This window comes from Phodopus roborovskii, unplaced genomic scaffold, assembly GCF_943737965.1.
Source record: "Phodopus roborovskii unplaced genomic scaffold, PHOROB, whole genome shotgun sequence".
Classification (NCBI taxonomy): Eukaryota; Metazoa; Chordata; class Mammalia; order Rodentia; family Cricetidae; genus Phodopus; species Phodopus roborovskii.
The window spans coordinates 2,158,622-2,435,000 of record NW_026126516.1 but is presented as its reverse complement, the minus strand read 5'-3'; the positions used below and the strand labels follow the sequence as shown (position 1 = coordinate 2,435,000).

The 276,379-nt window shown below is 46.2% G+C and overlaps 6 protein-coding genes and 2 pseudogenes across 9 annotated transcripts in view; 5 read left to right on the top strand and 3 right to left on the bottom strand.

Moving 5' to 3' along the window:
• LOC127231073 (cation channel sperm-associated auxiliary subunit beta) overlaps positions 1–36,354 on the top strand; it is a 102,568-nt gene extending 66,214 nt beyond the window's left edge. Inside the window, exons 15-28 of the mRNA XM_051196478.1 lie at positions 3,113–3,267; positions 5,812–5,966; positions 9,511–9,516; positions 10,680–10,876; positions 16,239–16,247; positions 18,835–19,161; positions 25,316–25,455; positions 26,784–26,981; positions 27,934–28,044; positions 30,392–30,502; positions 33,657–33,792; positions 34,988–35,088; positions 35,665–35,739; positions 36,018–36,354. Coding sequence (XP_051052435.1) covers positions 3,113–3,267; positions 5,812–5,966; positions 9,511–9,516; positions 10,680–10,876; positions 16,239–16,247; positions 18,835–19,161; positions 25,316–25,455; positions 26,784–26,981; positions 27,934–28,044; positions 30,392–30,502; positions 33,657–33,792; positions 34,988–35,088; positions 35,665–35,739; positions 36,018–36,209 — 1,913 coding nt within the window. The 3' untranslated portion in view covers positions 36,210–36,354. The remainder of the gene's footprint in view (positions 1–3,112; positions 3,268–5,811; positions 5,967–9,510; positions 9,517–10,679; positions 10,877–16,238; positions 16,248–18,834; positions 19,162–25,315; positions 25,456–26,783; positions 26,982–27,933; positions 28,045–30,391; positions 30,503–33,656; positions 33,793–34,987; positions 35,089–35,664; positions 35,740–36,017) is intronic.
• Positions 36,355–39,180: 2,826 nt separating this feature from the next.
• On the bottom strand, positions 39,181–40,117 carry LOC127231014 (protein disulfide-isomerase TMX3-like; annotated as a pseudogene).
• Positions 40,118–42,192: 2,075 nt separating this feature from the next.
• On the top strand, positions 42,193–42,681 carry LOC127231040 (cytochrome c, somatic-like). Its single transcript, XM_051196411.1, has one exon. The coding sequence runs from the start codon at positions 42,214–42,216 to the stop codon at positions 42,511–42,513; it is 300 nt and encodes a 99-aa protein (XP_051052368.1). The 5' UTR covers positions 42,193–42,213; the 3' UTR covers positions 42,514–42,681.
• Positions 42,682–51,972: 9,291 nt separating this feature from the next.
• LOC127231013 (chromosome-associated kinesin KIF4A-like) lies at positions 51,973–55,694 on the bottom strand. The gene has a single exon (XM_051196391.1). It carries the CDS (start codon positions 55,663–55,665, stop codon positions 51,973–51,975), a length of 3,693 nt encoding a protein of 1,230 aa, XP_051052348.1. The 5' UTR covers positions 55,666–55,694.
• Positions 55,695–58,695: 3,001 nt separating this feature from the next.
• Positions 58,696–64,371, bottom strand: LOC127231012 (nucleosome assembly protein 1-like 1; annotated as a pseudogene).
• A 13,462-nt stretch (positions 64,372–77,833) lies between these two features.
• Ppp4r3a (protein phosphatase 4 regulatory subunit 3A) lies at positions 77,834–116,342 on the top strand. 2 transcript variants are annotated; one of them, XM_051196474.1, is made up of 15 exons: positions 77,834–78,794; positions 90,808–90,863; positions 93,812–93,910; positions 96,963–97,580; positions 100,159–100,236; positions 100,335–100,451; positions 101,498–101,653; positions 103,453–103,584; positions 103,688–103,790; positions 105,746–105,904; positions 111,514–111,683; positions 112,482–112,624; positions 113,145–113,335; positions 113,733–113,959; positions 115,616–116,342. In XM_051196474.1, the coding sequence occupies exons 1-15, from the start codon at positions 78,653–78,655 to the stop codon at positions 115,724–115,726; spliced, it is 2,502 nt and encodes an 833-aa protein (XP_051052431.1). In that variant the 5' UTR covers positions 77,834–78,652; the 3' UTR covers positions 115,727–116,342. The 2 variants fall into 2 exon arrangements, with proteins under 2 accessions (XP_051052431.1, XP_051052432.1); XM_051196475.1 differs by having other exon boundaries at positions 77,835–78,794; positions 101,498–101,614.
• Positions 116,343–127,306: 10,964 nt separating this feature from the next.
• Ccdc88c (coiled-coil domain containing 88C) lies at positions 127,307–242,819 on the top strand. 2 transcript variants are annotated; one of them, XM_051196472.1, is made up of 30 exons: positions 127,307–127,536; positions 128,013–128,113; positions 134,010–134,118; positions 175,105–175,174; positions 187,172–187,230; positions 187,896–187,979; positions 189,860–190,000; positions 190,455–190,639; positions 191,610–191,691; positions 191,988–192,146; positions 200,664–200,810; positions 201,365–201,509; positions 205,303–205,487; positions 205,976–206,113; positions 207,202–208,263; positions 210,971–211,098; positions 211,850–211,991; positions 212,865–213,053; positions 214,249–214,410; positions 215,519–215,796; positions 218,933–219,076; positions 220,846–221,032; positions 222,313–222,458; positions 225,031–225,120; positions 226,788–227,026; positions 232,194–232,382; positions 234,091–234,159; positions 237,119–237,187; positions 237,790–238,079; positions 240,613–242,819. In XM_051196472.1, exons 1-30 carry the CDS (start codon positions 127,477–127,479, stop codon positions 241,597–241,599), a joined length of 6,036 nt encoding a protein of 2,011 aa, XP_051052429.1. In that variant the 5' UTR covers positions 127,307–127,476; the 3' UTR covers positions 241,600–242,819. The 2 variants fall into 2 exon arrangements, with proteins under 2 accessions (XP_051052429.1, XP_051052430.1); XM_051196473.1 differs by lacking the exons at positions 127,307–127,536; positions 128,013–128,113; positions 134,010–134,118; positions 175,105–175,174 and adding an exon at positions 181,337–181,450.
• An 8,904-nt stretch (positions 242,820–251,723) lies between these two features.
• Positions 251,724–271,783, top strand: Gpr68 (G protein-coupled receptor 68). Of its 2 annotated transcripts, none has more exons than XM_051196471.1 (2): positions 251,724–252,237; positions 269,241–271,783. In XM_051196471.1, the coding sequence occupies exon 2, from the start codon at positions 269,339–269,341 to the stop codon at positions 270,464–270,466; it is 1,128 nt and encodes a 375-aa protein (XP_051052428.1). In that variant the 5' UTR covers positions 251,724–252,237; positions 269,241–269,338; the 3' UTR covers positions 270,467–271,783. The 2 variants fall into 2 exon arrangements, with proteins under 2 accessions (XP_051052428.1, XP_051052427.1); XM_051196470.1 differs by lacking the exon at positions 251,724–252,237 and adding an exon at positions 262,276–262,432.
• Positions 271,784–276,379: the final 4,596 nt, after the last annotated feature.

The window sequence follows — 276,379 nt, the reverse complement described above, 5'->3', positions numbered from 1 at the left end:
TCTGTGGCTTTCCCCATCATGGTCTTGGCCCCTTTGTTCATATTATCACTCCTTCATCTCTTTGGGTAGACTATAGGAGCTCAGTTCAGTGGTTAGCTGTGAATTTCTGTATCTGCTTTCATCAGTTACTGGATGAAAGTGTCAGGAGATCATGTCTATTTCCCCTTCCTAGGTAGATCCATGAATGTCATTCTTAGGGTCCTCCTTATTACCTAGTTTATCTGGAGTTGTAAACTGTAGGCTGGTTATCCTTTTCTTTCTGTCTAATATCCATTTATGAGTGAGTATATACCATATTTGACTTTCTGGGTCTGGGTTACCTCACTCAGGATAGTTTTTTCCAGTCCTGGCCATTTGCCTGCAAATTTCAAGATATCATTTTTGTTTTGTTTTGTTTTGTTGTTTTGTTTCCAGAGTAGTACTCCATTGTGTAAATGTACCACATTTTCTTTATCCATTCTTTAGAGGAGGGACATCTAGGTTGTTTCCAGGTTTCTGACTATTATGAATAATGTTGCTATGAACACAATTGAGCAAACGTTGCGTCATATGAGTATGGTTCCTTTGGATACATGCCTAAAAGCGGCATTGTTTGGTCAGGAGATAGATTGACTCCCAATTTTCTGAGGAACCACCAAGGTTCCTCTGACTTCCAAGGTGGCTGTACAAGTCTACATTCCCCACAGCAATGGAAGAGTGTTCCCATTCTCTACATCCTGTCCAGCATAAGCTGTCATTGGTGGTTTTGATCCTAGCCATTCCAACAGGTGTAAGATGGTATCACAGAAATGTTTTGATTTGTGTTTCCCTGATAGCTAAGGTGGTTGAGCAATTCCTTAAATGTCTGTCAGCAATTTTAGTTTCTATGTTGAGAATTCCCTGTTTAGAGCATGTTTTTTGCTTTATAAAACCTTCTTAATTTTAAAAGGTCCTATTAACCAATTGTTGCTCCCAGTGTCTGTGCTACTGATGTTATATTTGGGAAGTGGTCTCCTGTGCCAATGAATTCAAGGGTGCTTGCCACTTTCTCTTCTGTGAGGTTCAGTGTGGATGGATTTAAGTTGAGGTCTTTTATGCATTTAAACTTGTGTGCATGGCCATAGATATGGCAACCTCTAGTTATTCCAGTACCATTTGCTGAAGATGCTTTATTTTACCATTGTATAATTTTAGCTTCTTTGTCAAAAATCAGGTGGGTTACTAGCAGGGTCTTTGATTTGATTCCATTGGTCCACCTGCCTTTTTTCATGCCAGTACCAAGCTGTTTTCATTACTGTAGCTCTATAATAGAGCTTGAAGTCAGGAATGGTGATACATTCAGACATTCCTTTATTTTACAGGATTGTTTTGGATATCCTGAATTTTTATTTTTCCATATGAAGTTGAGTATTGTTCCTTCAAAGTCTGTGAAGAATTGTGTTGGGATTTTGATGGGAATTTCATCAAATCTGTAGATGGTTTTTGGTAAGATTGTCATTTTTCTATGTTAATCCTACTGATCCAAGACCATGAGAGATCTTGGAGATCTTTCCATTTTCTAACATCATCTTCCATTTCTTTCTTTAAAGACTCAAATTTCTGGTCATACAAGTCTTTCACTTATTTGATTAGAGTTACCCCAAGATATTTTATGTTGTTTGTGGCTATTGTAAAAGGTGATGTTTCTCTAATTTCTTTCTCAGACCATTTAGGATCTGTATATAGGAGGGCTACTGATTTTTTTTTTTAAGTTAACCTTGTATCCAGCCATATTACTGAAGGTGTTTATCAGAGGTAGGATTTCCCTGGTTGAATCTTTGGGTCATGGGTGTATACTGTCATATGATCAAAACATATCAAAAGTTTGACTTTGTCCCTTCCAATTTGTATTCCATTGAGCTCCTTTTGTTGTATTGTTCTAGCTAAGACTTCAAGTACTATATTGAATAGATGAGAGAGAGTGGACAGCTGTGTCTTGTTTCTGATTTTAGTGGGATCATATTGAGTTTCTCTCCATTTATTTTAATGTTTGCTGTTGAATTGCTGTACATTGTTTAGGAATGTTCCCTGTATCCCCAATCTCTTCAAATCCTTTATCGTGAAAGGGTGTTTATTGAAGGATTTCTAAGCATTTAATAAGATGATCATGTGATGATTTTTTCCTTTATTTTGTTATGTGGTGGATTACATTGACAGATTTTCTGCATCTCTGGGATGAAGCCCACTTGATTATAGTGGATGGTTTTTCTGCCATGTTCATGGATTCAGTTTGCCAGTATTTTGTTGAGTATTACTGCATCAATGTTCATGAAGGAGATTGGTCTGTAATTATCTTTGTTACATCTTTGTGTGACTTGGGCATCAGGGTAACTGTAGACTTATAAAAAGAATTTGACAATGTTCCTTCTTTTCTTTGTGTGGAACAATTTAAGTAGTATTAGTATTAGCTCTTCTTTGAAATTCTGATAGAATTCTGTGCTAAATCCATCTTGCCCTGAACTTTTTGGAGGGAGGAATTGGAGATTGTACTAGATGCTTCTATTTTCTTAGGGGTTATATGTCTACTTAAATTGTTTATCTGGTCTCTATTTAATGGTACCTATTAAGAAATTTCTTTTAGAAATTTCCAATTTTGTAGAATACATGTTTTTGAAGTATAACCTAATGAGTCTCTGGATTTCCTCAGTATCTGTTGTTATGTCCCCCTTTTTGTTTCTGATTATGTGAATTTGGATATCCTCTCTCTGCCTTTTGGTAAGTCTGGATAAGCGTTTGTCTATGTTGTTAATTTTTTTCAAAGAACCAACTTTTAGCTTCATTGATTTTTTTTGTATTGTTCTCTTTGTTTTATTGTATTGATTTCAATCCTCAGTTTGATTATTCCCAGCCATTTAGTCTGCCCGGATGAGATTGCTTCATTAAGTTCTAGAGCTTTCAGATGCTCTGCAGTGAAGAGGAGCTCTAAAGGACTTTCCAAGGTGTAAAACAAAGTAGCATTTATTTTAATTAATCTAGAAGTCTCGGAGGCCTACTCCCATCCTATATTTAGACAAGCAAATTTTTACAGGTATAATATAAAATTTCTTCTAGTTGTAGTATATCAGTATCAAGAGATACATTTGTTTCCTAACAGGATTGACAAGATACACTCAGAGTGGAAAATGGAGTGATAAAGTTTTCACAATATACTATGATCACTTGGGATTCATACACAAACTGACTCCGGAACACTTTGACACTGGCTCATCACCTTCAGGCGCTCGAGCTTCTCATCATATTTTTGGATCGGTCAGTAACATGATACACTGAAAGTGTTTGTCTTGTTTTGAGAACAAATGCCACATTCTATGTGCAGAACAATGATTGAGATGGTGTTTTCCTTAATACAAACTCTTGTAAGGTTTTAAATTTGTGGGGGGGGGCAGGTGTTTAGGGAGGCTGTAGGTGCTAGGTCTGTCCTAAAGTTGGAGTTACAGGCAGTTGTGAGCCATTTGGCAGGGTCCCTGCAAACCAAATGCAAGTTCATTGCCAGAGCAAGTATGTGTTCTTAACAGCTAAGCCATATCTCCAGACCCTTCTGGACAACACTCTTTGCTATAGGAAAGCTTTGTATACAACATTGAACACCTCCAAAATCTTCTCTGAACCCCTGGGTATCTTCATACAAGATTTCACAGCAGAAAAGCAAGTCTGTAACAGATCTTTTAGAAGAAACTCAGCACCTGATAGAGTTTATTTTCTACCTTTAGATGTTGTCCTTGAAGACAGATGACTTTTGACTTGCCTTTCACCTTCCATGTTAACTAGTCCTGCTCCCTAGTTTATTCCTTATTATTGCTGGCATAGAGCACAGTTTTGCTGGCCTTCACAGATGATAATAGATGCATAATTTTAATATTTACAATGTATAATGTGCTATTTCTGAAGACCACACCTTGGTATTCAGAGCCCACATGGTGACTCAACCATCTATAAGAATAGCTCCAGATTATCCAATACACATTTATTACCTCTAAAAGCAGTAAATTCACATATGTGGCACATATATGCCAGCTGTGGTGTTTGGGTTTTGTCAACTTGACACAAACAGATACATCTGAGAATAATGTCTTTTGAGGACTTGGACACATCAGACTGGCTTAGAGCCAAGTCATGGAGGCATTTTCTTGATTACTGGCTAATATGGGCAGCCACAGCAAGAAAAATTCTTATATGGCCTCTGTTTCATTTCCTGCCTCTAGGTTTCTGAAATTAAGTCCTTTCCCTAATTTTGGACAATAAGCTGTAATCTGAAATAAGTCATTTCCTTCCCAAGTGTATGACCAGCACAAGAAAGTAAGCTAGCACAGAAGGGAAGCACTTATACACTTATGATTGAATAAATATATTAAAGTACACATTAGTTAAAAGATCAATCTGCATACTAGGACAAGAATACGGGTGGAGAGGAGGGTGTTTTTGTGTTCTCTGTCTGAGACATACACACAAGGTAAAGAGAGGAATTCCCGGAGGGGAGATGCCAGCATGTTCTCTGAACTGGAGTCTGGATTCTGCGCATGTACACAGTAGATGATGCTAGCAGTCTGCTAGACATAACCACAAAAAGCAGCTGTCAGAATTTCACTCATGTCACAGTTCTGCAGAAAGTAGCTTAGCTCCCTTCAATGAACGCTAAAATAGATAAGATGGAGAAACTATAGGGCTTCTCATACTCAGGACAAATTTGAAGAACCTAATTCTGCTGCTTTATTTCTTTCTACAAATGATTCATGCATCCTCTCTGGGAAAAAAAGCCGTCACTAGTTCTTACTATGTGTCGGGCACAGCTGTGAACTCTTCATCTTTTAACAACCATTTGTCCTCATTTCCTTAGGAGGGAGGCAAGGCACACAGAGAGTAAATAACACCCATATTCTGTTGGGGCATTAGAATCAGGCTTTTCACTGAGGCAATTGACTCAGGGTTGTCCTTTTAGCCACCCTATTTCCCTATCTCTTTCATTCCTGGTGAGTGCCCATGATTCAAATACTGGGAGGAAAACATGACAGGAAATGTTTGTTGGAAGCAGTACTTGATAGATAAAACCCAAAACAGGCTGTAATAGCTACAACCCTTTACACACACATGCACACATGCAGGCATACACACACACACACACACACACACACACACACACTAAGACACATGATCAACACCCACAACCATTTTAAAGCTGTATTTTCTGGCACTAAAAGGTCCCAGAACTGGTCAGTTCAGGAGGAGAGAATTAGATCTCAGAAACCTAGGCAAACATTACATAAAGGACTGTCTGTAAGTTCTGTAAGGTGGATAAAAAGGATATTCCAGCAGAGAACCACAAGGCTCAAGACACAGACCATGAGACTCAGAGCATCAGTGCTTGAAGGACAGGCCCTTAGTGGACTCTTGCTCAGTAGCACCCCTAGTAAGAACACAGTTATGACAGTATCTGCTGTGTTCAGGGTGGGGTCACCATAGATAACCCAGCTTTATAATCTGTACCAACAAACTCATCATACAGCACCTACACCATCTCAGCCTCCTACAAAGAGCACAGGAACCTCAAACTGGGTCTTAATTATCAGATTTCCTTTTCCTTCACTGCAGAAAACTAAGTTTTCTCTTACACACACACACACACACACACACACACACACACACAGATATCCAAAGAGCATATAGGTATGTTACTCCGATCAATAAGTAAAGCAGGATCATTTTGATAGGAAGGGGAAACACGTTTGCTATTTGAATTGCATTATAATTGCAGCGTCAGACATTGAACATACAATATTTCCTCTTCTCCAATTTCAGCCTCCTGATTTGGGATTTAATACTGCACTAGCTCCACAGTATCTCTCTCCCAATGAGATGCTTTTCTTTGCGTATGTACCTCTGACTGAGCCTGAGCACAATATACACAACAGGATATTTAAAAATATTCACCTTGGGAAAGTGATAAACCACAGGTAATTGAAAATCTGCTCACACTTATTTAAGATACCTGGTGGCTTTCAGATTCAAAATTTTAACCAACTTTTTTGAAGATTTGTTTTGGTTTAGTAAGTTTTTTAATGTCTTTCATGACTAAATACATTTTTCGAGACGGATTATCACTATATAGTATTTGCTGGCCTAGAACTTTCTATGCTGAGCAGGCTACTCTGAACTCCCTGAGATCTCCCTACCTCTGCCTCTCATGGGATTTCTCTGACTTTTGATTATCTATGTGACTATTAGATTGAGTTTTTCAGGTCTCCTTAAGTGAGAAAAAAAAAAAGTCTCTTAACAGGTGTTAGACCTTGAAGAAGCAAGCAAATTCTACTTTGTGTCTGCAACCAGTTTGTGGGTGGAATTTGTCTTTCTCAAGTGGCTTAGCAATAACTTTTGTTTCAAAATATTTATTCTCACTGTGTGTGTGTGTGTGTGTGTGCGCGCATGTATGCATGCTTGCCACATGTGAGATCAGAGGACAACCCACAAGGATTCAACTACTGTGCCATCTTGCTGGGGGCTAATTCTACTTAATTAATTACCTTAGAATTTTAGGAACAAGACGCGTCCCTGATGCTCTTTAGTGGGTCAAGAGTTGTGTTATACTCCCCTCTTTTTGAAAGTGTGTTCACTTGAACACTACAGAGAGCTGTCTTTGTGTTCTTGCACAATTGCTTACAGCTTTCTCTTCTTAGGAAGGAAGGGGGAGGGGATGAGGATGGCGGAGTTTGAGGAGAATCCTCAGATAGCACTGACTGACTGTTTGAAGCCTGTGTGTAAGTTTCTGGTGCCCACTCTTCTGTGGATGGGGGGTTTTGCCTTCCATGAAATGAAGTTCAGAAACTTGAGTGATGCAAGCCTGCTCCTTCTTATTCTCTGATTCTTCCCAGGTTGCCTTGCTCTCAGTGATCCTCACCGCTGCCGGGCCCCGGTCTTTGTCATGAACTTTGAAGGGAAGCCATGGGGCTTTCACTGAGTATCAAGTCCCTTTGCCCAAGTGCTCCAGCCTTAGACTCACATGTTGGCACAGACTTGGCCTTTGGCACGTGTAACAGTTTGGGCTGATGCTTTCTTTCTTATGTCGTAAGCACTGTTTCCTTTCCCCATGCTCTCCTTCCATGGTGAAAATGATAACTGGTGTTTGGTGTTTCCTTCAAGCTACTAATCCTGCTGCATTTTTGGTTAGTTCTGGCTTAGTTCATTTACTATTGCTATGGAAGAACACTTGAAACTGGGTGATTTACAGAGATAAGGGATTTGTCTGGGCTTTTGATTCCAGCCACTAGACTATCCAAGCTAAGACTTCCAACTGTGGTCAGGGCAGCGACCTTACTTAGTGGTGGAAGGTAGATAGATGGACAACTGGATGTTCGAGAAACAGAAAACTAATGTCTCCTCATAACTATTTCATTCCCAAGGCAGGGCTGCACTCCCATGATGCAAACATTTCATTATTAGTCAGTGTTCTCTAGATGGACGAACAGACTGTGGTGCAGCTAGTCCAACAATCTACCAGTGGAAGGTTCAATAATCCAGTGGTTGTTTCAGCCCACAAGGCTGGGTATCTCAGCTGGTCTTTAGTATGTTCCAGAATCCTAAAGACGTAGGCTCTAATGCCAGGAAGGACTTGCCAGTGAGAGCAAGAGCAAGCAGGCAAAAAGCTAAAGGTTTTTCCTTTCGTGTTCTTTCTAAAGGCTGCAACCAGAAGGTGTGGCCCTGATTGAAGGTGTATCTGCCCGCCTCCAAAGATCCAGATGTTAAAGTGAATCTTCTCACTTCCAACTATTTAATTAAGAAAAAAAATCCCTCACTTGCCCCCAGCCACTTGGGTTTTAGTTGATTGCAAACATAGTCAGGTGACAACCAAGAACAGCCATCACCTCTCCACTGTCCCCCTCTGCACAGCACTGCTGCGTGGAGGAAGAGACCCTCAGCATGAGTCTTGGTGGGCACAAATCATAGTCAGAGTATGTCCATTAGGGAAGAGATGAGTTGATATATTCTTTTCTTGTAACTGAAACGAAGTCAAAAGTTTCATTTCCCTTTGTGTAGTAATCCTGTATTTGCTAAATACTTGTAATAATTTTGGTGCTTTTCTACATGCTCCTTTTGATGTTCCCAGCAGGCAAAGATATACTTCTAAGTAAATAATCGTATCTCCTGCAAACAATTTCTGTTTATTTCTTAACATCTCTAAGCATATTAAGCTATTTACTATTACAGTGTGCAGGCCTAATAACAAATATTTTAAGTAGAAGATATCTGGATTCCTTGTTGCTCCTGATTTTTAAAATAATCGTTTAAACATTGCACCATAACTTGATCTTGTAACTTGAAAAATAAAAACCCAGAAACAGATATTGGGGTTTAAGCTGAAAGGTCAGAGAACCAAAGCAGCCATGTGAGTAGCTCTTACCTCCACCAAGGCTGAAGCAATCCTGCCCTCATCATGGCTGGAGACATGTTGCCCTAACATGGCTCTAGACCAAAATGCCCCAGGCTAAACATATGCTCCTATCTTATATGTCACATGTGCTGGGATTAAGGGTGTGTGATCCCCAGTACTGAGATAACCTTTGTGTGAGCTGATTCTCTTTTGGACTGAATCAGTTTCATGTAGCTCAGTGTGGCCTTGAACTAACAGAGATCTGTCTACTGCAACTGATAACCTACTCAGACATATCTTTGCCCAGTGTTCATAATTTGTGGCAATGCTTACCACTTTTTGATAGAAGAAATTGCTGTGTATTCCAAAGCTGGCCTCAAACCTTCAATCCTCCTGCCTCAGCCTCCTGAGTACTAAAGTAACAGGTGTGCACCATCGTGCCAACCCCAGGATTCACTCTTGATGCCCATTCTGGGTGTTGGAACAAATGTCCAGTGGCAGTATAGTGTAGTACACTATACACGGTCTTGGTGTACTAAAATTCCACTGTGTCTCGTCTAGTAACCCTAGTCTTCCCAGCTCCTGGCAACTTGTTGTTGTTGTTGCTGCTGTCCCCTTAGTTTTACCTTTTCTAGAATGCCACACAATTGGAGTTACACAATCTTTTGAGATTTGCTTTTTTTTCCTCTCTAAATATGCTTATAAGATTCCTATTACCCTGCTTAAACAAGACCGGAACAATTATTACATCACTAAACATGCTATCATAGAAGGGGCAATTTGATAAGGCTCCATCAATAAATAAATAACTAGAGGAAACTAAGGTGTGCTGAGAACTGGAAAAATAGTCTTCCTAGGGCATGAGCCCCTTAATTGGTTATCAACACCAAGTTGTCAGCCCCAAAATCATGTACATACTAAGTGGACTAAGCAGATTTGTGTACATATATAATATACATATTATATATACATATACACACATGTATATACATTATATACATATATACATACACACACATATATGTATATGTATATGCATGTATACAAAACAAGAGAAAAACAGGTAATCAATTTGAAAGGGTACAAGATGAGGGGAGAGATGACATGGAAAAGTTGGCGGGAGGAAAATAAAGTGGGAAGTGATTTAATTATATTTTAATTTCAAAAAATTGAAAAGATACCTATTATCTTCCAATGGCTTAATAATTATTTAGTGATGAATAGTATTCTCCTGTCTGTTTGAAACACAGTTTATATAAATATTCACCCATTCTTTTAAATTATTTGTATGTGTGGGCCTTTTGCCTACTGTGCACTATGTGTATCCCAGTGCCACGAAGGCCAGAATATGGCATTGGATCCCCAGGAACTGGAGTTGCAATGCTTGTGAGCTGCTTTGTGGATGCTGGGAATCAGACCAGGTCCTCTGCAAGAGCAGCCAGTGCTCTAAGAGCTGAGCATCTCCCCATCCCCAATCTACTCCACAACTGAAATACTTCCCAGCTCCTCCCCAAGAACAAACTCTGGTAGTGTCCATATGCAGGCTGTGGTGTAGACAGACCCTTTCACTTCACTTGGGTTAATATCTACAAATATTGCATATGGTAAGAATATGTTTGAGATGAAAAGAAGCTACCTAACTCCCCATACCTTTCCACATTCCCACCAGGAATAAGTTAGAGTCTCTTTTTACATCCTTATCAACATTTGGCATTGTTAGTGTTTAGAGTTTTGTTATTTTAATTTCCAGTTCCCTGATGATTCTCTCTCTCTCCTAGGAGCAGTCATAGCCTCATTTTTTTAATTTTTTTCATTGAAATGTGAAGTGTAACATTGGTTCTAGAAAATTTGTCTTAATTTACAATCATAGCAGGAGTGAATGGGCATCTATTTCTATTCAAGTATCATCTCTACTGAACTCTGACATTTAAAAGTATTTATAGGCTGGGGGTGTGGATCACAGGAATAGCATTTCCTATTCATGAAGGTCTAGGTTTGACCCCAGCACTAAAAAGATGATAGCTAACTGGCTAGATGATAGACAATGGATAGATAGATAGATAGATAGATAGATAGATAGATAGATGATAATCTTTGCTCATTTTAAGTGAAAATTTATGTTGTATAAACCATTTTATTGACAACTAAAAACTTTCAACAACTATTGGCCAAATAGTCACTTGTTAGCTGGTATATAACTATCATCAATCTGGTTTATTTTATTTGTAAATTTTATGTTAATATGCCTACTTATTTAAACCTCTAGGATATCTATTTTATGTTTACTGGTTTGTTTTTGTAGAGGTGGAATTGCTTACATCAGAAAATTATTAGTGCATACCAATGGTCCTTTGGGATTTCATACCTCAGTCCTCACAGATGTAATAAAACCTTTTGGAATAGATGAATATGGAAGTATAGGAAGCTATTTGGTACATGGTTCTCTTGCTATTTCATATTCTGGAAACAATTTATACCACATTAGTATTACAACAAAAGGTAAGTATGAAAATATAATCTATTTCTGATGGTTACAAAAACTAAAAAGTTACTTTTTGAGAAGACTTCATATTTCTTTAGTGTGTGTGTGTGTGTGTGTGTGTGTGTGTGTGTGTGTGTGTTGCTGAAGATTGGATATAAAGCCTTGTATATGCTAAACAAGGACTCTACTACAGTACTATCTTTACTCTCAAATTCTAGTCCAACAGACAACCAAAGTTCACAGATACTTAGGTTACAGGAGCAGTTGTTCATAATATAATAAAACAAAGCTACGACTTCACAACTATATTCTCAGTAGTAGTGCTTATTATTTATTATACTGAGACTTATTTTGTCTTAAACATTGATCAGATGAAGTAAGAGAAAATGGTATTTTTGTGTCAATTAAAAATACATTTGGAATTTATTTTTTAAAAACTTTTTAAAGGGTGGCCATGAATGATGATGCAACACCTTTCTATCCTAGCACTCAGGAGGCAGAATCTGTGAGTTTCAGGCCAATCTGATGTAGATATCAAGTTCCAAGCTAGCCAGGGAGGTATGACTTTGTGTCAATTTTTTCTCAAGAATATGACGATTTTGCCCTACATAAAATTAATGAATTTGTACCAGGAAGTGGTGGTGCATGACTTTGAACTTATTGCTCATGAGGCAGGAGCAGGCAGATCTCTGTGAGTTCAAGACCAGCCTGGTCTACAGAGTGAGTTCCAGGACAACAAGGACTGTTACACAGAGAAACCCTGTCTCAAAAAAGCAAAACAACAAAAAAGGGGGAAATTGAAACTCTGTTATAAAGGATGTTTCTATTTCTAATTATTATCTGATAGGTACACAATAGAAGTTGATAGGGTTTGGGTCTAGATAGGTAGCTCAGTGATTAAAAGTATATACAGCTTGAGTGGAAGATTACAAGTTCAGTTCCCATCACCAACTTCAGGCACTCAGAACAGTCCAGAACTCCAATTTCAGGGGATTCAATGCCTCTGCTCTCTGAGGACACCTATACTCACATACACAAACACATAAGACAACATATAATTAGAACTCTGAGTAACTGCGATGCCATTAGAGATATTCTCTAGTAGAGAATGACTGGTTTGTTTCGAGTTTAACAAGATACTTTGTCTTTGTGACTAGACAGGTGAAATAGACAGGCCACAGAGGAAAGCAGAGAAGCCAGCCAAAGGCAAGTTATAGGGTGGGAGATCATGTCAAACTTTAGGTCCCTATTATGTCACCAACTGTCAAACCTGCACCTTTTCAAGCCAAGCATGCACAAGACTCTGAATTCAATCTACACCCCACAAAGACAGAGGTTAAAAACAGGGGAAGGACGACAATAGTAAATCTGAACGCCAGAAGGTGGTTCACTCCTGAACCCTAGCACTTGGGATTCTGAGGCAGAAGTCATGAATGAATTCAAGGTGAGCTTCAACTATATAGCAAGAACCTCTATTGTTTTTCTTTTTATTGAAAAATATCATAAAATGTATTTTCATCAAGTTTCACCACCCCACAATTCTTCCCAGATCTTCCCCAGCACTCTATACTAGTAACTTTGTGTTCCTCCCTAAAAACAAACAGCAAACACACAATGCTCGCCCACAAAAACAGAAACCAAAATATACAAACAAAAAACCAGTAAGACAAATAATGCTAAAACAAAGCAAAGTAAAACAAAAAGTCTACAAAAAAATACCACTGATTTGTTTTGTATTACTCAACTATTCCTGGGCATGAGAAGTAACCTGCCTAGGCAGTGTGTGTGTATGTGTGTGTGTGTGTGTGTGTGTGTGTGTGTGTGTGTGTGTGTGTGTATGTGTCTGTTCCCATATCTACTAAAACAAGTGTATCTGTGTATCTGATGAGGGCTGAGTGAGGCACTGATACATAGGTGTAGAAGAATGTCATTAAAAGTCTTTTTATTGCCATGATCATTTAACAGAATAGCATGTATAGTCTCAAGTTCTTCTCCACTTTAGCAATAGCAAATATGAGTTCCTTCTCATAGAGTGAGCCTCGAATCCAGTAAGAAAGTGGTCGGTTACCTACATAGTTTTGTGTCAGTATTGTACCAGTATGTCTTGCAGACAGATAACTGGTGTGGATCACAGGATTTGTAGCTGTGGTGATAATTAACTTTCCCCTCTGACAGCATGCATGCAGAGTACCTTCTAGTACCACAATCAGGAATCAGTAGGCATGAAGCTTCTAGTTAGGTACCAACCTGACTTCTCTGTGTTCAATGAGATATATAATTGTTGTCTTCATTAAGGGCCTTGCCATCAGCTTGTGGAAAGTAAACACTACCCTTGGCAATAGCTGGTGGTATTTGTGGCTTTCCATAGGTCCCTTTAACCAACAACTCAACAAAATGTAATCCATTCCTGGCACTGGATGTTTTGCATGGTGGCATAAGAGGTCTAGTTGGGTCATTGTCTTCCTCATTAATTGTTGACTGCATTTAGGTTCCTTTTATATATGAATATATTTTAGGCACAGTAGTAGGTTACCATATGGCTTTTAAATGACCTTTGATGTTAAAAGTATTTTCCTTTCTTTTACCCTTCTCACGCACCCTTATCCTATTGAATCCTCCTATTTTAGTTTCGCTTTGTCACTCCATAACAATATATTTTATATTTCTGGGTCTTCTTTCTCCATCTTTTAGTTAGATTGGTTAATAATTTTATTGAGTATTTTTGCATCAATGTTTATGAGGAATATTGGTCAGTAGTTATGTTCCTTAGCTGTGTCTTTGTGTGGCTTAGGTACCAAGGTAAATTTAGCCTTGTAAAAAGAGTTTGGCAATGATTTTTCTAATTCTATTGTGTGGAACATTTTGAGTAGTATTTGTATTAGCTCCTCTTTGAATTTCTGGTAGAATTCTGCACCGAAACCATCTGGACCAGGGTTTTGTTTTTTGTTTTTTTTTTTTCTTTCTTTCTTTCTTTTTGTTTGTTTGTTTGTTTGTTTTTTGTAGACTTTTAATGACTGCTTCTATTTCATTTGTGGTTAAAAGTCCATTTAAACTGCTTATCTGTTCCTGACTTAATTTTGGTAAGTGATATCTATCCAGAAAATTGTCCATGTCTTTTAAATTTTTGAATTTTGTGAACTACAGGTTTTCACACAATTTTTTATTTAAATTAGAAATAATCTTATTTAATATATCAATCCCAGTTCCCTATCCCTCCCATTCTCCCATGCCACCCATGTCCCCCATCCCATCTCTCTTCTGCTCCATAGAATGGGTGAGGTCTTCTATGAGGGATCATCAAAGTCTGTCACATCATTTGGGGCAGGTCCTAGGCCCTGCCCCTTGTGTCTAGGCTGAGGGAGTATCCCTCTATGAGGAGTGGGCTCCCATTGGCCATTCGTACACTAGGCATAAATGCTGTTCCATTACCAGATGTCCCATAGACTGCCCAGGCCTCCAAATTGTCACCAATGTATAGCGGGCCTGGTTCTGTCCTATGATGGTTTCTAAGCTGTCATTCTGGGGTCTATGAGCTCCCCCTTGTTCAGTTCAGCTGTTTCTGTGTGTTTCCCCAGCATAGCCTTAACCCCTTTGCTCATCACTCCTCCCTCTCTACATCTGGATTTCAGCTTATCAATTTCCAGCATTCCCTCAGACTGTGTTTTTTGTTTTTATTGTCTCTATTTCAGCTTTCAAGTCTTAAACTGTTTCAGTTGTTTCCTTCACTTGTTTGGTTGTTTTTTCTTGGCTTTCCTTGTGTTGGGATGGTCATGTCTTGCTGGTGTAGAGTCCCTAGACTCTGGCGGTGTCATGTTGGTCTTTCTGTTGTTGACTGTGTTCTTATACTGTCATCGTCTTCCCATCCCTTCTTCCAGTGGGTGCCAATGGGGTCACTCCCTCTCCTGGTGGGTACTGGTCCAAGGTTCTCTCCCGGTGAGTGCAGCAGGTCTAATACTCCAATGGCTCTCCTCTTCCTGTGGATGGAGGTAGAACTAGCACCACGAAGTAGGCAGACTCTGGATGGCTCTGTCCACCTGGACTGCTTCACCCGTGTGCAGTTCCCAGGCCAGCAGAGCCTGAGAAGGGCAAGCAGAAGACAAGCTGGAAACGGGCCTAGATACCCAAACCAATTTATATATTTTGAAAATGCTTTGACTTCAAATTTTAAGTCTAAGGACACGTTACTTTGGGAAAGAGGTTCTGTTTTTCTTTCCACACACACACACACAAAAAAAAAAAGCAGTGGATTTCTTCCAGACTAATATGGTTTGATCAAGCAAGACCCCCCTGAAGCAGTGGCCCAGGTGATTCAACATCCAAAGCAGCTGAGAGGATGAAACCTTGCAGGCTACTATAGCCAGAATTTGGCCAGGTTTCTGTGTTTTCTAAGGATCCCCATGGTATTGACAGCACCCCCAAACAGCAGGAACTATACCAAAATTCCCAAATATTGTTTTAAATTGTTTGTTTACATTTAAATTTGGGTTAGCTATAAATGGGTAATGATCACAGCCAATCTCTTTCTAATGGAAAATAAAGGAGAATATGATATAGAAATGGATACTACTTTGCATTGGTATGGATTCTGATTTATTGATAATAATTTAGTGTCAAATTGTTATAGGTATATTTCCCCTCTTGTTTATATATCGTGTTTATACAGCTCTGTTAAAATGTATAATTAAATACAGATTATATATAGTCACCTATAACAGTCAAAACTTATAGTTAGGGACTGGCCAGTCTAAGGGACCTCTGACAGTAGAACCAGGATGTATCCCTGGTGCACAAAAGGACTTTGGGAGCACATTCCCCATGGAGGGATATTCCCTTAGCCTAGAGGCAGGAGGGAGAACCTAGTTCCTACTCCAAATGACTTGATAGATTTTCATTGATCCCTCCTGGAAGGCATCACTCTCCCTGTGGAGTGGGGGAGAATGAGATGGGAGGGGGAAATGGGAGGGAGGGGAGACAAGAGGGAGGGAGGGGAGAGGGAGAGGGAACTGGGAACAATATGTAAAATAAGAAAAAACAAAAAAAAATTTAAAAAAATTAGGTTAGTTAGGTTTTCTAGACCTACAGAGATATATTTGACATGGATAGTCTTCAAACCTTGCAAAGACCTTCAGAATATGGCATTTAAAATGGTTTACTAGCATTTTTCCTGAATGTGAGACACAACTGCTCCTGGCAACACCAATTACATCAAAAAATGAACATCAAAGAAAGTCAATATGGGGTTGCTTTCAATATGGCAAGACTAGCCATTTGGGCAGGAAACTGCTCTTGCCTGGACCGTTTAACTGTGTGCTTATAAACTGGACATGCAGGACCCACAGGAAAATGACTGCTGAACTTGACAAAAAAAATATGGTATAGTTCTGCAGGGTTCCTGCTTCTTCATGGAAGAGTCTGCCAGACAGTCTGCAGGACACAGACAAAAATGACTGACAAACTGCCCATACAGGTGGACAGTTTCAAATTTCCTGTTTCACTGAGACATCAGGCCTGTAGGCTGAAGACAGATGCCCCAACATTATAGAAGAACTTCAGGTGTGTTCCTGTCACTTCTAGAGTTTATATTTGATCCTTCTGAGGTCTTTGATGGAGTTGAAGACAGATAGTTTTGGTTATGGTTTTCCTTAGTTATGATAAAACATAAGATATATTTAAGACTTTAGGCTCACAAAGATAGGATAGATGATAGAATATTTTCTTTAAATTTTGGCAAATGTTAATAGACTAAATGTTGTAACTATAGTTTTTTCTTCAAAAAATTTTTGCTATATATAAATTACTATGTTAAAGTTAAAACCCTTCTTTTTATTTAGACAGAAAAGAGGAAATGATGAGGATGTTTGCTGTGTATATGTTTCTCTTATTGGTTGATAAATAAAATACTGTGCCCAGAGGTCTACAGAGGGTGAACTTCTTTATGAGTCTTAAGAATACCTTGTATATATGATTGCCTGGAGTGATAGCTCAGCAACAAAGAGCACTTAGCCTTCAGTCATGAGGACCAAAGTTCATATCCCAGAATCCTCGTCAGTTGTCTCCCAACTGTCTGTAACTCAAGGTCCGAGGGCTCTATTGCCCTCTACTATCTTCTGTGGACACCTATAAACACATGTATGTACATACACAGGCAAAGGCACACAGATGCACAAGCAAAAAAGAATAAAATTCAAACTTTTAAAAGAATTCTTTGTATGTTTGAGATACGAGCTTATTATCAGATATGCATTTTGCAAAATTTGTTCCAGGCTATGACTTGTCTGTTCATTCAAATAACAAAGCCATTAAGGATAAATTTAATTCCAATGAAATTAAGTATTTACTCATAGACCTGTTGTTAGCTGTCTATCTGTAACCTTACTGCCAAACTAAAGATGTCTGTAGTTACCTTTGAGAAGATATAAATGTGGCATCTCACATCTAGATTTATGATCCATTTTTACTAAGTTTTATGATTTTTGTAAGTGTTTTTACCTAAGTCATTTCTTTACTTGTGCATTTCCCAGTGCTCCACCCATGTGTTGAAAAGACTATACTTGAGGCCAGGCAGTGATGGCTTGTGCCTTTAATCCCAGTACATGAGAGGCAGAGGCAAGCAGATCTCTATGAGTTTGAGGCCATTCTGGTCAACAGAGCAAGTTCCATAGCAGCTAAAGCTGTTACACAGAGAAACCCTGTCTCAGAAGACAAAAAAAAAAAGTGAACTTTCTCTCTTCAACTTCCTTTGCTTCTTTCTGAGAGATTATTGTCAGCATTATTTGGGTTTATTTCTAGATTTTCTGTTCAATTTCCTTAGTGTTTGGTCTTTCAAAGAAAAGCCACAGTCTGAATGGCTACAGCTATAAGTTAAGTCCTGAAAATGAAGTGTCAATTCTATGAATTTGTTTTCAATATTATATTAACCATTTCATTGTCATCTTTTGCCTATCCATGTAACATTTATAAGTTTATTTTAGTCTGAAGTGTACTGAATACCAGTCCCTCAAACTTGCCCCCTTATCCCATATTTTTTTCTTACTATAAAGCCAAGTTCAGCCTCAGAATCATATTCAATCCTATTCCTCTGCCTGCTCCTTTTTCTTTTCTTTTCTTTTCTTTTTTTTTTAATGTTACATGATTGATGCTGTAGTTTTAATTTGAAATCTATGGCTGGAAAGTTAGCTCAACAGTTAAAAGCATTCATTACTCTTACAAAGGACCCAGGTTTGGTTCCCAGGACCTACATAGTGGCTCACGACCATCTGTAACTCCAGTCCCAGGGAATGTGACACCATATTCTGCCTCTGCCAACACCAGTTGTGTACATGGTATACATACATATATGCAACCAAGACAATAATACACACAATAAATCTAATATTCTTCACCTAAATTTGAAGTCGAAATACACATAGTTGAAATACAGGAAATTATTGACAAAGAACAAAAAAACAAAAAGGAAATAAAAGGCAGGTAAAGAAGGGTTAAGAGAGAGTAGGAAGATTCTTCCGTTTTTCTCCTTGCTGAAAAATTCTTTAAGATTTATGTCTTTTAGCTACTTTTTATGCATATGTATGTGTACTGTGCATGCAATATCAGAGGAAGCAGTTGAGTTTCCTGGAACTGCACCTACAAATTGTTGTGAACCACCATGTGGGTTTTGGGAACCAAACCTGGGTAGTCTGTAATAGCAGCAAAAGCTCTTGACCACAGACCCATGTCTCCAGCCTTCCTCCTGAGAATTTTATAGAATAATGGTAAATATTAAAGTGTACCTTTGTATATGACATATTTGTAATGAACTTTCTATAAAATACTGTGTTGCATTTGTAAACTGAAGTTTGGAAAATGTGTTCTCGGTGCTATGATCAAAGTTTTAAAACTCAGATGAAACAGTGGTTAATTATGATCACAATTGCTTAGTGATTATTAACTGTTTTCTTTTATATGAAATCTTATGTTTCACCTTCAGGTCATGCAGCAGTGTTTAGCAATTCAGATGTAGAAAAGACTGTGGTGATACCTGGATACAGCAGCTTCATGATCACACAAATTCTAGATGTGAAGAATGCTTTATCGCTGGCTACCATGCCTCACAAAATAACATCAACTTTACACTTCCCTGCAAGGACCTGGTACTTATACAACTTTAGCACATCTAATGGACGAGACTGGAGTATAAATTTAAGACCATGTAATTATTTGGTTCAACAAGATGAGCGTAATTTTATTTCCCCCAACGTGGTGAAGTATATTGATGTAGGACATGAAGAGAATTATGAACTTAAGGTGATGGCTAATACAAAAGGTAAGTTTGCTTTCATTGAAAAAGTAAAAAGGAGTTATTTCTTTTCTTAACTCTTAGAGATTTATTTTACCTTCCATCATTGCTAGGTCACTACTACCAACAGAGGTATGTTACAGTGAATGACTACATTGTAGGCTCTGTATTAAATGATTTATAGAAATTTTAATATTTATAGTCACCATAGAAGTCTAAATAATAATCGTTTTATAAGTGAGAAAATTAAGGTAAGTTAACAGTTGAAGCTTATATCAACTTTTGCATATACTTTCATTCTCCTTCTAAATGAAAACCTTTCCATTTCTCTGGTATGGCAATAGTTGTCTTGCTTTAAAAAAAATAGGTTTATTTTATTCTGTGTTTATGAGTGTTTTCCCTGCATGTGTCTGCACCATGTGTGTGTCCATGGAGGCTAGAGGAGGATATCAGTCCTCTGGAACTCTGTGACACTTATAAGATACCATGTGAGTGCTGGGAATCAAACCAAGTTCCTCTACAAGAACCACTGAGCCATCTCTCTAACTCCTATTTGAGGTATTTAATCCAAGCAAAAAAAAAATGGATTTTACATAAAATACTGTACTTTTTCTTGTATTTATTATAAAAGCTTGTGAAATGACACCCATAGCTAAACACTGAGATAAACTCTTGGAATCCAGTTGCAGACAAAGAGGAGTGATGAGCAAAGGGGTCAAGACCATGCTGGAGAAACCCATAGAAACTGCTGATCTGAACAAGGGGAAGCTCATGGACTCCAGTCTGATAGCTGGGAAACCAGCATAGGACCAACCCAGATACCCTGAATGTGGTGTTAGTTATGAGGACTGGGGCCTCTGGTAATGGATTAGTATTTATCCCTTGTATATGAATGGGCTTTGGCAGCCCATTCTACATAAAGGGGACTGTAACGAGTTTTTCTGCCTGCCGCCGAGACATGTGTGGGAGGACCTGGGCCCGGCCCCAAATGTTATGACAGACTTTAAAGACTTCCCATGGTAGGCCTCATTCTCCCTGGGGAGCAGAAAGAGGATGGGGTGGGTATTGGCGGGGGAGACAGGGGAGGGTGAGAGGGTGCAGGAACTGGGGGTGACATGTGAAACAAGCTTGTTTCAAATTTAAATAAAAAAATAATTAATTAAACACAAAGACAAAAAACGTGTGAAGCTAGGCTGACAAGCTGCCGTAGCATACTAGTGTGTTTTTCCCTGCGACTGTTACCTGAGAACCACAATCAAAACAGCAAAGGGAGAGAACTAGGAACCAAGTCCTCTGACCATCCCAAGAGCACATATAACCACATCAATATGCCACACACACACACACACACACACACACACACACACACACACGCACGCACGCGCACGCACGCACGCACGCACGCACACACACACATTATGCAATCACACAAATTAAATAAGTGAGCAAATAAGTAAATAAATAAAAGTACAATGATAATGATGACTGTGAGAGCTAATGAGATGGCTCAGCGGACATAAGCCCTTGCCGTGCAACTCAGACAACCCGAGTTTGACCACTAGATCCCACAACAGAGAGAGAGAATTGACTCTGAAAAGTGGTCCTCTGACCTGCACATGCCCGCCATGGCATCCATGTACCCACACTTGAACACACACACACACACACACATATCGCATACACACAATAATAATGAATTGGTAAATAATCACAATTTAAGAACTTATAAGAATGTGAAATATGTGAAACCAGGGCTATTGTTTCTCTTAAGTGATAGGATTTATTCAATCATTACAGATGCTAGCCAGCAAAGGACCAAGTATGGGGCAAATACTGGGCTAGATAACAATTGGAAAAAGAAAAGTATAAATTCTGTATAAATGCTGTACATTGAAACCACATAGATTATAGATATGAACAGTGAGAGAACTCACAGCAGGGGCAGTGTTGAGGTTAGATCTATCATCAACAAGAACTACTTGTTGCTTGAGTTTGCCAGACTTCCTTGCTGGTTGGAGTTAACGGTGTGGAAATTACTCGCATAAGCAGGACAGAGTTGCGCCTGCTGGCAACGATGAAGATGTAACTAAGGTCTAAATGTACATGCATGGCTCATCATTGCGAAAGAACTGCCAGTGTCAGGAGACACGAGTTGGTAGGAAAGAAGCAGGTTTATTGTGTGTGCTGAAGGAGGAGGGGCCAGTTCCTTAAAGCTCTGTCCTCCCAGGCTCAGAGCTCAGGAGGGTTCCTGTTGTCAGCTTGACAAATGAGAACTACCTGGGGGGGAAAAGGCCCCGGGTATGCTTGTGAGGGATGATCTTGATCACATTCACTGAGGTGCGAAGACCCATCTCAGGTGTAGTGGACCCTTTCACCTGCACTGTGTGAGGTGGAGCCAGCAGGCTGAGCACTGCGCGCAGTAGTGTGCCTTGGCTGTGGATGAAAGGCCCAGCTGCTTTAACTTGACTTCTGCACCAAGACAGACTGTACCGTGAACCCTGAGCTGAAACAAACTCTTCTTTCTGCACGCTGCTATGATCGGGGTTTCTATCGTAGCAACGGGGAAAGAGCTAAGACGGGGGCAAAGGATGATTGTCTGGGCAGAGGAGGAGCAGCGAGGCTCACAGGGCTTAGTAAGGAAGAGTCTTTGTCTTCTCCAGAATGTCTTAATGGAGTTTGACCCCCATACTGGTGTGCTAAGAAAGAACTAGACGTCTAACTGCGCCTAAAGAGATGAGTACTGTAGAAAAGCAGAAGACAGATGTGCAGTCATGGGGCACATTGAGAAGACAAATGGATGCAGAGGCCTCAGTCTGTCTTCAGAGTACTGGCATGTCTTAGGTTTCTATAGAGGAAGACTTGGAGCCATAGAAATAATCCAGCAATCTCAGTCAAGGTGTGGTCTGGTTGCTCATTCTCAGTCCTGGGCCTCCATGTTAACTCAGAGTTCTTACTGGTGCCAACCGGAAGAGACAACCCACTTCCTGTAAGATGATTGCTCCTGTTTGTGTGCACAGCTCCTGTTATTCCCAGGAAGGTCAGGTTTAGGACAATGATTGGGGATGGAGTTCTGAACAGCAGGTGGAAAGGCTGACAGAAAAATGCTTCAGTTACTCTTTCTTCAGCTTTGAAAGGGCCTGAGACAGGTTAGGTCCCCATAATAACATTCCCTGGAGATTCGTTAAAACTCTTGCAAGGTCAGGCGCCAACCCCTAGTGGCAGATGCCCCACTGAGTGTGAAACATACATTCTATCCCTGGGTGCAAGTGCCTTCTCCTCTTCCCGCTGGTTGGATATCACAGGAGGTGTAGGCTTTCCCCTCTGATATCAAAACTCCATCATCCCTCCTGCCCCCCTCTTCTCTCGCCATTCCTAGAATTCATTCTCTAATCCTGTTTTTCAGATGTTCAATCTTACAGGTCAGCTATTGTGAGAGTTGTCCTATGATGCAACTGTGCCAGCATCTGCTTTACTCATGCCCCACCCCTGGCCTCCTTTAGTGCATGCACTTAGTCGCGTGGTAGGCTGTCTGGAATTTTTATTTTATTTCATTTGTGTTTGTGAGGGTATATCGTTGCACACATGAACTACACTACATGTGTGGGGATCAGAGAACCATTTTCAGGAGTAAGGTCTCTCCATCTACACTGGGTACCCAGAATGGAGTTCAGGTAATCTATATTGTAAAGAGAAAGTGCTTTACCCCAACCCTGTATTGTTCCACTAGAGATAAACCTTAAAATAAGGGTCACTAAAAGGCAGACAAGCAGATGATGTGAGATCCGACATCTGCTGTTTCTCTGAAGCCCTACGACACATGTGTATTGAAAATGGACCATCATATTTTATTTCTTATAGTATTGCTAATTTGTATACACTCTAAATAATTAATGTGTACATACAAAATTAAGCAGGAGTTTGGTGATGTCAGACTTTTTTTTTTTTTTTTGAACTACCAACTTCCAAATAATGACTTGAAAACTATTTATTAATTGTGGATACTTGACCTTAACTTAGGCTTGTTCCCAACTACCTCTTATAACTTAAATTAACACATTATATTAATCTACCTTCTGCCTTGTGACTCCTTACCTCTCCTCTGTACCTATATCCGATTTCCTTAGTGTCAGGCTAGTGAATTCCATGCACCTCAGTATCTGCCCCAGAGTTCCTTTCTTGCCCTGGAAGTCCTGTGTATCTTTTCCTGCACAGTGATTGGCCATTCAGCTCTTCATTAAATGAATCAGGTGCATTAGGCAGGCAAGATAAACAGTGACACATCTTTACACAATGTGATTAAATATCCCCCAACAGTCTAGAGAAAAGTAAAGGGCAGATCTAAAATGAAGGTGTGAATGCTGGGCTTTTGTCTTTCTAGCTTCCTGGTAGCAAAATTAGTTTCATTATGTATGTATGTATAGTATATACTTATATAAAACTTTTTTCTTATTTTACATATCAATCCCATCTCCCTCACTCCCATGCCCACCATCCCCTCCCATCCCATCCCCCCCCCACAGGGAGGGTGATGCCTTCCAGGAGGGATCATCAAAATCTGTCAAGTCATTTGGAGTCGAGACTAGGCCCTCCCTCCTGCCTCTAGCCTAAGGGAGTATCCATCCATGGGGAACGTGCTCCCAAAGTCTGCAAAAGGAGTTTCTAGGTGCCTTATGGGACCTTGATGGGGAATGTTCTTCTGTGTATGCGTTTGTCTTATGGGTTGATGAATAAAACACTGATTGGCCAGGAAGGATGATGGGTAGGACTAGGAGACAAGGAGGATTCTGGAAAGTATAGGTAGAGAAGAGTCATCATGTGATAATAGGAAGTGGCATGGCTGGACAAAAACTGCAGCTAGCTAACCATAGAGGTCTGGAGGTATGTACAGACAGACAAGAAGTGACGTAGTGGGAGAATCAGGGTATAAGACAGGAAGTCCCTCTCTTCTTTTCTCTTTGGAGACCTTGAGCAGTCACCATGTAGGCTGTCGGAGGAGTAACGCCATGCTGGGCATAACTAGGTAAGCCCAGTTATGATAGAAATGGGTTAATTAAAGGCTAGATTTATGACCAATAGAGTCTTTTGGGACTGAGGTGGTCCTGGGACCAGGCTGGCAGGAAAGAATGCTCGTTACAGGACATCAAGTCAGAGATGTCAAACTTTTATCCCGTTTGAGTCAGTCTTCAGGTGTCTGCAAGTTCAAGTGAAGACTCGGTGCTTTTAGCAAAGCTTTTAAGGCCCCACAAAGTGGTGGGCAAACTGCTACAGCTCACAGAGCAGATCTCTCATCTACATAAAAACAAACATGAAGACCTAATGTATGACATCCAAAATTCATACTACCTTAATTTCTATAGCGACACTTATCTATTAAGAGGTAAGGGGCCCAGAGATCTTCGTCTTCTGTTCCCTGGTGGTCACTAATGGCTTCTATGTGGGTACAAATCCAATAAACAGTGCCAGGAGATAACAGAGTGAAGGAAGGGCTTTCTTCTTCCAGCAAGTAAGAATACACTGGGAATAATTTCCAAAGCAATTTCTCCCCAAGGGAAAAAATGCTTTAATTTATTTTCCTTTACTAAGAAAATGTATATGTACATCACATGTAAATGTTGGTAGATGAACTGAGTATACTCAGTTCAAGTTCATGCATTCCTCAAAAGAGGGAGTGGCAACTAGAAATTCAGCAAGGCCGTGAGCAAAGTTTACCCTAGGTTACCTAAAAAGAGTGAGTCAGAGAGACTGGGATGTTTTGTCTGATTCCTAAATTTCTCTGGAGGAGATGTTCCCAAACCAGTAACTCTCACCAACAGGTCCCTGATGGAGCCCCGGAAGGATGGCTCCTGTGGCTCTTTAGAGAACAAGTTCTAACCCAGCACACACAAACTTTGCAGGGGCATTAGTCATTTCAAGGGCATCCTCTTCCTCAGCTCCAGAGATGTAGGTAATTGTACCTACAAATACCTGCCTAGTACCAAACGTAACCAATAGTAAGTACCCAGTGACCTTGCCATTCATTTGAGAACCTGGAAGAGAAATGAGGAATAGAAGGGAAAATACATTTTCTGAGGGAAATATCTGTGAAGGTGAATTTTACTAAGAACTATTAAGTTGCCAATCATTTTCAGTGGTTTTTACAATTTTCATTATGTAATGTTAGCTGTTGACACTGTCTCCACAGGTATGAGAGTACTTCATGTCCCACCAGTCAGTGTGGTTGTTGGAAACCCAGCGTTACTGGAAGTTAAGACAGAAGGCTATTTTGACATCACTGATAGCTACCATATGAAGGTTCACATAGCTAGCAAATTTTTCCGAAAAGTAAGAAGGTATTTTTAATTACAAAACTATCCATTAGATATAGAAAATATAGAAGAGTAGCTATGACAGACCCACAACCCTTGCATCAAGGGTACGTAACTGCACTTTGCATGTGTGGTACATTACAACACGGGGGGGGTGGCAAAGGTTAGAAACATGAGGTCTAGGCAGGAGCTGCACACTTTAATCTGAGCATGCTGGAGGCAGGAACAGGCAGAGACACCCGAGAGTTTGACGCCAGCCTGGGCTATAGAGTCCCGGGCCAGCCTGGGCTACACAGTAAGAGGCTCACAAAAGAGTAAGAAACAAAAGCGTTTATGTTTTTGCATTTTAGCCCTCTCTTCTCATTCTGTCTTTGGCGTCCCCTTCAGTGTTAGTCAGAGTTCCTCTCTTGCCCTTTCCTGCCCCTCCACATCAGGTTTTCCTTCCTTTCCCTTCTTTTCCTTCCTTTCCCATCCCATACTCTTCCTGTGGCAGGTTTTACCTTAAATGTTTGAACCTCAAACCTCACTCCACACTTTTGTCCACTTTATTTTATATGGTTATTGATAGTATGGACTTGGCTGTAATATATTTTATCTCTATACCTGATTTAGTTGGGTAATGCTATTCCTGTTTCAGTTGATTTCCCCGTCCCTGGGGGATGCTAGTGTTCTGATGGTCAGCTTTAACTACCAACCTCACATAATCTACAGTCACCTGGGAAAGGGGAAGGTGTCTCAAAGAGCTTGTCTAGGTTAGGTGGGCCTATGAGCATGCCTAAGAAAACTTTTGTTAATTAGGTTAACAGAGGTGGCAATCCCCACCCTGGATATTAGAAAAGAGAGAAACAATATTAACAAACTTCAAGACAAAAACACTAGGGGTTGGGAGTGTGGCTCCATTGGTAAAGTGCTTGTCTGGCATGCATGAAGCCCAGGGTTACATGCCTGCACCACATACACCAGGTATGTTAATGCATACTCATAGTCCCAGAACTTGAAAGGTAGAGACAGGAGAAAAGAATCAACTTGTGCAAGTTGTCCTCTGATCTGTACCACACATGCACACACACACACACACACACACACACACACACACACACACACACAAATAAATGTAAGAAAAAACTAACAAACAAAACATGAGACTACCTCAGTCAGTCTGTTCAGGGGTTTCAAACGCCTGATTTAACGTGTTTTGTTTCTCTACTCTTTTCCTTTGGCTGACTTGCTATAACGCTTAATAAACACATATGGTACCCCTACCATAGATCACTCTCTGGATCATTAAAAGCAATGTATTTGAGGTGTTTGGGGTTTCTAAGCATCATATTCTGATGTTTCCAGGGATCCACTTCACTAGCAGTGGTTGTGTGGGAATCAGCAACTCAGTGCTCTGTTACTACACTGGTGCCAACCATGAAGAGCAGTTGCAGCTACCTCAGGACCATGCACCACATTCCTGGCCGACACATACCTCCTGAAGACTGGATTAGTGGAGTTCACAAGGACAGCCAGGGTTTCAATATGATCAAAACTCTGCCAGTAAGAAATGTCGCTATGCCACCTTTAAGAGAACAAGTGATACATTTCTCCCGTGTGCTACCATGGCCATTGTGTGGCAGCATTTGTGCATCGTTTTCAAATTGTGGGTCGGTCTGAGAGCATGATGGTGACGACCCATTTCTAAACTGTGAAAACCTTGTGACATAATTGTGTTTCTAACCAACCTCTCTCATCACCATTAGTCTAATTAATCTAATTAATGATGATGGTATAATCTTGGGCTTTTGTGATACATGCAATGTGTCTTAAAATGTGACTTAAAATGACTTGTCTCAAACAATGCATCTGATTGCACTTCTCTTTGGGTGGGTTTAGGTTTGGTTATTTTTGTTTGTTTGTTTCTGTTTCCCCCCCCCCCCAGGTAAAGTCTCAAAATGTTGAACTTGAACTTTTGATTTCTCCTATGCACAATCACATTTCAATTGATTTTTCACTTGGATATTGAGATCCAAATTCAGGTCCTCACACTTGAGTAGCAGACACTACCAGCTGAGCCATGTGATCAGCCATTTTTGTTGTGTTTCATTTATTTGGGGATTCTGTGGCTATTTTAAAACAACAACAAAAAAAGATAATGTATTACTTTTAGTTTTGTGACAGAAAAAAAACCAATAAAACTTGAAGGTGTGTTCTGAAGGCATCACTGAGCCTCTATCAAAAATGCTTGGACACACCTGCATTGATTTTATGACAGCTGTTTTAAGTAGGAAAAGGCATTTTCTCCCCCTTACACATTCCAGATTACACCATCACAGGGTAAGGTCTTTGAACCTACAGAATCTTAGGAATGGGACTACTGAAAAGGGGAAGCTAACTGTAATACCTAGAACTCATGCAAAATATTTGCACCGAACAGTTGTCTGGAAACAAAATACTTATGCCTTGGCGAATCATAACACATGGCCCTCTTTCTTTGTTTAATCACTTGCAGATAAACTACAGACCTCCGTCTAATATGGGGATTTCTATTCCACTCACAGATAATTATTATCATGCAGACCCTAGCAAACCGGTACCAAGAAATCTATTTCACAAGTCAAAGGTAAGTAATTTATCTATAAGTGACGTAATGCAGTGTTTGTTTTATATTTAAGAAGGCACGGTGCCGATGAGATGCATGAGCTAAGAAAGGCACTTGCCATCAAGTCTAATCCCCAGAAAGTAGAAGGAAAGAATTGACTCCTGATGGTTTGCTCTGAAATCCACCCACTCCGTGACATATGTCACACACACACACACACACACACACACACACACACACACACACACACACACACGAGTGAGAGAATTTCCTTTTGTAAGTGAAATGTTAATGTGGTTTGTGAGGTTCATCGTTCAAATTTCAGGGTGAGATGGAATGCTACGATAGTTCAACTCAGAGGTCATGTGAGTTCTGGCCCTGAGCACACATAGCCCACTTGCTTCAATAATCTGGTGTGACAGATTACTCAGAAAAGGGATTAGTGTCTCTGGACAAAATTCATATAAAGAGGTTTCATTTTTTCAGATGTGTTGAAGTCCGTGGTGCTAAGCAAAAGAGAAACGCGGATTAGGTTATGGGGTGGGACCTCCTGCTCCCTGTCCCCTGGGTTTTCTCTGTCTTTGCACCAAGCTTCAGCATGGCTGCCCCAGCTCCCTCTTCCGAGCCATGTTGGCCCCTTTTCTGTTTCCCTGGTATGTTTCACCTCAGGACTTTGCAGCTACAGAAAAGATGCCACACCTCACTGTCACCTTTGCCAGGAGCTTGCTGTAATGCTCTGCTCCTAGAGGGGACTTCCCTGACCTCTACCTTCCCAGGTTCCCTATCACCTCAGATTTCCTCCATGTCATCTATTACTACTTTATACACTTTTCTCATTCCTTTTATTTCTGTGTCCTTCTGACCCCACAAGGAAGAAAGTTCGTAAAACAAGACTGACTTCAGTTTGGTTTCCTTTTCTCCTGATACTGACAGTCAAGGCAAAGCTTTGCACATGCTACTCAGGGTTTTGCTTGGTTTCATGACCTGTTCCTACAATATCCACAGTTGCCCAATGAGCACCAGACAAAAGAGTGTTCAGAAATTGTTGAACAAGTGTGTCATGATGGTGCACACAGATATAATTTCAGCAGTTCAGGAGCCCTAGTCAGGAGCATTGGGAGCTTGAGGTCAGCCTAGGTAATATAGTCAGTCTGAGGCCCCCTTTAGTTACATTGATAGACACTGTTTCAAACAAAAAACAAGAGTTGAACAAATAAAAATTCACATTGTATATGCACAAAATATTCAGAGGTTAACACTGTGGTGATATATTATTTATGATTTATTAAAGCTTGACTGAGGATTCAGAAAACATAAAAGCTATGGAAAGCAAAGAAGCTATAGAACAAGCAAGGTATAGAAGCCAGACCGTGGTGGTCCACGATTCTCCAGCCATGCTAAGAGGCAGTAGTCTGAGGTTTGCTGAACCAAGTTAGCATTTTAGTCTGAGGTGGAGCTTTAATGAATCACAAATAATGTATCACCATGTAACCCACTTCTTGCTGAATCTTGGATTTAAAGGCAAGGAATTCTGTTTCAATCAGTGAACCCCTAATATACTAGTTCTCCAACTCCATTTTTCCAAAGATAAAACCTGTTTTATCTTTAACCATTACCTCTAGAGACATAAGATTTTTTTTTTTTTTTGCATGTACATCTTTACTTTCCTGGGGTTCCCCACACCATGATTTCCCTGTGTATAAAATAAGAAATATATTCAATTCACATCAAGTAACTAAGAGTTAGAGTTGGCCCTTTGTTTATTTTGTTTTGTATTGTTGAGCAAGGTCTTGCTGTATAGTTCAGGCTAGCTCATACTTGCTATGTAGTCCAGGCTACGTAGTCCAGATCATCAAAGAGATGATCCAAAGAACTGAGTTTGCTGACATGTGAAGAAAGTTTTTCATAAAGGATTTGGGGGATGTGACAGTTGTACATGTCAGCACTTTGGTGTTATCAGACACTTGTCCGCATTCTCTAAGTTACAGCCTTGCACATGCATACTACATGGGATCTTCATGGACTTTCCTGCTACTCAGAGAAAATCACTATGAAATGAAAAGTCACAGAAAGGAAGTTGTGTCTTTGTGTGCAGTGTTTCTGAACAGAATATCCATGTATAAGTGGAAAGGATTGCTGTTCCATTACATCACAGATATTGTTGCATTACAATATATCCATAACCTCACCTCCTGGGCAAGCACTATATGCAGATCTATAGCCTCGGTGCCTCTTATTTTATCACTAATGAATTTTCTTCTCTTGACTTCTTGGGATTTTATTCAGATAATAAATATTTCCCAAACATTTAATTTAGAAAAACTCCAAATTATGAAAACAAGTCAACCTGTGTTATTTCTGTCTACAGGAAACTGGCAAATACAAGCAATGTGCTCACGCTAGGAATCGGGAAATGTGCAACTGCACAGAACATCAAAAGTTCTCCCATGCTGTCGCTTTCTCAGATTGCAAAGAAAAGGTAAGACAGTTTGTTAGTACCTGATGATGGGGTAATTTCCTATTCCCATGACTGGAAAGGTGCTTTTTAGATAAACTCAAAAACTCAGACAAGGGGCCTAGAGGCATGGTTGAGGATAAGAGCACTTGTTGCTTTTGCTGAGGACACAGGTTCAATTCCCAGCACCCACAGGCAGCTCACAGCCTTCTATAACTCCAGTCCTAGAGGGTCGAAAGTCCTCTTCAGGCTTCCGCTGGCACTGTATGGACACAGCTTAGAGACAAACTGCAGGCAAAAATCCCATATACATAAGAACAAGTCTTTAAAAGATAATAATAATTAAATCTCACATGGGGAAATAATGTCTATTATGACACAGAACTAAATATGACACAGCTAAAAGACCTAACTTTCGTAGCTAGAAGATGTAAGTAGATTTAACCCTGAGTAAAACAGAAATACTTGCTCTGACCTCTTCATTCTATGCAATGCATATAAAGACATACGTGTAGACACACATGTATGAGACAACAATTTGTAATTGCTGAAGCACAATACCATATAGTGGTCATCTGATTCATAACAAAGATCTGCAGATAGTTATGTCCATGTTCTTGGGAATAAAAGTTAAAGTCTGTAATCCAGAGTTCAGTCTAGCAGTAATCACAAATAAAGCCAATTTAAGAGGTGGGGGGGGGCTAACTCAGAGGACAAGGTGTTTCCTATACATGCATGGAGACAACACCTCAGATGCCCAGCACCCGCAGAAAGCTGGATGAGTTTGCCGGCCCACCTTACCCTCTCTCCCACCCTTACAAAACCACTGACCTCCCTCCTATCCCATCCCTACCCCCCCCCCCCGCACATATAGGGCGATGCCTTTCAGAAGGGGTCATTTAAATCTGTCAAGTCATTTGGAGTAGAGACTAGGCCTTCTCTCCTCTAGGTTAAGGGAGTACACCATTTTTTAATAGGGTTATTTGGTGTTTTGTTGACTAGTTTCTTGAGTTCTTCGTATATTTTGGAGAACAGCCTTCTATCAGATGTATGATTGCTGAAGATCTTTTCCCAGTCTGTGGGCTGCTGTTTGGTCTTGTCTATTGTGCCCGCCCTTTGCCTTACAGAAGCTTCTAAGTTTGAGGAGGTCCCATTTATTAATTGTCGATCTCAGTGTCTGTGCTACTGGAGTTATGTTCAGGAAGCAGTCTCCTATACCAATTTGTTCAAGGGCACCTCTCACTTTCTCTTCTAAGAGGTTCAGTGTGGCTGGATTGATATTGAGGTCTTTGACCCATTTGGACTTGAGTTTTGTGCATGGCGACAGACATGGGTCTATCCGCAGTCTTCTACACACCATCATCCAGTTGTGCCAGAACCATTTGTTGAAGATGCTTTCCTCCTCCCATTACAATCACATTTTTTACAGATGTAGGAAAACAATACAAAAATCCATAGATAAGCTCAAATACTCTCAAATAGCCAAGGCATCTTAAGCAAAAAGACCAGAGATGGGGGAGCCATTGTAGGTTTGAAGAGAAAACTGACTCTAGAGAAATATCCAGAGACCTAAAAGGATGACCCCAACTAACAATCTGAGCAACAGTGGAGAGGCTGCCTTAAATGCCCTTCCCTGATAATGAGATTCATAACTAAGTTATATGCCATAGTAGAGCCCTCATACAGAAGCTGATGGAAACAGAAGCAGACACCCACAGCTAAACACTGAGCCAAACTCCTGGAATCCAGATGCAGAGAGGGAGGAGTGATAACGAAAGGGGTCAAGACCATGCTACAGAACCCACAGAGACAGCTGACTTGAACAAAGGGAGCTCATTGACCCCCAGACTGATGGCTGGGAAACCAGCATTGTACCAACTCAGACCCCCTGAACATGGGTCTCAGTTAGAAGGCCTGGGCAGTCTAAGGGACCTCTGACAGTGGAACCAGGATGTATCCCTGGTGCACAAAAGGACTTTGGGAGCATATTCCCCTTGGACGGGTATTCCCTTAGCCTAGAGGCAGGATGGAGGTCCTAGTCCCTACTCCAAATGACTTGACAGATTGTGATGATGCCTCCTGGAAGGCACGACCCTACATGTGGAGTGTGGAGGAGAATGGGATGGGAGGGGATTCAGAGGGCATGGGAGGGAGAGAGGGATAGGAAACTGGGATCAATAAGTAAAATAAGAAAAAAACATATATATATATATATATGTGTGTGTGTGTGTGTGTGTGTGTGTGTGTGTGTGTATTACATATCAGAGATGGAAAGATCACAATCCCTGACCTCAACTTATACTAAAATCAGTATTGATGAGATGGCTCAGGGGATGTGATCATCTATTAACATTTCTCACCAAGTCCGGCAATCTGAGTCCGTCTCTGGGATCTACATGAGAGAAAAAAAGATTTTACTTCTCCAAGTTGTCCTCTGACCTCCACATGCACTCAGTGACACAGGAGCACTTGGGCACTTACACACACATGCAGACACACACAATATAATAATAATAATAATAATAATAATAATAATAAATTAATTTAACTTTATGTAACTTGTAAGAATACCATGTGACCCAGCTGTGCCACTGCTGGATATACCCAAAGAAAAAAATTTAGTCACTATACCACCAGAGATGCATGCCCACATGTTTATTGCTGCAGTACTCACAATAACTAGGAAATGAAACCATTCTGAATGCCGATCCAAATGTAGATAAACAATATGTTGTACAAATATATTGTCCAGCCATAAAGAAACAATAAATCATGACATTTTCAGGAAGATGGATATGACCCTGAAGTATAATGATAGTTATAGAAGAAAATTCCATGATAATTATGCATATATATACATATATGTGTATATATGTGTGCATAGATAGATAGATAGATAGATAGATAGATAGATAGATAGATAGAAAAATCCACAATGACACCTATCACTTTGTAGTCTAACTTTAAACATGATCTCTAAAAGTTATGAATCTCATTACCATGTTTGCTGTCTTGGAATTTGCATAGATTTTGTTGTGGTAGATGTTTCATGCCTGAAAGGCAGAGACCCTAAGAAGTATTCCACTCAAGATTCTGTGAAAATGTCATTCATTTCTTGACCAGGAATGATGGTATTGAATTTTACAGATTACATATATTCATAGAATTTGTATTTTAGGTTCATCGTTTCAAGTTTCCAGTCATACAATACCCAGTTGTTTTGGAAATTATTGATGAAAAAGAAAAAATATCCGTAAAACCTCCATATTTGGTTACCATGACTGAAGTGAATAGGAGGCAAAACTGGCAACTAAGTATGACTTTCTGTCTTCTATGCTTATCTTACAAGCCATTATATTATTACTGTTTTGTTTTTGGCTTTAATGAGGGAGTGCAAAGTTCCCATGTTCCCTGATATCTGTGGTATTCTGGTGGCTCTTACCACATTTGGAGAATTGATAAGCTGATTCTTAGACTGTAAGTTGGCCATGGCGAGTGCATTCCCAATGGAAATTAGCTAAGGAGACAGTCGGGCTTGAATTATTTTCTTTAGCTCCTCTCACCATCACACCACTAGAGTTTATAACACCTACATAGGCTCACTTGTATAGAAAGAATGACAACGTAGGTGGGAAGACTTGCTTACTTCCCCTGGAGAAGCCTTAAGTAATCCTGTTTTGCAACTCTACTGCATCTTAGGAAAATCATTTACCTACCACTATGAAAAATGCAAAGCATGACCTTTCTGGATAGGTTTCTCATGAGTCAGAGGCTAGAAAGAACTGAAACTTCAGCAAGGTGGTCAGATGCTTTCTTCATCTTGAGGAGGGCATCGGAGCAATGTGAGACTGTTAGTCTAATTCCCCCTGAAGAGCAGCGAGGATGTAGTTTGGTGGTAGAGTGTCGTCTACTGTGAACGAGAAACTGGAGTTCAATCCCTAGCACCAGAAATTTTTAATTTACTTTTTTATGAATATGGATGTTTTGCTTACATGTCTGTGCATCACTTGCATGCCTGGCACCCTCAGTGGATAGAGGAAGCCATCAGGTCCCTAGAATTGGAGTTACAGATGATTGGGAATTGCTATGTCGGTGTTGAGACTCAAATGCAGGTCCTCTACAACAGCAGTCAATGCTTTTAACCATTGAACCATCTCTCCAGCCCCTAACTCCAGAAACTTCATAAAAATAGTCAATTCTCCCATGAGCCCATACCGCACTTGGATGTGTCTTTATTTTCTGTAACTCTTTGAGATGTTCATACCCATGCTTTAGGGTTTATAATTTGTTTTCTTCTGAGTGTATCTTTTTCTCTCTTAGCCTTTCTGCTTAAACCTATATTACAGTATCTTTAGTAAAACTGAACTCTAAAGGTACTTAAAAGCCAAACATTAGTAACCTTAGTAATATTACACAATAGATTCTTCCACTGTACCTTACTGTATATAACAACTTTTAGGCAAAATATGAAAATTTAAGTGTGCTGTAAATGTACTTTGTATATTTCAGAACACAATATGCCAGAAAATGTTAAGAAAATGAAGGATTACTTAGAGCCAAGGCTTAAGACTCCAGTGTATAATCCTTTTGGTCTCAACCTAAGTATAAGGGTGAGTAGACAGCATTTTCCTTTTTACCATGTACAGTTTAGAGGAAATTATGTATATGCTAGGATTTAAAGTTCAAATTTTGATGAATGGTGGGAACCTTGAAGCTTTAAAGAATATAGAAAAGGTTTAATTTTTTTTCTCTATTCCCTGGTTGTCCTGTTTCTAAAGGAATCTGAATGTTGAACAGAACATTAATTTAATATTTTTTAAGAGACAGGCCAGATCAATTTGTTAAAGGGAACTAGAACAGTCCTTTCCAGAAGTTAGGGATCTCATGGATGTGTAAAGCACAGGTAAGTGTGAAAAACAATGAAAATGCAGATACATGTTAAAGCCACAGATATGACGTCTAAATAAAAGTGTTCATGACAACCAAACTGTGTTATGTTTTAGTTTCATTCTGAAATAAAACTTCATCATGGAGTTCCTGCTTTAATACCTCTTCATTTTGTATGTGATGTTCATGTCAAAGGCCTTGGCATCTTTATAAATGGCATCTATGAAAGTGGCTCCCATTGATATTTTTGTTTAAAGGAATACACACATTGGTAATGTCCATCTGTGTTTGTTCCACAGGGCTCTGAGCTATTTCACTTCAAGGTGTCTGTGATTTCTGGGGTCACCTTTTGTGACTTACATGAAGAATTTCAGGTATAGTAAGGACATAAAATATGAAATGAGATGGTGACTGAGAAAATGATGCAACTGTCAATCCAAGTTATGGCTAAAGATAAAAACATGGGCAGAATCTATGTGCAGGATAAGGCTTGGACAGGGTGTGGTCGAGAATGAGAGTGTGGAGGTAGAGGATGCTGAATGTCCACAAAATTCTGGATGGAATTTTTCTGTGTGGTTAATTGTGGGGATCATGCAATGTGGTTTGCATTACCACATCCAGATAAGGTAACCACTTTGCTTTTTCTTTTCAGATTTATGTCGATGAAGTACCATTGCCTTTTCCAGGACATATACTAATTGCTGTTGCAGCATCTGTAGTGCTAGGGGGATTAATTTTTGTAGCATTTATATTCCAAATGCGCAACATCCACCCATTGAGAGCATTCCGGAAATATGTTAGAAAAAGCACTGCACACCCATCAAATACAACTATCAGCTCATAAGTGAAAGTCTGCATAGTGAACAAATTATAATCATCAATTATCTATATTTTCTAGTTCCATTAAACATGTCCACACGATACATTTATGTTTTTAAAATACATATTAGGTACAATGTTATAGGATTATTATACTATTATAATTCTAGTTGTTGTAGGTTGAAAATTCCACATTCCATTTTCTTATTTTTAATTCATAGAAAATTATTTTGGCACTTACATAGGTTTTGTGTTTTCTGGTTTTTAGATTCTTTTGTAAAATATAAAATGAAAATCAATTCTCTGTGTAACGGGTTTTCTGCATTATTCAGCTCTTATGATCTACAATCCATTTGGTAGGGCCAGGGTTCTAAACAGAATAGTGGTACAAAGAGGGCGCCAATACACCATGGGTCAGGCAAGGAGAGGCTAGTCAGGGAATATGTTTTCAGAACCTTGTAGGAAACTTAAAAAAGAAGAAGTCATTCAGGTTTCTTAAAAAAAAAGGCCAGACTGGTTTGTGGCCCCAATAAGAGGGGAAGGTGACTTCATCATGGAGTCCTTGAAGAATATAGTGATTGAGCCAGGTGTTGGTTTCAAACATGCAGCGCACAGAACTCCAAAGGGTGCACCTCTATGTGCTATGGGTGAACTTGTCCCCAGCATCCGGAAAGTGGTGGCTACACCCAGGTATCAGACCTGGCATAGCTGGAGGAGGTTTGTGAGGGAGGACAGTGCTATGGGTTCATTTGGTCATGGAGGGGGGACAGAGTGGACTACTCAGAAGTGGTCAGCCTTTCAGGGACTGTGAAGTTTACGATCAGAGGCATTCCCTTGTTTTATAATCACCTCTTACTAAGCAAAGTAAGATTATCATGAATGAGAGGAGATCTCAGAGCCCCAAGTGTCACAGGCACTCACTAAGCAGAAAAGCTTAAGGCAATCTTGGGGCTGGAGTGATGTCCCAGTGGCTTAGAGCACTTGTTCTTGCAGACAGTGTGGGATGAATTTCAGCACCCATAGTAGCTCACAACCATCTGTTGCCTCTCTATCCTATGCATCCCTCACGGCTTGTCTCAGCTGTTTTCTCATCACTGTGAAGAAGAAACTTTTCCCTGGGCTCAGAGTTCCCTAGAATATTCTGGCATGTTAGGGAAAACATGGTGGTGAAATTTAATACTGTCCGTGTTGACTGGAGAAAAAAAGCAGCTGGTAATATCAACAGACATGTAATAGAAAGTTAACCAGAAGTGTATTCTAGCTATAAGCTGATACCTTGTCCACCAGCAGAGCCCTAAGTCCAAACATTTCCACTGCTTCCGAAACAATTAGATAATTGAAGACCAATTATCAAATACTGACCTTTGAGTGACCTTCACAACATAATCCAAATCATCATTAAGTAGATGAGTGGCCCCACTTGGCCTCAAATATTTTGTGTTCTTTCATTGCACTCAGTAACATGCATTTTGCATTGGAAAATCACTTAGAACCATCCTGATTTTGGGGATCAAGCTTTAGGCTGAAGATCAGAGAAGCAAAGCAGCCAGCCACTAGCTCTTTCCTCTACCTCGGGCTGAAATAGCAATCCTGTCTCCACCAAGCCTCAGACTGCAATCCCAGACTGCTGCCTCTCCTCAACATGGCTGGAGACAGATTGTCCTACAAGACCCTTAAGTTCTTCCTTTTATACCCCCTTAGTGCTGGGATTAAAGGCATGCGATCCCAAGTGCTGAGACCACCTTTGGGTGAGCTGTTTCTAGTTAGTGGATCAATTTAGTGTAACTTAGTGTGGCCTTGAACTAAAAGAGATTCATCTGCTTGTCTCTTGAGTCCTGGGACTAAAGGTGTGTAACACTACTACCTACCTTCTATAGCTAACTAGTATGGCTGCTTGGGGTTGTTGGTGGTGGTTCTTTTTGTGTGTGGGAGTGAGCTTGGCTTGCTATTGGACTCAGACAGATTTTTTTAATACATATATGTAAAAATAAAGTGACAAGACTGTATCCCAGAGGAAGTCTCCTAGCCCACCAGAGTCCAGGCCAGCATCCTGAACCCCAAGTTCTAGAAGCCCTGGCAAAGTGAGGAGCTGGAAAACTGTAAGAGGGAGAAGGAGAAGGCAAACAAAGGCATCAGTCTCCTACCCCACTACTAAACAGACTGCTCCAGCAGATGCCACACACCCAACAGCACACATAAATTGAACTCTGGGTTTTTAGCCGGGAGGACTCAGTTTTCTTTAAGGGGCTGACCACTGGGAATTTGGCCATGCTCCAGCTCCTCCTCCTGATTTCCTCCTTTTTTTTTTTTTTTCCTTAGGGGCAGTCACAAAGGTTGGGGCGCATATCTGGGAGGACAGGGAAGTTAGTGTGCTCGAGAGCATTATGTGACCTTCCCAAAGAATCAATAAAAATATTGTGTTGGAAAAAAATGACAAATTTAACCCTAGAGAGAGTGGCACTATTAGGGGGTGTGGCCTTATTAAAGTAGGTGTGATCTTATTGGAGGAGTTGTGTCACTGTGAAGGCGGGCTTTGAGGTCTCGTTTATGCTGGAGCCATGTCTGGTGAGACAGTCCACTTCCTGTAGCAGCTCCTTCTGCAGCACTATGTCTGCCTGTACACCGCCATGCTCCCACCATGATGATAATGTAAGCTGTCACCTCAATTAAATATTTTCTTTGTAAGAGTTACCATAGTCATGGTGTCTCTTCACAGCCTAACTAAGAGTGAATATACCCATATTCTACATCATAAATTATTATTAAAGTTTACATAACATAAAGAAACATGATAGATAGAGAGATAGATAGATATTACTTTTGAAAATATCTCTTTTCATTGATGGAAATTTTAGAAATAATGTCAATATTTTTTAAAAAGTGAAACGAAACAAAATACTGGGCTGTTTTGGCTAATATAAGGTAGACTAAAGGGGCCTCTCCTTCCTGCACCGGACAATGTGCCCACTGAGTACTACAGAGGCACAAGCTAAAGCTCATATCACTTCATATCACTCTCCTATGAATCCTTCCTCCCTGCATTAGCTGTTCAGATTCCCTAGCACATGATGCTGATGACACCCAGTGGCAAACCAGAGAAAGCAGCCCATAAATAAACAGCGTTTAATCCAGACACAATTAACATTTGACATCAAATATTATTTTCAATCTCTGCAAAGTGCTATCCTTTCCTTGGGCTGGTACTGTACCATCAAAAATGCTATTAATGAACTGGACCCTGTCACTGGCTTCCTTACCATGCCTTTGTAGCAAAAAAGTATTGTTGGTTTGAAATATGTAACTGTAGTTGAGATTTTTCAATTCACCCATGTGCAAGGTATTTATATACTGATTTCCACCTATATGACCATACTAAAAACTCCTATGGAAGTATTCTCTGTTATCTATAACAACTCCCTGAATAATTTATTTAGTCTGCTTATATCAAGAGATGTCTTTTTCTTATTAATTACTGCAATGACCACAAGCTTTCACAAGTCTCCAAGTTCGTACAAGAGGAAGCCATCCATAGTTAGGTAGTTCAGAAACCAAGTAAAATCCCTGGTGATACATGAATTCGTCTTCATATTCATTGTAAACAGGGTAAGCATGCACAGCAGGCATCTATTCCAGTGCCACATACTCAGGAACTTCTGAGACAGAAAGAAGTGTGCAGATACAATCAATTCCAAAGCAATGGCATTGAATTTCTCTTCCAAATGTGATTTTCCCACCAATACACACCAAAAACACATGATGTGTTCTTGACACAAGAACAAACATTTGCTGACATTGAACTGACTGAATCAGAGTCCAATTCTATGAGCAAACTCAATAATATATCTTTACTCCATGGTCCTTTGTAATTATATGTCATGTCTTGCATTAATAGATTATTGTTAGATAACCCCCAAATCCAAATTCAGAAGCAATGCATCAACAAATTGCATGCCATCTTTTTTAATTATCTTTAAATGATTCCTGTATTACTGTACTGTCTGGTTTTGTGTGTCAACTCGACACAAACTATAGTCATCAGAGAGGAAGGAGCCACAGTTGAGGAAATGCCTCCATGAGATCCAGCTGAAAGGCATTATTTTTTTAGTAGTAATCAATGGAGGAGGGCCCAGCCATTGTGGGTGGTTCCACTCCAGGGATGGTGGTCCTGAGTTCTCTAAGAAGGTGGGTGAGCAAGCAAGAGGAAACAATTGGAAGAAAAGAAGAGTAAACGCCAGAGTAAGAATACATTCAACAACTGAAAGAACAATATGGTAGCACCAGAACCCAGTGATCTTACAACAGCAAAACCTGAACATTCTGATGCAGCTGAAAGACAAGAAAATGAATTTAAAATTGCCTTATGAAGATGATAGGGGTTCTTAAAAAGGAAATGAAAAATTCCCTTAAAGAAGTCCAGGAAAAGACAAAAAAAAATGGGAAGAAATCAATAAATCCCTTAAAGAAAGCCAAGAATAAAATAGTCAAATAGGGGAAGGAAATGGTTCAAGACTTGAAAACTGAAATAAAAACAATAAATAAAACACAAACAAAGGGAATTTTGTAAATAAAAAAATCTGGGAAAGTGAACAGAAACTACAGATGCAAGCATCACCGACAGAATACAAGACTTGGAATCGAGAACCTCAAGCATTGAAGACACAATAGAGGAAAGATTTAGCAGTCAATTTAAATCCAATAAATTCCTAACACAAAACACCCAGGATATCTGAGACACCGTGAAAAGACCAAATCTAAAAATAATAGGGATAGAAGAAGGAGAAGAATCCCAGCTCAAATGCACAGAAAACATATTTAACAAAATCATAGAAGAAAATTTTCCCAACCTAAAGAAGGGCATGCTTATAAAAGTCCAAGCAGTTTACAGAACACCAAATAGGCTTGACCAAAAATAAAAGTAGCTTCACCACATAATAATCAAAACACTAAACATACAGAATAAAGAAAGAATACTAAGAGCTGCAAAGTAAAAAGGCCAAGTAGCGTAGAAAGACAGACCTATGAGAATTATAATTGACATCTCAATGGAGACTCTAAAAGCCAGAAGGTCCTGGACAGATGTTTTACAGACATTCAGGGACCCTGGGTGTCAGCCCAGACTACTCTACCCAACAAAACTTTCAATCAACAAGGATGGAGAAAACAAGATATTTCATGGCAAGGTCAGATTTAAACAATACTTATCCACAAATCCAGCACTACAGAAAGTATTAGAAGGAAAACTCCAACCCAAGGAATTTAGTTACATCCACAAAAACACAGGCATTAGATAAACTCACAACAGCAAATCCCAAATAAGGGAAACACACATACTACCATTGCCACCACACACACACAAAAAAAAAAAAAAATCAGGAATTAACAATCACTGGTCAATAACATCTCTTAATATCAATGGACTCAATTCACCAATAAAAAAGACACAGGTATAGCATGAAAAATACAAGACCTAGAGATAGGCATTGGGGCTCAAGCTTCAAGCTGAAGATCAGAGAAATAAAGCAGCCAAGTCAGTAGAACTTACCCTTACCCAGCTGAAATGGCAATCCTGTCTCCAGGAATCCTCAGAGGCAAAGGGCTCCCAGCTCCTGATTCCTCCCCTTTTTATTCCTTTCTCCAAGCAACCCTATCACTGCTGTCTCCACCTCCCTAGTGCTGGGATTAAAAGTGTGTGATCCCAGGTGCTGAAATCACCTTTGTGTAGGATGTTTCTTTTAAGACTATTTCAATTTTGTGTAGTCACTGTGGCCTTGAGCTAACAGAAATCCATCTACCTCTTAATCCTGAGTCCTGAGATTAAAGGGAGTACCACCACTGCCTGATCTCTATAGCTCATAGCAGACTTTGCCTTATGAATCCTCAGGCAAACTTTAATAAATCATAAATAATGTATCACCAAAGTTCCCTTTTTTGTCTAATACAAAAAGAAGGCTACAACTAACATAAGAAAACTATGTACAGAGAGCTGGTGGCAGTGATTGTGGTGTTGATCGGCTGAGAGCAAATTAAAAATGGGTGATGCTGAGAAAGGCAAGAAGATTTTTGTTCAGAAGTGTGCCCAGTGCCACACCGTGGAAAAGGGACCAAATCTCCTTGGTCTGTTTGAGAGGAAGACAGGTCAAGCTGCTGGACTCTCATACACAGATGCCAACAAGAACAAAGTTATCACCTGGGGAGAGGATACCCTGATGAAGTATTTGGAGAATCCCAAAAAGTACATCCCTGGAACAAAATTGATCTTCACTGGAATTAAGAAGAAGGGAGAGAGGGTGGACCTAATAGCTTATCTTAAAAAGGCTACTAATGAGTAACCCCACTGCCTTATTTATTACAAACAAATGTCTCATGACTTTTAATGTGTACTATAACTTAATTCATACCCCAAATCATGAATGGCTAATGATGTTTTTGTTGGGCAGTCCTGATTTAAGTAAAACTGACCTGTAGTAAAATGGGTATGATCTTTTTTAAAATAACAATTCCAGTTGCATAAATATTATCATTGCTCTCCCTCTCAAGATAGGGTTGGACTTAATTATTAAAGTTATACTTTCCACAAAGATGGAGGTGTCATTTCAAACCTATTATTGAATGGCTTTATACTTAAATTTATATATCCGGGCAGCTGAGCATGTTTAAACATTGGGGAAATTCTGTTACTGTCTCAGAAATGAGAAGACTCGCCTGTGTTTCAGTTTGTATTCACTGGTCTGTTACAGGTGATAGCTAAACATCAGGAAGTAACTGTCTATTCCTTACTTGATGTCATTTTAATTAAAATTCCCTAAGTCAAAGGATGCTGCTGCTTTCTACCACTGAAAGGCACTTACTGTGGTCTATATATAATATCAAATAAAGAGTATTTAGCATTAAAAAAAGAAAGAAAACTATATACAGTAAGTATATGCAATATATACAGGCAATAAGTTCAACAACAATGTCTAGTCCATTTGCATTTGACAAATTCAAAGAAAATACTTCATTATCTAATTTATCTTGGTGAGTCCAAAGTCTTGTATCTAATTTATTTTCTATTCTAATTTTAGTTATCAAATTATCTTTTAATGTCTCTCAACCTTTTACACTTTATATATCTTTAGTGAATGTCTTTTATGGTAAACAATGAAAAATGTAACTGTATTATCTAGTGTTCAACTCCCTCAGAGACCCAAGAAGGAATATATAGTAACTGAGTAAACAATGACAAGTATCCATAACCCAGTGAGTGACCAGCTTTTGGGAGTGTGGGTGTTGTATTACTTCTGGCTGCCTGGGGGCAATCTTTAGGGGATCCTGAAAAGAAAAATTTGGGTTAACTGTCAAACTGTATCATTTTTGTCCAGTCTAAGCATAATGGGAAAGTGCAGGGCTTGTCTCATGTCATGGCTAGAGTAGTCTGTGAGGCTGGATCATCTCAACTTGTCACCTCAAAATTGTTCTGAGCAGTTTGTAGTCCAAAGATGGTCTTTAGTTGGTGTTTTTCAGCTTAATCGTGTTGTCATAGTCCTGGTAAAATTGTCATTATGGAGCCCCATCCTCCTTTTGGAGACTTCAAATGTCGTTGTTAGGCATGGTCATGGTCCACTACAGAAAACTGGTAGGGACTCATATCTGAAATCACAGACAGGAAGGTAGAGACAACCTTTTTCTAGAATTAGTTAGTACCCTATATCATGACAAAAACATTAAAATGCATATGTATTAATCTTATAAATTTTTATATAAACATATTTATGCTTAAAGAAAAGCTATTAAAAGTCAATATGAAACCAAAGGATTAAGAGATTAGTGGCAGTATAATAGTCCTTCAATATTTATTTTTCTTCTATTCTGCATCAGGTGGTTCTTCTGACATGAGACAGAGATTTTTTTTTTTTTTTTTTAATGAGCATGCTTGGGTTTAGAGAAGGAGAAAGCCACACTCCAACTCCAAAGCCAGCTTTAATCTTTAATTGGACTGGGACTACAAAAGAACCATTTGGGGCTGGTGAGGAGTCTCAGAGGTTAAAAGGACTGACTGCTCTTCCAGAGGTCCTGAGTTCAATTCCCAACAACCACATGGTGACTCATAACCATCTATAATGAGATCTGGTGCCCTCTTCTGGCCTACAGGGGCACATGCAGACAGAACACTGGATACATAATTTTAAAAAAACAAACCATTTGCATTATATGTCTGTAGAGAAAAGCAGAAATAAACATTTGTGAAGATTTATGGACATTTATCCTGTGGAAATATGATATACCGATAGGTCAATTTACTCCTTTCCTTGAGACAGTTTTTCTAGATTATTTGTCCCTTTTCTTCAATTGGCCATTGGTCTACAGATTCCTTAGCTGGATATTCTCTTGAAAAGACAAAAATAAAACCCTTCCCCAACACTAAATTTTGGGAAGGTTCTCCTTTGGCAACTTATATCTGATCAAATGAAAAACATGTGTTAGTTTTATAGACTAGTTTTTTATTAAATGGCCATGCTGCTTGATGAACTATCATCTCTTCTAATTTAGAGGTGTCTTATTCATATCAAATCTTTATCATTTTAATGGTATCCATAGCTTTTCTTCACCTGTGGAAATAAAAAGCAAAACCACTTCCCAAATGTAACACATGCCTGGTTTCCATTCAGAGGTCAACGCATCTTTGAAGTATATCGGCTGATTTAATTCCATAGTTTTTTCTACTATCCAATGTCTCTCTGCAGCTGTTGCTGCTTTCTCATTCAAAAAATTCAAAGTTAATAAAGCACTATGCATTCTATTTTAGGGTTTCTTTATTATCCCTTTCTGTTTATTTAGCATATCCTTTAAAGTTCAATTTTATCTTTCTATAACCACCTGCCCTGTAAGATTGTGTGATACACCTATAATATGCTTTATATTATAAACTAATTTTCTTAGAGATATATGCTGGAGCATTGTCTGTCTTTATTTGTGCAGGTGTAATTACCAAATCAACCTTTTCTGATCGCAAACCAGTTGCCCATTAAAAACCTGAATAGGTATCAATGGTGTGGTATACATATTTTAATTTTCCAAATTCTACAGAATGAAACATAGATTTAACTCCTTTGAGTACCCTTTGGATTACTTCCTGCAGGTAGTGGAGTTTGATAATATAAAGAACAAATAGGTCATTCCTTATAATTTCCTTGGCTTGTTGCCATGTGATAAAAAAATATTTTTCAAACCTTTGCTATTGGCATGCTATTTTTTATAAAATTCCAAGACCTTTAGCACATTTCCTATAAATTGTTGATCAATTTCATCATTACCTTGTGCTAGAGGGCCTGGCAAAACCATATTAGATCAGAAGTGAAATATATATATATATATTCATTCCTATTCCTGATTGTGTCGTGTCTTATAACTGAATAAATAATAAATTTAATTCTGTATCATCTTGAATAAATTCAGCAATTTCAATATGTAAAACAATACTTCCTGCATATTGTGAATCAGTAACTATGTGTAGAGTTTCTTTATGAGCCATTAACATGAGAACAGCACATAATTCTGACTTTTGGACAGAATTATAAGGACTTAGATCCAGTTTACTTAAATTTCTTGATTTATTTGCATCAGTATAAAATGTAGGGGCTCTAGTTATTGGTATTTCCCTTATAATGCAAGGAAGGATCCAGTAAGTTCTCTTTGTCAGTTGAACTCTCTTCCTTTTGGGTTAATTGTTGTTAACCTCTCCCAAAAAATTATTGCAATGTCCTTGCCAGGGTTCACTTGTCTACCCATAATTTGTCAATTTCATCATTAGTAGAAAGTACTACAATTTCTGCTGGACCTATTCCTGCTAATTTACAAAGTCTCAATTCCTTTTAGAGTCAACTCAGATTAAAAACAAAGGTTTTTAATATTTTTACCTGGTTTATGTGATAAAAAGATCCATTCTATGATAACATCTTCCCTTTGCATTAAAATTCCTGTAGGGATGCTTAGAGGGCAACATGACTAGAATGCAGTTAAGCTTTGGATCCACAAAATGCACATGTGCAATCTGTAATTCCTCTTCCACCAAAGCCAATTCTCTCTCAGCTCAGGTGTTGATTCCCTGGGAGTATTCAAGTCTTTATTATCATGTAAGATTTTATTTAAATGAATCAGTTGATCAGGTTTTATACCAATAATATTCTGTAGATGGGTAATGTCTGCTAGAAATCTTTGGAAATCATTAGAATCTGCAATCAATCTCACCTAATTTGTACCATTTGGCATCTAATTTTTTGAAAACCTATTTTATAACCCAGTAATTAACAGAATTTCCTCATTGTATTTTTTCTGGAGCAATTTGTAATCCCCAACAAGGAAAATTTTTCTTTATTTCTTCAAACATTCTTTCTAAATTATCTATATTGATTCAGATAATAAAAGGTCATCCATGTTGTGGTAAATTAGAGATAAGGAAACTGCTTACATATTATTTCCAACAGCTGCCTTACAAAATATTGGCATACGGTGGGGCTGTCTAACATTCCCTGTGGGAGAACCTTCCATTGATATCTCTTAACAGGCTGAGAATTATAAACAGGCCCTGTGAAGGCAAATTTTCTGTCTTTTTCTTGAAAAGATATAGTGAAGAAACAACCTTTTAATCAATAACTATGAGAGGCCATCCTTTAGGCAATAGAGAAGGCAAATGAACTGTCCAGACTGTAGGGAACCAATTGGCAGAACCAACTTATTAACAGCTCTTAAATCATTATCCATTTTCCATATTTTCTTTTAATAACAAATACAGGAGAATTACAAGGGCTGGTTGATTCCTCAATATGCTGAGCATTTTGCTCCTGTACCAGCTTCCCTAAAGCCTTCAGTTTCTCTGTTGTTAAAGGCCATCATGCAACCGATACAGGTTTGTCTGTCAGTCATTTTAAAGGTAGGGCTGTTGGTATCTTTCGAAGATTAGCCGTTGTTGTGTCCTGTTCTTGCACTACCTGAATGGTCAGTAATTGTTCTTTATAACTTCTTATAAATTTTCCAGAATCATATGATAATTTATGTTTTGTTTCTAAGATTGGGAGAACGTTTATCTTGAGTATTTCATTGTTGTAATTAAACATGTCTCCACAAATTCATTGCAATATTAGCAACATATGCCTTTAATATCCCATCTCATGCTCTGTTGTAACTGATATAAAATTCCAATCCCTAAAAGTTGAATTTACCTCCTGATGAGGCCAATTTGGATGCCAAGATTTTTGTCATATAATTTTATTTCTGCACCTGTGTCTACCATACCTTCAATGATAGCATCATTTATTCACACTTTTAATTTCAGTCTCTGCTCATTTAGAGTTTTTTAATAATTTAATTTAAATTAAAAACAATATTATTTTACATACCTATCCCAGTTCCCTCTCCCTTCTGTCCTCCCATGCCCCCCACCAACCCCCATCCCACCCCCCATCTACTTCCCAGGGGAATCATCAAAGTCTGTCACATCATCTTGGGCAGGACCTAGGCCCTCCCTTGTGTATCTAGGCTGAGAGAGCATCCTTCCATAGGGATTAAGATCCCAAAGTTTGACAGTATACTCACTTTATTTTTCATGACTTTTTTGTTCTCTCTTTTATAGCTCTTTTATCATCCAGAGCAGTATGATTTCTTAAAGTAAGCATTAGGATCTTCAATTGTTCTGGGAAGGTGTTTCCTCCAGGGTGGCAGGAAAAGACTGAACTGAATGTGGCATAGGGCCTTTTGAGAGGCCCTTCAAGGCATTTCTGGAATGCAAATATTACCCTGATAATCTCTTCTTGACCTACATCCCTTTGTCCAGTGCCTGTCTTTGCCACACTTTCTGCATAGTCCAGAAGGGAGGGGTGTTCTGTTTGGATTATATTTATAAAAACAATTGTCATCCCTTTTCAGGTGACCTTGTCTTCCACAATTAAAATATTTGACATTTGATTTTTCTTTAAAACTCTTAAAATCACATCTTCTATCCATGTGTCATCATCATGGTTATGAGTTTTAATGTTAATTATATCTCAGATCCAATCTTCCAGATGTTCTGACCTTACATTTAAAGGCCCAATTATCCTTTTACATTGGGGATTAGCATTTTCAAAATACATAGTTTCAATTATAATTTTTCTAGCTTCTGGATCTGATATTCTACTTACTGCTGATGATAGTCTTTGTAAGAAATCTGTGAATCCTTTCTTTGGGCCCTGGGTAGCTTTTGTAAATGATTTAATTTTCTTTCCTGCTTCTCCAGTTCTTTCCCAAGCATTCAAAGCTGCTGCACAGCATAAACCCAAGAGGTGACCATCATATAAACATTACCTTTCTAAAGTAGCATAATCTCCTTCTCCAAGAATTTGATCTTGGGAACTATCCATACCTCTTACTTTAGCCTTTTGTTCAATATTCTTAGCCTTTTCTCTGAACCCAGAAACCCATTGTAATTGTGCTCCAGGATCTAGGACAGCTTTAATCAAATCTATTCGATCTATAGGGATAACTCTATTTCAAACTGATTATGTGTTTATCTTCTGCTTCACAAATGGTGAATGCATGTCATACAGCTTCCTTGAATTTTCCTAAATCTAACATTGTCAGAGGCTTTTAAGAACCTCTTATAATAACTTTCATTTGGCACTTCCTATAAGATTACTGGATACATTAAAGTAGGTTTTCTTAAGACCTTAGAGTGTTCCTTTTTAACCTGAAAATGCAATAGTGAACTTGTCTCCCCATGTAATTCCTCAGTCTGGGTTTGACTATCTCCATAATCTGCTTTAATACATTTTTCTAAGGCCTGCAACTTAGCACTCATACCAACCAACTTTTCTAGACTCAAAGCAAGAATTATCAAACTCACAACAAAGATTATCAAAATGATAGTTGACAATATGTCAGTCCTGCTTGATTATTTGTTCCATTTTTAATTCATCCATTATTTAATCACACAGAGACCTAATTCTATCCATTCTAATAGTGTTTTCCAATTTTTAGTGTGATTTAGATTTAAAAAAAAACTCTTTTAACTAATTCCTTCCTTTAATAATTCCCAATAGACTTACCAAATCTGCCTAAAATGTCAGTGAACTGTGAGGCTTAGCACATCTGAATCAGGAAACTAGCTTGTGGCCAGAGTATTAGCCAGAGGAGATGGGCTCTAGGAAAAGCCTGAAAGCCTCCCAAGTGTGGGTGACAGCTGAAGACTATTTAGAAAAGCTACAACCAAAACATCCCACACGTGCTCAAAGATTTGAGAAGAAAACCTAGCTGGTTGGACAGAGACTCAGGCAGGAGGGACTCAAGCAGGAGAGCCAGCAGCAGCTCAGGCTGGGGCCTGGGCTGGTAGCCTCAAAGAGGCTTTTTAATGAATTCATAGGTCTGCATTGGGCACCAGTATGTAACATGATTAATAAAAGTCCTGAAGACTGATATTGGGGTTAACCTTGAAGCAAAAGATCAGAAAAGTAAATCATCCAAACTGGTAGACCTTACCTTTACCCAGCTGAAATGGCAATCCTGTCTTCACGAATCCTCAGAGGCCAAAGGCTCTCAGATCCTTTCTCCCCCTCCTCATATTCCTTTCTCCCCATAGCCATAACAATCCTGTATCTATGTCCTAAATTCTGGGATTAAAGTTGTGAGATTCTAGGTGCTGAAATTACCTTTGTGTGAGTTGTTTCTTTTAGGACTGGATCAATTTGTGAAGTCAGTGTGGCCTTGAACTAACACAGATCTGTCTACCTCTTAATCCTGAGCCCTAGGATTACAGGTGTGTGCCACCACTACTCAGTTTCTGTAGCTAATTTATATGGCTGCTGGGATTAAAGGTGTGCATCACCACTGCCTGACCTCTATAGCTTGTGGCTGGCTTTTCTTTCTGTACCCTCAGGCAAGCTTTAATAAATCACAAACAATATATCATCACACATAATGCTACATGCCAATAATTCTAGCATTTGGGAGGTAGAGACATGAGGATTGCTATAAATTCAAGGAGACAACCTAGAATACAGAGCAGACCCTTTCTCTGTAGCCCCTATGAAATAAGTTAGAAGAAATGCATTTGAAGCAATTAATTATTCCTTTCACTTCTTTTGACTACAATTTCTTCTAGCACTTGTCAGTGGCAGTGAACTGGAGTTAATCCCAACGTCTGTAAAATTACACATTAATTTTAAACAAATTTATCAAGATAAATTCACATTCCATTCAACTCACCCTCTGAAAGTATATATTTCATTGGTTTTTAGTGAAGGCGGAGTCATGCACGATCACTAGCAAACAATTCCAGAACATTTCATTATCTTGAAGGACACCATGAAGTCATTAACAGTCACTCCCCAGTCTCCTTCCAGATTCTCCCACCCCAAGCAACCACTGTTGTACCTGTGCTCTCCCTCCCTCTCCAAAGACTCTAATTCTTCAAGGCCATATAAACAAGATACAATGCATAGTGTCTGTAGCTGCCTCCTTCAGCTTTCATAATGTGCTCAAGCTCCAGCATAGCAAGGGAAATGTCAATGCTTTGTTTTTTTTATGAGCAGGTAAAACTCTGTTGTAGACATTGCACATTTTGTTTATCCACCAGAAGATGAATGGTGGACTTGTTTCTATCTGTTGCTCTAATAAGTGATGCTGCTGCATATATGGTTCTTCTTGTGGAAATGGGTTTTTGTTTATTTGGGTTACGTGGCCAGGAATGGAATAGTTGGGTGATAGAGTGAGGAACTGCTTTTTTTTTTTTTAAGTGGTAGGACTCTTTTCCTACTTCTGAGTCACATTCATCTACACCCTCAGCAATGGTTGTGATAATCTCCTAGTATATATAAAATGCTACCGCATCATGGTTTTGCTTTGCATGCCTTTAATGCTTCCTACCTCCCCCTTGTGCTTATTTGTCATTTGAATATCTTCTTAGGGGAAATGACTCTTCTGAGTCCTTGTCCGCTGTACATGGGCTCTTTTATAATTTATACATGCTGTTTATATTTTCCAGGTACAGGTTTCCTATGACATACATAAGTTGCTAATATTTCATCTACTCTATGATTTATATTTTCACATCATCCAACACATATAAGGTTTTATCTTTGGGGGATATTTCAGTTTTGTTACTTGTGCATTTTGTGACATATGTACAAAAAATGTTGCCTGACCCAAGATCTTACAGGTTTGCCCTTATCTTTCTTCAGGTATCTATACTTTTCACTGTATTTCTATACTATGAACAACTTTGTCATCCACTTTTGTACACTACAGTACATAAGAGTCTATAGTCATTTTTGGAATAGCTAGGATTGATTATTTAGCATTTAAACATGAAAACAATTGGGGGGCTGGTAAAATGTTTAAAACACAGACACAGTTGGGACAGGAATGATCCCAGCCCAATTCCTGAGGTGGGGTGAAGGAGTTGAGCCCAGCGTCTAGTCCAGGCTTCTCCTTCAAGCTGAGACAGTCTCAAGAGAGGAAGGCCTCAGCCTCACTTCTGTGAGCAGACAGCATTGGCTGATCACAAAGAAAGAGCTGCATTGACCTGGGGATTGGTTCCTGAAGGGTCCCTGGGTCTTCTGTAGATGGCTTCCATTCTGCATAAAACAATACTGGTCCTGGGTGTCAGTCTGAAGCCAAAGGGCCAACACTCAACAATGGCCATCTTTCTTATGGTAACACTGTTTCTCTTTTATTCAATAGCCAGAAAGCAAAAATCCAGAGAAGTCATTAGAAAACGATCCTCCCTCCTGCTGTACCTTGGAAATGTCTGCCAGGGCAGAAGAGAAGACCTGAGCTTACTACATTCTTAGTGTCTCTCCTGTAGTTGGAGAACAGCCAGAGAAGAAGCTGCTGTTGCTGGCCAGAGCTCGTTTCTTCTTCTTCCCTGTGGCCTTGATTTCCTGGGATTCTGTTGCTCTGTGTTTAATGTCTGGGAGCTCTGAGGAAACTTCAAGAGCAGTCTTCCTTAACAGAACCTGATCCATATCACACATCTCTTTCAGGATCTTGGTATTGGGAGTGGCACAGACAGGCTTGAAGAAGTTCTGTCCTGGGGTCACCTCTGTAGGATCCTCCAGTTTGAAGGAGCCTTCAGAATCCTGGTTCCACTCAACAGTACCCAAGCTACCTTGTTCTTGCTGGCGATTCCGGCACTTTGTGCGGTCACAGCCACAGGCCACAGTGCAGTCCACCCCTTGTTTCCTGCACCCACAGTGTTTGTCCTTACACCAGCCCCTGCAGGAACACCCTTGGATGGTCTTCCTGGGCACTTTAGCCAGTTTCCTTGGTTTCCACTCCTCATCATCTGCATCACTATCTTCAGACTCATTTGCAGAATTCTCTGAGTGATACTCCACATCCTCAATGTCCATGCTCTGATCCAGAAACTTGTCTCTAACACGGGGTGGTTTGGGCAGAGGTGGGATGTATTCAAAGGAAGAATCTGGAGATTGAAGGCCATCCCTGTGAAGATGAAGTTTCTGGCCATTGGCTCCTTGAAGGAGGGTCAGTTTCTGTGTGATGGTTTCATTCTCTTGGAGAAGCTGCTGGTTTTGCTCACACACTTCTTGCATCCTCCTAAACTGTTCATCCTGATACTGCAATGTGCCCAGCAGCTGCTGTTCCTTTCCACAGATCGACACCTCTGGTGGCTCCTCTGCTGTTTGCCTTTGCTGCAGCTGACTGAGAAGGTAGAGCACCTTCTCTTGGTGCTTTTGCTCCACCTTGAGCAACTCAGCTTTCAACTCTGTCTCTACCACAACAAGATGACTCTGCTCCTCAAACAGCATCATCTGCATTTTGGAACAGCTGGCCTGACTCTGTTTCAGGTTGCTTTCAAGCTCACTGACACATAGTTTAGTTGAGACCAGCTCTCCAACCAAATATTTTAGGGCACATTTGGCCTCCAGAACGGTAGTGATATTCTCCCAGTGTTGCTTTGACCTGTCTTCGCTTTCTGCATCCAGGAGCTTTTGCTGTAGGTCTGCAATCTGAGCGCTCCTGAGTTCCATTTCAGACTCTAAGCTTTCTATCTGCTTTGTAATAGAATTCTCTGGCTCTGGAACATGACCACACACTTCATCACTAGCAGATTCTCTCCTCTGGAGCTTAGGGGGTGGCTTCTTGCCATGTTCCTTGTTTTCTTTAAGTTGAGCCACATCCATGGCCAGGATCTTTCGCTCTTCCAGGAGGTCATTCAGATGGCGTTTGACTTCCTCAGTGCTGATCATAACTTCAACTTTATTTCTAAGCCAGCTCTTCACTCGTGCTTCTGTGCCTTCTATTCCACGGCTCTGAGTTTCTTTCCGCTTTTCTGTGGCTTCCCGTTGCTTTTGGAGGGCATCCCTGAGACGCTTGTTGGCAGCTGCTACCTCTTCAGTTTTACGCCTGAGCACACTGGACTGTTTCTGGAAGTCTCTTTCCAGTTTAAGCAGCTCGTATCGCCTTTTCCGGTCTCGTTCTTTTAACTGGATCACTTCTTTGTCCTTTTGCTGCTTCCACTGTCTAGACTTCTCAGCATCTTCCTTCATCCGACGCATTAACTGTACTCGCTGGGTTTTCATCGTCTGTATCTCCAGAGTCAGTTTGGAGACAGTACTCTCTGTGGACTCTTTCAGCTTCAGAAGCTTGGACTGTTCATTTAGTTTCTTCTTCAGATCAGCTATTTGAGCCTCCAACTCTTGGAGACATTTGCGACGGTGCTCGCTCAACTTGGCTTGGTTGGCATCCTTCTTGGCCTTCTGAAGTTCCAGAAGCAATTGTTCCTTGTCCTTCTGCAGACTGTTAACTTCTGACTTTAGACTTCTGATGTTAGCCTCATATTGGCATTGAATGGGCTGTAGCTGGCCACCACTGAAAGTTATCTTCCTAGCTAGGGCCTCTTTCAGTGCAAGGGCTTCATTCAACTCAGTGAGTTCCTTAGCCATCTTTGCTTGACGCAGAGCATGCTGTGCGGTGAAAGCATCACAAGACCTACTAGTCTCCGGACTGAGGACCACTTGAGTGTCTACTTCCATTGCTGATTCAGTGGCTGCAGCTAAGAAAGCAAAGGTTTCATCTGATAGATGAATAATCACTTGTTGCAGACTACGAATTATCTCTACATCTTCTATTAGTTCCTGATCTTCCAAAGTCTCCATTAGCCTTTGAAGATCCAGTTTGCAGCCTTCATGATGCCTGAGCTCTTGCAGCTTGGTGTTAATTTTTTCATTTGCTTGTTCTGTTGTAAGGATCCTTTCCAACATCTGGGCTGTCTGACCAGCTGCCTCGCTCAGAGCATGGGTTAATTTTTCATTCTCTTCTACCAGGGACTGATTCTTCTCCATCAGAGATTGGAGAGTCTCAGATGGTTCTAGACTTGTGGATCCCGGCAGGCTACCTCCACGGGTCTGTAGCAACAAGACCTGAAGATGTTTAACCTGGTGCTTCAGATGATTAAGTTCAGCTGTCTGGGGATCAGTATTAATAACAGGTTTGTTCTTGATTTTTCTGGCTCTGTCAGCATAGCGTAAGGTATTTAATGTTTCCTCTAAACTGGAGTCAGCAGGACTCACACAGGCGATCATAAGTGTGTGGCTGTTGCCTCCCAGAGAATCTTGAAGCAGGCGAGTTAACCTGGAATCTCTGTAGGGCACAAAGCCACCCTTTTTGCCATCCCCAAGAGCACTGATTACATTTCCCAAGCATAGGAGTCCTTGGTTAATATGAATACCTTCTTTCAGGCGGTCGCCTTCGGCCTTGGTTTTCTTCTGTCTTTCTGATCCAGCAAGATCTACAAGACACAGCTTGGCGTGAAAGCTGCTGTCCTTGTCAGTTTTCTTCCTTTGCCTTATGGAAATCGTGAAGATGGCATGGGACCGGGAAGACTGTGAATTCATAGCTGTGGCAGCTACAGTCCTAGAGTTGTTTCCCTGCTCCAGACAGGAAACCATGTCAGAGGCAGCTGAAACCGTCCTCTCAATGAGTCCCACAATCTTTATTCCTTCCTTGGGATCCTCCCTTATATGTATTTGAGAAGCTTTCTCATAAGGTGAGCATAGAAGATCCAGAATTTCTTCATTGTAAATCTCCAAGTAAGACACGCTCAGTGTAAACTCAGAGTCTCTCTCTTCTTCAATTTCTTTGAAAAGAAGTTGTATCACCCTAGGAATGACCCCGATGGTCTGTTCATTGCCTTGATCTGCACTATACGCACCTCCCATAGAGTAGGTTTTTCCAGAGCCAGTCTGTCCATAAGCCAGGACAGTGGCATTGTAACCTTTAAATACACCTTTAATGAGTGGTGCTACTGCTGTGTTGAAGACCTCCTCCTGTTCAGTGGAGGGGTCAAACACATAATCGTAGGTAAAGGATTTATCGGTACCAATCACCACCTGAGGCTTCCCAGGCACGAAGGACAGGCACATCTGACAGCCCTCGCCAATCTCCTTAGGGACCAGAGGGCGGCAACGCAAAGCCACTCTCACAGGGATTCCCTTCACCTCTTCCTTCATGATCCTAGTCCACCGTCTGCTCAAGCCAATCGCCCTTCCCTTTGTCTCCTGGCCCCTCCCAACTGGAGTTTTAACTGCTGTTTCCTGACCGCCTCAGAAGCGCCAGCCAATCAGAGAGCAGGCAGCCAGTGGGCGGAGGCCGAGACTGCCACAGATGCTGTTTTGCGTGCACTCCAGCACCTTGCATTGATTGTTTTTTTTCTTTCTTCCTTTTTTCTTTCTTTCTTTCTTTCTTTCTTTCTTTCTTTCTTTCTTTCTCTCTTACTTTCTTTCTTTCTTTCCTCCTTCCTTCCTTCCTTCCTCCCTCCCTCCCTTCCTTCCTTCCTTTCTTTTTCTGTTTCTTTCCTGCTGGAATTATTTTAGTACTGTGTTGAAATCTATAGCAGTGCTTGGATCTGTGTTCCTAACCTTTATGTTAATACCATGTTGTCTTGATAGCGTGGCATTGTGATAAATTTTGAAGAAGTCTCAATTTACTTTTCTTCAGTTGACTGCTTTTATCCTAGTCTGAGACACTTCGGTTTCCTTAGTTTTAGGATAACCTTACCAGTGACTACATAATAGCCTGCTGAGATTGTGTTCAATATGTAAATAAATTTTGTTAACATTGTCATTTTACTAATGTAGAGTTTCCAAGTGATGACTGTGAGATCTCTCCATTTATTTAGGTCTTCTTTGACTTCTGCCAACAATGTCATGAGGTCATCAAGAGTTACCTTTCATGTTTGTTCTTTGAAACCCACTCCCAACATTTCATTTTTTGTATACTTTTATTTTACAATTTTACTAAAAAAATATTGTTCTACAGGATACCTATTAGTCACCTAAATTTAGAAAGATAGTTTTGCCAGATATACCATTTCTTGATGGCCTAATTTTCTTTCAGAATTTGGAACATTCTAAAATCACTTGGATTCGTTACTCCAAGTCTTATTACTAAGTATGTGGTGTCTTCAGAAACAGGGACTTACCTTCAAATTCTGAGAGACAACCAAAGGCAACTGTAATAGCCTATATTGTTTTGAGAGTTGGTTGGACTCCCCTGACCGAAAAACTCAAGAGGAAGTTTCTCATGACTGGCTCTGAACTTATTGTTAGTCTATGGCTTGTGTGGGAAACTTGAGCACCCAAAATAGAGTAACTTCATTTATCCTATGTGTATGTGCATGTTGTGTACACATATACTTCTGTATATGATATGTAATTCAGGCAGATGTAAAATAATATGATTCCCTATGGCTATCCCAAACACCCTCCGTGTTATACCTCCTCCTTCCTTCTCCTCTGCATTGCCTTCTCTCTACGCTCTCCAGTAAGGCGCCATTTCATTGTATTTTCCTTTTTAAATGTATTTCATTCATTTATTTGCTTATTTTTTACAGACATTATCTCACTATGTAGCCCTGGCTGACCTGGAGTTTACAGAGATCTGCCTCCATCTGCCCTCTGAGGGCTAGAATTGACAGCAAAATCCACCACACCCAGCTAAATAATTTTAGTTTATAGAAATCAATGACAAAAATGCAGCCAGGTTACAGAAAAAAAACATATAAATAAAAATGAGAAGCAATCAAAAACCCAGGGAATACTTTCATCCAGTCTTGTTTAAGATTTTATGCTTTCTAGAATTTATTTCCTTTCTCTGAAGACTGGCTTTCTAAAGCTAATTTAGTAGTTTTGAATTTTTATATATATTTTCCTGGAGGCCAGCCAATTCTAGATTCTCAGGAGACCATCATCAGTTTGCTCATTGTTGGTCAGACATTCACTTGCGTGCCAATAAAATATGCAGGCAAAGGAACACTGGGAGAACGGTATATGACATGCACATACCGGCCTTTCTAGTTATGGGGTAATAGCATGCCCTACTGAATGAAGATGGGTGGGGAGAGGAAGAGTGACAGATAAGGAAAGGTCAACATAAAGACAGAAGCTGTAGCTGTGAGAGATGACATGAACCATACCATCTCTACCGTTTGTTCGTCTTCTAAAACTTGACTGTGCGTAACGTGCATAGAGGAGCTGAGGTCACATCCCCAGGAGCCATGTAAGCTCCTCTTTGTTGTGTGCACATGTAATCCAGTGTTCCTATGGAGAGATGGAGGCAGAGCCATGAGAATCCCGAGATGTCTCTGCCCTACAAAATATCAAAACAGATACCCTGCTTCAAACAAGATAGAAATCAAAGATTGAAATCCAAGGTTGACCACATACAGCCATATTATGTGCAAGCCTCCAAGCCTGAACTAATGGAGATGTTTTGGGTTTTTTTTTTTTGGGGGGGTGGAAGGCTAAAACTGTATGACATTTTTATTTTAGGCTATAAAACAAAAGCAAACAAACAAGAGAAAAACTCAAAATAGGTTCAAATGATGTAATATCATCCTTTCCAGGAAAGCAGAAGGTAGGCCCTGCCACAAAGAAAAGATATTTAATTAATGGAGGTTAATTTTCAAAGTACATTTAAATACTATCAGATTAACTTCTTCTGGAAAAAAAAAACCCTAGGGTTTGTTCATCTTACTACTATAACTAATAACCATGAGTTGACTTCTGTTATAATTATATCATCTGAAATAGAAGACTCCCTTAATCTCAGTTACTAGGTTTGATCTTACTGGAAATTCTTAACCACAGTTTTCCTTTCTCCGACGTGTCAGCCCTGCGTCCCCTAGCATAATGGAAGCATTAGCAGCTGACTTCAACCAGCTGAAAACAATTTTGGTTCTTGAGGAAAGAAACAGCTACAGCAAACAATCGGTTCAAAAGCAGATTTCCATACTTATGTTCCAATAGGTACATGAAGAAACATTCCGGAAGAACCAAATTGCAGCGTCAGTGACATGCACTAAAGAGAGCTCTGCATCCAACAGGCCTGACAGAGCTAGAGTTAGGATGCTAGGCAGAACAGATTGGCCTTTCCAATAGTAATTTCCTCTCCTTTAAAGACTTACTGAGTCTACCAAGGAAACACAAAACATAAAGCTGTGAGTAAATGTCGCATTTAGGCTATTACAGGGTAGGCTGTCCTCAAGGCCACAGACACCCTGCTTCTTCACCTTCTTCATAATCACCATCCTCACCCTCAATAGCCTCTCCAATAAAGTAAAACGCTGATCTTGGGATTATCTGCTCCCGGAAAAAGTGACCAGTTTCAAAGTCTGTAGCCAGTACGGCTTCGGCATCATCTCCAGATCTCCAATCTCAGGAACTTCAGGAGGGGCAAAAACATTAAAGAAAGGATCACTGGAAACTGATTTAGTCACAGTACAAGGAACTGTCCCACATCCCATGTGTTTCTGCCTCATTTTGATGGTTTTCCAAGTAACATTCATTCTTTTTTTCCAATCTATCTGGCAACCTGCACAACCCATAATTTCTGCTCCGTCAAAAGAAAAGGGAACAGAATCATCTGACCTCATCCTGTACGTCTTTGTTAACACTCCCTTAGTGAAATATCCATTGGTGAAATTCTAAGATAAAACACATAGGCTGGCCAGCATCTCAGAACTTCCCTTTAATATCTTTCAAGTGCTTCAGAATAGGTTCATCGTGTTCCTGAACCCTATCACTGAGCAAATCAACATTCTTAAAAACTGTCAACCAAAACACATGGATCCCTTAGGGTCTTCTTTTTCTTCATCCGTTTTCTCGTCTTCAGCCTTGGACTTTTCTTTCAGTTCCTCCGAAATTTCTTCCTCCTCATCTTGTTTCCATTCACATTATTCTTCTGTAGGTTCGTAAATTGCATTAATGATCTCAAACCGCTTATCAAATAAAGGCTGGTAGAGAACAGCATACTTCCTTTCAAGACCATGAACTTCCTTGTAGAACTTGGCTTCTACCTATGCACATTTAACTTGAAGGTTTTTGAGGGCGTTCACCTGTCTTTTGATTACTTCAGGCAGGCTTTCAATGTATCCTGTTGGTGTGGCTACCAGAGCATCCAGTCTTTCCTGAAGGGCTTAGAAGGATCCCAGGGGTTTGCATCATCTCAACAGTCAGCTGACGCGCTTTGACTTTTGTTTCTTCACCCACTTCTTCTTCTTCTTCTTCTTCTTCTTCTTCTTCTTCTTCTTCTTCTTCTTCTTCTTCTTCTTCTTCTTCTTCTTCAACGTCATCCAAATCTTGATTAAGTTCAGACTGTTCTTTGTTGTCAATGTCTGCCACCTTGTTAAGAACTCCAAATACTGTTCCAAGAGGCTGGGACATGGCAGTGACTCAGGCGCAGGGGGGAAGGGGCAGGAGGCGGCACCGCGAGCAGCTGGAGCTAAAAGAGGCTAATAAAGATTTTTTTAATGTTTTGTTTTTTTTTTTCAAAACGCTCATCTTAAAATTTAGACTCTTTAAATTGTACTTCCATTAGTGTAAAGTGAAATATTATTACCATAGGCACAATTTTGACAATTAATTCTTCGGTTGTGTATCTATAGCTTCGGCCATTCTCACAGGGGTTAAGATGAAATCTGAAAGTAGATTTAATTTGTATTTCGCTGATACATAAGTATTTTGAACATTTTTAAGTTTTTTTCAGCTATTCGTGTTTCATTGAGAACTCAGTTTTTCAATTGATATGATAGACCAGTTATACTTAACACATTATTTGGTTATATTAAATCTACCATCTTGCAAATGGAATTAAGTTTTACTTAGCTGTTAGTTACCTTTGGGTTTACTATTTCCTCTTTTTCTGTCTTCGTTTTATGTTAATTACTTTTGTGATTCCATTTTACTTCTACTATAGGAACATTATTTATGTCTTAATTTTTTTTAGTGTTTAACTGTACAGTTTAACTAATTGCCATCAACTCTTTTTTTGTTTGTTTGTTTTTCAAGACAGGGTTTCTCTGCAGCTTTGGAGCCTGTCCTGGAACTCTGTAGATCAGGGCCTACTTCTGTCTCCCAAGGGCTGGAATTAAAGGCGTGTGCCACCGCTTGGCTCTCACAAATCCTAAGAAGTTTCCATGTCATTATTTGGAAGCTGTTGGTAGGAAAAAAGCCCAACTAGAGGTAACACAGGCTTGTAGAATATATTTAGAGGCAATCCTTCTGCCTCATTTATGGAGACTAGTTTGATAAGAAATGCTACTAATTCTCCCTTATATTTGGTCAAATTCAGCATTGCCACCCTTTTTTAAACAGGTATTTTAAAATAATATTATACTGTTTCACAGAGAGTTATGGTTTTCTTTTTCCTCACTGTAGTTGTAGGGAAGAAATCACGATCTAAATTTACTAACATCAAGATACATTGCTGTTGTAGTAAAATCATTTCATGATTATTTTCCATTATTTTATCAGAAAAAAAAAATGTTTGCAGGAAAATGTGTGAAATTTGACACATAGATGTAGTCAAAATTATTGTAAAAGGAAAAGGTGTCATTTTTGGTAGTGTTCACATAACTTCCAATTTTACCAATACAACATATAAAAAGTTGTTTATCTTTTATTTTTAGACACTGAAGCTATAGAAGAATGGATAATAAAGGTCACAATGCATGAAGGATTAAATACTTATAATCCTGAAAGGACCATATTGAATCTTGTCTGAGGTAAATATCAGTGTATAAACTAGAATGGAATTCACATAGTGTTTGAACAAATATTGATGACTACCAAACAATGCCAAATCCCAGATGGCCAGGACAACAGTCTGATGGAGCAGTCTGGTGTACATATATATTCATATTATATAATATATGGGTAATTTTCTTTGTATTTCAAAACAGAATTTCTCTTTGTAACAACTCTGGCTATCTTGAAACTCTCTTTGTAAACCAGGCTGTCCTCAAACTCATAGAGATCTTCCTGACTCAGCCTCCCAAGGGCATGGATTAAAGGCATGTGCCACCATGCCCAGCTTAATAGATGTCTTCCCAGAGGATTAAAAATATAAGAATTGTATTTACCTACGTCATCTGTGGGGTCTTCTGAACAGCGGCTGTATAAAGTTACTTTTTACCTCTTGATCTGAAGCTTAACTACAGTCTTTTCTTAAAATGACATGTCTGTTCTCAAGTACAATTCTAGTAGGTGGTTTCTTCATTTGGTTTGTTTGTTTTGGGGAGGTTGGTTTTTTTCTTTTGTTTTGTTTCAGTGATAAGGGTTGAACCTAGACCTATGAAAAGTGTCTCTTCACAGCAATAGAAACCCTAAAGCAACCCTTTTAATGCAGTATTGTTGGTAGTAAGAAAAAAAACTGGTTATAACTTAACTATCTCTAAATAAGGAGAGAAACAAAAGCATACAGATACATTCGTTAAAATGAAAAAATGGATACATATCATAGAGACCTGAACTCACAGAAATTGAGTATTTAAAAAAAAAAAAAAAAAACAAGTTGCAAAATGTAGTAGGACAGGGTCTAGGAGGCTCTACTTCTTCTGGAGCAAGCACGTAAAGCAGTATCAGTTCCTGGAAGTCTGAGATAGGAGGAGTGTGGTGATATATTATTTATGATTTATTAAAGCTTGCCTGAGAGTACAGAAAGCAAAGCTAGCCACAAGCCAGGCAATGGTGATACACACCTTTAATCCCAGCAGCCAAACTAGCTAACCATAGAGGCAGGTGGCAGTAGCACATACCTTTAATCCCAGGACTCAAGAGATGAGCAGATGGATCTCTGTTAGTTCAAAGTCACACTGGGATACATGAAATTGATCCAGTCCTAAAGAGACACATCTCACACAAAGGTGATCTCAGCACTTGGGATCACATGCCTTTAATCCAGCACTAAGGAGGTATAAAGGGAAAAAAGGAGGTATAAAAGCAAAGTATCTTATCCTGATTCTTATTAAACCTCAATACTTACTCTGTTTTTTGGGTTTGTTTTTTTTGTTTGTTTGTTTTTTTTTTTTTTTTTTGTTAACTGGTTGCTTGCTCTCCCTCTTGACCATTGGTTGACTTTATTTAATCCTATTTATACTATTCAAACAGAATGCTCTTGGATTTAATGTGTGTGCTAGGGCTGAGCCACACCACAACTAGAAACAGTTTTTTTCCAGTAAATAATGCAGTCTCTGGGTTCACAGTGTGACCAAATACCCTGCAAAAATCTTTCTTGGTAAAATGTCCCTTTGTGTCTCTCAATGGTTGGATGGTCTGATTTTCATTATTGAATGCTTGGCATTCTTCACATATTCCAGAAAATCTTTTATCAAATATATGATTTTACAAACATAATGCCCCAGTATGTAGCATATCCTCTTATACTGGTAACAGGATATTTCAAGGAGGAAATCTTTAATTCATATAATGTACAGCTCATTAATTCTTTTGTTTATTTGTACTGTTAGTGTCAAGTTCAAAAGTGCTAGAAATAAGTGCATTTGATGTTATTCCTCTCCTAGTTTACCTTGAAAGCCTAAATACTTATCACTAGATCAAATATTTTACTTATGTTATTGTTCTCACTGTGGATTTTTAGAGGAACTAATGCTAGGCTGGAGAGATAGCTCAGAGGTTAAGAGCACTATCTATTTTCACAGAGGCCCCAAGTTCAATTTCTAGTGCCCACGTGGCAGCTCACAGCTGTTTGTTACTACAGTTGCAGGAGATCTGAAGCATTCTTCTGGCCTCTAAAGGCACTGCATGCAGGTGGGCTACAGACATAGATGTAAGCAAAACACCCATACACATAAAATAAACACATTTTTAAAAAAGGAACTAGTGCTGGCGTGGGCATTTCCTAGCATTCACATTTTCCTGAGTTTAATCTGTACTGCCTCAAGGGATAGGTGAGAGGCTATATCATTCTCTTTTGCTTCTGGAATCAATCTTTCTATCTGTCTGTCTGTCTGTTATTTTCCTTTCATCTATCTATCCATCTATCCATCTATCTGTGATCTCTGTCTGTCTGGGTTTTTTTTTTTTTTTTTTTTTTTTTTTTTTTTTTTTTTTTTTTTTTTTTTTAGATAGTATCTTACTATGCAGACCCAGCTGACCAGCTGACCTGGAACTTGCTATGTCAACTAGTAAGGCCTTGAACTGACATAGATCTTCATGCCTCAGTTTCCCAAGCATGGGATCAGAGCCATGCAGCATACCTGGGATTTCTGAGGGCCAAGAGGAAGACTGTACTTTTTTTCTTTTTAAAAAATGATTATTTTTATTTTGCATGTGTGTGTGGCTATATACAAGTACCACCAAACAATAGATATCCAGCTCCCACTTACTCAGTCCTGCAAAAATATATTTCTACCCTCTTTGAAAGTAGACTCCCTTGGTGTGGTGGCACACACCTTTAATCCTCTCACTCCAGAGACAGCGGCAGGTGGATCTCTAGAGTTTGAGGCCAGCCTAGCCTACAGAGTTAAGTTCAATGTACAGCCAGGGCTACTTAGAGAAACCCTGTCTCAAAAAACCAAAAACAATAGACTCAATTATCCAGATCACACTCTGCTTCCTATTGTCTTGTATGTTACCTCCGACATCAGTGCTCTGGAACAGGCATTTTAATTTACTTTGGACTCTATGGGTCAGGAATGGGAAAGGCTTAGCTGGGAAGTCCCTGGCTGAGGCCTCTCCTGCAATTACAATGATATGCCAGCTGCACGGCTCTTTAATGAAAGGCACATGTCGACAACTGTTGATAGCTGTCATCTGGAGCTCAGCAGGGCTCTCTACACCTGTGCAGCCACAGGTGGCCTTTCTGGCAGGGCACTTGTTAAACCCTTTCATGGTGGCTGGTTTCCCCGCAGAAAGCATTCTAACTGCAGCTGGCTGAAGCTTCTTGCCTGCTCTGTCCTAGTCTCTGATGTCAACAGCATCAATCCTGATTCACTCTGTTGACCACAAACAAGTTGTGGGGGATCTGCCCAGGTTTGAGGAGGGAGGTGGTGGCGGTGCTGCCCTTGTTTGTTTTTATGTGTTTGGTGGTCTGGGGCGGGGCGGGGGGGGGGGGTGCTAGGTTTTGGAAAGTTCAAGGCCTGCCTGGGCTACAGGGGCAGAGTCTCATTATTTAGCTCCTGCAGGCCTCAAACTCACTATATTGTCCTTGATGTCCACAAATTCATGATTCCACTGCCTCTGCCTCCAAGGTGGTCCAACTTTGTTGTTGATACAGGCTCTTATATGGCATAGGAAGGGTGGTGCTTGTTGTGAAGCCAAGGATGCTATTAAATTTCTAATCTATTTTCCTTCAACTCCCAAGTGCTGGGATTATAGGTATACTCCACTATGCCTGGTCTACAAAGTATCTGGGATTGAATCCAGGGTTTTGCTCATGTTAAGCAAACATTCTTGTGGTGATGTCTTCCTTGTACAAATAAAGCCTGTCTGGAGATCAGAATATGGAGTTTGCCATTAGCTAACCATAGAGGTCTAGAGGTCTGTACAGACAGGAAATGAGATGGCTGGGCAGAAACAGGAAGTGAGATGGCTGGGCAGAGGGAAGATAATAAATAGGAAGAAACAGGAACTTGCTCTCTTGTCCTTGAGACGCTAAGGAGGTAAAGGAGGCTTTGCCAAGCTCCTTATTCTCTCTGATCGCTCAGCATTTTCCCCTAAATCTGACTCTGGGTTTTTATTATTTAGACAAATTAAGAACTTCATTTATACATTCTATCAATTGAGCTACATCCTCAGTCCCAAGGCTTCATTTTTGTTTGTTTGTTTTATGTTTCTGTTTTTTGGAAATAGGGTTTCTCTGTGTAGCCCTGGCTGTCTTGGAACTCTCTATGTAGACCAGACTGTCCTTGAACTCAAAAATTCTCCTGCCTCTGCCTCTGCCTCTGCCTCCTAAATGCTGGGATCAAAGACATGGGCCAATACTCCCAGCTCCAAGACTCCATTAAACAACAGATTTATTTATTTATTTATTTAGTGTGTGTGTGTGTGTGTGTGTGTGTGTGTGTGTGTGTGTATGTGTGTGTGTGTGTGCATGTGCCTGAGTGTGAATGAATATATATGCACCATCTTTGGGCAGATACCCATAGAGGCCAGAAGAGGGTGCTGGATCACCAGTAACTGAAGATACAAAATTGTGCAAGCTGCCCAAAGAGGATGCTGACTACTGAATTTGGGTGCTCTGCAAGAGCAGCAAGTGCTCTGCTCTGCTGCACTCTCTCTCCAACCCCAACCAAGACTCCATTAACTCACAGAAATCCATCTGCCTCTGCCTCCCTGAGGGTTTGGAACAAAGGCTTGCACTATCACAACCAGCAAAGACCCCACTTTTAGAGTCTTTGAAAAATGTCTTAAAGTCTTAGAAAAATGTCAAAGAACTTGAAAGTAACCTTTTAGAAAACTTTTGTTTTTGTGGGAGGCAGAGGGGTGTGTGGTTGTCAGAGGACAATTTGAGAGGATCGGTTCTCTCCGTCATGTGGGTTTCAAGGACCAAACTCAGGTCACAGGGCTTAGCAACAAGTGCCTTTACCCACTAAGACACCTCAAGGCCCTTTAAGAGTAACTTCAAAATCATCTTAGGTCTTTGGAACTACAAAGACAGCTCAGCAATTAAAAGCATGTGTTTCCCTTGGAAAGGACCCAGGTTTGTTTCTCATCACCCACATGGTGGCTCACAATGGCCCGGAATTCCAGTTACAGGTGATCTAACACAGTCTTCTGGCCTCCAAGAGCACCAGGCACACACATGACGCACAAATAAACTTGTAGACAAACACTCATACATAAAAATAAATCTCCTTTTCAAAAAAATTATCCTAGGTGTTTACTTGTGCAATTGCTATCGGAGAGGTCACATCTACATGCAGCAGAGCAAGATAAATTTCAGGGTGTGGACAGGGAGGAGGAACCCGAAGGGTGGAGCTGCTCTGCTATAGGGTATAACTTGAGCCCCTACTGAATGTTCTGCTTTCTTCTCAAGGGTGCAGACGTCCATTTAAATCAAGGATGGACCTACGGTGTGCACTTGATATACATATCCCTACCCTCTTCCCCTCAGTAACAGTCGGAGAAATGCAGCAGGCTCTATATCTGACTGGCCTGACTCCTGTCCAGTACAACCCTAGCCAGTGTGACCAGATATTAAGGTACTGAATTCTTCAGTTGCTTAAGGAACGTCATATTAGCTTCAAATAAAAAATTAGCAAGAGTATTTGGAATTACAAAAACCAAGTCACAATCTGTAGGTCAATAAAAAAAAAATGGTCTCTAGTATAGTGATGGTACATTCCTGCATTTAGCAGGCAGAGGCAGGAGAATGGAGATTCCAAGATGCCCTAGTCTACGTAGCAAGACCATGTTTGTTTGTTTTTTAATCAATAATTTTATATCCACTATTCTTGTCACTTTGGATGCCAGGTGTGGTGGCACAGGCCTGCAATACTTGTACTCTGGAAGTAGAGGGAAGAGAACCAGGAATTCAGAGTCATTCTTGTACATAGTGAGTAGTCATCCAGGGCTACATGAGATCCTGTCTCAAATCAGTGACGAGAAATAAGTACATGGACACATGTATACTCAAAAAGAAATGGTTATTTTCTCTTTGCCAATAATAATTTTTTAAAAAAAAACCTACCACAAAGTAATACTTCAAAATAATACTTCAAAAATAATACTTCAAAATAAGTTCTCTGTCATCTGGACACCAAAGACATTTAAACTGAACACAACATGATTGGAGGCTTACTAAGTACTAGTCATAAAAGAAAGTAGAGATTTGACATGACCTGTAAAAGGTCCAGTGATGGGAGATGTCATTCTGTATATGTTTCTCATACTGGTTAATAATAAAGCACTGTTGGCCAATAGGAAAGGAAGATAGGAGGGACTAGGAGACAAGGAGGAAATAGGAAGTAGTAAAGGAGTCAAGACGGAGAGTCTGAAGAGAGCAGTATGCCGCCGGCTCCCCGGTAAGAGAAATACATAGATCAGCAGAAATGGGTTAATAATTAAGATAGAGCTAGCCGATAAGAAACTAGTAACTGGCCAACAGGATAATATCAAATACAGAGTCTCTGTGTATTATTTGGGGCTGGCGCAGCTGCCGGACAAGAGTGGCGGCGGGTGGAAAAAAACGATACTCGTTACAGATGGTGCCCACGTGGCTAGTAAGAACTTCCACTTAAAATTTAACAAAAGCTTAAAAAAGGGTTTTAGAAACAAAAGAACAGAGACAAGCAAGGTTTCTTGGTAGCAGCATTTTTCTCAGTTGAACTCTGCTTTGCTAGAGACAAGCAGATATTCGCGCGGCTCCTTTAAGGGAAGATTCCTGACTCAGCTTAAGCGGCAAAAAACCGCACAGCTTTCAAATAACTCTGCTAACAATTTATTGGTGTGTATGAGAGATGGCAATGGCAGTGACCACATCTCCAAGCTGGCAGCATGCTTTCTGGGTGGCAGCGCAGACCAAGGTGGTGAGCACAGCTTTCCGTGCTGGCGGTAAAAGTACCCGCCACCATCTTTGGTAAACCGCGGCTGACACAGCTATGACTTTCATTTTAACAATGTTGTTTACCAGATAAAAGACTTGTGGCCAGACAAAGATAAAGGTTTACAGTAAAGACAGATTCATATTAAGAAAAACCTCTAAAGGTTTACAGTGTGTTTTAAAATATATGTAGACAAAAAAAAATGGTTTTAAAGAGACAAAGAGGAACTGGGTGTTGTAGCACACGCCTTTAATCCCAGCACTCAAGAGACAGAGGCAAGCAGATATCTGTGATTTGCAAAGTAAACCTGGTATGCAGAGTGAATTCCAGGACAGATAAGAGTTACACAGAGAAACCCTGTCTCAAAAAATAAAAAGTAAAAGAAACAGAGTAATAATAAAGCCACATAAAGATGAAAAGCTCAGAGAGAATCTGGTTACTGTATGCTATTGTGTTGTCTCTGCATTCTTTGACTACTGAGAAAATAACAACAATTGATAAAGGAAATGCTGCTGGATTAATTCAATTTATATATTCTAAAAATGCTTTGACTCCAACATTTAAGTTCAAGGACAAGTTACTGGGGAAAAGGATTTCTATTTTTGTTTCCACAGAAAATGAAAAGCTGTGGATTCCTTGCAGGCTAATGTGGTTTGAGCAAGCCAGGCCCCCTGAAACAGTCGCTGGTGATCCTACATTCAAAACAGCTGGACAAAGCAGCCTCGCAGACTACAGCCAGGATTTCTGCATCTTCTTAGGTTCCCCATGACAGCGCCCCCTATCAGCAGGAAGTAGTTTGGAAAGAACGACGCCCAAATTCCCAAATATCGTTTATAAATGTTTGTTTTCATTTAAATAGATTTGCTTATAAATGGTTAATGATCACAGCCAATTCTTTTTAAAGGTAAAAAGGGAATTATGGTATAGATATGAATACTTTGTTTTGGAATGGATTTTCATTTATTGATACAATTTAAGGTCAATAAGGTGATATGTATATTTCTCCTCTTGTTTAGGTATTGTGTTTATTGAGCTCAGTTAGAAATGTAATGTATAATGTAGTACAGATTATAGATAGTTACCTATGATAGTTAGAACTTATAGTTAAGTTAGTTAGTATTTCTAGATATACAGACATATATTTGAGATGGATAGGCATTCTTCAAATCTTTCAAAGACCTACAGAATATGGCATTTAAAATGATTTAGGGTTTTACTTGACAATGAGACATAATTGCTCCTGGTAATACCACCCGCACCAGAAAGGAAGATGGACATCGAAGAAACACATTATGGAGTTTACTTCCATTATGGCAAGACTAGCCATTTGGACAAGATACTCCTCTTGTCTGGACTGTTTGACTTTGTGCTGTATAAACTGGACATGCAGGACCCACAGAAAATTGACTGCTGTCTCAAGATGGACATTGCTACAGAGTTGCTGCTTCATGGAAGAATCTGCCAGACAGTCTGCAGGATATAGAGAAAAATGACTGATAAACTGCCAATACAAGAAGACAGTTTAAAGTTTCCTGCATTGCTGAAGAGTCTGCCAGACACACTATGGCCTATGGGCTGAAGATGGAAGATTACACAAGAACTTCGGGTGACTGAAAAGGCAAGATATCTCTGTCATTTCTAGAGCTTATATACTATCCTTCTGTGGTCTTTGAAGGAGTTGAAGACAGTTATAGTTATAGTTTTCCTTAGTATTAAAGATAAGTTACTTTAGACTCACAAAGATGAAATAGATGATGGAATAGTTTCTTAAATGTTGCTAAATGTTAATGGACTAAATACTGTTAACTGTGATTCTTATTTGATAACTGTTGTGTTATATATTTTGCTATGCTAAGGTTAAAACCCTTCTTTTTATTTAGACAGAAAAGAGGAGATGATGGGAGATGTCATTCTGTATATGTTTCTCATACTGGTTAATAATAAAGCACTGTTGGCCAATAGGAAAGGAAGATAGGAGGGACTAGGAGACAAGGAGGAAATAGGAAGTAGTAAAGGAGTCAGGATGGAGAGCCTGGAGAGAACAGAACCGCCATTCCTCCGCTCTCGGTAAGACCACGTGGAAATACATAGAAATGGGTTAATAATTAAGACAGAGCTAGCCAATTAGAAACTAGCACCTGGCCAATAGCATTGTATCAAATACAGAGTCTCTGTGCATTATTTGGGGCTGGCGGCGTGGCAGCAGGACAAGACCGGGCGGCGGCAGGCAGAAAAACCATACACGTTACAGTCCAGTTCTTCCAAATGGGAGCAAGGAAGATAAAGGCATTTTTGCTGATTAAGGCCTTCTTAAACCTTGAGCAGATGCAAACTTTATTTACTTTTTTTTCTGGGATCCAACTTACTATGAAAGCAGAGATGACTTTGTACTTTTGATCTTCCTGCCTTCGCCTCTGAAGTGCTGGAATTAGACATTAAGTTCTTCAAATCTAAAGAACGAACATATTGTTTAGAAATTCATCTATCATCTGAATGAGTTGAAAGTTAAGTCCCTAGCCTGGGGTATATAAGACCTGTCAGAGAAGGGGAAGGGAGCAGAAAGAAAGGAGAAAGGAAGAAAGAAGAGATTTTAAAAGGCGGGGGAAGCTGAGGATATAGCTCAGTAGCAGAGTGCTTGTCTAGCATGCGAAAGGCCTTGCCTTGGAACCCCAACATCATAATTAAAAAAAAAATTCTCAGGAGGCAGAGGCAAGTAGATCTCTGAGTTCAAGACAAGCCTACTCTAAAGATCAAGTTCCAGGACAGCCAAGGCTAGATAGAGAAACCTTATCTTAGAAGAGGGAGAGAGAGGGAGAGGGAGAGGGGGAGAGAGAGAGAGAGAAGAAGAGGGGGAGGGAGAGAGAATACATAATACTCAGAAAATACAGATAGTGGCTATCCTAAGTATTAATTCACAGTTGCTTATTTTATTATTCAATAAACTGAAACGTATATTCCCATATTTTCATGTATATCTAGTACATTAGCAGATAGGCTTTAGACTGCCCTGATGAACTTATCTCTTGATAACAAGAAACTTGGAAATAGAAAGATCAAAATGTGGCAAGCCAGCTACCACAGTCTGCATCTGGAACTTTGCTTTTTACCCCACAGGTGACCTTTTGGTACTGCAAATAATCTAGAAGAGAAAAAGTTGGCTTTATGCACCAGGCAAAAGATTGCTTCACATTTCTCTAATTAAACATCTCCTGTGTCCTGTGTTCTACTCAGCTGTAATTGCCAACATAATACAGCCTAGAGTCATCTTCAAGAAAACACTCCATTGAGGAATTGCCTAGATCAGACTGCCCTGTGGGCATGTCTGTGGGGATTATCTTGATTGATAATTGATGTAGGCATGCCCAGCCCTCAACAGGTGGCACCATTCCCTGAGTAAGTTGGCCTGGATTTTACAAGAAAGCTAAGCATGAGGATACAAGCCGAGAAGCAGCATTCCTCCAAGGTTTCTGCTTCAGGTTCCTGCTTTGAGTTCCTGCCCTGATTTCCCTCAACAATAGACCCTGACTTAGAAGTATAAACCAAACCTTCTCTGAGTTGCTTTTCATCAGAGTTGGGGTTTTGTTTGGTTGGGTATTGTTGTTTTTGATAGTTTTCACAACAACAGAAAGGAAAAACAGCTCATAGCTTTGTTTTTTTGGGTTTTTTTTTTTTTTTTTTTTTTTGGATTTTGTTTGTTGGTGGTGGTGGTTTTTTGGTTGGTTGGTTGGTTGGTTGGTTGGTTGGTTGGTTGGTTGGTTGGTTGGTTTTTGAGACAGGGTTTCATCATGTAACTCTGGCTGACCCGGAACTCATTATGTAGACCAGGCTTGCTTTGAACTCACAGAGATTCGCCTGCCTCTGCCTCCTGAGTGCTGGGATTAAAGGTGTGCACCACCACACCAAGTTTAGAATGTATTTTTTTTAGCTCTGTAAATTATTCATGTTATGTTAAATTATCTCCTGTGATCTATTTCCCATCCCCAAACTGTCATATGACTTGGAAACTCTAGTTACCCATGACTTTTCCCTTCTCAGTGTTTAATTGGTGTAAATTCCTCTTGACTGTGTACCTAAAATCCTAAAATAGCTCTTTTTGTCAGTCCCTCTCTTCTCAAAACTCAGCTTTAGTTATTACTGACGGCCTTGAGGGCAGATTAAGAAATTCCACTTCTTTTTAAAAATTACTTATTTTTATGTGCATTGTGTCTTACCTGCATGTTTGTCTCTGTGAGAGTGCCAGATCCCCTGGAACTGGAGTTACAGCCATCCATAAGCCGCCATGTGAGTGCTGGGAATTGAACCCAGGCCCTCCGGAAGAGAAGCCCATGCCCTTAATCACTGAACCATCTCTCCACCTGGAACTCCACTTCTAAAGTGTGCATCTTTATTTATTATGGCAATATGTATGTGTGTGAGTGTATAATGAACGTTATCATTTTAATAATCTGGAGGTGCAGGCTCTTAGGTTTATATTAGAAGGTTTTTATTTTTAATTTTTAAACTATACCTTTTATTTATGTGTGCATATGTGTGCGCATACCCACATATAGAGTCAGATCTCTCTTTCAGATAGCAGTTTGTAAAAGTAAAAGGGGAAATGCATGTTAGGATGAGTTAACTGGTTTGTTTTGATTGAATATGTTAACCAGGTGAGCCAAAGGAGGCTTTGATTGCTAGACTTCAATACTTTGATAGCTGGACCTTGGTAGTCAGCCTCAGGAGGAGGAAGTGGCCAAATAAGGGAACAGATATTGGTGGCTAGCTTTAGGACTATCTATAATCCAGCAGTTTTTAGCAAGGTAGGGAATGGAGAAGGGCAGGGCCTGCCAGAGCTGTGTTTGCTATGCTCAAGCCAGCTAGGGTCCCTTCATGTCTCAAGGATCAAAGTGATCATCAGACTTGGTGGCAAGTATCTTTACCTGCAGTAGGCACATAGGAGTTTGCTGCCCCCTTGGAAGAGCCAAATTTTGTTCCCAGCACCCACACCTAGTGACTAAAAACTGTCCCAATTCCAGCTCCAAGGGTTCTAGTGCATTCTTCTGGCTTCCATGGGCACTTGCACATACTCACTTAGAAATACATACACAAACACACACACATACACATACACACAAATAATAATAAATAATAAAATAATAATAATAATAAGCTTTTAAAATATTTTGTATATACTGAAGATATCCAGTAGGATGTCATGAGATACACATATGTACATAGCAAAATGGTTAAAATGGTGAAAAAAATGAACACACCCATCAGTGCACATAGTTACTCATTATCCCTCTGTGGCAAGCACAGCTATAACTCTTCACCATCCCCTCTCCTAGTCCCTGGTTGGTAACTACTATTCTACTCTGTCTCTATAAATGTGATGATTCTTGGCATCTAGAATATTCCCTTTGTGTCTGCCTGCTTTATTTTACTTAACATTGTGTTTCAAATTTCATCCATAATGTAGCGTATATCATCCCTTTTTACCCGAAGTGCTGAGATTAAACATGGGGCTTTGTGCCTGGCAGACTCTATAATTGAGTCATACTCCCAACCCTTTGTCTTTGTCAGGGTTCCTATTGCTGTGAAGAGACACCATGACCATGGCAACTCTTATAAGTAAAAACATTTAACTGGGGTGGCTTACGGTTTCAGAGGTTTAGTCCATTGTCATTGTGGTGGGACACAGTGGCACGCAAGCAGAAATGACGATACAGCTGAGAGTCCTACATCTCGGTCAGCAAGCAACACGAAGTAAACTGAGGTACTAGGCATGGCTTAAGCATATTTGAGATCTCAAAGCCCACCTTCTTCCAACAAGGTCACACCCACTCCAACAAAGCCACACCTCCCAATATTGGCACTCCCTTTGGAGGCCATTTCCTTTCAAACCACCAAACCCTTGTTCTTTTCTAGGTCCAAAGAACATTATATTTTTTTCATTGATTTTAATGTTTCATTTATCTATCTACAGACCTTTGTGGGGGTTTTTTGTTTTTGTTTTTTGGCTATTGTGAATGATGCTTCTATGAGCATAGGGGTACAAATACCTTGGTTTTAGTTCCTTTGGTTCTATATCTACCAGTAAAATTGCTAAGTCATTCTACAGACTTGCGTTTTGGGCAGAACATGGTGGTGCATCCCTTTAATCCCACCATTCAGGAGGCAGAGGCAGGCAGATCTTTGTAAGCTACTAGTCAGGTCTGCATAGCTTCTTCCAGTCTTGTCAAGGCTGAATAGTGAGCCTGTCTCAAAAACAAAACAAAACAAAAAACAAAACCAACTAATTGTGTGTACGTGTGTCCTCTGTCTGTCTGTCTTTCTGTCTCTCTCTCTCTGTGTGTGTGTGTGTGTGTGTGTATTTTAAATAAAACATCTTGTTTCCACTTGTAGTATTCGGGATTCCCAACATTTCCAGGTCCTTGGAAACACTATTTTCTCCTTTTTTTTTTTAATTGGGGCGGATTACAGTTCAAAGATTTAGCCCATTATCATCATGGTGGGAAGCATGGCGGCGTGCAGGTAAACATGGTGCTGGAGAGGGAGCTGGGAGTTCTACATCTGGATTGGCAGACACCAGGAAGAGGGTGACGCTGGCACTGGCTCAAGTGTCTGAAACCTCAAAGCCCACCCTCAGTGACTCACTTCCTCAACAAGGCCACACCCCCCAATAGTGCCACTCCTTATGAACTTATGGGAGCCATTGTCATTTAAACCCCCAGAATTAACTCATCACACACCACACAGTAAATATGTCTATATGCATATATGTTGTTTACAGAACGAATGCCAGTTTAGAAATCTGCAGCAGAAGCCAGGTGTTGGTGGCACACGCCTTGAGTCCTAGCACTCGGGGGGGCGGTGTAGAGGCAGGCGGATCTCTGTGAGTTTGAGGCCAGCCTGGTCTACAGAGCTAGTTCCAGGACAGGTTCCAAAATAATACAGAGAAACCCTGTCTCAACAAACAAAAACAAAACAAAGAAGCAGAAAAAGAAACCTGCAGCAGAGCAGTTTTTGAGAAAGGGACTGGGTCTGTAGTAATAAAATAACAAACAAGACCAGTCCCAGAAGGTAGCTAGCTACTACTGCAACTATAGTTTGGGGACGAATATCTAGATTTCAGCTAGATGAAAGCCAAATCTGGATCTGAGTGAAAAACAGTGGGGTCAGGTCTCTAGATGGGCCAACAGGGAGAAGAACAGGCAGCCAAGAAGACCGGGTCAACAGCAGGGGACCAAGCAAAGCCTAATTTCTGGGGACAAGGAGTTCTCCGGTTATTGGTCCTTGCCAGGCAAACCAAGTATCAGATGATAGCTTTGTGGGGCCCATGCCTTCACAGTATTTGGTATCCATTTCTTTGTGGGGTCTGGGCATTACTCCTTTTCCTTAGTCTGGCATGTTCTGTATGTCCTTGGGCTTTGTTTCCCTGATTGTTTTTTAAGATTTATTGTCATGTGCATGGGCATTCTACCTACACTTACATACCATGAGATGCTTGCAGAGGCCAGATGAGGACACTGGATCCCTAGAACGTGAGTTACGGATGTTTGGTAACCATGGTTTGGTTGTTGGGACTCAAACCTGGTTCCTGTGGAAGAGCAGCCAGCACTCTTAGTGCCGAGCCATCTCTCCAGCCCCCTCTGTGGTGACGTGAATGAACATGGCGCCATAGGTTAATATATTTGAATGCTTGGTTCCCCATGGGTGGAACTGTTTGGGAAGGATTGGGAGGTGTGGCCTTGACGGAGGAGGTGTGTCACTGAGGGCAGGCTTTGAGGTTTCCAAAGCCCATGCCATCCCCAATCTATGAGCTCTCAGCTCTTGCTTCGGCACTGTACCTGAATCCTGGTGTTTTGTCACAGCAGTTGAAAAGCAACACAAACACCCTTAATATTTTAATAGACCCACGTCCTACAGTCTCAATTCATAGGGTAGCTCCCTTTCTACACCCAGGAATGTAATGTATTGGTCTGTGCTTGATGGATGGTACCTGACAGATGGTAAAATGTATGGGTTCACCCAGGGGCTGCAGTAATTCTCCCAAAATGGAATCAAGAGCTGCTTGTAGAATGGGGTCTCCTAGGGTGAGACACAGCCTAAACTGTTCCATACACTGTGGAGTGGGACATGGTCTGATGTCAACAGAGGCCCTCTCCAGAGTGACTGAAGCAAGAATTTCACTGAAACAATATTTGCTGGGAACCCTGCCCCTACAATAGTTTGTGTGTGTGTTTGTCTATGTGTGTTTACTTCTTTCAAAACAGCAACGCTTAAGGCCTGAGTGTCCACAACCTTAGGTAGGGTCTCACTGCTTTCCCCAGACATTCTCTGTGGATGTTATTAGACTGACAGCCTTATCTACAGTAAATATACCCTGTAATCCCACGTCCTTGTGATCTAGAGTTCCACCTTATGAATCATAAGTTTGTTAGTTGCCCCTCAGAAGCTCATTTAGATTCCTGTGACTGTCAGGTCCCTCTGAAGTCCCCACTTCCTCTTAACCCCCTGCTTACTAAATCTACATTAAAATACTCTGCTGGATGCTTGATATTCTGAATATCCAAGAAGCACACATCCTGATGGGGCCTAATTCAAAGTCCCTAAAATGCACTTTGGGGGTAGGAGGAGAGGGAGACCCAAAGTATAGCAATTTAGAATAAAAATATTTTAGAGGAAAGTGGCTCCAGAAGACACAAATTGGATTGTAAATAATGTCCTTTATCATAGTAATCTGGGAGACAAATATTGTGATACTGTCTAGGTGTGCTTTATTCCAATTTACTTTCCCCAGCAAAAGTTTCAGAGAGAACTGAAAGCAACAGTCTCCTCTTTGATAGGTAAAGAATTAAGGCAGATAAGGAACTCTTTATTTGGTGTGCAGCCTCTCCTAGCTTATCTCCAAGTTCTCAACCTGCAGTCCTGCATATCAGATATCTACATTATTATTCATAACAGTAGCAAAATTGCAGTTAGTAAGCGGCAGCAAAATAATTTTATGGTCAGGAGTCACCAGAGCATGAGAAACCGTACTAAAGGGTTGTAAGCCTAAGGAAGGTTGAGAACTGCTGCTTTAAAATAATCAGCACACAAGTGGGCCACACTGATTGATAATCTGGTCACCCTGAGAGTCCATGGGCTTCCTCTGGATGCCTGAAACGATTGCATTCCTGTCCTTAGAAACAACAACCGCTTTTTTTTTTTTTTTTTTTTTTTTTTTTTTTTTTACATACTTCCCAATTTTGTTTGCAAACGTTTTCAGACATGTCTTTCACTTGTCTCTGAAGCTGTGGGTGAGGAAGGTCCCAGCTTCTCACATACGTTGCTTAGTCAGAGCAACAGAGGAGAATCCTGTTTCAAAAACAGAAAGAAATTCATCTTGATCATACAGTACTGAGTTTATAACTTCAAGGTGTGTTTTGTTTTGTTTAACACACACGCGAGCAAAGAGCTAAAGAGCACCAACTCTGATAACCGGTCCCCGTTGCAGGCGAGTGCTCAGAATGACCCTGTACCGCCGCGCCGAGTGTGCAGACTCGCCTGGCTAGTGCGTGGCCCACCGCATCCCGCCGGCCCCGCAGCCCAAACGGTTTCTCCCCCCCCCCCCTAGAAGCTTCTCGATTCCAGGCCAGGGGAGGAGGCCAGGAACCGGTGCAGGGGCCCTCCCCGAAAGCGGCGGGAGACAGCACACAGGGGCACGGGTGAGCTACGGGATCAGAGTCCAGAAGGCAGGCTGCCTGGCTCGCACCCCGCCAAGCGACTCCACACCCCTTCCCAGCCCAGAACGGGGCTGATGACGAACTCAGAATGCGACGGACGCACACGCAGCCCGCGCTCGCACGACAGTACGTGCAGGGCAGCGCGAGGGAGTCCCGGTCCGACACCGGCGCGACTCGCGTCCCGCCTCCTCCGCTCCGCCACCCCCGCAGCTCCGGGTCCGCGTCGGTGCGAGGCCTCCGCCGCGGCGAGGCTGCTGGCCCCGGGCCTGTCTCTTTAAGTGGTGGGGCCTGCGGGCCGCCCCTGCCGCTCCTGCCTGGGTGGCCCCGCGCGCCGCTTTTGAGGGGCGAGTCAAGATGGCGGCGGCTTTGGCTCTGTGAGGAAGACGGAAGAGGCGGAGGGGCAGGGAAGGCCCCTTCTACGAAGAGCCAGGAGCCCTCGGGCCGCCAGGGGCCTTCGGAGTCTCCCGGGCGGCGCTAGCTCGTCGGCTTCCGATGCTTTAAGCGGGAGGAGCGGGACGGGAGCTCCGGCTGCGGCGGCAGGGCCAGGTACAAGGGAGGAAAACATGGCGGCGGCGGCGGCCTGAGGCGGCGGCGGCGGCGCGGGAAGCGGCTCTGCGGAGGTCATGGCGGAGGCGGGAGCGGGCCTGTGAGGCGAGCCGCCCCTCGTTAGAACGGCGGGCCGGTAGGCTGCGCAGCGCTGCGCGTCCCTGTCGGGGCTGCTGGGCGGCCGCGCTCCCCCGGCCTGGACAATAGCGCCGAGGCGCGGGCGGCGAGAGGCGGCGGCGGCGGCGGCCCTGGGCTCGGACCCGGGAGCGGGCCATGCGAGCGGCGGCGCGGCTCCGCGGCGGCCTGCGGCGGCACTGAGGTCCCGGAGTTCGCCGTTTGCGGCCGCCCGCCTTCCCTGGACACAGTCCCCGGGCCACTCGGGCGGGGCCCCCGGCCGGCACGATGACCGACACCCGGCGGCGGGTGAAGGTCTACACGCTCAACGAGGACCGGCAGTGGGACGACCGAGGCACTGGCCATGTGTCCTCCGGCTACGTGGAGCGCCTGAAGGGCATGTCCCTGCTCGTCAGGGCCGAGAGCGACGGTGAGTGCACCCCGCGCCTTCCCGGGGAGCGGCGGCACTCGGCCCGGGGCTGGGGGGGGGTCGGGACGGGAACCCCGCGGCGACCCGAGCCCGCTGGGGTTCGGGGGAGAGCATTCGGGGTGTTGTGTGCTCAGCCCCAGAACGCTTGCGCTGGGGAGAGTTCGGGCAGAGCGGACGGAGCACGTTGCGCCGCCGTGCCGCCTTCTCGGGGCCGAAAGGTCGGAGACCGGGGATCCCGAGCCCGGCGTGGTCCTTGCACTAGCGTGACCTTGACCAAAAAAAAAAAAAAGGCACTTAACAAATGCGATCTGCTGCCCTTAGCTCATCCATCTGTGAAACAGACATAAGACCTTGCTTGCAGTCCATAGAAGTTCGTAGCTGTTGCACGCTTTTGAAAAAGTTCTGTCCTGGTGTTTGGGTTTTTTTGTTTGTTTGTTTGTTTTTTGAACATTTCCACTGCATTTTTTTTTCTGATCTTAATGGTTCTGGTATTAATCGAGCAATTCCACCAGGCAGAGAAAATGCTGCTTTGCCTTGCGAGGATACATTGGATTTGTCAGGTGTTGGCTGTCTTTTTCATAAGGAAGGAAGATTGTTGTTTTGTGTTTTTGAGACAGGGTTTTGTTTTTCTCCTGTGTGGTTCTGCCTGTCCTGGAACTCCTTCTGTAGACCAGGTTGGCCTTGAACTCAGGGATCCATCCCCCTGCCTCTGCCTCCCGAGTGCTGGGATTAAAGTGCGCCACCCTGCTTGGCCAAGGAAGGCAGACTTTGTTTGTAACTCTGCTGTGGGAACCTCTGAACCTTTGGAACATTTTATTGCAAGATTTTCTGATTGCTTAAGTGTATGGCCCTCATTTGGTTCAACTAACTGGTGGGGAGATGTATTTTTAAAACTTGACTCTGCCCTTCTGCCTTCCCTTCAGGTCTGTTGAAAGTCTTCAGGCCCAAAGACCTAGTTGTTCAAAATAATGCGGTCACGGTTTTTTGTCGTTTTGTTTTTGACAGGGCTTCTCTGTGTAACCCTTGGCTGTCCTGGAATTCTCTGTAGACCAGGCTGGCCTCAAATTCAGAGATCCGCCTGCCTCTGCCTCCCAAGTTCTGGGATTAAAGGTGTGGGTGTGTGTGTGTGCCACTACCACCCGGCTGGATTTCTCACTTTAAATTATTAGTTTCTTCAGAATTTGCCTCTTTCCTTGGTTACATTCTGTGAATTTCACTTAATGAAAGAAAATATACATGTTGGGCAAAACTTTTCAAATTGTTTCTTTTGGGGGGGCGATCGAGATAGGGTTTCTCTGTGGCTTTGGAGGCAAGTTGTTTCTTTAGTATAAATATAGTTACCTTGTTGCAATAATCTGAGGGTCAGTTTAGTTTGTAGTTGTTTCATATCTGAATTATTACAAACTTACCTCAGATTTTTATTCTTTGGACTATACCCAGAACTCATTCTATGAAAAACAATATTCTCCTGGTTGTAGCTGAAGATTGTAGAAGCATTGATTTGAAAGATACCCCAGATAAGTTAACATTGGTAAAAAGTTACTTCTGCAGATATTTTTAAAAGTTTCAAACGTGAAAGGCAGACCTGGTGAAATTGGAGGCTAGCCTGGGTCTACATAAGGTTCTAACTAGGGTTACATAGTGAGACTTGGTCTGAAAAAAAAGTTTGATTACTTGGTAGGTATATTTTTCAGAGTTGAGTTCTTATTTGGAGTTAAAATACAAGTTAAATTTGTAGATGACCTCCACCTCTACATTTTTATATATGTGGAAAACAAAAAATTGTAAATAAAGATGGTTTGGTATTTTGAGGCAGGTTTTCCTGTGTAGCTTTGGAGCCTGTCCTGGAACTAACTCTTGTAGATCAAGCTGCTCTGAACTCACAGAGATCTGCCTGCCTCTGCCTCCTGAGTGCTGGGATTAAAGGCGTATGCCAACACTGCCCTGCCAGAAATAAGGGTTTTAAGGTAAATTTAGCTGCTTATTTTGAGGGTGGGATTACTGGGAATAGCTCCCAGGTTCTCAAACATGCTAGACAAGTTTTCTACCCCTGATCTACCTCCAGCAAACACCCAGTTAGATTTTTCAATTTAATTATGTGTAGGCTTTAAGCTGATTCTTTGAATTTCTTCACACCAGTGTGCCTTTATTATTATTATTATTATTATTATTATTATTATTATTATTATTATTATTATACAAAGACCTTTTTTGTTATTTTTTTGGGAAACAGTCTCCTGTAATACCAGTCTGGAATCAAACTGGTATGTAGCCAAGTCTGGAAGTCCAGGTTCTCCTGTCTCTACCTCTCCAAATCCTGGGATTATAGGCATACTACCTCAATCCAACTTCTTTGCCTTGTTGTAGAGCCATTCTCTGTAGTTCTCTGTATCTCCTGCCTCGGTCCTCATGTTGGGATTGCTGGCGGTGAGCTCCCACAGCCACCAAGTTTACAAAGACCTTTTGAAAGGATGAACATGAAGACTTCATGCCGTGCTCTCTTGGAGAGTCTCTTGTCTTGACAAGGTTTTGTAAAAACCTGATGTTTTTATGCTCTTTTATATTTTTTTTATCATGTAGGAAATAGCCTCTAACTCCCTTTCTTGCATTTGGAGTTTTGATACTAAAACAGGTAAAATGGTTTTTATTTTGACCCAAGTGGGAAAAGAGCTAGCAAAATTACTAATCTGAGCCTTGTATATTTGTGTTATAAGGAAAGCTAATTTCAAAGAATGTATTTAATCTGGTTGTGGTGCCTTATTCTTAATTCCACCACTCAGGAAGCAAAGCAAAATGAACTTAGAAAAATTGTGGGATACTTGTTAAGAAATTTATAGTTTTAATACTAAAGTTTTTCACCCCTTACTGGTAAATTCCTAATAAGATTAGTAATATAAGCTTATTCAGTACTTCTTATATGCCAGGGCCCTTTCAAGCAATTCACTTGTATTTATAGACATAATTCTTAAAAACCTTTCTCAAATTAGCCATGTTTTATAGATAATTTAGAGTCTAAGATAATAATTATAGGTTGGTGCAAGTTCAGTCTAGGATAGTGGTCTGTATTTTAGTGAGAAATCTAGCCTACAGCTTAAAGCACTTATAGCTAATTATGGTGAATGTAATCTTTTATGCTGTGGTCTGTTTGTGTGTTATTTTATTCTTGGCCTCAAGGATTATTTCAAAGAAAACAAAATTTGAGTTTAGCTCTCTAGATACTTTAATTTTATTGTTGGCAAAATTTCTTGTATCCTGGTCTATGTAGTGAGGACAGTCATTAATTTTTGATCCTGCCTCCATTTCCTAATATTGAGTTATGCTGCATCTTCGTGCTTCATGTAATGCTTTTATGAATTCTACACAAACACCAATTTAGCCTTGCACTCAACCCTAAGATAGTTTCATTTCATTGACTGATTGATTGAGGTAGGGTCCTACCTACTATGTAGTCCTGCCTAGTTGATTAAAGTTATGGTGTCTGCTACCAGTTTGGATCACCCATTATTATGTGCTTCTCCATTCTGTTACATGTAATTGGGAATTCTTTTTCCCCCCTATTGTGATGACCAAAGGTTTTTCTTTTAAAAGGGTTTTTTGGTGGGTTTGTTGTTGCTGCTGCTTTGTTTTGTTTGTATTTGTATATATTCATGTATGATGTGCATACCCTTGGACCTGGAGTTAGATTCTGATGAGCTACCAAGTGGATTTTGAAATCGTCATTGAGCCAGCTCTGCAGCCCAGCATCTTTTATTTGTTTTGGTTTCAGACAAGGTCTCTTGTAGCAGAGACTGGCCTTGAATGCCTGTCCTGCCTTCATTTCCCAAGGGCAGGAACTGCATACGGAAATGTCTGCCACCATGCCTGGCAAATGGGAAGTGTTTCTGCTCTTCCTTAAAGTAGCTCATTGTCCAGTAAAAAAAATTAAAATTAGAGATTGGGTATGGTGCATACATTTATAACCCTAACACTTATTGTAATCTGGGTGTTTAAGAGGCTGAAGCAGAAGTTTCCCTACTTCTAGACTAGCTTAAGTTTCATGAGAGATATTTTCTCAAAAAAGAAGAAAAGGAAACTTTAAAAGTTACTGTGGCTGAGCAGTGGTGGTACACGGGAAGCAGAGGCAGGCAGGTCTCTGTGAGTTTGAAGTCAGCCAGTCTACAGAGCTGGTTCCAGGATAGCTAGTGCTAAACAGAGAAACCTTATCTTGAAAACCAGGGGGGAAATAGTTATTGTGGATGGACTGAACCTCTAGTAATTGTGTTGTCCTGTCTGTCCCCCTCAATACCCTAAAAGAATTCTTTCAAAAACATATGGTAACATTCTTTTTTCCCTTTTTCTCCATGCATCTGAGTTTTTCAGATTATTTCTTTAGAATTTAGCAGTGTGGAGGCACACGTGTGTAATCCAAACACTATTAGAACTTCATTCTGACTTTTGGGCCATCCTGGTCTAAATAGTGAATAGCAATGCTCTATCTCAAAAACAAAAATAATTATAAAACTAAAAAGTAAAATGCTTGTAATGTTTTGAAATGCAATGGTTTGAACCCAGAACTGTACATGCTAGGCAAGTGCACTATCACTGAGCTGTATCCTGACCCCTGAAATATTTGACTGCCTGTACAGTGGTGTGTGGATGTGAAGATCAGAGGATGATTTTGGGAAGCACGTTCTCCTCTTTCACTCTTTTTTCACTCAGGTTTTCAGACTTCTAGACCTTTACTTGCTGAGCCGCCTTATTGCTCACCCTGAAGTATCTCCTTGACAGTCACAGAGACTGTCATAGTTATTTTTAAATTGCTGTGATAAAACTCTATGATCAAGAGAACCTAGAAAGGGTCTAGGTTAGTCTATGAGGGCAAAGTGAAGGCCACACCTCTTAATACTTTTTAAACAGTTCCACTTACTGGTGACTCAAACACTCAAACGTTATGAGCCAGATGGGGGTGCAGGGATGAGTTCTCATTCAATCTACCATACACGCTTTTCTAAAATTAAGGCAGTTTCTGAATGCCAGTATTTGTGGCCTCTGTGTTTCAAGCAGATCTGTCTGAGTAAGTACATTAACCACCAAAGCACCCCCCCCCCCCCAGCTATATATAAGTTGGCAAAACCTGTAGCCAGCTTTTCCTAGCTTTAGAGGGAAGGAACTATTATTCCCATTTTCTGGATTGCATTCTTAGGCATCTGTGCTAAAATATGTCATACCCCATCTTTTTAAAATTAGATTTATGTACTGTTTTGTCTGCATGCATGCATGTATCCACCATGTGCCTGTGCTTGCCGATGCCAGAAAAGGTCTGAAGATAGCATGAGATCCCCTGGAACTGGAGTTACAAATGGTCGTGAACCACCTTGTGGGTGCTAGGAATTGAACTCGGGTCCTCTGTGGAAAGCAGTAAATGCTCTTATTTGCCAAGCCATCTCTCCAGCCCCAAGCATACCCCTTTCTTTAGTGAAGTTAAGTCACTTTTTCCCCCTCTCAATTTTATGGTAGGTCTATGTAATGTTCTGTGTACTAGCAAAGAGTTAGTGTCATGCTTCATTTCCCTATATGCTGAAGGGTAATGTCAACTTATCTAGCTTTAGAATAGATAAAGTTGAATGTTGTCATTACTCCATACAAAGGATGGCTTCTTTACACATGTCAGGCAAGTGTTCTACAGTGAGCTATGCCTTAGCTTAAAAAGATGGCCTTTTCTCATAAAATTACCCATGTTCTTTACTCTAGGTTGCTTAGACAGCATCAAGAATAGTGTTTTTGAGTGGGCATGGTGGTGCACCCCTGTAATCCCAGTTCCTAGGAAGCTGAGGCAGGAGAATGGCTCTGAGTTTGAGGCTTCCCTGAAAACTGTCTCAACCTCACCCACCAAAAAACTGTTTTCCCCTTCCTCCCCGGACTCAAGTGATTGATTCTCCTCCCTCAGCCTCTTTAAGTATCTGGATTACCTGGCTTCAAAAATAGGGCTCTTCTGTTTTGTTTCTACTTGAGGTTGTTAGGAATACATTTGTATATGAAGAGAGGATAATGTGTTTATTTGGGCATGTGGAGGTCCCTACTGAACCCAGGTCATTAGCTGTGGCAGCAAGCATAGCCATCTCACCAGTCCTACTTTTTTATGAAGTATTTTTACATTTCAAAATTATTTTACCTATCATTTGAGTTACTTGTGTAAACATTGGATTCTGTTAATTGAGGCATGAAGGAAAGGAGACACAGGGACATATTTAAGGTAGCACTTCACTACTGAGACTTAAATTCTGTTCTCAGCTTAGTGAGATTTTGTAGAACTCTGTCTTGGTTATATAGTCTGTCTCTACCTGCACTATAATTAGAAAAGGAGACATTTGGGTGGGAAGGGTTTTTCTTTCTGTCTTTTGTTGTTATCATTTTTAGCTGCGTTGGTGAGGGAAACAGAGGCATCCTTGTGTTTTTTTTTTCATGGCTATTTTCCTAAGTCAGTATTAGTTTAGAATCTTGTCTACAGTGTTTGGGGTGTATGGTTAGTTATCCAGAACCCAGTGTCAGTAGAGAAGTACATATTTAAATTTGGGTATAACAGCTGTGTAGGAGACTAACAGTGGTGGATTAATCAAAATCTTTATATCTGAATGTGATAACTTGTGCAAGTTTGAGGACCATCACAATGGTGGGAGTAGCTGTATGAATTCATAGCTGTAATTTTGCTACTGTTAGGAATTGTAATATAAATATCTGATAACCAGCATATCTGCATGTGGTTCCTAAAGATGTCATAACCCACAGGTTGAGAACTGCTGATCTGGTTGGAAGAATAGCAAACAATGGGCTGGAGAGATGGCTTAGTGATTCAGAGCACTGGCTGTTCTTTCAGAGGACCTGGGTAAGATTTTCTAGTGGATAGCAACCATTTGTAACTCTAGTTTCAGGGGATCCAGTGTACTTTCCTGGCCTCTGGGCACCAGGTGTAGGCAAAACACCCCTACATATAAACTAAGAAAAAAAATTTACAGCAGGCCTTTTAACCTGAGCCTTTTCTCTAGCCTCCATGATACATGTTTTAACGTTAATAGTTTACATTTTTATGTGTATGGATGTTTTGCCTGCATGCTTTTCTGTGTTGCCACATGCAAACAGTGTCCTTAGAGGCCAGAAGAGGGCATTGGATCCCCTTGCACCATGTCTGTGCTGGTAATCAACCTAGGTCTTCTGGAAGAGCAACCAATGCTCTTTAACCCTTCTAAGTGTTTTAAAAACGAGTCTTTGCTGTATAGCCTAGTCTGACCTCAAGTCTAGGCCCTTTCTCCCCCCCCCTTTCTATATGCTAGGTTTTAAGCATGAGCCATGCCACCTGAACATTAATTAATTCATTCTTGATGGTGTTTTCTTTCTACTAGTAAATACTGAAGCTGTGATACTAATGAAGTCAGTGTTCTGGAAAAACTGAAGTGAAGGGATGGAACTATCTGTTAAAATCACCACAAAATCTTTTAGCATTTGTTTTGGAACGAATACCAGAGCCAAACCCAGCATCCACCTGAATCTAATTGATTGGCTGATGCTGAAGATACAGAGCTGTACAAGAACACAAAAGTCCTCAGCTTACCCCAACCTCCACCACTGGGCTCAAACCCGTTGCTGCCCTGTGTATCTCAGGAGGGTTCTCTTTCTACTAAGCTACACATCCCTAGCTCAAGAACTCTTACGCTAGCTCAGCCCCTCTTTCTTATGAGACTATATGAGATCCATATAAAGTTGTCCATCTAAGAGTATGCACTAGAAGTTTAGAAGTTTGCGTGGATCATTGACTAAGCAGTATCATGAACCTTGTGCTTGTAATGTAGAGCTAAATATCCACTGTCAAAGCTGTATGCTGGGAATCTGCTCTGGTCCTCTGTAAAGTGGGGTGGGGGCAGTGCATGTTCTTAACTGCAGAGCCATCTCTTGGCCATTCTTTTACTTTCTCTTTTGAAATGAGTTTCTCTCACTTGCTCATGTAGGCTTGAATTTGCCCTCTTTCTGCCTTAGCTTCCAAGTAGCCTGTTATTGCCAGACTGGGCTAAAGATTGTCTTGAATTCTATTATCAAATCTCTACTGTATAAAAACTGATCAAACGTGAGGGAAATAGCACTGAAGAGACACTATAAAACACAATAGTTAAAACCATGAATTCTAGAGCTAGACAATCTTAGCTCTTACTTACCCTTATCGTTATGTAGGTTTTGCCTGTTTTCCTAGATTTTTTTTAATGGTTTTTTACGTGTGTGTGTGTCTGTGTGTGTCTGTGTGTGTGTGTGTGTTCACTCACACAGGCTCAGGAAGAGATTAGGCAACCCACAGGAGTCAGTTCTTAAATTATGTAGGTCCCAGGGATCTATCTAACTCAGATTGTCAGGCTTGGAGCTTGCTAGACCTAAAAGGGGGAGGGGCCTTTGTTTGTGCCCATTAGAGTTTTCTGAGACTTTTTTGTGATACCTTCCTTAGTAATACTAGCAGCCCTCACCCTTATCCCCCACCCATTGAAGAAATCACAAGAAATCCTTTTCTAAGATGTGTACCACGTGTGGTGGTGGCACAGGCCTTTAATCCCAGCACTTGGGAAGCAGAGGCAGGTATATCTCTGTGAGTTCCAGGCCAGCCTGATCTACAGAGCGAGTTTCAGGGCAGACTCCAAAGCAATACAGAGAAACCCTGTCTCAAAAAACCAAAATAATGATGATGATAATAATAATGTTAGGTATTATCCATTAACAAAATAATGATTAGATTGTTTTCTTTCTTTTCTTTTTTGAGATAGGGTCTCTGTATTATGTAACTGCCTGTTCTGGAACTCATTATATAGACCAGAGATTGGCTTACCTGTGTCTCCTAAGTAATGTGATTAAAGACCTGTGCTACCATCAAGTTACTTTCAACCAAAAGCATGTATGGTTCTCTACCTCTTCATTAATGTTAGTAAGTCTCCTGATAAGGATCATACTATTTTTTTTAACTTATGTATGTGGATGTTTTGCCAATGTGGTTTTCTGTGTACCACATGCATGTTTGGTGCCTATGGAATCTGGAAGAGGGTGTCAGATCCCCTGGAACTGGAGTTAAGATCTTGTTAGCTACCATATAGGTGCTGAGAACTCAAACCTAAGTCCTGTAAGAATGGCAACTATCTCAAACACTGAACCACCTCTCTGTCTCCGGATCATACTTATTTTTCTCCTTTTGGAGTGGTAATGCCACTCACCCATACATTATGATAGAATTACTATTTGGGGTCTGTAGCTGACATTAAGACTGCATAATTGGAGCTTGCTCTTCCTTTCCCTTCCCCTCCCCTCCCCTCTCCTCCCCATCTCTTCCCTGTCCTGAAACAATCTCTATACCACTTGCCTCTGCCTCCTGAGTGCTGGGATTCATTCAGCTGGACAGGTGTTCAAAACTTAACCCTATAAGAACCTTTAGATGATCAAGACAGCCAGTTAGACTAGCATAAACAAATACATGACTGAAATAATTTTGTTTGTGTGTTTGGTTTGGTTTTTGATTCTTTGAGGGGGGTTGTTTGGTTTTAGTATCTTAGTTAACCCCTACACTGAAGAACTGTTTACCAAAATTACAGCCTATGTACTAGCTGAGGAATAAGGCATTGGAGGCCAGAGCTGAACTTTTTTTTTAACTTTTTATTTATTCTGTGTGTCTTTCATATGCGTTTTGATACCATTCTTTTCCTGTCCCTTCACAACTCTGCAAACCCCCACCCCAAATGAAACAAAATTTAAGAAGAAAGAAAAGATTAAAAATCTCACCATGGATGCTCATTGTGACACAGTCACAGTCATGCAGTAAACCCTTTTATCCGTATATCTTTACTTGCAAGTCTTAATTGCAAAGAGTCATGGTCTAATTCGAGGCCTCTGGCTTCTACTATACTAAGGATGTGAGGCTCTAACTGGGGTTCTTCTTGTATATCCTATTGTTACCCTGTGTTGTGGTGATCCTACAGCTTTGGGTCTGTGGGTCAGGCCCCTTCATGTGCTCCAGCAGATCATAGGTAGGGTGGATGTTGGGGAGGGCCAAGCCATAAACCAGGTTCTGGGCCTGGGCAGCTGCAGGATTACCCAGCCCTCAGGTTCTCTGTTCTCCCCTTACAGCAGTGAGCGAGGGGTGGGGCCGTTTCTCCTACACCTATACCATCAGGGATAGCCCTCATGCTCCCATGACCCCAGGACCAGCTCCTCCACCTGTGGGAGGAGGGGCATCTCCACTGCCCATGCCGCCAACATGTCAGATGAGTAATGGGGACACTCCCCCAACATTGGGGCTGGGTCACCCACACCTTCGACAACAGGGACCCAGAGCTGAACTTGTAAAGTGGTGTCTTAGATAAGGCTAAGGTATGTGGGAGAAATAGGTTTTGGGAAACATGCTTCCCCAAACATCTCAAATACACATTCTAAATCAGTGGTTCTCAGCCGTAGTGCTGAGATACTTTAATACAGTTCCTCATGTTGTGGTGACCCGTTACCTCCCCCCCCAACACACACCCCATAACATTACTTTCATTGCTACTTTATAACTGTAAATTTGCTACTATTATGAACCGTATAAATCAAAATGTAAATACTTTTGGAGATAGCTTATCCAGAAAATCCTTAGGTCTTCCTTGAGTGAAAACACAGGTCTTGGCACAACTTAAGTTTACCTTTTAAAGTTTGCTTTGCACTCACACTATTTATTTAGAACCCCATTCTCCAGTGGAAAGGCACTCATCTTTTACAGGAAGAACAAATTTCAATAGCTTTGTTTTTCCATTAACATTCATCTCTGATCTCTGAGAACTCTCAGTGATAATTGTGGCATGCAGATGTCTTTCTACTCTGTAGGAAAATCTACTTCATGTCCTAACAACATTTCTCTAAAATTTGGCAGTTCTTCTCTTGATACATTACCAAAAACCTTCTACTTACAGGATGGGTGTGATTTTTTTTTTCTTTTTAATATTTTATAAATATATGTCTACACACCATATGCTTGTAGTGCTTGGAGGCTAGAGGAGGTTCAGATTGTGGTTGTGAGCTACCATGTAGGTGCTGGGAATTGAACCTGGGTCTTTAACTGCTCGCTTGCTTCCATTTTAGCTGTTTTTGTTTTGTTTTTTGAGGCAGGATTTCTCTTTGTAACAGGCCTGCCTGTCCTGGAACTCCCAGGCTGGCCTCAAACCCATAGATCTGCCTTTTTCTGCCTCCTGAGTGCTGGGATTAAAAACATGCATCACTATGCCAAGGTAACTATTTAAAGCAACTTCAACAGGTTATTGAGTTTAAGAACTTAAACTCAATAACCTGAAGTATATAATGAAACCATAGTTTATTTTTTTTTGTATACCCCAAGGTTGTAGCCATTACCACAAGAATTTCATTCTTAAAATATACAGAGGAGGTAGAAATAATGGATGACCATAATGATACATGCTTATAATCTGAGCTATTCAAGAAACTAAGGTAGGAGAATCATAATTTTGATGCCTGCTTGCTTGTCTTACATAGTGAGAACACTATATTTTAAACAACAGAAAAACAGGAAGGACAGGAAAATAGAAGAAAATTGAGGCTTCTGAAGGTGACCTGTAAACTGAACTCTGTTTCATGTATCTTTTAATTTTACTTATGTAGTTACTTATGCTTGATGTGAACTCTTTCCACTTTGTCTTAACACTGGTCATGTTGTATTGAGAGCCTTATTTGCTTATTTAAAAGTATTCTGTAAGACACACAGCATATCAAACATATTAATCTCAGGTTACCTTAGGATTTCAGAGACTCCAAACAAAATAATGAAATAGAAACATCAGTTAACCCGATTGGGATCAGTACATGTTATTTATTTTTATTGAAATACCATGTACTATGTAAATATGTAATTTGTTACTTATCAAAAATAATTTTAGTTAGAGATGGTATACTGAGAAAGTAAGTATATGTATATAAAGGAAATCTAATTTTTCTGTTTTGCAATAACAGTTTTTTTCTTGTTTTATAGGTTCTCTTCTTCTAGAGTCCAAAATAAATCCTAATACTGCATACCAGAAACAACAGGTAAAAAAAAATAAGCTGTTGTATATTATGTATTATCTTTTTAGTTTGGTGATTAAGTTAATTTATCATTGGATTCCTTACAATAAGAAAATCAGACTGTAACATTTTTTCCAGTTTGATTGCTAAAATGTATTTTATTACATGGGGTGGGGGTCAGAACAATTTGAGGGAGTAATTCCAGGATGTGGATTCTGGGCCTCAGACTTGGGTTGTTAGTCTTCAAGGCAGCCATCTTTGCATCCTGAGCCATTTTGCATGCCCAGTCTAATTTTAAAATACAATTTTCTACCAGTCTCTATATGGTTAAAAGGTATTTGTTTGCTTTGGATTTGTTTTAATTTATGTGTTTGAGGATTTTGCCCATTTGTACATCTATGTATCATGACTGGTGCCCTCAGGAGTTGGGTATCAATTAGAAGAGGGTATCAGTTCCCCTGAACTTGGAGTTAGGAGTAGTTGTGAGCTGCCATGTATATGCTGGGAACTGAACCTGGATCTGCAAGAGCAGCAAGTGTCCTTAACCACTGCACTATCTCTCTAGCCTTGGTTTATTTTGTTTGTTTGTTTTTGAAGCTAATGAAAATTCCATGCCTCGTGCGGGCTGACAAGCATGTGCTCATCAGCCACTATTTTATTTGTGTGCGTGCATGCAAATGTATACAGGTTTCTGCAGGGCCAGAAGAGAGTATTGGATCCCTTGGAGTTACAGGTGTTTGTAAGATAACTGATAATGCCTTCTGGGATCTGAACTGGGTTCCTTGGGAGTCAGTTCTGTCTCTCTACCTTGGGTTCTGGGGACATTGTCAGGCTTGCAAGTGAAATGCTTTTACCCAGTCTTCTACCACAATTTTAAGTCAAAAATTTAAAAAGCTATTTTAAGCTTATTTCATAGTTCAGATAATCTAGCAACACATTAAAGTAGCAGTTTCTTCGTTTTTATCTGAAGAAAAAAGTGACAGTTGCTATATAATAGTCAACTACTAACAAAGCCAAGTGGTTGAAGTTCCTTTTTTCTTTCTATCAGAGATACTTCTACAAATAGAGTATTAGAATGTCCTCTAGAACAGCATTTTCTAGATGGGGGCTTGATTTCTTAAATAGCCTCAGTGTAGGGCCTCAAAATGGTGTTAAAGAGTTGAAAATAACTTCAATTTGAATCTGTAATTTCTTATTTCCTTCTAACATATAAAAAAAGTACCTAAAGCTGAATTGTGCATATAGAATATACAGGTATTGTCATGAAGTAGTTTACATACTTTGTGTTCCACAAAGCCATTGAAATAAAGAAATCTCTTTATTGTCCTGAAGGTACAAGTATTAAAAAAAATGTATATTATCATTGACTATTAACGTAAGATTAAAAGGAAGTTAGTATTGCTGAAGACTGGGTGTGGTAACGCATGCTGTGATCTTAGCACTTGCACCGAACAAATTAACTATTATGGGGGCATAGAACAAATATACTGGTGGTGCATAGCTGTAACAGAATACTCAGGAGGCTGAGGCAGGTAAGGTCCTGTTTCAAACATAAACATGAATTTATGCAATACAAGGTATCAGGGAGGGCAGGTAGGGTGCATTGGAAAGTTTAAGGGTAGCAACTACTGAAGGAAATACACCGATTAGCCCCAGTCCCACTTTTGAACTAGAAACTTGTAGAAATGTTCCTGAGCAACATGAGGAAGAAATAGGGACATCAATAAGGACTCTGGGCTTAGTGAGACTTGCAAATGCTTCTTCCAGCAGGTTGGGGCAACTACATGCAGGAAGCAGAAATTGCCCAGCTTAAGTACTCACTGGAATCCCATTCTTCCAGATCTAAGCCTCGAGGGCTTCTGGGATTTGGGAGCTCCATGGATCCCTGGGGAGAACTCAGCCTCTGGGTAGAGGCCAGCCCCGAGTATAGATAGAGTTTGAGTACAGGCTGTGGCTAATAGGGGCCAGTCACTCTCCTTCGTGCTTGCTGTATCTGGGGCACAGGAGAGGCTGGGCTACTGAGGAGCCCTTCCAGGGGCTGGGTAGGTGAGCCCACTAAAGCCTTTCTATTTGTGGAAGCATATCTGGTAGACTTTTGCCCCAAGGGTAAGGTCCAGGATCTCCAACTTAGCTCCAGAAACTGGTCATTGCTCCTTGCTAGTGCTCTGACAGGATGGCCACTTGTTGTATCCTTAAGCCACATTTAGTGCTCCTTCAGGTTGAGCCTAGCAGCTAGAACCACTCAAGTTACCTTCAAACTCAAAGCAGTCATCCTACTTTAGTCCTCTAAGTGTTGGATTAGAGGCATGGCTTATCAAATAAGCCACAGACCGTTAAAGAACAGCTGTTGGCTGGCCACTGAGGGGATGGGTAGATTTTTGTTTGTTAATCCATTATGTAGACTTCTTGATGGGCATTTTAATGAGAATATAAAATACAGTGGTGGTTGGAAAAGAAGGCTCATCAGTAAGCACTGGCTGTTCTTCCAAAGAAAGGTTTGATTCCCAGCACCCATATAATGGCAGCTCATAACCATCTGTAACTCCAGCTCCAGGGGATCCAGTGCCCTCATCTGACTTCCATAGGTGCTTCGCAGATATATATGCAGTGGAAACACCAATAAACATAAAATAAACCTTACTTTTAAAATGTAATGTGTGATGATGGTCTTATTAGTACAGTGGTTTGTATTTTCTTTGTAGGATATAATGTGTATGCATTTTACAGTGTTTTTCATATCTTGGCCAAACTTCTATTTTTAAAACATCATTTCACTTGTGTAGATTTGGCAGAATGAAGTTATAACAAAGTACTGATAATTACTGGATATGATAATTTACTGGAAATATAAAAAATAAAAATAAGCTGTCAGTTCCTGTTGCCTTGTTGCTTTATACATTTGCTATATACTTAAAGAGTTTGTGGTAACAAGTGTAGTCATTTAGACTTTTTTTTTTTTTTTTAACCCAAAGGACACTCTGATTGTGTGGTCTGAAGCAGAAAATTATGACTTGGCCCTTAGCTTTCAAGAAAAAGCTGGATGTGATGAAATTTGGGAGAAAATATGCCAGGTAATTTTACGAATAGAGAAATAACATATTGTCTTTAATAATATTTTCTTCAGCATACAAAAAATAATGGGTTTTGTAATATACAAATACATATAACATTGTTTGTTGTTCATTGTTCATACCCCACATTAGTCGCTTTCCCTTCTCCCCTGGTTCCCTTTTTTCCTAAACAGCCCACATCTAGTCCCCAATAACCATAGTTCTACTCTGTGTCCAAAGCTCATCTTTTCTGGGTTCCCATGTGTGGGGAGATCCTGTAGTTTTATTTGTCTTCCTGTGCTTGGCTTATTATATTTAGCTAAATTTTCTCCAGGTTCACCCATGCTATTGCAAATGTCAGTTTCCTTCTTTTAACACTCAGTTGTAGAGTATATTTAGCGCTTCCCCCCCTCCATTTATTGGCTGTTTATGTTCTTTTGTGAACTGTTTAATTTGTACATTTATTGATTGTTTTTGAAGAATGAAAACTAGACTTCTGTTTCTTGCCCTGTACAAAGTTCAGTTCCAGTCAGACTGAAGATCTATTAAGACCTGAAACTTATAGAGGGAAAGCATGTTAGAGATACAGACATACAAGGTCATTCTGAGGCTTCCAGTAGCTCAGGAAATTAAAAACCTTCTGAACAGCAAAGGAAGCAGTCAGAATGGAGAGACGGCCTGTAAAGTACGAAGGGACTTAGCCAACTGCATATCTTATAAGGAGTTAACATTGAGCGTTTGGTTTGGTTGGTTTTTGTTTTTTGAGACAGGATTCTCTGTTTTTCTTTTGGAGTCTCTCCTGCACTCACTCTGCAGACAAGGCTGGTCTCGAACTCATGGAGATCCACCTGCCTCTACCTCCCTAGTGCTGGGACTAAAGGCATGCACCACCACTGCCTGGTGTGACTCTATCTGTGAGTGTGCGTGTATGCTTGTGTGGGGCCAAAAGAAGGTATTGGATCCCTTTAGAACTGGTATTATGGGCATTTGTGAGCTGTCCAGTGTGGTTGCTGGAATCTGTTTTTATTTGTATGCTTGCTTGCAACAACGCCTGGCTGTTTGTTTGCTTTTTTATTTGTTTTGTTTTGTTTGTTTGTTTTTTAGATAGGTCGTAACCCACCATGCTTTAAACTTTCTAGGTTGATACATCTGGCCTTAAACACCTGTTTATCCTACTTCTCAAGTGCTGGGATTAGAGGCATGGACCACCATGTCCAGTTTCCCTAGTCTTTAATGCCATGTGTTTTTTCCCCTATCTTCATTTGTGACACAGATAATGTGTTATTTGTATGCGTTCTCTACAATAACTTGACTTCATATTCAAACTCAGCGTGGTGGCTCACACCTGTAATCCCAGCACTTCATGGCCCAGGCAAGACAACTGATGTCAGTGTGGCATACACTATAAGACCCTACCTTTAAAAAATATTCACCAAGTATCACTTCTCAGGTACTATTTTGCGTATTCTGACTTAGTTTTCTGTATCTTGGTTCACTCTTAAAGGAAGTTATTGCATTTTGCTTCAGAGCCCTTTGGTGTTTTTCATTCTTGGAGTCCTTTTACCATTTCTGATATAAAAACAGCTAAAAATGTTCCCATTTTAAGTAATTGTTTGCTACTTCTTGCTAGCAGTTACTAGATATGAACTCAAGAGATGCATTTTTATCTTTGATTTGATTTTTGAACTAAAAGCTGTAATGAAAACTTGCATAATTAACAATACAGAACCAACTTAAGACCATTCTTGGTAGAAATTGATTATGTGTAGCATTTTTCAGAAGTGCAGCCTACTGGTTTAAAGTCAAGATCATAGCATATTTCAAGACTTTAATTTTCAACCCTTTCGAAATCTGTCCGTGTCAGTTTTAGTCTGTGTGTATGTCTGTCTATCATCATGCCCCATCACCACCACCAGAGTCTGTGTCCTGCAACATAGGCTTGTGTTGTCTTCAGCAGCGGGGTCTTAACAACTAGTTTTCTTGTTTGGTTTGGTTTTGGTTTTGGTTTTTTTGAGACAAAGTTTCTCTGTAACAGCTCGAGCTATCCTGAAACTCACTTTGTAGACCAGGCTGACCTTGATCTGCCTACCTCTGCCTCCTAGTGCTAGCTTAGTCCAGCTTAACAACTAGTTTTTAAGTCTCTTGTATTTAGAACTTTTACAGTTGGTTTATAACAGAAGGGTTCCTGGTGAATCATGAAGGTATGGAAAAGAGAAAATATTTTCATCTAATCTTTTTTGGTTTTTGTCCTGGAATTAGCTCTTGTAGGCCACCCTGGTCTTGAACTCACAGAGATCTGTCTGCCTCTGCCTCCCAAATGCTGGGGTTAAAGGCGTGCTGCACTACTACCACCTGACTCATCAGTTGCTTTTTTTTAACTTTCAGCAGATACTCTTGTGGACAGTTTTGCACATATAGATTTTACTGTATATGTAACTTTGTTATATAGGTACACTTTGTCCTAATCAGCTTTTTTTTTTTTTTTTTTTATATCATCATAGGCTACTACCTAGCATTTAAAATAGACCATTAATCTCCTTTGGTCCAAAGCTAGCTTGACCTTGGTCTTTGGGGTTGACTTTAGATGTTTTTCTTTTTTGTCTTAGAATTATGTATATTCATTGTGACCATAGCATTATTATATTTGATATTCATTTGAATTTTACTTAAATTTTGAAGAGACTAGTGCTATCCCAATATATGGCACAGTCCTATATATTTCTGTGGGCTTTCTCTGGTTAGAAAAGATGGCCATGAACAGAAGACTGTCTAATGTATTTGGTCTTCTATGTTGTAGTTCTTGATAGTCTGTTTTAGGCTGTCTTAGTTGCTCCTGACATTTACACTTCAGAAGAACATTTACTCAGTTCCTCAACTGTTGATTAGTTTGCATAAACATGAAAACATCATTTGGAGAGTTACAGCACAGTAGACAGTTGTATCAAATTTGATAAGAGAGTCTTAAAACTTGGTATTTATCATTACAACTATTTTGTTATGGGCGTTTTTTGCGCTCCTTCATCTGTTGTTTATTGTTTGAACTTTGTCAGCTACCACAAAATCTTTTTTATAGGTTCAAGGAAAGGACCCTTCAGTGGACATCACTCAGGACCTGGTAGATGAATCTGAAGAGGAGCGATTTGATGATATGTCCTCACCGGGTTTAGAATTGCCATCTTGTGAATTAAGTCGACTGGAGGAAATTGCAGAGCTTGTGGCATCATCTTTACCTTCCCCCCTCCGTCGTGAGAAACTCGCATTAGCACTGGAAAATGAGGGTTATATTAAAAAGCTTTTAGAGCTTTTTCATGTGTGTGAAGATTTGGAAAACATTGAAGGCCTGCACCACTTATATGAGATTATCAAAGGGATCTTCCTCTTGAACCGAACTGCTCTATTCGAGGTTATGTTCTCTGAGGAATGTATAATGGACGTCATTGGATGCTTGGAATATGACCCAACTTTATCACAACCACGAAAACATAGGGAATTTTTAACAAAAACAGCCAAATTTAAAGAAGTGATTCCCATATCAGATCCTGAGCTAAAACAAAAAATTCATCAGACATACCGAGTTCAGTATATACAAGATATGGTTCTCCCTACCCCTTCAGTCTTTGAAGAAAACATGTTATCGACACTTCACTCCTTTATCTTTTTCAACAAGGTAGAAATTGTTGGTATGTTACAGGTAAGTCAACCTCTAGCCCTCCCCCCCAATTTATAAAGGCACCTGCTTAATTGATAACATTTAAAATGCTAACTGCTTTAAGCAAAAATAATAATTTTTTTAAAAAATTGAAACTTAGCCTTGAGCTATTATGGTAAATATTTTGGTATTCTGATAAATGATGATATTCTTGAGACCTGAAGGTTGTTTGTTGTCTTCTAGGTAGAGATGGCAACGGTGACAGCACTTGGTTAGCATGCTTGGGATCTAGACTTAGTCTCAGCTATCACAAATTGCAAAGGAAGTGGATGGTGTCTAATTAGAACAACCTTAGGGGAGTAACACTAGTAAAATAATTGGAACTAAACACAGCCAGAGAACTGCCATTTGGTCCTGTTACCCACATCAGCTACCTGTAACCACATCCGCATGTGCCCCTTCTTCCAAAGATGCTTTTGTAGTAGTAGTTGAGAGTAGTGGGAGTTTGGGCTTCACTTACTGCTTAATATCTGCTGTGTGATTTGAACAGCTTATTATGGGAAACCTTGAATCTTCCTTCTGAGGAATACCATAGGATACTATGAAGTGTCTGAAGATCAAGTGAAACCATACAAGAAAGTGTTGGACAGTTTGTAAAACTTGGTAGCTTTAAAATCAGTGTCTATTAATGCTTGATTTGAATGAGAACTATGTTACATAGTATTTGACAAAACATTAAACTGATCTAGAAATTTTCTGTTTTGTGTGGGTATGATGTCTGTACATATGTTTTCAGGTACAGGTACAGGCACTTTCGTACACATGAAGGCCAGTGGAGGACACCAGGTGTCCTGTTAATTTGCTGCCTTATTCTTTTGAGGCAGAGCCTCTCTGGACCTATACATCGATATGTGTCCTTGTTTGTCCCTGTTTCCTACCACACTCAGTGGGTGCTGGTGGTGTATACTGGACCATGCCCAGCTTGGTGTCTAGGTGCTAGGATTGGAACTATTCTCATGGTTATACAGTAAGCTCTCTTAAACACTGAGCTTTCTCTCTAGCTCCTAAGGTATATTTTCCCTACCAACCTTTTACATGTACACATACAAAATTACACACTTTACAGTTGACTAGTTCTTCTGTAATACTATTAAATACTCTGATATTAGTCTGGATATGTGTTGAAATTGGATGCCATTCATTTTGAAAAAAGAAAATGTCAGAATCGTGTGTTTATATATTTTTGGAAGAAATAATCAGCATTATAATTAAGTGTTGTATAGAAAATGTTTCCTAAATGCCTACCATAGTGAATATTAAACTTACTACATAGGACCTGCAAGATGACTCACTGCTAGAAGGAGAAAGCCAACTTCCAAAAAGTTATTTTCTGGCCTTCATATGTATGTGTTTTGTGGCACACTGTTCCCCTTGTTCCTAATATATAGATAAATGTAATTTCTTAAAAACTTGCACTGTAGTCTGCATGATCTTACACTTTAACTGGGGTAGTAGTATTGAATGTACTCCTACCTAAACAAATAGATTTTAATTATTAACAAAATCTTGATGAGAAATTTTAATGAAGAAAATTCGGTGGGTACCAGAGAGGATCTGTATGGCTTGTTACTTACCCAAAATAATAACTATTCTGTGATAGACTCCTTTGGGGCCTTTTCAGAATTAATGTCTTAAATATTAAATATTAGTTATGTTAAATAATTATTTCAAAATAATTTAGTGCTAAGGAATATAATAATAGATATTTTTGTTTTAAATATTTGTTTATTATGTGTATAACATTCTGCCTCCATGTATGCCTGCGCACCAGATTTCATTATAGGTAGCTGTGAGCCACCATGTGTTAATATTTTAAAAATTGTTTTCTATGTCTTTGAAGCCCAAAGATTTTAACCTTAATGGAGAGAGGTTATAGAACCTTCATTTCTACCGTTAGCTTATGTAAACTCAGTTGGCAAACACTGACTACATTTCTATGTGTGATTTTTGTTTGACTGTTTAAAAGACAGGGTCTCACTACAGCTCATGTTGTTCCCTAACTTTCCATCCTTCTCCCTTTGCTTCCCCATTGGTGTGATTTTAAGCATTTGCCACTAGGCCAGATTTACTGTGCTTGTGTTTATTAAGTTTCATTGTGACACAGCTATAATCAGTCTGACTGCTCTCTTGCAGTAGTAGAATATGAGAAGCCATTGGCCTGCAGAGTGAAACACTTTCTCCTTGCCCTAAAGCAGGGTTAGGAAAAGAGTTTTGTCAAAACTTAAAGATAATTTTTCTGATAGAAGTCTCTAGTTTTTCTTTGTTTTGTATTAAGACAAGGTCTCACTAAGTAGATCAGGCTGGTCTGGAATTCATAGAGATCCACCTGCCTCTGCCTTCCTGGTGCTGGGAATAAAGGTGTGTGCCCCTCATTTTTGGCAGTGTGTGTGTACGAGCTTGTGTGTACATGCATACATGTGTGTATTTATCGTTTAATAGTTTGGTTTTTTCCTTTTTTAAAAAAATTGACATCTTTTATCAAGTTAGCTCATAGCATGCTGAAATTGTATTTTATATAGTCTTATCAGTAAAATAATTGAATTTGTCATTTATTTCATAGGAAGATGAAAAATTTCTGACAGATTTGTTTGCACAACTAACAGATGAAGCAACAGATGAGGAAAAAAGACAGGAATTGGTAAGAAATCATAGGAAAGTAGAGAAGTAGGACACTCCCTTAATATTTTTCTAATTTGACATTGACCTTTTAATACTTGTCCTTTTTCTGGATTTCAGGTTAACTTTTTAAAAGAATTTTGTGCATTTTCTCAAACGCTACAACCCCAAAACAGAGATGCTTTTTTCAAGACTTTGTCAAACATGGGCATATTACCAGCTCTAGAAGTCATCCTTGTAAGTTTGCTCCTCTACATTCTGAACTACCCATGTGAACCATATAAGAAACTGGATGTCATGTTGTGCAGTTTTGTTTGAAATTGTAAAATTATATCACTTCTCCCTTTCCTCATTCCCTGGCACCTGTTTAAGTGCTCTCTCTCCCTCCCTCCCTCCCCCCCTCCTCTCTCTCACTCTCAACTCTCTCTCAATTGCTAATTAAAACCATTGGGTTACAAAACAAAGACATGAAAGTAAGATAGGCATGGATGAGGGTCTTCCCCCTAAAATGTGTGAATGTGTCAGTATGATCACGCAAGCCACTGATCATGTGGAGTCCTTACACTACTTGCCTCCTTCCATTCTGCTTGAGAGAGGTTAAATACCGCATGCTAGCTAGGTTAGTTGCTTTCGTGAAGTCCCCTGTCTTCACCTCTAATCTCACCATAGAAGCAGTGGGGCCACAGATGTGAACACTATTATCCCTGCCTTTACATGGGTTTGGGGATCTGAACTTGGGTTTTTAGGCTCTCTTTGACAACTGCTGTATCCACTGCGTTAATCTCCCTAGCCCTTAGATAATTTTTTATAATTCTGTGTTGTGATCATGCCCACCTCACCCCCATCCTCTTTTTAATTTCTCCCCACTTTAGCTGAAGCTCCTCTTCATCCTAAATCATCCCCACGTTTTGTTTTATGTTTTGAACAGAATTTGTCTATATAGGTCTGGCGGTCTTGGAACTCATTCTGTAGACCAGACTGGCCTCAACCTCAGAGGTACACCTGCCTCTGGCCCTCCTCCATGCCTATCTTACTTTCATGTCTTTGTTTTGTAACCCAATGGTTTTAACTAGGATTGCTTATGTAAGTGAGTGGATAAGAGTTGTTTGCTAGAGCCAACTTGTCAATGGCTATACCACCAGGAATGTAGTTCCCCCTAGCAATCATTTAGATGTTTGTTTTAAGGTCTGGTGCTTTATGACAATTTCTTTTGTCAGGTCATGGATAACTTCATTGATAAAGTTCATATTTTTATGATTGTAAAAGAATGGCACTTTTTACAGGGCATGGATGATACACAGGTTCGAAGTGCTGCTACTGATATATTCTCATACTTGGTTGAATATAATCCATCCATGGTACGAGAGTTTGTCATGCAGGAGGCACAACAGAATGATGATGTAAGTAAGAAGTTAACAGAGCAAAAAATAACCAGCAAGGTAAATATTATTTACACTAATAGTAAGTATTTATACATAGGAGCTATAGCTGGAATTATGTATTTTTAGATTTAAACTACTGCTCTTTGGGAAGTGTAGCCATAGTGTCAAATGGCTCATTCTTCCTCTTAATTTGCTCCTGCCTTAGCTTATACATTTATTGTATTTGGTGTCAACTTTTTTAAATTATGAAGCTGACTTGTCTATATTGTCTTATTTAAACCCTTAAATCAGTTGACTGTTCTGTATGTGAACTGTGAGTAACTTTCATTGGAAAGTACTTAGACTACTAGAGGTGGATTCTCGGAATCATCAAGTCTAAAAAAATAAAGTATATTAGGAAGTGTTTCTTTATAATAATAAAAAGAAGCTGTGGTGGTGTTTAATCAGAAATTAGAGAAAGGTAGATTGGCTTTAAAATATCTTAGACTGCCTTGGAAGTGTAGATTGAATGTTGTGGTACATAATATGTATAGAAGCCCGAATGTATGTGCTCTTCTTCTTTTATTAAACCAGTAGTTTGTTTTTTCTCCTTCCTCCCAAATTTTTGGAAACCACTTTTTACTTAAGGTTAAACTATCTTGATTTCCTTAGAAGAGGAAATTTATGTCTCCTTTGGGGGGGGGGAGGTTTAAAGAATATCAGCTTGCAGTATTTTTTATAAAATGAAACGTAATTTTTGTTACTTTTAAAAAAAAAATCTACTCCACCTGTTAGAAGTTGAATGCCTGGTAATATCTCTATTTGTGGTTTGTTCTTAAAATTATAGTGGTAGACTATGTGCACAAATGTACCATGAATTGTTGAATCATAATCACATTTTTCTTCTATGAAATAGTCCTATCTTGAGAACCAGAATATCTTGAGTAATTAAAACTAAAGGCTGTCCTCTTAGGCCCTGTAACCACTGGGTGAGCAGACATGCCTGTGCATCTTCACACTCCATGAACATGCATTAGGCCTCTGGATTTCACTTGCCAATCATTTCCATATAGTGTCTGCATTTTCTTTGTCCTTGTCTGTCTTACCACTGCATACATAGGCAAGGGGAAGGAGTTTGCTCACTGTATCCTTAATTTTTACTAATCCTCTGGACCAAGAATACCATCCCCAAAAGGTCCTTGGGAAAGCAGAAGCTGGCTTTCTCTGACATTTGGAATCTATGTAATATACTACTGTTGTGTGCGCTCTAGTCTCTCTTTGCTGGGTTTATCATTTCCACAAATGGAAAATTGCTATCATGTCAAAAACTAAAATGCAATGAAAGCAAAGCAATTTTATAAATTCTAACTAAGTATTCTTATTTTGAAACTGTGAATATAAAGTCCATGAGCTTCCTGCAGAGGGTAGATAAAGTTGTATTAACACCAAATGTGACCTTTGTGATCCTTTTTTTTTTTTTTTTTTTTTTTTTTTTTTTTCTTTAATCGGACAAGTTTAAAGATAATAGAAAGAGCCAGTAGTGGTGGTGCATGCCTTTAATCCCAGTGCTTAGGAGGCAGAAGCAGGCAGATCTCTTGAGTTGGCAAGGTGGACAGCCTGTGAATTCTAGGGCAGCCAAAACTACATAGTGAGACCCTGTCTCAAAAGGGAAAAAAGAAGAAAATAGGAAAAAAAACTTAATTTTTTTTGGTTCTATTTAATGTCTTTGTATCATCTGTTAGGGGAAAGAAACACATCTATCCTGTTAAATAGCTTAGTCACTCTATTTTGTTTGAAGTTAATAAAAGAGCTAGAGTTAGCTATAATGTTATAGTATGTGTCTTAGTAATCTGTATTGTGTGTATTTTTATCACCAGGATATTTTGCTCATCAACCTCATTATAGAACATATGATTTGTGATACAGATCCTGAGCTTGGAGGAGCAGTCCAACTTATGGGCCTGCTTCGAACTTTAGTTGACCCAGAGAACATGCTAGCCACTGCCAATGTAAGCCATGGTTATTTCTTCTTTTTCATAGCAGTATGATTTCTATTGCTGGTAAGAACCAATACAGTTAATAAAGTTCATCGATGTGTTTTTGGTTCCTTAGAAAACAGAAAAGACTGAATTTCTGGGTTTCTTCTACAAGCACTGTATGCATGTTCTCACTGCTCCCTTACTAGCAAATACAACAGAAGACAAGCCTAGTAAAGGTAAGATAACACAGGTTTGTAGCTTTCTTGAATTGTCAAACTCAAAAAACTGGTGTTGAGTACAGTCTAGATTTAAAACATTGGGGCTGAAGAGATAACCCCACAGTTAAAGAGTACCAGCTGCTTTTCCAGAGGACACACACTGCTGCTAACATTCTGTAACTCCAGGTATTAACACCCTCGTCTGACCTCCATGGGCGCTGCACGTGCATGGTGCAGGCAAAAGAAAAACTAATGTGCATACAATAAAAAATAAATTAAGTCTATAAAGAAAGGGACAAAAGCAGGAGCAGTAGGATACACCCTAAGAATGAAGTAACCATCTTTAATAGATTGGGTGAGATTTAATTATGTATTTTCAAGAGATTTTAAAGGTGAAATTTGTGTAAAAGTACTATAATCACAGTTAACAAAAATATACCCCAAAAAAGTTATTGTTTTCATGTTGGGTTTTGTTTGTGGATTGGTTGGGTGTGTGTGTGTTTGAGAAATCTCTCTATGGAACCCATGTTGGCCTCAAACTTAGAATCTTCCTATTTCAGCCTCCTCAATACTAGGGTCACTAATGTGTGACAAACTATTACAGCTTATTCCTTAGGGCTTACACTTAAGTGTGTGTGTTTAAAGGGTAGTTTTAGAGTTACTATTGGGAAATTACTGTTGAAGTTCTAGCCAGGAATCCATACATATTTTCCCTTATAATGCACAATGTAGGGGCTGAAGAGAGAGCTCAGAGGTTAAAAACTTCTGAGTTCAATTTCCAGTAACCACATAATGGCTCACAACCATCTGTAATGAGATCTGTCTGGTGCTACCTGTTTCTGGACTCAAGGCATACATGCAGGAAGAACACTGTATACATAATAAGTAAATAAATCTTTCTTTTTTTTTAAATAAAGGTGTCCTGGGTATGGTACCCCACACCAAGGGGAAAAAAAAACGCACACAATGTAATTATGTTTAAAGCGTACTCTATTAATAATATTTATGACATTAATAGAAGCTAATAGTGTTAATGTACTATTATGGAAAATAAATGTTTATTTTTGCTTTTTTCCCCCTTGAGATGTGATTTCTTTACATAGCACTGGCCTCACTATGTAGACCTTGAACATAAACGGGCCTCTGTCTCCCAAATGCTAGGATTAAAGTAGTGTTTCTGTGCCTAGCTTATTAGATAAACTCTTGTATGACCCTAAAAATCAAATTTTGAAATGTCATTTTGTTTCTTTCTATATTTATTTGTATTTGGTAAAAGTTGTGGTCTGTTTCCAAATCACACCTTTTTTCCAGAACAGTTTTAGATTTATGAAATTTACGTTATGAGATTTCTGATATTCCCATGCTTCTGAGCTCATACATTCCATTGATGACTTTTGCAGTCAGTTGGGCAATAAATAGTCTTTACTCATCATAGAGGGGGGCTGTGCAAAATTAGAGCCTGTGATGGTGGACAAGTCTTCATTCTACAGGCCAGGCTGGCAGGAAGTGGCCCACAAGTTCAGGTCCAGCTTGCTGCTGTTTGGTCCATAAAGCTTTATGGACATAAGGGCTTCTGTGCCCCCTGCTTTCAGGCTGCAGGGTGGGGGTTGGACATGTCCGGAGGTTTGCAGAGCCTTCAAACATACTTACTGCCTGACCCTTTATGGAAGAGGTTTCTAGTGAGAAAGAGATACTACTGGATAGCCAAATACACACTTTCAAGCTACCCTAAGAACTTGTAGAAGGGATTTTGACATTCTATGGTGTGTAAATGATAGGAATGAAAAAAATAAGATAAGAGTGAAGATTTATCGGTAATTATAGTTGTGTTGTGAGCATACTATGAGTGTTTAAGAAATTAGACACAGAAAATTGGTGGAAGATAGAGCATAATCATACCAAAGATGAAAGGGTGTGTACTGTGACTTCTGAAACTGTTTATCATACATATGATCATGTTTTGCGTATTCTAGATGATTTTCAAACTGCACAGTTATTGGCACTTGTATTGGAATTGCTAACATTTTGTGTGGAACACCATACGTACCACATAAAGAACTATATTATCAACAAGGACATCCTTCGACGAGTTCTAGTTCTTATGGCTTCCAAGCATGCTTTCTTGGCATTATGTAAGTACTTCTTAAACAGTTGTTTATGGTCTTTCTATATCATGTTCTTTGTAGCTTTAAAGCTAGTTGCTGAGAACATGACTGACTTGGGTGGGGGAGGAGGTTGTCAGGGACCTAGGATCTTAGTACAAGCTCTGTGTCCTGTGATGTAGTTTGGCAGGTGTTCATACAAAGTGGAGTGGCTAGAAGGTATCTGCCAGTTCAAGTGGTAAGTAACTACAGTTTAATCAAAACTACCAGTGGTCTATCTTTTCTGTAACTTACAAATGGGAAGATGGTTTAATAAAAGAAAAACAAATAATACTATGGAGACCATATGAGTCCCACAGAACCTGAAATAAGTACATGTAGACCTTTATGAAGAAAGTTAGCGAATAATTTCATAGCTACAGGTAATTTTCTTTGCTTGTTTTGTGTATGTGTGTTTCGTTTATTGTTTTCCTTTTTATCAGTCTTTCTGCAGCCCAGACTGGTTTTTAAGCTTACAGCAGTCCTCATACCTCAACTACCTGAGTGCTGAGGTTACAGGTGCAAGCTACCATTCCTAGCTTAGCACATAGTAATTTTTGTTTGTGTGCATGGTGCTAGGAATTAAGCCCAATATCAAAAGCATTTGCATACACTTGATCACTACACTACACCCCTAGCCCAAAATTAGCAGAAATTTTTAAACAAGATTTTTTTTTTTAAAGATTTGTCTTAGTTGTACTTTTTTTTTTCCTTAAGCTGACATTCACGGCGTTAAGACTTAAGTTTATTATAGTAAAACATACTTTTGAATTAGAAATAGGTTAATTGAGGCAGTGGTGCCATGTGTCTTTAATCCTAATGCTCATGAGGCAGAGGTAAGAGGATCTCTTGAGTTCGAGGCCAACCTGGTCTATAAAGCATTACCAGGACAGCCAGAGCTATTACAGAGAAACAGCTTAATCCATAGTGCTAGGTCGTGCTGCGGCCAGACTTCTTAGGTAATGAGTTTGCATATCTAAACTGTAGTTATTGGTCAGTTAACTGACCAAGTTTAGAGATACTGGAGGCTGACATACTGCCAAGTACCTTGCCAGTTGGCTTTTAAAGGTAAGTTTTTGTTTTAAGGCTTCATGTTTTATTTTTCACTTGTCATGTTTCTTTACTTGGCACATATGTGATAAACACATGTGTTTGGAATGTGTCTTTTACAACCTGAGTAGTTTGCTTTCCACTGAACCCTCAAAATACTAAATATTACTCTAGTCATAGCTTCTGTATTATTGATGAGACTTTTCTAAGGGCTATAACAAATAAATCATCTTCCAGTGAGCTTTGCACATACAAAGAAGGACTTTAAGGGGCTAGAAAGATGACTCAGTGGTTGAGAGCACTGGATGGTCTTCCAGAGGACCTGAATTTGATTCCCATTACCCATGTGGCAATCCACTGTCTAGTCCCCAGTTTCAGGGCAATGTGACACCCTCTTCTGCCTTCTGCAGGCATCAGCCACACATGTATATAGGCATACATGCAGACGGAACATGATACAAACATTTCTCAATGTACTTACCATAGTAGAGGTGATAGTACCAAGGCCAATTCTTTCCCCATAACAAGTTTTGTCTGTGTGTGGGGAAAGAATTTTGGGAAACGAAACAGAAAGAAAAAAGTGAATGCACAGATTGTTTAGTTTGATTTCAGCAAAGAAAATAGCTAGATGTGTTGACTTAACTTATAGCTCTAGTACTCCAAAGGCAAGCCTATGTTTGCATTCACGGTTAGCCATAGCTACATAAAGAGACCCTGTCTCCAAGGGGAAAAAGAGAGAAGAGATTAAATAAAAACTACTAGTATATTTCATTGAATCTGAGATGCACATCTTTATATATTTATCATCTCAAACTAAGGTAAGTCTTGCAGTTGGTGGCATGGTGGTCATAATTAGTAGTTTTGTTTTCTTAGTTTATTAGGAGAGTGTCATGGGAAAATAAAAATCCAACTTAATAAGAACTATACTTAATAACAATGTATTCTAAATGAATCTGATAAGGAAGTTTTCACAGAGGTGTTAACTTGAATTGTCTTGTTCATTAGAGAGAGTGACATTGTTAATTGGGTGTGCAGTTAAGATGTAAAGTCTAGGAAGGTGGGGTGTTTTGCTATAGATGAAAAACTCTTGAGTCCATCTGCAAAGTGTCAGGGCATGCAAGCTAAAAAAAAAAAGGTCAGCCTTTTCTGTAGTTTAGGCAGTCTGTGTATCTTCTTTACTTGTAGTATTGTAAAAAGAATATATTGTAATCCAGGAATAACTATGTAAAGAATTATTTTATAAGATGAAGATCATATTGGAAGCTATGCTATTCTATGTTAGGTATGTTCTATACATATTCTGTAACTGGGACAGGTTACTTTGAAATACCTAACTCTTCACTTCGGACCTCTATTGCAAGACTTTAGGATGAGAACATCTCAGACAATAGCAGTCCATCAGTAATAATCCTTTTATAAAGACTGGCTTTAAGCTGGATGGTGGTGGCACACACCTTTAATCCCAGCACTCAGGAAGCAGGGGCAGGAAGATCTCTGAGTTCGAGGCCAGCCAGGGCTACATGGAGAAAGCCTGTCTCCAATAAAAGAAGAAAAGAAAAAGAAAAAAACTGACTTTATCGTATAGAGTAAAAACTATATAAATTTGAGGAAACAAAAGATTTATCATTCTCCTGAGAAAAGTATATATTGAAATAAAAAGTTTGATACAGTGTTTCAGAGAGAATTTTACAATTTAAATACACTCTAAGTTGAAAAGATAATACTTAATGTAATTTGGAAACTTGGAGATATATTCATTCTATTTTTTTTCTTTTAAGATATATTATGTTGTATAGTGTATTGCCTGAATGTATGCCTGAGCACCAGAACTCATAGGTGGTTATGAACCGCCATGTAGTTGCTGGGATTTGAACTCAAGATTCTAGCGGAGCAGCCAGTGCTCTTAACCTCTAAGTCATCTCTCCAGCCCCAGGAGTTTTATATTTTATGTGTTTCTTTTTAATTAGTATTTGTCACTTATAAATACAATTAGGAAGTCTGTAGATAAGGCCCACAGTACTTCCTAAATTGAGTATGTCCCATTAATTAATCTATTTACTGTGCCTTTTTAAGACTGGGTACTTCTAAACAACTTTTATGTTGACTAGGTAGTGTTGTTTAAAAGTATTGAATTTAGGCTTGGAAGATGGATTCAGGAGAAGTGGCTTGCTGCTAAGTTTGTTCCTTTGAACCTACATGGAAAGAAAGGATCACTTACTAAAAACTGTTGTCTGGCCTCCACATGTGAGCGCGTACATTCCCCCACACACACAATGGAGAACAGAAACAGAACTTTGTAAAAAGAATGAATTTCTTTGAAAGTTTTATGGTAGGGTCAGAGGCAGCTCAGTGTTAGGGTACTTGCTAGCATTGTGAGATCCTGGACACAGTCCCTGTTAGTCCCATATGTGCTAATGAGTCTTAGACTTACTCCGTGAAATCTTGTGTCATGTACTCCAAAAAATTCATTAAAACCAAACACAAGAGAGTCCTGGCCTGTTGTGGGTAGAACCAGAGTGCACGGTTATGTTGAAAATGCTATGGTTATGGCAACTGAGCATAACTGAGAGCTTTCTCTAATCTCCTTAAATGACTGGGCTTTATAGAATTGACTGGTGAAATGTGGAAAACAGCTTGCTATTCAGTAGGAAAGAATAATAGTATTTGGATATTTTGATGCAGGGCTGTTTAGGGGGATGATTTTAAACAATTATTGATGTAAATCGGGACAAATGGAAAAGAGAGGGAGGCAAAAAGAAAAAACCCTCAACTAGAGCTACCTTCTGTCTATATCAACACTTTCTGAGTAGCTGTGCTTTTAAGGGGTTAATGGTGTCATCTGGTGTCCTGGTCTCACTGAATTCTGGGAAGATAGGAGATTCTTTTCACATTTGTAGGAATTGCATATATAGCATCAGGGTTAATGTGATGTTTTGATAGGACACAAGTCTCCACAAAGCCTGCAGAGTTAGATTACCAAACCTTATAATAATCTTGCTTTTGAAATTTACCTATTAGCATGAGCTTTTTAAGTGTTTTTATCTATAAACAAATGGAACTGTCTCACTAAGTTTTTCTACCAGATAATCCAAAACAAGAGAAATCACTGTTTTAGAAATAAACCCTGTTAGGCCTTCACTCACCACACAGAACAATGCCTCTTACTGCTTAAAATGTCTTCACCATACTTGAGTTTTTAAATTTTTTTTTCAGTAGTTTAAAATAAAACCCAGTTATTATTCTTTAAACTATTTTGAAACTCCCTGCCCAGAGTGTTTCTTTATGAAGACACACTCTTAAATAAGTTGGATTGTTAGGGCAGTTTCTAACCAACTGTACCTAATTGGGCATTCACTTGTGGACCTCTTTGTGCCAACTAAAGAAAAATTGAGCTGCTTTACTCCTCTGCCTTCCCACCCAGAAACCGTGTCAGCATGGTTGCCTGGCTACCTGCTCATGAAGGACTTGTAATAACAAATTGCCAATTTAACGAGCCACTTCCATGATCTCCAAAGAAATCAAAATACAAACACAATATTTAATCTTGCCAACCGAAGACGATGTGACTGCGTGAAGTGAGTATGCTTTTTTGAACTGTTTACAGTAATTGGGGCATTAACTTACTGATAATACCATTTAGGTTAAAGAGGGCTTTGCTGAAGTCTAGCTGTCTGAGTATATTTGGATCTTGATGAATGGTGACCTAAGTAACTCCCCATACCTCAAGATGCAAATATATATCTGCTAATCTGTAAGTTAAAGCCTAATTAATTATTAAAGGGAAAATTAAAAAGCATACTCGCAGCAATGAGAGTAGAGGACTGAATTTTAAAACAAGCTAAAATTTTTATCTAAACCTTGGGAAGGCAGTTATGGGGGCATGCAGATTTTTGTGGTTTGTTGTCTTTTTTTTTTTTTTTTTTTTTTTTTTTAACCACATCTACAAATAAACCAGTATAAATCCATGAACTCTATAAAATAGTGAGTGTCCAAAAACTTGAAGATCAAATTATAACACAGTGAATTGCCCTAAAAGACAGTGGTTTTGTTTTTGTTTTTAGGTGATTTAAAATGCATTCAAAAAGGTATGAAAAAATTGTTCCCTTAAATAATACAATAATCTCAGGCCTTACCTTAGCTATAAATTACATTTTGGCCCATAGTGACTGATATATTCCTAGGACTTTTCTGGCTTTCTAAGACTTGTGTTCTATGATAACATACACTACCTTGGTGGAGGGGGCCAGGTAGGGTCTCACATTATAACCCAGGGTGTCATAGAACTCAGTATGTAGCCCCCACTGGCCTTGAACTCTTAAACAATCCTCTTACCTCAGACTCCCAAGTGTTGGGATTATAGGCATGAATTGTGGAACCTACCGACATACACTGTTGTTGAATGCCTTTTCTTACAGTACTCGTAAGATCGCTGTGTTCAGGTTCACATACCTGCACACAGGTAAGAATGCAGAATACTGGTATCTGTTATTAAGTTCTGATGTTTGTTGACTCTGAGGTGTAGATTAAACAGCAATGCCTCTGTGTTTCAGGTGCCCTCCGGTTTAAGAGAAAAATCATTGGATTAAAAGATGAATTTTATAACCGCTACATAATGAAAAGTTTTTTATTTGAACCTGTAGTCAAAGCATTTCTCAACAATGGATCTCGTTACAATCTGATGAACTCCGCCATAATAGAAATGTTTGAATTTATTAGAGTGGTAGGTCTCTCTGTCTTATATTAGGATTTTGGTTTTAATTTGGGAAATTTGAGTATCTGTCTTTTGTCTTGAGAATGTGTGGAGAGTTTGTTTAAAGAACCATGCTACCAAAAACCTAAAAGTAATTCAATTCAGGCCAGTTTAAAAAAAAAAAAAAAAGCATAATGTGTGCAAAACTATCTGGCATGCTTCATAGAACTGTGATAAATACTCTGGGTGTGGTGGCTCAGTTTAATCCTAGTACTCCTCCGACCCTTTTCAAATAAAAGGAAGAATTGTGATAAGAAATACAGAACTTCAAATGCTTGTCATTTTCATTTCTGTCAGATATGTCCTCTAAGGATAGTATCTTGATGTTACTGCACAACTGCTTCAGAAGTCCATCTCCAGAACTTTACTGTAGACTTCTGTTCCGTAGTGTGTTCTTGAGATTAGAGAGGATTCATGCTGGCCTCATCTCATGAACATTATACTTCCTCAAACCTTATAAGTGTTGGGATTGCAGGTGTGTATCACTGTGTCCAGTCTTTGCGAACCAGAATCAATAGAATAGGGCTTGGACACACACTCTGGGAACACCTGTGGAAAATTCCCAGATAAACCAAAAGCTGCATACTATTGAAGGAGCCAGTATAATGTATGCTATTCCTATTTTCATTTTTTGACTATTTTTAAATTGTATAGCAACTTTATGAAATTAAACTTTTGGTTAGTTTTAGTAATTACCTTAGTAATGCTTCATTTTGTTAAAGTGGTGTTTATGTGTCTGATTTATTTCATTATAATTCTTTTCTGTAGGAAGATATAAAATCATTAACTGCCCATGTAATTGAAAATTATTGGAAAGCACTAGAAGATGTAGATTATGTGCAGACTTTTAAAGGATTAAAATTGAGGTTTGAACAACAAAGAGAAAGGCAAGACAACCCCAAACTTGACAGGTAAGTTAGTACATATTTGGACATGTTCTCTGTTTAGCAGTAGATTGTGTGCTGGCTTTCTTGGTTCTTGGCAGTATTTGAGTTGGCTGTAGAGAGAAGATGGGAAGACATACACAGAAATTGTGGGAAGTGGAGGGAGTTGCCTTCTTTTTCTTCAACATTTTATTTTATGCATATGTGTGTCTTCACATACATGTACTTTGGGATGGGGTTTATCTCAGGCCAACTTGCAGGACTTGGTTCTGTTTTTTCACCATGTGGGTTCTAAGGTTCAAAGTCAGGTTTGTCATACTTAGCAGAACACGCCTTTATTCTTTAAGCCATCTTGACAACCCCATATGCTAGTTTTGCTTGTTTCTGAAAATGTAGATGAAATCTTCAGGTACTAACATAAACTGAAGCAGCAATGAGGTTTCACGTGATCAGAATATTATCTTAGCCAGGTGGTGGCGGCTTTAGTCCCAGGCCAGCCCAGTACCTTGTTTACCTCAGCCCCTAACAGTCTTTCATTTTCTCATAGCATGCGGTCCATCTTGAGGAATCATCGATATCGACGAGATGCCAGAACTCTAGAAGATGAGGAAGAGATGTGGTTCAACACAGATGAAGATGACATGGAAGATGGAGAAGCTGTGGTGTCTCCATCTGACAAAACTAAGAATGATGATGATATCATGGATCCCATAAGTAAATTCATGGAGAGGAAAAAATGTATGTTAAAACAGTGGACAAGGGAAAGTGAGACTCAGTCCAGATCTTTCTATTTCTTAAGAAAATAATTAGTATCTGCTCAGAATATACAGTGACAATTCAAAGACCTACAGAACATTGCTGAGTTGCTGACTGTGTAAGGGTGTAGGCTGTTTTCCTAGTTTAAACAGTTTGCAGGATGGTACAAATACTAAATGTGATACCAAAGGTTATGCATCTGCAATGTAAATTTTGCTGGATAATAGCAGTTAGTGCTTGGATAGGCTTTGTTCATAGGTTGGATGTCAGAGTTGCTCCTGAACAAAGAAATGAGGTGGTTTAATTGGTTTTTAGTGTCACTTCATTTGGAGAAATTCAGGAAAAAGCGAGTGACAACTATTTTACACTCTCATTTTAGTGAAAGAAAGTGAAGAAAAGGAGGTGCTTCTGAAAACTAATCTTTCTGGACGACAGAGCCCAAGTTTCAAACTCTCCCTGTCCAGTGGGACAAAGACTAACCTCAGCAGCCAGTCGTCGGCAGCAAGCCTGCCTGGCTCTCCAGGGTCACCTGGGTCCCCAGGCTCTCCAGGCTCTCCTGGATCCGTCCCTAAGAGTACATCTCAGACGGCAGCTATTACCACAAAGGTACATTTCTCACTACCCACATGCTGGCCTTTCTCTACTGTGCTTTAAGCTTTCTCAGTGGTCAGTGTGCCTGGGTTTTATTTCTTTGTTTTCTTTTCTGGAACTAGCTAAATGCTGTGGACTAGGAGGTGAGACTTCGTCGTAACCACTATCTGAACTCACTTCACATGTCCAGTGAGTTTTTCACTTACGAACTACAAGTTAAAAATCTTTATTACCTTCTCAATTAAAACCCAGGTGAAAACTTGGGAGGGGAAGCAGGAGTTTTTTCTTTTTAGGTTAACTATCTACTATCACTAACGTTTCATATAAGAAGGAATAAAATTTTAATACTAAATATGTAGATGACGTCTCTTTAGTAAAAAGCATTTATTTCGGTGACTTTTGCTACTTCAACAAACCTCCCCCCAAGATACATGAAACTAATAGCAATTATAATTAGACCAGACTAATTATACTGGCATAATTCCAGTGCTGTTCAATCTGTTCCTTTCTCTTTCTTTAAAATATGTTTTTGTGTGTGCGCGTGCGTGCGTGTGTGCGGACTCACCATAGCATGATAGTCAGAGGGCAACTTGAAAGAGTCTGCTCTCTCCTCACCATGTGGGATCCAGGGATCAAGCTGAGGTCGTTGGGCTTGGTAGAAAGACCCCTTACCTGCTGTGCCCCATGGTCTCATTTCATCTGGCACTGGCTCAGCTGAGGCTGAGAGCAGAGTACTAGGAATTTCCATAGCCATTCAAGTTGTATTATAGTTTATGGTGAAAAAGCAGGCTAAGAAGGAAGAGATAATGATGGAGACAGTAGAACTACTTCTTTATCTGCCTTCATTTTGAGTAATCTGTGTTTTGATATCAGTTTTTACTTTATTTTGAAATAATCTAGCCAGACATTGTAATACAAGTTGATGATCCTAGCTACTTTGGAGACTGAGAAAGGAAGGTTGCTAATTGAAGGTCTGCCTGGACAACTTAAGTGAGAGAGACCCTGGCTCAAAATAAAGTAAAAATGAAGTCTGGGTATGTAGCAGTATTAGAACCCTTGGCTTGAGACATACTAAGCACTGAATTCAATCTCTAGCACCATTTAAAAAATTAGTTTTTTCCACTGTTAGTCATAGCCATTTTTCAGTGGTGTTTCTGTTTCCTGGATGATTTTCTAGTAGAGTATAATTCTTTGTTGTTTCTGTTTTAAGTTTTAGTAGCTTAAAAGAGCCTTACAAAGTCCAGGTGGTGGTGGCACACATCTTTAATCCCAACATTTAGGAATCAGATGCAGGCGGATCTCTTGAGTTCCAGGACAGGCTCCAAAGCTACAGAGAAACCCTGTCTAAAAAAAAAAAAAACTTACAGAAACTTGTGAACATTTAAAAACCCACTAAAAATTAGTGGCAGCTGGGCAGTAGTGGCACACGCCTTTAATCCCAACACTCAGGAGGAGAGACAGGCAGGTCTCTGTGAGTTCAAGGCCAGCCTGGTCTACAGAGTGAGTTCCAGGACAGGCTCCAAAGCTACGCAGAGAAACCCTGTCTGGGGGGGGGGGGGATAGTTAATGGCTTTCAATGTGCTGCCATTAGGCCTATACTTTTTCTGGGTTTAACCTGGGTATTTTAAAATTCAGTGTTTTGTTCTTTAAATAATGCATATTTCTGAACAGGGAGGACTCGTGGGTCTGGTAGATTATCCCGATGATGATGAAGATGATGATGAGGATGAAGACAAGGAAGACTCGCTACCACTGTCAAAGAAAGCAAAATTTGAATCCTAATAATAGCAACTGCGTGTGATCAGTACCTGTTGACAAAACTGGTTCTTGACCCCTCCCCCCTACAGAATCCACATCAAAGCGCAGTGGTCTCTTGTGAGTGACTGACAGAAATCAGCAGCACACCGGACTTCTGCTCATCAAGTGCCAATTCAATGAAGCAGGCGGAGGGGATGCTGTGCAGTTAGGGGGAAGACATAGCCTGTGAGCTCTCCAGCTTGGACCACACATTGCCCTTTTCTCAGGGAAGGAAATGGAAATAAAAAGCCAACAGGGCAGGGGTTTTGTCAGTGGAACTCTGGATTGACTGGTCAGTTGCTACAATCAGAACTTGCTTTCTTGGACCACGTTTGAGACTTAGAAGAATGGGTCTTTCTGCCATAGTTCCTCACTAGTAGAGAATGCCAGCAGTTTCTTTGTATAAAGAGACCTGCCTTTAAAATCGTACATTCTGAACATTTTAGTCAAGCTACAACAGGTTTGGAAAACCTCTGTGGGGGAGGGGCAAAATAAAGTATCTTCTTTTTTAAATCTGTTCCCTTTGCCCTTCAAACTGCAGATTTTTTTTTTTTAAGGTGGGGATTTGTCCCTACTTGATTAAAGATTGAGTGGAATTCTAGATGTGGTCATTTGTGTCATAATTTTTCTTTTTGTTTCAGTTTGTTTCTGTTTTGCTTTTTCTCCCCGAGTGTATGATTAGTTGTTGAATATATATATTTGGGACCATTAAAACATTTTTGATGTAATATAGCCTAACGTGCTGGCACCTGCTTTACATGTGTAATCTGTGTTCTACATCACAGTTCTTAATTTGTTTAGAGTTTTATGAAAGATGGTATAGTTTTTATTGACAAAAGCAAAGTAATCTTACAACTATGTGCATAAAAAAGCAATACTATTTTGTGACTAAATATTTTATATTAAAATTTGCATCAGCAGCTGTCTTGAGATTTCAGGGAAATAGAGTGGAATTTAAAACTTCGACAGTTTTGTTAAAACTAGAAACATGAAATTAGTATTCCAAAGAGATTCAGAAATTTCATATCTTGGAGAAATGACGGTACATTAAATCAAAATTGAGGATGGATGATTTAAAAGTAATACTTGACTTTTGAATAATAAAAAGAAAAGTGAAGAGTAAGAGAAATTGTATTAATTGTATGTTTCTTTTCTTTCTTTCTTTTTTTAACATATACCCTTTGGAATACCAGTTTAAGCTGTAAATGATGGTACCTAAATAAACACCCAAGGACCATTAGATGGCACCTTAATAAAAGGAGTATTTTGGAGGGGGGGCCTGGGTTGTATAGCTTAGTGGTAGAGTGGGATGGGGCTCCATTTTTCGCTCCATTACCACCACCACCCCCAAAAAATGTATTTTTGAATAGGGTCTTTATTTATTGTTAGATATACTAAGATGATTTCAAGGAAATGAGAATGTCCGGGTTCCAGAACCTTCACTTTATGAAAGTGAAAATGGAGCTTGCTTTATAGTTATAAATGAGTAAAATTTTATACCCAGGAGAGGACAAATGTGGATATACTTTGAGTACTTCTGTCTTTGCTGCTTTTTCCTCAGTAACAACAGGAACTTTAGAATATGCTGGGCATTGTAGTGTATACAATCCAAACACTTAGAAGCTGTGGCAGGTAAATCTTTGAGTTTGAGGCAACACTCTCAAAAAAAAAAAAAAAAAAAGAAAAAGAAAAAGAAAAAAACAGAACTTTCTAGTATAATAAACTATAAAAGATTAATTCATTTTCCTGTAGTCTACTTTTAAAAAAATTTTATGTTTTGTGGTAGTGGTACACTCTTTTAATCCCAGCACTCTGGAGGCAGAGGGAGTTGGAGGCCACCCTGTCTATGAGCAAGTTCCAAGACAGCCAGGGCTACATAAAGAAAGAAAACCTTGTCTTGGGAAACAAAGATTTATAATTTATGTTGATAGGTGTTTGTGTGCATGCATGTATGTATGTATACCACATGTCTGTGATGCCTGGGGAGGACAGAGTTTATGCTCTGGAACTAGAATTACAGATGGTTGTGGGCAAGCAAGTGGGTACTGGGAGCCAAATCCTGCTCATCTATAAGAACAACAACTGCTTGTAACTACTAAGCCTCTCTCCAGCCCCCTTTCTGAGCTGTATGGCTCTAACTGGCTTAGAACTCCCTATAGACCAAACTGGTCTTAAAACTAGCTAGCAGCAGTCTCTACTCTTCCTCCTGTATGCTGGGGTCATTGCTTTGCACCAACATGTGGTTAGAGCTACCTCTGAGTCAGAAATTTTGGCTATTAAGGATTGACGTTAATTCCTATCTTTTTGTTGTTGTGTTTTGTTTTTGTGTGGGCGGGGGTTGTGTTTTTTTTTTTTTTTTTTTTTTTTTTTTTTTTTTTTTTTTTTTTTTTGAGTGGGTCTTATTATGTATTCATGGCTGCTTGGAACTTGCTATGTAAACCAGAGTCACAGAGGTCACCTGCCTCTTATCTCTTAGAATACTAGGGTGTGTGCCGCCAGACTTGAATCACCATACTTGTCTATATAGACGAAAAAGAGAGATGGTCTAAGTCAATACCGCCTTTACTGTTACTTAGTTGACTAACGGTGGCTTAAACATTTTCTTTAAGCATCTCTAGCCGAACTCATAATCTTTCTGACTTTTCAGAATGATTCTTGGGACACTTGCTTTGATATTCTAGGAATGCTTGGGCAGAAGACAGATTTATCACTATAAATCATCCAGTTATTTTAATTCTATGTTAACCTTCGACCATGCTTTTCAAATAATTGCTTTCTTAACTCTTAGTGCAAACAGTGAAGGTTTGCTATACAGTAAGTCAAAAAGAGCTGGTGGTGACCTACCATTAGCCAGAAGTTACTAGATATTCAGCCCTCAAGTTGATGGTTTAACTAAAAGGCCACAGTATTGTTTGTTCTGGGGATTCAGCCCTGGACTCTAGTACTCTAAACACATGCTATACCACTGAGCTACATGCCCCACCCCGAATCCACACTCCTAAGCCCAAGTCTTGGTATGGATATAATAGGAACTGAGTTCTTTTGTCATTTTGTAGTTTGAAGTGGGAGGGAAAAATACACTTCTTGAAGTGATGAGAGCTTTATATATAATCCAGGAAACATTTTGCCATCCACTCTTCCACAAATGCTACCCTGGTAGTTTTCAATGGATTATTTTAGTTGCTATTCCTTGCCCAGTTGTACTCAGATCCTGTATGTAATTTCATCAGAATATCCCTCTGATCTGTCTGTCACCCAGTCACCCTGTTTATTCCTTGAAAGTTCTATCTTGTTTCAACTTGGTATATGCAACATCTAGCACCATGTAACCTACCTACATGTGGCTCTGGAAATGTGGAGTACAGAAAAGACCCACCTGTCCTCACTCTGCTAATGGATACTACTAATTCCCCTATGTAGTGGATAAAAACAGGACTCATTCCAAACCTCTTTAATCTTGATGTAGGAAATTTTTATGAAACTTGAACTCTTAACTTATTGGTATTATTAATGTGTTTGGGTAAGTCTTAATAACTTGTTTCATGTGATGCTGTATGTCTTTAATCCCAGAGACAGAGGCAGGCTAGTTGGTCTCTTTTGAGGCCAGCCTATTCTAAAATGCAAATTTCAGAACATCCAGGGCTATACAGAGGAACTCTGGGAGTGAAGGGGTAAAAAATTACTAAACTATAATCCTTCTGGCCCCACCCTATACTTCATTGGGGAGTGTGGGGCCAGCATAGTTAAGGTTTCTTTAAACTGATACGTAAATTCACATAGCAAAGGATGGCCTTGAATTCCTTGCCCCACCTTTATCTCCCAGTTGTGTGTGCCACCATACCCAACAGAGCAGCAAAGATGGAACTCAGACCTGGAACTTGGGACCCTCCTGCCTCTCATCCTACAGCATTTTCCTCCAGTGTGTGCCTCCAGGGTCAGCTTCCCATTGTTCAAATCCCTTTTTGCCCAGGTTGGGTTCAAGCAATCCAGCCTCACCTCCAAAGTACCTAGACTTTCAGACATGTGCCACTGCACCTGGCTTATGGGTTGTTTGGAGACAAACACTTTGGCAATTTAGTTCAGACGAGCACTGTATTCATGAGCCTTCTTCCTCTGCCCAATGTCACATGTATATTGCCATCACCATCAGTTCTCACACATAGGCACAAACTTTTATGTCCATACAAAGAGAAAAATAGGTAAATTTCACTTCAAATTGCAATTCATACAGAAATTAGTTCTCAGACGTTCAGCACTTCTCTTGAAGGTAAGGATATAACCCCCTCCCTGAGGTCCCATGTAAGAACACAGGAAAGGTGGGCGTTTGGGGATTCTTGGGGTTGCTTTTCAAGTACTTGAGGATCCACCTTTGGAAGAACTGGGAAATTTAGAGGTCAAATGAGCATTCAGGAAGCCATAGTATGTGAGTCCTATCTGTCCACTGATTGGTCAGTTGGCTCTTAACTGATTTCTAGTAACTAGAAAGTTACAGGCAGAAAGTAGGCTGGAGAGGTAGCTTCAGTGTTACCACACTGGCCTGCAATGTAGAAGGCCCTGGATTCGATTTCCAGCAAGGGTATAAGGGTAAAAGCACAGAAGTCAACTTTCTTGTCCCTTAACCTGTACAGAAAACTACAAAGCAACTGAGGACTATAGAAAAGGGTGTGTGAAATAGCTGTCCCAATGGCAGGCTACCAATGGAGGGCCAGTATTAGACTTAAGCATTGCAGAAGTGTGTGTACTTGCTTGCTTTGAGAGTTGCTGGTGAGTCAAATCCAGGGCAAGTACTCAACCACCAAGCCAAAAACCAGTGTGTGTGTGCGCATGTGCACATACGGTGTTGGACTGGGACTTTCCACTTGTCCAACATTGCTTTAACCATTGAGTTACGTCCCTACCCCTAAATATATTGATATAGTCAAAACCTGGAGGTAGATGACTAATACTTCATTTGTATCTGAAGTTTTCTGATCTTAGTCATTCAGAGCCTATGTAGCAAAAATGGTATATTGGTTAAAATTAGATACGTAGAAGTGACAAAACATTGTAAATAACATTAAATGGTAGTAAAGTGCTGTTTCATGAACTCTAATAGGTCTTAATAATAAAAACTCCGAGTCAGATATTGGGGTTATTGTTGAAGATCAGAGAAGCAAGGTAGTCAGCCACTAGAGAATTCTTACTTCTACCAATGCTCATACCAAAGGGGCGACCCTGTCCTCAGACTGTATCCTCAGATATCCTCAGAGTGCATCTCTGTCCCCTGTCTTATTCCTTCCTCCTCCCAGCCATATCATTCCTGTCTCCACCTCCCTAGTGCTGGGCTTAAAGGCATATGGTCCCAAGTGCTGGGATCACCTTTGTGTGAGCTCTTTTAATTTTAGACAGATCCAATCTCCTGTAGCCCAGGATGGCCTTGAACTCACAGAGACCTGTCTGCCTGTCCGACCCACCACTGCCTGGCCTCTATGGCTAACTAGTGTGGCTAGCTTTGCACTCTGACCTTCAGGCAAGCTTAGATCACAAAATATCACCACAAAGCGCCCAAACCAACAGTTTTCAGAAGTCAAGAATCGAAGGCATATTGAAAAGAAGGGCTACATCCATGTAAGAGTCTCAGATTAGATCCATGGCATGCCACACCCGTTCCGCTCATCCACTGGCCACTCCCGTTCCGCTCATCCACTGGCCACTCCCGTTCCGCTCATCCACTGGCCACTCCCGTTCCGCTCATCCACTGGCCACTCCCGTTCCGCTCATCCACTGGCCACTCCCGTTCCGCTCATCCACTGGCCACTCCCGTTCCGCTCATCCACTGGCCCCCTGGTCCTTAGCCAATCTTGAGGTAGTTCTGATGAGGCTTCTCTTCTACACTTGGTTGGGAATGTAAGAAGAAACAAACACTCATGACTCTAAAGCAGCAGCTCAGTGGAGAAGAAAAGACAGATTACTAAAATCCAATATATTTAGGGAGTCTGGAGGATGGCTCAGCAGTTAAGAGCGCTGGGTGCTCTTCCACAGGACCAGGGTTCAATTCCCAGCACCCACATGGTGACTCACAATCATCTAACTCCAGCTCCAAGGTATCGCGACACCCTCTTCCGTCCTCCATGGGCACTACACACACATACACACACACAGTACACAGACATACATGCTGGCAAAATTCCCATACACATAAAAATAACCTTTAAAAGATACGTTTAGAGCTGGTATGATGGCTCAGTGGGTACCTAGCACCAAGCCTAAGTTCATCCCCACCACTATGGTAGGAAGAAAGAATTGACTCCTGCAAGTTATCCTTTGATCACATTGTTATGTAGAGTGTGGATCCATACACATGTACACACAAGTAAATAGAATTTTTAATTGGTTGGGACGTTATAGAAATTAAAAAGAGCCAGGCATTGGTGGCACATGCCTTTAGTCCCAGCACTCGGGAAGCAGAGTCATGTGGATCTCTGTAAGTTCAAGGCCAGCCTGGTCTACAGAGGAAGTTCCAGGACAGGCTCCAAAACAATACAGAGAAACCCTGTCTCAAAAAACAAACAAACAAAAAATAAAACAGAAAGAAGAAAAAAGAAACAAAAAGGAAAGAAAAGGATAGTAAAAGAATACCAATAATTATTGATAATTAGATTGATGAATTAACATAATCCAAGAGAGTCTAGAAGCTCTAGACTCTAGAAGCAGCAAGGAGCTTGGTGAAACACCTGTCATCTCACTACTTAGGAAATAGATACAAGAGGATCAGGAATTAAAATGTTATCCTCAGCTATATAATGAGATCAAGGCCAGCCTGAGCTGCATAGTGAGGCCCTGACTCAAAGAAAAACAAAAATCAGTTGCAATCAGTTGTATTTCTATACACTTAAAATGATCAAAAACTGAAATTAAGAAAACGATTCCATTTACAATGGCATTTAACTCTTTCTGCCATACTGGGGTTTATGAAGGCCTACTAGGGACAGAATTTTCTTTTTGTTGTTTTTGTTTTGTTTTTATGAGACAGGTTTCTCTGTGTAACCCTAGCTGTTCTGGAACAAGATCAGGCTGGCCTCAAACTCACAAGAGATCTGCCTGCCTGCCTCTGCCTCCCTATTTTCCTGTGTGTGTGTGTGTGTGTGTGTGTGTGTGTGTGTGTGTGTGTGTTTGTCTGTGTCTCTATGTGTCGCTGTGTTTCTGTGTCTGTGAATACATATGTGCCCATGGAGGCCTGAAGAAAACTTCAGATCTGGAGCTGGGTTACAGGCAGTCATGAACAACCAGACATGGTGCTGGGACTCTGCAAAAACAGCAAGGGCTCTTAACCTCTGAGCATCTCTCCAGCCAGGAACAGACCTTCCAAAACATGTTTGGAAAGCTACCTACTAGAACATCTCTGGAGCTCACAGGTCTTAAATTTGAATGTTTTATTCAAGATGCAATGATTCTATTTGGACAATAGATACATTAATGTGGACAAAGCAATGTGGACAAAGCAGAAATTCCCAAAGAAACCCAAAATGATCTGGAGAGAGGTAGCTTGTGTTGACAGATTTTCTTTCTTAAGATTTACTTGTTTTAAAGCTGGGCATGTGGTAGCACCCACCTTTGATCCCAGCACTGGGAGGCAGAGAGGCAGGTGGAGATCTGAATTAGAGCCCAAGCCTGATCTACAAAGTAAGTTCAAAGACAGCCAGCACTATACAGAGAAATCCTGTCTCAAAAAATACAAACAAAAAAGCAACTTACATGTTATGATTATTTTGCCTGCATATATGTGCACCATGTGCCTGCCTGGTGTCCTTGGATGTCAGAAGGAGGTGTCAGATCCCTCTGAAACTGGACTAACATGATTATGAGCTACCAAACTCAGGTCCTCGATTAACCAATGAGCCATCTCTCCAGCTCTAGTGGTTTATGCCAAATTCTGGAGTAACCTGCATGGACACTGAATCTATGTGACTCTTGAGGACTTAAACATAACAAAAAGTAAAGGAAAAGGGGGAAGGATTAACATATTTAACAAAGTGCCAGGTTTGTATCCATATTCAGAAATATAAAACATTGTTGAAAGGAACTAAAAGGGGTTTTAGCACGTGCAAAACACCTCATGTATATTGGATGACAGTATTGTTCAAGTGGCAGTGAATCATCAATTAATGGCCAAATTCAGTGGAGGCTGCCTAAGATTTCCCAGCTGGCTTCCTTGCAGATGTTGAAAATCTTCTAATGTTGATGTAGGCAAAGATAGAGCTTCATGGCACACCACATGCTTATCACACACAAAGGCCCTGGGGTCTGTCTCCAGCATCACATAAAGTTAGTGTCAATTACAAGGGACCCAAAATGACACAAGCAATCTTCAAGAAGGGGGAAAAGAGGTCTGGCAGTAATGTTCAATGGAAAAGCAGATATCTACCGTGTACCAGGCCCTAGGTTCAGTGAACAGTGTTACAAACAAGCCAACAAGAGCTTCGTGCATTTTTCTCATTGCTGGGACATAATGCTTCACAAAATTTTCAGAGCCAGACGGTGATGGCACGCCTTTAATCCCAGCACTTGGGAGGCAGAGACAGGTGGATCTATGAGTTTGATGCCAGCCTGGTCTACAAAGTAAGTTTCAGCCTGAGCTGTTACACAAAGAAGCCCTATCTTGAAAAACCAAAACAATATTTTTTTTTTTTTGAGAAGGAAAGGTGTATTTTGAAGGCTGGAGAAACGGCTCAGTGGTTTAGTATTCTCACAGAGGATTGGGTTCTGTTCCCAGAACCTATATGGCTGCTCACAACCATCTGAGGGCATACATGTGGTGCACATACATACATATACATACATACATACATACATACATACATGCAGGCAAAATTCTGGTGTACATAAGTAAATCTGGAAGGACCTTTTATTATCTTTATTATGTATGTATACATATATATGTATGTATGTATGTCTGACAATGTCAAGGAAACTTCTGTATAATTAATATATGCTAATAAACCATAAAAATCACCCCACCTTCTGGTTGTTCCCACAATTTAAACTCCTACCAGGTGACATAGAAATGAAAGAGGACGAACTCCTTTGTCAAATGAAAACTGAAAATCTGGTTCCGCTGGGCATGGTGTCCCACATTTTTAACCCTTTCACTTGGGAGGCAGGGACAGATGGATATTCCAGCCTGGTCTACATAGTAAGTTAAGTGAACCGTGGTTACACACTGAGACTGTCTAGAAAAGAAATCCAAGCCCGGTGGTGGTGGTGGTGGTGGTGGCGGCGGCGGCGGCGGCGGCGGCGGCGGCGGCGGCGCACGCCTTTAATTCCAACATTCGGGAGACAGAGGCAGGTGGATCTCTGTGAGTTAGAGGCCAGCCTGGTTTACAGAGCTAGCTCCAAAGCTACACTGAGACCCTGTCTCAAAAAACAACAACAATAAATAAATAAATAAAAGACCCTTCTTCCATTCAAGAATTGTAAATGCCACATGCACATTTAATGAACAGAGACATTTCTAAATGGAAGGGGCAGGTGGAGGGACAAAGTTCAATTTTCCCTGAAGCTCAGCCCAGCATGATGGAGCTTAGGGCAAACCATTTTCTTTAGGATAGCAGCGCACTGGGGCAATGAGGAGGAGGACACAGTGGTTACAAAGATTTCACAAAATTCACTTTGAACTTCCAGCTGACCTTGTGAAAATCCTTGAACAGGGAAAACAACAATTCCCAGACTTGCTTTCCTGGGCCACCCCATCATTTGAAGCCTTTCTAACCATAGCTGGGCAAGCCCTAGGGTTCACTGCACGTCTGTCCACAGGGAAGGGGGGGGGTAATTCCATCCAAGGAATGATGGTAGCCATTCTATCAGTGATCATGAGCAACCTCAGCTACATAATAACTAAGACCATTTCTGTGTCACCTGGTACAGAGCTTAAATTGTGTGTACAGCTAAAAAGTGGAGTGACTTTATGATACATTAATCATACATACAGTTTCACTGACATTGCTATGCATGTGTATAACTGACCAAAAGTGCAGTTCTCCGGGGTGGCAGTGTAGGGACTGCCAGCATCCCCAGGGGAGAAATTATTCCCACACTAGAATGAAATGTCACACAAACAGTAACAAAGCATTTGTTCTGTGCATTTCTTGGTTTGAAATAATATGCTTGTTTATTAAATAGCTGGAGGAATTTCTCATTTTGAAAAATTTGTTGGGTACAGAAAACAAAACGAAACACGCCCCCCCCAAGAAAACAGCCCTTACTTTTCCAAACAGGGTGGTCTATGCTGCCCACCCCCTGCAGTCCTCAAGCTCATTATGTAGCTCAGGCTAGCCCGGAACTCAAGATTCTCCAGGTTTAGCGCCACTAAGTTCTGTGACTATAGGAACCAGGTCTAACTGCCATTGCCTTTTTGTTTGGGACAAGCTGTGGTTGCGCTTAGGATAGATAGCTCTGAAGTCATTATGTAGCCAAGGGCAGATAATGTTAACTACTGATCCTTTTACCTCCATCGCCGAAATGCCGGAATTATAGGCCTGGACCATTATTCCCGCCCCACTTTTTTGTGGGGGGGAGTAAGATTTATTTTAGTTTTTATGAGTTGGTGTGCTCTACCTTCAGGAATGTCGGTGCACCATTTGTGCGTCTGGTACCCACAGAGGCCAGAAGGCATCAGACCGCCTGGGACTGAACTTAGAGTTGTGAACCACCCTGTGGGTGCTGGGAATCAAACGTGGGTCCTCCGGAAGAGCGACAAGTGCTCTTAATCGCTGGCATCCCCCTCCCTGCCTTTTGTTGTTGTTGTTGTTACCCTGACTTCCACAATTCTTGGACCCTTACAGTCTACTAGCGGCTGCAGTCGATTAACAAGCTTTCCAGCCAGGCAGAAACTGTAATACTACATGCCATCAGCAGATGTCGCAGCCCTAATGTGACAAAGCCACGCTGCAAATTTGCTAGCCAAAGGGCAGCCATTGAGTACCTGGTGTGTACTCGCTAAGCAGTGTGCCAGGAGCCTCGGGTTAACACTCCCACAGCTCAGTGAGGATAAATCCGTCATTCACATAGCGTCCATCGAACAACCGCCCAGCCCGTGGAGCGAAGTTATTTCCAGGAAGTGGTGAGGGAGTGGGACTGCGAGGCCTCCAGGCACACAGCCCTACCAGCAGGCGGCACGGCGTCCATCGTGCTGGGGGCCCTGCCTCAAAGCTGCTGCGGCGCCCTGCACCGGGGCAGCCTCTCCAGCCCTGGCGCCATGGTGGAGGGAGGGTAGAGCCACAGCAGGGGCGCACACGGGTGGGGAGGCCACACCGAATGCACCCAGAAGGAACTTCTTGCAAGAGAGAAGCCCGGGAGACTTGCAGAGCGGGTGCACCGGCGCGCGATCCTGCAGCCTGAGGCTAACACCGGGCCCCTCTCCTTCCCGGGCCAACACCGCGCCCAGGTCTGCGCGCGCAGGCTGCACCTGCCCGCGCACTCGGGTCGCCACGTGCTGTGGCCCCGCCCCGCTCCCCTCCGCGCTCCCCACGCGCTCCCCGCCCCGGTCGGCTCCGCTCCGCTCCGCTAGGCAGCGCAGGGCGCCGGGCGGCCGAGGAAGGGACCGCGTCGCCCCTCCCTCCCCTCCTCGCCCCCACCCTCTCGCTCTCCCCGGGCGGGCGGGGCCGCAGCCGCGCACCGTGGGCTCGCGCCCCGCCTTTGTCTCCCGCGCCCGCCGCCGGCTGCCAGAGCCGCTTTGTGCGGCGCGGCCGCGGCTCAGCATGGACGTGACGGTGTCGCAGCTCGTGGAGATGTTCCTGCAGAGCCCGCTGGTGACCTGGGTGAGCGCGCCCTGTCCTGCCTCCACTCCGTGCGGCGCCGGGGACCGGGAGGCTCCGTGCCGGCCGGGCGTCCCATTCGGGAGCGCGCACCTGTTCCCGCTCGGCGTGTGTCCGGGGGGGGGGGGTTGCGCTCCCGAAGCCCGGAGACCCGAGATGGGGGCGCCGAGTGGGAACGCGGAACCGCGGGCTGGGCGCGCGCTGCTTTCCCGTCAATCCGAGACGGGGAAAATTGTTGAAGAGTCCCTTTCATTTATTTTTTGTTTGTTTGTTTGCTCCTCCCCCTCCCCACCACCTCGCTCTCTGGGGCGCAGGAGGAAAGTAGGCAGAAGTTTTCCTCCTGTCCCCCCTGGAGCGGGAAGGGGACAGCGCTCGGAAACGCTGGGCTTGCTGCCCGCGAAGGGTACCGCGGTGGTGGGTGACCTCCCTGGCCCGCCTGTCCCCCAGCGTCACACCGACGTGCCTTTGCTTCCCCGCAGGTGAAAACTTTTGGCCCGTTTGGAAGCGGCCACCAGGACAACTTGACTCTGTACATGGATTTAGTGGACGGCATCTTTTTGAACCAAATCATGTTGCAAATGTAAGTTACCTCTACAGAGCGGATGTTTTTGGAAGCCTGAGATGGTAGTGTGAATGCCGGGTGGCCGGGAAAGGGGAGGGGGGGGGTGCCTGCACTGCAGGTGGGCCGATGGACTCTCCCCGGCAGCTTATTGGAGTAAGGAAATTAGAACTGATCATCTGCAAACTCAAGGAGTTGATGGCAGTCTGAGCATTGACATTAAACGCTCCTTTGGGGGGGGGAGCGGGGAGGGGTCTGATTACAGAATATGTCCGGTGGGTCCTGAGCATTGCAGTGTGGCTGTAAAGTTTCACTGTGGCTTGGTAACTCAGTTTCTGAGTCTGCTTCCTTTTTCGTGCCAATTGCTGGGGCAGATGCAGTCACTAAGCCGCCTCGTGCGAACTGGTTCAGAAGTCTCCTTTAGAAGACATACGGGCAGCCATGCTGTGCTTGGACCGTTTGGCATAAACGGGGGCTCAGTAGATACTCCTTGGTCTCTCTCTGACCACATCCGTTGCTGAGTTCTGCAGAGCGTGTGTCTGCCTGACATCTTACCATTATGTAGGTGTTGGCTCCTGTGTTTAATTTAGGAAGCTTCAGGGATCGTATTGGAAGTGTCAGTATGAGTCACAGGCACTTGGAACAAAATAAAAACACCTCAATGTGCTCTGTGGACCTGCCTTTACATTTACCCAGTCACCTAGGACTGATGGAGGCGCCACACTCAGTAATCCATTAGCTAATGAAAAACAGCTTCTGTTTGTAGCTGGGGGCTGGTAGGGTGGCTTCCCAACTAGATGGCTCCCATTTGTTTCCGTAGGACATTTGATGTCACAGTGGTGGAAACCCTGTCATTCTTTTTTTTTTTTTTTTTTTTTTAAAAGAAAAAAAAGAATGTCTTCCGATCTCGATTTTTCAGCATTTGACCCGATTCTGAAGAGATACATTTGCCGTTGGCTTTGGTGGCACTTCTCAAAGGATTCTGATGAAAACGGGGTTTTTGGGGTTGCCTCCAGACAGGCTTGGGCTCGCTCTGTGCACTTTCCCGGCTCTGTCAGACCCCATGAATGGCTGGGTTGCATTGGTGTAAGGACCATCAGAACCTGTCTATCTGGGGAAGCCTCAGCCTATCCCGGGAAAGCTGTTTAATAAAGAAACGCAGCAGTGTCCTCCTGGCTTTCACTTAGCGGCTGCTGGCACCCAGGCACAGGGGAACAAAAGCCCAGGGACCGATTCTCTTTCTTCCCTGACCTTTGGAATTCCTGGAGCCTTTACCACTTGCTTGTAAATCAGGGAAGCCTGTTTGTTGGACCTTTCTGAGAAATGCCAATTCATCACTTGTTTGCATTTGGCCCCGGCTAAATTCTCTCGAAGGGTCAGCTGCTCCCCCCTCCCTGGCAGTTCTGTGTTATTTTTCCCTCAGTGATATGCTAATGTGATCATTCTGGAAAAAAGACCAGGTTGGTCTACAGCAGTCTGGGACAGAGACAATGAGTGGCTTTCCTGTACCAGGAGTGGGTGGTCACAGGACCTGCCAATCATAATTTTCTGCTTCTAGGGAATCATAACTTGGCACCTGGTAACAGGCGTCAGATTTACCTCAGAATGTGCTTGCCTCCGGAAGTGGGTGGGGCTTGACTGCCAGGGGGCTTGCAGAATGATTCCAAGAATGTATTTTCCCAAACTCCAGGCTGTGACTTAAGATGTGCATATTTTACTCCTTGTAAAAGTAACCTCTATAAAAAACACAAATAGTGGTGTCTGTGGTTTTCTGGTATTGGAGTGTCCAGGGTCCTGGGCTCCATACCTGCCACCTCAAAATGTGGGTAACTAAAAGAACTTTGGATGAGTTCTGCCAGATTGTGGTGGTTTGTACCTGTAATCCTAACACTTGGTCAGGAGGTTGAGGCCAGTCTCAGCTACATAGCAAGTTCAAGGCCAGCCTGAGCTGTAGAGACCTTATCTCATAAAACAAACAGGGCTGCAGAGATGGCTCAGTGGTTAACAGCACTGGATGCTTTTCCAGAGCTCTCTCCCACAGGGCAGCTCAAAACTGTCTAACTCCAGGTCTAGGGGGTCTGACACCCTTACAGAGACAAATGTGCACGTTAACACACACACACACACACACACACACACACACACACACACAAAGAACCCCTCTGACTGAGTATTGGACATGTAAGTGGTCAGACTAGGCCTGAGCCCTGAGCCCATGGTGGTCTTCCTACAAGCGGTGTGGCACTGGGATTGTTGTTAGGTGTCTCAGTTTGCCCATCTGAAAATCGGGAAGTAAAGTTCTGCCCTAAGGAGATGGTCCTGGGGATTAAAGGAGATGATTTGCTAGTACCTCCATCAGTACTGGGAATGGGTGTTGGGGTCAGTCACGTACACAGAGTGCTTGGTTTCTTCAGCGCGTGTGCGTGTGGAGTCAGAGGACTGCTTGCTGGCATTGGTTTCTTCCACCATGTGGTTCCTGGATTGAACTCAGTCCTGACGGCGAGTGCCTCGACTTGCTGAGCCATCCCATCAGCCCCTTTGCAAACCTGCTTTCCTCTGTGCAGTCTCTAAACAACCTTGGTCTCTCAGCCTTGGTCTGGATAGACTGAGTCCAAGGTCCAGCCTAACGCTTGACTGCCTTCAGCTGGGCCTTAGCCTCCCCTTCTGCCCAGTGGAGCAGTGTCAGCCTAAGGGTGGCTGCTAATCTCAGTGGGTGGGTGTTAACTCCCGTGGGGTACCTGGAGACCGCTGCTGTGCTATTTTTGATAAATTCTCCCCGGTTGGGAGGGAGGTAGTGGCCTTTGGAAATGGCAGAGCAGTGTGGCTGACTGGGTTGGGGTGGGCTGAGATGAGGGGCTGTTACCTAATACTTTAGTGCCACCTGGAGGCTGGCCGTGGTCACGTGACTGCACCTGGCCCTTGTCTGTGGCAACCTTAGATGGCTGGAGTCCTCTCTTGGCCCTGGCCTCCCTGACGTCAGGCCCACCTGGAAGCAGGAAAGCCCAGTGGGTTCAGCTTTCAGGGGAGGCCCAGGGCTAGGATCCCTGAGTGGGGTAGGCCACTGAGTGGTCTACAGGGAAACTGGGGAAGCTTTGCTAGCTTCCGGCAGGGCTAGCTTCCGCCACCACTCACTGGTTCGTTCTACTTCACTGGGCAAATTGCTTCATGTCTTAAACCTTGATTCTTCACCTGTGATAGCGGGGTAGAATTTTGGGTTAAGTAAGATGGTTTGTATTAATGTCCGGCTGTCATTAGTGTGCTGTGAGTGAAGCAGGGCTGGGTCTTGTGTCTGTGTGTCTGTCCACTCACGGTGGTGTGCATCTGTGCTTGTGAAGGAACCTCAGTGGGCTAGGGGCTCTGCCTGCTGACTTCTTTCTGCCCTTGCTAGGATGGTAGCAGATTCACCACAGCCTAGTGCTTGTTTGGATTCTTGTGACCCCTGGGCCTCCGACCCCCATTTCTAGCAGCCGGTATGGGCACTGAGTGAGAGTAGAAAGGAGATTTGCCTTCCTTAAGCAGTGCTGCAACTTTTGGTTTATATTCTAATAAGCGCTCTTTACCCTGAGAGACTTAGTTAACCAAGGGAATGCTAATGATCATGATAATTAGTCTAATTAGTCATATAACTAATGTCAGCGCTCTTTTCTAGTGTTCCTTCAATTAGCTGTTTCTTCCCCGGCCTGGGGAGAAGAAAGGCAGATATGGCTGTGCATCCCAGATCCTGGGTGTGCGCGGGGCCCTTGCAAGTGAGTGGTGCGGTTGGTGGGGCATATTGACGCTTTGGGTACCGGTACTCCTGAGGTGGCGCCTCTGATGTAGATGAACTCTGGAGGCTGTAGACGCGGCTCCATTGGTGCACAGTGCTTGCCTAGTATTCTCAGAGGCCCGGGTTCAGTCCCTGGCATTGTACATAGTACTTGTGGTGGTACACTCTTGTAGAGGCAGCCTGGGCTACATAAAACCCTGTCTCAAAGACAAGAAATTGAGGATTGAAATAATGAAACAGTTGGATATTCTAATACCTGCAGTCCCAGTTATTTCAAAGATTGAGGCAGGAGGATTGTAGGTTGAAGGCCAGCCTGGGCCACATAATGAAAATCTGTCTCAGAAGTAAGAAAAAGAGGGGGAGATGGGCTAGTTAGGGATTGGTGGTGAGTGCGTGCCAAGCACATGTGCAGCCTCAGGTTGGTAGCCTCGCTCCCCTCAAACAGGAATTAGGAAAGCCTGCAGCTTCTCATAATTCATGTGCTTGGGCCTGTGAAACCACCGCCCAGTCCCTTAAAATAGCCTCTTACTTAGTCACATTAGGAAGGCTTCTGCAGCTAACATGCCTTTACAGGGGGAATACAGAATGCTGCATCTTTGCTTAGTTTCAGTGGGGCTCTAGGCCTTTATTTCATTGGCAATGAAGGGCCCTAGAAGAAGCCTGACAGGTAAAATGGTTTCACCAGACTCCATCATGGTGTGGGGGCATTGAGGAATGTTGTCGCCTGACAGCTGTAAACAGTTTCCTTGGTTTCCCCTGAGGGGGATCCACATGGCTGTTTGAGGGGCTGTAACAGGACTGTGTGAAGGCAGGAGCTGGTGAGTACATGTGGGAAGGTCCGCAAGCTTAGGGCTCAGAGTTCAGACTGAGAGTATATGTCAGGTGTTTACCCTGGGCTTCCAGTGACATCTGAAAGGAGGCAAGATTTTCCATGTCTCCATCTTCTGTTAATGTGGCCTCGAACAAACCAGAGCCCCGAGAATTATTTCTGTAGCTCCCAGCCCGCGCCCAGCCCCTGCGCCTTTATCACAGATCACAGGTGAAACTGGGAAGATGGGCCTTTGAGCTCCTTGCCCTTTATCCTTGGCGGTGCCCTGGGATGGTGGATGGAGGGGAGGCCTTTGCTGTGAAGAGCAGGCTCCTCCTCTCCACTTGGCTCTTCTTGGCACATGTTTCCCACACTGAGGATTTGGAGGACGGTCCTGCATGTAGATGAACCGAGATGTAAATCGCTTGAGCTGGCATCGAGTTCCTTTTCAGCCAGACCTGAGTTTCGCCTGAGGTTGGAAAATGGGTTTCACGCATCTAGCTCTTCTTATGGGGTTGGTGATGCAACAGTCCTGTCCTGTCAAGACTCCATTGTGTCCTTGGGGTGTAGGTAGACCATGAGCAGGACCAGCCTAAGTCCAGATAAGTGACAGGGAGGCTTGTGCTGAGAGGAAGATGATTCTTAAGGTCACAAAACACTCCAGGCCACCCCTACTCCTACCCCGTTTTGTATTTTTCTTGCTCTCCTTTGTGTTTTTTAATCTATTTATGTATATGGGTGTTTTATCTACATGTATGTTTGTACACTAGAAAGGGGTATCCCATGAGACTATAGTTCTAGACAGTTGTGATCTACTCTGTGGTTATTGGGGATGAACCCAGGACTTCTGGAGGAGTAGCTAGTGCTCTTAACCAATGAGCCATGTCTACTGTCCTTATTTTTCTTGATATTTCCTGTAGTTTTCTTTGCTTGACTTTTTGTTTTGTTTGGTGTTTTGTTTTTCGACACAGGGTTTCTCTGTGGCTTTTTGGAGGCTGTCCTGCTGCTTTGCTTGGCTTTTAATGCTAAAATGCAGTTTTGGATAGGTTATTGGGTTTTGTATATCTGTATGTTGGATTTAATAGTGTTGACACTTAGATGTCCCTTGTGGTGCTGCTCCCAACAGTACCTGTGTTCGGCAGGGGCCTGGGTGAGGCAGCAGAGAAGATGGGCCTGGCAGAGTTCTGGCACAGCTGTGAGCAGGCTTAGGTGTTGACTTGAACCACAGCCTTACGGCCACCAAAGGAACAACTAGGCTTGTGAAACTGAACACTGGTCCTCTGCCGGGGACGGAGGGACGTGAATGCCCAGAGGTGTGAATTTTACTCTGTTTCTTATTCTAGAGACCCCAGGCCCAACAATCAGCGTATTAACAAGCATGTCAACAATGACGTGAACCTGCGCATCCAGAATCTGAGTATCCTGGTGAGAAATATCAAGACCTACTACCAGGTGAGGCTGCTCTGCTGGCCAGGGGTTCCTACCAGTCTGCAGTGGGTCCCCACGCATGTAGAAAGGCCCTTCAAGCCCCTAGAGCGAGTTCCCATGGGTTTGCCGTGGGGCACCTTCAATGGATCCCCAAAGAAGCCAGAGTAAGTGGTTGCTGGATGTTGACCCTTGGAGCTTTTGTTAGCCCTGCTGTGGGGTGTCAGTTGTGGGGGGGAGGAGGCTCTTGCATTTCAGATTCCAGATTGGTTCATTCTGAATGCCATGAGGGCCTGGAGAGCCTTAGTTTTCAGCCTATTCTCTGTGTGTTACTTGAGGACTCTCTGAAAGGGGCGCATGGTCCGTGCCTGTGGCTTAGTGGCTCTTGTACAAGAGCTGAGGGAGAAGAGGAACTTCCGAAGGCTATAGGGGCCGAGAAAGGAACTATTGTGCCTGTAGACCAGCAGGAACCTGGACTTACTGAGTGAGGGATCCGCTTGATACCGCTTGCTGTGTTTGATCAGATGTGCTGGGTGGGTCAGGGTGGCTGATACTCAAGAGTGAGCGCTGCGTGGCCAGCACTGGCGTTTGAGTCTCTGTTGAGCAGTGAAATTGCCTTCTGCCATATGGTATCTCTTGATACTCCAGGCGGGACCACAGTGAATGTTTCCCCAGACCTGTGACCAGATTCTGCCCCTTCAGCTTCCTGGTCTGTAACTGGTGCTGGAAATCGGGGGTCTGGCAGACGTGCTGAGGTCTCTGCTGACCTGAGGACCCTGTTAGCCAAGGCTCCCTTTTGCCTCGGTTGCTGACTTCACTCAGCTGAGAGACAAACGGCAGAGGTGCTATGGCTTGGGCTTGCCCTGGGCCCAGGTCCTACCAAGGACAGTGGGTGTTGTGGGATTCCTGGCTTCCCTTCAGTGTGGATTTGAAGTGGGTTGGGAGAGGGAAGAAGTGAGCAGTGTCTTGGGTATTCTGGCATGATGTGTCTGTCCTCCCCTCAGGAGAGATGAGCTATACCGTGTGAAAATGTGACTGTGGCACATGTGCACCCCCACACCCGAGAACACGCACTCATAGGCAAGCATACCGCGTCCCACCGTGTGCAAAAGACCCCCACACCCGTGAACACGCACTCATAGGCAAGCATACCGCGTCCCACCGTGTGCAAAAGACCCCCACACCCGTGAACACGCACTCATAGGCAAGCATACCGCATCCCACCGTGTGCAAAAGACCCCCACACCCGTGAACACGCACTCATAGGCAAGCATACCGCGTCCCACCGTGTGCAAAAGACCCCCACACCCGTGAACACGCACTCATAGGCAAGCATACCGCGTCCCACCGTGTGCAAAAGACCCCCACACCCGTGAACACGCACTCATAGGCAAGCATACCGCGTCCCACCGTGTGCAAAAGATAAAGAATGGGGTGGGGGGCAGCTCACTCCCTAAAACACTGTGTAGGCGTGAAGACCCGAGTTTGATCCCCATACTCCCATGTTTAAAAATACCTGGACATGGTGGCGGGCACCTGTTATCCCAGTCCTGGGGCAGCAGAGAGGGAAGATCCTTAGGACTCACTGGCCAGTCAGCTTAGCGTCACTGATGAGCCTCAGGCCCCAGACCAAGACCCTGTCTCAACAAAGTAGATGGCTAGGCTGCAGAGATGGCTCAGTGGTTAACAGCACTGGCTGCTCTTCCAGAGGACCTGGGTTCAAATTCCCAGCACCTACGTGGCAGCTCACAACTGTCTGTAACTGTAACTGAGAGAGATCTGGCTCTCTCACACAGACGTACATTCAGGCAAAACACCATCTAAAATAAAAATTCGCTATTAAACAAACAAGCAAACCAAAGTGGATGGCTACTGAAGAACAACACTTGAGGTTGACCTTTGACCCCCAGGTATACACACACGAATATTCAGAACATCTTTTTCTTTTCGAGACAGGGTTTCTCTATAGCTTTGGAGCCTGTCGTGGAACTCACAGAGATCCGCCTGTCTCTGCCTCTGTCTCTGTCTTTGCTGGGATTATAGGCATGCACCACCACCTGCCAGCATCAGAGCATCATTCCTGACTGTGAGATCTGAGCGTAGCTTCTAGAGGTCCCAACCAGTCCCATCCCCTTAGCTGCAGGTGTCTAAGGAAAGGGCCAGGGGCTCAGGGACATGCCTGGGGCAGCCGGCACGTCAGCCCTACACCAGGGACAATCGTCCATCAAGTTTAGTGTTTCCTCCCCGTCGTCCGGTGAATGGGTTTTGTTTTGTGTCGTAGTGGGCATGCCATAAGTATAACTGCACATCCTGCCATTTTCCCTTCTAATGTAGCACTGTAGCTTATTTATGTGAAGGGGGTATTCAATGGGCATTTTCCCAAGGAACCACTCACTGCCTGGCTTCCCTGTTGGAAAGTAGCCCAGAGAGTGGGTGTGGAATGACCCATATGCCATTCCCAGCCAGGCTCAGTGGGGCACGCCTGTGGTCTCAGCTCTAGGGAGGCAGAAGCAGGGGACAGAGAGCTTGAGGCCAGCCTGGGCTGGCCAGCATAGGCAGCACAGTGAGGCTGTCTTAACAAAACCAACCAACCAGAAAGAATTGTTGTTTCTTCCTCTGTTCTGGGTGGCCCGGAGGAAGAGGGGTCACCCCAGTGGGTGGGGCAAGGGATGCTTTTTGGAAGATACCTGTAAAAATTATGATTTACACAAACAAACGGGTGTTTTGCCTGCGCGTTTGGCAGTGCATCACGTGCGTGCATGGTCGTGTGTGCCTGGTGCCGTGGGGACGGGGTGTTGTGAGGGGCACTGGGAATCACACTTGGCTCCTCTACAAAAGTAACAAATGTTTTCTAGTGGCTGTTCTATCTGCAGCCCCAGGCTACACCTTCTGGAAGTGCAGGGCCTTGACCATGCTGGGCTATTGGCCTGATGGAGCTACGTTTTCAGTCCTGCTTTGTGTGACCTTTAACCTCTGTAATTGGTAGATGCCAAGCTGTAGATGCTGCTCCAATGCTGCCCCAGCCAGCTCCTCCGAGGTTGTGTTAGATAAGCATATGGCAGCTGCTGCAAATGAGAAGTTTCTTGAGCAAGTGAACAGTTTGAAGAATGAAACATTTCCTTTTTTTTTCAAGTTGGTTGGTGTGTGTGTGCTCATGTGTACCACAGTGTCTGTGGGAAGGGTCAGGTAGTGTGTGTGTGCTCATGTGTACCACAGTGTCTGTGGGAAAGGTCAGAGGATCACCTGTGAGAGCCAGCCCTCTTCTCCCACCATGTAGGAGGGGGCCTTGCCAGTAAGTGCCCTGACCCCCCCGGGGCCATCTTGCTGGCTGGAATGAAATGCTTTGTCAGAAGTAAAACTAGAGTCAGGCAGGGCGGTGCACACCTGTGACCTTATCTCCCAAAACAAAATACAGAAAAGATTAGACAGCAATAGACACATAGTGGCGGCAGTATATTTATCTGGCTCAGCTCTGTGTTGTTTGTGTGGCTCAGGGAGTGTAAAGAAAGTAGTGTTTCCTTAGGTGGTTGAGGGGGAGAGAAATCCAGGCACACACCGAACTTGCTTCATGAATAACACATCACACTGGCTTTGCGGAGAAATTACCTTCCCCGATGCCGACCGGAAAGACGGAGGAGGAGGCTCGTCCTCTCGATCGGCCAGATCGAGTCTACAGCAGAGGGAATTACAGATAACGTTTTTGATCCTGAAAAAATGTTTCCTCACTCCAGGTTAGGAAATGTAAAAGGAATTTAGTTCTTCCGTCATCTCCCCACCTGGGGATGCCCACCGTCAACCATTTCGGTGCTTGCCTTCGGTTTCTTTGTCTGTGTGGTTCCATAATTGCCAATGCCTGTGTGCAACCTATTTGTCCTTTTTCATTATTGTTATTCATGTATGGAGGAGTGTTTTCCCTTGCCATTAACCATTCATTTGTATGAATATCAGCACCCGCATGATGTTTTATGTGTCTGTGCTGTGGTTGACATTTCCAGTGTCTCTGTTTCTGAATTAGGAGTGATAACACCCTGAACAAAAGTGAGTGTTTCAGCAAATACGTTTTTTTTTCATTTCCTCAGGGTGAATTCCTGTCAGGGAGTTGCTGGGTCAAAGGCCATGAATACTTTAGGGGTGTTTGCTCCTTACTACTACAAGTACCCTATTTATAGGGCTTGTCCTTGTTTGCTGGTGAATTGCTTTCTTGTGCCTTCTGCGGTTGTGGCTCCCTGGCGCCCTGTTTGAAAGCCACAACGTTCTGTGGTGCTGCTGAACACCGCTGAACACTGGAGATGTCTGTGTCCCCACCCCAAGCCCAAAGTCCTGGAGTGTATGTTTGTTTTCCTTGTTCTCTCTGCCAAGGCTGGTGCCGCGCTCATGCGAGGCAGACAGTGCCCCTGAGCTACGCCATGAGCCTGAGATGGTCCCTGCCAGTCTGTCTGGATGGACCCCTCCCTCACATGGAAGCCAGGATGGTGGAGGGCAGGAGAGATCATAGGGGCCTAGGCAGCAGGACTGGGCTCCGTCCTGTGGTCTGTGGGACCCTTTTTGACCTGTGGGCTTCAGTGTGAATACTGGCACTTAGCTCCAAGTTCAAGAGCGTTTGGGGAAATGAGCGGAGGACACTGGCCTGCGTGGGCCCCTCCTTTCCTCTTCCTGCCCCCTGCTCCCCCACAGGGTGTATGCAGAGTGATGAAATGAGAGACAGGAAACTCTGGTGGCCCAGGGGTGGGTGTGGCTGGGGTGTGTGCGATGGGTTCTTTGCTGGGTGTTTCTCCTGGGTCTAAAGGCCGTTGTTCATTCCAGAGATACTCTGGGAGGGAGATCAGACCAACCTTGCTGCAGCTTGTCGCCGGGCATGGTAGTGTCTCAGAACGCAGTCCAGGAAGGATGAGGACCCTGACTGACAGCTTTCTTTAGGGGGTGGCACTTAGCCTGTGCCTATGCCTTGAGGGAGGCAGGCTGGTGGAGGGATGTCCTGGGAGACACCTGAAAACTGGATGTGAGGCAGGGGTAAGGGTGGGGGCCTGGAGATGAAACACTTGGGGTGTCCTGCTCATGAATGTGAGCTTCCTCCTCATGGATCTGGGTGGTTTTTTTCATGTTTGTTTTCTAGAGATCAAACCCACAGCTGTGAGTGATTCCACAGTCACAAGTGAGAGCTTCCTAGGTAGGGGAGGTACCAACCAGGTGGCGATGAGCCCAGGACCAGCGTGCAGGAGGAGCAAGCCGGGCTCCAGTGTGGAGACAGGGAACCCCAAGGCACAGCAGAAAGCAAAGGAGACAGCGGTCAGCGGAGAGGGGGATCATTAGGGACTGAGCGTGCCTCCAGGTGGCCTGTTGGCTTCCTCAGCTCTGGGCCGTGGCCCAGTTCCACTGAGATTCCAGTGAAGAAAGCTGTACTCTGCCAGAGGATCTGCTCGTCTCAGCCTTGGGGACGGGAGCTGGGGAGCTAGCTGCTGGAGGAGGCAGCACTCAAGGTCTCAGGACCCCTGCTCTGGTGCTCCGCACCCTGTCCGGCAGCTTATCTTTTGATCTCTGCCTTTGACTAGGGTGGAGGTTAGGGCGCCCTGGCCCTGGGGACTTGCCACATTGCCTAACCTCTGGGGAAGCCGGATGCCAGGCTCCCGGGAAATTTGATTTCCCTTCTCTCCCCCTTCCTTTTCACCTCACCTGCAGTCAGCTCAGATGCTGTCAAGGCGTATTGCGTAACAACCGGCGTGTGGGGAAACAAAGGGCTGGAGGAGCTGAGCTTAGCTTGGCTTGGCTGCCTTGTTCTTCACTACAGCCACATCCTCAAGAGGAAGAAGTTGCTGGGCCCATTTTACAGATTAAGAAACCGAGTCTTAGTAAGGAGGAAACTTCAGCCCTAGAAAGCAGCATGTTTTTCTGTAGTTGTTGGCTGCCTGGAGAAACTTAAAAGCCAGGCTTCTGGAGTCTGTGTAGGGAGGTAACTTGCCCTGGGTGGATCGGTGTGGGTGCAGCTGGGAGCTCAGCATAGTGGGTCAGACTGGGGGTGTTCTTCCCAGAGCACCCTAAAAGGGCTGCCCAGCTTTCATGTCAGCCCGGAGCCCCAAAAAGCAGAGACTGGGTTGTTTGAGACACCTCTGAAAGCAGCATTTCCGGGGTTGGGCTGAGGGAGCAGCTGGCTTCCCCCCTCACCCCCAGAGCAGCAGGAAGTCAAGATACAGGGCTAATTGCGGCTGGTGGGAGGGGTAAAAGGTGGGTCTGATGTAATTAGCAGAGTTGGGATTCTGCCAGGGACATTGGAGGCTTATCAGAAATGTAAGAGGGAGCTCGCTTGAGTGAGTCTGAGCACATATGTATGTTAACATGAATGAGTGTGCATGTGTGTGTCTACATGCACATATATGAGTTCTCTGTGTGTGTGCGCGCGCACGCACGTGCTCAGGCGCACATGCATAAGTCTGGGCTGTTCCTGTGGGCTCCTCCTCATGGTCTTGAGTCCAGATCTTGAATTGCCAGGATTTCTTCCAGGGCTGTCTGGAGCTGTGTGCTGGCCTGTGCCACTGATCCTCTCTTCCCGGGTGTGGTGGCTCCTGCCTTGGTCTCTTGGTCCACCCCCATGCTCAGGTGCTCAGGGTTCAGTCTCCAGGCTTCAGCCCAGAGACCCACACCTCTCCTCCCTCTGCCTGACCTCCTGTCCAGAGTTTCCAGGGCATTCTTTCACTGTATCAAGGTGTGAGTTTCCACCGAGGCTCGGTCTTAGGAGGAATTGTGTTTGTGAGTCCCTCGCTTGTGGTGGGCGCAGAGACAGGAGTGGGAAGGCTGTTGTCATGGAAGCCATCCACGGTCATCCTCCGTTGCTGGGCAAGAGGTCTGAATTCATGCTGCCCACAACATTACAACTAAACCCTCCTTATACACTACACCTTCAAACACCAAGAGCACCCAAGCCTCTTGGTCCACAGGGGCCGCTGTTCAGGTCTCAGTGGTGCTGGACACTCAGTTTGTTCAGTGGTGGTATCCGGTAGGAGGGGGGATGGGTACCGGTTCTCTTGTGACCAGATGTGGGAAATGGCGTTCCCAATTTTAAAGAGAGGTGGATAGATTCTCCTTATGTTTTTGGGTGTCAGTGCCCAGGTCAGCATGTTTGATGTTGTAACTGGTCTCTCGCATGGAATCAAACAAGAACTTGCCCAGGCAAGCTTGGTTGTTCCCGAAAGCTGGCTGCCTGGTGCACGGCCAAGCTAATAACAGTTTTTGCTGCTGAATGAACTGTTCACTTAGGAAAGACAGTTCTTTTTTTTTTTTCTGTGACTTTGCCAAGGCATTCAGAACCCTGGCCTTTCCCAGATAATTTCAGTGTGATGTTTCTAGTAACCATAAGAGGAGCCAGGGTTATAGAGGGGATGGTCAGGCCACACCCCACCCCAGATTCTGAAGTAATTAGAGGCTGTGGTAGTGTGTACACTGTGGGGTCTAATGGTAGATTACAGATGGATGGGCGACACTCTGGATGTTGGGGCACTCTGAAGTAGGGGTCTGCAGAGGGTAGTCCCTTGCCGCTGTCGTGATCTGCTTGCTGGTCCTGGCTTGGAAGAGCCAGGAAAGTGAACCAGCAGCTGAGGAAGGGGATGGAAGTTGGGAGGGCAGCCTTGAGGGAGAGTTCTGTTACAGGGTCCGCTTGGGTCCTTTAGCTTGTGTTTGGGTCTGGGAACTCCTGTGACTCCATTCCTAGCACAGATGAAGCAACTTTAACTTCATCTGTAAGGTGTAACATGTGCTGTGGGGAGGCTTATCAAGATGACCGGACTATGTGGGGTCCGTGAGTCACAACAGCATAGCTCTCTGTCCAGGCTGACTTGGTAGTGCTTGTATTCTGTAGGTGAGGGGACAGGGTGCTGTGCAGGTGGAGAATGGAGGAGTCAGGAGTATGCAAATCCATACAAAAGCGTAATGGCGACTTACTTAGCGCCAAGGCTGAGCCGCTCACCTCTTCTCCCTGATTCTCTCCTGTCTGAAAAAAGGGGAGATTGGCAGTGCCTGCCAGGGAAGGCTTAGCGCTGTGCTACGCCGTCGGTCTGTGGTCTGTAGAGGTGTCATGGCAGGAGCCTTGCGGAGTGGCTCAAAAGACCTTCCAAGGGCGGGCTGCTCTGACTCACGGATCAGGTGTGTAAGCGTGTGTGTGCCTGTCCCTTGCCCTGCTGGCCCCTTTCCTCTCTGATCTTTCTGTTTTATGCTTTCTGGGACTTTCACGTTGAAGGGAGCTGCCCAGTTTTGCCCGACACCAGCAACAAAACTCTGAAGACAGGCACCCGGTCCTTTCATGTTTATCTCACCTCACCACGCGGAGACACGTGTGTGTGAGTGTGTGTATGTGCGTGCGAGTGTATGTGCGTGCGAGTGTGTATGCAGTGTGTGAGTGTGTGTATGAGTGAGTGTGTGTGTGAGAGAGAGAGCGTGTGTGTGCTAGTGTGTGTGTGTGTTAGAGAGAGCGTGTGTGGTGTGTGAGAGTGAGTGTGTGTGTGCGCGCGAGTGTGTGAGTGTGCGCAAGTGTGTGAGTGTGCGAGTGTGTTTGTGTGTGGTATGTGTGAGTGTGTGTGTCCCAGGTGTGCGAGTGTGTGGTGTGAGTGTGTGTGTGTACGCATGTGCTAATGACACAAGCAATATCAGCTGCTGCTTGATGAAGTTAATACCTCAATAAAATCATTTCATTCATGGAACTGGATGGTGCTGTTCTGGACCAGCACAGGGATCCTGACTAGGTCACAGCCATCCTACAAAGCCCCTGACCTCTTGCCCTTTCTGGGCTGTTGAATAGTTAGTGGACAGGGGCCTGATAGAGGGCGGCGGCGGCTTGGACCCTGACTGCCCAGTGCCAGGGGCCCTACAGCCTGAATCCCACTCCAGGACCCCTGCTGTTTCCTCACTGGCCTGCAGGCCTTTCAAGTTCTGTTTGCTTCGTTGATGGAAATGCCACATGTCAGATGTACTAAGAGCCTCAAACTCTGGGAGGTAAAAATGAAATTGATTGTTTTCAACTTGGTCTAGCCAGCTTGGCTCCCCTGAGCTTTCTAAGGGTTAAGCTTAATGAATGACCTTAAACTTTAAAAAGAGAACTTCGAGCCTGCAGCCTACAGGCTCATCTCCTGGCCTTGCCTCAGGTCAGAGCTGCACCTCGGGTACAGAGTGCTGCCCAAAACTCTGAGGCCACGTTGGCACTTTCTGTGCTGGTGCGTGTGATGTGAGTTTTATGGATGGAGCTTGAAGAGTTGCAGTTTTGAGATGGAAATGGACTGAGTCATGGATGTGGGTGCCCCAAGCTTGAGGTGTCGGGGCTGATGGTTTCTGGTGATTCTGGCTTGCTCTGCTGGCCATATGGGATGGAATGTCCACACCTTCCTAGGAGACCAGCGTGGGTGAGGTGTGGGTCACCAGAGGAGTCATTGCTGCTCCCATCTGCAGCTTCCCTGCCTTTCCTCCCCTGCCCTTACCGTTGGTTCTTACCTGGGGAGGTTGCCTCTGGCCTGGGCAGCACCTTGAGGGGCCTCAGGAAGCGCCTCCCCTCGTCTGCCCTGCAGGGTAACGGTGGGCAGCTGGGTTTGCCTGGCCTCCTTGCTCAGTTCTTATAGGGTTCCCTATTGCCATGGCAGCCAGGTGAAATTCCTGCTGGCTCCCAAGCCCTTTCCTTTTCTGTCCAGTGGGGGTAACTTCTGGCCTCAGCTCACTGGGTGTGGCCAGTTCAGAGGCAGAGGGGTACTTCTGGACCCTGCTGCCCGGCTGGTGGTCAGGGATGTTTTTATGATCCACTCTTGCCCATGGTTGCTTCCCTTGGCCTCCTCTGAAAGGCCCACACAGGCTCCTGAGCCAGCTAATGGTTTTTGTTATCACCAACACCCCTGCTCCCACTCGCTGTCTCGTGTCCCAAGGGCAGGAACTCTGGTGCCAGCTGCCGCCCTCTTACTTGCCTTGGCCCTGCTTGGATCTTATGACTGATGCTTTGCTAAAAGCAGCCCAGCTGCTCCAGCAGCTTCCCGTCCTCAGTGGGGAGCCCAGAGCCAGTGGAGAGGTGGGCAGGCAGGTGGGGGTGGACCAAGATGGTTCTGCTTTTGTCTGCATTGAAACTCGAAGCCTTATTATCCGTGGAGGTTCAAAAGGTGGGCAATGGTGATTGCTCAAGGCAGAGTCACATGACAGGCCTTTTGATCTCCTCCTTCTAAAGTTGCTGTTTTTAACTGAGCATAATTAGAAATGTGACCAGTGACGCTTCCTCCGGTCTCTCTGCTGTGACTGATTGAGGTGCCTGCCTGGCTCCATCCTGGGATGGGAGGTCCAGGTCAGGACCTCTGCCCTCTTGTGTTCACAGCCTTCCTTACCTCCAGGGTTGGCGATTGGGATTTGTGGGGTCATGGGAGGAAGGGGGGATAATCTGTTGCCAGGGCTTGCAGGTCTTCTAAATCCTGGGTCTGTTTGAACTTCCCCTGGGTCCAGTGTCTGATACACAAGAGCTGAACCACCAGGCACTATGATGCTGGGAACAGCATCCACTGGGAACGGTTATCTGGCAGCCCAGAGGATGGAGTTATGGTTTGAAATCCAGGTGCATGTTCAGGATTGGAGAGTGGTGAGATTTTTAAGTTCCTGAGTACAGCCAGAGCTTTAAAGGGCAAGAGAAAGGAATATAGTTTTCCAGAAAATTCAGCACTGGTCTTGGGGAAAGGCTGCCTGGTCTTAGAAGTCATTTGTTCTTAAGCACGGAGCCCAGGGAGTTACTGTTGAGCTCTGCAAGATGAAAAGAGTTGTGGAGACGGAGGGCGGGCTGACGGTACAGCAGCATGTGTAATGAGCGCCACTGAACCGTACACCCCAGAGAGCCAAGTGCTGTGTGAAGTTAAGTATATACTGCAATTCAGAAACAAAAGCGGACCCCCCCCTTTTTTTTCCTTAGAGGGAGAGGCAGGCAGCAAGATAGTTACAGTGTGAGGGTGTGAGACCAGAGCTGAGGGGTCTGTGCCTGGGCTCTCATGAGGCCTGACGTACACAAGCAGGTGGAGAACGGGCAGGTTGGCTTCTGAGGCATCTAGAATGTTGTAAATCGTGTGGCGGTTGTGTCGGGTGCTTGGTGTTGACAGTGGAGAGCTTTGGGTCTGTGGTGTGAAGTACTGAAGGAAGGAGACTGCCCCCATTCCGCTCTCTGGCCTTGCAGTCCTGGCACAGAGTGAGACCAAGGGTTGGCTTCTTGAGTGGCACTTGCCAGGTTACTGGGTTCCACATCAGGAGGGTGTGGCAGGTTAGCTGTGGCTCTGTTTTTTGTCCAGCAGTGCTGGTTTGGAGTAGCCAGTTGGCAAATCATGCACAAACTCTATCGGTAATTCTGTAGTGCTAACAGCAGGGGCCGAAGACAAGCTTATTCATGCACAGCCAAAAGAATCTTTTTCCATTCCCGGTTCTGAAGGCCAGCAAGTCTTAAGTCCAAGGGGCAGCGCCTGGCAAGGGCCTTCATTTTGTGCCATACTGTGGTAGGAGAGGGAAGGGCCGGGAAAGGACCACTCCTAGATAAGGGCTTTATCAGTTCTTGAGAGCAGGGCCCTGAGGCCCTAATCACCTCCTAGCACCATTGCCTTGGGGATCAAGTTTCCACAGAGAACTTCAGAGGGCCCTGTTCAAACCCTAGGCTGCCATTTCCTGTCAGATTCCCTTCAGGGGCTTAGTTTAAGGAGTGTGACAGTCCCTGGAGGCCATCTTGCATATGCATATTCCTTATTTTTGCTTGTGGCAAACTGTAGGTGTTGTATTGAGGTGCTGTATCAATGCCACAGACATAAATTAAGAGGATAGGTTGATATGGAACATGTGATTGTGTGTCAGGTATTTTTTTTGAAGACATAAAATGGGCTTCTAATAATAATAATAATAATAATAATAATAATAATAATAATAATAATAATATATGTGGTGTTAATCATGAAGGTTCCAGCCTTAAAAGAGGCTAAATAACTATAGTTGGTTGTATTAGTTAAATTTTGTTACCGTGCTAAAACACCATGGTCAGGGGCAACTTAAGAAAGAGTTTACCTTGGCCTTACAGCTGTAGAGGGATAAGGGCTCATCATGATGGGGGAGGCATGGCAGAAGGCACAGGAAGCAGAGACATCACATCTTTAACCACGTGCAGGAAGCAGAGAGCAAACCGGAAGTAGGTAAAGGCTTTAAGAGGTCCAGACACCAGGGAACTATTTGTTCCTCTCCTGCAAGACTCTACCTCCTAAGGGAGCTGTAACCTCCCAAACAGTGCCATGGGCCGGGGACCAGGTTCACGTATGTGAGCCTATGATGGACATTGTCCTACCACACCCCTCCCAACCCCTTCCTTTCCTTCCTTCCTTTTTTTCCTCTGTCAGCTTAGGGCTTTTCCTGCATCGAGACAATCTTAAATCCTAGCGGCTGAGATGTTCCTGTGGCTGATGGTTTGTCTTAGGGAAGAATTTTGTTAGCATTTTAGAGAGAGAGAGAGTGTGTGTGTGTGTGTGTGTGTGTGTGTGTGTGTGTGTGTGTGTGTGTGCGCGCGCGCGCCTGTAGAGGCTGGAGGACAGCTTTGTGGAGTCTGTTCTCTCCTTCCATCTCACGGGCTTTCCATCTGTAAACCGAGGTTGCCAGGCAAGGACCTTTATTCCCTGAACCATCTTGCTGACTCAGTAGAAGACTTTTTAGAAGTTCATGTCTGAATCAATCCAGAATTAACCTGGCAGAAGAGTATCCCTCCCCACTTGAGGTCTTTTGAGCCAGCCTGTAGCCTTGGATCTGAACTTGGACTTGCTTCTAGAGGAGAACTGAGTGACATTCACCAGAGGAGGGTGGGGCTTGGAGGGCCTAGAGGAAGGTGGCACAGAGGTCAGGAGCATAAGTCTGTTCCCTTTTGTCTTGAGAATGGAAGGGGGGTGGGTTGTGTCTTTTTTCTCTCTCTTCCTAATTTGCTTGGTGCTTAGCTGCTGAGCCTGAGGGACTCTGGTTGGCCTTCCTCACCAGTAGCAGGTTGGCCTCCAATGCAGGGCTGTGTCCTGGGAACCTGGGCTTTACTTGGCCCTAGGGCTGCCTTGTGGTCAGGACCAGTGTCATGTCTTGGTCTCAGCAGATTCAGGAACTTGGGTGCTTTATTTCTGGCCTTCTGTTTTCATCACCTCAGTCATAATGAAAGGAGAGAAGACATACCTGCCGCTCATTGTCCCGCCGCCTCAGCACATTAAATTGTTCGCCGTTCACTGTCTTGCTGAGGCTGTGGCCGGTCCCTGGGAAGGGAATCCCTGGCTTCCTTGCTTCCTTGACAGCTGAGGGTTATTAATACTCAGGGAACTCCTTTTGATGGATCCCCGAGGGAGGAGCTAACAGCATGCTCTCCAAGTGTGCTTCTGAGTCATGGCCCACTTTTGGAACAGATCTATCTTTATTTGGTGGAAACGGCATGTGTTTGAGTGTCTGAATCCTTTTTTAGTCATTTTTAGTGTTTCACACAGGCTGACAGCTTGCCGTGTGTGTTTCTTGTTTATATATCATTTGAGCTCCTACTGTGAACTGTTGAGTTAAGCTGCAGGCATAGTTACTCTCTGGTCTGATCTTTGAGGTTGCTGTGCCTCTCATGCACATTACGTAGGAAGAGTGTGGCTCAGCCAGCGTCTGGAGCCAACCATAATCCCGGTCCATAGCCTAATACATTCCCTAAGCAAATGCAGCAGGGAACCTGTCCAGGCCTCAGAGTACCTGAGCTCAGAGGTCAGGGTCAGTGTCAAGGGTGTTAGAGAGTGGGCTACCATCTCCCAGAGCTGAAGTCCCAGCCCAGCCCTCTTATCATACATAGGTGAGACCGCAAAAACGAGTTAATAGTTGGACCAGGGACAGGGATGTAGCTCAGTGGTACAGCATATTTGAAGGTCTGGGTTGTATTCCCAGCAACACACACACATGTAAAATGAATAGCAAAGCTTATCCTTGGTTGTATATAATAGAGTTGTCAGAAGCCTGGCTGTTCGTAAACTCATACATTGGCTAGAACTCACTTGAATGCCCTATTTCTCACCCACTTCCTGACTGAAAACAGTTGGGATATTACCAGGACTTGACAAATGTTATTTGTTTCTAGGACTGTAGAGGCCATTTATCGGTCAAATGTTAGAGCTTGGAAGGTAGTAGGTGTGTAGCTTAGTGTTGGGGTGTTTGCGTATAATGAGTGTGGGGTTCAGTCTCCAGCACCATCACTCACTCAGACAGGACAGATACCGTTAGCAAGGAAGGCGGCACACACAAGGAATCCCATCGTTGAGGGGGTGGGGTGGGAGGACCAGGAGTTCAGGGTCATCCTTGACTACCCATAACCCTGTCTCAAAACAACAAAAGAAAAACAGGCTTGGGAAGGGGGCTTGTGTCAGTCCGTGGGGTAGCTCTCACTTCAACTTCTCCGAAGGATGTGTGGGACCCCTTTCCTCAGTGAGAGATCAGTTAGTTAGCTGACATGATCTGGGGAACCAGTCTTGCTTGAGACTTGTATCTGCTAGTTCTCACCAGAGGATTTTGTCATGTAGAGAGAGCCTAGAACATAGATCTCTAATGGCCGCTCCCTGCACCATAGGAGACAGCAGAGCAATGCCCTCCCCCCGCCCCCCCACCTACCCCCACCCTCAGTGGTTTTGCTCCGCCCTCTTAGCCATCTGAAGACAGCAGCAGACTTCTATCTCAACTCCAGTCCCTCAGGTTGCTTCCTTCCCTCCTTGCCTTGTTTGTCAGACATCAGCCTGGCATCTTCCCAGAGCTGCATAAATCCCTGTGGAAAGTTCCCAGGCAGCTGCTGCTTAATGCATGGGAATTAAGATTCACTGGACTCGGTGTAGGTTAAGTGAGGTTTATTCCGGGAGAATCCACTTACACATGAATCGGATGACCGCCTCGGGTTCCCGCTCCACAGATGCCGCATGGATGCTCTCCGCAACCCGACCAGGAAGCGAGAGAGTGAGCTGGGGTCTGTGACCCCAGACCTAGCCTTTTCCCATCACATCTGCACCTGTGACCCTGCCCAAACGTGTGTGGTCAGTGCAACAGGTGGGCGTGGGTTGCATATCTCACTATGGCTGCTTATTGCTGTCTTCTGTGGACCATTAGACTGAGGAAGGACTGTGTGGCTTTGATGCTTAGAGTCTACCAAGGCAGGCTCTACGGTTTGCATCTGACTAGAAATGTGGAGATCTGGAAAGGATTTGGGGGTTGCAGCCCTCAGTGTCCTTCTGGGTCCAGTCATCTCTGGTTCTATGGATCAGACTGTTGTGCACAAGTCTGGCCTGAGCTAGGCCCTGCCTGGGGGAAGGTGCTGCAGCTCCAGCCATCCTCTGAGGCAGTCTGCTGAACTTGCATGGGCTGCACCCTGTCTCCAGCTACTACATCTGGGAGTGTGTGGGGGTATTAAAAGCTGGAGTTGTGCCTCTTGGGACCTGGTAGGTTAAGGTGGGTGGCAGGTCTCTGGGAGTTTGTATTGGGTGAGCGTGCTCCTGGCTCGGATGCCATCTGATGCAACAATGCTCCTTTCTGAGCCTCAACCCAAGGGATGCGGTTCCAAAGTGTCAGGTGTCGGGGTCTGCTGGTCTTTTCGGTGTTAAGTATCTTCAAAGCACCTGGATGCCCCCACTCTGCCCTATAGCCACTCCCTTCTGCTGGCTGCTGCAGGGTCTCTCCTGTGTAGAGCACTTTCCATGTGCCCAGCCAGCTTGATGGGCAGCCTACAGATGCTCATCAGGACCTAAGCTGATAGGCAGTAACAAAACTTAGCCAAGAGAACACCAGCAGCAGCTGTGGAGTCCATGCTGCCCAGCTGCACAATCCACAGAGGAGCTGACTTAGCTTTTCGGGACTCTTAGTGTTCAAAACTCGCCGTACACATTCATTCTCTCTCTAACACCACGTTAGTGTCTGAGGCTGAGTTATCTTCGGCCAGACCACTGTGGGATAGGCATTCTACATCTTTGTGCCTTGGTTTCCCTCTTTACAAGGTGAGGCTTACTGTAGATTGGGCTAAGGATACATAGGGCAGTCTAGTTAAAACACAATGATGTCAGCCACTCGGTGCATGTAACAGCCACCGCTGCTGCTCTCGATCCAAGGGCACCCAGAATGCACACAGGTGGCTTGTGCACGCAGTTCTGGCTGCCGTGGTTGGCTTTAAGCTCTTGAGATGGGTCCAGACAGGTTCACAGCTGATGACAGCGGAGTCCTGGACTTGTCCCAGACACGAAGAGGAAGTAAGTGTGCTGGCCCATAGACAGCGGGTGAGGCTTCCCTCCCATTTCAACTATTGCGGTGTGGGAAAATCTGAAATGTGCTAGGAACAAAACCACACACATGTAAATGCTGTAGTGGTTTGAATGATAAATGTTACCCATAGTCTCGGGCATTTGAATACTTACTTGATCCTCAATTGGTGGCACTGTTTAGGTAGGTAGGTGTAAGAGGCATGTCCTGACTGGAGGAAGGATGTCACTGGGGGCAGGCTTTCTAAAAGACTCGGTCCGTTTCTAATTGGCTCTCTCTGTTTCATGCTTGTGGTTCAAGATGTGAGAGCCCTTAGCTTCCTGCTCCATCCACCGCTCCTACTGTTTGCTGGCATGCTTCTTCCTTTCTTGATGGGTTCTTATCCCCTAGAAAAGTAACACACACACACACACACACACATACACACATTGAGATTGAGTGATCCCTAGAATGGACACTTTTGGTTAGCCTTTAGAGGATGGTGGCTGAGCTACATGTACTTCAAAGTTGTATCTCTCTCTCTCCCTCCTTCTCTTTCTCTCCCTCTCACCCCCCCCCCCGGCCCTGTGCACCCGTGTGTGCTTGCATACACCTATGGTTGTATGTGCTGCTTTATTGGTTCTGACATGGATTAGCTTTTTAATTGTAGCTTTGTCATAGGAGAAAGAAAGAGAGGAAACCCAGTCATCAAAGAGCCTATTAAAAATTGTGAAGCAGATGGCTTGGGAATTATTGTCCTCATTTCACAGATGAGAAAATGAGGCCCTGGAGTATGGAATGGCTTGCCCTGGGCCATACCCAGCTGGTGGGGTGGGGAGTGACTGAGTGAGTGAGTGTGTGTGTGTGTGTGTGTGTGTGTGTGTGTGTGTGTGTGTGTGTGTTTTGAGACAGGGTCTCTGTGTGTTCTGAGTGGCCAAGAACTCACAGAGATCCATCTGCCTCTGCCTCCCTAGTGCTGGGATTAAAGGCGCGCACCACAGTGTTTGCCCTGAGTATCTGCGTTAGGTTCAGAACCCTGGTCTTTCTGCTCTCTGCCCATCATTTTTCTCTGCACCATCGGCTTCTGAAATAAAATCCCTGCCTTTACTTCTGTTAGAGGTTGAGATGTGTTGCAGGTAGTGGATCCTGCTCAGGACAAAAATGAGCTGCCAGTGCAGTAAGAGCCAAGTATGGATAGTCCTGCCACTCACTCAGGCATCTGGAAGATTGAGAATCCAAGCCAGCCTGGGTTATGTAGTGAGACCCAAGAAGGTGGGCGAACTGTAGCAGCTTCAGGGACAAAGAGGACAGGGTCTCACTACATAGCCTGGGCTGGCCGGGGACTCTCAGTTTTCCAGGTGGGATCTGTGCCAAGCAGACACACTGTTGGAACCGGTAGTAGCATGGACCGTGGTCCTGATGCAGTGGAGGGAGGTGGTGGAGGATGCCCACAGGAGGTTTTGTTGTATGTAGTCACTCATGGGTCAGGAGAGCTGAGTCTGGGAGGACATGGGAGGCTCACTGGGACCCTTACTCTGGTTGGTGGCATTCCTTGGCTGGCAAACTCCTTAGGCGAACGCCCACTTGCACTTCTGATGGTTTGGGTCCTGCAGCCTTGAGGACCCAGACCTCAAAGCCAAACCCACCTGGGGTGCTGCGCTCGGTGAAAGGGAATATTGATGCCGGTCCTCGGTGTGATGCATTAAGAGGCGCCTGGTAATCTAAGAGGCTATGGTGCGGTGCCTCATAGGGATGGAGTTTGTCCACTTAACTCTGCTTTGATACTAGGTGGCTGGGGAACCCTTTTAGTGGACTTGAGGGACTGATTTAAGATATCACAGGATGTGCTCCTGTGTAAGGAGTACGGTTTTTCCGCCTGCCGCCGCCGCCGAGTCTTGTCCCAAATAATGTACAGAGACTCTGTATTTGATACTATGTTGTTGGCCAGGTACTACTTTTTTATCGGCTAGCTCTGTCTTAATTATTAACCCATTTCTATGTATTTCCACGTGGTCTCCTTACCGGGGAGTGAGTCAGGCGTCTGGTTACCCCGTCTCTCCATTTTGACTCCTCCTTACTACTTCCTATTTCCTCCTTGTCTCCTAGTCCCTCCTATCTTCCTTTCCTATTGGCCAACAGTGCTTTATTATTAACCAGTATGAGAAACATATATACATAATGGCATCTCCCATCACTCCTGTGATCTCCTTTGGGCTTCTCTGAGGCACCATGGGGCCTCTCTGCCTAAAGAGGGAAGTGAGGACTTCATGGCTTGAGTCTAGCCCCACCACCACATGCCCCCCAGTTCGCCAGCAAGCCCTGTCTGTGCCTTGAAATAGCTGCAAGGCTGGAGGCCTGGGGTTTGGGAGTTAGAAGGCGTGAGGTAGAGGGGGATGGGTCAGCCACCCCCTCCCCTTGAGCCGGGCTGGATGGCTCTTAGGATTTAGATTGTGAAGCACGGACTGTTTTATCCAGTCTTATGGTATGCACCAGTCCTGTTGGCATCCAGATGTGGTACCTTCATTCTGCCTCTCCAGGACTCTGTATGCTGTGGTACCAGTGCATAGTGAGGAGTGAGGTGCTCGGGAACGCTGTCCCCATCCTTTGTCAAGGGCAAGGAGAGAGGCTGCCTTTGTGCCAGCTTTGTAACCGTCACCACACTTCTGTGGAAGTTTGCACACAGATGCATTTACTTGCCTCTGTGAGAAAAAGTGCCTCATCTTCTTGAAGCTATTGTGTCTCTGTGTTGTGTCCTCTCCATTGGAGAGTCAGGTTCTCTGTCCCAGCATGCAGCTGACAATAAAATGGTTTATTACCTGCAGGAGTGCTCATGTTTTCTTCCCCCAGTACCTCCTCTCACCAAGAACGAAGCTGTTCCCAGGGGTATCTGGTTTCCCACCAGCCATTCACCAAGTCCCATACTGTTGAGCTGGGAGAACTGGTTTGGTAAAGTGAAGGCTCAGCACAATCCCCCTCAGCTAGGAAGGTGAGCAGCTAGTGAGTTATGGCCGCCCTTGCAGGAGACCAAACACTCCCAGGCCCCTAGCCTTCTCCCACTGTCTCTCCTGGGTCCTCTGCACTCCTGCTTTTAGCAAAAAGAGGGAGGAGCCCTCCTCTTCCTGAGCAGTAGGGTGGAAGCCTAGATCAAAGGCTACATTGTTGGTAGAAACCGAGCCAGTCATGCCTGGCAGATCACACCGTGACCCCCCCCCCCCCCCGAGTTCCTAGCTGGACCTCTGACTGAAATAATGCTGGCCTGGGAGATGATTTGCCTTGGGGGGGGGGGCAGACACCATGGCTGGGGCTGGAGGGATGACTCCCTTGCAAAGGGCAGCCTCTCCACCGCCACCCCAAGTCTGTAGGCTGAGAGGTAGAGGCTGGAGCTGGAAGGTACTGAGAAAGGGGCCCCACAGTGCAGGTCCTGGGCCCTAGTCAAGGCCAGCCTGGTCTACACAGCGAGCTCCAATACCGCCAAGGGGGTGGTTTCTTAGCATGCACAAGGCCCTGGCTCAGTCCTCTGTAATGCAGAAATACATACTGAAGCCAGGCCTGGTGGCTCAGGCCTGTTATCCCATTGCTCAGGAGTCAGAAGCAGGAGTGCAAACCTGTGTCAAAGACAAACAGATTGAAGAGATGGCTCAGCAAGTAAGAGCTTGCTGTAAAAGCATGGAGACCTGAGTTTAAGTCCCAGCAGCCACATGAAAAGTCTGGTAATGGGTACACACATACCTGTAATTTGAGTGCTGCTGTGGGGGAAGACCAGAGGATTGTTGGATCTTGCTGGCTGCTAGACTGTTTCAAGGGAATAAGAGGTGTGATAGGCAGGGTACCTGACCTTTGCATGTACAGAGAGGATCCTCTGGCCTTTGCATTCATGCATGCACGCAGAGGACAATACGCATACACACATGCACACACAACATACCCACCCACACACCCACCCCCATGCACATACATGAAAAAGAGGGATAACGGTATGATATGCTCAGTGGTAGAACACTTGCCTTGGCTGTGGGAAGCTTTGGGTTCAATTCCCAGCATCACAAACAGAAATAAGATAGAATAAAAAGCAAATAGAGCGCTGGAGGGGGTGCCTTGATGATGGAGTGCTTGCCTAACCAGCCTGAAGCCCCGGCTCCCTCCCATACGGAGCCGCTGAGCTGTGGGCCTGCCTTCACAGGCGAGTCTTCTGTTCGGTTCTCACTGCTGGCTGGTTCGGTGGGACCCACACGGACCTGGCTCAGCCTACGGCCCTAAGATGAACACGTGTGTATCGTGCTGTGGGCGGCACAGAACTCTAGGGAGCACAGAGCAGGGCCTGCCATTGGAGAGCTCTTCACATCGCCGTGTCTAACGGAGGAGACCAACTTGGAGCACAGGGTGTGTCATGTGCCTGCTTTTGTGCACTCTCCTCAGCCAGCGCTGTGTTGTGGTCCCACCGTGGTTACTGTGGCCCTAGAGACCGTCTAGGACTGGGAATGGCACACAGGTTTATTAACTTCAGCTGTGACGGCAGGAGGAGGGGCCTGGTGTCACTCCATGCGTGAAGCCACGGGTAGCATGAGTGATAAGAGACCCAGAGACTGACCTTGGCCTTCAAACTCAAGCTGAAGATCAGGGAAGCAAAGCAGCCGGCCACTAGCTCTCCCCTCTTGCCCAGGCTGAAAGGGATTGAAGGCTTGTGATCTGTTACTCTATAGACTGATTGACTCTCCGGGATCCCCGGGTGGCTTGGACTCAGAGAGATCCCTCTACCTCTTAATCCTGAGTCCTAGGATTAAAGGTGTGTGCCACCACCTCCTGGCTTCTGGCTGCTGAGATTAAAGGTGTGTGTCACCACTGCCTGATCTCTATAGTTTGTGGCTGAAAATCATAAATAATGCATCACTACAGCCTCATGTCAGTTTACAAATGAAAAAGTTGAGCCCAGAGAAATTGTGTTCAATTGTCGACCTAGAGGCAGACCCCAGTGTTGCTGACTCTCATTCTGTTGCTTTCTGTTGCCTTGGCATTGAGGAGTCACCCTTGCTAGAGAGAAGACAGTGCTAAATAAGTAGGGCAGAGTAGCAACAGGCTGTTGAGGAAGTGCGATGTAGGGGGAGACGGGAGGGGTTCAGACTGGAGAAGGCAGAGAGCTGGCTCTTGTCAGAGAGGCCTGGCGGGTGGGGAAAGTAGATAGATTTTTCTATCCCCTCAGTGACTGGGGCAGAAAGGGTGAAGCTGCCGCCTGGACCCCTGGTGCTAAGTTTTAAAGTATTTTTCCTTCGGCAGCAGAGAGAATGGGGTGTCAGGAGCCCCACCCACTCATCCCCTCCTGGATTGGCCTCCAAATGCTGGCAAAGCCTTAAATTAGGAAGCACGTGGGAAACGCATTTGAAGTGTATGAGTGTGGTCGCGCCATAAAATGCTGCCTTGTGGTGGAGGGAAACGGAGGGGACACCCCACCGGAGGGGACACTCCACCGGAGGGGACACCCCACCGTGCGAAGTTCATATTCTCCTGTACACAGGGGATCAGAGTTCTGACCCCACCACGATTCCTGTGTGCTTGCTGGCTGGCTGGGCCTACCTGTTATATCTGTAGTACTCTTCGTTCTGGTTCAGACTTCGCTTGTGCCCACGTGTGACTTGTGGCTTGGAGCTGTGGTCTTAGTCTCTGTGACACATCATTCAGGGACAAGAGACTGGAATTCCCACGGGCAGCCCCCTCTCCCACTTACCCAGGGGCTTCTCCGGGTAGTGTGTGACAGGCCCCGTGCAGGAGCCGCAGCCCCCAGCCGGCTCAGCTAAGAGTGGATCCAGGCACACATAGCTCCAGTTAGTAGCTCGTTTTTCTTACAGGAAGAGGAGCTAGCCCGGAGGGTAGAAGAGTTGCTAAATCTTTCCTGCCATCAGTGTTACTTCACCTGCCTTGCATGGAATTGGTGGGCCACATAGTCACCCTCTGATTGACATTCTTCTGGGCTAGTGGCTGGCAGTCAGTCTTGGAAGGAAGAAAGCGAACCTGTCTGGGCAGGTCTAAGACTGTAGCCCTCACCGTCACAAATGCTGTAACCATGCTGGCCGGCCCTTACCCTCTGCAATGACACAAGAAGAACGTGGCAGGAGAGACATGTGGCCTGTGAGATTGGGCTGTAAGGAAGTTCCAGTATTCTTTGGAAGTGTGTTTTCATGGACAGTGGAGTATCATGCTGGAGTTTGCTTTAAAATACCTCCTGTGTCTCAGCAAAGGGACAGAGATGCTCCTTGGTGAGGGATGGGCGTGTGTGGCTGAGTGTGTGTGTCCCTGTGTTTGGATTTATGATTATTCACAATAAAAAGGCTTGCAGAAAGGCCTTGAGATGGCTCAGCAAGTAAAGGTGATCTTGGCTGAGTCTGATGGCATGAGTTTGATCCTTAAGACCCACTTGGTGATCTGAGTGGTGGTGACACAAGCCTTTAATCCCAGCACTCATGAGACAGAGGCAGGCGGGTCTCTGTGAGTTCAAGGCCAGCCTGGTATACAGAGCGAGTTCAAGGACAGCCTCCAAAGCTACACAGAGAAACCCTATCTTGAGAAACAAACAAGACCCATGTGGTGGGAGAGCTGACTCCTGCATGTTGCCCTTGTCCTCTGGCCTCTCTTACTCATAATAAACAGATGCAGTCTTTAAGAAGATTGATTATTGTGTATGTGTGTGCGCGCGCACACTCATGTGCATTCTGGTGCCCACAGAAGCCAGGAGAGGGTGTTAGAAGCCTACCTTGGAACTGGAGTAACAGGTATTGTGAGCTGCCCTGATGTGTGGAGGGGGATGGGGGGAAGGGATGGGTTGAGGGGGGAGGGGCTGGGAGCCAAACTCAGTTCCTCTGCAAGAGCAGTATGTGCTCTTGGCCACTAAGCCGTCTCTCCAACCTATGAGTGTAATTGAAAGGAAGGAAGGGAGAGAGATTGCAAAATGTGTGTAGCAGCATTCTGTGGGAGCCTAGCTGTCGCACTGACCTCTCTAGAAAAGCTGCTGCTTAGCGCTGTTTGCTCTGTCTTGTGTCTTGCTCCTCCCCCTTGTCCGGCTTTATATAATTAATGTTTTATTGAAAAGTTGTAGTACGCCCAGAGCTCCCTCAAATGACAGGAACCGCATCATTGGTAGGTTCGCAGAGGTTATTCATAGTGCCCGTGTGTAAATAGTAATGTCAGCTTTGTTTTTATTGGACAAACAGTAGCAGGAAATAAATGAGGTGGCTGAGGCCCCGATTCTCCTAGGGTCTCACTGAAGCCAAGGTCCCAGGAAAGGAAGGGTCCTTGTGGTAGGGTCCTATCTCACAGCACAGAGGGGGGCTCCCTCACAGCGGGTGTGGCCAGGCCCCAACAGCTTTTCAGCATTCAAACCGTTTTAGCTTAACAGTCCAGTGAAGTCTGTGCTCAGCCAGCCCGTCTCCGCCTTGACTAAAGTGCTTCTTCTCATCCTATTCTCGGGGTTGACTCCTTGCACAGTAACTAAACCTCTTGAGGACAGAGTTAATGTTTTCCAGCAGGCCCACCACAGGGAAGGCAGAATGCATAAATGAACTCTGATTGGGGGCCCAGGCCCCGCTGAGGTAGGCCTTGGCTGCCACCTGTTCAGAACCACATGCCGACAGCTGTCGAGGAGAGCAGGTGCCAGACTGCCATGGAGGGAGGCAGTCTTTCTAGTACCCACACGGGGGCTGACTGAGAGGAGGCATGTGAATGAGGGGACTTAAGATGGAGTGAGAATTGCTGAACATATAAAACCAGTTAGACCTCCTAGTGACATGCCCCCAGCCCATTTCCCAGCCCGCAAAGACTGGTCTGGAAGTGTCTTATCTGTGTTTGAACCTTGTGTAGGTGTTAGTGTCATCTAACCTTGTGTGAGTCACTGTTCTGGGCGATTGATAACCTCGTTGATGGGAGGGTGGGCGCTGGAACGAGGTTTCAGAGTCAGGCTGGCTCCCGGTCAGGACCCAGTTCTTGGACACAATCATCTGTAATGCTGGGTTGTGGTGGGTTTGCTTGCTTCTGTGCTGTGGACACTGCAGACCCAGAACCGTGGTGGACTCCTGTGACAGTGTCCTCCGTCCTGTGTCTCATCTGCTTCTGTTGGGAGTGTGAATTGTCACAGTTGCTTTGGAAAATGTGTCTGGCATTGTCTGGAGTCCCACACTCCCTGCGGCCCACCTTGGCTTCCTTCCTAGGCACGCACCCGAGAGTGACTAGCATGTTAGGAGACATGGACGAGAATGCCCACTGTACTCTCAAGCACAATAACAAAAACCTGGACACAGCCCAGATGCCCATCAACGGGAGGACGGTTGGCTACACTAAGACACGACTGCACAATGGAATATTACCCAGCTGTCTAAACAAATTAAGTACAGTGGCATGCGGCACTGAAGGTGAATTCTAGCAATACATAAATATTAGGTAAAAATAGCGTGCTCCCAGACACTGCGCGGAGCAATAGTCCTTTGTTTTAAGGTGAAAGGCAACTAAAACTGACATACTAGGAATATTTACTGACACAATAGAAGTGTTTATTAAGGAAGCTAGCTGGAATTTTCAGGCTCCGAAATCCTGGAGTAGGGTGTCTCGATAATTGTCCATTCTCTCGGGGTCCTGGCCTTTGTTTTAGGCGGAGGCTTTTTGCAGGTGGTTGTTGCATTGTGGAGCGAGACTAAGTGCAAGCCTGTGAGCTGACATGAGCATGGGGGGAGGGGGCAAGGATTACGCTCAGTAATTAACCCCGTTCTGAGCATGTCAGGCCAACAATCCTGCAGCTGGAGTTGGTTTTAGCTAAGGCCGGGAGGCCCAGCATTTGCTGAGGGCTGGGGTGGAGTCTGTATTTTCATAGTTACCCTCCCCCTGCTTCTGTCCAGTCGCCACCTGTCCATGCAGTTCAGGTCTCCCTTCTCTGCGATGCCTGCTGGCTACTGTGATCTCAGCCAGCTTGTGACTTCTCCCATCCTTAACTACTTGTTTCCTATCTGTGTCACACAATTAGTGCCTTGTCATGTATGGCCTCCCCTGCTAATCGTTTCCACATGTGCTCCTGTGGGTCTCTGATGAGATGGTAATCCCCACAGAGCAGAGGTCGGGCTTTTTCTCCTCTTCTGTGGTGGATAGCTCCGTGGTTCTGAGCCTGCTCACCCCTTCCTCTGAGACAAGAGAATTCGAGCTCTGCTGTGGCTGCATGGCCAGGCAGGCCATTGGCTGTGTGACAGATATGCAGTATAGACACTGTCCTCTGGAAGCCTTCCTGAGAGGATGTGGCCTCCTGCCTTCCTTCTTTCTTTTCTTCCTGCAGAGCAGGGGGGGGGGGGGTGTATGGCCATGGCTCCAGCCTCCACCCAAAGGACATCGAGATCAAAAGCACCCAGGGTCACAGCACCCTGTGCTGGGGCTCACCTGGCTTCTCATAAATTTGAGTCTCTTGAGTTGCTACCCTTCGAGGTTTTATCACCGCAGTTGAGCATATTTCTCTGTGATGTGTTCCATGTTCTTAGCGCTACTGGATGAGTATGCCATGAACCCAGAGCATCATTTACATTCACCCCAGGCCTGGACCCCCAGGGGCTCTAGGCTCTTTCTGCTCTCTCTCAGTTGACTCCTGACCCCCCCCCCCCCGCTTGCCCACTGAGCCCTCCCTTTAACAAGGCTATCGGTCAGTTTGCCACCATAGGGCCTGTGCTCGGCTATCATATTTGCATGCACTGTTGTCTTCACAGCAGCAGGGGGGGGGGTGGCGGGAAGGGATGCACCGCAGGGGAGTGCACTCAGCTCCACGTGCCAAGAGCCCAGCATCTCCCTGCACTGGCATGGCATGCGGGTGGCTCCCCTCCCCTGACCCTGCCAGCCCTCTGCCACCGTTCCTGTCTCCTCCCTAGAGGAAAACCAGCATGGCTTGTGGGGCTGCAAGGGTGGTGCTTTATTAAGATTGCTCTTTTCAATTAATTAATTTGGGTAGTTTGTGTGTGTGTGTGTGTGTGTGTGTGTGTGTGTGTGTTTGTCTTGAGACAGGGTCGCACTATGTTCCTCTCTGTTACCCCCTCTCCTTGGGGTCCACTTCTTCTCAGCGTACACAGGACACAGGATGACAGCCACCCTTGGAAAGGGAGTGGGGGTAGCTTGGCTGGGTAGGTGTAGGGTTGCCACCTAGGGCAGGCCTTCATGAGGCCCAGCAGCAGCCTCACCCTCTGGCTCTGTGACTGGGCAGCAGTCACAGTTCTGGAATGTTAACCTCAGGGCAGGGCCAGCCTTTGCAGTCAGTGGGGAGAAAGCCCTTAGCCATCTCAGCAGGCCTGGGGCTACTGTGAGTGGCCAGCTGGAGGCTGAGCCAACAGGGCTTACCCTGTGGCTGATGGGGGGGGGGGGCACTGCCCTGTAGGTGGAGTAGGCCCTGCTTTTCTTACTACTTTGGTCTCCGCCTTCTGAGTGGGATGCGGTTTCGGATGACTGGTCCTGACCTTGTGACACCTCTCCCTTTATAAGCAGGTCTCTATTTTTCTGTGCCCAGCAGGCAGCCTTCCTTGCTGAGCTCACCGTGGGGAGGGCTGATCAGTGCCTGTTTCATTCACATTCACATCCTGGCTCCTAGCCTGCTGTGAGAAGATGGAAGTTCAGATGAATGGAGACTTGGGGGCTCCAAAAGCCATGCAGTGTGGAGACTAGACTGAGGCAGGTGGCATGAAGAGCCGAAGTCCTGAGAGAATACTTAGACTTGGGAGGCCTGGGAACATGGGGTGCAAGTGTCCCAGAGAAGCCTGGCATGTTTGCCCAAGCCTTTCCTTGCAGCCCCAGATTTGCATCAACCGATTGGGCTTGGCTGGCCACCTCTCCTCTGCCAACTCTTCTGGATCCCTGGGAAGACACCCGGGGACTTCAGGCCGGGGGCTCACTGTGTTCTTGCTTACCTTCACCGAGCATATCATGACTTCAGAGTTGGAAGGTTCAGCCCCACTTGGGGTTACTAGCTATGTCCCAGGGCTCATAGCTTGCATCTTCATCTTCCCATACTTCTAGTAGAATGTGTAGCTGGAGTGAGCTGGCCATCACTCCCGTGCCTCACAGATGCTTGTGCGGTAGACGCTCAGTTGTCTTGTGTTCTTGGGTCTTTTCGTGGCATCCCTGGGCTACAGCCAGAGGAAGGTGCCCACTTGCCGCCATAGTAGGGGTGGTGCAGACTGCCTCCTTCTGCCTAGCAGGTTTGGCCGCAGTGAAGCAGAAAGTGTGTAATGACTAGGCCCTCCCTCCCTGGCCGTGGGATTGTGGGGCTGCTCTTCTGATTTTCTGAGCTCCTTGAAGGAACTCTTTGGCCCTGGCTGTCTGCCTCTCTCTCACCTTGCTCACAACTGGACAGCTTCCCTGCTTTGGGAACAGGCAGGGAGGGGAAAGGCTCTTTGTCCTCAAATAGCAGCTGGCTTGTATGTCTGGCTGGGGGACAGTTTTTGTCCCTGTCGGTAAGATCCACTGTCAGACTCTTCACATAGAGGATGCACATGCTTCCTGGGGAGTTGTGATCTCTGAATTAGATCATTTGGAAAATGGCATTGACTCTCCTGAGTGCTGTGTCCTTGGAAGTAACAGCCCCCATTGCTACCCTTAGGAGCCCACGAACCAGGAAGGAGACTGCAAAAGTGAGTCTGGTTGAGCGAGGAAGGCCAGTGCTCAGCTGTGTAACCAGTGAAAACGTTCTGGCCCACATCCCCTCAGCAGTCAGCACTACACATGCGTATAGGCACCTGCCACGTTTGATCATGTGGAGAGAGTGACACTACACCTTAATTCCTGGCTCGGACATCATTAGGTCAACTGAGGCACATTCTGCTTCTGAGTTGAGATCTGGCCTTTGAATCCTTTTTTTTTAATGATTTAAAATGTTTACTCTTTGTGTACGGGTGTTTTGCCTGCATGTATGCATCGTGTGCGTCTAGTCCCAAGGAGGCCAGAAGAGGATGGTGGATTCCTTGGGATGGAGTTGAGACAGTTGTGAGCTGCCCTGTGGGTTCTGGGCACCAAACCCAGGTCTTCTATGAGGGCAGCCAATACTTCTCACTGCTGAGGCGTCTCTCCAGCCCCACTCAGGATCCATCTGAATGCCACACTCCAGATAGACATGGCCAGACACCTGAGCCCCCAAGCCAGACAGAAAACCCCTGGAGATCCTTGCTTACCTGAGAGGGGTCTTTGCTCCTCAGCGTAAGGTATCTGACCGTAGGAGCCCAAGGCAGATGTAGTTAGACTTCCAGAAATATCTTCTGTCTGAGCCCTTCCCATTGGTCTCCCCCTTTGCCTGGAGCGCTTATTCTGCATGGCTACCTGGCTCACACCCCACATTGCACTCCTGTCCTGTTCAATCCTCCTGTCGTCCAAGGCCCAGATACCCAAGATGTAAGTGGACCTCTCTCTTATTCCACAATACCGCCTCCCCAAGCCCTGAGCTGTCAGGGGGATCTGTGCAGAGTGGATTTTTTTTTCCCTTTTTTGAGACATTGTCTAACTATATGTCACCCGTTGGTGTGGAACTCCCTATGTAGACCTGAATGACCTCAAATTTACAGAGCTACACCTGCCTCTGCCCACTGGTGCTGGGATTATATGGGCGTGTCTTGATCCACCTGCCTAATTTAGGACTAAATGAGGCAATGCAATATCTGGTCAGTTACTGGCTTTTTAGGCCCTTTGATTTGTGACTGTTCAAAATAAAATATCCCTTGCACTGGAGATGGGCAGTGTGTGTTGAGGTCCTCTGACCTCTGTTCACATTAAGATCAGCCTTCCTTTTGGCCAGCCCTGATCAGCCAGCACTTGGTAGGTGTCTCTCAGGGAGTAGCACTTGAGACATGGCCTTCTTGGTAACCTGTGCAGGGGACATAGGAGGAATTAGGAAGATTGGGGTTAGGGGCAGGCACCGTAGGTGGGTATCACAGGATGTAGCAGGTTGTATCAAGCGATGGGTGGCCACTGTCTGTGGAGCCATCACAAACCTTCACCCCACCCCGAACCAGGATGGCAGCTCTACAGCCTATAACATCTGTTGAGATTTCACTTCCTGCCAAGCTATTACTGGTGAAACTGGTTTCTACACACACACACACACACACACACACACACACACACACACACACACCCACCCACCCACCCACCCACCCACCCTACTTCCTACCCCTGTTGTTAGCTCTGTCCCAAGCTGTCTTCCCCAGTTTCCTGCTAGAGAGTATATTCTTAATGATGGCGGTTCCTTGCTATCTAGGTGAAGGGTCATTTCTTGCTATGGACTCCTATCTCCACGGAAGGTGGCTGATTTACAGAGTTTGGCCACAGGAAGGGGCAGTGAGGGGACTGCTGGGGACTGCTCCATCCACTCTGTTTCTCTCTCTCTGCACCCTTTGCCTTTCTTTCTCCCTGGCACAGACTGAGTATAGCAGGCTATGCTCATCCATTGCTGCCCCTCCCCCACTGAGCCCAGACCATGATCCTCAGTTCTCTGGGGTGTCCCCACTAGGCCTGGGGAGCCAAAACTACCCTTGTTATAGGTGGAGGTGTGTGTGTGTGTGTGTGTGTGTGTGTTTCCTCCTCAGTTGGAGAAAGGAGAGAGAAGAAAGTCCCAGTAGATGACCCTGCTCAGCCCTTATTTCTTCCTGTTCCTGGTATAGAGAGGGGGAGGGCTATGAGAGCATTTGTTTTTGAAGCTTCTAGAGTGGAGGTGACAGCCCCTCTCCCTACGAAAAAGTGGCTATGGTCTGTATGTCTCCAAGGCCTCCACTTTCTGGGGCTATGACCTTGGGTCTTCATTACAGCCAAGCTCTTCTGAGTCAGTGTTGGAAGGAGGGAACATCCACGGCCCTTAAGTATGGTGGGAATGACACCTGGCAAGTCCCAAGGGCACCGGTGTGGCTTCTGGTTTAGCCGGCACTGACTGGGGGCCGTATTGTATGCCAGGTACTGAGCTTGGTGGCCTGTGGGTTATGGAGAACACTTGCTTGTCTGGCAGGCATTCACAGATGGGCACTCGCTGGTAAGTCACTCCCTGAACAGTGGCTCTGTGCCCTTCCGGTTCTCCGTTGTCTCGGTTATCACACTGGGAATCTGGAGGAGAATGTACCACAGCAGCCTTGGGGTTGGAGGACAGAGGTGGTTTAGCATCTGCCCCATCTCCCCTGCCGCAGACCCGGGCAACGCACATACCTGCACAGCTCGGTTGGCACCTGCTTCCTGTTCTTTGTCGTTTCTCCTAGGGACCAGCTCCCTCTTGGAGCCTGTAGTGTAACTGCTGTGTGCCGAGGCATCTGAGGTGCGTAATTTATGAAGAGGTTTATTTAGCTCAGGGCTTGTGGGGCTGAGAGCCAAAGACCAGGCAGCCGTTTTGGAGGCCTAATGGCAGGGGGGTCTCATAAAGGCAGGAGTGGGTGCAGAAGAGATCACATGAGGGGGCAGAGAGCAAGTGAGATTTGGGGTCCTCTGAGAACCACCTAGTCACCTCCCATGTCATCTCCCATTCAGCCTTGGCTTTTAAAGGTCTCACCATCTTCGGTGTGGCCACACCGGGGACTAGGCTTCTTCTGCAACTATGCAGAGCCTAGCAGGACCCCCTGCTCAGCAGCTGTCTCTGTTAGGGTGCTGGGCTTGCTGGAGGAACGGCCTCCTCCCAGCCTGGGCTCGGAGACCAGGCCCATACACACACTCGGGCCGTCCTGTCCCTTCTCTGCAGGGTTTGTGGTGTTTGTTTTGGTCCACAATCTCCAAACAGGTGCACATGTGACACCAAGCAGGCACCTGGAAAACAGAGAGGAAGGCATTAAATAAACCACATGTGTCACATATGTGGTCTTTCTGCTAGATTCCCCTCTGCCTTCTACATGCATGCCCTGGGGTGTTGGAGTGGGGGAACTGCTAGCCACACGGTATTGGTTGGTGGCCTTTGTCCCAGGGACCTCATATGTATGGCAAGGCCTAAGCTTGCCCTGGTGTGTGTGTGTGTGTGTGTGTGTGTGTGTGTGTGTGTGTGTGGTGGTAGACTTGTGTGCTGTCCCCACCCCAGGGCCTGGCAGGCTGCGCGACGTGGGCTGCCATCTGCAGCAGGAGGCTCCTGGCCACTTCTGCTGCTCTTGCCCTGACCTGTACCCCAAGAATGAAGAGCAATGGGTAAAGACAGTGTGCCAGGTGTGTGCAGTAGTTGGAGAGGTGTCACTTGTGGGCCGGCGGAAGGCTGTGCCTCAGTCACCGAGCTCTGGTTAGTGGAGTACATGGAGTAGAAGGTTCCTACCAGGAAGGCAGCCTAGGGCCTCCCACACGACTAGAGGCCGGGAGAAGTGCCTGGTTCTTACTCCTGCCGTGCCTGGCCACCACCTTGATGCACCCTGGATGGCATGTGTCATGTTGCCTTAGCCCGCCCTGCCGGTTGCATGGCCCCCTGACAGGAGCCAGGCTCACTGATTACACAATCTAGTTTCCAGAAAACCTTGCCTTCTCTTCTCCTCCGGTGCTTTCCCGCAGAGTTCCAGGACCTGATTGACAGCAGTCAGATCCCTCCTGTCTCTAAGTCTGGCTCCAGTGCTGCAATGCTGTCCTGTAGCTAACAGGAAGTGTTGGTGAGTAAAGGGTAGGACAGTCCTGAGTGTAAGAGACAACTCTCTCATCTCAGCTGTGTAAGTCTTCCTCCCTTTCCCAGGAGGCCAGTCCTCGTGCGGAGTGGGCCCTTGTTAGACACTGGGGCAGAAGGCTCTGTGGTGTGTACCTAAGGCAGGGTCCAGTGGGACCTGCTTGTAGATCCTAATGTGAGCACCACCTAGCACAGGCCTCCATTTGTTTTCTACTCTGGTTCTATAGGAAATCTATGAGGCTGTTGTGGTTTGATTCTGATTCTTGGAGCTGGAGGAAATGGCTATGTGGTTAAGCATGGACACTGCCTTTGCAATGGACCCAAGTCCAGTTCTCAGCACCCACAATGGGTGGCTAACAACTACATATTGCTCCAGTTCCTGGGGATCCAACACCCCCTGTCTCCATAGGCACACACAGGCACGCATATGCTTAGTTAACAATAAGACTGACAACATAGTAAATTCTCCATATCTCCTGACGTTGGTGGGTCTTAGTGCGTGGATGAGGTCTGCCACCCCTACACTTGTTGATGACATCCTTAGAGAAGCTGGTCCCCAAGTCCCCTCTGGTTTCTCGCCTCATACAGGATTCCCCAATCTCCTTCACCCCTCCGTCTCCTGCTTCCTGGGCATTAGACAGACAGCCACAGTCACAGACAGCCGTCCACAGCGCAGCCAGGAGCATCACAGATCCTTAAAGGGGGAGGGCAGGCATTTCTTGGGTTACTTGAAATGTCCTCTGGGCCCTTCGCTCTTGAGTTTCTTGGGCTTTTCCTGGTGGGTGTGCGCTTTCTGGCTTGTCAGAGCAGGCAGCTCTGAGCTTCTGATGCAGGAAGATACTCTGTGTGAGGTGTACACACACACACACACACACACACACACACACACACACCTGTCCCTCCCTTAGAAGCTGGGGTCTTGCTCTGCTACAAGTGAGTGTGGCTCTGAGGCACTGGCTTGCCCTTCCTGGGGGTGTTGGCTTTTCTGGGGGCTCCTCCCCCACAGTTCTCCTCTTCAGTCAGCTCGGAGGTATGCGTCTGTCTTTCTGTCCATAGGGAATGGGCTGGTGCTTGTTTCTGTTCTATTGGAGGAAGGTTTCTGGTGACTTGGAAACCCCAGACAAGCCTTAAAATTGCCTTATCCTAGAACACAGCTTGGCCTAATTAGGGAAACCTGTGCTGCCATTCTTGCTCAGACCGGGCTGGTTTCAGGCCCCGGGGACCCTGGATTAATTGAAACGAGGTGGAACAGATGGATTGAGTCTATCAGCGGCGCTCCATGGCAGCCTCTTCACACTAACGCACTTCATTACCTAGCGACTGTACCAGGGCTCCTGCCCCAGTCAGCAGTTAGGGCCGGAGGCCCCTGTGCAGATGGAATTACAAGCTCCTGGTCCCCTGGGTCGTGCTTTGAGCAGGTGTCATGGATAAATCACCATTTTATGTTCCTTCACTGCCGTTAAATTAGAAAATTGTGGTTCTGGCGGTAACAGTCCCCAAAAGCTCTCTGTGGCTCACGATTTTGGGGTCAAATCTCTGTTGCCCTCTCGGGTTGCAGTGTGGGAGGCATGCTGACCCGGGCTGAAGTGGCAGGCTGGAAACGTCACGCCTCTATAGTGAAGGTATGAAGCAGGTGTCAGCAGCAGGAGATGCCCTGGTTTGGGCCACAGGGAGACTGGTGCGGGATAGGCTCGCGCAGACTTGCTCCATTCTGGTTCCTGCCTTGAAGCCCCTGAGCAGCACTACTCAACAGGTCCCACGGACTGTGTGTCCTGGACACCACGTAGGAATGAGCGATGGGAGGAAAGAGGGACAGGAACCTGTCTATGGCTGGGTACTTCTAGTAAGGATCGTGAGGTGATCGGTGAGGTGCAGGAGCCATGCTGGAAGGGCAGCTTTTGCTTTGGATGGTTTTGTTGAGGTGTGTTCTGGGAACTCCCATGGCCAAATCCAGGTGAGAGATTTTGAGATGTAGCAAGCTGAGGAATGCGAATTGGTGTCACAAGTATCAGGCCACAAATGACCCATGCCATCCATATTCCTCCCAACTTCAGGGTCTCCGAGGGGCTCTGGTCCTGCCACACTGGGTGGAGCTGGTGCCCCGCAGTTCCTAGAGAAGTTTCCAGCTGGAACCCTGAGGGTGTTTGTAGACCTCTGACACCAGTGAAGCCTTTCCCTTGGGCCTCCCGTCACCACTGTACTTGGGGAATTGAGGAGTAATCCTTGTTTTGCTTAGCTTGCTGCTAAGATGATCACACTTGGGACTTTACAGTTTAGAAAGCACATCGTGTTCAAGCCCGCATCACAGGTTCATTCTGGAATGTTCTCTTCTGCGTTTGTACTCAGGGTTCCACTTAATAGACATTTTCATGGAAAATTATGAAACTTTCTGAACTATTCCTTTTTTTGTCTTCCCACTTTGAGATAGTTCATCTTTTGCTCACAGCTGCAAGCTGTGACTCTTAAGGAAACGGTGTGAGATGAGAGCGTGCCAGGCTTGAAGGCCTGGGAGATAACTCTGCAGAGGGGAAGCATTTGGTTTTCGGGCTTTGGTTTCTCATCAGTATGGGAGAGAGAGAAGATACCTACACAAAAGAGGCTTTGTAAAGAAGCCTTAATGCAAGTCTTTAGGAATATTTTCTGATTCACTTTTCCCAACTGCCACTATTTAATAAGGCTTTTTGATGCCTGAGTGGGGAGCTGATTGACAAGTAAAATGTGGATGTGTCATGGAAATGGCAGATGAATAAATTTAGAGAGAGAGAGAGAGAGAGAGAGAGAGAGATTTGCATATAATCGTGGGCACTGGTGTTTTGGCTGCAGTATGGGAGCTGAGAGGGCCCTGGACGGTGTTGGGGGAGGGGGGGTGCTTCCTGTGGAAGGGCATCTCAGTGGGTGAACAGATTGTGTATCTTTTAATGTACTGCTTGGGGCTTGATCTCACCTGTGACAGCGGGCTGTTTCTCAGCCTGGTCCTCTACCTCTCAGGCTCCTGAGCATCCTCCACAGCCCCGGCCAGAAGCCCTCTGCCACCCGGGAGCCCTTGACAGCACTCCTCTTGCTGTGCTGTGGCTGATTGCCGACTTGCCATCCTCAGTCACAGGCAGGTCTGCTGTGTGTGCCCTCTGAGTGTGTGAACCCAGACTAGACCTGAAGGGTGTGTGAGCTGCTCACACAAAGCTGATGGCATACGTGGTCCTGCCTTTTAGTCTTGACTGTGATTGACAGTCTGGGTAGGTCACATGAACATTTTTTATGGTGGTGTTTTGCCTCTGTGGAAAGCTCCTGTTTTGCTATATGGACCATCCCCATCTCCTTGGCAACCGAGAGCATCACTTTCCTCCTGCTGCCTGTAAAGGGGGTTTAACTTTTTGGGATCTGGATTCAGAATTTACGTCTGCTGTGCCAACTCTTACAGACAGTGGGCTCTCAACCAAAGAATGCCCTTAGCCTCAGCAGCTCTTATTTTTCTTTCTGGACAAATTGTCCAACCTGTAAGATTCATTTTCAGGGTACTGGAGAGATGGCTCAGCCATTAAGAGCATTGACTCTTTCAGGGGACTCCAAGTTCCTTTGTGAACACAGTCTGTGGTGGTTCACAGCCATCTCTAACTCCAGTTCCAGGGGATTTGATACCCTCTTTTGGCCTCCATGGTTACCAGGCATGCATGTGGCGCACATACATATATGCAGGCAAAACACCCATACACATTTTTGTAAAAATGCTTACTCTGGTGATAATGGTGGATGTGGGCTGTTCTGTCAGTTTCTCACAAAAATCATTGTTATTTGTTTGTTTGATTTTTGGAGACAAGAATCTCACTATTGGTTGGCCTGGAGCTTGTTCTGTAGGCCAGGCTGGCCTCAAACTCTGAGAGATCCACCTGCCTCTACCTCCTGAGTGCTGAAGTTAAAGGTGTCACCACCAAGCCCTGGCTAGAATCATTGTTCTTGATCTAGCAACCCCACACTAGCCTCCCCCACATATGCACATAAAAGTAGCTTTATCCTGATCCCTCTCCTCATTTTGTTTCTGAGAGACAGTCTTATTTATAGCCTAGGCTGGCCTGAAACTCACTTGTGAATTCCAAGCTGGCTTTAAGTTTACAGTGATCTTCCTGCCTCAACCTCCCAAATGCTGAGATTTTAGGTGTGCACCACCACACCTGGCTTGGTTTTTGGTTTCTTGAGACTTATTCATTTTATTTTATTTTGGTTTTTCGAGACAGGGTTTCTCTGTGTAGCCTGACTGTCCTGGCACTGGCTCTGTAGACCAGACTGGCCTTGAACTCACAGAGATCCCCCTGCCTCTGAATCCCGAGTGCTGGAATTAAAGGCAGGCACCACCTCCACCCATTAAGACTTGGTTTTACTGTATATCCCAGGCTGGCCTTGAGTTTGTGGTGATTTCTGTCTCTGTTTCCTGAGTTCTGGGGTTTCAGACAAGAGCCACCATGCCTGGCCTGATGCTGTCCCGCCTCTTCCAGAACCTTACATTTCTCCCACCTGTGCAGAGAAAGACTCTTCTTCAAATGCGTGGCGAAGACTGATAGGCCTAGCTTGCTCTTGAAACTTTACAGTGAGACTCCTGCCTTGTCTCTGCCAGGGCATCTGCTCTTCTGGGGCTCTCTGCCCACAGCCTCCGAGCTGCCTGTATCCTGGGATTTCCCCCTAGATTCTCCACCTCCCGCATTTGCATTTCTGGTTTCAAGGACCCCTATTCTCCAGGACCTGGGGCTCTCCTGTCCTGGCCCGCCTCTGCTCTCCCTAACTGAGGCTTGAGGCGCCATGGTAGTTTTTTGTTGGCAGTGCATTTCATCCTGTGACTCCTTAGTTGCTATTGTTTTCCTCGTCTAGAGCTGGAACTCAGACCAAGGACCTCACATGTTCTGTATGTCAGTGCACGTGTATTCTCAGGAAGGGTGGATAGTGGGTAGTTCTCTTCTCCTTTCATGTGCATAGCTCAAATGCCTGGTAAATGAATGCCTGGTTTTCTGCACGAGAAGCTACACATTGAGGGTTAGATTACTTCAAAGTGATGTATTGTGGAATCTTTAGAAAATGCTGGGGAAACTTGGTGAAATTGTGGTCACTGTAGTATAGAACAGTCTCTCTTAAGGCTTTCACCTATCTCTTAAACAAGCATCTAACAGAAGCCGCTCATTAGATGTCCATTCAACTGGTTTGTTTTTTCAAGACAGGGTTTGTATAGCCCTGGCTGCCCTGGAACTTGCTTCTATAGCCCATGCTGGCCTTGAACTCAGAGATCTGCCTGACTCTGTCTCCTGAGTGCTGGGATCAAAGGTGTGCACCACCTCTGTCTGCTTCAACTTGCTCTTTGGTTCAGTGTTGGGAGCTGTTTGTTTTAGGCAGGATCTCACTGTGTAGCCTAGGTTGGCCTTAGACTCATGGCAGTTTTCCTGCCTCAGCTCCTAAGTACTGGGGATTATAGACCCAAGCCACCATGCCTAGTATATTCTTAACTCTCCTGGGGACTGTTGTAAACCACTGACTAGCCACCTTGTCCCTTCTGACAGGGTCAAAATCCAGAGAGGCGTGTTTCTGGCTTGTTTGTAGTACAGGCACAGGTGATACCCCGAGGCCCATCAAAGATGGTGTGACAGGCGGTCCTTGAGAGGGTTTTGGCTGCTTCCCTTGGTCTTGAGCAATTGATGAGATCCTGTATTTGGATTTGAAGCCCAGATAAGAATGGCAGAAATATTACAATATTACAGTATTAAGTAGTCTCCTGCCTGCTTCCTCCCTGGGGCTCAGGCTGCCTCTGCAGGATGTAAACAAACCCTCCTCTGACCCAGATTTGGGGGATTGTTTCAAGCAGTTAACTGCCAGTTCATCCCAGCATTGGATTTAGTCCACTTTCATTTATAAGAAGGAAAATCTGGGGTTTCCACGGCCTTTTATGTGAGGCTCTGACTGCAGATCTGAAGTGCAGTAGGGAGGGCACAAAATCTTACCCACCCCTCTGCATGGGGAGTGGGACAGGGGCTCTCTGGAAGGTCAGTTTGTCGAGGCATGCCCCCCCATCCCCACATCAGGATGCAGCTGTGGTGTTTTGGGGGTGGCTGGGTCTGGGAGACTGTGGAAGCTTAGCACTGGGCTACACTCCAGCATCAGCCAGCCCTGCTCCTTGCAGCCAGCCTGGGTGGAACCAGGTGTCCCAAGCAGACTGCGGCAGCCATTTCACAGTGGCTTTCTGTTCTGAGTGCCAGGCAGAGGGGCCTCTCGTCTGCACCCTGCTCACGTCCCCACTAGGCTGAGGGCCTGGCCTGAAGGGAGGCTCCATTGCTGTGGGAGCCTCAACACATTTGCTGGACTTTTGTTGGGGGAGGTCAAAGGTGCAAGGGAACTCATGGGCCACCGAGTACCTTGTCACCCGTTGTGGGTATCCTGTAGCCATCCATGGCTGTCAGAGCCTTGAGATGTGGATGGTATGTCTGGGGATACAAATTATTATTTTAATTAATTTGAATAATAAAAAAAAAGGTATTCCTTTAAGTGCATTTGGAACAACTAGGGAATTGTAGACTACTTGTTCGGCTGTAAAACTTATGAAATCTATGTACAATTCAAGTTCTTCTAAATTGCATAAGAATTAGGGAGTGATCTAAGTGTAAAATATACCCCTGATTTCAAAGATCCTATGAAAAGGAATGTAAAATGACTCAGTAATAATTTTTTATCTTGATGTTTTAAGTGATTACATTTAGATACACTGACTTAAAAGTATGAAAATATTTCCACTTCTACTAACCTTTTTAAAGTGGGCTTCTGGAAAAATTGGGATTGCTGTGTGTTTCAAATTACATGTTAGTGACTGTGCTAACCTTTGAGCCTGCTTTTGCTGGGATGTTATGGGTGGTCCTTTAGTGGCACTGGTTAATGGCCCTTCAGCATTTTCCCCATTGGATTAGTTTTAGGAGACTCCTGGGGTTTTACAAAAGAACACCTTTTATTTGTTTGTTTATTTTTGTTTTGTTTTTTTCGAGACAAGGTTTCTCTGTGGCTTTGGAGGCTGTCCTGGATCTAGCTCTCGTAGACCAGGCTGGTCTCAAACTCAGAGATCCGCCTGCCTCTGCCTCCCAAGGGCTGGGATTAAAGTCGTGTGCCATCACTGCCTATTTAAAAGCCTGTTTCAGGTAGGGCCTTGCAGTATGGCACAGGCTGGTCTGGAACTCCAGGCAGGTCCTCATGCCTCATCCTTTTGTATGTTGAAATTATTGGTGTGCACCACTGTGATGTAAAACGCTTTTCTTCATTGCATGAGGAATGCTTTTCTTAAGGAAAATTAGGAAGTCCTGATTAAATGACACTAAGCTTCCTGTTTCAAAAGACAGTTTTCCTAACAGTACTTTGTAATGATATTTTGCTTAGTGTTGGCCAGAAAGTAAAGCTTCTTGGGGATTTGACAGGTTGCCTTGAAAATGGTGAGGCACACATTATTTTCTATGCTTACTTACGGAAGGATGCTTGGAGGTTCAGAGATTTGAACAAGGTAGCAGGGAAGTCACCAGGACTCAGAGTACAGGTGGTTGTCGAGGATGGTCTTGTTCTTCCATGGTCGCCTGATGCTGGGACCCCAGGAAGGTCACTGCCTAAGAGGATGGTCATGCTGGCCCAAGAACTCCGCTTTCCAGGTGTGCTGTTTGGACGTGTACTGAGAGAGTTTTGTGTGTTGCCACCTAAGGCACGTTTGAGACGACAGCTGTGGCTGGCAGGGTGACTTGAGAGAGCCGGTATTAGATAGTTCCCCCTGTCAGGTGTCTCACCTGATGGTCTTGAGGTGCTCAGCTGTGAGACTAGCCCGCTAGGTACTGAGCTTGTTTCTCGAATGCCAGGGGGAAGATTGCTGAACAAAGCCCCTGCCTCCCACTCCATGCAGCAGAGAAATTCCACTCAGGCTGCTTCTCAGGAGCAACCTTTTCGAGGGCATGGGGCTGTGCCACCCACTCCTTTCTACCAGTCTTCATAAAACGTGAATTTCCTTTTCCTGTGTGTGTGCATGTGTGTACATGTGTCTGTCTGTGTGTGTGCATTTGTGTCTGTATGTGTGTGCGCATGTGTGTCCACCCCATACATGCACATGGACTCTGCACCTGTTGGTTTTTGTTTGGTCAGAGCCTCACTGAATCTGGAGGTCACTACTGGGCTGGCCAGTGATCTCAGGAGATCCACCTGTCATTGCCCCTTCTGCTCCGCATGCGCACCCGGCCCCCATTGTGGTAATATCCTTTCTGCCAGCCTCCGTTTCTCACCATGAGCACTGGGGCTCCAGACTCAGGTTTGCATGCCCGCACAGCAGACGACTTTACCTGCTGAGACCTCTCCCCAGCCCCAGGTTGCGTTTTTCTTCGGGGGATTTGTGAGAAGCAGCTCTAAACAGGGAGAAGACTGGACCTGCCCAGCCTCGGGAATGACCAGGGCAGTGTGGGGGTCCTGCCACCACTGACCAGAGCACGCCTCCTGAGAGATGTGACCGATGGCCATGGCCGTGCCCCACCTTCTCTCTGGGGCCTTTGTGTGAGGGTCAGGAGGCAGCTGTCCCCAGGCCACCTTCTCTGCCTGGGCTGAACAGCCAGACATTTTCCTCTTCTAGAAGGTCACCCTGTGAAAAGAAAAGAAAATTTCCTCTTCTAGAACTTGCCTCAAAGCCCCCTCCGCTCAGATCCTCAGTCCTCAGGTTAGGAGGGCTTGGTAGCATTTCCATTGTTTGTTCCCTGTTTTAACTGCACGTCTATGCTGACAACAACAATTCAGTATAGCTTTTAAAAAGAAGCTTAACCCAGCTGAGCGCTAGTGGCACATGCCTTTAATCCCAGCACTGGGAGGCAGAGCCAGGCCGATCTCTGTGAGTTCAAGGCCAGCCTGGTCTACAGAGAAACTCCCTGTGGGGGAAAAAAAAAACAACAACAAAAAAACAAACAAAGAAGAAGCTTAATCGTGTCATCTCTCTCTGTGCCAGTTTCTGCATATGCAGCTGCCATTTTCACTTGATGAGCAACACAGCATGATTGCACTCTGCGTTGAATGGTTTCACTTACCATTTGGGGCCTTCACAGTTGCCATGTAGTGGCTGTGGGCTTCTCGGGGGACTTGATTAGCTGTTATTTACCTACTGGCTCTTTGCTCTAGTCTCCTGTCCTTTAACGGTGTCTTTCTCTTTGTCTCTGTAGGAAGTTCTCCAGCAGCTGATCGTAATGAATCTGCCCAATGTTTTGATGATTGGCAAAGACCCACTGTCTGGTGAGTGCAAGCGTCCCACCCCCGCCTCCTGTAGTGCTGGGCGATGCCATCAGTTTGGACAGCTGTTAGCCACAGCTCTGGCTGCCAGCTTGGAGCCAGCTCAGTGACACACGTGATGGTTTTGGTGAGCTCTGAAGAGTGGCTTACTGTCCCAAGGCTTTAGACTAAGCATGCGTTTCTTCCCTTAGAGAGCGAATCCCTCTCTGGTCCTCAGATGTGCATGGGAGACAGGCTTTGTTCTTTTTGAGAACTGGGGACTGACTTTTGGAGTCTGGATTGTGAGGGGCTCTGCAGGCTCTACTTCTGTAAATGTGACCAGTCCATTGTGGTGGATGCGTCCCTAGATTGGAAAGCAAGCACCATTCTGGGGGCCAGTGTCTGTCCTCGGGGATCCTGTGATGTTTGTATGTGTTCCGTGCATGTTCCCCTGTCCCATATCCCTCCCTGGACTGAGCGCACCTGGTGGGCAGGGGTTCGAAGGTCCTCTGGTCTTAGGCAGTAAGTCTATAAAGTGGCAGATCCTGACACCTTCTAGGTGTCATGGCACAGCTGCCTTCCTCCACGCAGGTAATTCCGGGTGATATGGAATGGTGGCGGAGTGATCCCCTTCACCTTGTGACCTCCCCTTCACTGCAGCACCCAGAATGCGCTCTGGGGTCAGAGCTCCTCGTGCAGCTCCTCCTTGTTCTTTAGTTGTTGGGACTCCGGAGTGGGTGAATGAGGTGTCAGGACACACAAGGGTGCAGCCTGCATGATGGGCTGAGGCCGGGGTCCTGAGAGCTAGCAGTTTTTACAGAGGGAGCATCACTCTGGGCTGCTTCTTGGCCTCACCTCCCTGGGGTCTAGCTGTCCTTTCTCCTGACTGGAACAGTCCTTAAGTTGCTGTGAGACTAGAGGAAAAGTAAACCCAGTGACCAGCCAAGGGACATGACTTCTAAAAGAGCAGTGTGCTCGATGGCATGACCTTGGGAGTATCAGCAGAGGCATTCTTGTACAGTAGAAGTAGGTAGGACATTCTTTCCGGGCTCCAGCTGGCAATATGTCTACTTTTTGGGGAGCAGGTACACCGAAAAAGAAACATGTTTGGCACTGGCCCGCGAGCATTCATCACCAGCATGACGTGGTGGCCCTTCCTTGTCCACCAGGTTGCTTGGTGGCTCCTGCCCGTGAGAACCCTCCCCATCCCATCCCAATCATCAGCAACAGGAACATTTGGTTCTCCAAACCCTGGCTCTGGATTCATCTTGTGACCCTCCAAGAGGAGGCGGAAAATGCCACCTGCAGAGCGTCCAGCCACCCCTGCCAGAGCCCCAGGGAAGGTTGGGTCCTTGGAGACCTGTATGGTGATGCTGGGGATGTGGGGTCGCTTGGCTGAGAACCGTGTTGATGAGGGGCTGGTGTTAACCAGGAGATACCTCGTAAGGTTGGCTCTGCCAGCAGGGGCTGCCGTTCTGTGTGCTTTGAGGGCAGCGGAAGAGCTGGAGAGCAGAACACTTGCTCCTGTACCAGCCTTTGAATGCGCTTTAGAGTATGGAAATGACAGCGTGCTCCCGGGGTGTGTAGGTGTCATCCCATTTATAGGCGAGGAATTTATTTATGCGCACGCCCTTGTCACTAGGCTGATTGGCAGCTCAGGCTCTCTGTAGTGCACACCCCAGCTCGGCAATTGCCAGTATTCAGCCTTTTTGGATCACAGAGTGGGAACATGGTGCTGTGGAAAATGTCACTGGGTCAACGTAATAAGTATATCCTCCTTGCCCTGCCCACCCACCCTGTGAGCTATGCCCCTGCCTCATCTTTCTGCTGCCCCCAAACCTGGAACCTTCTCTCTCTCTTCCTCGGAGTCTCTCTCCCCTATCAGAGGCAGACTGTCCATGTCAGGGAAAACAAATTCTCGTTCCCGTGTTGCACCAAACCAGAACACCCACAGAAAGCAGATTCCTTTTTTTTTTTTCCCTGCCAGATCACATGGATGGAACTGGGGTTATAGACAGTTGTGAGCTGAGCTGCCGTGTGGGTGCTGGGAATTGAACCCGGACCCTCTGGAAGAACAGCTAGTGCTTTTAACCACTGAGCCCTCTCTCCAGCCCCCAAAGTAGATTCTTTTTAAATCACATTACTTATGTATTTATTGGGTTGGGGCCCAGGCACATGTGTCACGCGTGGGCGTGCACATGGATGTGAGAGGAGTATTTGCAGGGATCCTTTCCACATATAGATCCCAGGGATCAAACTTGGGTCCTCAGGCTTGGAGCTAAATGCCTTTACCTGCCGAGCCATCTCATCGGCCCTGATTTAGAACCAAAACCAAAACCCGGGTTTATTTGCATACCGTCGAGTTCCTCCAGTTTCAAGTGTCTAGTTTGCATCAGCAAGTGTACAGAATTGTGTAACCCTCTCCCCAGTCTGTCTCGTAGCCGCTTCTCAGTGTGTGTCAGCAGGTGAGTGGTCCCGGGCCCCCACCGTGACACAGAGTCAGTGCTCGCCCGGTTCAGAAGTTCTGGTTCCAGTTCTAAGGAGAAGAGATGAGGCGACACTGAACGTGGGACATTAAGGCAAAGAACGGCACCCACGCCTAAGCTCAGCAGCCTGCCTCTGAGGGCTGAGGTGGCCTCCCCTCTTGAGGGGGTCTGAGAGTCAGAGGGCGTGGCAGGAGTCATCCACCAGGAGGAAGATGCAAACTCAGATCCCAGACGTTATTTACGGAATCCTATTTTCAGTTTTAAACTTTAAAATATGTGTGCGTAAGAATTGTGTGGCTGCCCCTGGGTAGAGAGACTCGCTTTTCCCACTCATTCCTGCGCTCTCCTGCCTGCATCTAGTGAGGGCACACTTCAGCTTCTTTTGGCAGAGGCTCACACCACACTGCTCATCATAGCATTGTGCTGTTTGAGGTTAGTTTTGTGTTGTTGGCGCACGTACCGCAGTGGAACAAGGTCTCTGGCTCCAAATAGCGTGAAATCCCTGTGACATTCCCTGCTGGCGCCACCATCCGCTCTTCTCTTCCCTGCTAGGCTCCTTTCTCAGGCACCCGTGGGGGCAGCCCCTGTCCAGTCCTTGCTTGTTGAGCTTCCCCAGCAAGGCCCTCCTGGCCTCCTTGTCCCAATTATCCCGTCCTAGCTCCTTTGAGTGGGTAGTCTATCTTATCTGAGTGCCGAGAGCAGGGTCTGGCGTGAAATCCGTGCTCCGCAAACTCAGCCGCAGCCTGTGTGCTGGAGGCCTGCCCCATCTCTTCTGCCTCCCCACAGGCTGCTTCTTTAAGCCCAGCTTCCCACAGCTGTTTAACCACAGACTTGGATACATAAAAAAGGTCATTCAGGTGATGTTTAATCCCTGCTTCGTAACAGCTGTGTCTTCCTTAGGCCAGAGATGGCCCGCAGAGAGAGCCACACTATCTTCCCAGCTGCATAGCCATGGAGCCCATTTGTTTGGTTTGTTGGTGGGAGTGCTCTGTAGAAACCTTGTGAAGATCAAGGGCCCGCACCAGCTCTGACGGTACGATGAGGTGGAGTCGTGTATGTGACACTTCCAGTTTCTCAGCAACTGTGCCTGTCACTGTGCCACGCGCACACGCACACGCGCGCGCGCGCACACACACACACACACAGAGAGAGAGAGAGAGAGAGAGAGAGAGAGAGAGAGAGAGAGAGAGAGAGAGAGAGGATTCGTCTGACAAGAAGCCAGAGTGTTAGCACATTAATTTATCTGATGTAGCATAGAACGGTCTGGAAGGGACCGTTTCCTTCCAAGGCTTGTATCCAAGCGCAGTGGTAGTTTATGTAGTCTTAAATCGCTGATCATGTCTGCATTAGCTAGAGTAGAAGGGGAGGAGCTGTAGAGGTGCACAGGCCCTGTTCAGAGAGAGAAATGCAGCACAAAGGTCTCCTGGTAAACAGGTGTAAATCCATTCATTATGCAGATGGTTACCTTTGTGAGTAGTCGGCCATAGGTCCCAAACAGGACCGGCCCCCACCATTCCTAGTCTCATTCTAAATGCCAATTCAGATTCCTGGGGAAGGGGGCCTGGGAGGGGTTGTGACCCCTTATGTGTACTCTGCAGGGACCTGTCTGTGCATACAGCTGTCAGTGGTCCAGCTGTTGGTCCCAAGTGTTCCTTGCATGGCAATTGAAGATGGGTCTCCAGCAGTGGAACAGAACACTTGGAGGGCTCAGAGCATTCCATATGTATCTTTCCTCCTTTGCCAAGTGTAGGACCTTGTGATGTCTGCTGCTCTGGTTAAGGAAGCCAGAGGCCTGGTTTCTGACCCTCCGCAAATGACCCAAATGCCCTTGTGTCTTTTTTCATCCTGGCTGACTGGCCCTTGGCTGGAGCCCTGCAGAAGGAGCTCAGCCCAAACCTGCTCTTTAGCATTTGCTGTTCAGCTGCTGACTGTACTGGGTCCACGGGCCCTGGAGCCATAGAAAAGCCCCCAGTGTATATTGAACAGAGAGGCGATAGAGGAGAATCCATAATGATGAGTATCCCAGCATGCTTCTGTGTGCCGATAATTAATTCTACCCAAGCAAGTCAGGGGGGCCTCTGGGGGAGGTGGTATTTGGGCAAGGCGAGGTGGTATTTGGGCAAGGCTTTGATGAACTCTTAAACTCTTAGTAGAGAAGGCAAGTTGTGCCTGCTTCCTGTCATGGAACTATTACTCGAGACGGTCACTTCTACAGGGGGATGGTCTATTTTGGATCTTGTTGTTTTCAGTCTATAACTTGGTTATTTTGGGGGCCTTGAAGATTATGTCGCAACAAAGCTGCCCACATTAGGACCAGGAAGCTGAGGAAGAAATGACCAGGTCATGGCATGCCCCGGTGACATAATTTTAGGCCTCCCATTAGGCTCCATCTCTTAAATCTCTTAGCAATTTCTCTTGGGATCAGCCTTTGGGGAACGTCCTCCATCCTGACACCACGGGAGAATAGTGGTGTCAGAGGTTGGAGGAACTCTGGGAATGGGGATTGGGGGAGCTAGCCCTGCTGGGAGGAAAGCTCTGGGGCAGCCACGCCTCTTTACCCCCTCAGGGGACAGCCCTGAAGTTCCTGGATCCAGTGGAAACCTCCCTCACAGAACATCTCCGCACAGCTGACTGGAGTATGGAGGCAAGTCTTTTTAGTCACCGGCTGCCTCCTGCAACCCTAAAGGGCCCAGGCTCTGTTTGTCACTGTCGGCCTTCTTACCTAGGTTGCTTTTGTCAGAACTGAGAGGGCCCTTCCTTCCCTGCTATTGGCCTGTGGTCCTGCTGTGGGGCGGGGAGTCTGCTGACGTCTCATGGGGCTGTTGAGCCCTTCTGTGTCCTTCCCCAGCCCGCCCATGTTTTTATTTCGTTTATTCAGGTCTTTACTTCTAACCCTGTTTGTGTATTTATTACATTCATTTTGTGTGTATGAGTGCCTCGGTGTACATGTAAGGGTCCAGTGGCCACTCTTAGGAGTCGGGTCTCTTCTCCCATCGTGTGGAGGTCCAGGGATCAAATTCACACTTGTTAGACTTGGTGACAGGCACCTTTACCAACCCGGCATCTTAATGAACCTAGGTTAAACTTTGTTAACTTGATTAGATTGGGACCCGCCTAGGAAACACTGGGTGTGTTTGTGAGTGCATTTTCAGAGAGAGTAGGGAGGTGCCATGCTATGGGATGGAGTCTGGACTGAATGAAAAGTCTGCTGCCTGAGTGTGGGTGTAGCCTTACTCTGCTACCGTGCCTGCCCGCCATGATGGGGCATATTCCTCCAGACCATGAGCCTAAATGCACATTTCGTCAAGTTGTTTTCACCTGGTGCTTTGTCCCAGCAGTGAGGAAAAATAGCTAATATGATAAGCTTTTAAAACACCCACTCTTACTGGAATTGTAATAATTCTAGTATCTCCTCTTTGACTTTTGAGAGCAGTTCAGGATAGCACCCTGATGTCCTGAGGGGACATGTTAACCTTCTCCTGGCTTTCCTGCTACTTGCTAGCTCAGAAATGTGTCCCTTTGCTAGGGTGCAGTGCTGGCTTGGTGGCCTGGACACTAGAAGACCGTGCCGTGCCTCCTAGGAACGATGGGGCTGGTCCCGATACGCCTGGGCCAGCGCAGTAGTCCAGGGCCAGCCCCCTGACCGGCAGGGCCTGCTTGGAAACCAGGCTTTGTTTAGTAAACTTCCTGGAGTGGTGGAACCCAGAGAGATCCTCAGCCACCACGGCCATGGCTTTTAGAAGTTCTGCTCTCTGTGGCTGCAGCCGACCGAGTCGGAAGAGGAGATTGAAGGAGGAGGTGTTGTTTGTCAAAGGTCTCTTCCCCCCCCCCCCCCATGTCTGGGCCTGGAGCTCTCCATCTGGTGCTGGGAGGTCCCTTGATTCTGATTCGTTCCTGCTGTACAGCCCCTCATCTCCTCCTGAGAAAACTGGATGTTCTTTCTGTTCATATTCTTTGCTTGGTGAATTTTCTGTCACCTTCTGCTGCCTTGGGGTGGTAGGAACAGGCTGGGGTGGTGAGGGTGTCCTGAGGGCTCCTGTGATTACTAACTGTTCTGTATAACCTGGGGACAGCAGCTGTCTTCTGGCCTGTGTGGCTTCACCAGGATGCTCAGAGGCCCAGGACAGATGTGATATGGAAGACAAGAGAGACACTAGGGTGTGGGGGGTGGGTACGTCTGGTCAGGGGAACTGGGGCACCCCTGCACCCTCCCACTCAGATGTGTAACCAGTACGGAAAACCATACTCCTTACACAGATGTATAGCTCTGTGCCTACCAACGCATATAGTTGACAATGTTTGTTGAATGACTAAATAAACAAACAGGATTGCATGGTTTCTTCAGTGCCTGGTGGGTGTCCTGTGTGGTCACATTCTGTGAGTAAGGAAGCTAAGGAAACCCCATTCCCACCCCAGAATGTGAAGCTGCTTCCTACCCCTCAAGTGGGGCTTAGGTGGTGGAGGTAGTCCCATGGATGGCTGTTCTGATTGTCTGAATAATATAAATAATAAGTCACTGTCTTCATGTTAGGCAGAACCTCCAGGAAGGTCCTAAGCTGACCTCTTGGGCGAGCCCCTGGATGTATATGAGGACCATTGATACCATGTTCAAACTGCTGTTTTCCCAAATGGGACAGCCCTGTAATCATGCTTATGAAATGACTGGCTTTAAACAGAAAACCAGAGAAAGCGGAGTTAGTGGTCCTCCCTAGAGTGTGAAGTCAGAGAACAGAAGGCAGATTTACTAAGAAAGATAAGTATCTGTGGAAACCAAAGCTGATCTCCTGTAACCGTTAATGTCAGTCAGTCAGCAAACGTGGGGAAATCCTTGCACAGTGAGTGCTGGGTGCTAGGGAGGAGTGGGTGGAGGGAGCAGCAGGCTCGGGGCAGCCTGAGGCTCTGACTCAGTCCTTGTTTGTAAGATGGAGGAGATGATGCTGCAGGAGAGGATGCTGTCCCTTTGGGACTGTTTGGGGGTTAACACAAATGCTAGCCATAGCACATGATACTGAAGTACAATGATAGTGACCATAGTGTGTATCTGCCAGTACTCTTGGATGTAAGCTCCCCCGCCCAAATGTGTAGGTACTCAGTCTGCTGAGTTAACAAGACTACCAAGCTAACACGACGGGGCTGAGTTGCCCTGCTGTTCTTTGACCCTGTCTCCCGGTCCCCAGCGCCTCACCCTCACACCGGGTCCTCTGAGCTAGCCCAGCTCCATCATATAACCGAATCTCCATCCCTCCCTCACACTGTGGGAGCAGATGCCCCTTCCCACTTGCACTGGGAGCCGGATGCGGTATGCATCTTTCAGGTTCCCCTGTTTGTTCCTTGACCAGCTTGTCTGCTGCTTTCCATGCCGCCTGGGACGAACTGGATGGCTGTCGGGCTGTAAGTTAGCTAGTGGGCTTTTCTTAGACGCCACCGCTGACTCAGAGTCTCTGGGGTTCCCTGCACAAAACACAAGGTAGAGTGGGTGTCTGGTGATTTTTGACTTCACTCTCTGGGGGTTGCTTGTGAATCATCTGGCCTAGAAAACGATGTCGTCCTCCTCCCCCTATTCCCCCCCCCCCCCCAGCACCGTCTCTCTGGAAACCAGCTTTGGTAAGCTTAACCACAAAACATTCAAAATTTGAGAGATGTGCATTCTGACCTCTGGACCTGTGCACATGCTGTTTTCCTGTGCCTGGAAGCCTTCCAACACTGCTAACTAGAAGTCCCTTTTCTAGGTCCCCAGAGCGTGCATGCGTGTGTGCTGCTTTTGCCTGTGTGTGTGACTGTACACCATATGTGCACAGTTACATGGTCAGAAGAATGTCAGATCCCCCGAAACTGGAATTATGGACAGTGGTTAGTTGCCATCTGTGAGTGCCCGGGTCCAGCAGGAGAGCAGCCAGTGCTCTTAACCACTGAGCCACCTCTGCAGCCCTTTAGATGTTTGAAACTGCTGGCATGCTCATCTGTGTCCCTGCCGTCTCGTTGACCATTATACTTTGTCACACACTAGGTTCTTGGCAGGAAGTAGGCTGTCCTCTGGTGCCGATTCAGTTATCCAGCCTGTAGCCTGGGAGACTTAAGAGAATAGCCACTTTTCTTTACTAGTGGGATATTGCTAGACTAGGCATCTACTTTTCACGAGCCATGGGGAGGAGTGGACTCAGACACTCATTTCGGGCTTCCCTTAGGAAGGAATCTCCAGGGGAAAGCACACAGGCTGGCGAATGTTGAGTGCCCAGTGGGTCAAGGGTGTGTGTGGCTCAGGGGGCAGGGACCCTGCTTATCTCCAGTGGGGCTTTATTTCTGTTGCTTAGAGGAGTTAGTCCTTTCCTTCAAACTGTGGGTTCCAGGGATCAAACTTAGGCCATCAGGCTCAGTGGCAGGTGACTTTACCCGCTAAGCCATCTTGCTGACCCTGTTTTGTCTTCACTTTGAAGCAGGTCTTACCTACCATGTAGCCCAGGCCGGCCTCGAACTCAAGCTGCTTCCCGGGCTATCACAGATGTGTGCCACCACGCCTGGCTCTTCCTTAGCTTTTCCCTCGTTCTGATGGCTTTCTGAGTGAAGGAGTGGCTCAGGGCGGCACACGGGTGATGATGGGGTACAGAGGGGATGCCACCACCAGGGATGCTCTTTTGCTATCTCCCTGGGGTTTATTGTATATTTTAATGTCTGTGCACTACTTATGTGCTTGGTACCCATGAATACCAGAAGAGGGCATTAGATCCCCCCCCCCCTGAACTGGAGTTACAGACAGGTGTGATGTGCCTTGTGGGTGCTGGGAATCAACGCTGGGTCCTGTGGAAGAGCAGCCAGTGCTCTTACCTGCTGGGCCATCTCTTCAGTTCCCTTCAGCGTAGTTTTGAGCCCTCACATTTGTGCAGACCAAGCCCTTCGCTGTCAGAGTACTTGCTTGTGTCCTTGCCGCTAGCGTCAGGCCTGGCTAGCACTCCTTCCACACTTTGATTTGTTTTTAATTGGCAGATGTCAGTTACACACCGAATGTACCTCACTGTGACATGTTGGACATCCATGACCTCAGACCCCTTAGGTTACCTAGCGCTCCAACACTGATCCCTGTCGCGAGCACCCGGGTCCTCCCTACATCCTGTTTGGCATGTGTGTACAGCTCTGTGAGCTGTAACCACTGTCAGTGTGGTGCGACACAGAGCTCGCTCCTCCCATCTGATGGAAACTCCGACCTCGAGGCCACCTGTTTCTGTTGTTTTAGTCTGCTGCTCTGGTGGATCATGGGAGCCGGCTCGGTTATTCTAAAGGACGCTATAATTAGATCTTTTGGCCCTTGGCTGTGTATAAAGATTTTCTCCATGAGCTCAGGCTCTAGAAGCAGGCAAGCATGGAAGCAGGGGCTGTGTATCTCACTGTATGCCTAGTACTTTTGAATCCGCCCAAGGGCACACAAGGGCCGCCTGCCTGCCAGTAATGTGTGAAACTCAGAGGGGAAGGAGGTACACGTTGACAGGGGTGCCCGCCCCAGAGCATCCCATTGGCCTGACTTAAGGCTGTTAATGCTTGGATGCAGGAGTTCCCTTTTCTTCTGATTAAAGCCAACATGGAAGGCTTGATTTTTCTAGTGATAAGAAGGGAATGTGGAAATGTGTGGATTAAGCCTTTGGCCATAGTATATGGATCCACTTCACCAGACCTCATCTCCACCGGACCTCATCTTCTGGTGTGTCACGGAGAGCAAGGAGATGGCCTCAGGCTCCACCTGAGGCTGGGAGGTGCTTTGGGTGTAGATGTAGAGGTGTGTACTCAGCTGCCGGTTCTGAGACTTGACAGCCATGCCATGGAGTCAGGTACAGTGGAGTCTTGGCCAGGAATTAGCAAGCTCTCTCTCACAGGTTGCTGCCTCTGCCCCTATCTCAGTTCCTAGGTGTGGTTTGGGCTTTTCATCTGTGCAGTGTATCGATGCCTTGTTACAAAATACCTGCAGAGCAGCTTAAGGGAAGGCTCATGCATCAAGAGGTCCATCGTGGTGGAAAAGACGTGGTGTTTATGGTGGTGGGAATGTAGGGCTCTTCACATTGCCTCATAGTCTCCCTCTGTCAGCACAGCATGGTGATGCTGGCACTTGCCAGGGTTCTTCTCTTCTCCTTTTCCTGCAGTCCAGGACCCCACCCCATGGAATGGTACCACCATGTAAGCGTTGGCTTCCCTCCTTAGTTAAGCCTCTTGGGAATTGCCCTCACAGACACACACAGAGTTGTCTTAGGTGCTTCCAAATCCAGTCAAGTTGACAGTGATTGGCGATATCACAAGTGTTTCTATTTGATTCTCGGTGCCATTTTGGCACCGTGTGATAGGGAGTCAGAAGTCTTAAGAAAATGGTGTTGTTTTTGGCCATTTGACAGGATATGATGAAAAAGGCAGAAAACAATAGGTTTTTTGTTTGTTTATTTGTTTGTTTGTTTGTTTTTTTTAACAAATCTGAATGGAAACCCCAACCATGACCCAGGCCAGCTGCCTCCATCTCACGGAAGTAGGAAAGATCTCCGGTTCTCGGATATTGGTTTAGGTGATTGAGATAGACATTCAGCCTCAGGCACAATCAAAGACATACAGCTCTGAATGAAGTATGGCTTGGAGCCCATCCTAGTGGCAAAATTAAGAGGGTGGCCAGAGGTATTGCTCAAGGGTTGCAAAGTGGAAACGGTTACATGATTGACAGGACAAAATGGACAAGCCTGTCTGTGGGACAGTTTGGCCACAAGATGAGTGTAAAGTGTTTGCCACCCAAGAAGATGAGGAAAGCTGCTGGTGGAGAACTGGCCACTAAGATGCTCTTCCCAGTCAGTGTCTTAGATTGAGGTATTGACCCCTTGACCCCTGGAAGGCTGTTGGTTGATGTGTTGGCCTTTGTGCAAAGGGATGGGGTAACCATCAGAAAATAAGGTGTGGTCAGTGTGGGGCCATGATTGTGATGCCACAACTTGGGGTGCTGAAGAAGGGAGGCACAAGGGCCAGGCCAACCAGGGGTGCATAGCAAGCCTTTGTCTCAAGAAGCAAAGGATGACATAGGTGTGTGTCCTGTGCTTTATGTTAGAATACTCCAATGGGACACCGAACTTCACAGACAAAAGGGGAAGGGGGTGTGAGATGCGTAAGCGTCGGCAGCATGAAGCTGCAAACAGTGTGTTTGCTCTGCAGTCCCGCCTGCCCTGAGGTCTCAGGCGACACCAGGCAAAAGCTGTGTACAGATCTCTTCTAGTGGACATGCTTATCGTACATACTAAAGATTTTTGCTGATGGGAAGGACTGCTAATTGTTATGGAGAGAGATTTACTAGGTGTGTGAATGCAAAGGGCTCAAATGGTTCTGCCCAGAATTCTCATGTGGTAAAAACAAACAAACAAATAAATGTACTCCTGTGTTGTGTGCACTCGTAAGAGGCTACCGGAGTTTTGATTTTAGTTTTTAATCAGATTATTTTTTTCCTCCTTAAAGCAAAACACACACCTCCTGGGACTGGCTTAAGCAGTTGAATTTAATCAAATCTGTTGCTGTTTTGGCACAGGGAAGAGCATGGAGGAGATTAAGAAGGTGCTGCTGTTGGTGCTGGGCTGCGCCGTTCAGGTAGGGATGCTCAGTGGGTGAGGAGGGTTCCAGGTAGCCAGTCCGTCATTACAGGAGCTGCTAGGAGACAGAGTGGCAGCTGCTTGTAGTGCCAGGCGCTCCCTACACCTTATAGGCCAGATCTCAGGCACCTGCTTTTGTAAGCCATGCTCCATTCTTTGCGGTTGTCACTACATGCTCTCCAGCTGCCATGGCAGGGTTGAGGAACTGTGACAGAGGCTAGGAAATTTAAAACTGTCAGCATCTAGTTGGATTTAGGGCACACACCCGTGATCTTAGCACTTGGGGGCTGAAGCAGGAGAATTGTGGATTTGAGGGCAACCTAGACTACAGAGAGAGGCCTTGTCTCAAATAATGAAGGGCTGTTGTCAAGATTTGTACCAGTACTTGCCTAGTGTGAATTAAAGCCCTGGCCCTTTCGGTTCAGGTGTGCCTGCCCTTGCCCTGAGTTGGTTGTGCTCCCTTGTGAAGAGCTGTGTGAAGCAAGCCTCTCTGTGTCCCACCTGGGAGGGATCAAAGGCAAGCCTCTGAAGCCAATCTCCTGTAGGTGGCCAGAGGAGCTTTGTGTAGTCTTTGAGGGGGTAAAGCTGGTGTGGGTATGGCTTGTTACCTGAGTTTTCTGTACCTGGATGAAGGCTGCCATTCACTTGTGTAACCTTTCACAGTGTGAAAGAAAAGAGGAGTTCATTGAGAGAATCAAACAGCTGGACATCGAGACCCAGGCTGGCATTGTGGCTCACATCCAGGAGGTAGGCATGGGGTTGGGAGCTGGCTGTGGATGCTGGGGTTACAGCAAGAGTCAGCATCTCCATAGTGGAAAAGTTTGAGGACTACATCACCATGAATGATTCTGCTAATTTGGGGTTTCATAACTCCACAGACACATGGTTCTGTTTGGAAAGGTAGCCACCGGCAAGCTAAAATAAAAGTTTTGGTTTGTTTTTTTTTTTAAATCAACACTTCAATCAAGTCATCTTCTGTTTGCTGCTTCTTACCTTATATGGACTCAGACTATTTTTAAGAGCTGTCAAATGGTTTAGGCTTGGGATTTGATTTATAGGCCCTGAAAATGTATTCTGGCAAATGTCATCCCGCTCTGAACAGTTGATCTTTATGGAGAGTCTCCGCTACTGTCAGTGATACACAAGAAAACAAGCTGCCACCAAGCGAGATGTCAGAGCGCTGCCTCAGGAGGCCTCTACATGGGAAGGACAAGCCAGACCATCCTGTCCCTCTGCCTAAGATTGGCTGAGATGGTAGCAGCTGAAAAGGTGGCTTCCCTGTGGGGCAGATGTCCACCTTTGACCTTGTACTAGGTGCCTCGTTAGGGCTCGGCACTCGTTCTAATCAGACAGGAATGGGCACGTGCAAGAGTCACTGTGCAGTCAGAGGAGGCACCAGACGCAGGGCTGTCCTGGTAGGTGCTGGTGACATGGCTGTGGTTGGGGCACTGTAGGGTCCAGAGCTTTAAGCCAGGATTCATTGCACAGTAGAAGAAAGCTGGCATAGGAGAAAGCCGGTATTTAATAAATATTTTTAAGTATCTCTGTGTTCCTTTGAGTTTGAGAAGTAGCCTGCCTGTTAATTTCCTTGTGGGTGTTGTAGTTTGCAGACACATATGTCTAGGGACTTAGGTCATTGAGATTTGCCAGTTCTTTGCCATTTACTGTCCTTTCTGCCAAGACAGCAGGTTATTAAAAAAGAAAAATATACAACCAAAGAGGCTTGTGTAGACTAGCAGATTTGGCGGCTGGCATAGGACTTCATTGGTTATCTCTTAAAAGCTGCATGCCCGGAATCTGCTATAGAGCTACTTGTTAGAATCAAGGGAGGAGGAGAACAGGCCTTTAATTAAAAGCTCAGAAGGTAACCACGTGCAGCAGGCTTGGGCACCCTGAAGCCAGCTACAGGGAATGGTTTTGAGACTCAGGGTCTCCCCAGGCCTCCCAGTGCTGATCATGCTGGGGACTTGGCCTCCTGATCCTGGCTGCAGGGTACCACGGAATAAAATTTCTCCCAGTTCAGACACGTGAGTGCTTCCACAGTAGATAACTCTTTCCCTGGTGTTGTCATCCCCTTTGAGACCTGTTAAAACCACGAGAGGATGGCAGCTCAGCAGATCCTTAGCTCTCTGCTCAGGAGAGTGGTAAAGCCAGGCTGCCCTCTATGGTCTGTGGGAATGAGACTCAGGCCTCAAAAATCGCCTAGGACTGTAAATAGCTCCCCCAAAGAAACCAAGATTGCTATGTCCGCGCTATTCTATACTAAGGGACTTGGCATTTTGCTCTATTTGCGTTAGATTTTGTTTTAAGAAATAGGTAAGACCTGTTCCTCATCCTCGCACGGAAAAGGCTCACCTTCTCTGTGTTGTGAGTTAATGCTAGGAAAGGAGGAGCAGCCTACGTGCCCGGATTCTAAAACCACTTACGGAGCCCCTCTGCGAGGCACAGGGAAGTTATCGGTGAGGGCTTCGTAGCGTCTGGGGAGTAAGTTGCTGACCCTGATATGGGAATGAGGTATAGAGTGGTCTCTGGTCTCTGCCTGGGTCACTCACCACATGGCCCTGGGCATTCAGAACTACCAGGGCCAAACACAGCAGCCTCTGCAGTCCTGGGCCATGTTCCCACAGGTGACCCACAACCAGGAGAATGTGTTTGACCTGCAGTGGCTGGAGTTGCCAGATGTGGCTCCAGAGGAGCTGGAGGCCCTCTCCAGGAACATGGTGTTCCATCTCCGAAGACTCATCGACGAACGTGACGAGTGCACTGAGGTGTGCCCGTGGGACAGCCGTGGCTGGCAGGATGGGGTTGGGGTCCCTCATGTGGCTTTCCTCCTTCAGCTTCTCCTCTCCCCTCCTCTCTCTCTCTCTCTCTCTCTCTCTCTCGGGTCTGAATGCCTCCCAGACTGCTGGTCGGGATCTCTGGGGTGGGACACTGGTATTCCCCTGGGTACAGCCCCTATGGTGAACGGTCTCAGCAGACATGCCCACAGGAAGACAGACTGACCAGGGTGCCCAGCATGGGGGAGAAGGCGGCCTGTTCCCGCTCTTACTCTTTTTTTGTCACACTAAATAGTGCCCGTCTCTGAGAACACGCAGCACGCTCTCTCTCCCGATTCTCAGTTCTTGTCTCTGTGGCTCTTGGTCTGGGCCTGCCTGACACTGGGCCAGTCCAGGGAGCACTATGAACCTGTGTATTCCCCGGTCCCCTCCCTGTCCTGTGCAGCTCATCGTGGACCTGACACAAGAGAGGGACTACCTGCAGGCACACCACCCTCCCAGCCCCGGCAAGTTCTCCAGTCCAGACTCCACACCAAGCCCAACGAGCAGCCTGTCTAGCGAGGACAAGCAGCACCTGGCTGTGGAGCTGGCTGACACTAAGGCCAGGCTGCGGCGCGTCAGGCAGGAACTGTGAGTCCCTGCCACTTTCCGCTCTCCTCTGTGGTGTGAACCCAATAGGGGTCTTCTCGTGTACTTTGCTTGCACGTGTGGTGTTGTGGGATAGCTCAGCTGGCAGGGCTGCTCTGAGCGCCTTGTGACTGAAGAAGGTTCACCACCAGCCCTCTGCAGGCCTGCACTTGTAGTGAGAGCTTCCTGGTGATTAGGCTCCAGCCAGACTGTCTATCCGAGTAGGTGTTGTCCATGCAGGCTCAGTTTGGGCTCAGTTTAGGGCTGGGATGAAGGGAGTGTTTTCTTGGCTCTCTTGGTCCTTGACTGTTTGCTTGAAGTTGTGGATGTAGCTTGTCCATCTGGGGAGTTGCTCAGCCTTGCTGCTCCATGTCTGGCCTCACAGAGCCATGAGCAGACTCACAGAGCTGTGGCTAGTCTGTTTAAGGGTACATTTTAGAAGCTGAAAATTTTGAGCTGGGGAGATGGCTTAGCGGGTACAGTGCTTGCAGAGTTTGGAACCCCAGCACCCACATATCAGCACATCTGTAACCCTGCACTGGGGGGGGGGGTGGAGACAGAAAGGTCCCTAGGGCTTGCTGGCTAGCCAGTCTAGCTGAAAGAAGTTCCTGCTTCCATGAGAGACTCTGTCTCAAGAAAAATAATGTGGAGAGCTTAGAGAAAGACATCAATCTATAGGTACCACATGCACTTGCTTGCATAGGTGAGTGCATGCACACACGCACACACACACGCGCGCGCACACACACGCGCGCACACACACACGCGCGCACACACACACGCACACACAGAGAGCCCAGTCAGCACATGCACATGTGTGACCGACACATAGAGTAAATATCAGGAACATTTTCACAGGCTCCCAGAAGCCTGTGTGCTCTCCTTTCCCCTCTGTGGTCCTAGAAGTAGCAGCCTGTTCCCAGAGCCTGCCAAGAAAATCCTCCCCTTCACTCTCTCCTAATCACCCTTGCAGGGAGGAGAAGACGGAACAGCTTTCGGATACCAGACATGAGGTGGACCAGCTGGTTCTGGAGCTTCAGAAGGCCAAGCAAGATGTGAGCACAAGGCCCCCGGGCCTACACCTACAGGGTTGAGGCTGGAGTTCCCCAATAACTGGTCCCAGGAGGTCAAGAATGTAGCATAGGCCTTGTCCAGCAAAACTGTCTACAGTTGTCCTGAGAGCTTCCATAGGGTGCTGACTGTGTTTCTTAGCCAAAGTGGAAGACCCCACAGGGTGGCATGCACACAGAGCTCCTTGGCCATCAGGAGATCCCTTGCTGTAGGGATTTGGCCCTTTCTTCCTCCTTATATGAGTACTTTAATCCGGGCCTCCCTCCCTCCACTCTGACAGAATATTCAGCTCGCTGCTGATGCCCGGTCAGCCCGTGCCTATCGGGATGAGCTGGACTCGCTGAGGGAAAAGGCAAACCGTGTGGAGAGACTGGAGATGGAACTAATACGCTGCAAGGAGAAGCTGTATGATGTGGACTTCTACAAGGCTCGCATGGAGGTAAACAGCCCCCCTTGAGACAGAGTGAGGCGGCCGAGCAGCCCCCAGAGCGTGTATCCCTGGAGGATCTGAGCAGACGGCCATGCTACAGCAGCTGCTTCCTCGGAAGCCCACCTGCCTAGGTCCTTCCAGGTCTCCCTCTAGCCCGTCTCTCATCGAGCAGATGAGGGGGAACAGAGTGGACTGATAAAAGGGCAGCCATGCTTTTTAGAGTTTTCTTTCTCCCGCTGCATGCCTGCCGTGGGGTCTTTTACTGTGGTAGACACAGTGACCAAAAGGAAACTTTGGGAGCAAAGGGGTTTATTTTAATGTTGCAGCTTGTAGTCCATGGTTGATGGAGGTGAGGGAAGGAGCCTGGAAGCAGGAGCTGATGGGAAAGCCATGGAAAAGTGCTGCTTGCTGGCTTGCTCAGCTCGGGCATAGCACCACCCACAGCAGCTCTCCCATATTCTAATTAAGAAAACGTACCCAACTCACCTTCAGGCCAGTCTCAATGGAGGCATTTTCTCAATGAGAGTCCCTCTTCCCAGATGACTCTAGCTTGTATCAAGTTGCATAAAACCAGTTATCTCAATAACATAATGATGACCTGTATGTGTGTGGGGTTTTTTTTGTTTGTTTTTTTGTCTGTGTCTTAAGGCTTGCAATTTCTGGGCTATTTGCTAGTCCTCAGTCTGTGCATCTATAAAATAAAAATGCTGCTGCTAATGAAGTTTCATAGATGAGTGATGTGCAGGTCCCCTACTCTGCTCGTAGACGATGGAAACTGCCAGCTTACTTCATTACTTTGCTCACTGTGTTCGTAAGTGTGGGCACACAGTGTGTGTGGAGGGCAGGATGACTTTCCAGTGTTTCTCCCGTCCCTGTGGCTGTGCTGCTGCATTCTCCAGCCTCGTGGCCTGCGAGCTCTGAGCCTGTTCCCCGTTTCCGCTTTCCACATCGCTGCTGTACAGTGCTGTGACAACATTGTGTGCCACCACGTCTGGCTTTTTAAATTAAAAAAAAAAGATTACCCTTATTTTTAATGGTGTATAGGTAGGTGGGGGGGGGCTGTGCATGTATGCGCAGGTGCCCACAGAGGCCAGAGGTTAGAGGTGGTCGCGCGCTGCTCTATAGAGGTAGGTGCTGGGAACTGTTACCCCTCCGAGCTTCTTCTCCGCCCCTTTGTGTCTAACCTTGATGTGTGTGCCGGCGGTGGAATTTGAGTTGTCAACCTTATAGCATAGCAAGTGCTTTTACCCACTGAGTTCTCTCTCTGTCTCTGTCTCTCTGTCTCTCTCTCTTCTTCCCCCCCCCCCCCTTTTGAGATTGGGTTTTGCTATCTTGCCCACACTGGCCTTGAAACCCTGGACTCCAGCTGTCCTGCTGTAGCCTGGTAGTTTCTGGGGTCTGGGAGCACAGGTCGTCTAGCAGCCCTCTGTCGCCCTGCTGTGGGAACTTCTGTTTCCTGCTAGCATACTGAGCCTCCTGCTCCAGCCAGGGTAGCTGAGGTGGGCCTACCCTAGAGGGTAGGGTATGGCTGAGTACTACTTCCCAGACTCACTCAGGGACTGTCCCCTGAGGGATGTGAGTGGCTAAGACACCTCGGATGGCGGGCAAGGAGCTGGCACAGGGGCCCAGGCCTTGCTTTGTCTTGGGAGCAGCTCAATGGCTACCTGCCTCTGCCCGTGTTGAGAGGTGCAAGTTCTGGCCTGGAGGGCTCCGGGTGGACTTTGATGTTTCTTCAGACGCCACAGTTGGAGCCTCAGCAGCTCCTCCTGACTTTAGGACCCATAAAGATTTCCAGACAGGGTCAGGAGTACAATGTGATGGCCGGGGCTCACTCCAGTACTCTGTTCCCCAGAGGTGAGTGGGTCCCAGGTCCATACTTCATATTCATTCCAGCATTGTCCCAATGTTCTCCCTCAGATACGCAGATAAGCTGCTGTGTTAGGAGCTGCTGATGGTGGTGGTGGTGGTGGTGATGGTGATGATTGTGATGATGGTGATGATGGGGGTGATGATAATGTAGGAGTCATTTTTTCCACAACACAGGGAGTATCTAGACTTTGAAAGAGGTTTGCAGGGAGTTTCCCACCCACCTGACACTCAGTTTAGTGTGATGATCATGCATTTCCCCAAGGGACTCACCATGAGTTCCTTAAGAATCATTTTTCATTAACAAAATAGATTTTTGGCTATTCAGGCATTCTAGTTACTCTCTCCCCCACCGCCTCTTCCCTGCAAGTCCCTGCCCATGATCATGTTGTTGCTTTCCTTTATTTTGGGACCACTGAGTTTAACCAAAGCGGCCTTCATGACCATGGGTGTGGAGCTGGCCATTAGAGCTGGGGGGCCCACACACCTCAGACACTGACTCTGCTCCCGGCATGCATCAGTAACTAATAGCTCTCTAGAGAGGGGTAAGAATTGTTTCTAAGCAATTAAAAACAATGCCATGAGGCTGACTTGTGGGACTCTTGACGTTAGAGAAGATGCGTAAAGTGTGGGCATCTAGACGTGAAGATGAAATGACAGAGCAATGGGCAGATGTTTAGACACGTGATGAGGCAAATCTAGCAAAGTGTTACAGAATTTGGGTGGCGTATGTGGAGGTGTAGACAAAAAAAGATCAGTGCTAGAAGGGACACTGTAAACTAGGTATGATGACACCTGTAATCCCATCCCTTGGGAAGCAGAAGCAGGAGGATCAGGAGTTCAGAGTCATTCCTGGCTTCATAGTAAGTCTGAGACCAGGTCGAGCTATATGAATGAAAGCTTGTCTCAGAACAAACAAACAAAAACATCACGTACCTGGCTGAGTCTGAGGTGGTTCACTGAGTAAGAATACCTGCTGTATAAGCAGGAGGCCTGAGTTCAGATGCTCCTGAGATCCCAGCACTGGGAGGTGGATGTAAGAGGGTTCCTGGGGCTTGCTGGCCAGTCAGTGTGTTTTTAAAATACAGTGGCAAAGCGATGCAGGAAGGTTCCTGGCACCAACCTCTCCAACGTCTGGCCTTCTTGACACATGGATTTCTACGTTCCAATGCGTGTGCGCGCGCACGCACACACACACACACACACACACACACACACACACACACACACACACAGAGAGATTGAGATTGCACACCTGGATTCCCAGGTCTCTCAGAAGCTTGCCTCAAGTCTGCATTTCTGTAGATGGTGCACTCTCATGCTGGTGGACCGGCCGATGCCAGTTTTCAGACAGGGCCTCTCACTGTAACCTAAGCTGGATCCTTCTGCCTCAGCCCCCTGAGGTGCTAGGGTTACAGGCATGTACTACCGTGCATGCTTTCCTGCAGAGGTTCTTGGCTGCAGGATGCTCGCTTCCACGGGTGAGAATTACAGAACTCAGTACCTGTCTGTGGTCAGCTCTGTCCATGTGGGCTTCCAAGCCTGGGTGGGGGTTCTACCTCACCTGACAGAAGGCACAAGATTTCTGAGAACCCCAGCCCTGAGTGAAGGAAACCATCGCTGTGTGGGGAGACGGAGAAGCCTGAGGCTCACTCTCCTTGGGACTGGCTTTCACGTCAGCTGTTCACATTTGTGGCACATTTGGGGAACAGTGGTAGCTGTGGGGGTGGGAAGGCCGAGACATCCTCTGATGGTCTAAAGCTCAGTGCGGATCCCCAGAGGAAGAGCAGGTCAGTGCCGGGTGCGGGAGGAGATAAAGGAGAGGGCAGTGGTGAGCCGGATTTCATTAGTAAAATGTAGACCACAGATTTACAGTTTGTTTGTAAACTCCAACAGCTTTTCTGTCTAGTTCAGAAGGGTTGAAACTGCCTAACAGGGAGCAGATCGCCTTGGAGACAGGGAAAATGTGGTCCCTAGGGGACACAGTCAGGGCTGTAGGGGAGTGACACAGCCTGGAAGGTCTTCTGTCTCAGTACTTCCTGATTGGCTTAAAATTTCTGCCCAAGGCAAAGGGCAGATGGCCAGAGGCAGTGCTTGCCTGCGCATAGTGGCAGTGGCCTTCCCTGTGCTGTAGAGCAACAGCTTTCTAGGAAGTGCAAGTTTCGAACTCATCAGAGGGGCAGAGTCCCAGCAGTACACTATTCTGCCAAGTGCTGGGCAAGTCTTGTCCTGTTATGGAAGAAGGGGTGTGTCCTGGCCTGGCCTCGCAGGCACGGCACAGAGGCATGCCTGGAGCGAGCTTATCCTAGCCAGCCCTTCTCTGTAGAGAACCCCGAGCAGAGATAACAGCCCTGGAACAGGTCTTGCAGGGAAGCCAGAGAGAAGTGTGGGTCACTGGCAAGGAGCTGGGTTAATGACCAGTTCCAGAATGTTTCCTACCAATCCAAGATCACACCCCTAAGATGATAGCAGCGGGCCCAGGGCCAGGAAGGGACAGAGTTTGGTCAGTCCTGCCCTGCCCCCAGGCTGACTCATTCCCCTGTACCCTGGGGTTCCTAGCTCTGCTAGATGTGCCTGTCACCTTCAGTGGGAAATGCTCAGGACTCAGTAATGATAAGCGCCCAGTGCCTTGAGCTTTGGGCTGGCTCCTTTCCTGCTCTCAGATCTCCATCCTGTAGGAGTCTCGGTTACTGTGTCCAGAGTCACTGTGTGTCCTCCATTCCGGCCTGTGTTGACTGTGGTGGTGACTGGTCATTTTTCTAGCACTTGTGCTGGGTTCACGTCCCTTTTTCTCCTCATCTCGCCCCACCTCATATGGATCAGGCCCAGGGACCCACCATCCTTAAACCCATGTCCCCACCTCCCAGCATGTGGCCGTCCTCGGTAGGTATCTGAAGCCTGTGCATGCCTCTGTCTGCCTCCTGCTGGCCTGCTGTGGTAATTCCAGCGTCTGCACAGAAGTCCTCCCTGAATCTAAACTGGCTGAGCCGCTCAGTCCCCTGGGCTGCTCCTGGGTGCCCTTTCCAGTGGTCCACTAGATACCACTCCGTCTCTGGAATGCTCTCTCTCCCTTGTCCAGCGTTCAGTGCTGGGCCCTTTGGCCGCCCCCACTGCAGCCTGGGCCTCTGCAGACTTCCCAGGCTGCCCGCCTTCCTTGTGTCCCATTCTTTCAGGGGTGACCACTTAGGGCCAGAGAGCAGGGCTAGATGTGTGAACTCAGCAGGCCGTGTCCCCAATCTCTTGCTTCACAGTTCTTTTATAAGCCCCCCCCCCTTTTCTGGGCAGTGTGAAATATGGTATCACTGTGATGTATGTTTCTGTCTGTTTGCTGACCAGACTAGGAGCCCAGGCAGATAGTATGCACCTCTCTGATAGTGAGGCCTCTGGGCCTCTCTGCTCTCGAGCCAGCAAACTGTAGTATGTAGATTAAACTCAGCCCACCGTTGGCTTTTGTGGGTACAGTTTTATTGGAACACAATGCCCCATCCTCTAGCCCCAACAGAGAGTATTGCTTTCTGGTCCTTCACAGAGCGGGCGTACAGTGAGGCCTTTACGTGAGCAGCAGGGACTATACACTAGGAACTGTGTTTAGCTCTGGGTCCACCGCAGGCAGCACTTAAGGCCCACGGTGGCCCTGTGAGGTGTAGTAGCCTCCTTTCTGCAGACAAGAAAAGGCTTCACAGTTGCTAAGCAAGTGGTCTGGGATTGGAATGTGGCTGGCAGTCTCGGGAGTCCTGACTGGCTGCCAGAGAATGGGGGGGGGGGTTGAAGGGTGGTACAGGAGAACTAGAGGTGTTTATGGAGGGGCCCAGCCTTCCGCAGCTCATGCCCAACTTAGTCATGTCCCAAGTGAGGATGTTAGAGTGCAGGGAGCTTGCCCCGGGGGAACTCAGGTGCTAGGCGGGCTGTCTTCTGTTCCTTCTGCCTTGGGTTTCCTTTGTTCCTGTTGCTTTTGGGGTCTGTGATAGATCTGTCAAGTTGAACAGGTCAGAGGGGACCTTTGGTTTCTGGTCTGGTCCCTACATTTCTTCAGGTCAGGCCCTGTTCCAGGCAGTCAGGCCTTCAGGGTCAGGGAGGGTAGAGCATACCCTGCCCTTGACCCTCCATGGCAGCGGGACCGAGGGGCGAGGCACTGGGTGAGGGTGGAGACAGGGCGGGAAGGAGCAAGAGGCCTGTTGCTAGGGGTCCCGCGACCCAGCTCCACTACCCTCAGCACCCTGGGCTTTCTGTTGCAGTGGACGCCAGGAGTCATCGTGCATTGCCATCCCAGGCTCACTGGAGAGGAGGCTTTCTTGGACTCCAGTGTTTGGTGTTCATGGGGGGTCAAGAGGCACTCCTGGAAGCTAGTTGTTTTTTGGTTTGCTTTTGTTTTTCGGTGTTAGCGACAGGGCCCATGGTTTCATGTGTGCTAGGCAACTCTTCCACTGTTCAGCGACAACCCCAAGCTTTTGCAAAACAATTTTTGTCTGTCCACAAGGGAGCTGCATCATGGGTGAGTGCTGGATTGAACTTTGCCCCTTCCCATGTGTGAAGTGTCTATGACTAGACAGCTGGCGAGTTCAGACACTGGGAATTGTACACACATTGTTGGCCCACATTTTCACTTAGGCAGAGTCATCCAGCCCGTGAGCTCTTACAGAGTTCATGGCAGAAATGGAGTTGTCCCACTAGCGCCGAGTCACGATGGTAGATCAGGAGTGGACTCTCAAGTCACTTGGGGACAGGACCTTCAGTCTGACCCGTGGCTGTATAACACCCCAGCTGTGGGCAGGGCAGGGTTGGGCTTGATAACAGCCTCCTGGTTGGGGCCGATTAGGTGTGCCAGACAGCTGCCTGGTGCAATGGAGTCAGCCTTCTCCATCCTGCAGACCAGTGGTGGAGCCCTGGACCTGTGGGAGCTTGAGCATAGCATCCTTCCTGGCTGGTCGTTGTCCTCTGAGGTGGTAGATGTGCAAGGCAGGGTGGGTTGTCATTTCCTAACTGGGGACATTGAGACCACCAAAGCAGGCAGTTAGACAGGTGCTTAGAGGTGACCCTGTTGGGTGCTGCCCCTGCCTATTAAAGCTGAGTCCTTCAAGGGTCACCACATGGGCCACCTCCAATTCCCCCTTGCTCAGTGAACAGAAGTATAACTGTTCTGTCCCAAAGAGCTCCCAGAGTGGGGGAAGAGGACAGGACAGCCACCATTACCTCAGAGCAGGAGCAGGAAAGGAACCCAAATACCCGGCTGTCTGACTTTGTGACAAAGTAGACTCCCAAGTCCTCAGAGGAGCCATTCAGGATGGGTCTTGAAGACTGCATAGGAGCTGTCTGTGTGGGTAAATGTAGAGCCTGCCTTGTGGTTGCTCACTGAATAGAGTGGTGCGGTTGAAAATGCTGGTGGGTAGACCTTATTAGATACAGGGCCGACAGTGACCAAAAAGAGTGTTGGACTCTTGCTGATTTGAGACTCTTTGTTCTCTGTCTTATGTCATCCGTGCCAATCTCGGCCTCTTATTAACGAGAGGCCGTTGAGGGTGAGTCTCCTAGGAGTGAAGGGCCGAGGAGAAAACAAAGCCCAGTCCTTCAGCCTAAGTGGAAACTTTGGCCTCAGCCGGCAGCAGGCTATGACTTTGGGCTCTTTCCTTCATCTGTGGGAAGAGCCTGGCCCTGGCCTGCCCCTCCTCTGAGGGGTGCTGTGAGGAGCAGGTGAGGGAGGACTAGCCACAGTGATGTGGTCTTTGTTAGGCATGGAGTCTCCAGGGGCAATTGGGAGATTCTAGAATCAATGTGCTGCTTTCCCAGAGCCAGCTTTGTCCAAGCCCCTGTCTGAGAGTGCTAAGCTAACCTCCACTGGGAAGCTTTCATTCGAGCCCGTGTGGGTGCATGGAAGCTCTAGCCTTGGTCCCTTGTTGTAGTCTCTGAGTGGGACAAGTCTTGGGAATCTTTCCTAGCAAGGAAGATGGCAGTTCCCAGTGTACACTGTTTATAAGCTGTGAAGACATGGGGGACGTGCAATCCACCCTGCCCCCCGCAGGGGGCTCATGGGACATGATAGTCTCAGGACAAGATCTGATACATGGTACATAAACTGGCCTCGTCCTGTGATGCCAGCAGAGGCCGGTTTCTGCCTGTGCCTGTCTGTGGGATTCATATCTCCTGCTTTGCTGCGCTGCGACTGACACTGTCCCCTTCTTGTCTGGCCTGAATACTGAATCAAGAGGATCTGACTTGGTCCCGGGCTCCCTCTGAACTACCCCTTCACCCCCCTTTGTTAAACTCAGGCCAGTGGTGACCCACATTGTCAACAGAGTCCCACTTTCCAGTGAGGTCCAAGTTTAGGATCATCTGGTTGTAGAAGGAAGAGTTCCCTTCCTTATTATTTGCTGTGTTGGGGAATCAAACCCCAGGACCTTGTGCATGCTAGGCATTTGCTCTGCACTGAGCTACACTCCAGACCATTAAATATATTCTTGATTCTTGGATTTCTTCTTTGAGTCTGCTAGCCTGGCCTCTAGGGGACGGGTGAGGCTGACAAACACTGGATGCAGAGCTTCCCTCCACGCGTGTCCTTCACCTGGTTGCTTGGCTCCAGGGGCCTGAAGGCACTTTGTTTGGAAGTCCTGTGGTCACGACCCTGGCCTCTGTCTGATGACTCTCCTGTTGGTGTTTGCTCTTCAGGAACTGAGAGAAGACAACATCATCTTAATCGAGACCAAGGCCATGTTGGAGGAGCAACTGACCGCCGCCCGGGCTCGCAGTGATAAAGTCCACGAGCTGGAGAAAGAGAACCTGCAGCTAAAATCTAAACTCCATGACCTGGAGCTGGTATTAATGAAGCGGGTGCCATGCACAGAGGCGATGGCGGGGGTATAGGAGGGGCTGTGTCAGCAGCAACTTTCCGACTTAAGAGAAGAGCTTTCAAAGCTCAGTGGCTCAAGTGGGCACTTACTGCCCTCGAAGCGGCTAGGGCCTTACTTGTATGTTGCTTCTGCAAGGGTGAACACACACATCTTTTCCAAGGGTCCTCAATGGCTCTTGAGTGGGTTGAGCACTGGCGTGCCATCCCCGTCACAGCGTATGAGAACGGGAGACACCTACTTCACAGCTAACAAGTTGCCCATCAGCAGTGTCGTGTTGCAAAGCACTGTTCTTGTGTTCCTGTATCCAGAGTGTTCCCCTTAGGACTTCCTTCTTGGCCTCAGTGGCCCGGTCAAGGGACTGTCCAGTAGCAGTCCCTGTTGCAGTGGGGCCCTGAGTGGGGTGTTTGTGTGCAGTTCTCTGTCTGGAATGAAGCATGCTGTCCTTCTGAGTGGATGGTGGCTGATACTTCATGTCTGAGGCCAGTCAGACCTCTCTCACATTCCCTCTTTCTGCCCTAGGATCGGGACACAGATAAGAAACGGATTGAGGAGCTGCTGGAAGAAAACATGGTTCTGGAGATCGCACAGAAACAGAGTATGAACGAGTCGGCCCACCTGGGTTGGGAGCTGGAACAGCTGTCCAAGAATGCAGACCTGTCCGATGGTAGGTGGTGCCCAGCGCTGGGACCCAGCCCCACTACAGGCCCCGCTCATCCAAGAGCTGAGCCCTTGGATGGCTCTGCGCCTTCCTAACAGCCCATCCATTCTCCACGAGTAAATGTGATTTCCTCAAGTGCCATTTGGAGCTGTTTCATTATGGTCGTCCCCAGGGGAAACGTGAGCGGCCTGGCAGCCCGGATGCCCGGAAGTAAACTACAAATGAAGTGTTGGGATTTCTTGGTTTCCCATGTGGACACTCGGGAGCTTCCAGATCACAGCTCTTTGCTGATGACTGAAAGACCTGACACTAGAAGTGTCCCCAGTGATCACTAATCCTTATTATAAATGGACCCCGGACATTATTTGCCCTGTTCATTTGCATAATTGGGCAAGATGGATGCAGCCTGTCCTGTCTCCCTAGTGGGATTGCTAAGTGGCTACTGCTCCCCAGTCTCAGGCTCTTTATGGATCTTCCAGGGGGAGAGGGGGTGGGGGAGGGAAGTCCTCCTTGTTGGCACGCACTGCTGCCCTCTGCTGGTACCCTGAGATAAGGTGTTCATTATGGGAAGGGTGGGAGACTCTGGTCAGCGCTGCAACAGGAAGCTCCAGCGCTCAGCAAACAATAAGCCAATTCCTGTGTTTGAAAATAGCCACGTTCACCTTTCCCATGCACCCGACACAACAAGTTAGTATTGACTCCGCGCTTGACAAAGCAGGCTTGGGCATTTGGCTTGTGTTAGGTTTGAAAGACATCGATAAAATTTCCCTGAGCCTACCACCAAGGTCATTTCTCCTGGTGCTCTTACCAGCTCTGAGCGTGAGAGCAGTGAGTTAACTTGTTTCTGTGGACACTGAATTGCATCTGCTTTGATGCCTGTGTACCAAGCAGCGGAGGTGCCTGGGAGCCACACTGGGTGGGTGGGAGAGGGCATTGTCTCTGCCTCTGAAGTTCAAGTCCACCAAGAGGAACTTCTGCTCCCTGGTGGACTGGAGAAGCAGTGCAGGGCCAACCTCAAAAGCTTGATCCATTCACACTGACTCGTATAGTTTATAAACCCTTTAAGGTCAATGGCCGTGGTTGATTTCTTTTTTTTTTTTTTTTAATTTTAATTTTAAAGGTTACATTTATTTATGCACATATGCATACTGAGACTCAGGACAGTTTGTGGGGATTGGTTGTTCCTCTACCAAACTGAGGTCATCAGGGTTTGTGGCATGCACCTTTCCTCGCTGAGCTGTCTGACTGGCCACATGATTTTGTGTGCATGGGTGTTTTTGCCTGCGTGTGCATCTCCATACTACCTTCATGCCTGGTGCCCACAGAGGCCAGAAGAGGGTCTTGGGTCCCTTGGAACTAGAGTTACAGGTGATCTGCCATGTGAACCTAGGTTCTCTGCAAGAGGACCACCGAGCCATCTCTCTGGGCCTGTGATTTATTCTTAAGTGATAGTGTTGCTTGGTCTCACTATGTTGCCCAAACTGGCTCCGTACTTGTAGGCTCAGGTGAGCCTCCTGCTCCATTCTCCTGAGTAGATGGATTCAGCTGTGCCTGGCCCTAAATCCTTCAGATTGTGTCAGGGTCTCATGTGTACCAAGCACATACAGTACCACAGCCTCACTAGCAGACACTCTGAAAGACAGAAAGACTTGGAAAAGCCTGACTTGGAGTGCTGGCTCTGTTACTTGTGACCTGGAGCTTGCCCTCAGCCTCACGGGAGAAGACTGAGGCTTTAGCCCGCCTGGCCCTGTTTATGTTTACTATGCCCGTGAGTCCCGGGTGCAGGGTGGTCTGATGAGCGAGGTTTTGTGCTCAAGGTGGAGCTTGCTTGAGTTGCTGATAAACTGTTTGCAGTCAGTGCCGTTGTTGAACTGTAGAAGCTTGAAAGTTATTCTGCCTGAGTCTCAGCATGGGAGGATCAGAAACATGGACAGTGGTGAAATACCTAAATTGAGGTCAGTGAGGCAGCTCAGCAGGTACGGGTGCTTGCCGTGCCTGAGGACCTGAGTTCAATGCCCAAAGCCCACATTAGAGAAGGACAGACAGAGTCAGCTCCTGCAAGTTGTGCTGACTTCCATGTGCCGGCGCTCATACACAGGCTCACATGTAAATAATAGTAATAAAAGATTAACACTTAAAATATTAAATTGATATAGAATCCACTATTATAAAAATGACTTCCATATAAATGTTACAGGAATACTCTCCAACAGGAAGAAGTAATGGACACACACATAGCTGACTATATAAATACACCCATACACTGTCGCTTGTATGTATGTGTCTTCGGGGATGGTCATTTGGCACTGGACCACTTTGAGGGCCTCTTCCTTAGGGAAGACTTTCTCCTGCTCTCAACCTCCTTTAGTTGCCTGTAATTCTTTGCTGAGGTTGAGATCCCACGTGAGTTCCCCTGTTGCACGTTAGCTCGTCTATTGGTATTATCCTGTTCGGGTTTTGTTCGGGCAGCCATGATGAGGAGACCTCGTGGTGTAGCTTCTCTGGCATTTCTAGGACATTAACTTTCATAGCCAGCTTCTTGTTCCTCTGGCTCTTACATCTTCTCACCCCTCTTCTGCTGTGACCCCTGACCTTAGGTGCCACTTTGTGCTTTAGATGGATCAGTTGGGACTGACTGCATTTCCTGTAATGATCTCCATCTGTTTGTTGAAGTCCTATAAAGGAAGGGTACATATTCTGAATATAGTTAGGCATTATGCCAGATTGGTAAAGTATGGTTGTAGGTTCTCCCTCAAGATCCATGTTTTTTTTAGCTGACAGAAGGCCTACCAAATGTCTCTAACCCTGTGTTGATGCTAGGATTAGACATACTGTGTTGTCATAGTCCCCTCCCTGTTGCTTTGGGTCTTTAAGACTGTCTGGCCTGTTGGGTCTGTGCTGTTGCTTTGGTAGGTGATAACACAACAGAGGACACAAACACTCTTCAGTCCTTAGAGTTGCCTAAGGATCTGACACACGCACCATGCATTGGGTTTGAACATGCATGGATGGCTTTGCTGTGGACCTCAGCACCTTCTGTATTCTCAGAGCCGCTGGGTGATGAGTGAGAGTCAAGAGTGGAAGGACCGAGAACATCCGTGGTCCAGTGTGATGAGCGGACAGAGGAGGGACTGAGGAACAGTCCTGGCTGTTTCTATAGGGTGTTTCAGGCCTATTGTTTGCCTCCTGAGAAGCCCTGGGACTTACCCCCAGCTTTGCATCTGCTTGTAGGAGGAAAGGACCAGGAAGTCTAGTCTTTGACTCTCAAGAAAGTTGGGTTGTGTGAATGAAGACAGTAGATGCCTTTTAAAACATTTACCTCATCTCACTCACTGAGACACCTAAAGCAGCTTTGCATATGTTGTCTGACTTTTCTTCAGTGTAATTGTGAGGTCGGGAGAAACCTCTCCTGTCAAGGTTCTGGCCCAGGCTGGCCAGCAATAGGCATATATATACACAGACACAGCTTTCCTTCGCTCACAGTCGGCTGGTCACTGTGCCCTCTCTGCTGAGCAGCCTAGAGGTCCACTGCTCCTGGAGTGGACACAGAAAATGCCTGCAGCCCTTGAGCCAGTTGAGTGAACAGCACAGTGACCCAGGTTCCCGAAAGTCACAACTGGCTCCTACGCTGTAACCCTTACGCTCGAGATTGAGTGGACACAGCTCTGCCAGCGGAGGCCCTCCCCCTTGAGTGCTGAGAACAGGAGGAGGGGTGCCCAGCTCTTTGGGTTTGGCTTGTGTCTGGGGGTGGAAGCAGGGGTTCCCAAACTGCTAGGCTCTGACGGACTGGGCCCTTCAGCCTCCAGGAAGTCCTTCGTGTTCGAGCTGAACGAGTGCGCCTCCAGCCGCATCCTGAAGCTGGAGAAGGAGAACCAGACCCTCCAGAGCACCATCCAGGGGCTGCGGGACACATCGCTGGCGCTGGAGGAGAGCAGCCTCAAATGTGGGGAGCTGGAGAAGGAGAACCAGCAGCTTAGCAAGAAGGTGACTTCCCGGGGCAGGCAGAGGGGCACCCAGGGTGCGTCACAGGAAGTTCGTCCTCTGGGCCCCTTAACACACCCGTTGCCAGACTCCAGGGGGATAGCGACCGGTTCCTTACTGGGCTCTCCTGGAAGGTCTGTGTCTGCATTCTCTTGATTTGCTCCTTAGTCCCATATAAGGCACCTGGGGCAGTGTGGGGAGGGGACAAGGTCTGCTGGCAGGAGACCCCCCCCCAGGGACCCTGCCTCTGCTGCTCTCTCTCTCTCCTCTGCATGGGGCGTGGGTCAAGCCCTCCTGCTGTGAAAAGCAGCTTCTCCTATCCCAGACAGTGAGGGTCATGTCAGGTAGATGACTGAGGGAGGCTGTGAGGGTATTGCTACAAAGTGACACTGGTACCTTTTCCCTCAAAGGCCTGTGGGAGCTGTCTGTCTGTCTAACGCAGCTCACTTGGCTAGACTGCTGTCACACAGGCTGGATCTTTAAATCTGCAGATTGAAAAGTTGCAAACACAGCTGGAGAGAGAAAAACAGAGCAACCAGGATCTGGAGACTCTCAGTGAGGAGCTGATTCGGGAGAAGGAGCAGCTGCAGAGCGACATGGAGGCCCTGAAGGCTGACAAGGCCAGGCAGGTAGGCGTTGCTGCTGCCATTACCACCTCGCTTCCTCATGTGAGCAGGAGGGGCTCTAAGGGGCACAGCCACGTCTCCACCTTCTCCCGTATCTGGGATGGACATTTGGCAATGTCTGCAGGCAGTTCTGATTGTTCTCACTCTGGGAAGGAAAGGACCAGGGTTCTTGGCACAGTTGTTTAGTTCCATTCTGTGGCTGTGACAAACACCGTGACCTAAAGCAATGTAGAGGAAGAAATGGTTAGTTTCAGTCTCCAGGTGCAGCCTGTTGTTGAGGGAAGTCAGAGAAGCTGGAACTTGAAGGCTTGGTACCCTACATAGCAAACTTGGGGAAACTCCCTCACAGCTGAGAAAGTACAGTGTAGAGGAGGGAGGATGTGTGCTGTCTGACTCTCTCAGGCTCATGCTTCATAACTTTCTTACGTAGCCAGGACTATCTGCCTAGGGAATGCTGCTGCCCACAGTGGACTGGGCTGGGCCCTCCTACATCAACAAATAACTAAAACAGTCTGCCACAGGCCGCTGCAATCAGGGTAGTCCTTCAGTTGAGACTCCTCCCTGGCAGCTCAAGGCTGTGTCAGGTTGACGGTTAAAGCTAACTAGGGTGGAGGCTGCTGAACATTCTGCAGTGCACAGGAAAATGGCCCATTTCTAAGAGCCTGTTAGTAACAGGGCAGAGCCCTTGGCAAACCTGCAGGGTTCTGTTTGCTTCCACCTTGAGAAGTCCCAGGGCACCGATGCAGTGGCACAGTGGTGCCATCAGGGCCAGGCCATTTTAAGGCCACCGAACATCTCCAAGGTCTGGACAGAAGGAAGCGCAGGGCAAAGAACAAGGCTGGGATATCTGATATTTGAGGTTTTTGGCTTCTGTTGTAGATGAATAGGAAGCAGGGAGAGGAAGTTCAGACTGGCTCTATGCATGAGGGAAAGCCAGGTGGGCCCTGGACGTGCAGCTTCCTTTGGGAGGCAAGTACCAGGCAGCAGGCACCGTAGAGTTGCTGTTGAGTTGCAGCCCCCATGTGAAACCAAATCACTGGGGCGTGGGTTCCTGCAGCATCCTGGGTCATGCCTAATGTGTTTGCTCATAGATAAAGGACCTGGAGCAGGAGAAGGGCCACCTCCACCAGGCTGTGTGGTCACTGCGGGAGAGGCCACAGGTCAACAGCACGAAGGATGTGGAGAAGGAAAACAGAGCCCTCCACCAGGCTGTGACTGAGGCTGGCAGCAAAGTCAGCCAGCTGGAGCTGGAGAAAAAGCAGCTGCACAGAGACCTGGAGGAGGCCAAGGAGAAGGGAGAGCGGGCACAGGTGCTGGAGAAGGAATTGCACCGCCTGGAGGAGGAGAATGAGCAGCTGGCCAAGAAGGTGACCTCCCTGAAGACAGTCACTGAGAAGGTCGCAGCCCTGGAGCATGAGAGCCAGGGTTTGGAGCTGGAGAACAGGACGCTGAGGAAGTCCCTGGACACGCTGCAGAATGTGTCTGTGCAGCTTGAGGGCCTGGAGCGCGACAACAAGCAGCTGGACCAGGAGAACCTGGAGCTGCGTAAGATGGTGGAGGCCATGCGCTTCACCAGCGCCAAGATGGCACAGATCGAGACAGAGAACCGGCAGCTGGAGCAGGAGAAGGAGGAGCTGCGCAGGAGTGTGGAGCTGCTGAAGACTCTAAGCAAGAAGTCCGAGCGCCTGGAACTCAGCTACCAGAGCGTGAGCGCTGAGAACCTGCGGCTGCAGCACAGCCTGGAGAGCAGCAGTCACAAGTTCCAGGCCCTCGAGAGGGAGCTGGGCGAGCTGGAGGCCGAGCGCCAGTCTCTGAAGCGAGACCTGGAGACTCTGCAGCTCACCAACAAGCAACTTGAGGGGGCCGAGAAAGACAGGAAGGCCCTGGAGCAGGAGGTGGCCCAGCTGGAGAAGGACAAGAAGCTGTTGGAGAAGGAGGCCAGGCGCCTCTGGCAGCAGGTGGAGCTCAAGGACACTGTCCTGGATGACAGTGCTGCCAAGCTGTCAGCGGCCGAGAAGGAGACCCGTGCGCTGGACAAGGAGCTGGCTCGCTGCCGAGATGCGGCCAGCAAGCTGAAGGAGCTGGAGAAAGACAACAGGGACCTCACCAAGCAGGTCACTGTGCACGCCAACACGCTGAGCACCTTGAGAGAGGTGAGCTTCAGCCAAGGGATGGCAAAATGGGCCTGTATCCAGAATGGGAGGTTCTAGGATGGAGGGGGACCTTGGTGTATACCCTGAGGCTGAGCACAGGGTAGCTGAAGGTCTGGTCAGTCTGGGAGAAAAGGTCTGGGGTGGTCTCACCGCTCATTAACACCCCTGTGATAGCCATTTCCTTACTCTGTGCCCTTATGCCCATGCATTGGTGCTTAACACCCCTGATCTCCTGCACAAGAAGCTTAGCCACACAGTACTCTGGAGACTGGCTCGGTTCTAGCTCACTGCCCTTGCCCAGCATTTAGAGGCAGCATTGAGCTGTGCATATTGCCAACCTGGGGTGAACCCAAAATTCCCCTAAATTGACCATATATTAAAAAGAGCCATAAATCAGTCACGTATCAGGGCTGCTCCATACCAGACCACATACGGTTAAGCTGTTCTGTTTTTGTTTTTGGTTATGTTTTCGTGTTTTTCCGCATGAAGTAAGTTGCAGGTGTTGGGGGGTGGTTTTCTTACAATTACTTATTTATTTGTTTGGTAGATGTTTGGTAGCCACATGTGGAGACTAGAAGACAACTTGAGAGAATCCGTTCTCTCCTTCCACTGTTTGGGTTCTGGGGATCAAACTCAGGTTGTCAGGGTTGCGGGGAAGAGCCTTTAGCTGCACAGTCATCTCACTGTCACGTTGAAGTGACAGCAAGATATGTAAGCCTGTAGATTGACTTTGATAATTTCGGGTCCCTTGCGATGATTGTTCTTGGCATTTCCCGCTCTGTTATTTTAGTTTTGGGGCCTCTTTCGATTGTTCTCGGAATTTCCCACTGTTCTGTTTTAGTTTGGTGTTCTTTTTTCTTCCTCTTTGGTGTTGTGGGTTGAGCCCATGGTCTTGAGCATGCTCACTGAGCATCGTCCCCAGTTCCTACTGTTTCAGTGGTCCTGATGTCCCTGCCCCTTCACAAACGAAGCAGACAGGTGTTAAGGACATATTTCTGGAAGTGGAATAATGGGTTCGAAGTGTGTGACCGCCTTAGCGTCTTTCTGCTTCCTGGATTACCTGCTCTCCTCCCCTCGGTACCTTTCCTTGGACTTTTGTCCGTTCATCACCGAGTGGCTGTCGAACGGAGTGGCCTGACCTGCAGGTTTCATTTCAACTCCTGTTCCAGGTGGGGGTCAGCTCACTGATGGAGGTACCTGGCTCCTTTTAGCTTGTGACTAAGCCATCCCCTAGTGGAATGTCCTCCTGGTTCCTCAGCATGTGGCAGGTAGACAAGGACGAGATCAAGAGAGAAAGAAGGAGCAACACTCTGGAGCTCAGCCGAGGCAGCTGCAGCCTGCTGTGTGCCCACTGAGAGGAGGGAGGTGATTTCAGAGTGAGCCCAGAGCCGTGACAATGTAGGTTGCATCAGGGAGGCACACAAGCCCTGCATGCCACCCACAGTCCGTGTCTGTACAGGGCAGGCAGTGTGGGCTGTGATGCAGTTACCAGTCACCCAAGGATCTCCAGGGCCTGTTACACAGAGGCATGTCCCCCTCACCACAGTCAGGACGGTCCTACAGCCATCAACCATCCAGGTGCTGTTCTACTCCTGTGTTCAGTTTTGAAAACAGAGTCTTGCTATATAACTAAGGCTAGTCTCGGATTCCTTGTATAGGCCAGGCTAGCCTTGAACTCTTGATCTTCCTGCCTCAGCCTCCTGAGTGCCCCGCTCCAAGCGGCTTTGACCTAGAGCACCACCGTTTCAGCACTAGGCTTGGGCAGTGGCCGTGGCAGGTTAGAAGGCCACCAAGAACACATGCCAGCTCTTCTCTGCTTCATCCAGGGGCTGACCCTTGTTACTCTAACCCACAACCATGGCCAGAGCTGCTCACCCAGCATCAGCTGCTAGCATGGCAGGGAAATCTGATGGTGGGATACTGCCCCGCCTATGAATTGGTAGGAGGGATAGCTGTGGCACCAGGCAGGAGGTAATAGCTGCCCTCAAAGAGCTGCGTGGGGATGGAAGCAAGAGAGATTGGGGATGAACCTTGAACTCATTGCCCACACCGTGAAAAGTTAACCAAAGCCGGGGTTTAAAATAAACTTCTTTGGGTGTGGAGATGGGCGGCTTGGTTGGGTGCTCACCTAGCATGCATGAAGCCGTGGGTTGGAAACCGCAGCATAAAATCTGGCATGGTGGTGTACACTTGTAATCCTAGTACTTGGAGGGGCAGGAAGATCAGAAGTTGGGGATCATCCTCACCTACCCAGTAAATCCAAGGCCACTCTGAGTTACAGTAACAACAATAAGTACCATCTTCCTCTCCTTGCTTTTATATTCATAGTCAGTGTTGAGGATTTAATTACTTGCTTAATTTGTAATTTAAAAAGTCAATCATATTAGTCGATCATTCTCACTACTAAAGGTAAACACAGCAGAGTATTTCTGACATATTTTGGGGAAGGACATTATGGATCCATGTTGCCGTGTGGTCTGTTGTTTCCAGCACCAGGAGGGCCAGGAAAGGGTATTTGCCCCTGTCTTTTTGGTGGAGCACCCTGGAGTTGACCACCTTGTCACCTAGCTTGCTTACCTGAAACATCTGAAATAGGCAGGCTTGGGGAAGAAGTGGCTTGAAGGTGTGCCACCATCATGAGGCTCCAACACCTCCCTGCTGTGCGTCGGCCAGACTCTTGTCCACAATGATGTTTCCTGTCTCACAGGACCTAGTGCTGGAGAAGTTGAAGAGCCAGCAGCTGACCAGCGAGCTAGACAGACTGAGCCAAGAGCTGGAGAAGGTTGGCCTCAGCAAGGAGCTGCTGTTGCAGGAGGATAACGGTCACGGTGACACGTAAGTCCCTGTGTGCTAGCTAGCACTGTGCTCCCCGCTGCGTCTGAGTGCCCTGGTCTCAGCCCGAGGCCTTGAGTTCTTCTTCACTGTTGGATTCACTGTGTGACATGACTCCGTGTGTCTGTCCTTTGTAGCTCAGGACTTGTCTCTAGAGAATCTCAAGGAAGCACGGAAGGAGATTGTTTTGTGTGATAAAGAGGCTGTGGTGCTGGAAGCTAAACCCGGGGCCTCTTGCGTGCTTGACAGGCTCTGCACTGACCTGCACCCAGGAAGAGCCCACATCTCTTTTCATTGGATGATTGCCGTTTTTCCTAGCTGTGCCTTCTTGAACAGCTTGACTTTTCAAAGAAATCTAGTATGGTAGCCTCTTCTTGATTTGTTATCAAGAAGACTCTCATGCCTGCTTTGACATGTCCGACGCGGTGGGAAGGCGCAGGCATGCCATGCACCTAGCATTGTGACCTTAGACGATTGCTGAGGTTTTCTGAGATGGAGTCCCCCATCTGTAAAGTGGCAGTGATAGACCAGCGTCAAGGAGCAGCTGTAAAATGTAGTGGTGATGTTTTGTGTGATGGTGTGATGGATGTGTCAGCCAGGGAACCCTGGGAAGGGCCTTGGGTCCCTGGAGCACCTTCTGCAAATGGCACATAAGACTAGCTTAGTGGGAGAAGGGTGTGTGCTGGCCACAGGGAGATGGATGGGATTAGGGGAGAAGTGACTGAAAAGTACTATTGCATCTTTATGTTTTCAGAAAATGCAAGGTTTTGGAAGGCAAAAACGAATCGGCATTGAAGACAACACTGGCCATGAAAGAAGAAAAGATTGTGTTTTTGCAGGCCCAGGTGGAAGAGAAAGAAAAATTGAATCACCAACTACAGATTGAACTTCAGATGGTGAGGGTCAGGCTGAGGTCTCGCCAACCAGACCTCTTCCATACTCTCCCCGGGTAACCAACGCAACCAGGGCGGTGTTCCGGGACAGATGAGCATGCGCTGTAGGGTCCTGAGGGTGCCGGCCTCAGGGTGTAGGAGCTGGGTGTAACAGAAGCAGATGCATGGTGGGGAGGAGGCTGTGGCTCAGGGCAGTTGTCCACCTCCAGGGAAAGTACATGAGACAGCCCAGCACCCAGCAGGGCCCTCCCTTCAGGCTCCTAAGGCCCCTTAGATGGGATAGGACCTTATACGAGTATATGTGTCAGCTCTTGGGCACATACAAGCACCTGTTCTCAAGTATACAGACAACACGTGGGACACATGTACACAGTCTACATGCACATTACGTGTTTCCCTCATTCACACTTTCCACACATGTTAGTAGGGTACTTTGTGTCCACACACACTTGTGTGCATTCCGTCTCCATCTACGGGTGGACTGCAACACGCATGTTTTCCCATTTTGAACATGTGACACATTCCTTTGGTTACAGAGTTGATTTGGGATCTGAAGTCAGGCAGGTGCACAGCTGGCAGGGCCTTTGTGAGATGTAGGTCTTCCTACGCCTGGTTTTGCCTCTGGTGTGTGGTGTAGACCGGAGGCCCAGGCGAGCCATAGAACCTGCCTGTTGTGTAGCTAAATGGGGGACCATGGAAGATATACGTTCATGTCCCTGCCTTCCCTGTCCTCTCGAGGGAAACACGTAGCAAAAGGAGAGCTTCTGGCTTGTCCCTCCTCAGGGGATGAGTGGGTAGGTGTCGGAGGCTTTGGTGAGGGGCCCCTCCCTACCCGCTTCTGCATGGCTCTGAGCCTGCTTTCCAATTCTGCTTCAGGTAAAGGACGAGCGTGAGCAGCTCAGGCAGACCCAGGAGGACAGAGCGCAGGCACAGAAGGCACTGAAGCACCCTGAGGACGAGGTGGGCACCAGTCACCAAGAGAAAGAGGCCTGGGAGCCCAGTCACAAAGAGGCCACCATGGAGCTACTCCGTGTGAAAGACCGGGCCATCGAGCTAGAACGCAGTGTGAGTGTCCTGCCCATGAACTGACCATCCCTCCTGTTAGCAATTGCCCCCATGGGATATCGTCCCTGTGAAGAATCTGGGGTGGCAGAGGGCCATGGAGGCTATTGGATATAGTAGGACACTTCCTGAGTTGTCCTGGCCAGTCCCTTAGGTGCCTTTCTTTGTAGTTCTTCAGAGTTTCTAATGCAAGGGGCACACCCAGTCTCCTGGCCTCCTGTGACATGTCCACCAGCCAGCCTTCATCCCCACAGTGTTCTATTTACCAGAGCTACATCCCAGTACCACAGCCCAAGCAGTATCTAAACAAAGCTTGATTGGCATGATGTACATGTGGTCTGGGCTACTTTCCCACTGCAGTGGTCATCTTCATTGTTGGCATAGAGATGATGTGGCTACCAAACCTGCAAGTACTTACCCTTGGCCCTTACCCGAAAACGCTTTCCAGTGCATGCTTGTCCCCCTGATTCACAACAGTGACGTTCTGAAGTCTGCTGTGATGGCTTTTCAATAGATGAGCTGAGACAGAACATTAGAGCCTCTCTCAAAGTCACATGCCTATAGCCTATGTTCTGTCTCCTAGCCTGGTTGGTGGCATAATAGGTATGATCTTAGTCTCCTACTCTTTTTTTTTTAATATTTTATTTTTATGTGCATTATATTTTGCCTGCATGTGTGTCTGTGTGAGGTTCTCAAGTCCCCTGGAACTGGAGTTACAGACACTTGTGAGTTGTCATGTGGGTTCTGGAAATTGAACCTGGGTCCTCTGGAAGAGCAGCCAGTGCTCTTAACTACTGAGCCATCCCTCTAGCCCTAGTCTCCCACTCTTAAGTACCCTGTTCACTTGCTGTCTCAAATATAGAGACGTCTGTTGCTGGGGACTTGAGGTCTGTTGGTCGATGGGGAGTGGCTTCAGCTCACAGAAAAGTACTTTTCAGAGATTTCATACCAACGGGAACAATAGAGTCGTGAGAGTGGCTTGTATGCCGTGTGCCTCAGGTGTTGGGCAATGGCCTTTCTGAACTTCCTATTGGTTGTCTGTTTCCAAGAGGGAAAGCATTAACTTCCTGAGCTTGTGGAACCCCAGCTCTGGCCTGCATCTATCTACCCTTGAGGGTTCCGTTAAACTCCGGGGCCTACACCAGAGAGAGCCCGCGCTAGCCATACTGTGTGTAACTGGTGCATGCTTCCCCTCCAGAACGCAGCTCTTCAGGCTGAGAGGCAGCTGCTGAAGGAGCAGCTGCAGCACCTGGAGACTCAGAATGTGGCCTTCAGCAGCCAGATCCTGACCCTGCAGAAGCAGAGCGCCTTCCTGCAGGAGCATACCACTGCACTGCAGACCCAGACCGCAAAGCTTCAGGTAGCGGGACCCAGGACGGTGGGAGCTGCAAAGCCAAGCACGGGGCACCTGGGAACTAGGTGGTTGTTAAGAGGCTTGCAGTAGACAGGGGTCTGCAGGTAGTAAGTAGGGTGGCTCATGAGACTTCTATGGCTGGGCCTAGAGTTATCTGGCTAAAACTTCCTTTCCTGGCTTTTCAGTTTATACAAGTGAACCTGATACCCACCACACACACACACCACACACACCACATACTGCCCACATGCATGCACACGCACACACACACACACACCACACACCAAAAGAGAGAGATTTGGAAATAAGTAAGCTTGGTCAAACTGTTTAAGCTTGGTCAAACTGTTTCTGTACAGTACAGCTTGGCAGAGCTGTTTTAAACTGATGGAGGAGGAGCTATGGCCTGGCTTCCATCTGCTGGAAGCGGTCAGTAGGGCCAGCATCACAGCCCACTTATCAGGTGGTTTTGTTTGTGCTTAGTAGGTGGTAGGAAAATGAAAAGTTGCTCATTAATGTAATTTCTGGGAAAAGCTGGACAGTTACATGTGGGGCAAAGACAATAAACAGGAAATGTATTTGGCAAAGAGGTTGGCGTTGTTTCCTTAAAATAAGAAAATAGGATGTCGACTTGTTACTTTGTTTTTGTCGTGGAAAAAGTCTCTGTCTGGCTTTAATACCAGTAATTCTAGCCCCTGTTCAGTTTTCTAATGTTTGGGATTATGTTAAAATCCAGATGAACGGCCTATTAGCGAAAACGCGGAGCACGCACAAGTCCTCAGTGCAGGCCCTAGCAGAACAAAAGTAAATATGTAAAATTCCATCAGGAGACAGACAGTACTGGTTGTCTGATACTCTATGCTTGCAGATTTTCTGTTGGCTTACCTAGAAATAATGGCGTGTAAGTGGCTTACCTAGAAGGATGATTTCCGGAGATGGTTCAGGATGATAACCTTTCCATAGCCAGTTTTTGCCCCTTCTCCCGCCAAGCCTCCGAGTTCTGGTAGCATCACCCATGCCTGGCCTGCCCTGAGGTCCCTCTGACGCTGCCTGTGGCTGGTAGTCCTGGGCCTGCTCACCACACACAAGGCTCTGATCTCCCTCCCTCTCCCTGCAGGTGGAGAATTCCACATTGAGCTCCCAGAATGCTGCACTTGGTGCGCAGTACACAATGCTGCAGGGCCAGCAGACGGCCAAGGAGGCTGAACATGAAGCTCTGCAGCAGCAGCAGGAGCAACTGGCAGCTGCTTACAAGGCCCTGCTTCAGGACCATGAACACCTGGATGCCCTGTATGAGCGCCAGTCCTCGGAGTATGAGGCCCTCATCCGACAGCACAGCTGCCTGAAGACGCTGCACCGGAACCTGGAGCTCGAGCATAAGGAGCTTGGGGAGAGGTGGGGCCTGGAGGGGAATCGTAAAGCCTGTGGGGCAGGAGAGGGCAGGGGAGGCCTGTGGGACAAGGGAGGCACGGGCTGGGAAGAGGGAAGCTGGGTGCATAGACGTGAGATGGGAGAGAGCCCTGAGGGTAGGGACACAGCCTGTGGAGGAGGCACCTGGTGTGCTGAGCCCCTTGGGCTGTCCCGGAGCTTCTGGGACTTTCCTGAAGCCTGCATGCATCTCCGTTTCTCCCCCGCATTTCCTCTTGGCGGGCTGCTTCCCATTGTTGGCGCACCTGAGCGTCCCCAAAGGGGAGGAAACAGAACCTTTAGCGATTTCTATTTCCCTTTTGTTTGTCCAGCTGGGGATTGTGGCTGGGGACACTGGGGTAAAGGGGCGCCATGGCTCACCCTGTCTCTGGGTGAGCCATGGGGACACTTAGAGACCTGTTCTCTAAGAATCTTTTCTTCTTCCTTCACCCTTTTCCCTGCTCTCCTGACCCACAGCCCTGGGAAAAATCCTTCAGGCTGCCTACGTGTACGGTTGTGCACATTTACTCTCTAGACTGCCTCTTCCAAGTCTAAGTCTAGATTGCTTGCTTTAAAAACCCAAGTCCTCCCATTAAGTTAAACCCTGAATGCACAACGGCACCCACTCCTGTCATCTCGGCACAGTTGGGAGGGGGAATCAGGGAAGGAGGGAGCATGCTCCGAGTCCCCAGGTGCCCTCCCACGGTTACCCACACTGCCACTCTTTCATCTGCACCTGCTGCTATTTTTTTTTAAGGTTAATTTTCCATATGTTGAAATACATAAATGTTAACTTTTCACCATTGGCAGTCCCAGGTCCTGGAATGTGTGTCATTAAAGTCGCCCACTGTTGGCTGAGCCCCTGCACTGCGGGTTCCAGATCTCTGAGCAGGTGTATCTAAAGTCCCCTGTCGCCAGAGCCTGAGAACCAGTGAGATGTACATTAGAAGCAGGCTTGTCCAAAGAAGGAGCCCACAGGAGCGGGGCAGGAGAGAGCCAGCGTCACCTTCCTGTGTTAGCGTTTCCGTCCAGCCCACCTCTGCAGAGCAGCTAGCACCTAATACACTGCTTATGTCTGGCGGGAGTGGCTGATGTGCAAGACGTTTCCATTGTAGGGATCTACGAATGTCATTGAGCCAGAAAAGCCTTGTGTGGGCGTTGCTGGTACTTCGTGGGTAGAATGGTGATGATAATGGCTTTCCCACCAAGTATGGCCTTTTTGCCGTCATATAGCCTCTCCCTCCCATCTCCATCCTTCAGGGCTGCCAAGATGTTGACTTTTCCTTCCCACTAGATGGTGGGCTTCTGCCTCTGGACACCTTTATCCCCTGGCACGCCCCCTGCAGTCCGTACTGTACATGCAGCATTTGTTGGACCTATGCTACATACATGATGCCATGTCTGCTCATGAAAGGGGCTGTGCCCCTGACAGACTAATGCAGCGGAACACACAGCATTGACCCTAATACAAGCCTGATACCTGCTCACAAGGTCTTTACACAGGCATCCTAAAACAGTGTCTTCTTTGGGTCTTTTGAAAGATCTTTTTTGTGTGCTTGTTTCTTTAAGACAGTGTAACCCTGGCTGTCTTGGAACTTACTCTGTAGAAGAGGCTGGCCCTGAACTTAGAGATGAGCCTGCCTCTGCCTCCCAAGTGCTAGGATTAAAGCCTTGCTCCACCACGAGGTTAATTTATGTATTTCATGTGTGTAATTGTTTTGTCTGCGTGTACATCTTGCACACCAGAAGAGGGCATCCTATCCCAAGGACTACAGTTATAGACAGTTGTGAGCCACCAAGGTGTAAGTGCTGGGAATTGAACTCTGGAAGAGCAGCCAGTGCTCTCAAGCACTGAGCCATCTCTTCTCTCTCCTTTGAGTCTTAATGACCATTCGGAGGAGGAAGGATTTTGTAGATGGAGTTGTGACTGACCCTGAAGGTCAAGGTCCTGGCTGGTTGGACACACAGCTGGAGGCATAGTCTTCCGTCTGTGCAAGGGACTCTGTGTGCCCATCACATGGGAGTCACAATAGTCTGGGTTCTTTTCATTTGACACTGACTCAAACTCCTGCCAGATATTCACTGTGTCTGTCAAGGGCTCACTGGTAAGCGAGACTCCAAAGACTTGTGGGCCGTGGGCTTGGTCTGTGTGCTTTGCTGAAGTAACACAAGGGAACCCTTGCTGGTCAATTTGTGGCCTTTATTTGTCAAACTTGGATAATTCTTCACAGTCATTATCCTGGCTCTGGAAGCCAGACAGATCCCCTCGCCTTATCTCTATGCTCCACCATGTTGGGGCCACTTCTGTACTTTGGCTAATGGCCTTGAAAACATTTGTCTTTGAATTTCCTAACCAGGTCCCTTGCATGGGCTGCAGTGAGATGACCCAGGCTCCACTGATGTGGAAGGTAGAAGTTAGGAGACTGGAGACCCCATCAGTGAGACACATACTCGGACGAGGGGCGGGCTCCAGGTTTCCTGAGCCCGGTGTCAGAGAAGAGTGCCGAGATCACTCCTCTTCACTGACTTGGACATCCTGGGTCTTCAGCAGGAAGGGACAAGTCAGGGCTTGTATCCACTCTGCGTTCTGCTGCCCCCCAGTGACAGCTTTGCAGCCTACAAGGACTAAGAAAGAAAATTCAAGGGAGAGAGAGAGATTTCAACTCCCCCCACCCCCAGTGCCAGTGGGAACAGAGATGTGGGCTCCCATGGAGTGAGGAGGGTGTGAGCAGGGATTAGCTGTCTCATACAGTGGAATTTAGCTGTTTATTTTGTGGTTTTCTTTAAATTTACTGGTTCATAGTGAACCACCTTGTAACATGAGTCTCTAAAATAAAAGGCTGTGGAGTGCAGCCCTTATGCTCTCAGGTAACCTACAAAGTGGGCCGGCGGTGACAGGGAAGCCAAGGGACCAGAGGAAGGGAGGGGACTGTGGGCCTCTGGGAGGTCCCCGACCTCTGACAGCATTCATCTTGCTTCCCTGCTGCCCAGCCTCTCACCACAGAGGAAAAAGGTCTCAGAGGAACCCCCCTTTTCCGAGGGGCTTTGTTCCAGTCTCCCGGGGTGTGAGTTGCTTGTGGAAGATAGGCCTGGCTGCCCTTCCAATGGCTGTTTCCTCCACCAGGCACGGAGACTTACAGAAGCAGAAAGCTGAGCTGCAGGAGCTAGAGAAAGTTCTGAGCGCCGAGCGGGAGGCACTACAGCAGGAACAGAGGACCAACGCGGTAGCCATGACTGAGAACCAAAGGCTTCGAGCAGAGCTGGACAGGTGAGCACCCAGCCACGCGTCCCCCCCCCCCCCCTGGGCCTGGGAGGAGTGGCAGGGACCCAGAAATCTCTTCAGACCCGTCCTCACTGAAACCTGCAGCGGGGAGGCCTGTGAACGCCTTGTCGCGTGTTTTCACAATCCCCACGATGCTGGCTAGGTAAGGAGCTGAGAGCTGTGCTGTAGGCATGGGCGGTGGTATTCAGCCAGTGCAGGAGAGGGCGGATCATGTATCTGGACGGGCACAGTCATCTTCAGGTGTGGTGGTAAGCCCAGCCCTTGGTAGCCACTGAGGTCCTTCTTATTCATCCTCCTGTTCTTGCTTCTCTGTAAGCAGACGCTCACTCCTATTCCTGGGTCTTTGGTGGATATGCAGAGTTCACAAAACACTCAAGTCATCTCTCCCACTGTGAACCAAAGTCCTGCCAGGGCCTATTTGTGCCATGTCTTTAGTGTTCAGCGGCGCGAGTCCTCATCGTGCTGTGTTAAACAGCCCCAGGGCGTAGCGCTCGAGTGCAGTCCGTGTCCCTGCAAGCAGAGTGGCAGCCATGTGCCTAGGGGAAACATGTCTGTTAGATAAGCTTCGCCTGCCTGAGTAGAGGGCTTGTGTGTTTGTTTCCAGGGCTGGCTGCTTGGCACTGGACAGCCTGTTGGTGTCCACTTTTTCTGGGCGGGGATGGGGGAGGGGGGGCTCTCCACTCACAGTTTTCCTTGGTTGCCTATAGTCCTTTGGGTAGAGTTGCGGTCTGGTGGGCTTCCCCTGGGCTGTTGCCATGTTCATTCGTGTCGTCCTCGTTTAGCTCACGTGTGAGCAGTCGTGTTGGTGAGACTTTACGAGTGTAGCTTCGGGTGGTACTAGGAGTCAGCCTCACAGTATAGCCCCTAATCCTCCGGCTCTTAGGATCTTTTTCCCTCTTCTGCAAGGTTCCCTGAGCCTTAGATGTGGGTATGTTTTCTAGATGTATCAGTTGGGACTGGGCTCCACATCTCTGTGCATTGATTGGTTGAGGTTTTCCGTAGTAGTTTCTGTTGCAAAGAGAAGTTTCCCTGATGAGTGTGAAACGGCTCTTATCTGTGGGTGTAAGGACAATTGTTTGTAGGTTGTTACTAGGGATTCTGCTGGTTTAGTAAATTACTGGTTGTAGATTCTCCTCCAATAACCATGATTTCACTAGTTCTGATTAATTAGCTAGGTTTCCAGTACCAGGCATGAGCTCTGTTTTGTTGAATGGGTCTTGAGTATAATTTGAGAGTGAGGGGTTACAACCAAGTAGGTACCACTGTGTGTCTATAGGGTTATCGGGCCATGCTGTGGTTAATGTGGTTCTTATGTGTCATGGCTAAGTGGGACTCTTGGTTTCTTCTCTCCTTTGGAAGCTTGTGGGTAGTGTTTTAGTGAAAAAAAGTATTCTCTAAAAAATATTTTTAATAGCATAGCTCTTTTTTCTCCTTAAAGCAAAATGCCTAAAGTGTAATGTAGAAGGCTACTGGCCAGGCTGTCCTGTTGAGGCAGTATCTTAGCCTGCATGCCTGTCTTCCCCCTCACCCCTCACCCAGGGCAGCGTGGTACCGGGGTGCCCGCCTAGAGCCCCAGAGGACGCCATTTGAAAAGCAGCAATTTCGATTGGAAATTTTTTGTCACGCACAGATTTGACTTTGTGTGACCTTGCAGTCTGTCACCGTGGGAGCGAGTACAGGACCCCCAGCTGCAGCCCCTTCTGAAGTCTTTGCAATGCTTTTTAGCCCCTTGCCCGTGTCTCTCCTCCCGCTAGGGTCAGTTTCCTGCACCACCAGCTGAAAGGGGAGTATGAAGAGCTACACACCCACACCAAGGAGCTGAAAACCTCTCTGAACAGCTCCCATCTGGAGCTGAACCGCTGGCAGGCTCGCTTCGATGAGCTTAAGGAACAGCACCAGAACATGGACATCTCACTGACCAAGCTGGACAACCACTGTGAGGTGAGGCGTGGCTTCTCGACGGTCGGGGGTGGGGGACTAGCACTCCTGGGTGGCTTCCCTGAGCCAAGGTGACTCCAGAGTGCCACCTGTGGCAGGGACATGTTGGAGGCCACTGATACTTGCTCCCCGAGGTCAGCGGTGGCTTCTGTCAGTCCTTCAGGACATGGTGGCAGCATCTTTTGTGCCTCTTCCTTTCAGTAGACAACTACATGAGCCTGGAATTGAGTGTGGCTGCCGGCTCCGGTCCTGGGGCACAGAGCTGGGTCAGAAATGGCCATCGTGAGAAGCAAAGCCCTCCTTTAGATAGGATCTCAGATAGACCCCACTATACAGAGTCTGAGGAAACCGAGCGGGTCCCTCCTGATTTCTGAGACACCCCTGGGAGACAAGTAGGGAACTTCAGCCCCAGCCAGATCTGAGCTGCCCATGGAGGAGGAGAGACCCTGGGGAGGGGTGGCACTGACCAGGGAACCCACACCCACTGGGGACTGCCATTGCCTCCCGAGTGCCGGGACTGAAGGCGTGCGCCACCACCGCCAGGCTTGAACAGTGATATCTTGCGGCTAGGGAAAATTAGCTGAAATTTTTGTCTGTGTGAGAGTGAAGTTTTGTTGGGAGACAGCCACTCTTAGGTTATCCATGACCGCTTTTGTGCTGCAAGGGCATAAGACACTAGGTGGCTTGGAAGGCCCGCAGTATCGCTGTGGATAGAAAAAGCGCTTTCACAGCAGAACTTCCAGGTGAAATGCATGGAAGCTACGCGTGTGGTTTAACACTGTGTTGTAGGCACCTTCAAAATAGTTATTTTTTTCAATGAGATTAGTAAGTTGTATTTTTTGGGTTTTTTTTTTTTTTTTTTAAGTCCTGGGGATGGCAGCCCTCTACCATTCAGCCACATCCCTGGCCCCAGTGACATTAATTGTAATAGCATATTTTATTTGACCAGTAGGTGAAACATACCATTTCGTATGTAATCTTGTGTCCCTCTCTTTCGTATTGAATTCTCAGCCTGCTGTGTGTCTGTCCTCACACACTTCCACCAGAACGGCTCCTCTGTGCTCTCGACAGCCACCAGCCTGGCAGCTGGCAGCTGGGTCAGGTGGCGTGTGCATAGGAACGGCAGCCTTCCTGGCTTGTTGAGCCTCTCCAGGTCTTTACTGGAGCAGACAGTACCGAGATGGACGCCCTGTGCAAGTGTTCCTTTGCCTGGAGAGGCTGGGTTCCCAGCACAGCATCACAGGGTCACAGGGTGTCTGAGCGGCTGTCGGTCTGTGTTTCAGCTGCTCTCCCGACTCAAGGGGAACTTAGAGGAAGAGAATCACCACCTGCTGAGCCAGATCCAGCTGCTGAGCCAGCAGAACCAGATGCTGCTTGAGCAGAACATGGAGAACAAGGAGCAGTACCACGAGGAGCAGAAGCAATACATGTAAGAGAACCGTGGTGGGCAGTGTGTCCATAGGGCCCCGGGCCACTGTCCCCAGCCCCCACAGCACACAGTCCTCACTCTGTCCTCTCCTCCCCAGTGACACCTGCTGCTTTCAAGACACAGAACGGCACCAAGCCATTAGGGCTTGAAGGGTTGGAGATGGAACTATGGCATGGTCTAGATTTCTGGAAGAGGTAGAGGTGTGAGGTTTCCTGCTCTCATGTGCCCTCTCTGTGTATGCATACATAGGTGGGGACTCGTGTGTGTGTGTGTGTGTGTGTGTGTGTGTGTGTGTGTGTGTGTGTGTGTAGGCCAGAGGTCAGCCTGGGAGTGCCATTTGAGAAAAGGTCTCTCATTGGCCTGTACCTTCCTGATTATGCTAGGCTGGAGGGGGTCCTCCTGTCTCCTCCCCACTGGGGTTACAGGGGTAATCCACTAGCCTGGATTTTTATGTGGCTTCTGAAGAGCAGTTACTTTACCAACTATGTCCTCTGCCCTCATCTGTTTTTTTCTGAAGTATTGTCCACCGCTGGAAGGCCCCTCTCTGCTTGTAGACTTGAGTAAGTTCCTTTGTAGAAATAGGCAGCCGGCACCAGATGTGTCTCTGGGAAGGATTTCAGACTGAGAACTAAGAATCAGTTTCTCCCTTGCCTGACATTTTTTCTGTGCCTTGGTTAACACCTGCCCTCAGCCATATGCAGGCCCTGGGAGCCTGGAACCCTGGAGCTGTCTCCATGTATGGACAGAGCTGTCTCCCAGTGAAGGGAGTCCTCCTGTGCTGCTGAGATGAGAGGAAGCCAGGTTGATAGGGAGGGTTGAGTGTGGCCCGGATCTAGGTGCTGAGAGTGTAAGAGACTTTGACTCTACCGGGACATGTTTGAAGGGATGGATGTGTGTCAGACGTAATGAATGTGAGGAAAAACCCCTGGGTTGGATAATCCGAAGTGTGTCATGCTATACCATGCCTGTCCCTCCCCGTGGCCAGCATCATGGGCCAGCCCTGTGCTGCTGGCCAGAGTGTGGTTAAGACAAAGAGAGCCAGCCATGGTGTTGGGGGGCAGAGGCCCGTGGCTTTCTGTTTGAGGCAAGCATAGTCTACAGATCATATTCCAGAGAGACCCTGTCTCAAAACAAAAATTTTAAAAGCAGTGTTTATGGAGGGGTGTGGTCACTGAACCCTGGAGCTTCCCTGGCTCTCTCTGATGAAACTATGCTGCCCCCTCTTTGCCTTCCGTATCTGCTCGTCACCTATTCAGGACAGTTTATGTGAAAGCCCACACTGTAATTTGGGGTAAAAGTGGCAGTTGCTTGAAGAAGTTGACCTTCTGTAATCCATGTTTTAGAATCGCCAGCCAGGCTGGGCAGGTGCTGACGAAACAACACAGAAGACCGGTCCTAGGGAGATTATTGGTGATTGTCTTTTTGTATTAGACAGTGACTGTGTCAGGCCAGCCAGAGGCTTGGCACACCTCCCAGCTTGTTCCAAGCAGCGTGCACCCCCTTGGTGCCTTTTCCCAGAGTGCAGCCTTGGCAGTGGGCTCTTGGGAAAGTTTTCAGTGTGGGACAGGATTTTCTCTGCTTCAGCAATGAAGTAACCTGAGCGAGTCACCGCCTAGGGCCTCACTTTCCCATGAGGGGTCTGAGCTAGCTGCCCCACAGGAAGCCCGCAGAGTTCAACAGGCATGGCAGACACCCCAGGGCAGACACACCCCAGGGCAGACACCCCCCAGGGCAGACACCCCCCAGGGCAGACACACCCCAGGGCAGACACCCCCCAGGGCTGCCAGGCACGTGAGCCGGCTGCCAACATGCAGAAGCAGAGATTTGCTCCTTGAGCTTCTGGCTTTTCAGACGGTCACTGTACCCATCTGCTTTCTTTCTGCATGGTTGCTCTGCTGGGGCTGGCTGCCCGGGGCATGCTTAGACTTGCCACAGCCTCACTGTGTAGCTTCAGCCTGTTGCCATCTCTGCTGGTCATCTGAAAGCATTTTGCCTCACAAGTTGTTTGTTACCAGGCCCCAGGGTGCCTGCCTTCACAGCACTGACTGGCGTTTGCAACCCCAGTGCTGGGTGTTAATGCGCCTGCTGAGGTTGCTGCATGAGTGTCTTCATCAGGCCAGTGGTGCCCGGTGTCTTGCATAGTTTGGCCTAGCTGAGAAGTCATGGGAGTTCCAAGTGTGAGTGTTCAGGTCAGAGATTTGCTCTCTTTATCCCACTTAGCTGGATCCCAGGCGCTCTGAGAACATGCATGGCCGGCCGGGTTTTTGTTTTGATTTTTTTTTTTGAGGTAAGATCTCACTTTGTAGCTTTGGCTAAACTGGAACTCAACTCTGTAGACCAGGCTGGCCTCGAACTCAAAGAGATTCACCTGCCTGCCTCTGCCTCCCGTGCTGGGTTAAAGATTGATAGCTGGTACCACTGAGCATAAATTCCCAATTCAGTGACAAGCGTGATGCTGGTCTCCCTCAGGTCTGAGCGCAGACCCTGGTTTCTGATCTAGCTTGGCCTGCTCAGTATGTCCACTCGCTTATTTAAACTGGATTGATTCCGTTTCCTGTCCCTCTGTTCACAGAGACAAGTTAAATGCTTTACGGAGACACAAGGAAAAACTGGAAGAAAAAATCATGGATCAGTACAAGTTCTATGACCCTGCTCCAAAGAAGTGAGTGGATATAAACTCAGTGACTTTCCTTCAGTGACCATGGCCCGGGAGCCATGGGACAGCACCAGCCCTGTGCCCCCACTTAACAGATGTCCCTCTGGCAGTGGCTCTCTGTAACGAGTACGGTTTTTTCTGCCTGCCGCCTGGTCTTGTCCCGCCGCTGCGCCAGCCCCAAATAATACACAGAGACTCTGTATAGATATTATACTGTTGGCCAGTTACTACTTTCTTATCGGCTAGCTCTGTCTTAAGTATTAACCCATTTCTGCTGATCTATGTATTTCTCTTACTGGGGAGCCGGCAGCATACTGCTTTCTTCAGACTCTCCATCTTGACTCCTCCTTACTACTTCCTATTTCCTCCTTGTCTCCTAGTCCCTCCTATCTTCCTTTCCTATTGGCCAATCTCAGCCTTCCTAACACTGCGACCCTTTAATACAGTTCCTCGTGTTGTGGTGACCCCAGCCATAAAAATTATTCTTTTGCTACTTCATAACAATAATTTTGCTACTGTTATGAATCATAATGTAAATATCTGATATAAGACCCCAAAGGGGCCACAATCATAGGTTGAGAACCACTGCCCCATGGCAAAATAAGTTAGAGCTTCCTTCAGCCTCTCCCTGTGCATCCCAGCTTGTCCTGTGAGGTGTGGCAAATGCTGTTTGGCCCTGATGAGGCATGGGGGGAGGGGTGACTCACCCACCAGCCTGCTAAGAGGCAGAAAGTTGTGAGTCAGGGTCATTAAAGCTGGTTGGCTCGTCAGAGTTTTAATATGATGTCGACAGCACAGCCGCGGCCCTATGAGGGAAAGGGATTGTGAGCAGAACGCCTGGCCGGGCCTCACAGTGGGCTACACCTTGGCCCTGTCTCCTCTGTAGACACACCGCCTAGAAGGGATGGCTTCACACGTAGTGAATCTACCCCCATGAGCAGTGGCCCCAGGTTGTGGGGCTAGCTCAGTACCTGTAGATTGCCCACCATCTCTTTTGTACTTCCCCTGGTCACTGGCCTGAAGCCTTGAGAGAGAGCAGCCCCTAAGGACTGACTGCCTTGGCCAGGCTGTGAGTTGAAATCAGCACAAGGTCCTTTCCAGTCTCAGTCTTCTGTGTGGTGGGGCCTGAGGCTGTGATGAGGAGTCGGGAGGCAGGTAAACAAGGGCCACAGGCATGCTGCTGGTCTCTCCTCCGGGTCCCTAAGGATGCCTACAAGCTGCACTTCAGCAGTTCCCTGTAACCCAGACACCTGTGTCCCTGGTGTGCTTACCAAACGCCAGTCAGCGAATACCCGTCATGTCATTGGTTAACATTAACCTACAAATGGCTTTCACAGAAGAAAAAAGCAGAACAGCTGGTTAGCACTGCCCCATTTTTACACATCACGGATGAGTAGCGGTTTAAGTGCGCTTCTTCTAGGAGACCGGCGTGAGTTTCTCGTGCCACATACCCTTCTGCTCTGCGTAGCCTGCACCCCAGAGTTAGGCTCCTGTAAATAAGATCATGACGATGTTCATGAACAATGTCCTCCTTTCTTGAGGGTACTGGGATCGAACTTAGAACCTTTTCATTGCTAGGCAAGAGCCCTGCCACAGAGCCCACACCTTTGGCCCAGTGCCATTGCTTGCCTCTGTGAGCATCAGTTGTGACTTCTAAAACATCTTCTAACCAGGAAAAACCACTGGATTGGAGCCAAAGCCCTAGTCAAATTTATCAAGCCAAAGAAGGAAGGTTCCAGAGAACGGTTGAAATCCACCACAGATAGCGCCCCCTGGCAGCCGGAGCCCTCCGACCCTGCCTCACCAGCTGCCTCTCAGACTCTCAGATCACAGACAGAGAACATCGACAACCCCCCATCCGGTTCCAACTGCGCAGAAGAACGGGACACCCACAACGGGCCTGTGGGGAAAGGTAGGTGCAGCTGCCAGAGGCGGCAGAGTAAGAACAGGGGCTCCCAAAGCTCCGTTCACTGATGGGGTATGCCATGCCTCTGTGGGAACGTGGTGGTGTACGTGTGCCCTCGCTGGTCATGTCACCAAGCCAGTCTCTGGTACGGCTGTGTTGCCCAGACCACTCTGTTACTTTAGAATGAGAAGCATTCTAAAGTGGTTACTCGAACATCCAGGGTTGATGCTCGGGCAGGCCCCCAGGGAGACAGCAGCAGCTGAGTCTGGGGCTCCTTCAGATGTATCAGAGGTTATGGTTAGCTCTGCTGTACACAGGTGTATCACTCCTTCTCCGTGCCCAGTACAGGAAGTCCTGAGTGGCTGCTGTCTCCATCATTTGAAAAGCTCCTTGCTTTATTGTCCACACACATTTGACCTGGAGTCCCCTAGTCTTGGGGCACTGGGTGTATCTTCCCTGAGGGCTGGCGTTTGGAATTCCCTGGGGGCTCTCGTGACAGGAACACTAGTCATCCTTGTAGTTCATCAGACGCCTCGGGCCAGATGAGCTGCACACAACTCTGCCGCTGGTGAAAAGCGAATGGCAGGCAGCCTGCGGTGGCTCTTCCTATTCCCGTGCAGTGAAAGCCTCATCTAAAAGGTTGCTGGGGCTGGAGAGCTGGTTAAGAGCGCAGACTGTTCCTGCAGAGGACCTGGGTTTGATTCCCAGCACCCGCAGGGCAGCTCCCAGCTGTCTGTAACTCCAGCTCCAGGAATCCAGTGACCCTCTCTGGCTTCCACAGACACTGCGGGCACACGTGCACTTAATTCGTACAGGCAAGCACTCATACACATAAGGTAAAAGTAACTTTTATTTTTCTAATTTTGGGGTTTTTGAGACAGGGTTACCCTGTGCAGCCCAGTCTGTCCTGAAACTCACTCTGTAGACCAGGCTGGCCTCAAACTCAGAGATCCACCTACCTGTGCCTCCCAAGTGGTATTAAAGGTGTGTGCCACCATGTCTGGCTCTCTCTCTCTCTCTCTCTCTCTCTCTCTCTCTCTCTCTCTCTCTCTCTCTCTCTCTCAAGACAGATTATTGTGCACACACAGAAGGAAGATTTTGGCAAGGTGGGCTGGTATGATACCAACATTGTTATCTTAGCCACTGCTAGGCCTGTAGTGACTGAACACTTTTGCCGCTAAATCCAGATTTTGGATCTGTTGTGATATCCAAAATGACCCTCTTAGAATCTGAAATACAAGGTACCTTAATTGCAAGAAGTTCAGGGTTACTTTATACTGTGTTTTTTGGGACTGGGTTATTTATGCCAGACCTTCACCCTGAGTAACTAAATTTTTAGCAAAGTCACTGGAACTTTCTGAGTGTGTGTGGGGGATCCCAGGGCTCTGAGGAGCTAGCTGACTGAAATGAGTTTCAGGTGCCCTCTGTTATGTGTCACATTCATCATTACAAGTACCCGGTTAGCTGGGAGGATACATGTACCTGGGGTCGGTTGCGTCTCCATTCTTCACGCAGACGGGAGTGGGTGAAAGGTGAGCCAGGGCAAGATTGAACAGGGCCTCATGCTGCAGGTCAGTCTTGTCTAAACTCATCATGTAACCCAGACAGGCTGTGAACTCATGACAATCCTCCTGCCTCCATCACTGAGTCCTGGGATTACAGGTGAGAGCCACCACACCCTGGCTCTTAACTAACTCCAAACATTAGCTTAATTAACATCTCTTAAAGGCATAGAGGTTTCGCTTCCAGTTTCCATACTGGCGGTTTTTGAACGTTTCCCATTTCAGCCTATATTGTTGTTTACATTGGACAAATTAGCTGAGCTCAGTATAACTGAGTTAAGGAGACTTCCAGAAGCCGGGGTGTGGTGGTACACACTCCTTTAGTCCTAACACCTGGGAGGCAGAGGCAGGTGGGTGTCTGAGTTTGAAGCCCTCGTATTGTACAAAGCAAATTCCAGGACGCCAGGGCTACACAGAGAAACCCAGTCCCCCTCCCCCCAAAAAAGGCAAACATTTCAGAGCAAGAGTGTCTACCTGGTCCAAACTGCCACTGGGGGCTGGGCTCCCTCTGAACCACTGTCCATACTCTCGCTCTCTCTAACCCCGAACAGCCCTTGAGGTGGACATGATTACTGTCCATTTGTTATATTACTTATTTTTTAGAAAATGGACTCTTGAAGGTAACACTGAGAAGGTGAAGCTGATATACAAATAGAGATCCAAGCCTCAGCTGTGGTCACAAACCCAGGCCCCTTATTCCCTAACGTGGGATTTGACCACCAGGTGGCGCTGTAGCAAAAGAAATAGCAGAGACCCTGGTCTCCACTTTAATCCTAAACCAGAAATCTGTCGGACAGGTTAATGCCACTGAAAGGTTTGTTCGGGAGCTTAGATCAGTTGTCTGCTTTGTGGCGTCTGCACCTGAACGGCTAAGGAGTGGAAAGCATGGGGGCATCTGAAAGGAGATAATTCCCCAGGCCTCGGGGTAGGAAGAAGACATTTGAGTGTCTCTAAACTCACGTTGCCAAAGGAGGCGATTCTAGAATTACACCCTATTGTGAGTGCTTTGGGTAGACTGTACCCTGACAGCGGGCCAGCGTGTCATTAGGCGTGTCCGATGAGTTGTCAGGGAGCCTGTCATTAAAATGAATGAGTAAGAGGAGCTGGCTTCCGTGTTAATAAGCATTCTTATTTAATAATTTAACACACTGAAATTGAAAAATCATCTAAACCGGCAGCTCCTGCGGCAGGGTATAGTTCTCCTGATGCGCTTCATGAGTAATGGTTGGCACCAGGCTGCCACTAAATTAAATTGAGTCGGCGCGTACGTGGTTCTGGCCCAGGTGTTGGGTGTTGCTTAGACAGGGTTCCACTTTCCTGTGTTCACCTTGCTAACCCAAACTCATTTGTGATTATTGTTAATTTCATGTGTTTGTCTTTTGTTTCTCCTCTTTTGGGTTATCACAATGATAACGATTTAGCATCCCAGCGCAAAAAGAGTCCCTTTTTGAGAAGCAAAAGCAAGGATAAAGACAAGTCTCCATCGGCCCACCCGGCTCTCTCTAAACGCCTGCGGTTCTGGTCCTCCTCCGACATCCCATCCTCTCCCAACGAGTCTGTCTCTCTCTCAGACATCGGGGATTTCTGACCCTCCCCTTTACCGTGTGTCTGCATCATGTGTCCCTCCTTCATTTCTGAAATTCAAACTACCCACCAAAGGAAGTTAGTCCCTAAAGGCCATTGGTCCCTGGTGGGCCCCCGTTCCTCACCCCAGTTACAAAGTAGCCATCGTGGATTCTGATTGCAAAATAGAAGATGAGTTGTCATGCTCCCGGGACCATTCTTCAGCACAGTTTTAGGGGACCCCAGGATGTACTAAGTAAGTGAAGAACCTCGTGTCCCCCCGTCCCCGCATCTGCAAGCTTATGTTGTGCCTGTGTGCAAAGCGGGAGTGGCCAGTTGTCGCTAAGCGCCCGCCGGCGAGTGGGCCGCCCTTCTAGAGATTTATTTTTAAGCAGCTAAACTTTGCCCCCTCCCTTGTCAGAGTACAGAGCTACTGGCTTCTGCTCCCAGCCCCCAGTCTGTGTTTGTGAGTGATTGCTAGCTCTTCTCTAGCATTTTGAATAATTGAACTGATTTTGCCCAGCCAAGACTGGACTTTTTGTGACTGTATTGTGATTCTCTGACATCTTGGATGCTGAAATTAAGACCATAGCAGACAGAACATATATCAGGACAAAAGTCACACCCAGACGGGGGGAGATGCTGACCAGCGAGGTCACCACCACTGTCATGCTTCTATCTGCCACCACAGCTCTGTGATTTGGGCCGTGGCCCCCTGTCTCCTGTATGGCTATTACATATTCTCCCTTAAAGTGGTCCGCCGTTTGCGGTTCACTTTATCTTAAAAGAGGAAAGTTATTGTCAGTACCGTGCTACACATGGAAAGCAAGTGTGACTGTAGAAATCAGGTGACCACACAAACCTGTAACCATGACAACATTAAGGTTGGTTATCATTGCCACTGATTTCAGCTTATGACCCCGTCTTTAAGAACAGCAAGCCGTCAGTCTGTCTTCCTCGCATGCTATTGGAGTTGTGCTGGTCTGTCTGGTGTTCATGCTGTCTGTCTGCCCATCTCCCACCCTTCTGGACCTTCGTTTTCCCCTGACCCACAGGAAGGCCTCATCACTTCATTCTACCAGACTTGAGTCTTGCTTCTCACCAGGGTTATCATCCAAAATCCAATCTCCCCTTGGTCCAGATCCTGGGATCTAGGCCTTGAAACCACACAGAGAAGAGCCCCGAAGATCAAGGGCCAGTGTGTGTCAGCGTGGCCTCTACCTGCAGCCTGGCACTTGGGCATGTGGCGCAGGCATTGCACAGAAGGCCCGTCCAGCTGTTAGGAATGCTCCCGTGTTTTTCTTTCGTTTATTTGGGGTTATTTTGTTTTGAGGTGCTGGGGCTCGAACCCTGGGTCTGACCCATGCGGTGCAAGCACACGGCCTTCTCACCATGTCCTCAGCCATTCCACTCAATTATATCTTGTATCTGGAGATCCCAGACTCACTCCTATTTGGCTCTCTGCTTATTTGAGGGGTTTTTGTTGTTGTTTTTGGAGGGGGTGCTTTAAAAAAAAATACTATTTAGTTTCAACTGGTATACATGTTTATAGCAGGAAATTAACACTGCATAAAAAGTCCAAGGTACGGGCTGAATACCACCCTGCAGAGATTGAAGTTTTGGGGTTTGCTTGTTTTGTTTCTGAGAACAAACTATTGTGAGCTTGTCAGTGAACTTCCTTTTGACACCCAAGGAACCCAGTTGGCAGGGCCCTTAGCACCTCAGTGGCAGGACTGGAGACAACATCTGCAGGCATTTGCTTGGGCTGTGTAGACAGGACTTGGTTCTGAACAGGACCACAGAAAGTGCACCCTGCAGCTGGCATTTGGACCACCAACGTTTTATTTCTCCTCTTGACTAATGTTTCTTCCCTGCCCGTCCCTCAGTGCTAACTGTGTGGCTTAGCCTCCTCTTTCAGCCGCAGCGGGGGCCACCCAGCTTGTGTCTCTGTGGTCTCTGTGCCCTGCTGCACCTGCTTTAGGACTTGATGCGCTTCCCCAGCCTCGGCACTGGCTTACAACCTCATTTCTCAATGTCTCCTGCCCCAGGCCCCGGGGACCTAAAACCAAAGCGAGGGTCCCCACGAGGAGGCAGTATTGACCGCACAGACACCCCCACTGACCCGGCTGTGAAATCCTGGCCCTCGGAGCCTGGCTCCCGGACTTTTTCAACCTCGGCCATCATGTCAGCCCCTTCCAGCTCCACCCCGGTCCCCAAGCACCCAGGCCGCACCAAAGGTGAGTATGACCTCTGTAGATGGTGAGCTCTGGGCCTGGGGCCCTTCTAAAGACCAAGGATATTCACAGAGGGGGAAAGCTGATGAAGACTTCTGAGTCACAAGTCGATGCAAGCCTTGTCTCTACTTACCAGCCAAGTGACTTTGGATAAATAATTCAGCCATCAGTAGGCCTAAGTACCAGAGAAAAACCAGGACCCACCAGCAGGGGCATTCAGGCATTGGTGGCACCGGGGCTGGTCTGATACCAGGCAGCTCCCTGGAGTCAGGAAGTATTTTCTCCAGAGAAGGTGAATGCGAGGGTCTCTAACCTGTAAGTCTGTTGACAGAACCGAGGGCAAATGTCCCATACTGAAAACAGCGACATCAGTGAGGGCTTTGCAGATATGCTGTGTCCTAGAACACCTCAGGCCCCAAATCTGTGTGAGTCTCACTATGGCTGATGCGATTCCCAGCCAAAGAGCTTGACCAGATGTCAGATGAAGCCCACAGAGGCTCAAGAATTCTGTGGATACCCGAGGAGATCCTGCAGCCCCAAACAGAGGACACGCCAATGCAGAAGTCACTAGAATAAACTGGGGTGTTTGGAAGCTTTGAGGGGAAAGTGTTAAGATGCTAACAGTGATAAGAAAAGTTACAGTGCCCGGGCTGGAGAGATGGCTCAGAGGTTAAGAGCACTGGCTGCTCTTCCAGAGGACCCGAGTTCAAGTCCCAGCACTCTATCTGGTGCCCTCTTCTGGTGTGCAGGCATGCATGGAGGCAGAATGCTGTACACATAATAAGTGAACAAATAAATATGTAAATCTTTAAAAAAAGGAAAGAACAGTTACAGTGCCCGTGAGAACAGGGTGCTAGGAATTAGGAAAGAAATGACGGCAGAGAGAAGCATTTGAAAATGTAAAATGGTAAACAGGAGAGGAACGCTGGAAGTTGCCATCCTTATAATTGAAGAAAGATAAAAATACAAAAGAGAAAGAAAAGAAAGAGAAAAGAAGGAAGCAAGCAGAAACAGCTGAGTATGATTGCACCTACACACTCAGCCTTGGAAGGCTTAGGCATGCACGGCGACACTCGTGGGGTCCCGGAGTTCACAGTCTGGACCCTTGTTGCCAGTGCTAAGTAACTGATTTCAATATGGAGGGAGATATTTCCAGAGATGACCCACATTCTGCTCAGATAGAAGCCGGCAAGCTGGTCGAGGCCTCTTGCTGACTTGCTGATACCTTGTTAGGGGCCGAAGGCTCCAGGCTCGCCCTCCCTCCCACCTCTGCTGGTGAGTCCCAGTTGTCTCTTTTTTCTTTCCTTCCCTCCTGCCGCCTGATGGCATTGTGGCCCCTAAAGACGAATTGTTTCCACACCCTCTGTCTTTGGTGCTGCTGGCTTTGGGGTTGGAAGGGTTCCTGGGGCAATAGACTCAGCTCCATTACCTGCCCCTAGGCCAGAGCTCACCTGCCCTTCAGGCACAAGCACAAAGTGTGACTTGAGTTATGCGGGATCAGTCCAGCGCATTAGCTCGTCTCCTCTTCCCATGTAGACAGAGGAGTGGGATCACCAAACATGCCCTCCCTCACCCCAAGACTTGAACCTTACCTTGATTCGGGGGGCTAAACAAAGGCCCAAGTTGCTCATGCAGCCAGGGTCCCCAGGGTTTTCCTTGTGGGTTGTAGGCGTTCTAGAACCCAGGTACGTTAACTTTATTCTCACTTTAGGTTGTAATTCAGATGACAACCTCTGCGAGCCTTCCATGGAGCCTGAGGGCCCCTACCACAGGCAGCCAGGTGAGTGGCCGGAGTGGTGTCAGGTGGGTTTTTGTGACTAGCACTTTGCGTTTACGTTGAGCATCATGCATATCATGGAGATCTAACACACAAAAGAGGTCAGAGTGGAATTGTCCCAGTGCACGTGGGGAATGGGGGCACAGGGGCGCGGGGCTGCAGCCTCTGAGCTTGCCTTCTCTGCCCTGCCCGGGAGCTTCATCACGCAGTTCCTACTTGCAGCCTCTACAGCTAGGGGGTTCGCTGCCCCCTAGAAGCCTCAGGTTCTGAACTCTTGGCGTGCCTTGCTGTACAGCATCCCCAGGTTTGCCGGTGAGTCCGGTGACCAATGCAGGGAGCGTGTTTTAAGAAGGCCTGCTCTTTGCTCTTGGCCTGGGTCCCAAATGCCCATGGTAACACCGAGTTTATAAAATCCCAGTATTAGACACACTTCTCACCTGCCTGTGGATGTTGTGAGTTTCCGCAGATGACAGAACAGAGAACACCCTCCCAGGCTTCTCAGAACTACAAGTCGCTTTGGTTTCCATCTGTCCGCTTTCATTTCTCTCTCCCTCCCATGTGTCCTTCCGTCCTTGAGCCCAGCCTTCAGGCATACAAGACAAACACTATACCCAGTGAGCTACCACCCCCAGTCTGTTTTTATTTTTATTTTATGTGCATGCATGTTCTCCCTGTGTATATGTCTGTGTACTGCATGTGTGCCTAGTACCCCAGGAGGCCAGAAGAGAGTGTGGGATTCCCTGGAACTGGAGTCATAGGTAGTTATGAGCCACCATGTGGGTGCTGGGAATTGAACCCAGGGCCTCTGGAAGAACTGGTCCCCTTAAATGCTCAGCCGTCCCTCCAGCCCCAGGTCTTGGTTTTTAAAAAGTAATTCCAAGGGGGTTGACAAAATGGCTCAGTGTGCAAGAGCATGTCCCAAGTGCAGGCCTGGCAACCTGAGTGTGATCCCATAAACCATATGGTCAAAGGAGAGAACCAACCGCTGCATTTGCCCTCTGACCTCCATCCTCATGTGCACATGCACGCGTGTGCGTGCGCGCGTGCACACACACACACACACAAATGAATACATGTTTAAAAATAATGAATGTTTTAAAAATTAAAAGCAGTGGGCTAGTGGGAAGGCTCAGCGGGTGAGCCAAACACGACTCAGAAGCTTGGGGACAGTACTAGACCAAGACTCTCGGTGGAGGGCCAGTCAGAAACAAATGCACTGGGTGGCACTAAAGGGAAACAACAACGATTATTATTTAATTTTGGTTTAATTGTGAGTTAGTGCTTTACCAGGTGGTTTAGGGTAGCTTTGAACTCACACCCTCCCGTTTGAGCCTCCTGAGAGCTGGGATTACAGGTTTGAACCACCATGCCGGCTCACCTGTGCTCATCGAACAATTCTTTTCATTCCATATGCCAAACAGAGAAGCTGGTGCTCTTGGAAGGGCGCCCACCTACTATAGGGTGCCCCACTCTGGGTGGACAGACAGGCTCCTGGGCCAACGGCCTCATTAAAGAGTCTGTCTTACTCACGAATCACTAACGCTAACAGTGTCACGCTCTCTAAACAGTGGGTAGGAGACAATGCTGGCTCCCTCGACTACTCCGAGCACGTCAGACAGAAACTGAACCCATGTAAGCCTCCACGGTTTCCCTGTTGAGGAATTTCTCCCTACACTTCTAGGGTCTGACGCTTACTCAAAGCAACGTGTTTATGTATGGTATGTTATGTGTGCGAGGGCACGCACAGAGGTCAGAGGACAACTTGCAGGAATTTGTTCTCTTCTACCATGTGGGTCCTGGGATTGAACTCAGGCCATCAAGCTTGGTGGCGGGTAAAGGTTTACCTGCTGAGCCTTCCCACTAGCCTACTGCTTTTAATTTTTAAAACATTCATTATTTTTAAACATGTATTCATTTGTGTGTGTGTGTGCATGCGTGCGTGTGCACATGAGGATGGAGGTCAGAGGGCAAATGCAGTGGTTGGTTCTCTTGACCATATGGTTTATGGGATCATACTCAGGATCACTTTGCTTGGGACCCAAGTTGATGCTCCTTGGGGACATCAAGCCTTGTAGTGTTTCTGCTATATGCCTGCACTTGACTCCGGGGCTGGGCCCGCAGAGACATTGGAACATTGCCCCTGTCCCTCGGGGTTCAGAGCCCAGAAGCAGCAGTGTTTTCTCCCCTGACACTGGTACACGCTACTGCAGGGGGATCGGGATGGCTCTGCAGACCCTAGAAGGGATGGTCCACCCAAGGCAAGGAGTGATGTGCCATCCTTCTGGAATCTGAAGCAGGTTGATGTCTGCAGCAGCTCGGGCTGACACTTGTGGCTACAAGGGCTGAGTGCTTCCTTTGTCACTAGCAGCCTTGAGTTTTCCGTTTAGAGCAGATGACTGTTGGAGGCAGGTGACTGAAGGACCTGAAGAAAAGTAGACAGCATGTAGAGCGGCCCCTCCGCCATGGCACCCTGTGCTTACCTAAAGGAGATGCTTAGACACATGCTGCCGCATGCAAAGCACTCGCTGTCATATACAGTACCTCACTGCTGTTTAGGAAAGGACTTTCAGTGTGGGTTCCGGAAAGTTCTGTGCAGTAAGAGAGGTAGTCTCTAAACTCCAACCCTGGCCTTGCCCAGAGGAGCCCTTATGTACTTTTTGTACTGGAATTCTGCGATGTGGCCTGTTTTGTTACCGTTTTAAACTAGATGCCTAGACCTGGTGACAAATAGAGACCTAGCTTTGTCGACTGTGTCTAGCCTGCTGAGTGCTGTGTCTAGCTCTCTGTTGCTGAAGCCACTTGCCTCAGAAGAAGATATGCAGCATCCTGCAGACCTTTCTGCCTGAGAACACTGGCCTGAACTGGTGTAGAATTGCGTTATGCTTTCTTCCTTGAGTTGGGATGTTAACCTGGGACCCATCTGGTCATTGGCCCTTTGTATTAAATAGTCATTTCTTCTCAGCATCTCGGCCAAACAGCTTGGAGAGTAGCAGGAACACATCCAGCAACAGCTCACCTCTGAGCCTCAAAGGTAAGGCTCTCCCTGAATTCAGTCCCCAGTACTGCATAAACTGAGTGTATGCCTGTAATCCTAGTGCCTGGGAGGTAAAGGCAGGAGGATCTGGACTTCCAAGGTTACCAGCCTGGGTGATGAGAGACAGTTTAAAAAAAAAAAAACTTAACTAAATAAAGCTGGGTGGTGGTGGCGGCGGCGCTCACCTTTAATCCCAGCACTCAGGGAGACAGAGGCAGGCGGATCTCTGTGAGTTCAAGACCAGCCCAGTCTACAAGAGCTAGTTTCAGGACAGGCTCCAAAGCTACAGAGAAATCCTGTCTCAAACAAATAAAAAACTAAATAAAAACTAATAAAACATGAAGAAATATTGCCTGCTATCTAGTAGTTAGAAAAATTTTTAAGTACAGTTTTCAGTTTTGGTGAGAGTTTTCTGTTTTTACTTTTCATCGGTTTGTTACGAGTCAGAATATAGTGTTAATGGCCGCAGAAGGACTCCATCTGGGTGGCAGTAGTGCCCAGGGCTTGGGGGCAGGGTTTCTGAGCTGGGGTAGCTTTAGGTGATCTGCAGGGGGTGGGACCGAGCCAAGGCTGATGTGCGCCCCATATTACTCTCCCAGGTTCTTCTGACCGTCTGCACAGCCGGTGTGACAGCTTCAGCAGCTCAGACCTGATTCCCAGCAGGGACCCCAGCACACTGTCCCGGGATGCTAGCACCCCAGGACGCGGTATTCTCAGCCGCCATGAGTACCCTCCACTCCGGAATGGGCCTGTCCCCCAGGAGAATACCCAGAAGAGGGTTGCAGCTCCAGCCCACACTGGGGCACAGCCCCGCTCAGCCTCACCCAGCAGTGAGATGGTCACATTGGAGGAATTTTTAGAGGAGAGTAACCGCACCTCTCCTACCCATGTGAGTTCTCTGGGCCAGCTGGGCTGGTATTGAGTGCCGCTAGCCAAAAGATCACTGTGAACTGGCCCTCGGGCCCCGAGGCTGCTTTTCCCTTAGAAGCCAAGCTGGTATAGCCCGTGTCATCTCCAGCAGCCACTGGCAAACTTGGAAGGGCTTTTGAAGGACCACAGAGCCTTGGTTATAGCAGTTTTGGTCTGCCCCTGTAGAGAAGGCAGGCTTGGGCTATTGCTGGCACAACTGTGCTTACATGCAGTGACGTTTGAGTTCTATATGATTTCACATTCCTTGATGAAACAGAGGGGGGTAATGGGGTGGGGGAGGGTTATTGCTAGGGATTGAGCCCAGGGCTTTGTGCCATTCCTAGTCTGCTTGGTTTATTTGTTTGTTTTGTTAATATTTTTGTTCAGTTGCTTAGAAAACTTGCTTGAGCTGGGCATGGTTGCAATCCCCTTATGACCCTTGTATTGAAAAGGCAGTGACGCGCAGACCCCTGCAGCTCACTGGCCGGCCCGCTATGCTAATTGGTGAGCTTCAGGTCAGAAAAAGACAACATGAAGGTGGTCGGCATTAGAAGAGGTTTTTCCGTGGCCTCCACATACATGTCTGCACATTGCATTGCAATTGCATTCAGACACACACATCACACACGTAATGCATTACCCACCCACCCCCCAAAGACTTGTTGGCTCACACATTGTGAGAATAGGCTGCAACGTGCTGGAGGCATAATTAGTAGAGTATTTGCCTGGCTTGGGCAGGATCCTGGGTTCGAGCTCCAGCAACACATGCAAGCACACATGCACGCACATTTAAACACATGTGCACACATGCGCGCGCGCACACACACACACACACACACACACACACACACACACCTCTACCCCTACCTTTGAGAAACTAGCTGGATTGGGTTCAGGGCTCCATCATGCTGACTTGCTCATCGGCGTCTCACACCCTCCTCGCCCCATAACCACCTGCTGACAGACCCTCCTCTGTGCTCTTCAGGGCCACCCATAGGATGTAGTATGCCGTCTGTGTGAGCTCTTGGGGTTTTTGAGTGAAATTCACCATCTTGACCTTGAGGACTGTTGAGTTAATGCTTCAGTCTTCCCCCCTTTAGTAAACAGATTTCATACATGTAGTAAAATCTACGGCCTGTACTAAGAGAGCACAGAGGCATGGAGAGTAATATAAAATACTTTTCATGAGTGTTCATTGAATACCTGGTGTCCATTGGGCAGTAGGCATGGTGCCTACTCTCCACAAATAAAGCCAATCAGCTCCTCTAGAAGTTTGCTCAGTGCCTGGCTTCATGGTCAGCACAGGAGAGAAACATGAAGCATGGTCCTGGGCTCACTGCATTTGTATTTCTGTCAGTCATGTGCTAGCTCCATGCCAGGTACTGGAGATCTTCACACAGGGTAAAGGAATGTTCTACAACAGGTGATGTGGGCTTCAGTTTTGTTTTTTGCTTGTTTGTTTCTTTTGTTTGTTTGTTTGTTTGTTTTGTAGATGAAGCGTAGAACAAGCCTGGTGGCACAGGTGATAAATGACATCTGTGGACATTAACAGTCACAGCTCTTCCTAGATGCTACAGCATCCATAGTGTGTCAGAAAGTACCACCTTTCTGGAGTACAGATGGCTCCTAAGCCACTGGACTGGTCCATCCTTTAACTTGGCACCACTGCAGATCACAGCAGGATCTTGGAGCCCCTGACCCTTACATCCTGTCTGAGCTATCGTCTCTTCCTCTTCCCATTGAAATTATCTGTGTGTGTGTTTGGACAGGTGCACGGTGGCACATGTGGATAGCAGAGGTTTTCTCCTTCCTTCAGTGGGTCCTGGGGACCTAACTCAGGTTGTCAGCCTTGGTGGCAGGCATATTTACTCACTGAGCTGTCTTGCCAGCCTTGGAAAAAACACCTCACCTTGACTGATGCCTCTGCTGGCCTGTGAGATGCTAGCTAATGGCTACAGGCCCCCGCAACATCACAGACCTTTGCCTCCGATAGCTCTGCTTATTTTTAGGGTAACCTGGATAGGAGAAGCAGAGCCCTAAGGGAGCTTGGATGAGCTGCATCCACTTGTGGGCCCTCCAGCTCTCTGGCTTCTCCCTCCCTTCCCAGCTCTCTTCCCGTCCTCAGGAGGAAGATGTGGGTGGCAATGCCATTCCTGGTGTGTGTCTTGTTTCTTTCCTGTCCTCGTGAGTGCCCAAGCCTGTGGGATGGGTAGAGAAAGAAGGGCTGGTTCACCTGCTGCCTCCAAAGCCGCCTCACCCCTGCTCTGTATACCGTAGGCGAGGAGAACAGCTGAAACAGCAGACCGTGGGCCAGGTCTCATTACCGACATTAAAAATGATGGCTTTGTAGGAAGTCACTTCCCTCTATGTCTGCTTGAACAGTTAGGAGCTGGGTGGTGCCTGGCATTCCTTACCCTCTACTCCTGACCGTTCTTCCCAGTCTGCTTCTGGGCATGCCCAGAAGCCCATCAGAAACAGAAATGGCCTAATTTTCTCTTCTCTCCTCTCCCCAGGACACTCCCGGTGGCCGTAACGACCTTCTTAGTGACTACTTCCGAAAGGCCCATGATCCTCCAGCCACAGGAGGCCAGCCAAGACCACCAGCTAGGAAAGATGGAGCCAAGATGCCCACCAGCTTCGTGGCTCCCACCACCAAGATGTCGGTCAACTCCTCTGAAGGGCAGCAGCTGAAGCCAGGGCATTATGTAAAACCCAATTTGAGACCATCTGAGGCTGAGGCTCTGGCCGGGGTCCCTTCGAGACAGGTCCAGCCTCCCCAGAGCCTGTCTCTGGGTAGACCCAGACAAGTCCCAATGCCCCCGACTTGCCACATGCCTGCCAGCCGAAGCGCATCTCTGAGTAGAGCCTTCAGCTTGGCTTCAGCTGACCTCCTCCGGGCCAGTGGGCCAGAAGCCTGCAGGTCAGAGTCTCCTCAGAAGCCAGGGTGTCCTGAGGCCGCAGGGACCAGAGACACAAGCAGCCTCAGCCTGCAGGGCTCCCACAGCTTAGCCCGGGAGCGGACTCCGCTGGTAGGAAAAGCTGACTGCTCCTCTCCAGGCCCAGGTAGCCGTGGCCGACCGTTGGACACAAGGCGCTTCTCTCTGGCCCCACCGAAGGAGGAGAGGCTGGCCCCACTGCAGCAATCCGCCACAGCCCCAGCCCTTGCCACTGCATGTAGCAGCCCCCCGGGCCAGCACTTTCCTCCCACCGTGGCTCCTGCTGTCAGGACAAAACCCAAAGTGCCACCACACTCAGGGGAGGTAGCCACCGTCGCTCCCGTGCGAGCAGGGCTCAGCACCTCAGAAGGAGATGGGTGCCCAGGGCATGGCTACAGTGAGGGGCTCCTGACCAAAAGCCCTGGTAGGTCTCCTGACTTGGCTCCCCATGTGAACCGGGGCCCTGATGACTTCAGTCAAGGGAGCAGCTCAAAGAGCACACCAGCATCCCCAGAGCCGGGTGGGGACCCACAAACAGTGTGGTATGAGTATGGTTGTGTGTGACTCTTGTCATTGGATCTGCAGCTAACAAACGCTAAACTACTTGTGCGCCTTCTGATTCCAATGGCCTTTTCTCCTATTTGCCCAGGGTGCCAGGAAAGGGTATAGAATGTGGAATGGGGTTCCCACACAGTCATCCCATTGGTTGATAGAAACACTGTGCCAAAACCTAAGAGGATTACTCTCCAGGGCCTGTAACTTATCTTCTGTAGCTACAGCTTCCAGCAGCTGGTGTCTAATTGGACAAATCTATTTAGCACTGGGACTGCTTAGAATTCATTGGCAAAACCAGTTTACGCAGAAACAGACACTACTTGAGTGAAATACTCATTTGCAACCTGCCGACCTCCGTTAAAGAGTGTGTGCACATGTGAATTACATGCATGTATACCAGGCTCACAGAGCTGGCAGTGTGCTGAGAAACTCTACTCCTGCCTCGGCCATTGATTTAGGAAAAGCTTAAACTGGGTGAACTGCAAAGATCTGCAGGGCTTTGGGCAAAGTCCAGAGCAGGGCTTGCTGTTCAACCCAGGACCATTGCCACCCCGACCTGGGCTCCAAACAGGGCAAAGCTTCAGGACCAGCCACAGGGGCTAGGCTCTGCTTAGTGGGTTTTGAGGCTACCCAGGGACCAGCCTTTTGGGACTTGCCAGGCTCACTTTCCTACAAACACTGGATGTGCTAGGCCTAGAGTGTGAAGCAGAGATGTTGAATGTGTGTCCCAGTGAGGGACTGTCTGACAGGCATAATTAGTACACAGAAGGAGGGCCAAAACCACACTTGCTTTGTAGTGTGGCTGTTGCAGCCAGCCTTCCTTAGATGAGATGGAATGTTATTATTTCTGAGTAACTTTGGGGGTAGAAACCAAATTTCTTTAATATATATGTACACACATGAATATATATATCCATATATATGTGCAAATGTATATGCTCTGGGGGGGCCTATTTATTTCCTGTTATGTTGGAAGTTATTCTATCAGGCTCTGCCTGCTGTTTGTGTGTCTGGTCCAATCCCTGACATGCTTTGTTTCCTGTTGTAATGGTGCTTTTCCTGGGATGGACTAAACGATTTATTTTCTGTTTTGATGTAATGTGCTGAGAAAGAAACAGGGAGACCTCTGAATGTTAACAAGATCCATGGTAAGGGTGTTTGGGTTGTGTTAAATAGCCATTCGTCTTGGGAGACAAGGGCAGGGCCGTAATAAAATGGAATGGAACCTGGGTGAGTCCTGGTTTTCTTCCCTGAACCATGGCCGCATGCAGTGGCCTACCACAAACTAGGGCTTCCAGCTCCCACACCCCAGCCTCCTCAGCTGTGGGAGTCCATAGGTGGCTGAGTCATTGGGTATGGGAAAGCTGCACAGCCAGCAAGACAAATGGAAAGAACAGAAGTATCCTGTAAGTGACAGCAGCTCCCATGGTCCGTGTCACATCAGTCAGTGTCAGGTGAGTCCCAGTGGGGCAGGCAGCGTCCACATTTCATTTTCCCAAAGATACACAATTCCCAAGTGCTAGATCTCAGATTTGCGTCTTAAATCTGGTGGGTGGGTGGAGGGATGGAATGGGAAAAAAAATATATAAATCTCCCAGGTAACCGGACCTTGTTCTGTTTCCTGGTCCACCTGGTGTTTCAAGTTTCCTTCCTCCTTCACCAGACTTCCTGTGTGAGCCACACTTGCCTCCTGGGCCTGCCCTCCCTTCCTGAGGCTCTGCAGTCTGTTGGATCTGGCTGCTTGGTGGGAACTGCTATCGGTAGAGTAGTCACTTGGCAGGCTTCACTCTGTGTGGCCTTTGTAGGATTTGACACCTGGCCAGTCATGCCTTGTTGTTGGCAGCCTTTATCTCACGACTGTGTCCCTTCTGGGACAGCCTTCCCACATCGACACATCCACAGAGAGCCTGTGGGCTGCCCTGGGTTCCCTCAGTCACTTCTCTTCCCTCCACACACCTCCCCTGCACTCACAAATGTAAACCTTCTAGAAGCTTCAGACATGAAGCCCGCCTTCCTGCACTTCAGCTTCTCAGCTCCACTCCCCAAGCTCCTTATCCACTTGACACCGTCTGTTGTGCCCTACAGAAACCCAAGTTTGGTCTTGATCCTCCTCTCGACTATGTTTAGAGATCATGCTAGACCTTTGTCCTGCCCTTGCCTAGCTCTTTCATCCCAGGCCTCCTCTCCCAGTGCTAGGGCCCTGGTTCTGGTCTCTCTTCAGCCCACTCTAGTTCTATCTAACTTAAAGACTACTGTTGCAGTCTGTTCACTCTGGTGCATCCACCCCAGGTGACCTTCCCTTTGAAACACTCCCCTCTCTGGGTCTCTCTAGTAGCCACACCCTGCACTCTTCAGACTGACTCCTGTACACCTAGGCTTCCCATCAGTCATCATGTCCTGACAAGCTCCTACACATCCACAATTCTAATTACAGGCCATTCCCAGGAGACTCAAGAGCTGACATCCTCAGCCCTCGTCTCCTTTGGAATTCTAGATCTGCACACACGTGACTGAGATGTCCCTAAGGTGCCTAGAACCTGTCTCACATCTGCCTCAAGCACCAAAGCTGGCCATCCAGCTCCCTTTTCACTGAACGTGACGGTTCATGCCCAGGTGTTTGACATCTCCTTGCCTTGCTCCATGCTCTTCCTCTCAAAAAATGGTTTCGACTCAAACCTTGAGTGTAAGGTGTACGGTTTTTCGCCTGTTGTCACTGGTCTTGCCACGCCGCCAGCCCCAAATAATGTACAGAGACTCTGTATTTGATACAATGCTATTGGCCAGGTGTTAGTTTCTAATCGGCTAGCTCTGTCTTAATTATTAACCCATTTCTATGTATTTCCATGTGGTCTTACCGAGAGCGGAGGAATGGCGGTTCTGTTCTCTCCAGGCTCTCCATCCTGACTCCTCCTCCCTACTTCCTATTTCCTCCTTGTCTCCTAGTCCCTCCTATCTTCCTTTCCTATTGGCCAACAGTGCTTTATTAACCAGTATGAGAAACATATACAGAATGACATCTTCCATCACTTGAGTCTGCATCCCATCCCAAGTGATGCTGGTCCTACAGTAACACTGTGGGCCCACTGGTTAAGGAGTATATCCCAATACTAACCCTCCTGGGTCCCATGCCCCACCCTCTACACTGGTGTAATCTTTAGGTGTCTGGAAAGTACCCAAGTGACAAGTCTTCATGTACTCAGCATGAGATGAGGTCTGCAGAGAGATTTGGGACAAGGAGCACTAGAGAGAACATTTGGAACAAAACAAACATTGAAGATCATCATGGCAGATAGATACCTTACTGATATAAATGATGTAGGATATTTACAAATAATAAAATTTTATCAAAGTCCAGGCAGCCAACTTATTGTCATAGAATGTTCTCGTTCATGGTTGCCATGCTTATGTATCAATGTCAACCTGTGCATGGCTGACAAGTGGTGGTAGTTCCAAAATGAACATCATTGACACTTTGTTAGTAAAACAAATGGGTAGCAAGCCAAAGGCTCATGTCAGATTTCATTGATGGTATGAGTGGCCTGCTAAATCAAGTCTGAATGCTGTGTGGAAAGTTCCTCCATGTGTGTGCTATTCAGGAGGTAATGGTCTCCAATATGGCTAACTTTACTTAAAATGAAGGTAAGACCACCTTATTCACCCAAGCCGTGCCTTTATAGTGTTAACATATTGTCTCCATTGTTTTCTTAAGTCAGAGACTAGAAAACAGGTGTTGAACAGGTATGCTAGCACAGATCATGACTGTTAATCCCAGCATTCAAGAGGCTGAAATGAGAGAGAATTTTGGATTCCAGGCCACCATGAACTACTTAGTGAAACCTTATCTTGAAACAAAATAAAAAAGCCAACCACTTATCCAGCCATGAATGCAGCATGCCCATTTTTGTGGTGTAAGTACTTGCCTGATTTCAAATTGTCTGCATGGTGTAATAGAACATGGGTTAGAAAAAAGGTATGAGTAGCCCCCCCACACACACACACAGGGTAAACCCACTATACAGATAAACCCTGAAGATACAGAACTAGTAAAACAATGCAGAAGGATGAATTTTGGGTTTTATGGCCTTTGTTTTTATTATATTGTTTAATTGTAGTTTGGTGTAAGTTCATCTTTGAGATGACCGTCTTTTTCATTAATTAAGTTTATTCATTTACTTCACATCACGGTCACAGTTTCCCTCCCTCCTCTCCTGGTAATGGCCACATTTAACAACTGGTTTGCATTAATTCACTGTTGCTCTTAGGAGCCAGGAGAAGTGGGCTAGGGAGGGGAGGGGCATAAGATCCGTAAGAATGGCCAAAATAAAAACAAAAGACCAGAAGGGAAGTGAGCCTGGGTTGGTCCTAACCTGAAGTTGGGAGGGTAGATGCAGTCACAGCAGCCTGTCCTTCAGAGACTTCCTTGTCCTTCCAGCCCTAAGACTGGCCTAGAAGAAGGGGAGTGACGACGGGGAAACTGACTCAGTATCTAGTGACACAGTGAACAGGGCAGGCCATTCCAAACTCAGCTGCCCTGAGACATAGCCCTGGGGAGCCCAGGTTTGAGGACCTGTGTGAGGCTGACCCAGGGGCCAGCCCCACCCACACCCTTTTTCCTTCTCCAGGGAGCACAGCAGAGCAAGCTTGGCACTCAGGCTCTGCCTGGCACCAGAGAGCCTGAAGTCAGCCAGAGCTGGGGGACAAGAATCTGCACGGTTGTCACCTAGTGCCTGGGGAAGGAGGGAGAGGAAGATGGCTGGGCTCAGCCTGGTGACCCACCCCAGTATGTCTGCCTCACCCTAGTCAATTTGCCTATCCAGGCGAAATCAGCCACCAGTTCATCTCCCTGCCCCCCCCCAAGTACCTCAAAAGGACAGAAGGGATTTGGGTCCCTCCATCTCCAGTGCCTGTGAAGACTGCACCCTCCCCAGGCCACTTCGGGATGTTGGGAGAGAGCTGGCAGCGCCTCCCTGTGTCTGCCTGGGGCACTCACCGGGGGTCGGGTTGAAGCAGACGCTTGCCAAGCCCGTGCCACGCCCCTGCCCTGCGAGTTGCGCACTATCCGCGCCCACCAGAGAGGTGAGTGGCTCCACGGCTCACGGGTGGGTACAGCCAGGAGATAACAACCGCTAGGAAAGCACGGCTGACCTTCATCAATGCTGATCCCGGATCTCTCTGGCAGCACTGGAAAATTCAAATTTCAGGCTCAGGAATAAAGGCCTAGGGGCGGGGATGGAGAGGAGAAAGGCTCGGAGATAGCATTCACTCTCAGATCCGCTTTGATGAGACCTGCCTTGCAGTGTGAGGGTCAGCAGATCAGAGAGGTCCCCTGGCCTGGGCTTCCTGGGGAAGCAGAAGTCCAGCCCTACTCAAGCTACTAGGACATGTCCTGTCCTTCCTAGTTGTAAAGTGTAGGACAGTAGACCAGAGACCATCGGTGCCATGGCAGAGAGAGAGGATTACATGATGGGCAGGAGAGGACAGAGAAGGGAAGGTCAAAGGATTATTTGCCGAGTTTCATCCTTTCCCTCCCTCCCTCCCTCCCTCCCTCCCTCCCTTCTTCCTTCCCATGGACCAACCCGCTGCTGAGCTGAACTCTGTCCTGAGGTGAAGGGAGCTCATTCCTGCCAACTAACCCTGTGGGGAGGAATCAAGAGAGGTCCTTGCTGTAAAGAGAAATTGTATTCTGTACCCAGAAAAGGAAAATCAGTATCCGAACACAAACAAAGCAAGCAAGGAAAAGCTGAGCACAGCGTAAGCTCTGCCCCTGCTGCAGGTGCAGCAGACCAGCCTAAGGCTGGCCCTCAACATTACAGCAAAGAACTCCAGCGGCATGCACAGCATGCTTGCGCTTTCTCCACAGCATGATCAGACAAATCAAAAGAGAACTGGATGGAGAAAACAACAGAAATCACTAAATGCTTCTAGTGGGTACCCACACTTCTCTACATCCTGTTTGCAGCAGCTGGAGGGACACTTCCAGGAACCCGCACCCATTAAGAGGCTCTGCCTCTCACTGTTACCCCCACCATGCTTCCCTGTGGTGGCGCATTGCTTGCTTGCTACTCTATATATCACGAACGAACGGTGTCCCCAGGCGCCCTCCTGGGGGGTGGGAGGTTCAGGTGAATGAATAACTGTCCTCTTGGTCCCATTCCAATGATGTCCTTCTGTCTTTCTCTCTGCCTTCTTCCTGCTCCTCATCCATATCCGCACTTCCATCCTTCAGAAGCCCCAAAGAAAAACGTACACGAGAGCCCGGTTTCTCTGGAAACTGAGCTCTCCTATCCTGGGAGGTTCCATCCCTGGGTGGTACCCAAGCACAGACATTTAGTTGCACGGCCTGGAGTGTGGGACTACACAGAGGAGATGATGGGTGGTGTAAATGCCACAAGTGCTCAGTGAATGCTGTGGAGTCTCCTTCAGTCTTCTCCACCTTTCAAGGAGACTGCTGTGAGGGGACTTGGTGGCTGTACTCATTTCCTGTCACTGTTATGACAGATGGCCACAAACGCAGTGCCTCACACCAGCACAGATTTGTAATCTTGGAAATTTGAAGGTCAGACCCAACAGCCCCCAGGGCGGAATCCTTCGTGAAGGCTCTCCCAGGAGGACCTCCTCTTAGTATTCTTTTTAATCTAGAAGCTGCCCTTGCATTTTTTGTCTCACCCCCCCAAAGTGGACAGTGGCTGGCAGGTCCCCATGCTCCTCCAGCCCTTGCTGTCATGCGATCCCCTAAGACCATCCAGATACCCTTCCTATCCCAAGATCTCCAGTTCAATCACACTTACCATGGCCCCTTTGCCATGTAAGATGACGTATTCACAGGCTCCAGAGACAAGGACCTTGGAGAGCTGTCTCTGGAACCTTTGTGGTAGGGCCGTAGTAACGGTAGCTGACATTGGATGGTTACAGCATGGCACCCTGGGAAGGTGGCACCGGCACACATCTTCACTGCACATATGACACACTAGGACTTTTAGAACTCTGCCTGCAGCAGAGCTGGACCCTACAGCACCCCGTTTTGACTCTGAGGTGACACCACCTCTCTGGGACCATTGCAGATCCTATGCCCCGGGCACAGACCAAGCAAGGACTACAGCTGACTGAATTCAGGGAGAGAAGTCTCATTGGAATTTCTGACTAACCGTGGTCTAGGTTAGTTCTCCTCCATCTTCTCTTTCCCATAGTGCCCATAATATGCACCTAAACCATGGACCCAGAAGACTTAGGGAGGCTTCCAATAGACATTTTTATTGTTTTGTTTTGTTTTTTAAAATTGATTATTGGTTTGTTTTCTTGTGGTACTTTGGATTGAACTCAAGTCCTTGTGCAAACTGGGTCAGTACTCTACTACTGAGCTGTAGCCTCAGCCCGTTTGTTTGTTTGTTTGTTGAGACAGGGCCTCACTATGCAACCTGACTCTAGACTCTTGATTCTCTTGCTTCAAACTGAGTTTTTCGATCATATGTGTGTATCATCATGCCCGGTTTGTGGCTCTCTCTAAGGGCTCTTTGTCATCATCCTTCCTCACAAACTCCAAAATGCTAAGACCCAAGAGAAGGCAACTTTTCTAGAAAGAAAACAAACAAACACATCCAAAAAAAATCAGTCTTGCACCTTGAACCAGAGCACTGCACAGCCGCCTCCCATGGGTGCTGGGATGAGAAGGAATGGCCTAACGTTCATGGAACACTTGCTAAAGCCAGGCATGAGTTAAACCATTAACTCATTTGTTGCAGCCCTGTGAGGTATTGTTAGTGATGCCATTTTACAAATAGGAAATTGGAGACTCAGAGGGATGCTTAGGGTCGCAGAGCATCAGTGGAGAAGTCAGGGTTAGGTACATGCCTGTAAGAACCAAGACGGTGGCTGCTTATGCTCCTTCCTTCCTTCCTTCCTTCCTTCCTTCCTTCCTTCCTTCCTTCCTTCCTTCCTCCCTCCCTCCCTTCCTTCTTTCCTCTCTTCCCTCTTCCTAGACTGGGAACAGAATCCAGAACTTGGTGCATACTAGTCAAGTACCACTGAGCTACATCATCCCCAACTCTTATTTTTGTTATGAGGCAGAGTCTCACTATGCTGCTTAGGCTGGCTTTGAAATTGCTAGAAGAGCCTCAAACTGGACCTCTTCTACCTCGTCCTCTAGAATAGCTGGGATCACAGGCCTGCACCAGCATACTCAGCTAGTCTCCTGGTTTCTATGCCAATCAGAAGTGAGGGTTCCCTTATATTCGATTCTTAGGTTGATCTTTATATTAAGCCCATTTTAGAGAAAAAAACAAAAAACAAAAACGGAGCCAAGGAAGCTGCCTTATTTTCACAGCATCATACCTTCGAAAGTCCCTTGCCCTTCCCCCTTTGCAAGGAACTCAACCTGAGCAAACATGGCCTGAAAGCTTCCCCTTGGGGTCCCAAGGTCAGCCCGATAGAGCAGTGGTTCTCAGCCTTCCTAATGCTACAGCCCTTTAATGTAGTTCCTCATGTTGTGGTGACCCCAACCATAAAACTGTTTTCATTGCTACTTCACAACTGTAATTCTGCTTCTGTTATGAATCTTAATGTAAACATCTGATATGCAGGATATCTGATATGTGTCTCCCAAAGGAGTCATGGACCACAGGTTGAGACATGTTGCTCTCAATGCATGTGCTCATACTCTACCTGGACTTCAGCTGAACCCCCCACACACACACACACACCAGCCTCAGCATCTCCTCTCTTCAGATGTCCCCATTAGTCACAGCCTTCTGAGATTATCTAGGGAGGGGCAAAGCTGCCGTGTGGTACTCTGCTTGCCCAGGCCACCTGGTGAATCAGCTCAGGCCCCAGCCTGCTGGTGTGTGGTTGATGCCAGAAATGATCATTCACAGAGCAACCAGCTTCCTGCCGCCTAGACTATTCTAGAAGGTGCTTGACTCAGCAAGGGTGGGTATTTCTGAGGAGGAAAGTTGTCTATCTGTATCCACTTGCATGATCAGCTCTGCCTAGGACATGTTCCGAGGTGGCAGGAAGTGCAGGGCAGAAAGTGACGGGAGGAAGGCATGGGGTTGAGCAGCTACAGAAATGAGTTGGCACTGGGGACTCTGCGGGAGTAACTGCCCGTCCTGCCTGGAGAATGAAGAGAGGGATTCACTCTGAGGCTGGCCAGCTGTGCTCATTGCCAGAACAAGCTGGGAAACAGTGCTTTTTAAAAGTAGTTAATCTTTGCTCATTCTTAACTCCCCATTCTGTTCTCCGTGTGTCCACTGCTCCTCTGTCGGTCCCAATCCCAGTGGAAACTCAGACATGAGCTCTAAGGATACAGTAAAGCATCAAAGATATAGCAGCAACTGACATCCATTGACTTTCCCTGACTGTGCTGAGCCTTGAGCTAGGAAGAAGACATCACTGGGTTTAACTCATGCAAACGTGACAATCGCGCTCATAGGTAGTATCCCCATTTTACAGACAGGGAAATGGTCACAAGGTGACTAAAAGGTCACCCTGCCGGTGGAAAAGGGGCTGGAGCTTAAACTCAGATGCTCTGGCTTTCAAAACCAGACTCTTACTACGTTCAGAGTGACAATTCAAAACAAAACAAAAAGCAAAGCAGGGGTCGGGGAGGTGCCTGCCCTACAGGCTTGAGGACCTGAGTTTGGATCCCAAGCACTCATGAAAAAAGCTGGGCATGGTCACATGCATCTGTGACCTCGCCTGATGAGGGCGGTGGGGTTGGGGCAGGGATGACAGACAGGCTGATAATCCCCAGGGCCCTCTGGTTAGCCAGTCTAGAAGTTAGATAAGCAATTGCCAGAGAGCTAGGAACCACATAAGTTGGCATAGGATGGGATGTAGATTTGAATCCCAAAGTCTTCATCGAATAGCTGTGTGGTCTTGGGCAAATTATTTGACCTCTTGATGCCTCCATGTCTCCTCTTATAAATGGGAAAAATAGTAGTAGCATGTTCTAGAGTGAATCAAATCAACATGTCTAGGTGCTTAATAGCAATGCAAGCTGTGGCTTTTGTTACAGTGTTATTTGGGAGCACATAGGGCCAAGGGCATAAAGTTTTTCTTTATGTCTCCATAAAACCAGAAGGGGTCATTGGTGAAGTCCTGGGCCACCCCTGCTGGCTCTAGAAGCACCGGGTCTGGGATCCAGGAGGCTCAGGGCTCAGATCTGTGACACTCACATTTACCGAGTGGCCACCAATGTACCACTGATGTTGGAGATCGAAGATGAATATAGAAAGGTTATTCTTGTCCACCTTTCTCCCAGCTTCCGGTGTTGGGTTTCAGTGCCCCTCGCAGTGCCTGTGGCCAAAGAAGTTCCCTAGCCCTTCAGGCTTCCTCTGCAGAGCAAGTGTCTAGCTCAGGATGCTAGCGGGGGCGGGGGATGCTGCACCTCCGGGACCGGCGCGCGCTCTGGCCACCTCGGCCCTTCTAGCAGGCGCCTCTCCTGTGGCCTGCGGTCAGTGTGAACTGCAGGGCGTGGGCCGGCAGGTCTGGCTGTGCCTGACGGGGGTTGGGAGCCGGAGGAATCTCTCACAACGTGGCCCAGGCTGGCTAGGAGAGAGACCTGCCTGCCTGCAGGAGTCCCCAGCCTCTCCTGGCAGCCAGAGCACCGCACCGGAGGACAGCAGGCCCGCGTCCCAGACTGTCGCCTCACAGGTACGCGTCCCTGAGAGCCAAGCTCCTTCTTTTTGCCACGGTCCCGGGTCGCTGGCATGCCAGGGCCCGCAGAAGCGCGTGGGGGAGGGGGGTCTGCGGCTGGGTTGTGGATCCTGCCCCAGAGCGCACACTGTGGGATCGGGTGTGCAACCGCTGCCCGGCGACAGATGCGGGTGCGACTGCGCGCAGACGCGTGTGCACAGCAGAAGCAGGCACACCTCCAAACAGCATCGTGTTTGTGCGGTGGACCCGCAGAACTGACTGTGACCGGGTAGTGTCTGTCCCGGAGCGCTGGCGCCTCCCGGTCCTCTCCTGGGTTGGGTGTCTCCTTATGCGGTCGCCACCGGGTTTAGCAGCCACCCCCGTGCCTGGCTCAGTAGCCGCCTGGTAATTTCTTCACCTGAAAAAAAAAAGTGTGAGACCTTTAACCCTTCATTTCTCCAGTTCTGGTGACCCAAAAATTACAGTGGGGTCCTTTCCCCGAATCTGTGTGTCCCTTCTTCCGGCAGGATCTGGTCACACCTCGGGCACTGAGATCCAAACAGTTCCCATGTCCTCGCCTTTCACTCAGGGACAGGAAAGCTGGCCCACCACCAGTCAGCAGGAGCAGTACTAGCACTTGCTGGTCCTAACCCCTAAATCTCCTCTGGGAATCAAACAGCCCAGAGAGAAAGCTGTGTCCCAGATCCTGTGTCTGGAATGAAGGGATGGGTGGATAAAAGCGAAGCAAACGCTAAGAGAAGCAAGTTATCTGGGGCTCAGCACTGGATCAAAAGGGCACTGTCTTGGTGCCAATGTGCCCGAATGGCTTTGAGCATGTCTGGCTGTGAAAGGGGAAGGGGACACCTGTGGATGGATGGATGGGTGGGTGGGTGGGTGGGTGGGTGGGTGGATGGATGGATGGATGGATGGGTGGGTGGATGGATAGGTGGGTGGGTGGGTGGATGGATGGATGGGTGGGTGGGTGGGTGGGTGAATGGGTGGATGGATGGACCCCAGAGTTTAATGACCATCTAATGGTCGTTTGAAATGACACAAATCTGAGACAACAAGGTTATGACTTGTGTCATTCCTCCTGCCTCCACCTCTTAATACAGAGGTGAGTGTCCAAGAGGCAGAGCAGGGAAATTCCCAGCTCAGTGCGCAACACCGGACAGGCTGTATATGCCTTGAGCTGTCTGCCCAGGTCCAGAACTCCATGGCTCCATTCAGAACAGCCTCTTCTGTTTGTTGGTATTGGGCTTCTCCTCCTTTTTATCCTCACCCTTTCTCTCCTACCTGCTCTCCAGAGGGCTGCACAACTGCAATGCACACCTCCAGTCCACAGCGCCCTCACCTCAAGCTTCAGTGGGCGCCTCTGAGAGAGGGGCCTGTGGCTGGAGTTCACTGTCTACTGTCTCTGACTTCCAAGGTGTAGATACCAACTCTGAGAATCCCCCCCCCCATCCCCAGTACATTTTCAGGGTAAAATGCACACTGTAGGAAGAGATTTCTCCAACAGGGACTAGAGTCAGAAGGACAATTAAACTGGGACCTCTGGGGGCCTGGCGTTGAAAGTCCTGTCCCAGCTAGGTGACCTCATCGCTGTGCTTTCCCTTTCTGAGCCTTTGCGTTTTGCAGGGAAGTGGAGATGGCAATGCCCACGTGACAGAGTCGATGCAAAAACTAAAGTCAGCTAACCATGCAAATGAACCCAGTACATGGTAGACCCTTAAGTGATTTGGGAGCCAATAATACTAACATGCCCATTAGCCACTGCAGCTGAGCAAAGCACTTTATTATTATTATCATCATCATGTTATTGTTTTTAGAGATGAGGTTTCTCTGTGTAACACCCCTATCTGTCCTGGAACTCACTCTGTAGACCAGGCTGGCCTTGAGATTTGCCTGCCTTTGCCTCCTGAATGCAGGGTTTGAAGGCCAGCGCCACCTGCAGAGAGAAGCACTTTAAATACATGAGCTCAGCTAGGGACTCTAGATAGGAGGAAGAGCCAGACTTCTTTAAGGGTGTGACCCATAGTAGGTCAACTATGCACCACTGGGTGGCCCCACACCTAGGAGTACATGGGTAGCATATTGGATTCAACGTGATCATTAAAAAGTGAGGATAGCTAGCTGGGGGGGGGGGATAGGTGGATGGGGCGGATCTGTGAGGAGTTGGGGGAGGGGAGAGTGGGAGTAACGTGATCAAAACACAGTAAATGGAAGAAACAAGGGGAACAAACAAAAACGATGTGGGCTCAGCATACTGCTATGTTGCTCAAAAGACTGAGATTTAGGAAGGGCTCGGAGACACCGGGTCATCTCTGTCAGCTGGGTGGCCTTCCTGCCAGTGGACCACACACACGTATGCACGCGCGCACACGCACACACACACACACACACACACACACACACACACACACTCTCATAGAGCAGGAGTCTGGCCCCCGCAGTCAGCCGGGGGTTCCTCTGGGATGTCAGCCCTTGTCTTGGGTGGGGAGCTCCCTCCAGTTTAGCACTTTTATTTCAATTAACAGCTGTCCCCAGAGACAGGGAGTGGGGGCTGTCTGTCTCCTTAGGCTGAACTCAGAAGCTGAGACAGAATTGCTTCACTTAACTCTATGGGTCAGGCCATCACAGAGCCCACCAGTATCTAGAAGGGCTCCTACTGCTTGCACCATCTTAGAGTAACCCTTTCCCTTCTCCTCCATCTTCCCCACCCTCTTTCCAGGGTCTGCTATAGCCCAGGCTGGTTTCTGATGACACAGAGACTTCATGTTAGCTATGAATACTCAGCCTTATCTTAGCTCTTATTTTCATCTGTTTCTCTTTACGTTTTGACTCAGGACTTGCTTGCTTGATTTCTTTCTTCCTTCCTACCCCCCTCTTTTCTTTCTTTCTTTCTCTCTGTCTGTCTGTCTGTCTGTCTGCCTGCCTGCCTGCCTGCCTGCTTCTGGCCCCAGGTGTGTCCCTCTTCCTCCTTTCTCTCTTTTTTTTCCTTGAGCCACACTCTCTGCCAACCAGCCCTGCCTATCCCTCTCCTGCCTAGCTATTGGCCATTCAGCTTTTTGTTAGGTCAATCAGGTGCCTTAGGCAGGCAAGGCGAAACAGATGCCACCCATCTTTACATAGTTAAACAAATTCAGCACAAACAAATTAACACTTCTTTATGTGTTTAGCAAAGGTGGCAGAAACAAAGGTATCACACCATCACATAAATATTCTGCAGCATAAACAAACTGGTGTTAACTGTGGGCCTCTGACCCCCTGTTCTGGGATTACAGCTATAGGACACCATACTTGGTTTTTTGCAGGGCTAAGGACTGAACCCAGGATGTTTCTGTGCTAGGTAAGGTTTCCACCAACGGAGTCAGATCTCAGCCTCCCTGCCTTCTGCGTGCTGGGAGTCAGTTTGTCTTGTACAAAGATGACAGGTCTCTTCCAGGAGGACCAACAGACACACAGTCAGTGTTTGTGGTCTTGAGTCAGGGCTGAGGGAGTAATCGTCCTATGTGGTGGTTTTCCCAGCTTGTTTCTCAGGAAGTCTCTACAGCATCAGTCCTCATCCCTGGCAACCTCAAGCCTTCAAAACCAAGAGGAAGAAGATAGAGAGGAGTAATCTAGATTTGGGGGAAAAGAATTTATCAGGTGGCCCTAGGTCAAGTCAGTGTGCATCGTTGTGGCTCCCAGTCCCCGGGAGAAGTCTGTTTGCTTTCAGGAGGCTGCAGCCTGTGCTTGGATGACTGTTGTCAGACATTATTGAATCATTAATTGATGGCATAGAGCTCTCAGGGTGGGTAGGCAGGAAGTGTAGAAGGAGGGCAGACTTGAGTTTCCATGGCAACCTAAAGGCCTTGGGTTACTCTGGCCTGAAGCAAGAAGGATGCTCAGACAGCTTTTACCACCACAGACCACAGACCCTCCTGGCTTGAAGTCTCTGGCTGGGCTACAGGCTTCTATGGTGATTCATACTCACCCAGAGCCAACCCCCCACACCTTTAGAATAAAAACTTGCCCTCTTCCGGTTCTCCATTCAATGTCCTGCCTGTCTCTCCCATTTTTTAAACTCCTGACCGCTTTCAGCCACACCAGGCTTCAGACAGGCTGCAGGAAAAATGTGTGTAGAGTCCCTCATTCACTCTAATACTTGATGTACTTAGTGTACGTCTCCCTTGATGGGAGACGAAGGGGACCCAGGCCCAGGGTGAGGTGGGGGGCTGAGAATAGAGCTCAGAGGTAGAGGTCGGAGGCCCAGCCTGCAAGGGGCTATGGTGTCAGTGTCCAGCAGCACACTTGAAACGAAGGAGAATGTGGGCGTCCAGAAGTCACCATGCACAGTTCCGTGAATGACACTGGCAGTCATGAAAATATATTAAAGCCAGCACCATCAGTTGCCAGCTCTGTGACCCTAGGTCTCACTTGGGGGGCAGAGCTGCAATGATCATGTCTTCCCCACAGAGTGACAGCCTTTGAGGAGCCCAGCACCCTTCTGGCCAATGGATACAGCTTAAGGCATGCACGTACCCATCTTGTGTACCCTCAATTTGAACTCCCTTGTGGTTGAAACTTCCTGCCACACCTCTTTCCTCATGAGGTCCCTGGCATATAATGAGAGAACAGACTCACCTTTAGCGTCACAGGGCAGCCAGGGAAGGACAAAGCAGTCACAGAGGTGGTGTGGAAGTGGAGGGGAAATTGGTTTGCCCTCTGGGCTCTGGAAGGGCTGCACAGAGAAGCTGGTATCGAAGCTTGGCCAGGAAACCTCGGTATGTGTCATAACCACCCAGGAGATTGCTGAAATTGATTCCATCCCTTAAAGATACTTTGTGTGTGTGTGTGTGTGTGTGTGTGTGTGTGTGTGTGTGTGTGTTCGTGTCTTCAGAGGTCAGAACAGGCTATCAGAGCTCTGGATCTGGAGTTACAGGTTGTGAGGAACAAACACTCCACACTCATAATATTAAGCCCTGGTGACCGGAGTATTGAAAGTGAGGCAGTTTATATTACAGCCCTGCCAGGCTGGGCACCAAGCCAAAGAAGCAAGTGGCCAGTGTATAGTGTGCTAAATAAGAATCTGGAGAACGATCGGCTGATGGATGTTTATCCAGGGAGAAATCACTTACGACAGAGACAGATGACCGCCGCAGGTTCCCATCCTAAGGATGCCTCCGGATGCTTTCTGTCTCCGAGTAGGAAGTAAGAGACCCCAGACCTCGTGCCCCCAGGTGACACCGCACCTGTTCCCACACCCCGATGGTGTGTTCAGTACAACAGGTGCGGGCAGGGTGGGTGTCTCACTCCACCAGTGCACCAGCTGAGGGCAGAGGACAGCTTTCATAACCCGAACGTGGGTCCCTTCCTCATTGTCCTCAAGGGCTGAGCAAGGGGGGCATGGGAGGTGGGGTAGAGTCTGACGTGTCCTCTGCCGCTTATGGTTGCCTACCTCTCAGTGAAGGCCCTGGGTCGTTTATCACCTCACTTTTAGATTCTGCTTGCTTGCTTATTTATTTGTTTGTCTATTTATGCTTCTCAGGGACGTAACCTCTGCAGGTCATGAGGAAAGCCTGGCTGTTGATAATTTTCTGCTCTAAATGTCTAGTTTTGGTGGCGGTAGCTAAGCTTGCTGGCATTAGCAGGGACCAGCGCTTTCTGTTCATTGTTGCTGGGCCTCCAGGTACTTTTGTTTTGAAAATGGACCCTCTTATTTTTCTTGCACGGATATTTGTGGATACCCAGCTTTCACTGTCATTGTTACTGTTTTGGTTTTTTTCTTTTTTCTTTTTTTTCATTTAAAACATTTATCTGTTTTCTTCTTTTATGTATGTATGGTTGTTTTGCCTGAATGTATGTGGGTATGCCACTTGTATGCTTGGTATACTTGGAGGCCAGAAAAGGGTGTCAGATCCCCGGGCACTAGAGTTGCAGATGGTTGTAGGAATTGAACCTGGGTCCTCTAGAAGAGCAGTCATTGCTCTTAACCCCTGAGCTATGTCTCTGAGGGCCCAGGGTTGCTTTGGTTCACTTGTTTTCTGTTTGGTTATTGTTCTTGTTTAAAACAAGTCGTCATCATGTAGTCAGACTTCCTGGAACTCATTGTTACACTGGTGGCCTCAGACTTGCAGAGATCCATTTGTATGCACCTCCCCAGTTCATGCCTAACTAGTCGCTTGCCTTGCTGCATGGGTTCTGGGACTCAAACTCTGCTTCTTGGGATTGCACAGCAAGTGCTTCCAACCACCGGGCATCTCTAGGCCCTTATAAGACTCTGAGTCTGTGAGTCCAGGGCAGGGCCTGGAATCTGCATTCAGTAGGCACCCAGGTGTTACCAATACAGCTGTTGTCAAGGTCAACAGCGGTGCTTTTGAATGCCCGTGCATACACACAGTATTGTTTTTAAACTGAAAACCAGAGCAGGCATTGGTTGATAGCCACATCCTTAGTGGCTGCTGTAGACATTGAGGGGCTGCAGGTTCTTCCAGATCCGCCTGACCCCTGTGGAACCCGCTGCATCCCCAGGAATCTAGCTGACCTGTGCAGAGTCTCCTTGGCTATAAGCGTGTGCTAGCTTAACACACAGCACTGAAGACATATCCAGGAAAGGCTCCCTGCAGTAAACTGCAGATGGCTAATTACAGGCATTGCTTACACTGCCAGAACCCCAGGGAGCCCCTCAGAACCTCCACCCTGATTAGCTTCAAATCAGTGGAATAGTTTGAATCCCTGAAAACCCTTGTGGTAATATACAGTGCTCCATCATCATTTTCCAAGTTGATCTGCCCAGTTTCTGCCTTGGCTTGGGTCATCAGATGGCAAGAAGGTAGGTTCTAACTCCAGGCTCAGTATCATCAACCAATCATCATCATCATCATCTCACTGGCTGTTTTTCAGGACCTACTAAATGCCAGCCCCTTTACTGGGTTCAGGACCTACTAAGCGCCAGCCACTTTACTGGGTCTTATCATCTTGGAGCTTCACGAAGTTAGTAGCATATATGATTCTCAGTGCTACAGGGAATAGGCGTGTTCAACTTGACCTCCAGGTCTGAGTCAGAGCCTATGCTGCTACCCTCCGTCTTCTGCTGGCCTCTGAGTGGCCATGTGGTTACTCCCATGTGCTGGAGACCATACATATAGACCCCCAAGGGCTATTCATGTTGCCTCCCATGCTGCCTAGATTTCTGGGGAGATGGTAGGTAACTTAAGTTCTTCTGTGGTCTAGAACTCTGTCTCGGAACAGACTTCTGCATTGAAACAAATGGCAGCCAACGGCTTCCAAAGCAGCTGAGGGAGGTTCACAACTCTTTAGAGGCAGATTCCAGAAGTAGATGTTTATGCTGTGGCACAATAGAGGCAGTCAGGGCTCAATCCAGTGGAGTCCATGGTCCTTTACAAGTGCCGTCACTTTGACAGGGCCAGAGGTATAGTGGAGAGATGTAGTGATGCATGCCTGTGATCCCAGCAGGTCCACGGCTTAGGCAGCAGGATCTTGAGTCCAAGGGCAGCCTGGGATACACACATAGTCAAGTTTCTGGCCGCCTGAGTTACATAAGACACTGTGCCTTACCAGCTGGTGGTGGCACATACCTTTAATCCCAGCACTCAGGATGGCAGAGGCAGGCAGAGCGCTGTGAATTTGAGGCCAGCCTGGTGTACAGAGCGAGTTCCAGGGGAAGCTCCAAAGCTACAGAGAAACCGTCTCAAAAAACAAAAACAAAACAACAACAAAAGAAGCCCTACCACCAAAAATAGAGACTGTGTCTTTAAACCCAAGGGGGAGGGGAAGGAGGGAGTAAAACTTGGCAGGTGGCTGGCCTAGTCCCATTCAATGGCACCCTCCTATTCGGCCCTGCCCTGGGCAGTAGCTGCTCCCCGTGTTCTCTTCTGTGGCTGAAAGGCAGAGCCCTGGAGATTGGCACAGGGCAATTCTTGTTGCGATAGCAGTGTGCCACAGGCTCTTTGCTTTTGTATCATTGTAGGTTATATTGGAGAAATTTCAAAAGGGCAGGGGCTTACGGTGTTTCTAGGATTCCTGAGGCCACTGTGTAGTGTCACTACTGAAGAAAGAAAAAAAATCCCAACACCAAAGACCTACCAATGGCTCTTTTCTCTTACTACACGTCGTTACAAGGACCTGGGCTAAGGAAACCCTCCATCAATATGCCTGAGGCACGGTGGGTTTGCCAGGGGTTCCTATTCCAGACAAAGAGTTATGCATTTGCTAACTGAGGTCTAGGACATTTTTTCTGGTCCCTGGGTGTCCTGGAGGGAGTTCACAATGTCATTACTGGCTCCTGAAGGTGGCGAGGTCATAGTGTGGGTACAGTTTCTATATGTCCTGTTAAGCTGGGCCACACTGAAAGGGAGGGCCAGAGGTGCTCTCTGTGACCCAGGGGTAGTCAGGCAGGCAGTCTTATACTCTCCCCTCCTCTGTGTGACATCATGGAAAAATAAGTACACTCTAGACCTCGGGCATAACATCTGACTCTAGCAGATGGTCACCCCAGAACAAGTGGCAGCCCTTCCTGTAACATTAGACCTCCAACTAGCAAGTGGTGTAGGTGACAATTGAAAAGGGCCTGTTATGTGCTGGCATTTCTTGGAAAGAGCCTCAGCTAACACTGTCCTGTAGCAGTATGCTCTCTGGAGAAGACAATGATGTTGTGCCCCCTGGGCCCTGTGGTGTGTGATGTGTGTGCACAGGCTCCGTGTATATGTTGTGATGGGTTTCCAAGGACCCTGCTTTGGAGAGACTCTGTCTCAGTCCTTGACAACAGCATCAGGCATCAGTCACAGCTCAAGCATCCTTATGGTTAGGCTCTGTCCAGATCTCTGGTCCTCAGGGCCCCAAGTTTCCCCACCTGTAATTGCAGGGCTGGACTGGGGAACTTCCTACAGCCTGGCCTGTGTCCTGCAGTGGGTAAATGAACACAGGAAGGTTTCATGACGGCTCGCAGGAGCAGGAAGAGTTCACGGGTGGGATCCTGTACTTGGTTGATGCTCAGGGCCACACATCTAATCCTGCCCAGAGCTTTGACCCTCGTACCCCTGCTCTATGGGTCTGTGGAGCTGGTCCCATTTACCTGTCCACTTTAGTATTTTAGTATTGACCAGGGAACTTTGCAGAACACTGATGCTTGGACAATTTAATTAAACTAGAATAGAGCCTGCCGTGCACACACACACACACACACACACACACACACACACACACACACACACGTTGTTGTTGTTGTTAATAGGCTCTGAAGTGGTTTTTTGTTTGTTTGTTTGTTTGTTTGTTTTTGAGGAATGCGGTCAGGGCTGAGACCCACTAACCCAGATGTTAGTTGCCAGGAGGGAGGATTTGAGGCTAGGGGTGCACTCAGTTTTCCTGTCTTACCAGTTGCTAGTTTGTCCCTACCTCTGGTGGCCCTAAGTCAGCGACCACAATGCAAACCTGAGGGGCTTCAGTGAAAAGAAAGCTCCAGAAAGGAGGTTCAGTGTTCTGTGTCTATTGGTATCTAGCATGTACCCGAGGTGACAGCTAGAATTAGGGTGTCCAATTCTTTCTAAGCCCCCACTCCAGGGCACCAGCCTTAATTCAAGTCTGAGTGTTTGCAGCAAGACTAGTCCTGACTCCACCTGGAGCTTGTGGCAAGCCTAAAGGATGGAGGGTGTGTGGAGAGATCCACACTGCCTCCCTCATCCTCCTGCTGGCGGGCGGGCGGTTCCTCGGCAACCGCCCAGCCTGACACCAGATTGGAGTTCACATGATTCTGCCTCAGCTCAGGAATGGGTAGCCTCCAGCTGGGGATTTTCTAGATGAGCTGGGAGGGTTTTCTGCAGGAATTGAGAGAGGGCCAGCTCATCCCGGTGCAGGGTTGTCCATGCACTGCCAAGCTGAGCTGTAGGAGTAGCTAGTTGAGGTTTGAGGATAGCGCTTAGCTAGACAGACTGAGTCAAAGCCGACTCTTACTAGGTTCTCCTGCAGAGGACCCCTGGGGCTGCTGAGGCTGGACTTCACTGACAGCTCCCCATCTGCCCCTCAGCTGCCTGTAGACACCTCGTTGCCTTCCTTTGCCTTTCCAGGAGGCTTCAGAAAAGCCAGGAAGTGTGGGTATGGGATTGGATAGTTTCCAAACTGACCTGCTTGTGGGACAGAAATCAATCTAATAGCTCAAGACTTGCGTATAAAAGAAATGAAATAGAAAATGCCAGCATGCATGACAAGCATCAAGGTAAGCATTGCTTTGGGGAGTTTTTTTCTCAACCCACATGCGTGTGTGTGTGTGTGTGTGTGTGTGTGTGTGTGTACAGGGCCATACTATCAAGTGTGTTTCTTGCTATTGTTTGTGGTTTGTTTTTGTGGTCTATTTTAAGGCAGTCTAGCTGCCTTTCTTCTGGACTCAGATCCATCCTGACTTACTGTTTAAACCATGGGAACTGGTTCAGCCTCCCTGGGCTTCAGGTTGCATGAAATGGCTAGCAACGCCAGCCCCACCCAGCTCACAGGGATTTCGAAATTGGACTGACTTTGAAACTGTTACAGGACATTAGAAATGAGACTCAGTTATCTTTGTCATTGCAGGAGTGAGACTATTTGGGGGGAAATGTGACAATAGAAGGAAAAAAACCAGTTGATTTCTGTCTCCCTTCCCCGGGGAAACTTCTTCTGAAGGACACTTGGGTACCCTAATCCCTCTGGAAGCAGACTGAGTAAATGTCTGGGTCAGCTGAGGGAAGAGAAGCAGGAAGCCCCCAGCTCTGCGGTCTGAGGCTGCGAGCGGTCCCTGGCAGGCACCAGCAGACACTGTCTGGGGGCTTGCAGAGTTACTGCACGCAGGAGAACAGGAGCCGGGGAAGAGATCGTTCACACGCCAGCCAGGAGGAATCCAGCTCTCTACATCTTCTCCTACCTGGGACCAGCTTCACCTTGTGAGGTGCTTCCTCCGTCTCAGGGCTTCGTTCGAACCCTTGGTGGCTTCTACCCTGGCTCCATGAGTATGAGGGTCTGCCTCTAGGTGCTGAATCACTTTGTGCACAGTTCTTAGTTTTTCAGCTAGATGATAGAGAGCTGTTTCCACTGCCTTCTTCACGTCCCTCCATCACGGAAGGCCACGAACTGGGTGCATGGAAAGTAAGCTGGTAAAACACCCTCCATGAGCAGGAGGCTAGCCCACAGCAAAGTCTACTGGCCCCCGTGGTGTGTCTGTGAGGCCTGGAAGCTGAAGCTGGTTGCTCAGGGGTGACCCTGATCAACGGTTGGAAGGTGAGGGTAAAGGAAGAGCGAGGATTCAGTTTAAAGCCCGACCTACCACACCCCAGCTGTGGAAGGCCCAGGAGGCTGGCTCACCGCCCACCCTCGGTGTTCTTATCGGGGACATGGAATGTATGTACAGAACTGTGCTGGCTAACGGAAAGTTCCATGCGGATGGGCCTCAGCTTTTCTACTTCAAAAACACTTCTGTGTCCAACATGGTGTTTAGTTTGTGAGGATGAAAGTTCTGGACTCCAGGTAGATAGATTCCAGTGGATGGGTAGAAGGATGCCTTCCCCCGGAGGCTGCTCATCCTCACGAGTGGTAGGAGTGTGAGCTGGCTGTATGAGACTCACCATCCAGCTAAGGCAGTCCCTCAGGTCCCTCCTTCCCACTTTCCTACTTCTGCAAGTGACCTCACTGCTCCAGCACCCAGCCTCGGAGTCCACACCCATGTACCTACCCATTCATCCTCCAGCTGTTTCCTCCCCTACCTGCCCCTCACTCATCAATACATGCATCAATATGTCTACCTGTTCATTTATCTGCCCACTCACCTACATCCCCACCCATTCACCCACTCCTTCCCCTAAACATCCACTCCCCACCCAGCAACAACCCACTTATCCATCTAACAGGTCATTTTTGAGAGGCTTGAGGACCAGGCATTGAAGAGCGTCTCCATTCCCTCTCCCTCACTTCCTTCCTATTTGTTGGCACCCTGTACAGCCTCTTGTCTCCTCTCTGGCCATGCCTGTCTCATACTTCCATGCTGTCATGCCAAGCTACTTTCAGTACTCATTTCTCCCTCTTATATTTGATGGCATACACACATTTTCCACAGGCAGAAACTCCCTACTGTTTTGGTAGCTCTTCCTCTTCCCTTAGCCTTAGTTTGGCTGTTGCTGCTCAGGAAGCCTTCCCTCACTGCATTAGGCTACTTCCAAAGAACTCCCACAGACTCCTGAACTCTTCCCAGGAGTTTACTTCACTGATCCCCTCTTCCTCGTGGGAAGGGAATGAAGTTGGCTGTTAGAGCCAGGGTATAGTGTAATGTCTTCCATACAATGGACATTCAGTGACTGTTCTAGGAAGAATGTTTGGATAGATGGAAATGGGTGGGAGGCTGAGTAGATGGATAGATGGGTAGATAATGGATGATGGGTGGTGGATGGATGATGGATGAAGGATGGGTGGATGGATGGATGGATGATGGATGATGGGTGGATAGGGAATGGATGGTGAATAAGTGAATAGGTGACTGGGTGGGTGGGCAAATGTTTGGACAGGCAGTGTATGACTTGTTGGATTTGTGTTTTGGAAGATGGAGTGTAGGTAGTGAGTCACAGACATGAACCTAACTTACGGCAGTTGCACGGACTTCAGGAAGGAAGTCTTGACCAAGCCAGTCTTAGGTGCTGGTGAGAGAAAGGAAGAAACGAGTGATGCTTTCAAAAGTGTAGAAGTTGAAAATTCTAGGAGTTGGCAATGTACTTAAAGCCGTGAAGGAGGATGAGGGAGAAAGATAAAGGACATCCATTCAAGGCGAAGAACTTGGCAAGTGGGGACATCTTTTCTAAGAAAAGATTAGTGGAGAAAATGTGGGACCTAGTGTGAACCCCACTGAGCATGTCCTGTGCGATTGCAGGAGTGGTTCATATCACCTTCAGCTAGAGCTCTGGGAGCCATCGGGCTGTGATGGGATTAGAACCACAGAAAGTATGCAAGGAATCACAAGAGTGACCCAGCACTGATGTGTGTGTGAGAGATGCTCATGCATCCACCAGGTGCGGCCAATGCATGTGGCCTTCCTGACTTCTGGGATTGCAGGGTCCCTGGGGGTGGGAGTTCTTCCCGTTTTCTCTCTTAAGTTCTGTGTGTGTGTAGCCTGGTTCTGTGAATGCTGTACATGGTCCACAAATACCTGTTTCATGAGAACTGGAAGTACTGGCCTTTTGGGCAAGTTGCTTTGTCTCTTTGGTCACGTTATGTCTTAAATAGAAACAAAAACAGGGTTGTGAAGGTGGAACTGTAGTGCAGACATGGAACCCTAAATAAAGTGCCAAACATTTTGCAAGCTAAAGGAGAAGACACAAGAATACCTGGGCCCCTGGAGCCACTCCCTGCCGGAGGAGTCTAGAAATGCCGGGCCTGTGGCCTGTTGTGGGCAAAGTTCCTGTTGGGTTCTAAGTCCCTTCGGGCTGCATCTGCTCTGTGCCTCAGGAACTCAAGAAAGAGAGCATGTTCAGAATCTGAACCTATGGCCTTCTAGACGTTTCTGGTGCCTTGCTGTTCAAATAGTGTGATCCATAGTCCAGCAACCCTGCATCTTCTGCATCTCCTAGGAGCTTTTTTGAGACGGAAACATTTTTGACCCAGCCAGTTTGGAAACTCAGGCCAATGAGACTCTGCAACATTTTAAACCTCCAGTGGATCCGGATGCACCCAGTTCAAGAACTGCTGTTCTTTTTGCTCCCAAGTGAACGTAGGAGGTGCCTCAACCTCACTGCAGACAGCGCTGCTTCTTGGCTCTGCGGGCTTGTATATTTCTGCCTTTGGTTGCCAGAAGTAGCTTGCTGCTGGCTTAGGAAAGAGGAAGCGACAAGCCCCACCTCACCCTACCCCACATGTCCATACACTCACCACTAGTAAACAACAGACTTGGGGCCTGGTGACTGTCAGGGAATTTCCAGGACCTGACAGGGCATGCCTCTGTCTGTGGAAGACAGTCTGCTCTGGTCTGTGGACGCCTGGGGCCTGTGCTGTATCCCTCCCCACTTACACACACACCTTTTCTTTCTCAAGCGTGTGTGTGTGTGTGTGTGTGTGTGTGTGTGTGTGTGTGTGTGTGTGTTTGAGGTGGTGCCAGAAGATACCTTTCCAGGAAGTGACAGTCGAGCAGATCTCGAGCAGAGCAGATGCTGTGTGGGGCAGGTGTCACAGTGAACTCTAGGAAGGAGCCGCCAGGCAAGATCCAGATAGAGGGACAGAGGCACAGAAGGCCGCTGTGTGGCTGCCTGGTGGGGTGGCAGGCAAGCTTAGGGAGCTAGAACCAGGGGTCTGGTAGGTCAGCAAGGGTGCTTGGTTTTCAGTCTAGGTGTGAGAGAAACTGCTCCCAAGTGTGTAAGCAAGGAGGCGATTCGGGCTGCTTCTCCGGAGGATGGACGGACAGACGGACGCAAGGGCCTGAGTGGGAGGACTGGGGTTGGGTAGAGGCAGGGATGAGGTGGAGAGGGGAGCTAGGGTAGTGAGGAGGGAGGGGCTGGAGGGCTTCTGAGGGTTAGGGTTACGGGAGAGCTTGGGTGGAGGAGGGGGCTGGGCTTTAAATCAGTTAGGGGAGTTAGAATCCAAATGAGAGAAAAGGGTGCTTTAGACCAGACCTATCCCCTGCTCATTAAAAACAAAACAAAACACAGGAGAACTCTGGTCCCCTTATCCAGGAAATCTGAATATCCATAGTGGTCTACCTTATTCCAAGGGCACACATCCATCACCTCCAGCAGCCTAAAATCACAGGTGCGTGGTACTGACCTCTATTTATACCATGAGTTATCAAACATGTACATACCTGTACCCACGATAGTTTAATTTGTATATTAGACGCAGGAAGATGTGAGCAATAACTAGTAAGAAAAAGAATAATTATAGTAGTATACTGTAATGAATTTATTTGAATATGGTTTCTGTCTTTCAAAAATATCATTTTTTTTTTTTGACAGAATTTACTAAGCAATTAGCCCAGGCTGGTTTTGAACTCACAGTGATCTTCTTGCCTCTGCCTCATAATTGTTGAGATTACAGACAGGCGGATACGTGCCACCATTCCCACATACATTATGTGCATATATAACATGTGGTAGTGGTATTTATTCGTCATGTTTAAGTGACTAGGTGGCCCAAGGTGCCATTGAAACCTCCTGTTTCAGCTTCTCAAGTTCAAAATATATTAGTGTGCCACACTCACCCTCTTCTCTCTCCCACAGTTAACCTTGAGTAGCTGAGATCAAGGTTATAGAAAGCACAGGTCAGAGCGGGTAACTGGATGTAGTTTTCTATAAGACCGCATGTGGCTTCACAGAAAACCCCTGTGTTGGTCCTCAGGGACCCTGGGCCTGGAGCTGCGGAATCCAGATTTCTCTAAGCCCCTTCCCAGTAGATTACAGCCTCTCCTTTGCCCATCTCGGCTCTGGTGGTCCCAGGCCAGGCAGGAGTCAAGGCAAGATGGGAGGCAGTGGTGGAGAGGAGAGCTGGGGCGGAGGGGGAGGCCTGGGGTTGAAGAGAGCTAGAGGAACTTGAGTCTTGCAGTCTGCTGAGACTTGGTCATGGTCTCTAAGAGGCTGTTCACCGGAGCTCAGCTAGCCCTCAGCTCTCTGAAGAGGGCTCAAGGGGACGGAAAGTCAGTTCTTGGCTAGGGGTAGAGTGGCGGGAAAATCCGAAAGGCTACAATGTGGTGTCACTTTCAGCATAAATGTGCAGGAGACCTGTGACAGTAAGTTTCATCATGAGATAGCAAAATGCTGTACCTAAAACATCTTCAAGGAATAAAATGCAAAAAGGAAAAAGGCTTGAAAATGTCAATTGAGCAGGGCAAAGGGCATGAACTATCACCCTGGCACTGAGGAGATTGACTTCACCAGTAGACAAAGCTGTTCCAAAAACAAACAGACAAACAATAAAAAGAGGAAAATGCTGATGTAGCTAGCCCAGTGCGATTTTCCAGCTGAGAGAGAAGGGTTAAATCAATGTAGCAGTTTAAGCCTTTCCTGTTTTGATATGTTAATTTATCAAGTACTTGGACCACAAAACATTGCATTCTACCTTTAGACATCATTGTGGTTTGGAATTTCCATTTGTTAAATTTTCAGTGCATAGCTCTCAGGAGGGAGAGGCAGGTGGATCTCTGCGCATTTGAGGTTAGCCTGATCTACAAAGTGAGTTCCAGGGCAGCCCAGGCTACATGGTGAGACCTTGTCTCAAACACAAACAAACATTGTCAGTGCAGTCAACTCACTAATGTGCTGAAGGAGTGAGCATCTCAGAGGTCCCCTTTTGCCGCCGATAACACTGCAGCTGCCCATCTACCATCTGATGTGGTCCTGACCATAAAAAGGAAGGCGTTTTCAACCCCCAAATTCCAGAGGAGGAAACTGAGCCTCAGAAAGAGTCACGAAATCAGGCAAATGGCTGGCCCTGGCTTGACCTCTGCTTCTTTTGATCCCCAGTCCAGAATCTTGTCCAAGATCCATTGGGAGGTGAGAGAGGCATCACTTGCTGAGGAGCAGCAGGAACTTGGGCAGGGCCCTGTGATGAGAAACTGTCCTTTGTTTCTTGCTAAGCACGGAAGGATGTGGACCAGGGTGTGTCTCTTCTGAAGCTGTATGGAGAGGACCCTGGAGCAGCTGTAACCTCAGTGTTGGGCCTAGTTCTACACTCCTATAATGTTATCAGACTGTTATTGGTATCTAAGATGATGGAGCCCACACGCTCTTGCCTTGAGTCGCCTCTGGAGATCCAGGCTCAGTTATGCTCCTAGGGCCTCCTCTTTACCTTCCTTGCTTGCACCAAGGAACCAGAAAAATAGATAAGTGACGGGATAAATAAGGGAAGACAGAGATGGGCAGCCACAAGCCACACCCCAGCGTTTTGGTATGTCTCGCTCGGTTGCACTGGAGCTGCTTGGGTGGTACAGCTTCTCAATGAGCACAGCACATAAAACAGTGCGTACGTACAGTAGGTGTTCCATAGATGTTAGCTTGATTATTTAAAGCCTCTTCTGCCTTGACTTGTAGGGGTTCGCCTACCACCAGTGACGAACAGTTCTTGATACACTTGAGTCACCTTCTATAAACAAGATGGCCAAGGAGAGATTGACTTCATCTCCAAGCCCATGAGGGGTGAGGCCCCTTCTGGCCCAAAGATGGGGAACATCACTACAGACAACTCCTCGCTAACCTGCCCCATCGACCACACCATCCACCAGACACTGGCTCCAGTGGTCTATGTGACCGTGCTGGTGGTGGGCTTCCCGGCCAACTGCCTGTCCCTCTACTTCGGCTACCTGCAGATCAAGGCCCGAAATGAGCTGGGAGTGTACCTGTGTAACCTGACCATTGCAGACCTGTTCTACATCTGTTCGCTCCCCTTCTGGCTGCAGTACGTACTCCAGCACGACAACTGGTCCCATGGTGACCTATCCTGCCAGGTGTGCGGTATCCTCCTCTACGAGAACATCTACATCAGCGTGGGCTTCCTCTGCTGCATCTCCATTGACCGCTACCTGGCTGTGGCCCACCCCTTCCGCTTCCACCAGTTCCGAACCCTGAAGGCAGCCGTGGGCGTCAGTGTGCTCATCTGGGCCAAGGAGCTGCTGACCAGCATCTACTTCCTCAAGCACAAGGAGGTCGTCGAGGACGAGGACCGGCACCGAGTCTGCTTTGAGCACTACCCCATCCAGTCCTGGCAGCGGGGCATCAACTACTACCGCTTCCTGGTGGGCTTCCTCTTCCCCATCTGCCTGCTGCTGGCCTCCTACCAGGGCATCCTGCGGGCTGTGCGCCGCAGCCACGGCACACAGAAGAGCCGCAAGGACCAGATCCAGCGGCTGGTGCTGAGCACCGTGGTCATCTTCCTGGCTTGCTTCCTGCCTTACCACGTGCTGCTGCTGGTGCGCAGCCTCTGGGAGGCCAGCTGTGAGTTTGCCAAGAGCATCTTCAACGTCTATCACTTTTCCCTCCTCCTTACCAGCTTCAACTGTGTTGCTGACCCGGTGCTGTACTGTTTCGTCAGTGAGACCACTCACAGGGACCTAGCCCGCCTCCGAGGAGCCTGCCTGGCCTTCCTTACCTGCTCCAGGACAAGCAGGGCCAGGGAGGCCTACCCTCTGGGTGCCCCTGAGGCTTCTGGGAAAAGTGGGGCCCAGGGCGAGGAGCCTGAATTGTTAACCAAGCTCCACTCAGCCTTCCAGACCCCTAACTCACTGGGAGTGGGAGGATCGCCCACCGTCGGGTTGGCCTAGCTTGAGTCATCCGTATGTGAGGCTAGGTTAGGCCTGAGCTTTCACCAACAGGCCTTGTGGTCTGGAGCTTGTGTGGTGGCTGCCTCCCACATTACCATGTACGGGTGCCTCTTTCCTCAGGCAGGAACCGTGTGGTCTTGGGCCACAGCTAGGTCCCCCCTGGCCCCTGGAAGCCTGCTCTGTGTGCTGAGCCTGGGCCCTGCTGGGTGTGTGAATGAGCCCATATTCTCTGCTCTACCTGAGCTACATGTGGGAGAGAGGCAGAACTGTCTCTCCCAGGACGTTTGCAAAGAGCTGCAGGGCTGGGGCGTGGAGTGGGAGAGTAGGAGCCTGAGGGTTCAACTGCCAAGCCTCCCAGTGCAACTGTCACCTCACATGATGCCAGTCAAAATGTGCTGTGGTCTTGTGTGACGCAGGAAGTTGGTTAAGGTGAAGAATGGGGCTGGGGTGAGGTACTGGTGAGGATGGGCAGGAACAGCAGCAGAGTGACGACCCAGGATATGCCCCAGGACCAGACACATCTCACTTTTACAGGGCTGGCCGAACAAATTCCCAATCCCCAGGGCTGATGGCAAACAAACCCCAGGGCTCTCTGGGGAGACGCCGGGGGCCCTGCAAAATGTCATCCTGAAGCTCAAATAAGAGAACTTGGGCCTCAAGCTGTGTCCCTGACCAAGTTCCTGACTAGGGCTTTCCTTAATTAGCCTTTTGTTTCCATCTGACCAGAGTGCTAGCTAGACCTGAGAGCTTGAGGGAAGGGAGAGAAGGGGAATATAAATGGCAGGGTGTCCATGGCAACTGTGTGCCAAGACACTGAAACCAGAGTGATGTGACTACCGCCAGGGACTCCTAGCCTTCACCACACCCTGTAGACCAGCCAGCAGCCTTTGAGAGGAGCGTGGCAGTTTCCCAGAGTTCCTAGGTACAACCAAACTAACAAAACACACATCATCATGTCTCTTGACCACAGGTTTGGACTCAAGCTCCACTCTGGTATGAATAGTTCTTGTAGGAGAGTTGCCAGAGATGGCTGCATGCCAGAGAGACCCACACCTACCCCAGTAGGAACTTGCGGGGCAATGGTGATGGCTGAGTGTCGGCACCTCTTCATTCCACAGTATCCCTTCCTCCCCCTCCATTTTGACCTGAAATTCTGGATTCTCGCTGGCTTGGACTGGAACAAGCTGAGCCTGGCTCCCCTTATAACAGGGAGCTGTATTTTTGTATTGTCGTCTCTCTTATGCCAAGTATCCCTGTGTTGGACTATGAGGTGGATTCATATAGTGACTTCAGTCTGCAAATAAAACAAAGTAACCAATCACAGCAGAGTTTGTGCAGTCTTTATGGGCAGGGACTCCACCCACACCAGGGATATCCAAAATGTCCAAATGGTCAGAAAGATCCAGGGGTTGACCTTAGGGAAATCTTGGGGACTGCCCTTGAGCACCCATCAAGTGGTCAGTCCAGCCACCAAGTGCAGAAGGGTCTTCTCTTCTGCTTTGTGGCAAGAGTTATGTACCAGTGCCACACATTGTCAAAAGTCTGCCCTGGGTGCATCTGGGCAGGGTGTTGTTACAAACCCACCCAGATGCATCTGTGCAGGGTGCTGTTACAAACCAACCCACTGGGATGTATCTGTTCAGAGTGTTGTTACAAACCCACCTGGATGTATCTGTGTAGGGTGTTGTTATGATGAATCTGTGCAGGGTGCTGTTACAAACCCACCTGAATGTATCTGTGCAGGGTGTTGTTACAAACACACCCAGGGACTTTTGAGGTGAAAGCCTAGCCCTGTGGTTTGAGGAGTGCCACTCCCTCTGTCTTTGACCACTTGGGACTCTGTATGTTGCATAGCTGCCTCCACAGTGAGAGGGAAGCCCCATTAGACCAGAAGAAGGGCTTGGTGAATTCATCTCTCTGACATTTCCCCAGAATCATCTGGCTTTGTTTGGAGCCGCCTACCTTGTTTGTTGACAACCTCTATCTGCTGGGGCATCTTCCCAACAGTGACAAACTCAATGTTTATCACTGTGATTGCCAACATCCTATTGAAACATACATTTGAATATGACCACTTAATCCATGCGTGGGTCCTGGAGTTCTGGAGTGTTGTGGAATAATAGATCTTTCTTCCAAACAGACTAAGCAAGAACACTATTAAGGATTAATACTGCTTTCTCTCCTAAGAGAAGGGCTGGTAGGCAAAGGCCATCTGGTTTGGATTGAAGGTGATAGAAGCCATTAAAATTCCTTTCCTACTCACCACTGTGGCTTAGTAAGACAAGGGCTCATCTTCCTGTTTACACACACTGGCCTGTGGGTTGGCCCAGGAAGAGTGGGAGAAGGCTTCACTACAGAACACAACCCCATCTGCTGCTTGCTGTGGGCTCATGCATTCTTGAGAAAGCTGGAATCTGACCCAACTGCTTTATGCATCTGGGGACAGAAACTGGAATTCATCTGGTCTCTGTGTCCAGCACTCTGGGGGAAATGGTGGGATTTCGGTCCCATTCTCCTTCAGTTAGCAACACCAGACAAATACTGCTATATGAGACATTATCTTTGCTGGAACACAGCAGAGAGGTCACAATACCCAACATCCTCACTCACTTCCCAGTAACCCTTGCAGATTCCTCGGTTAACTCTCCACAGATACCAGCAGTGGTAGCTAACTCACTACTGTACAGACTCCAGGGGCATCTTAGATGCTACAGACCCCAGCACAGAATCACTTTATCTGCTGGCTCTAACTGTAGCCATAACTCCTAGGGTGCAGTTGGAAGATACTTCTCAGTGATGAACTTTTTAGTCAAAGCAAGATTGAACTGGAGCAATAAGTAACCCCCATCCAAGTCACAGTGCCATGAAAAAGGCCAAGAATATATCTCATGGCTAGTCCTGGGTTCAATCCCTGGCCCCAAATAGTAAAAATAAAAATAACAAACATAAATGACCAATAAAGCTTTATTTTATGTTCATAAAACATCCAATGAGAAGGGCATGAAGAGATGGCTTCATTGGGAGGGTGCCTACTGTGCAAGCATGGGGATTGAGTTTAGTCTCTAGAACCCACATTACCAAAAAAAAAAAAAAAAAAAAAAAAAAAAGCCAGACATGGTGGCACATGCCTTTTATCCCAGCATTTGGGAGGCAGAGGCAGGTAGATCTCTGTGAGTTCAAGGCCAACCTGGTCTACAGAGTGAATTCCAGGATAGTCAGGACTACGTGTTGAGATCCTAAAACAAAACCAAAAAAAAAAAAAAACCCTCAAAAAAACAAATCAAACAACAAAACCCAGTCAGGCTCTGACCCCAGGTCTGGGGCTTCCTAGCCAGACAGTCTAGCTGGATCGATGTGGTGGCTTGAAAGAAAACGGCCCCCAAAGGGAGTGGCACTATTAGGAGGAGTGGCCTTGTAGGAGTAGGTGTGGTCTTGTTGGAGGAAGTGTGTCACTGTGGATCTGGGCTTTGAGGTCTCGTTTATACTCAAGCCACACCCAGTGTTTCAGACCACTTCCTGTTGCCCGCACAAATTGTAGAACTTTCAGCTACGTGTCTGCGTGTCTACCATGTCTACGTGTACACCACCATGATGATAATGGATTGGACCTCTGAACTGTAAACCACCCAATTAAATGTTTCCCTTTCTAAGAGTTGCTGTGGTCATGTGTCTCTTCACAGCAACAGAAACCCTAACTGAGGCAATCAATGTGCTCCAGTCTAGATGAATCCGTGAGTTTCAGGCTCAGGGAAAAATCCCAGCTAACAAAACGAAGTAGGAAACTATTGGGGAAGGCATCCAGCGCCAACCTGGTCTCCACACTCACATGCATGTATACACGCCTACACACATACACACACACACTGTTTTCTTAAAGTTCAGTAGAAGGTTGCTTTCTGGCAAGCCTTTTCCCAAGTGCTGACAGATTCAAACCTTTCCACAAACCGATTTCGTTACCATAAAGATCAGCAGAGACACGCCAGTGTCTCTTCCCTGAAGATGGGCAGTTCATGAAGCTGGGACCTCTCCCAGAAAGATGTGCCCATCTTAACCCATGCTAAAGGAATAAGAGGAATAATACTCCCTTTAGAGAGATACTGTATTTTTTTTTCCTTCCTGGAATTCCTCTCTCCTAAGAGCAGCTCCGAGGTCCAGCAGACTCTGCCCACCCACTGAGTCCTAAGTCAGAGACACAACTTTCCCTTTTCCCGTCTCTATTTCAGATGCTGACTGGAACCTACCCATTCTCTTTCTGTTACTTTAGGCTCCCTTACTCTCTCCCTAAACCCCTCACTTTCCCTGCCTCCACCTAGTGTCTGCCTGACACCCTGTGGATGACCTCCATGCCAACTTGACTCAAATGTCAATGGCTTCTTTCCCCCTCCTCTTTTCCATCCCCCACACCCCTCGGGCATCTGCTGAGATTTACACCTTCCCTGCCATGGAGTTTTCCTTTTTTAAGCTCCAGTAAAGTCATCTTCGAGCTTCCATTTGAGCCTGTTCTTAAATTCTTTTATCAACAAATCTAAGAGCCCCAAAGAAGGGACTTCAATTTGCCTGACATCATCTGACAACCATGAAGGGACGCCCCAGAACTTTTCAGTAGCAGTTTCATAAATGTGGGCTTTCCTCTGCCCATCTACACAGGTAAGAGAAGAAATGTAAAGAGAACCCCACATGCAGTTATGGCCAAGTATGGACATGTTTGATAGTCTGTTACTCATATTTCATTAGCCTGATCCTGGTCACATGGGCCCCAGCTGCATGGGAGGCTGGGAAATGTAGTTTTTCTAAGTGACAAGCAGAGGAGAGATGAAATTGGTGAGTATCTGGCCACTCTGACAGACAGTTCAAGTCAAGTCTGCTTAGGTGTTAAGCTCGCATTTGAACAGTGTCTACTCCAAATGTGCTATCTGGATCAAAACCTACATGACATCATCTACCTTGCCCCATGGACCACATTTCTCTGCTTCTATGCTTCTGGCAAGCACATCACATCACTGATGTAGAGAATGCACAATTTGGAACTAAGCCATGCATTCTACATCCTGTCTCCAAGTGCATAGAGAGGCCAGTGGAGCCGTGTGTAACAGGCAGGAAGTAGTAGATGCGCAGATGCAATAGGCTGGACCAGCTTGGGGCTGGCATGCAATGGGAGGCAATAAATGACCTCAGAGGAATGCCTTTCCCAGCTAAGCAATAGGGTGTCAGTTGTATGGAGGACATCCAGGGACTAAAGAGTCGGCTCACTTGGATAGAGCATGCTACCTCAGTGAGCTAGCCTCATCAGCTTGCTTGAGAGTGTGTCTTCTGTCCTATTTCCTAGGATCCTTCTCCACAGCATCCCCAAAAGCCCACAGGTCAGGCCTGCATCTCACCCTGGGTGACACCATGGTCCCCTGCAGGCCATCTCTTGTTCTCCTGTCACTGGCTTTTACAGGCTGTAGCTATCACATGAACGCAGACCTTTCCTCTAAGTACACACATGACCAGGACAAGTCTGAGTGGGAATCACAATATGGAACAGAAAAGCTTTAAAACCAGGGCCTGGATCACCAACAGCCCTTGAGATGGACACTGTGAAGCTGGCCCCCTCCCTCCTTTGTACCTCAGCCCCGGCGGTAAGCACATCTCCCGGTAGAGGATGGCACTTGGGTGCCCCGCTCAGGGTCTACAAGCCCACTCTGCCCTCTCTGGACTTAATGGGTCTTAGCTTTTTTCTTAAACAGCTCAGTCACCTCCCCCATACATTTCTTCCCACAGCAAGCATATGTTATAACATGTCTACCCCTCAGCTTGCTCAGTGCTGGGGTAGAATTCTGCTGTTAATATTGCAACAGCCAAACCCATGGATATCTTCCCCAAAACATGAATCACAAGATAGTGATGACAGTCTCTCTTGTCGTCACCACA

Coding starts and splice junctions, on each gene's coding strand:
- Ppp4r3a (XM_051196474.1), top strand. CDS start 78,653: ATGACCGACACCCGGCGGCGGGTGAAGGTCTACACGCTCAACGAGGAC. Junction 111,684..112,481: donor TGTTTGAATTTATTAGAGTG/GTAGGTCTCTCT, acceptor TCTTTTCTGTAG/GAAGATATAAAATCATTAAC. Junction 113,960..115,615: donor CGGCAGCTATTACCACAAAG/GTACATTTCTCA, acceptor ATTTCTGAACAG/GGAGGACTCGTGGGTCTGGT.
- LOC127231040 (XM_051196411.1), top strand. CDS start 42,214: ATGGGTGATGCTGAGAAAGGCAAGAAGATTTTTGTTCAGAAGTGTGCC.
- Ccdc88c (XM_051196472.1), top strand. CDS start 127,477: ATGGACGTGACGGTGTCGCAGCTCGTGGAGATGTTCCTGCAGAGCCCG. Junction 134,119..175,104: donor ATATCAAGACCTACTACCAG/GTGAGGCTGCTC, acceptor TTGTCTCTGTAG/GAAGTTCTCCAGCAGCTGAT. Junction 225,121..226,787: donor TATGACCCTGCTCCAAAGAA/GTGAGTGGATAT, acceptor TCTTCTAACCAG/GAAAAACCACTGGATTGGAG.
- Gpr68 (XM_051196471.1), top strand. CDS start 269,339: ATGAGGGGTGAGGCCCCTTCTGGCCCAAAGATGGGGAACATCACTACA.
- LOC127231013 (XM_051196391.1), bottom strand. CDS start 55,665: ATGAAGGAAGAGGTGAAGGGAATCCCTGTGAGAGTGGCTTTGCGTTGC.